A 223,606-nucleotide genomic window follows, 5' to 3' on the forward strand; every position below is an offset into this window, starting at 1 on the left:
CAAGTAGCGGAATGCTACAGAGGTAAACAAACAATATCATTTGGAAGAGGATTAATAAGTGTTGACATTCATACAAATGAGTAATCCTGTAAACGTAAACAGAATATTTTATATAGATTTTTTTTAATGAAAACTTAAAATCCTGCATTATTTTCCGGACAACCCGATACCATTAACAATCAATCTATTTTCTTGTGTCCTATGGACAAGAACCTTGGAATTGTTCTTGAATAGATCTTGTCCTTGAAGCCCTCATGCCAACCACTCTTTTATTACCTTTTATCCTTAAAACATGACACTGAAGGTATTTAATTGTCTCTATTTAGTTTTATTTCCATTGTAGAATATTTTCATTTTGTATATAGTTTTGTAAATAGACAAATAGATTTATTATAGCCTATTTAAAAAAAAAGAACAACACACTCACTCCACTATTTATCATTTCTATTATTATAACCTCATCAGGCTTGAATCTTTTTTTTAATATGTTCATAATGGTGCTATTTTGTTCCTTTTATGGCAGTTTATTGTTTTATTTTAGGTTGGAAAAGCTGACATTCTTGTTGTAGGCATTGGCCAACCTGAATTTGTGAAAGGATCATGGATCAAAAAAGGAGCCGTTGTGATTGACTGCGGTATCAACTCAGTTTCAGGTAGGTTAGGAAATTAGTGTTATATTTCTTTTTCTATGATACTACTCATGATTTCAGATCCGACAAAAAAGTCTGGCAAAAAGTTGGTCGGGGATGTCGCATACGATGAGGCGAAAATGAAAGCGTCTTACATCACTCCCGTACCGCGAGGAGTTGGTCCGATGACTGTTGCCATGTTGATGAACAACACCGTCCTGTCTGCAGAAAGGGCCGTTGATAAACTCTGCAGCACGATCTGGTCGATCGAGTGCCTTCCATTGACGCCTAAACATCCCCAGCCCAAGTAAATAAAAACGTCATTGATTAATTTTCATTATTATTTTTTTTTTTTTTTGTAAATATTTTAGCGATATGGAAATCTCACGGTTACAAACGCCAAAGGAAGTGTCAGAATTGGCAAGGGAAATCGGCGTGTCACCTAGTGAATTTGTCTCGTACGGGCCGAATAAAGGAAAATTAAAACTTTCAGTCATTGAAAGATTAAAAAATATGGCTTCTGGAAATTATGTTGTAGTAGCAGGGTATGCATATCAGTTAACTCCATTAGTTTAAATATTTTATTTTTTATTTAATTAATTAATTTATTTTTTAAGCATGACACCTACAGTATTAGGTGAAGGTAAGAGCACTACTACCCTCGGACTCGTCCAAGCCTTGGTAGCCCATAAAAAAAGAAATGCAATTGCTTGCCTCAGACAACCGTCTCAGGGTCCAACTTTTGGAATCAAAGGTAAATCTCAATGAAATTAGAGAAACAAAGTTAAAAACTTAGAATTACTAAATAGTTAAGACTAAAAGAAAAAAAAAGTAGAACATTAAGAAGCTTTTTGATCAATTTAGAAATTAATAAATCATTCCATTGGTAAATTGGACTTTACAAAGGAAGGCTTATGATGTGGGATCACAGATTTCAATTAAATATTGTTTGATGTTACTATGCCAAAAAATATTTTGTCCAAGTATTCCAGCCAATGGAATCTAGGAGAAAAGAAAAAAATTGTTGTGTATGCATTTCAAAGGTTGTTAAATATTGATTTATTATGTAAGATAAGAAAATAATATTCAGGATAGCATGAAATGAGAATGAAAGGCTTCGAAAACCACATGAAACAAAAATGATTATTTTAAGCATCCTTTAAAGCCTTAAAATCAGATTTCTAACAGCAAACAAAAAATATAAATTTTTGTGCTGGTCATTCATCGTCAATTTTTGTCTTCTTCGATGTCGAGTGCTACTTAAAAATTCATACGGGGTGTCGGTGGCCGCAATGGTTTAGGCATTGATACGGCGCTCATCACTGTAATGTAAACGTCCCGGGTTTGAATCCAGCGGCCCTGCATTCAAACCCGACATCCTTACAAATGGGCTTTTTTTCAAAAACACTGGCACATCGAGGCTTGATATGACCTCTTCTGTTGCAAACCCTCGTAAAAAAAAAAAATTCATAACACTGCGAGATTTTATCCAAATTCAACTTTGTTACAACCTTCAGAAAGCTAAATTACACACACTTTCAGCCTGTGTAAACAAAGTTTAGATTTTATACAATTATAAATTAGAACAATAAGGACATTAGTAAAAACTTCTCAAATGTTTTATTTTATAAATCAGATCCAGATTTTTGCACGGAGGCCCAATTTGTGCCATTAAGTGTACTTTATGGAGTACTAAAGTCATGTAAAGTTTCCCACGGATTGATGAAGTAGCTTCGAACTTACGACACTATTTGTGAATTTTGAAACAAAATATTGTGTCAAATTGTAAGGTGAATAATTTCGAGTGAAAACTAATTTTTTAATTTGCCCAAAATTGTTATTCAGGTTTTTATGGGATGTGAAAAATGAATATCGACTTTGCTTCTTTCTAACAATATTGTACTTGACATTTATGGCTGGGTTCTTAGATATTGAAATATATAATTTGTGATATACGTATATTTCTTATCAATATAAGTTGATTTGTTTTTTCCAAAGTTTAAGAAAATAATACAAAGAATCGTATTAAATGAGATTAGACATGCAAAAAGGTGCAAAAACCAAAAGCCACATTGAATAAAGTAGGCCTAAAAAAATGTTGTTGAAAAAGCAATTTAAATTCATTTTAAGCACCTTTAAAGCCTTTATATATGAATGTTCATAGAAAATTTAAAAAATTGAGATTTTTTGGAAGGATCCACGGAGGAGTTTTTCTCTCTCTCATGTCTGATGTTACAGTTAAAAAATTCATAACTTCCCTGAATTTTATCAAAATTCAGCTTTATTACCACCGTTGGGAAGCTGAATGTTTCTAATTTCAGACTGTGCTGCTTCTCCTTGGTCAAGCCAGTGTTGCTGTTATCGTAGAGAAACTGCTTTTCATCACAAGTAACAATTCTTTCCGGAAAAGGTTCATTTCTGTTTTGGCGAAGATGTATTGTGCAAAATTCATAACAATGATTATTTTTTGGCGGTTGTTTAATTCACGATGAACCCAACTTTCAAGCTTTTTCACCTTTCCGATTGCCTTAAGGTGGTCTGCGATGGTCGATTTGCTAACTGAAAGATGCAATGTCGAACAGTTCTTCTTGGATTTCCATAGACCAAAACTTGCAGAACATCATCATCTACGGTAGAAATCCTTCCACGGCCTTCTTTGTCTTCAAGGCTAAAGTCTCCCTCTCAAAATTTTTTAAATCATCCTCATTCACACTGCCGGCGCCCCAGATTTCATTAATGTTTCCAGCCGTTTATGCACCATTCCGTCAGAGTTTAAACTCGTAAAATGAAATTACGCGAAAGTGATGAGTTGACATCTTATTAAACATTAATTTATTTCCAAATAACGAATGCTAATGAGGTAAACATTTTTGTTTATAAGAGGATGAAAAAGTGTTGACATTCATACAAAAGAATAATACATCAAACATAATAATTTTATTATATAGAGGGGTAATTGAAAGAAAACATAAAAACCTGCATTATTTTCTTGATAACGCAATGCATATATTCATGTTTTATCCTTGGATCGGTAGTTTCTCTAAATGAGTTTACTCGTCCCATTGTTGTTTTTCTGCCCTTCTTCATTAAGACAGTTTTATTCCTTAATGGTTTTAAATTTTCTAATTTTTGTAGAGTTTCAGGAGTTTCTGAAAATATTGACAAAATGAAGATGCGTTAGTCTTCAACCTGTTTTTTACAGGCCTATCTTGCTGAGTTTTTTAACTAATATTTCTTGCAAACTGGGTTCGCCTCGTCTTACGCAGTGGATGTTAAAATATTTTCCAGTCTTTTACAGCTATTATTCAGAATTTTCATAGGCGTTTTTTCTCCGTGGACATTGTTTAAAACTTTTTAATTACTTTTCTTTTGTATATTTATCATATTTATTGTCAATTTTTAGGTGGAGCAGCTGGTGGTGGATATTCACAGGTTATTCCCATGGATGAGTTGAACTTACATTTGACAGGAGACATTCACGCTGTAACAGCTGCAAACAACCTTTTAGCTGCTTTATTGGACGCCAGGATATTCCATGAAAAAAATTCGAGCACTTCTTTTCTGTTTAACCGATTGACAGTCGATAAAACAAAATTTTCAGATTCACAACTGAAAAGATTAGCGAAGCTCGGGATCGACAAAACCACGCCGTCTTCTTTGACAGAAAATGAACAAGAGAGGTTTTCCAGGTTGAATGTAGATCCAGAAACGATTTCGTTAGAAAGAGGTAAAATAATATTCGTCGTTCATTATCAAATGTCTGACACATGTTTGTTTCAGTCATCGATACGAATGACAGATACTTGAGGAAAATCACTATAGGGCAGTCTCCTACTGAAGAAGGACATACGAGAGAAACTTCTTTCAGTATTTCAGTCGCGAGTGAAGTTATGGCTGTTCTTGCATTAGCTACAGATTTGAAAGATTTGAAAGAAAGGCTTGGAAGGATTGTCGTCGCTTTGGATGTTAATGGTCAACCTGTCACTGCAGAAGATTTGGTCCGTCTTGACGACCATTCGATTTCCACATTGTTAATTATTACAACATTTTACAGGGTGCCACAGGCGCAATGGCTAATTTAATGAAGGAAGCGATTGAACCGACTTTAATGCAGACTATCGAGGGCACGCCTGTGTTAATCCATGCGGGACCTTTTGCAAATATCGCGCATGGGTGTTCGTCAATTATTGCAGATGCCATAGCCTTGAAACTCGTCGGAGCCAAGGGATTCACTGTTACCGAGGCAGGATTCGGCACCGATATTGGTAAAATTTTCTCTTTAGCAAATTTTTCATTTTAAAGGTTGCAATAAAAATAGTTTGGAAGTTAATAAAAGAAAACTGAAAAGCTGTAAAGGTGGTCCTTTCCACATTCGTATCCCGGTTTTTTGAAGGATTATAGCATGAAAAATGTATAGTAAAGTGGTTTCATCCATGACACCCAACAAGTTGGATCATAAGCCCTTCTTTATGACAGAATTGGTTTACTTTTGGGACAGTGGAGGCCAGTGGTTAGGGCTTCTGACTTGTATTTCTTGTATTTACTAAACTAGTGGTCGTGGGTTCAAATCCCGGCAGAGCCATTCGTTTTTTAATTGAAAATAATGTTAAAAATCTATTGTAAAGTGGCTTGAGGTTTTGTTCACAACACCCAATGGGTTGGATGTTAAGCCCTCTTGTATGACCGGAATTACTTATTCCTAAATTCTCTATTTTTTCAGGCATGGAGAAATTTTTTAACATTAAAACACGAGTCTCTGGTTTTAAGCCCAAAGTCGTCGTTTTGGTATGCACAGTAAGGGCTTTAAAAATGCACGGCGGTGGACCTGTTATTGCATCTGGAAGAAAATTAAAGGATGAATATAAAACAGTAAACACTAATATTTAATTAATTAATGAAGTCATAAGAATAAAAAATATAATTATGTTTTATAGGAAAACCTGGATCTTTTGAAGAAGGGTTTACCCAATTTGCTGAAACATATTGAAAATGGAAAGAAATACGGTGTCACTGTTGTAGTAGCTATTAATGCCTTCAGGTATTTAATTTTGGTTTTGTGGTGAATATTATTTAGTATTTTGAGTATTACTACAGCACAGATACAAATGCTGAACACGAGATGATCCGTGCGGCGAGTCTTCAAGGTGGTGCTCATTCAGCAGTTGTTTGTGATCATTGGGCTAAGGGAGGTCAAGGCGCTTTAGATTTGGCTGATGCGGTTATTAATGCGTGTGAAGCTGAGTCCAACTTTAAGTATGTGTTTCTTTAAATACATATATATTTTTTTGTAATTTTTTAACAAATGTGTGTAACGTCTTTCAGATTTCTATACCCAAATGAACTCTCTTTAGCTCAAAAGATCGAGACAATTGCAAAAGAGATGTACGGAGCTGGAAAAGTAGTTTTCAAAGAGAAAGCTTTGAATAAAATGAAACATTTGGAGAAGCTTGTAAGATTTTTATTTTCTACTCATTACAATAAAATGCAATTTAATAAAAGTTATAAAAGGGTGGTTAATTGTGGAATCTGTTATTTTTAAAGTTATGAAATTTTGGTTGTTACTAATCATGTTAGCCTATCCTCGCCAGGTTGATCTTTCAGATGCTTTTCAACATTTCACTCTTCATTGTGCCTGAGTCAAATATAAAAATCAATTTGAGATGTAGTAAATGTGAAGATTCCAAAATGAAGATTTTAGATTCACTGTTGCCAATAGATATGCAAGAACAACACCAAGCCTGCCCTAAACGTACAGGATTCCCTAAACTAAGAATATTGCTTAAGTTCATTTTTCTCTGGGCCAATATTGGGCAAGAAAAGGTTAATTATGAACTGGATTTGAAATTTTATCTCACAGACAAATGATATAAATTATACAAGATGTAGTGGCAATAAAGAGTAAAGATTCCAAGATGGAAATTTTAAATTCAATGTTGCCAATGCACAAGCATAAAAGTTGTAGGAACCACAGTTCGCCTGTCCTAAACTCAGGGAATTTCTTAACCTAACAAAATTTCTTAAGTTCGTGTTTCTCTGAGCCAGCACTTAGAGAGAAAGGGTTAATTTATTGTTACAATTTTAGTATATGTATCGCCGAAGCAAGTACAAGGGATAATTTATAAACTAGATTTGAAACATTTTATCTGCTAGAAAAAAATATACAGATTGTTTGGAGATGCAGTGGTAGTAAAGCACCAAACAGTGTTGCCAATATCTGTGCAGATAAACTACATGAAGAACTTTGGCCCTTCCTAAACTCATGAGATTTTTTGCTAACCTCTAACAAACTTTGTAAAAGTCACTCTGAAGCAACTTTGTACAAGAAAAGGTTAATTTGTAGACAGTAAAAATTTTATCTACTAAACAAATACAGCAATCGAAATTAAATGCACTGTTGATGAAGATTGAAGATTCTAAGATGCAGATTTTCAATTGGCACTGAACAGTGTTGCCAATACACTGCAGGAACCACACTGTACCTGACTTAAACACACAGGATTTCTTTTACCTAAAACTTGCTACTTGCTTAAGTTGGTGTTTCTCTGTTTTGGTCAATAAAGAGTTAATCTTTTTCTGTCTAATTAAGACTCAAAAGACCCAACACTGGACCGACCAAACAACGATAGGAAGACTTAAATGATCAGTAACGACCATTACCGGTTCATCACGATGCAGACTACACAAGGAAATCTCACAACTTTAGAAAAACATTGTCACATTAATTTGTATTCAATTTTTGACAAATTTCTAGGGGTTTGGAAAATTGCCAGTGTGCATGGCGAAAACATCAGCCTCACTTAGTGGTGATCCAGAGGTTAAAGGCTGTCCTAAAAATTTTGACCTACCCGTGTATGATCTATCTTTGTCTGCTGGAGCTGGCTTTATAGTGGCGACTGCCGGGGAGGTATTTATTATCAATTTACAAAATTGTCTTTTACCTTGATATAATTAATATCAGCTGCAATATCATAATTTTCATGATTTTGAGGAAAAATTAATATTACATTTCTATGTAATGTCAAAACGTATTTGTGTAAAAACTTAAGTTATTTATGATTAATATTTAGAAAATTCTTGCAATACTGATTCAGACAATTTTTCAGATTTCAAAAATGCCTGGGTTGCCGATTAGACCGGCAGTTGTAGACATGGACTTGGATGTCGAAACAGGAGAAATATTGGGATTGTATTAATTGCTGTATCGTTTCTTCAGATACAATGCAACAAACAAAAAATGTCAATTTTGTTAAAGGAAAGAAAATAGTATATTAAATAGGCGTTCAAGTAATTTTAAAGGAAAAACATGTCTTTTTCTGGTAGATACTATTATTGATAACAAAAATTGTTTAAGTAGTTTTATTTTGATACACAGGGCATGAAGAAAGAAATATTTGCAGTTATATTGAAAATATATGTTTTGTGTTAATAAAAGAAAAAATAATTTCCTACCATCTTGTTGCATGTTTATAAGAATCAAATTATTTTCTTTATTTTTCCTTCTCAAATTAGAAGACTTCTAATGTGTATAAACATATCTTACTAAGAACCTATTTACTACATAGAAAATGGTTGGGTACGATGAAATCCAGGTGTATCGAAATTATTTACATCAAACATAAGATCATAAGCACTGGGAACAACATTTCTCCTGCTCCCTCTGCACATTTCACATAACCTTTAACAAAATTGCTAAAGTTGGTCTTTCTCTGAACAAAAAAAAATTATCTTCCAGACAAATATAAAAATCAATACAAGATGAAGTGTGATGAAGATTGAGGATTCCAAAATAGAGATTTTAGATTCAGAGTTGCCAATTGATGCGCAGAAACACTGCAGGAATAACACAGAACCTGCCTTAAAGTCATTTTATTTCCTAACCTAATAAAATTGTGAATGTCGTTGTCTCTCTGACCCAACATTGGGCATGTAAGGGTTATATTAAATTTTAGAAACTGATTTGTAAGATTTTTTCTTCTAGACAAATATAACAAATGAAACTAGATGCATTAGTGATGAAGAATAACGATTCCAAAATGGAGATTCAAGATTCATTTTGCCAATAAACATGCAGAAACACTGAAGGAACAACACTGCACCACTCATGGAATTTACTAACCTAATTTGCTAAAGTTGGTCTTCATCTGAGCCAACATTTGACAATATAAGATTTAATTTTTATAAACTGGATTTGAAAAATTTTGTCATCTAGACAAATGTAACGCGATATTAGATGCTGTGTTGATGAAGATTGAAGATTCCAAAAGTGGAGATTTTAGATGCAGTGTTGCCAATACACAAACAAAAAAAACACGTCTGTTTCTGGGATATACTTTATTATTGATTAAAAAAATTGTTTAAGTAGTTTTATTTTGATACACAGGGCACAAAGAAAAAAAATGTGTGCAGTTAAGGGATAATGTTTGTTTTGTGTAAATAAATGAAGCAATTTCACACTAACTTGTTATATATTTACATGGTCACAATGCGCAGATCAAAAAGAGGCTACATAATCTATATACGTATAAGAAGTGAAAGGAAACTATTTAGCAGTAAAATTTTTTTATTAATTTGGAAATTTAAGATTATGGAGGTAATTAGTTGAGTAGCAGTAGAATAAAAATCATAATACAACAGGAATCTTTAATGACTTTTTTTAATAAATCAAATTAGAAGGCTTCTAATTTTGGTATTTATGTGTATATGAACATATCTTTGATCAGACTATAAAAACAATTATCCTCTTACTAAGAACCTATTAACTATATAGAAAACAATTGGGTGTATATGATGAAATCTAGGCGTATCAAAATTACTCGGATCAAATAGCAAAGTTTTTGGACTCAAATCTTACAGTTATCGTATAGTAATTTTTGGAGTCTAATGTACGGCCAAAATTCAAACATATGCTTTTTTACACACAGATACTCACTCTCTTGTATGACACTTCAAGCCTACATTGGATCAAAGTGGAAGCGAAAGTAAGAAACACTCATTTACAACTATGAACATCGACGGTTTCTGTGCATAGATTACATTTGACATAACAACACCAATGGAATTTACAGTCACATCTCTGTTTGACACTAATTTTTTGTGTGTTGTACCCTCTCCCACAGCACATTAGGTTGCAGCCGTCCATGCCGTCAGATGTTCTGTTGCAGATTCTGCCTTGTGTACCTGAAACAAAAAACACAGTCTGTACACTAGAAATTTTAAACCGATTTGGCAAATACCTAACGACCCTGCACTGGCATTAGGGACACAATAATTAGGAGACTCATCGAGGAAGATCAAATCGTTCGCCGTCGGGAGATCAAAACGGGGATCTTTTATCTGAAGTTTACCTCTCACGTTGACTTTCACTTCTGTTGCTCCATCATACTTGTCTCTGATGTAGTCACCTACAAAAATAGCCAGAATTCATAAATTTATAGTAGATTCTTATATGAGAACTGTTCTATTACCTATTTCCCTGAAAGTTGGAAGCTGCTGCCAACAGGTTATCAAACTGCAAGATCCAGAGACTCCATGACATTTACAGGTCACTTTTGCCATTTTTATGACAGCCTGAAGAGGAGTCATTTATGTGTACATTAAATTGTATACATGTAAATTTACAACAGATTTTTGTGCCATCGATTTCTCATTATCAGGGAGTGCCCACGGGCTGGGTTAGATTAGGTAGGGTTAGGTTATGGGTTAGTGATATGTTAGGTTATGGGTTAGGGGGTGAGTTACATTAGGTTGGGTTAGGGTTAAGGAAGAGTTAGACTAGGGTAGGTTAAGGCCAATCTTGTCAAACTACAAGATTCAGAGATTCTGTGACATTGCAGGTCACTTCCGCCATTCTTATGATAGCCTGTAGAGGCTATTACCATGTATGTGTGTACCGTGTATAAGGCTATTTTAGGCCATTTTACCATGTACATTTATAATACATTTTAGTTCCAATGATATCGCATTACCAGGGAGTGTCCATGGGCTGGGTTAGATTAGGTAGGGTTAGGGTTAGGTTATGAGTTAGGGATGAGTTAGGTTAGTATTAGGGACAAGTTAGGATGGCATCAGGGTTAGATTATGGGTTAGAGATGAGATAGTTAGGTTGGGTTAGGGAAGAGTTAGGCTAGGTTAGTTTTAGACCAACAAGTTTCAAACAGTAAGATCCAGATACTCAGTGACATTTGCAGGCCAGTTTTGCCATTTTTATGACAGCCTGAAGAAGTAAGTTAAAAAATCAGTTAAAATAAGAAATATATAATGTAATAAATATTTTAAATTTTTACGAATCAACTCAAATTTCCTCCTCTTTTTTATTATCGTTTATTATTTATTAGCTGTTTTATGGGCTGAGAACTTATGCTGCAGCTATATATGCTGCAGCTAGACATTTGTTGAGCTTTGAGTCCAAGAAGAATATACATTTATGTTAACATGTAAATTTACTACGCATACAGGCATCGATTTCGCATTTAGCAAAGAATATACATGGGTTGGGTTAAGTTAGGATCAGGATTACGTTATGGGTTAGGGATGTGAAAGGTTAGGTTGGGTTAGGGTTATGGAAGGCTAGGTTTGGTAAGGTTACAAGTTATGTTGTGTTAGGGTTAGGGTCAGAAATTATCTTTATATGAGTGATATCAGCCTTGTCACTTATATTCAATTACAATTGAAAATTAGTCACCAAAATCTGTTTCGACGGTCAAAACTCAAATTCTATACAAGACATTACTGCAACATACCCCTACTCGCAGAAGTTATCCAGCAATGCTTGCCTGTTTGCACATAATAAAAAAAGGGAAGAGAAATAAATATAGTGAAAACAAAAAATGGGAAACAAAGTGGAAATTACTCTAAGTCCAAAGAACAAAAAGAGAAGGGAACAACTTTAAGAGAGAAATGGGGAAAAAAATAAAGTTCTTACATTTTAAAGAGGAGAAATAAGTAGAAGAGACTTGCACTCTGGTTCAGATCGGTCGACCCAAGAAGGAAAGCTTTCCAAATTGTAGTTTTCCGATCCAGACTCTTACAAACTGCTATGAAGCAAAGTACCATCAAAAATTAAGGGGTAACATGTCAAGAGGGCAAGATTGTGAAGAAAAGGATTGGTCAAATTACTGTAAAAAATAAGTTTTTGGAGAGCTGGTCAACAGTTGTGACTGAGGTTTAGCGAAAAAGGGCTGAGTGGGGCGGGATGCGTAAAGCTTAGCGTAAATTCATGCCCAAACAATGCCTAAACATCATTGCTAAATCCTCCAATACCCAAAACATCCAAAGTCCCTTGCTGCTCCCTTCTACATCACTATCCATTCCATTTGGACATACCGAGCTACCCAAAATTCAGGGCTCGCAACTCCTCACATAACCTGTCAAAGTTCCTCATTATGTCACTAACCTCATTACCTACAATGACCCCAACACTCCTTCCATCACACTCTGATCCGTTCTCTCTTCCTAAAGGTCCAAAGCTCTAGATCTATCCTAACCCTTCAGCCCAAGCTCTACAATCCCGAAAGCCCTCCATCCAATAGCTTTTAGACCTCCTCCCCCCTTAATTCCTCATATTAAGTGCCAGACAGGTTTCTCTTAACCTGTTTCCTCTGGGTTCAGTTATGGCCATAGTGCCAGTGCTGAGACCGAGAGAAAAAATACCATGTACACAGATATTTGTAATATGTACTGTTCTATGTATGGGCAATAAATAAATTAATTATATAAATAAAATGATCGTTTTTATAATTTCAAATTCATCTTATAACTGAATTTCTATATACAGTTAGCGTTAATGCTCCATTTCAATATTACTGTCAGGAATGATTTTTAACATACCCTTCTTCCAGCTTCATTGTTGTGTAAGTTCATCAATGCCTGTCCATGATCATGGCTCCCACGTCTGTACCTCTTCTCCCTTTCTCTTATGTCGATGAAACTCTGAGTAAACCTACACACAAATTGACTTTAATTAAGTATAAAAAAAGATGAGTATGGTATATATTCCTGGATGAAATTAAAACACCACTTTCTTGTTAAAATTGTTTTTCTTGTCTAGATCAATGAAAGATGTAGAAACCTGATCTGAGCTCAGCTGCCGATGACACTGCAGTACTATTTAGCAGATGACCAATGTTGACAATGTCTAGAGAATGACAGAGACTCAGAGCAACTGCCTTTAGTAGAAAAAGTCTATGTATCTAGGAAAACCATTGAACAATGAAGACCATATGGTTGAGAAGAATTCTAAGAAAATCAGGCAAGTGGTGTTTTTTTTTCCTTAAAACCAGGTGAGTTTTGTTTTATTGCATACTTATAACCGTATTCCAAGTTGTCTCCGCAACCACCCCAAATCCATTCGTGGTGCAAGTCCCTCGGACGTGGAGCTCGCGAACAACTGCAGGAGGCTAGGTGTCCATCTCTACAGCTTCGAGCAACAGAATGAGTGATCCCGGCTGCTGTTATCGCGTAAATAAACGCTGACTCTCGACTAGCTTATAAAGTAAATTGCAACAGTTAATACATAGCAATTTTTTTCAAAGTACAAAGGCTAGCTTTGATGTACCTGTATGTCTTTGGCTGCCAAAGAATGTGGAATCCGGCAGCGCTGAGCAATTCCATCTTCGGTATTTGAACTGATGTTGACACTCTGATATACCTTTTTTGGCACCGATTGTCACACGCTCCATATGGTCTGAATAAACCTGGCACAATCGGACTTGTCCGATTGATAAACCCTTGGTAACTTCACAACCGTTAACATCGTTAAAATTAGCTGGCTCGATATTTCTGAAAAAGCAAAAATAATAAATGGTTTTAAATTTAAACATTCGCAGAGAAAAACAACATGCAAAAATTCAAATGCATATATGATTTATCATTACACTCCTTTCCTATGTCTATGACTTAAAACTTTGTGGCTAATCTAATCTATGTTGGAATGCTAACTAATTCTTCCCTATCTCTAAAACAACATCACCAAAAATAATTTTAACCATACATAACCTTACCAAAATCATCCCTAACCCCAGCATAACATGACCTAACCTAACTCAACCTTAACGTTAACCTAACATAACATACTACCTGTAACTATATGTAAAAGATCAGGGATAAGTAAGGTGGATATGAAAGAATGAAAAATACTCAATTTATTTGTATTTATTCTAACCTAACTCAACCTTAACCCTAACCTAACATGATTTAACCCTAAGTACAAATAAAATATCAGGGATCAGGTGAAACTGAAAGAAAGACAAAACACCCAGATCCTTTGACAACCCCGAGGGAATATACCCAAATTCTTCAGGACTTTAAACCGATTCCTATTGATATAAATGGTTAACAAATATAAACATGTGTCATGATCTGTTCTCGATTCAACAAGACGGGCCCAACTCTGAATCCTTTTTGTGAGAAACAGAGCCCCAGAGGTCTTGATCGAACCCGAATACAGCCGATCAGGTGCCTTTTAATAATAAATTTTAATTAAAGTTTGAAAACAATTTATTAATCACACAAGAAAATAACAATTAAAATCAATAAATTTCCTTTTAAATTTTAAACAAACAATTAAAACTTTTTTAAATTTAAATAAACAGTAATTTCCTGCAAAGCTTTTGCCAGACCATTTAGAACAAGGGTGGATATGTACTCACTATTTACAGTCAATCCGCAATGGACCGAAGCACTCTATTTTAGGGAATACAACACTTTTGAGGATCGCACACTTCTCTTGTCTATCATCTACCCGGAATAGGCTTGTTCACCTCTGCTCGACTGTCTCTTCCCTATTCTCTCTTTTTTTAACTCTAGGCCTAATCACGAAATCTAAATCATAACATTGTCACTTTGAAATGAATTGAAATGTGACACATGTAAAAAATACCCAAGAGTGAAAAATTCCTAGATATGGTTTGTTTCTCCTGTAAAACTCGCGCTTCGCGCTCTTGGTTTTTTTTTTTTTTTTTTTTTTGCACCACGGAAAAACATTAAATATGTAATGCAACTCGTCCCTAATCCTAAACCTAATACAACATAACCTAACCCTTCCTAGTACCTAACAAGGAATCCTGAATCCTAGCTAACCCAATCTAACCTAACCTAATTCGGCCCTAGTCCCTACACAACATAAATCTAACCTAACAGAACCTTACCTAATCTAAACCCTAACCCTAACCTAACTATATCTAAAAGATCACGTATAAGGCGAATTTGAAAGAAAGAAAAAAATCAGATCCTTTGACAACCTTTCGGGGAATATATACAATCCTTCAGGACTTAAAAATTGTTTCCAATGATCTGAACGGTTAGCACCTTGTTGTTTAACCCTATCTAACCTAACTCGTCCCTAACCCTACTACAACATAACCTAACTCACTTTTAACCCTAACCCAAACGTAAACCTAACAATAATATAAAATTCTACAATACAAAATTACTAAATTTGGCATTGCTCTGACGCAACTTTGGACCAGAAAGGGTTAAAATAGACCAGTCGGTACGAGATATAATAGTGGCGCCAAAAAAATAATTGTTGCCAATATACGTGATGAACTAGTGAAGGTAAAACACTGCGCCCGCCTTAAACTCATGGGATTTGCTAAACTTTAGGAAATTTGCTAAATTTGGTGTTGCCCAGAAGCTACGTTGGGCAAGAAAGCGTTAACAATAATTATTAATTCTAGTGAACCAGATTTCATATAATTAATTTAATAACGACCAACAATCAGATATGTAGTAATATTTTGTTTTAATTACTTAACTAATTATCTCATTCGGTCTTCCGTTCTTTTTAAAAACTCATTTTGTGCTTGATTAGGGTAAAAAATATTCTAGTACAACATTTTGAAGTTTAATGGCTGTGAGCTGTGGAATATTTTTCCGCATTACAAGGTTAACAAAATTCTATTGCATAATATAATAGTCAATCAATTATATTTGATTTGAAAAGCAGAGGGCACGAAGGAAGAAGAACGACTGCAGTGAACTGGTGAATTCCGTTATGAAAAATAAAAGGGGATAGGCCCTCCTCATTCCTTTCCGCCCGGGGCGAACAATAGAAATTTGGAACCGCATCAAATTGTGGCCTTCTGGCGGGTTTTGGCCCAAAGGACCGCAGGTGGATGTGAATAGTCGGGAACCAAATCGCTTTATTATCCGTAAAGGAGGAGGGTTTGTACAAATCTTTTGACACGTTCAATTTCAAAAAATACATCCATTAACTGTGGGAATACGTTGAAAACTCGCCTCCCCCATTGGAGATTAAATCTACTGATGAATACTGAAAACTATAGCCTCTGGAATGATGGGTATGATGATTATCCGAGGGAGGGAGCAAATGTACTTGGCCATATGAGTGCTGTCTTCCCATCATCTCACATTTTTACCGCAGTTTTTTATAATTTTTACCCCAATGCCATCATCCTCAGGTGCTTTATTAACACTCATACTTTCAAATACTTTATTTAAGGTGCTTCGGCAGCAGGGAACATTTTCGAGTGGCACCGGAAGAGCCTGAAGTTGGCCAACTACATCATTCACGGATCTAGTTGGACAATCTACTATTAACGGTAGAAATGGCTCGAAAGTCGTAGTGAAGATAACCGGGCATGTGTGGATCAGAGCGCTGCCTTGAGAAACTCTGCAAAGAGAAAGTAATTTGAGGAAGACGCCGACCCTTCAACAACTGGTCAGCTAGGTAACTGCGAAGAAATAGGTAGTAGGTGAAGGAAAGGATGTCCTTGAGTATTTTCGCCCGGGTGCCAAACGCGATCGAAAGCCTGGGTCACATCAAAAAATGGCCTCTAAATTGTCCCAACGCTCAAGTGTTGGGTTTCAGTCAGATGTCTGAGTGACAGCTTGGAAAACCTGCTGGTTGGGGATAAAGTTTTGGGAATTTAGGATTTCAAAGTTTCTTAAACTCGCATTGCGATCTTTCCGCGTCAACTGAGAACATCGAACAAAACTTAAAGGCTGCCAATTTCTCCGGTTCAGAACCATACCACCAAGGACAAAGTAGTCTGAGAATGACACCGGAAGGATTAGGTAACTGGTAACGGGAATCAAGGTGGAGTTGAGCCCAAGTAGAGCTACATGTCAGTTTTTCAATCCATTAAAAGTCGTGAGTAGCCGTCTGTAGGTCAGTCACGGAGTCTGTGTGTAATTTTCAACAGAGTCTTAAGCGAGTTATTAACCCTAATGTAAAACAAAGAACGCGATTTAAGAGGGAGATACGAGTTTAAAACGATCAAAATGCCCCTTCAGCTTACTGAATAGATGACTCCACCACAAAAGATATTTAAAAAAGAAAGGGGGTACCCGGGGAGTGAGTGAATAAACAGCAGGCGAAATAATATAATAAACGCCCATATGGATTATTCGAGCACACGGCAACCCTATTCTACGCCTCGTGTTCATTGTGAACAAGACGTAAAAAGTAGTATGACGTCAAAGAGGCATTTGACATAGTGGTTTTCGGGTAGTTGAACGTTAATCCCACCTGTATGACAGGAATTACTTTTTACAACTAACAAGGAGAATCACCTACCCCGAGTGATGTCAGTCCGGGGTCTCGTCCGTCCGCCAACGAGCCTGGGCTCCATCAAAAGCTAGATCATTTCAGCCCAACGCAATCTTTTCTAGAACCAAAATCCACTCATTCTTAAAATACAGTCTTTACTCTTTACTATTTACAAGCCATTCACTCATAATCAGGGTGGAGTACTTGATGTTCTACCACCAGCTCTTTCCCACTGTCACGTACCACATTCTCGCTAATAAATACATTCAGTATCCACATACGCAATGAAACACAACTCGAGACATCCATAAAGTATTATATACAGTAAAACAATCGTAACAGGGGATCTAGGTACTCGCTGCCATGCTCGCAATAGCATGTCATTCCGACACACTCTCTATACGGAGCCAAGGAATGGCACCCTTCAATTAGCCCTTTCATGTCCACATTTGCTTCAGAGCAACACTAACTTTAGCAATTTTGTTAAACGTTAAAGGGAAATCCTGTAACTCTAGGAGGGTTGGAATTTTTCTGCCCCTCTATTGGCAACACTGATTACTCTAGCGCCAATCTAAAATATTCGTCTTAGAATCTTCACTATCCAACATTTTCACCACCACTGCATCTTGTGCATCATTGTTATTTCTGTCAAGCAGTCAAGCAGATTGCTCAAATCCAGTTTGTAAATTAACCCTTTCTGCTCAGAGTAACACAAACTTGAGCAGTTTTTTCAAGGTTTGCGGGAAATCCCGGTCTGGCGCAGTGTTGCCCCTACAATTTTTTGCGTGTAATGGCAACACCGAATTTTTAGGCATCATCCAAATCGCCATCTTGTTACATTCTATACAAATTGCTTTTAATCTTTTGGCAACACTGATTTATTTGGCGCCAATCTAAAATCTCCATCGAATATTCAATCATGGCTCTTCATCACCGTCGTATCTAGTACGGATTGTTAGAGTATTTCAGTATTGGTCGTGCTAAATTGGTGGTGAAGAACCATGTTGGAAGTTGATGATTCTATGACGGAGATTTTCGTTTCGACACGTACGGGTCTAAAAATGGCCGTGTGCCAACCAAGCACGGCATATTCTTAATCGGTATTGATGACCTCTCTGCTACGAGTCAGAACCTCCGACGGTCGCCTATCCACGGTGCTTTTGATACGTGAGAGCTTCTCTGCCGTCCGGCCCACAGCACTGCTGCGTTTTTAAATCATGCTTTTTATTGAATTTTTAGCGTCAGAGGGCCGGATCGTGCAAAGATTGGGAAGTCCCGTCCAGAATAAGGACGTGAGATCATCCATTTTAATGAGACATTTTTGGGAGACAATGCTAAAATAACTAGACATCCACTAGGCTGTGAAACACGATTAACAGCTGTCTGCGAGCTCAAAAGTAATGGATCTACTTGCCCTCTTCTTATGTTCACTATCCCTCACTGAAGATTGCGTGCGAAATGCGTTTGAGTGAAATCTCATACCGCGAGGTTATGATAGCTCACAAGCACGACGGACAAAGGATGGCCGATTTTAATGAAATTTTATTGTGATACAAGGTCGAAAAATATTAGGCACATTTCCGAGTGTTCTTGTCAATTCAGGATTGTATTAAAACAGATTATATATGTAAAAAGTGTCAAAAAAACCCATGCCAAGTTTCCCTTGGATCGGTAGAGTACATAGTTACAAAGTTATGACCATTTTTGTGAATTTTCGAGAAAAAAGTCGGAGGCAAATTTCTTAAGCAAAAAATTCAAGAAAAATTTGTATTTAGATTATAAAAACTTCGAAAGCTTTTCCAAATGTTTGGTTGTTCTTCAAAAAAAAGTTGGAAAAGCTTACAAAGTTTTTATAATCCAGATTCTTATCCATATCCAACAAAAAGAAAAGCAAGAAATTTGTATTTAATTAATTAATTTATTTTTTATATATATATTTTTTTTGTAGAAAACGAATATCGATTTTGTTTCTGATGGAAAAATATTTTAAGCTACTTTGCTAAGGTTGTTCGGATGACATGCATGAGTTCTTGGGTTACCACTTTTGACTAGCTTAAGCGATTCCCATAATTTTATTTTGTTTCGATCTTCTTCAATGTCCCTGAACGTTCTTCAAAAACATTGACCAAAATTGAAGGAAGTTTTAAGTTTAAACGGGCAAAAAACTGATATTCCACATGATTTCGCTGTGGGCATAATGGTGTAGTTAAAGGGCACAAGCCGACGGTCGGTTGTCTCTTACTTTTTCCTCGCCTTCTCACACCTCACTCAGGCCAAAAAAAGGAAAAAGTCGAACGAGTTCTTTGACTGGAAGCCTGGCTCAACATCACGTATCGCTCCCTGTCCCTGGGCTCTCGGGTCACCTTGACCCCGGGTTCGGATCGTTACAAGCACGGGGAGATTTTCGGATTGGAGACATCGGAAGTTATATTCGGTTTACGCCGAAGACCAATAAAAAAAAAACTTAATCTGCCAAAACCGTTTCATCCTTTGCCTATTTTTTTGGTTTAAAGTTGAAACAGACAAGTAGTGACGTTCCGATGCTATCGAAATGATGTTGCACGTTCTCAACAGTAATTCCAATGGTCAACATATTGATTACTGAGCTGCAAGCTGTGACAATTGACCCAACATCAGTACCGTATGAAATAAAAGAAGCGCTTCTAACGGATACCCGGGCAAGATTTTCAAATTTAGAGCAAAATAACAACATGGCTGTTTCAACCATTTTGGACCCAAGGTTCAAGAATATTCATTTTACGAAACCAGCAGTTTGCTAAAATGCTGAGATTCATAAGGAATGTGGCAAAAGCGAGAGAGACGCACACCACCATATCATCATCATCATCATCTTCAGATGGTCATCAGTGACCTAAGTCTTCTGGGCGGTCCCATAAACAGAAGGAAAAGGTACATGGACAGAAGCGAAAAAAAAGGGGTCAATTGGAAGGATGAACTGTCCTTATACCTCAAACCCATTAGCTTCTCCAAAAAATGATCCGCTAAAGAAATGGGAGGACATGAAAACTATTTTCTCTTGTCTTTATAGGCAAGCAAGGGTTGTTATAATGATGCCCGCGACCTCTGTGCCCAGTGAGCGACTCTTCTCAAAAACTGCACAATATGTTATAAAAGAAACAGGCCGTCCCCAACATATGTTAATGAACTTTTGTTTCTTCATGGTGTAGGAGAGGAATATTGGGAATTTCCTAAGCCCCACAATGAAAATATTAAATTATATGTATTTTTTATTTCATTAATTACATTAATAAATAAGTTTTCAATTTCTTTATCTGTTGCTGCCAAACCACTCGTTAATTGCATAAATAAATAAATTTTCGTTTTTCTAATTTTTTAAAATCTATTACTTCCAAATACAACCACTCGTTACGCTCCAAATGTTCAAACTCTTATTGCTAAGCTTTTAATTTGATACTCACCAGTATCGAATATTTTATTGGTTACGGATGGGAACCAAGTTAACCTAACCATCCCTAACCTTCTTTAGTATCGAACGTCACTACAGACAAGTGATAAGAAAGTATGACCTAAGTCTCTCCGGGTTATTTATATATAAAATGGTTACACCTTGCATTGTTTCAAATTCACATTATACCTAATTTTCTATATACAGTTAAGGTTAGGGACAGGTTACGTAGAGGTAAGGTTTGAGTTAAGGATAGGTGCTAGTAAGGTTAGGGATGGTTAGGGTAAGAGTTAAGGATAGGGCCGGGTCATCTAAGGTTAGGAAGAGGTCAGTCGTCCTAGCCTATACTGAATAATAGTGAGTTTAAAAATGATTTTTTGCATCTTCTACAACCTCATACAAAAAGATTAATAAACGAATCAATGTCTACAATTTTATAATTTTTTTTTTAAAGTACTGAAGTCTTCCTTACTTCTAATATATGATCGTTAATCAAACAGACTAACAAGCTATATCGTAGATGAATTCGACCGTTCTGACACAAATATACTTGAAAAGTTTTTTTTAAACTCATGCTTCGCTCCTTGTCTCCCTGGGGGTGTTGTCGAAACTCGAGTTTTCCTAGGGCGATACTTAGCCAAGTATAATAAGCTCGCGTACATATAAAACCGGCTTCATTTGGGGATTCGCCTAACGGTACAAAAGCCCGTAATTAACATGGTACAGCTTCTTCCCAGAGGGCACGGCCGTACTTCTTGTTTATTAAACAAAGGAGTCTCAATATTATCCTTTGAATAAATAATAAATTTCTTAAGATAAAGTAAGAGTTCTTTTTTTACATGAGGTGGAGGTTTATTCCGATGTTACACCTTCCAGGAAGCGCAGGATCGGCAAAAAATTAGGTCTTCTATTTAATAGTCAATTTTCCTAAAAACTGTGTCAGGTTGAAATAGCTGGAGAACGTTTCTCAACTAAGGTTTAATAATCGTTCGTCCTTATTTTATAAAGGTCAATAAGAACTTGTAATTTGGTCGTACCCGATCAATTTGGTCTGCCTAGCCTCGCTGGCTTGGTCTATCAGACGCATTCCGCCATCTTCAGTGTGTTGCTAAGATTTTATGATGGAGTTTTAAATTGGCGCCAAACAAATTAGTGTTGATAAAACAGAGAAACACTGCACTCTCCCTCAACTTACGAGATTTCATAAACTAACAAATTTACTAAACGTTGGAGTTGCAAGACGGAGAGATTAGATTGGTAGAAAATTATTCAGTGTTATCAATTCACGGGCAGGAACAACACTGTGCCCGCCTAAAATTTCCATCTTGGAATCTTCTATCTTCAACAAGGCTTTCCCCACACCACTGCGTCCTCGATCTATTGTTATATTTGCCAAGCGCAACATTTTTCATATCCGGTTCATAATATAATTTTTCTTGTCGAAAGTTTCTTCTTCTGACATCAGGAGTTTAGGGCCGGCGCAGTGTTGTTCTGCCCTCTTTCTGCCCGTGTATTGGCAACAGTGATTTACTTACCAGTCTAAACTTTTTATCACTAAATTCACGGTATTTCCCCCTTACCTTTTAACAGAATTGCTAAAGTTCGTCTGGTTCTAAAACATCATTACGCCATAAAGGGTTAAAGCGATCGAGAGTACACGCCACGATTATGTAAAGCTTCTGTCTGATTTGATAGTGACCTTAGTTGATTCTCCTTCTTTTGCTATTACCCACATGTGTAGGCTTGTAATCGTCGCGGCAAAGAATAAGGAAACGATACTGGTCGAGTAAACCTCGACCACCCGCATCCACCAACCAAAATTCAATATACACTCAACCACGATTGATATGATTGATTAACTATTTAAAATGTACGACTAAGGGAGCCTCGGTTAATAATTACAACGGCTTTTTGAATCTTGTGTCAAGGTGGGGGAAAAAATCCGAACATGAGGTCATTTCGCCTACAATGAGTTCATTTATGTAAGTTATTCAAATTAGCCGTGGCGTTGGTCGACGCATCTGTCCTACTGAGGCCAGTTTCCAGTCTCTCGGCCAAACGTGCCCAGGGGCGATTTTTAACCCTTCTCGACCTTAATTTAGAACTATGATGCCCAATCGTCTCTAAAGTTTAATGGGCTTAGCCATCGATGTCTGCACTGACACGACAGAGGTTTGTTTCATTAAAACAAAACGTATGGAAGTCACTTTTGGCGATGTGTTAGAAAATTACCACATGTGTATTATCGTTACCCTATTTTAAACCACATCATTCCAACTACCTATCGAAACATAAGCATCGTAGCAAAAATAGGTTAAAATATTTTTTTTAATCGAGAAAGAAAGTCGATATTAATTTTCTGCACACGTGTAAAAAAATTTACCTCGTATTTTTCGCCTTATAAATTCCCCGCCTCTGATTTTTTTGGAAAATCATGAAAACGGTCATAAATTTGAAACTACTCTATAGATCCAAGGAAAACTTTACATACAAAGGAAAAAAAAAAACAGGAAAAACTGATACATTAAAAACTATACCCCCCCCCCCTACACACAATAATAACACGGATATGTGATTATCACACAAAATTGTATCCCTAAGCGATGAATCCTTTCACACGTACTAACAAATATTTGAACACATCAACAACCACCCTAAAAATAAATTAACAGAATCATAAATAATTATATTATAACCCAACATTACATAAAACAACATCCTCCACTGTAGTCAACACACCATCAACCCAAACGAAGACAAATCATTCGTCTATACATTGTCACAAAAATTAAGTACATTCTCTCCTCAGACCACATTAAAATAGCCTTCAAAAACCCCAAAACAGTACAGATACTTCCAAAATCAAAGACCCAACACCAACAGCCTTCAAATCCGATGCAATTGATAAACTTAATTCTATGTCCATATACAATATATTATTACATTACGATATATGGAAAAACGAAAAAAACAACGCACCTGTGGCTGTAAAACGCTAAAAACTAATCCCGCAGCATTGGCCGTACACCATTTTGAAAAACAACACGACTTCGATTTCGACAAAATGCAAATACCAAACACTGAAAAAATCAACACAAACGCAATTTCCTAGAAATGGTTTACATTAACAAAGACACACTCAGCATGAATTACAGAATATGCAAACTCAGCCGTAGCTACGCCATCATAAAGCAAATAAACAATCAAACTTTATTTTTATATTTTCCTTTCCTTCGTTATCATCCATAATAATTAACTTCCTTTCCAACATTGAATAAACTCCGAATCACAAATTCAATACAGAAAATTCCCATTCTCGACGTACTTGGAGTCAAATAAAACCGCCCATGATCTCTTGGTGCTGAAATGCAGCTAATTCACCGTGCTATACTATCTAGATAGTGAAGGCAACTATCTCCCCGAGTGTAGGGCCCCACCAGCGTCGGATCTACCGGATCAGCTCCGGCCGCGGATTGGTTTATAGTGGAATTTCTAACCACCCCCGGTTAAGGAAGCCTATGAAGGCACCACCGAACAACTGGCTCTTCTCTAAGTACCCGCCAGGGGCCTCACTATCAGCCAACTAAGATTCCATTCCTATGTAGCACGCTACTGGGCTTGGAACTTGGAATACTCTTGCGCTAACCCGTAGTTTCGTTGGTTATGCACCCTCCCCCGTCTTTCCAGACAGGATCTGATACCCTAATCCTTCTGTGCCACTGATCAGGGACCCGCCGTCTGCGGCAGACTCAAAAGCCAACAAATTCTTTTCACTTGAGGGATTCTGTAGATGTAGTCTTCGCATCCTCGCAGATCATGCGCGTAGGGAAACACGAATACAGCTTATGCTTTAGAGAGTGCACCACACTCTCAAGGCTACACCATTTTTTGTGGCTGAAACCCCCCCCCCCCTGAAAAGGATGGAGAAAAGGACATGCCCGAGAACGCGAGGATCATTTTTCCAGGTTGCACCCCTCGCCCCTGATATAATGTACCGCCCTTTGATACTGTGATCCTGAAAGTAGTGAGGTACGTTTCTTCTGGGTGGAGCCTTTCAAGGGTTATAAAAAGAATGAATTTGCAGAAAATCCAGAGAAGTTAGGAATCTTTTATTTGGAACAGAATATTATTTTCTTAAATTAGGGAAAACAACTAATGCTGAACTGGCTATGGGATACTTATTGGTTCCGTCTTCACTCGTTAAGTTGAACTAATCAAATGCGTTTCATCATTGCGCCATCTTCAGTGAGGAACTCACTTATAACTACATCAAATCCAATAAGCTTTGACGAAAACTGAAAGAACAGAACATTCCACTTTCCAACGTTTGTCGTAACGTTGAATTTGGACAAAATCCAAAGGAGTTATGAATTCTTTAAACAGAAATCAGAAACAAAAATTTGAACCAGGGAGATCCAGCCCGAAAACATTTTTCTGTTTTTCCAAAAAATTTGTATTCAGGGATTTTTTCGGGCAGAATATCAAGTTTCTTTCNTATATATATATTCCAGCCTACTTTGCTAAGAGCATGGGTTTCGTAGACATTTAAATACATCGTTTATGACCCAGCAACTTAGCAAAGCGCGCTAAATTATTTTTTTAATCACGAAATAAAGTCGACATTAATTTTTTACATCGGGAAAAATCCCTAAATACAAATTTTGAGGAAAATAGTTGTTTTTTTGAAAATTTTCGCAGTTGTTTTTTCCGATTTTTTTCAAAAATCAAATAGATATTGAAAACTTTAAAATGCTTTACTGATCCATTTAAAACTTTACATAGGATTAGAACCTTATAAACCACACGGAACGCGGTAAACCTGACCTCCAGAAATAAATTAGAACCGAAGATAAAAAATAAAATATTGGAGACGTTTCTGTTCATTTCAAACTCATTTTTTTTCACTTATAATTACATCAAATCCAAACTCTTCTTGATATAAACTCAACGAAAACATACTCCGCTTTCCAACGGTTGTAATAACGTTGCATTTGGACAAAATCCAGAGAAGTTATAATTTTTTAATCAGATAACGGAGAGAAAAAATTATTTTTTTATTGCTTTAAAATTTCGTATTTACAGGCTTGAAGAAAGGTTTCTTCAAATTAATCCGAATTTCCGAATTGATTTTTTAGAAAACAAATTTTTTATACATATTTTACCGATACTAGATTTTTTAAAAATTTTGAAAATCGAAATATATATATATATATATATGTATATTTAATAAGTTCATAAGTTTCGTGGTCCGCTTGACCAATTAATATATTACAATTAATTAAGGTTGAGATAAACAATTTGAAAAATGGCAAAAAGGAGGGAAAATTCAAAAGGTGTGGTTTAGATGGGAGGTTGGTGTCCGAGTGGATCGAGGTCACGATAGCTCAAGTGGTAGAGCAGCGGCGTATCAAGCCGAAGATCGTGGGTTCGAATCCCCCTCATGCCATTGACTTTTTTATCTCAACTGAAAACCTTAATTAATTGTAAGATATATAATAAGCTTGAAATACATGCACCATAAAGACAGAAAAGTAAGTTCAAAAACAGTGCCTAAATTACTTTTTAAAAACATTTTCGGCCCCCAGGCGTCATTGGCAAGAACGCCCGGACAAATCTTTAATATTCTTCGACCTATCACTCTCTCTCCAAAAAATAAGTTTAATTCAAATGGGCCATCCTTTTTCCGTAGTTCTCATGAGCCATCATAAACTCGCGGGATATGATTTCGCTCAAACGCGTTTCGGCATTACGCAATCATCAGTGATATCACTACTACATGCATTAAAGGTCCACAGAGCTTCTAGATCCTCTATTATTTTCTGAGTTTACTAGTCAGCGGGCTGTAAATCAGGTTTAATAACCACCAGGCACCTGATTAAATAGCCTAAAAGCTAACTGGTAATCTTTGACAAAAATAGAGGGAAACGATAGATCTATTTAGGTCGAGGTGCAGACTCTGTGATCACCTCTTATATCACTTTTTGTTTAGTCATTTTAATCTAATTTACAACCAAGCTGTACAGATTGGATGAACTTTATGGTTCTATAACACTATGCAGTTGCACACGACGCTGTGTATGTTGATTGGCCGTTTTTGAATATTTATTAAGTGGTTTTGTCTAATATTTCGTCTTTTCGCAATCTTCAGTGGGCAACTAAAAACTTATTGTCGCCTAAGAAGGTAGTACTGGGAGAAGAAACATTTAAAAAAATTATTTTCCCCAGTAATGTCCAGGCATGGCGTTAATTTTTATTTATTTATATATTTAATTTTTTAACCTAAATTATAACAAAATACTCTACTTTCCCTCTTTTTTGGATTCAAAAGCTTTATATTTTATTTACAGTTTAGGACGTTCATCGGGTCACCACGCCACCCATCAAAGTGGCCCAACGAACCAGACTCTTGCCATTGTAGTTTTAAGCTATTAGTTGCCCCGAACTTGGTGATGTCACGAAAATACAGAACAATATTGGGTCTAAAACGGATTCTCGAAGTTAATTCCAGTTTAACTACTCTTTGCTGGACGCGGACGAAGGGTCAGAATGTCACATTACAGTTAAAATTCCACAGGCTATATCGGAATTCGAACCTAGGACTTCTTGCGTGGCGAACCATCTGACGCCTTTGCCGCTCGGCCACGATGCTCTACCAGGCAAATCATGAGCCATATCAAACGAAATAGAATTTTTCAGAGGCAGAAGAGCGCAACGTAAACCGATCTAGCTACACAAGTTCAGAAGCCCATGGTCATCCAAGGTGAAGAAAATAACTGATCAATACACGGGCCAAAGTGCTCTGCTGCTTTTCTGCTCGTTACGAGTCTTGACCCGGTAATCGCTAAGACTGCAAGCTCCACAAGGCCGCTGTGCTGTTTCTGTCTGATTATACAAACGTAATTCAAGAGTCTGAATTTAGATCGAGCAAATCCATGGAACGGCGAAGGCAGCACGGTTTTTGGTAAAGAGTACACATCTCCTCGGAACAGATTCCATGTCATGTTGGGAAATAATTTTGTCCTTTATAAAAGCTTTATTATGGACAATTTACGATGGTGTACCAAGACAGTAAGAACAAGGTAAAAGGGGCTGTCTAGTTGAAAACAAACCCGTCGTCTAAATTCACTCACAGCGGGACTTCGCTTGAAAAAATTTGCCGAATTTTAAGTCGTTAACTTCATCTTACAAGTTTAAGCAAAACTTGATGTAACAAGAGAAGGAATAGGTTTTTTTAAAGAAAATATTCTGTTCATCGAGGAAGAAAAATTGATAGTTCTTGCCCTTCTGGTCCAAGAATCAATCTTTAGAATGGAACAAATACAATGAATTTGTTGCGGCCGTTGAAATGCGTGTCAGAGTAAGTGGAACTACAGAAAAAGAGTCGGTGAAGACATGTCAAAGGTTTCCTGGCTTCCAGCGTTGAAATCTTCAGCATCTGCGTATTTTTTTGCCTTTATTTGCGGTTTACTCATAGCCAGAAACGAAAGGGATGTTAAGATGTACGCGGTTAAAAAAAGAAAAAAAAATATATCGAAAATCTACTTACAACCAGTAAGACGAGGCGTCGGTGAGTGCGATGAGACAGAAGACGAAGATACCAGACATCTAATATCCGTGGAACATCTGAAAACAGTCAGGTGGCCAAATAAACGATAAAATGTCACACCTGAAAACGAAATTCCCTGTTAAAAAAAAGGTCACACTGCAAAAAGTTTCATATGTTCAACACTCCCGTGAATTTCGTCGGTTATGATTCGGGTGAAGACGTACCTCCTGGAGAGGGTCCGTGTCCGCCAAGCTCCTGCGCCCAACTGCACCCAAACGTTAACTGAAAAGCCGATCCTTCAGGACTCTGGAGGCTGAGTCCTCCCCCACCACCGTGGACGTCGAAAACCAACCCTTCGACGCGCCCCGGGCCCCCTCCTAGAAAAAATTAAGCCGGGTTTAAAATAAAAGTCTTAAAGTATATTCCCTTACATGTTTTTTTACCGATGAATGATGAAAATTAATAATTTTTAATTATTGACGTCATCAATAAAATCATTAAGAGAACATTCATTAAGAATAATAAAACCTATGGAGTTTTGTTTGATTTTAAAAAGCTATTAATTTATTGTAGTCTTCAATCATAAATGAAATACTAGCATAGCATGAGCGCGATCATAAGGGTTTAAATTAAATAAATGTTCAGTTTAAAACTTTAAGACCTAAATGATATAAAGTTTAGATTGGCGCCAAATAAATCAGTCTTGCCAATACATCAGCCCACTCACTGGGAACAACACTGCGCCCAAACTCACAGGTTTAGCTACGCTTTAGCAAATTTGCTAAAGTTGGTGTTGTCCTAGGCAACTTTGGGCAAAAAAGGGTAAAATTATAAACTGGATATAAACAATTTTATGTTCGGCAAATAAAACAATCGATGCAGTGGTATGGTGAAAGCCTTGTTGGAGGTGGAATAGTGATTCCCAAATTGTGCTCCCCGGGCTGTGCACGGCTGTGCTAAAGAGCGCCGCGAAAATTTCCTATAAAAAATCTTATTATTATATTATTGTTTTTATACTTATAAAAAACCTAAAAACTATACCCCCATTTTGAAACCCTAAAAACGATTTCCCTGTGGCCATCCAATCTCAATATGAATGTTAACAAGGCAGTTTCAATTGTATATTTTAATAATTGCCTAAAAAAGTATTCGCTTTTATATTTTTGCTATTAAGTGCGTAATCGCTTTTCAAAAGGCAAGTTTTGCAATTTCACAAGAAAGGTAGGAGTTTTGATTATTTATTAAATAAAATTGCAAACAAAATAAGAGGTTTAGATAATCAATGCTTTTCTGAATTGGAAATGAATTATTAAGTTCGCACTGACATAGTTTTGACTTAGTGCGCCGCGGAAATTTCGGAAATTGGATGAAAGACATTTGTCCTTAGTCGAGGGTGAAAAAGCTGAGCCAAATCGGGCACTGAGCCGGTATCTTAATTTCAAAATAGACCATGATGTCTTTTGACTACACGAGGACTTACGAGGGTTTGAGATAGTTCCTAAGAGCTGCAGAGGCAACTGTCATTTAGCCTCAGCGAGCGTAACGTTGCAAAACAATTCAGATTTTTTTTCATCAGACGATTGTGTGGGGGATATTAGGAAGCAAGGGTTTGGCCTTATACATGCACTGCAGAATTTTTGGCTTATTGCACTTTTCCCAGTTCTTCCGTTTAATCCAAATCATTCTTTTAAGAAGTACAACGTTATCGGCTATTATCACTGTTTTCCCCGGTTTCTTCAGTTGGTTTGTCTCTATTGACATGTAGCTTTCTATAAACCTGGAAATGGGGTCATCGTTGAATAGACCAAGTTTTCTCAGGTAGTGACCAGTCTACAGCCAAATCACTCCCTAACAGGTCCAGGAGGAGTATGTGTTTGCTAGATTTGACGAGGGTTATATAATCATTAGTTCACTGTCTCTGGTACCTCTAGAGTTCGTTCATTGCTCGTGGCTATGGCAGGATCAACAAGGAGCGAACTAACGGCTAATATGTTAACGTATCAAATTGACGGGTAGAGACATCAGAAGAAAACAAGATACCAGCGTGAACAGTATAAATGGTAGATAAACACTATGACTGGAAGTGTCTATATCTGTAGTAACCCAGTTTACTATCTCTGGCACCTTTAGCGTCCGTCCATTTCTCCTTTTGTTTTGTTCGGACCCTTCCCCCTTCTGAGATGCAGGAATGTTTGTTCTTGTTATCCCAAGTATTGATTCAGGGCCTTTATTTGGTCATGCAGATACCGATCTCAATCTAGATCTCTGACCGGTTTATCTTCTAGTTTATTGCCCATAATTTTTTTAGTCCCTAGCACTCAAGGTTATGCCAGATTGTGAAGTGCGTTTGGGTTATGTTAGGTAGGGTTAAGATTAGGTTAAGTTAGGTTAGGATTCGGTTTAGGTAAGGCTCGGAACAAACACTAATATAAACTAAGACTCTAACATAACAAAAAGTTGATAATGTATTTTAAATATCACGTTCACAATTATTTTATATTTATTCACATAAGATTCATGTACATATATTACTTCGTTAAGACAAATTAATGCTCCTTAATTGTTGATATTTGTATTAAAAAAGTTCAAACGTTGCCGGTCGTTCATATTTTGATTTTAGGATCTTTCGTGTTATATTTTAGGAATGAAACTTGCTTCGGTACATCAAAATGAAGAACAGGTATATGTATTTTATCATGGATATGAGTTTTGGACTGGATAATCAAAAAATAATATTTTTGCGTGACCATTCTTATTTTTGATAATGGTTAAGGACGAGATAGGTTAGGTATGGTATAGAGAGACTTTTGGGACAAGTTAGGGTTAGAGTTATGTTAGGTAGGATTAGGACAAGGATTAGTAGATTAGGTTTAGATTTACATTTAAGAAGTGGATTGGAATTATGTTAGGGTTAGTAAGAATTAAGGCTTGAGTTAGGTCGTAGGCGGCCATTCCTATTTTGGTTTTACTACTTTAAAACTTCCGTTGCTTGCTACTTTAAAACTTGTTATCGCTTCATCACAATGGAGAAGTGGTTTATATGCCATTTTTTAACATGGATATGATTTTGGACTGAAAAAACAAATATTTTCGCGTGACCATTCTTATTTTGCTAAGGTTACGTATGATTTGGAAAGAGTTAGGGCAAGGATTAATGTTAGGATTAGGGATTTTTTATCTTTTTGGTTTAGGGGTTAAATGGCTGATTAGTTACATCCGGATTTAGCAGGTTTAAAAACTGATCAGGTGTCTCCGGTTTAGGGAGTTCGAAGGGTGACCAGGTCCCTACGGGTTTAGGAGGTTGGAAGGCAGATCAGGTGTCTCCGGGTTTAGGAATTTAAAAGGCTGATTAGGTGACTCCGGTTATAGGAGGTTGGAAGGCTGACGACGTATCTCTGAGCTTAGGAGGTTAAAAGGCTGATCAGATGTTTCCGGATTTAGGAAGTTAACAGGTTGGTCAGGTATCTCTGAGTTCAGGTTGGACAGCTGACCAGGCTTATTGGGTGTCTAGATGTTAGGAGGTTAGAAGCTTGAATAGAAGTTTAGAACGCTGTCTACTAACTACTAAGGCTTTTCATCAGGGTCGACACTACTTCTACAATTTCTTTCTCCTTATGTTGAACATTACCTAATGGATAACGCCACTCAACAGTATCTTAAAATAATTAATTAAGGTTTTTAGTTGAGATGAAAAAAAGTCAATGGCACGAGAGGGATTCGAACCCACGACCTTCGGCTAGATACGCCGCTGCTCTACCACCTGAGCTATCGTGACCTCGATCCACTCGGACATCAACTCCCCATCTCAACCCCACCTTATGACTTTTCCCTCCTTTTGCCATTTTTCAAATGTCGTACAATCGGTTTGGATTCTCGACGACAATTGAAATGACGACGGAGAGCTTTAGTGAAGTGTACTTCATTTTTAAATCATTAATTCACTATTTTCTCAACTAAAAACCTTAATTAATTGGTCAAGCGGACCACGAAAATAGTGAATTAGTATCTTAAAATATTACATTACTCCATTCCCTCAAGTATGTAGCGGTCTGGACATGCGCTTCAGTTGTATATGAAGTAAAGTAAACGTCATACAGGATAATCGTCCATTTATTAGGAGACATGGTTTTTGCTGTTGTTTACCTCATACCGATATATACGATGTAGTAAGGACATTTTTCCAATTTAACTCAAACTGCTCGGACTTACCAAGTCTGACGGACAAAAAATCAAGGTACTCATTGGGTAAGTTTTTTTTTGGGAAACGCTGTATCTAGTTTCAAGAAAAAGACGAGAGGGGAACGAGTCCATCCTCATTGTGCCTCCGCGCTGGTTGTAAGGTTTTTGCCTGCCCCGCGAGTGCAAACCGTTGCTGGTTTTTTACCCAATTATTTTATTATAGAACAAACACCCGGTTTGTTGGTCGGCCTCTTAAAAAAAAGGGAAAAAATCGGTGAAGGGGGTTGAAGTACAAGGGTCGAATAATGAGCGCCCCTCCTCCATATCCACCCCAACATTGTTATAATTGGAGATCGTTGCCCTAATTGGTCTTGCCAACCGAGAAGATTGCACTGCTTTATTATTTAATCTCTATTCATATCTTTAATCGAAGGATTAACTGTCCTGATGTCAGTCTCGAAATAACTTACCGAATTAATAATATTTACCGTACTTATAACGACCCATCTTCAATCATCTGTCTGAATATTGGCCGTTTAAATTAAAATCTTTCGTCAGTAAATCTATCTTTACTTTATTATTGTCATTTGACGATTTCGTTGAAAAGTAGTCAACTCCAAACGGTCTGTTATATAAGGACAATAGCCTAGTTCTAGACGTCCCGCATCAGGTTCTCTTACTGGACAAGCAACGAGTAGAAAGGCATTCACAAATCAGCACCTCGCTCGGACAATTCAACCCTCCCCCCGTTGAATGAAGAGTGTTATCTTTTGTTCTCTTCCCAGATGAGTGCCTGTTTGGTTTATAGCAATCAGATGACCTGGTCCGTGTGCTGAGAAGACATGGAGAACGCTTCATGTGCCATGCGTGCCTGTGACTGGCCTTTTCAAAGACAGTCAAATTTCTATTATTTTCTTCCCTTTCTAATCTGATATACCCGGAGATACTGATCAGCCTACCAACCTCCTAAACGCAGAGATCACCTGGTCAGCCTTCCAACCTTCTAAATCCGGTGATATCTAGTGAGCCTACCAACCTCCTAATCTCGGAGATACCTTGGTCAGCCTTCGAACCTCCTAAACTCGGAGACACCTAATCAGCCGTTTAACCTCCTAACCCGGAAATACCTGGTCAGCCTTCGAACCTCCTAAACCTGGAGACACCTAATCAGCCGTTCAACCTCCTCAACCCGGAGACACCTAATCAGCCGTTTAACCTCCTAAACCCTGAAATACTTGGTCAGCCTTCCAACATCCTAAACCCAGAGGCACCTAATCAGCCTTCCAACGATCTAATCTCGAAGATACCTTGGTCAGCCTTCCAACCTCCTAAACCCAGAGGCACCTAATCAGCCTTCCAACGATCTAATCTCGAAGGTACCTTGGTCAGCCTTCCAACCTCCTAAACCCGGAAACACCTGATCTGTCTTTCAACCTCCTTAACCGGAACAAGCGGGTCCGAAGAAAAGACCTTGCAGCTTTTTTTCTCAGGGTTTGATGTGGAGTAATGACAAGTAACTACTGAAACGAATCGTCTCCGAGCATCAAAGTTTGCCGATTCTCGAAGTTTAACCGAATTTCGCCATCTTCAGTGTCTTGTCTGAGGATTTAAAACTAAACAGGTGACAAATCGAAAATATTCTATCTACGATCACATTGTTTACGGTCGTCATCTTACTTTTTAACGCTTCGTCGGTGGTTTTTGAATCGGGATGTAAAGTTTCCGCTCACAAGTGTAGAAAATCGACCAAGTTCTGCAAAAACGTCGCAACAAGTTCAAACCGAGCCTCTTTAATGCGTGTGTACGTTTGTTGGAGTTGTTTCGGGAAAAGGTGAGGGCGGTTGGGGAAAATTAATGTTTCACGCCGACACGCGAAAGCAACTTTGCGAAGCAAGACAAATTTATAACCACCCCATGAGACTTTATAGAAAGTAGCTATATTCACAAAAGGGCAATATATCTCCCGACCCTAAGACATTGCTATATTAAATGTTATGCAAATCAGCCCAGCGCAGGGGATTCCACCGACGATTCCAATCGTCCCACCCCCAATGAATCATTTTCATGAATTTATCGTTTGTTCAAACGCAAGATTATTTAAATGACAATTAGTGGTCTTATTTAATATTTCGAATAATGGCTTCAGTTTCCGAGCCGGGGGGAGTTTAGATATGGAATGCTGAGGCTATCGTTTCGGCCCTTTTTTCTTTCTTAAGCGGATCACCGTGGCGTTTGAAAAGAATGACCACCAAAGCAGAAAAAAATCCCTTTCTGTTTTTTTCTTTTCTGCAGATATACTTTTCCGATAATTAGCAATTTTTCCCTATTTTCTTCCACAATGTACTAAATTCTCTTAAGCTCTCTATACCATTTCGGCAATCGAATACGGTCGTGAAGAACATTTTTTTTGTAAACTAAGTAAGGGCTTGAAATCAACGAGACCATATTTCTTGAGGACTTTTTCTCCTTGCGCGTGGGTAGACGACCACATTAAATTCTTTCTTCGGGACGACGACGCATTAAACGAAACGGATCTCTAAAAGATATCAATTGTTTTACGCATGTTCATCTACTCTCACTACGCCATAACGCCGGGGTAAAGATAATGACTCCTTAGCTCCTGCAAGGATAGGCCATGTCAACTAATAAGGGAAACTGAGGAGGAGATCCAGGCAGATGCCATACTAGGCATGCGAATCGATGCCACTATTCCAAAATATAACTTCACCAACAAAGTACAAGGTAACTTATACCAGAAAGGGAAGAGTCGGCCAAAGGAATACCTATGAAAGCCAATTCCTACTGATGGCTCTAACTATAAAACGGATAGAGGCACGGGAGCTGGAGTCTTCTGAAGGAGAGTTCTAAACTCTAGGTTATCCTCAAGAAGCTTCTGATTACTGTTTTAGAGCTCACCCTGACATTACGGGCCGTTTGGAGTTGACTATCTTGGAAGACATTAAATGATGGCTCCGTAATGCGATAAGACCACCAAAACGATCGTCTCTAGCCGTTGTACATCGCGGTCGACCTCCTCTTCTATTGAGGCTTCCGGTGGATCTTGATACTTTTACCAGAAAAGGAAAAGGGGAAAACGGAAGTGGGCCAAAGGAACAACTCCAACTGGTATATCGACGACTCAAAAACTGATAAACTATAAAGTCACTGGAGTCCTCGTGATGAATCCGAAGACCGAACTGACTTAAAACTTAAGTAAATACGCTAGTTTTTCAGATTGAAATCATCGCAATTGATCACTGCGCCGGGGAAATGAAAAAGCTTGGAATACATTCCCGGAGGATAGCGGCACTTAAGGCCTTAGCCTCATGCGAGGTATAGGTAAAAAGAGTATGAAATATGGAAGCCCTGGCAGAAGTCAGTGACCCAACGACCTGACCCTGGCATGGGTCCCTGGGCATTCGGGACATAGAGGCAATGAGAAAGTGGATATGTTGGCCAAAAAAGGAGCCGATATGAATTCTCTAGGCCTAGCACCTTGCCACAATAAAAGTTACCTCCAAAAATGGATCCTAAATGAGACTAAAACCTGGTGGAACAATACCCCAGGCATGAGGCACGCGAAGAGATTTATAGAAGGGCCATCCGCAAGACGTGAAAGGAATTACTGGAGTGTAACGCAACAGAAAATTCTGGTTTGGCTCCTGACAGGACACTGCCGCCTAAGAAGGCATATGCACCGGTAGGATAGACAGAGGAAACACTGCCAAGAATAGACCACAGAACACTTTTTACGATTCCGTGAGGGCCTGTGTAGGTGTAGATTTTTGCAACAAGGAGAAGAAAAATCGAAATGGACGTTGATTAACAACCTGAAGCTAGTTAGTGATTTATAAAATTAGAGGAGAACGATAGATCTACTAAGGTCGAGGTGCAAAAGGCCTTGTACCACCTCTTTTATCCCTATCCCTATGCCTAGCTCGTGTAAGGAACTCGTCATCTCTTCCTCACAGGACCCATTTAAGAATTATTGTGTCCTACAATTGTCTAACAATAATTTTCAGCTTTACAACTTCCAAAACCCAGATGCACCCACAGTACTCCTGGTCAGTGTTTCAACCTCTAAATCCGGATACACTTGGTCAGGTGAGAAGGTTGACCAGGTGTCTCTGAGTTTAGGAGGTTAGAAGGCTCATCAGGTCTCTCTGGGTTTAGTAGATGCATCCATTCACCATTACCTTATCCTAAAATCTTATCTACCGAAACGGATGTTACAAACTCTCTCTCTCTCTCTCTCTCTCTCTCTCTCTCTCTCTCTCTCTCTCTCTCTCTCTCTCTTTCTCGCTCCCCCTCTTCCTCTCCTTCTCCCCTCTCTCGCTTTCTGTCTGTTTCTGTCTCTGTTTTTCTCTTTATTTCTCGCTGTCTCTGTACCTATCTCTCTCTCTCTCTCTCTCTCTCCCCTCGCTCCCCCCCCCTCTCTCTCTCTCTCTTTCAGTGTATCAGGAAATGATGGACGTGCTCTCATTCGTCTTTTGAGGTTATCCCATAAATGTCCAATGGGGTTCAAGTCTGGAGAACGGACGGACCCTGATGTGTTGAAAGTAGTTTTCTACTATGCGAGCGACATGTGGACGAGCATTATCGTGCAATAGAATAGGATTGTAGCTGATTTCATCGAGGATAGGACATTCATGAGGTACCAAAATTTCATCCACATAGCGAGTGGCCGTCAAAGACCCTCCACGAACGACGACCAACTCTGGGCGACTCTCCATTGAAATTCCCGCCCACACCATCCCTGAGCTACGTTGAAAAGGTTGGCTCTGGGAAAAATTATAGGCTTCATACCTTTCATTTCGCCTTCTCCACACTCTTTTCAACGACGCCCATCTGGAGATCGTAGAGCAAATCTACACTCATTGTAAAACGTACCGTCCAAAGACCAATGGCTGTGTTCTCGAGCAAATGGGAGCCATGGAACTCTGTGTGTTCTGGTCAATTCTGATCCTCTTACGGGGCGAAAAGCCATCAGTCAATACTGATTTAATCTTCTTTGAGCAGTGCGTTCAGAAATTTGGACAAACTTCCTGGAGCTGATGAATCGCTTGAACAACAATGACGTACCGGTTTCGCAAAATTATCAAAGTCAAAAAACAGTCATCCTGTGGTTCTGTTACCCTAGGGCGTCCAGGACCGGGCCTTCTATGGTAGAAGGTTCTTCAAAACGTCTAACGGCGTCTCGCAGTGTTTCGTAGGGAACTCCGATGGCAATAGCCGTATACTTGATGGAACGTCCATCATCGATAAGTGCCACACCACGCGCAACATCCTAAGAACTAAGCGGCATTTTTAAGTTTAAAAATTGAAATTAAGAAAACCAAGATGAAAACTAAACAGTTTGTTGCTTCACATTTCAAATGAGACTGAATAAACATTTTAATATCCGTAAAAAGTAAACATTGAAAAATCCTTTATCTTTGTCCCACCATAGCTTAAACAAATATTTATTGGTAAAAACAATGAGGCAAATTAAGGGCAGGATTTTCTTTCATTGAGAAAATGAAAAAAAAATCAATTGGGTGGAATTTTTTGCCTTTCAGTGTATAGTGGTTAAATACCCATATAAATAAATATTCTGGTCGAGGACGTTGCTCCCTCCCCTATAATTTTATATTTCATAAAATAATCTGATCGGTTACTCCTCAAGATTTACAAGAAGTACGCAGACCGCTTTTGTTACTTTGATGTTATAAAAGTGTTATTTCGACAAATAAGTGAAAATTCTCCGTAGAAGGGAAAAGGGAAATTTGCGGTCAACGTTCGCTAGGCTCAGCCTGTTCAGAGTCTCAGACTTAGAGTCACCAGCTGAGGTAACAAGAACAACGTTCCGACTGTAAGATTAAAAGGCGTAATCGTTGTAATCCTTTCAACGGGTTCTTTGGTGTAAATTGTCGGTTTCATGTTTGGCCGTTTTCCTCGGTGACCTCCACCATGAAACCCCCGGTGTTTTCCTAATTTTTAATCAGTCCCTTTACCAATAAATTGATATGCTTTTGAATTACGCTTACGAATTTATTCACGAAACGATTCCAGAATATTTCCAGGCGGTGACGGGACAATTTCGAACCGAGAATCTCTATTTTGTGTACGAGTTCTTCAGCACTCTAACTCCGGCTGTCGTCAACTTCGTCTCGCAGAACAGCAACTACAAGTTCCAGTTCGACGACCTGCAGATATTCCTCGTAGGGATTTTTTCTACGGTCCTTCTCGTCAACTCCGTCGCAATTTACTTCTACTGGAGGTGGTACGGGGCGAGGGTCGTCAAGAAATGTAAAAAAGCCGGTAAGCGGATCTCGTTTCGTTTTTTTTTTGTTTTGGAAAAAAATTCTCCGGGAGAAGAACGTTTTTTTGCACTCCAATGTCCCGTCTTCATCCACGCGACACGTCTTCGTACGAACCATCAATAGATCTTCCGATGATCAACAATTAGGTCCCATCTTCCCTCCCTTAAAAATTTAGAATAAAAATCGCATGATAAGACGTGTTTCTTTTTCTCATCCCTTCGTAACTCCTAAAAAATTTTGATTTTTTTCCTATGGAGGACGAATTTCCTTCAGTCCGTCGGTTTTGGAACGTCTTAAATCTTCGCACGGTTTCATTGCAACCTTGTTTTATGATGTACCTATTATTCCAGTTGGAAAAATTATGATTCATAGATCTTTAACGGCATCGATTACTAACCATTGTCAGTCCACATCATTACAGTTCATTTTGTTTGTATTTCTACAACCACCGATCATCCGGGTCATTTAGTTCCCATATGTAAGTATGAATTGGTCAGAGCAATTCTGGCATTTCACCTGCTGAACGTCTGAAATAGTTGAAACTAAAAGCCTGACATCAAACCCCTGTTATAGTCATTAAAAACATTGCACATAGCCACTTCAGATTAAAATTTCCAAAATTGAAGTGCTCAATCTGAATGTGTGGATGCTTTGAGTTCAGCTCTTCATAAATATTTGTGTCCTTTGAAGTGGACAAGGAAACCGATAATGAGGTGAGCACTGAATATTGTTGCTCGGCGAATAACCGACCACCCGCCCTCACTAGTCGGGATTCGGCGAACCTTTACTCGGCATTCGATGAAGCCAGCACGTCTGGAAATACTTTTAGGTTCACTGTGGTGTGATCATACAGCATTTGAAAGCTAATAATTCAGTCTGATTGGGTGAACCAGTTGCCGTTGGCGTGTGCCATCTTTGGCCACAAATGCACAGTTCAAGTGTTCATCGATTTTTCACTTTCTTTCCTTTTTAACTTCCTCATTTCTGCTGGATGTGGCCATTCTCGATAATTAACAAGAAATCCGAGTGGGCGTTTATGTGTTTTCTTCCAATGTCTATTGGACTTTCTCTGGATGCACACTGCTTGATATGACATTGTTTTATATCCTTTAATATTCTGTAGCATTAATCTATAGTACTTTTTTTTATCATCCGCATATCCAAGTAGTGTGTGAAATACTGGCATAAGGACTCTTTTAGACAAGCGGTTAATCGATTCTATTCTTTGAACCGATGGGTGTCAAGGTGTATAACATATACAGTACGTTTATAGATTATGGCAGCAATTTTTATAGGAGTGCCACTAAGACCCATTTGACACAACTAGATAGGCTCCAAGCTACTAGAAGCTGTATAGGTGCTAGGGTGTCCACACCTTCTAACGCACTGTTATGTGAAGCTCTACATATAAGACATGATAAATTGGCTGGAAAGTACTCTCTCAATGTATCAATTGCATATCACTCCCAGCAATCAGGGCCCTTGTCCAAAGCATGTCATACCAACAGTCTCAAGGAAGATAGAAGACGGGGAAAACTTTCCTACTGCCAATGGTAATGTGACATGGAACTCTATGCTTTGGGAGGGATGTAATCACAGCACAGAAGGTGGTTCCATCCCCCCCATGGATTCACCCCAAACATTTCCTATGGACCTTTAAGGTAAACCGGATTTTGTCAAATTTGGAGTTCGTGCGGCTGTATTGGATGTAGGCAATGCTATAATTATTTTAAAAAAACAAACAAAAAAACTGCCAAATGAATCCTCAATCTTCACAGCTGAAGGATCAGTCATTATGGACCCTCTTACTCATATAGAGGAACAGAGTCTGTAAAACAAACAGATAGTCTCAGAATGCTAACTGCAATTAAAAATGAGCAACATATAAATGATCCATAGCAGGCAGAAATTGCTGGACTTAGACAATAAAAGGGGCCAAATATATAAGGGGTGGGTAAATGGCAAGGGGTGTGGGGGGGTGTTGAAATAAATACAATGATAGGGTCGATCTACTCGCAAAAAAAGCAGCTTGCTCCAGTAAAAGTATCACTGCCAATGACATCACGGCCCACATAACCAAGTTTAGAAGATGTGCATGGAAAAAGGAATACAATACAACAAAGGTAAAAAGTGTCTGTAGTTGCCAACCCCTGGTTATCAACTCTTGATGTACTGAGAAGGCTACTAAAAACAATAATCAATCAGTCTACAGCCACAATAGTCTACGCCCTCACTTATAATGACTAGGTATGCAACAAATCCCACAGATAGACATGGGCATATGTCGATCATATTCCACTATCTTGTACTCGCACTTCAGAAGGAAGAGAGGTATTCATAAAAAAACCTAGTGAATAATGGCATCCCTTTAACCCACAAGGTGTAATATCTTGCTGGGCAGGGTGGAAAAAAAATCAATGCTATTGGTGTATTTATAGGCAGAAACAAAATAGATTTTTAATAAATCAAAAATAATAATAATAACAAGAAATGAATACTAAATAAAAGTGAAATAAGAAGAAGAGAGCTAAATAGGCAAGGCAAAAAAGTGAAACCTCTTCATGCACAGTCAACTTGCCCAAGTGAGTGGCCAGTAGCCACAAGTGATATTCAAATTCTCATCCTAACTCAGAAGACTCAAGTCAGCATTCATCCTTCACACCTGAGTTCATCAAGCATTGCAATAACAAGTTTCCATGTGGGACAGTTCATTGAAGAAATCTGTATTAGTACCGCAATATAAGACATGAAGTGTAGCGAACAACTTAAAAGGAGTGAAGCTGCAATGCAGAAGTTGGGTGGAAGCGCCCGGTTTTGTAACAAAAGAGAGCCCACACTTTTCCTCGACTGTGTTCCTCATTTTTTTGTTAGAAGTGCTCCTGTTTCCTTGCATTCTAACATTGTACTAATCTCCTGTTAAAAAGAAAAGTTGATTCCACAAGTTACATGGTGTGAAACCTACCAAGAAGAGCATTCACACGAGGCAGTTTATTTAAATTAACCAAACTGAAAGAGGCCAAAGTAGCATCCGAATGATAGCTCCTTTATAGTTTATGTGTAAGTTTTGCTTCATAAATGCACAGTATATCCTAGCAACTTTTTGATTGAGATGAAATGTACAGTCTGTTGGTGCATATCTTGTTGTTTACACATTTTTTAATGTATATCTTAAACCCATCGAGTAGTTGGACGTTAAGCCATAAATGGGAATTACTTTACTTTTACTTGAGACTTTATGATGATGCTTTACAGTTTAATTTATTTTGATGTAGGTAATGACATTTCTTAATCTTACATTAAAACGTCGACTTCTTTCTCATTTGGAAAGTGTTGTCATTGAAAGACTACTTAAACTGCTTAATTATCCCTTTAGTGTCTGATTACAAATCCCATCTATGTTTCAATTATGTATTAATATTTTAATAATTTTCCATTCAGATACAAGGAAACTGATAGAAGAATTGAAAAAAAGTGTCGACCTCTTAAAGTTACCTAAAATACATTCACCAAGGATCTAATATGGCTGACAAGCTTCGTAATCTGTTTTCAAAAAAGAAGGACGGCAAGTTCAAGGGTCGCGGCCAACGCCTGAACGATGCCGATTCTCCTCCCGAACCTAGCCCTCAGAAAGTTGTAGAACCCATACCCCGTGAAATGATGACAGAAGGACAGCGACAAGCTGGCCTCGCTGCACTCGCCAGATTGGCCAACACACCTGGAGGATCGGCTAGGAGGTTTGTAAATTTTTAATCATTTCAAAAACTGAAAAAGTGGAAAGGAAATACAAAACACAAATATATAACTAATATCAATAAATTATGACTATTGGATTTTATTTTTGCTTTAGTGCTTTTGCTTACCAGCACGGCAAAATGGAAGCCGATCTTGGGACAGGAGCAATTGTGGATGATAAATTACCTGAATTGCTGGCAGTACTGGGTGTTTATTACAGATGTCCTTTTATCGGTAGGTTAGAAATTAATATATTGCTGTACCATTTTAATAATTGAATAATTTGCTTATAGGTCCAGAAGTTTTGTCAAAAGCAGAGTGGAAAGAAAAGATAAAGAGCTATCTGGAAGAACAACTAAAAGTGGATCAAGCACTTGCATCTTGTCTAATGATACACACTCTCAATAAAAACCGGGAGAAAGTAAGCTTAACATTTATTAGTAGTTCTCAGTGGTATAATTTTTTGATAATAGGGGCTTATATGAAATCATCAATTAAAGGGTTAATTATTAACAACTGGAACTGTTTGCAATATAAAAAAAATAACACTTTATGGTGTTTCAGTTAACCTTACAGCAAGGTAATGGATGTTTTATAGGTTGATTTATCATTAGAAAGAAAACATTTGCGAATACAGTAATTGCACGACTTTATTTAGAAAATTGGAACTTTGCATTTCTTGGTCTAGTTATGTAAAATTATGCTTCATTATCCTAACTTTATTAATGAAGAATTAACTTTATTATTAAAGACTGAATAATTATCTGTAAGGAGTGTTGTAATGGAACCACTCATGTGAAGAACACGTTACATTATGCTTTACAAACATAATTCTCTGGACAAAGGAAAATACATTTTGGACAAATTTGGGTTTTGTTATTATCTTAATTGTTTGATTGTGTTTGTTTGAATAAATATGTGTATTAAAATATTTAAACAACATGGTAATTCGTTTAGACATTATAATCATTATAGGGATTTCCCAAATGTGCAATTTTCTCTCTGTGTTCAGAATAACTCATTTTTTCATAATTACCTTTATTCAGCCATTATTATCCTCAGTTCAGAATTTCATCGACACTGGAGCTTAGTCGACTCTCACTACATCACACCGGTTTCGCATGTCTGAGATTTTAAAGGTATACAGTATGACAAGAGTCGATATGCGTGCTATACACTTAAAACTTACGCCGTTTCTCTGATCATATAGACTTATGAATTCAAATAAAGTTCCTTTCACTCCTGAGAGAATTAAAACTCAATAGGAAAACAGCATATATTAACTGGCTTTACTACCAGACAATCTTGACCCACTGGCTGTAACAGAGCTATCATAACTAATAAGGTATGATGCTGTTAGTTTGTTCTCTATTCACAAAAGGATTTCCTTCCAAACTCAGGACAGAAGTTCATAGTGTGAGTAGGGTATTTGTGTGATGTTATTCAATACCAACTTGACCAAACCTAAACCATCTTTAATTTTAATTCTTTCCAAACCTATCCCTTCCCTAGCCTTTATCCTAACACATACCTAAACTGTCATTATTCAATGCCATGGATATGTAACCTAATGGTACTTACCTAACAACAATTTTTAATAACCTAATCCTAAAACTAATAGGTCCTTGATCCTAACCCCAACTAAACCCTCTTCCTAATCCTGTACCAAACCTAGCACTTTTCTAACCCTAATCACTTAACAAAATCTAGCCAAATGTAATCCCCCTAACTAGCAAAGTCTAAACTGTCAGTAAACCAAACCAAACTTAATCGTCTTTGATCTTGATCCTAACTGAACCTTTCCTTAATCCTAAACCAAACCTAACATGCCTCTAATCCGAACCCTAATCACTTAACAAAACAACCAATCCCTAACTCTAATCAAACCTTATCCCATCCCTAACCCAAACTCCTTAACCTAACAAACCCTAAACTGAAATGTATTTCAGCATCATAGATGATGTAACCTAACTTTTCCATAATCTTGCTTGTACCGAATCTTAAACCTAACATTATCCTGATCATAATCCCAGCCATTTCTAAACCAATTTCAACCTAACCTAACCATTCTTTATCTTAAACCAAACTTAACCTGCAAATATTAAACCTTCCCCTCCCCAATCCTAAAGCGGCCCATAGACAGTCCATATTATTGTACAATATACATTGCACAATAATTTGACAGTTGCCCCTTAACGTTCAATAATATTGTACAAAATTTTGTTTGTGCAATGAAAATGAATAGTTTGAAGGCGATATTGAAGTTTGTGCAATATTTTCCACTTGTTGATACTTCACAAACTGACTGATATTGCGCAATAATGCCAACAGACGGTGCAATATTTTCCAGGTTGTACAATATATTTTCAACTTTTAGTCAATCATGCAATGTATTGCACAAACTTTCAATATCGTGTACACACGATCAATTAAATTGCACAACCCAAAATATTGTGCAATAATATTGATCGTCTATGGGCCGCTTTAGACCAACTGTCCTTAATTATAAACCAGACCTTACATATCCTAACCTTAATCACCTAACCTTACCAAATTCATCCTTAAACTGCAATGTTGTTCTATACTGACTAGATTGTATTGTATTAAGGATGAAGTGCTTATATCTGAAACAATGGGCTCAAATAGCTGATGAAGTTATGAAAAGGTTGGGTGGGAATAATATAATGTGTAAAGTTTAGGGCCATGGTTTACAGTTTATCTGATCGAATGGATTTTTTTTTAAATTTTTTTACTTTAATTCATAATAACTAATTTGAATAATGAATAAATAATTGTCGATTCTCACATTATGAATTTTGTTGCTGCAGGTGTCTGAGTGCATTGAAATTCTGTGCACTTACCTGAACAACATTTTATCACATCCTGATGAGGAGAAATACAGAAAGATTCGAAAGTCGAATAGAAATTTTTCAGAGAAGGTTATGAAAATTGAGGGAGCTTTGGAATTTCTTTTATCAGCAGGTTTTAAGTCATGCTCCATCCAGAGTGAAGATACAACTGAGGAATATTTATTATTTGAAAATGAAATTGATGCTTCACATTTTGAGGTATGTGAATATTTTGTTAGCATTTTTAATCATATTAAATAACATAATTTCTAGTTTTTAATGGACTCATTGAGATCAGCAGAACCAATCCGTCTAGAGCTTGACAGAAACCCGCAAGTCCTTTTAGCGAATCAAGCTTCAAAAATGTTAGATTTGCCGAGTGAGTTTTACCGTCTAACAGTTGAAGAACTAAAACGTGAACAACGTCAAAGGTACTTTAGTTTTATCAAATTTGCTATTTGTTCTTAATGTTTGAGAGAGTTTTTAGGACTGAATCATTGGAAGCTGCTTCTCAGTTACGAACAAAGGCAATGCGTGAGAAAGCTGAGCAGAAAGAACTGAGAAGATATCAATACACCCTTATACGCATCAGGTTCCCAGATGGTTTATTTTTACAGGTAATTGAAACTTTCACATTTTGAACAAATTCATTGCTGTTTTAGGAAAAAAAATGGGAAAATGGATATGTAACCTAAACCTATCCAAACTTACATTTAATCTGCTAAACTACCAAAACCTAACCTGTCCCTAAATTAAACCCAACCCATCCCTAATCCTTAACCCAGTCTTTATCTTAAACCAAATCTAAGTTGTCCCCAATCCTTAACTTAACCTGATATTTATCCTAAACCCAACCTAAGCTGTCCCAAATTCTAACCCTAATCACTTAACAAAATCTAACCAAACCCCCAATCCTAAACCTGACCTAATTCTATTGTTGAAATGGATATTCTACTCACAAACTGTGGACATGTTATGGTATATACAATTTGTAAGCAGAACTAATTTTTTGGACCATTGAATTGATGTATTCACTTCATTGTAACCATTTTTAATAATCTAATCATAACCAAAGCTGACCCATCCCTAATCCTAAATCTAACCAGTCTCTGACCTAACCATTCCTAACCAACAAACCTGACCCTAATGCTAACCCTAATAACTTAAAACTTGACCAACCATTTGTAACCTAACCCAACCCTCGCTTACTTTCTAGTAACACAAAATCGACGATGTGAAAATGGTTAGATAAAAAAATTGTCTATCCAGTCTAAAAGCATTTCCCTGTTAACATCAATATGCATTATTTTTAAGATGTTTAAGATAATAGATATATGCTACAATTGTAACCACTAAAGGCAATTAATTTTGGTCCATTGCTTGTTATATATTGTTGTGTTAAGTCCCCATAGGTCAGCTAAAGGCTGCCTTCTCTTCTTGCCTCTAACACAGACCTCACTCTCAAATTGTATTACCATGTTGCTGTTTACTCAATATTCACTTTCATTATTAGTTAAATTTGGATAAATATGAACAAAGGATTGTTTTCTTTTTATTGAATTTTTTTCTGATTTATTGTATTGAGTTGGTAATTATTATGCTCACATTTGCAGGGTACATTTAACGTCTATGAACATTTCATCGAAGTCAGAAAATATGTGTCAGATTGCCTCGAAGTCCAAGTGCCATTCGATTTAATGACCGCTTTGGGAAAATTGCTGACTGACAGCGATGATGAAACAAGCCTCCTCGATTTGAAACTTGTCCCTGCAGTACTCCTTACCATCAACATCAAATCGTCAGAATTGTCCGGAGAAAAGTCATTCATTAAATCCGAACTTTTATCAAAAATGGAAACAATATAAAAAAAATTCTTCAATTATTTCAATTATTCTCGTTAAGTTTGAATGCAATTTTTTTCTGGTCATATTTATAATACGCATTACTTGTGAGTTGATCAAGTTGCATGTTGTAATGGTTAAAAAAATACAACTACTGTGAAAATTTTTATAATAATGCATAGAATTTTTATTGAAAAAAAAAGTTTGTCAGCAATGTCACAATTGAATGGCGACAGAGAGTTCACTACTGCCCGGCAATTTTGAAAATTTATTTTATATTCTGAATTTTGCTTTTGTTTTAAGATTGAAAAATTACACAAGGATATAAACACCAAAGTTTTTCTCTCAGCCTCTGGTTTTTAAATGTGTATCATTAAGTAACTTTAATTTTTTCTCAAAATGTTTAGATTTGTTGTTAAAAAAAATTGACTAAGCATGAATCTTGTTCCTCCAGGACTTTGTAATACATTGGATAAAGGGTTTGCCAAGATCCATTGAAAATGTACCCCTATGTCATGAAACAATTTGCTTTTGGCAGTAGTAAGCAGCTGGCCTAAAGTTTCGATCACTACTTCACCAATTACTTATAATAAAATTTATTCTTGTTATTGTATCTATGCATCTTTCTCATGCGGAAATTGTAAATCCAAATTAAAAATTACAATAAAAAGTTGTATTAAAAAATATTGCAAATACCGTTGAAAATAAAATTTATTGTCGTTGATGTATATATATATTTCTTTTTTTATGAGGGTTGCAACAGCAGAGGTCGTATCAACCCTCGGGTGTCGGTGTTTAAAAAAAAGAAGCATATTTGTAAGTATGTTGGGTTTGAATGAGGGGCTGCTTTATTTAAACCCGGGACCTTCAACAATGTTAAGGGCCATGCCAACGCCTAAACCATTGTGGCCACTGATGCTCCCATTGATCTATATTGTGTTACTATTAGATTTATGCGATGGTTTTTTATTGATATTGCATACCTTTTGGTCTGACAAGTCTGCAGGCACTCCTTTGTGAAGCCACACCAATCTTTTAAGAAGTGGAAGGTTATTTGACTGTTCCTTCTTGGTACGGTTATGTCTCAAGTGATGATCTAAGTGGCAATCTTCCTTATAATTATTTGGTAAGTATTAAAAAATACTTGAAAATAGAACAATTGGGGTATTCAAAAATTAGCATTAAATACAATTGTTTATTTACAATAAGAATATAACATTGTCTTGATTTGCAATATGCAAAAGATTGGGAAAGGGGGAGTTGGAAATAGGCATATAACCCAACAAAGCTACATCGGGAAACAAGCTTCACTAAAAAATGAATACATATTTTCATAGGTTTTTTATACAAACATTTCATCACACTAAACGCACAATTAAAACTAGGTAAATCTATGAACAAACGATTTATTCGAAAATTTTCCAATATCTTTACAGAAATACAAGACAAAAGTGAATGGGGTATGAAAAGGAGGTAAAGAATTTAAATTTTCTAAAGTAAAAAAATGTCAATTAGAATCGTATGGAACCTCAAAACATTTACATTTTCTCTCAACAGTCCATGAACACCCGTTTAAAACATTTCGGTTAAACTCCCAGATGGGATCTGTTTAATTATTACAAATATTATTTTCAACGTTTTATCAAGTTTTTTACATAGAAAATTAACATACCCACATTTGTTTTGTCCTGACTCCCCTTTTTTAATCTTAGGTTTGAGATTACAACCTTATTGTTGGATTTAAATCATTTACTTATGTATAAACAAAATATATATAATATACAGTTGACCACACTCATTCTTTAAAGGAAAACTCACTTGTCCACATAAAATTATTCATGATAATAATTATTATATACAAGATATGGTCAGCGAGTGCAGTTGGCAACACAGTTCATTTATTTCAGTATAGCATTTACAAGAGGTCTCACCAATTTCACTTACATTTGTCAGTCAACACAAAAGGTATTTATAAAAATAAGTAGTATAAATTTTAGTGTAAAACATATTTATTTAATCATTAATTAGTTCACTGTTAAGTCTAATCATTCATTTTTCTTAAATATTTTGAATTAAACAATTTTTTGTCGGACCATTTCCATGTGCAGATTTAAATTGAAAGAATAGTGACTGTGTTGGCATATTACATGAAATGGTGAGATTTGTGGTTTGGAGGGTGTGTAATTTGGCCGCTACCATTCATTTCCTTTCGATTCTCTTCACTGGGTCGTCTGTTAAACACGTTTTGATGCACCATCTTCACAGTTGGGTCGCAGACCCAGTGAGATGAGGATAATGACCAAATTACATTACACGTTTTCAAAATAACTAACATCCGATGAAATTTAGTACAATTTACATTGATAAACTACACACACTTTATACCTGATCGTCCGAAAATGGAGTGAGTATAACTACGAACGACTAGCTCATCCATTAATTTTTTCTTCTGCCCAAAATAAAAAACACCCAAAATAAAAACTACATATTATATCTGTTATTAAACAAATTGTTTTGACAATGGGGATGGATGTTAAACGTTCTAAATTTTAGGGGTTAAAATGCTTTGAAAGAAAAACAGAATTGAATACAGTACAGACCCTCCTATAACCTGGTCTATATAAAATACACAGCTAAAATAGAAGATTGATGGAAAATTAAAACTGAGTTTTCCATTGCTTAATTTTTTTAAATGTGTAAATGACACCCATTTGGTCTGCTGGCGATAGCTGTTGAACCTGTCCATTTTAATAAAAAAATTTATGCCACACAGAACACCTGGTTTTAATTGTCCTCCCGCTTTCTAAATTATAAAACCATGGAATTTAGAACATAAATCTTGAAAAGAAAAATAGTTACAGTCCCTCCTATAATCTGTTTTGCATAAAATACAAGATTGGTAGAAATCTCCCCGTCCATTATAATAAAAAAAATTTATGCCATAGAACATTTGGTTTTAATTGTCCTCCAGCTTTCTAAATTATAAAACCATGGAATTTAGAACCAAAAACATAAATCTTGAAAAGAAAAACAGTTACAATCCCTCCTATAACCCGTTTTGCATAAAATACAAGATTGGTAAAAACCTCCCTGTCCATTACAATAAAAAAATTTATGCCATAGAATATTTGGTTTTAATTTTCCTCCAGCCTTCCAAATTATAAAACCGTAGATGTTAGAACAAATACAACTGGTAAAATTTCGGCAGCTCTCGTATAATGCGTTACTATACTGATTTCTGTTCGACATTCCATCAACCTAAACAACTAATTTTTGTACAGTACAGTTTCTATACAAGTACGAATTTGGGGGTTGATTATGTAACATAACCTGCTATATTTAAAAAAAAATTGTTTTGCTTAATTTTCAACGATTACAACTCATTATCGATTTATAATTTTAAATTTAAAAAAAGGAAATTGGGGATAAACAAAAAAAAATTAAATAAAATTATTTATTTACATTTTGAACATATGACAAACATTTGATTGAAATACTGAATACTGTATGCAAAAAGAAAATATTTATTTTATATATAGATAAAAAATCAGCTTATATCATACATATCCTGTACCTGCATTAGAACAAGCTTCAATAGACCAAAAATAATGTGTTTTGATATAAGTTTCCATAGGAGTTGAGATATTAATATTATTTCTTTTTGCATATAATTATGTCATTTATTTTAATGATAAATGAGTTGATACGTTTAAAGAAAGAGGTTTTTTATATACAGTTCCATCATTCTAAGTTTCAAGATCTGATATATAAGTAGAAAAAAAACCCTTTCTTTAAACTCGTTAACGATTTACAATTCTACGTTAAAACGGTTTATAATGAACCAGATAAAATGTGGTCCGTGAATATATAACATTGCCTAACACTAAGATCAAACCAGATATGTACACAATGATAGATCTGTTTTAAAATCTGGAAGGTCAGTCAATTCCGAGTTTTCTATCATACACAACAACAATGTAAAAACTAAGTTCTAAATTCAACATGCATGGGGTCATTTTATTCTTCTTCTTGTACTGAACGAAGATGAAAAATGCAAAATTTTGAGATTATACATTTGTTTTTTTAGCTTGTTCGTAAGTTTTAGGCTAGGTACGTATTATATGCAAGAAAATATGCATTACAAAAGAAGAAAACTGAAATCAAGTACGGACAACTTTACTATTTTTGCAATATGAGGAAGTAGAACAAACTGTTCTTTGTATATAAAGAATTAAATTTTCTAGAACAAAAAAACAAGTAAAAAATGTGTAGGCGGACTTGTATTGTTAAGATATAATCATCAAGCCCAAACTACAACAATATCAACAATTTTGACAGAAAACTTGCAAACTTTTATAAATGCCTAAACTTTCGGTAATTAAAATAGTTAAAACTTACATAATAATTAAAAGTAGTAAAAGTATATTCTAACAAGTGTACAAAGAGAAAAAAATAATAAAATACAATTCAAATTAAAATTGTACGAGAAAGAAAACAAAAGGAAAGAGTACACGGCAGTATACTAAATATCATTATTTATACATTTTCAAGACTGTAGCCTATTATTATTGCGAGCTGCTTGTGCGAAAAGGACTCCCTGATAGATTGTCCCATTGATGTCCATGCTGACTACCAAAGAGTTTTCACTGCCACCTCGCCCATCACCTAAAATTTTTTTTAATTTGAGTATATTTGCATAAAAATGAACGATTAACTTAAAACTAGCAAGCATTTTCTCTTTTGTAGCTTTTCTCAATAGTTCGACATGATTAGATGGTCCTTGGCCTATCTTAAGTTTAGACATGGATCGCCTAATAGATGGGATATGAGGATAGCTTTTTATGGATAGAGTGAAGTCGTACGTCATAGTAGGGAGGTTGACAATGGGTCTGTTTTGGAAGGTTTATCAGTACCCCATAGTTCTAATCTGTATGTCGAAAATAGTTTCAGTGTCTTTTTTTTAAATATATATATATTTTTTTTATATTTATTGACAGGTAAGGCTCAGGCCTGGGAAAGGATCCCACCTACACATTATTAAACTGCAGATCTGCACGTAAGAGTAAGCATGTGCCTTCGGAGTATCCGTAATATGTCTGACCAAGAGAGCCTAAAAGCTCTGCACCTGTTTAATTTACTCTGCCATAATACAGAAATGTATGTAACCTTGCTGAATTGAAGCAGTAGTGTCTTAATATTAATTTGTACAGCAGTACAAAGTATCTGTTTAATTCCTGTCTTCAAGTCAGCTCCAGGTTAGGCATGAGTTGAAATAGAACCCAAAGTAGCACAGTCGTTTTTAGGGATATGAGTATTACTGTATGAAGGGATTCGTTTCAGAGGTTTGTTGCATTTGCTTTTTTTTATTTTAGTACACCAGAGTTGGCTCCATTCAGCCATTCTGGTACTCCGAAGCAACTGTAGAATGGGGATCAAAAAGGATAACACCTTAGAAATAGTGAATTATGGAGTGAGTGTTCAATCCTCTTTTAAAAAAATGTAGTTCCTACTCACAGTAAGTTGCTTTCCAACGATCCGGATTTCGAGCCCGTTGGCTCATCATCAGGTTGAAGGATTTCTACAACCACGTCTCTCGACATGAATTGCAAAAGTGAACCCGCCGATACCCCCACCAACGCGACGTTCCAATGAGAAGCTGGTTTTTTAATGGCGCTCAATTTGAACGTGCGAAAAACGGGAATTATAACACAAGTAAATATTATAATGGTAAATACTGTAAGAAATTAATTATAAATTAGTGACTAAAGATAAAAGATAAAAAATTAGAATAATTTATTACCCACCTAATAATAACAATTAATAATAGTTATAAAAATAATAACAATTAAAATAATTAATTTAATTATTTGGACGTTTAATATTATTTATGTACATATTTAAAATGGGGGGGTAGATCAAAATTTATTATATTATTAATGCATTTATCTCCATGTTCAATTTTACATTTTTTAATTTCAAATTTCTCAAACCAATCTAGTTCCCTCCTTCCTTTGTTGAAACTATTTAATATTTAAATTTGAATTGAAATTATGTTTTGTTTCTTTTAGATGGCCCTTAAATTCCGAAAATTTGTTCGATTTAGTCAAGTGTTCTTTTACTCTCGTTTTTATTTCTCTACCGCTTTGTTCTATATATTTAATATCACAATCATTACAATTAAGTTGATAAACCCTGCTTTTTGCCAAGTTGTCTACCTTGTCTTTAGGCTTTGAGAGGATGTTTTTAAGTGAACCTGCACTTCTAAAAGCTATTCTAAAACCTTCTTGTTTAAAAATTTTACTTACTTTTTCTGATAATTCACCAATGCATGGCAAACAACGGAAACCTGATGATACATTTATGGTGGGGTGGCTGAGTCCTATTGTTGATTCTTTTAAAGTTACTTTTTTATTGTTTTAACTAGCAACCTATCAATAAATATTTCTAGATACCCATTGTTTTTTACTAAGGTTTTAATAGTTTCTATTTCTTTTTTATAATTAGCAGGTGTTAATGGAAGTTTTAACATACGGTCTATGAGCCGTATTTTTAATAATTTAATCACAAATATCCCCGTTGAAGAATGTACTAAACTTACAAAGCAAAAACTTACCGAGAATTCTATTAACGAATTTGTAAAAAATGATATAATAGACCTCTTAAATATATGCGGGTTCACTTTTGCAATCCATGTCGAGTGACGTGTGTAGAAATCCTTCAACCTGATGATGAGCTAAGGGGCTCGAAATCCGGATCATAGGAAAACAACTTACTGTGAGTAGGAACTATATTCTTTAAAAAAGGATAACACCTTTGTCGTCGGGATATCTGAGGTGACTAGACCGATCCTTGGCAAACTTTAAAGAATCATTCCATTAGGTAGAAGAGAAGGATTTAGGTAAGATGTTTGGAAAAACACATTTTAGTTGGTATAAGATTTAAAACTAATCAATCACTGATATTAAAAAAGCTGATTTTATTATGAAAAATAATGCAAAACAGTGCAGTCGCAGTTTTTGTTTTAGTTTGTTGTACACCTAGGTCGCACTGATTTGTGCATAAAAATCTGAGGAAAATTTTTGAGAATATTTAAATTTAAAAAAATATATAAGGAATTTAATTTTAAGGATGTTTATACAATTATTTGTCAAAAATAAAACATTACTGCTTTTAATTAATTAAGGTTTTTAGTTGAGATAAAAAAAGTCAGTGTCACAAGCGGGATTCGAACCCACGACCTTCGGCTTCATACCATTTGAGCTAGCGTGACTTCGATCCACTCGGACACCAACTTCCCATCTCAACCCCACCTTTTGAATTTTCCCTCCTTTTTGCCATTTTTCAAATGTCGTGTAATCTATTTGATTCTCGGCGACAAATGGCCGCGGAGAGCTTTAGCGAAGATATACTTCATTTATTAACTTATTAAATTCACTAGTTTTCGTGGTCCGCTTGACCAATTAATTGGTCAAGAGGACCACGAACACTAGTGAACTTAATAAGTTAATAAATGAAGTATATCTTCACTAAAGTTCATTTGTCGCCGAGAATCAAATAGATCACACGACATTTGAAAAATGGCAAAGAGGAGGGAAAATTCAAAAGGTGAGGTTGAGATGGGACGTTGGCGTCCGAGTGGATCGAAGTCACGATAGCTCAAGTGGTAGAGCAGCGGCGTATCTAGCCGAAGGTCCGTGGGTTCGAATCCCGCTTGTAACACTGACTTTTTCATCTCAACTAAAAACCCTAATTAATTGAAAGATATTAATTGGTCAAGTGGACCACGAAAACTAATAAATTACTGCTTTTTCTAAATAAACTACTAGTTAAACGTTTAAAACAATTAATGTACATAAAATTTCCTTTGATATAGACAGTAAAAAAAGTACAGAAAAATAAGTCTCTCACCTCTGCTTGATATTTTTATGTGTGCTCCCGAAATATTGATATCTTCATTGTTATCTGGGTAATGTCTTTTGGGTGGGGGAGGAGGAATGGGCTCGTCTCGCTTTTCAAGGTTTAGCGCTTCCTTCTGTGGCTCGGGTTGCGATGCGGAGTGGTAGAGGTTCCACAATGTAAACCTCGACATTTCAAGAGGGTTTATAACACCACTGGTGCTTTCAGGGGGCGAGCTTGGTGGTGAATCTAAAGTGTCGAAGAAATGGTTCATTATCGAATACTGCTTCAATAAATTCAATTATTCAGTACAATAATAAATACTAAGAGAAGGAAAGAACAACAAACCTATACATACATATATATCTAATAAATATATAAATATGTACACACAAAAACTGCACGTTTTACATTGCGAGCAAAATTCTACACTGTTCTTTAGTCCGATTTCAAATTAAATTATTTTCTAATAGACCAAGTAGTACTTCTAATAAATCTTTTTTTCTTGAACAAATCATTGTTACCTCAAAAATTAAACATACAAAAGTTACACACAAAAAAAATGTTATAGTTAAATTTTGTTGACTTCTGGTCATTATCAAAATATAAATGAAAGCAATAGAAACTTTGGAAGAAAAGGGATAATTATAGTTCACAGTATTATTATATCGAAAAGTTTGATCTCAAAATCTCAAGTTTAAATTGTGCTTGATAAATTTAAAATTTTAAACATAAGAAACAGACAAAAATCAACAAACGAATTACTAAAAATAAGCCATCATGAAAATCATATCACTGTGCAAATTTATACATACTTTGCCTGTGCAGAGGCGGAGTGGAAGTTGACGACCTTAGTTCTTTGTTCAATAATTTAACATATTCGACCATCCTGGCCTCAAATTCCGCTGGAACCATACCAGAATTACCTGCAAAACCAAAACAACACAATCTTATTTACTCATTACTTTTATTATAAACTCTAGTATCCACAATTATGGTTTTTAATGTTGTGTATGTTTCTGTCAACTAATCCTATCATGTAGAATATGTCCGCTGTTGTTCAAAAATTTTCTTGGGTAAGGTAATATTATTTAATTTAATTTATTTTTTTGGTATTAGCTCCATAACCATAACCATGACACATACACATACGCCCCGACAGGCGGACCACCGGCGAGCGCCCCCCCCCCCGCACAAACAGAAAAGACCCAGACCGCCAACCCCAGGACAAGCTTAGCCCATCACAACCACCACTTCTCCCTCACTAAATTTCTTCTTATCTGACATTGAAGTGGGCTAACTAGTAGCTGTATTTGAAACTATGTGCTACATAAATATAACACAGTGTGGTGAAGTGCTATGTTGAAGACTGAAAAATCCAAGATTGAGATATTACATTGGCGTCAAAATAATCAGTGTTGCCAATACACGGACAAAACTTACACACGCCTTAAACTCACGTGTTTTCCCGCTAACTTAAAAAAAAATTCCTAAAGTTAGTTAAATTCACTATTTTTCGTGGTCAGCTTGACCAATTAATATCATTCAATTAATTAAGGTTTTAAGTTGAGATAAAAACAATAAGAAAAATGGCAAAAAGGAGAGAAAATTCAAAAGGTGGGGTTGAGATGGGAAGTTGGTGCCCGAGGGGATCGAAGTCACGGTAGCTCAGCTCAAGTGGTAGAGTAGCGGCGTATGAAGCCGAAGGTCGTGGGTTCGAATCCCGCTCGTGACACTGACTTTTTTATCTCAACTTAAAACCTTAATTAATTGACTAAAGTTAGTGTTACTCTGAGGCAACATAGGGCCAGAAAGGGTTAACTGTACCGAGGACAGCCGAACAATAATAATAATAATAATACTTCAATTATATACAAGAAGGAAAAGAAAATGAAGACCATGATTACATGTTATTAATATTTTTTGTAACAAGAAACAAATAGGTCTAGTTTAACGCTTCTGTATGTATTAAAATTCACCAAGAATTATAAGACAGAAGATATTGACTAAACCACCAGAAAAGTTTTAATTTATAAAAAAAAGCGGTTGACGCGTCGTGCCTTGCGAATACAGAACGGAAAAGCATTGGGAAATTCTTAAAGTTTACAAGACCGGGCGGGCGGTCCATCAATAACTGTTTGCACAACTAATGAAATTCCTATTTGACAATGCGCTACGTCAAAGCATCGACAACTCGGCCAAAGTGATTCATTTGAAGTCGACCCGGCTCCCTCTCAAATTAAAACAAACACCGATGCCGTACATAAATTACACTTACCGGATACAAGAAGATAAATTATAACTTCTAACTTCCTTTCAATTTATTGACAATGGGGAGGGGGTTGTGGATCTGGTGATCCGCTCGTCAAACCGCGAGATCCTACCTACACGAAGTTCGAGTCAAAACCTCTTAACCTTTCTTGCCCAACTCAGCGCCTCAGGGCGATGCCCAATTTAGAAAAATTAACTAAAGCTTACCTAAGCCCGTGAGTTTAGGGTGGGCGCAGTGTTTTTCCTTCAGTGGTTTATCACTTGTATTAACAACACTGATTTATTTGGCGCCAATCTAAAATCTTTATCTTTGAATTGTCAATTTGCATCATAACCCTTCACCTCATTACTGCATATTGTACCTTCACAGTTATAACTGCCAACCAAATAATTTTTCATATCCAGTTTATTTATAATTTAACCCTTTCTTGCACAAAGTTGCTTCAGAGCAATGCTAACTTAAGCAATTGTGTTTAAGGTCAGCAGGAAATCCCGTGAGTTTAGGGCGGGTGGAGCGTTTTTCCTTCAATGTTTCATCCATTTCATGCGTATAGCATACTGGACATCTGACGGAGAGAACGGTTTAGGGGGAAGAGATAAGGGGAGAGGAGAGTTTAGGAATTCTTCGATCTGACGGACATAATCGGGGTCTATGATATTGGCGTGTAGATTGATCTGCAAAATGATTTCTACATATTTAAGCTTAGATGGAAATCCCGTGAATTTAGGGCGGGCGCAGCGTTGTATTGGCGACACTGATTTATATGGCGCTGATCTATACTCTCTATCATTAAACTCCGGGATATCCGGCTAACGTTTAAAAAAAAATTACTCAAGTTTGTCTAGCTCTAAGGATCTGCATCCTGAGGACATAAAGGGTTAACAACGCCCTAGTCGAACATCATAAACGCGCAGAACATCTTCACGCGTTCCATCGCGATTATAAAATTAAATTCAACGTCTCAAGGTTTTTTTAGGCTAATTGAGAAAACAAAGCAGAGAAACGAGAAAAAAAGGGGGCCCAAAAAGACGTCTTCGGACTGGATTTATGTTCAGTTAAAATGTACGAATTGCTTACAGATTGTGGACAAAGTACCAAACGAACCGACTGAAAATGAACGATGTAATATTAAGGAAATATTAAAATCCGGGCAACCGTCCAAGTTGTAAATAATAAAAGAAATCCGTCTCTGTTCAATCCCGGAGCCGACCCGCGATACCCAAGATTTAATTTAGTTCGAATAAAGATTATTAATTATTTCATATATATTTTTATTAAGTACCTGTAAAAGTGAATTAATAAATAGAGAAAACACAAGAAAAGAATTATATTTAACAAGACGGGAGACTGTTGCTTGAGTATGATTTATTAATGGAGAGCTTCAATCTCCGAGATATAATGAATTGTGAAATACGTCTATTTTGAACCTTGGCACCATCTAAAGAGATTCTATTTAAATAAGACTAATCGTTCAAACCTGTAAACCTAATGTTACGTCCGCCCTCTCCCAATCCAATTTTGACGCTTACTTTATTAAATGGAATTATATTTGAAGGATCAGGAGGGAAAAGGTCATGCTTACCAGGTTGCGCATAGGTTTTACCAAGATCACACCTTCCCAATGCCCGTTTTGTGGAGAACTTGTCACAATAGAGCATATAACAGACGGCAAAGAACTTACAACTTATTATGTAAAGAAAGAAATGCAACCCGAATGACCTATGCGCGGCCTTGAGGCACAGATCGCTCATCTAATATCTCAGGGAGATAAAAAAAAATTTAATTTTGAAGATCATTGTACCTTCATGTATGTGATAGGTTATATGTATTGAAACGATTGTATTTATTTGCGTGAACTGTGGGCTTATCCCCAAAATACCCCGAGTAATATTGAGTACTCTGGGGTAGTAAGAATGAATGTATGAATTTTTTTCTGTAACTTTTTGTAAATGATCGTTCTTCTCTAAACCTTTGGGTAGTACCATTATTTACAAAAAGTGAATCTACATACTCACCCCACCTTCATCATTTCTATGAATTTGTGAATGTAATTTATTAGTGTGATGAGGGGCTTATCGTCAGTTACCCCGAGGAATATCGAGTACTCTGGGATAGTGCGAAGGCTAACCAGACTATCTTGTTTTTATCTTGTCCCTGTGCTTCTGTGTATTTGTGTTATTTTATCCATAAACGACGAGGCCCTGAGGTACAGAGCAGCTAGCACTAGGATAAAAAAAAGAGAGTTTGTTACTGTTATGTCATAAAATTTCATAACTTGACTGGAGAAGAGAATCATTAAAAGAAATGAGTAGGTTTAAGACGCGAGAAAGATAAGAAAAGCAATGCATAGTAGCAATGCATAATCTACATTAAAACATTTAAAAAATCACTTTGTTAAAACAAATTTGTCCAGAAGATTGACAAATTTCGACAAGATATTATGATTACTCTGGACCACTCTACTGTTTTATATAAGGGAATGATGCCCATTAAAGCGTTTGCATACCGTAGCTTTTGTTGATGAACATAATCTAAATCATAAAAAAAATAAGCTGTTTTTTTTGCCCGTCCACCTAACTTAGGGAAACTTAAGGGGACCGCACCCATTAAATAAAATTTTGGTTTTTCAAAAGGGCCTTCCTCAGGCCCTACCTGTATGAAGGTAAGCTATAAAAAATAGAATTACAGCCGTACACGCGATGTTATAAATTGTGACTAGCATTCAATAGTTAGGATTTGGCGCAACGTGAAGTCATCAGATGGGTTTTGTCGGTCAGGCCCCCGGGTACTAAAGAGAAGGGGCGAGTTCGTTCCTCTTCCTTCGTCTTATAAAGAGATGATTTTAAAATAAAAACGCTGACTAAACATAAGGGAGGCGGGTCCTCGGATGTGCACCTGTAAACTTTCATCAGCCCGCATACTAATCAGAATCTAATCCTTTCATTATTCACCTTGGATGTTGACAAATTTTGATTGTCGGTCACACATTATCCGTCATAGAAATCTATTTTCATGCTAATGCCGTTTTTCCACTATAATAGTCTGAATGAAAAGATACCCAATGCATAAACAATAATGTAATCTCATGTGGAATAGAATTTTAACACTATTCAATTCATGTAAATTACTCCGTTCTTTCGTATCCTAATGAATACTCGACAAGAAATATGTCTTTTGAATACAGATTTTAAGAGAATGTCTGGGGATATTTTTGGGGGGAGAGGATAAAGGGCTCGCTCGTGATGGACGGGCGGCGGACACAGCTACGATCCTCAGAGGATTCTGATTGTCGCTATTGTTCTCCGTTACAGTTGGTATCTTTGAAAAATAACCCCGCACTTTAAGATGTTACCACCGTTCATTGGAAAACAATTTTTTATGGGAGCGGAGATTTTCGTTTGCTAAATTCTAAACAAGAATTAACCCTTTATATCCTAATAATGATGGAATTGGCGCGAAATAAATCATTGCCAATACTGCAGATTCAGAGCAAGAACAACACTGCGCCCGCCTTAAACTTACGGGATTTCCTGCTAAACCTTAAACAAAATTGCTAATCCATACATGTTTAGATTTCATAATTGCTAATGTTGGCGTTGCTCTGAAGCAACTTTAGGAGAGAAAGGGTTGAATTATAAACTGGACATCAAAAATTTTATGTTTGGCAATCGATACAAGATGGAGGGATGGGGTGAAGAGCCATGATGCAGATTGACGATTCAAAGAGAGAGATTTTAGTTTGGCGCCAAATAAATCAGTGGTGCCAATATTGAAACAATTAAAATTGGATGAAATATTGAAGGAAAAACACTCCATCCGCCCTAAACTCATGGGATTAGCTAAGTACCTATGGTGATTTGGTCCGTCAGACGCGTTTCGACTCTCCGCCATCACCAGTGTTAGTTAGGGTGATTTTTTCCTAATATCTTCTTTTATAAGGCCAGGAAATATTAAAAAGCATCGCTTTTTAAAATTTCTTTTGTCTGTGGGCTGACGGGCCTATAATTTGGCCGCTACCAATTTTTGATGGTTAATTTTGGATTTTTCTTGCAGTGAATCCGTTGTTGCCTACCGGCAATGTTAAAAAAATGAGAAAAAACCATCTTGTGCTGAATACAACTTTAAAAGAAACTACCACTCGGATGATGTTTTATACAGAGTGTTTCGAACATGATGATATTCATACATAAATAATAATAATAAATTACTTGACCGCATTAAAACTAAGGAATTATAAAAGCAATTGGTGGTGAAGAGCCATGATTGCAGATCCCAAGATGCAGATTTTAAATTAGCGCCTATGATAGCAGTTTTGTCAATACACGGGCAGAAATTCTACAGAGTCAACATTGCCCCCTCAAACTACTAAACTCACGGATGTCGCGCTAACCTTTAACAAAATTGTTAAAGTGGATTCACTTTGGGCTAGATAGTGTTAACAACAGGATTTGAAATTTTTTATCTGACAGTCAAATATATAACAATCGATCGGATGGTGGTGAAAAACCATGTAGACTGAAGATTCCAAGATTGAGGATTGAGAGTGGCGCCAAAAAATTCATTGTTGCCAACTCACGGGAAGAAACAATGCCCCCCCACGGGATTTTCCGCTAATGATGATTAAAACTGCCAAACTTCGTGTTGTCTGAAGCAACGTATGGCCAGAAAGGGCTAAACCTTTTTCTTACACTCTCTAGACTCTCACTGATGATGGCGATATTCTTCCCTGTGGTACTCTACGCCCTGAGAACGGTGCGAGGATCTTTTTAGACCGCTTTTTTTTCTACCGATTCTACGATTAGGCAAGAATAGAACAGGAATTGAACTGTTTATCGACAACTATACCCGGCGCCTCTACTCCAGAACGCCACTTTCTGCTGCTCCATTCCGTGTTGGTGTGCCAAGGAGATCATGTAGGGACCGGTATTCGCAAATAAAAACATACTCTGTACCTTCGCATACAACAACCCGCAACCACCAAGAGCATGAATGAAATCAGCGCGAATTTTTTATTTATTTTTATTGCAAGAGCGCGATAAGAACTACTTTCCTTTACTAAATATGTTTAGAGTGGAGAACCCGTTAGTTATACTCCTATCAAAAAATTATTCACTTTCCTAACTAGGGAGGGACTAGAGGAGGCGTCTCGGAGGTTTGTCGAGAAGGGTTCGGGATTAAAAGTGATGGACTAGTCGTGCTAGGGTCTATGAACGCGTCCGATCGTCTTGCAGTTTCGAGGACAAATGGGACCTGAAAGTGTACGTATCAAGGTTGGATACGATACCTTGAGCAATGGTTCGAAACGATCTGAACTTGATTCTTTAGGTTGGAAGGCTTGAACTGCCGTCGATAATTGCGGGTTGCATGAGGATTTGGCCAATTTTTCTGTCGGCCTTTCAAATCTGCAGCCGTTTTGACTTTCTATGTAATCGGACAGCCGATAGTACGTTGGCACTTACCGGTGATGTTGGGTGGTAGAAGCGACTGGTGATGAGGCGGGATGTGATTGTTGTTGTTGTTGTGATGATGCGTCGAACCGTTTAGCGCTCTTCCAGTGACGAGGCTCAGCGGGCTCTGCTGTCCTGGACTCCTCTGCAACATTTCTGCATACGTGCCGTAACTCCCTCGTCTTCCCTCCCGTCGGTTTCCGTCGATTGCCGCCTGAAGTTCACCGGGTGTGCTCAGCCTCCTTTTCTCGCATTCGTAAGGATATAAGTATTTCATATACCTAAAAATGAAAAGAAAGGAAAAAAAATGTAATTAGAAAAAAATCATATTGGCTAGACTAAGAGGATTTTAAATAAGCGGAAATGAATTTTTCCTAAAGAGCAACGTAACAAATTACCGAAGCATCCGAGTCGTGACGTTGGTCACGACTGAATCAAACGACCCTGCATAAAGAGGCTGAATTATTAGTAGAAAGTCAAATTTATCTTTGAATAAATAATTAACACATTCCATGCTTAATAAAGGTCAATTATCTTTCAGTTTTATTCTTTCTATCCATATTTTTGTATTTTAAATCTAGGACAATTGCCTTGTTTTTGAGAATAATTCGCCTATTTGTCCAATTATTCGAGTTCTAATGAGATTTCGGCTCAGAACGGGCACATTGTGCAGGCTATAAAATTCTTTAATTTCCCTTGTGCTCACGCGAACTCTCCTGGAAATCAATGTTGTGCCAGACATGTTGAACCTAGACGAAGCACGACTTCACGTCTATTACAATACATCGAATTTTTACTAGGACACCGTGCGACGCTGGAGATACCTAAGTTCAGAGTAAAACGCCCAATGACAAAAATTAATTTAATATTCCTTTTAATATATAATTTGAAACATCCTTGTCAAAGACATTTCGTTCACTCTGCGTAGATTTAAAATGACAGAAGGCGTGTAACACGCCGTCCCGACGTCGTCCGCTATAAAAATATCCTTTGATCCATTAGGGCCCGATCATTACGCCATTCATTAATATACTTTACAAGGCTCCCAAAGCGATCCCATTAAAAGAAATACCTTCCATGTTGTTTTTTTCCCGTCCTTTATATTTATAGTTCAGGACTGATATAAATTTATAATAAAACTACTGACTAGAACTGAAGCCCTGTCAAATGTTTAAGTAGAATTATTCGAGCCGATAAACCATGGGAATTGCGTGTTTGAATACACTGAATATAGTACAGTCCACCAAACGGTAGGAGAGAGTTCATTAGCTTTAGTGTCAAAATTGAAAATGCTAAGTGGCACCTTTTTAGAACTACCTATGCCTAAACTATCAACTAGCTCTCTTATTCCTCGAGTGTGCTTTAGTCGTGATAACGATTCATAAAAACCTATTCAAGTACTCAAACCTGGAGGACCATGTATAAGAGAATTGGTAAACAAATTTTTAAAAAACCTGCTTATTTATCGCAAAAACAATGGACGGCAGCTACGAGATTCTCTTTTCGAATACAGAGGAAAAGAAACCGAATATATTTGAGTAAAAATTCTGATTTATAGGTACCAAGCTGAAATTGTGTTTGGTTGGTACAAGTGTCAACGGAAGGTTATAGGAGAGCAAAAAGCAAGGTTACCAAATTTATTAATTATTGCAATTAATTTTAAATGAACGTCGATGAATTATTATTGGGTGAGTAAACAGATATAATCGGTTTCATAAATATAACGAATTGTACTTCAGTTGCTTATAGTGTTGACAGAAATATTAAACTGAAAATGTGTTAGATTGGTAATTACTATTGACTTAGTAAGCAGATATAAATCAGTTTCATAAATATATCGAATTGTACTTCAGTTCGTTCTTCGATTGACAAAAATATTAAACTGAAATTGTGTTAGGTTGGTAGAAGTGACACCGGAAGGTTATAGGAGAGGAAATAGCAAGGTTGCCAAATTGATAAATTATAGTAATCAATTTTAATTTAATGACGATTAATTACTTTGTTTCTTGCATCAACCTAACACAATTCAGTTAAAAAAGTTAGATTTTTGTCAACCCATGAACTAGCTTAAGTACAATTCGACATATATACATAACTGATTGTATCTGCTTACTAAATCAATAGTAATTAATCAATGTAGTAACTATTTCCCCTCTTAAAGCCTTACGTTGTCACTTGTACAAATCTAACACAATTTAATCGTAATTAAATTAAAATTAATTACTATAATTAATCAATTTGGTAACCTTTCTATTTCCTCTTCTATAAATTTCCGTTGTTACTTGTACCAACTTAACACAATTTCAGCTAAAGCTTTGACAACCTAAGAACTAACTGAAGTACAATTCGATATATTTATTAAACTGATTATATCTGCTTACTAAATCAATAGTAGAAATTAATCGCCATTAAATTAAAATTAATTACAATACTTAATCAAATTGGTAACTAAACTATTTCCTCCCTTATAATTTTTCGTAGATAAATCGAATAGTAATTCAGTTGGTTCTTGGATAGACCATGCATAATCCTCCATGGAAGGTTACAGGGAATAAGTTATGACTTGCTTAACGCTTAATTACAGTTATTTTAGATATAAATGTACCAATGAAATAATTAATATTGCTTTATTCTGTAATTGTGAAGAATTGACTATTTACTGGTGGATCTGACCCAACGTGGATTTTTTTTTTATATCGCCGCCAGCCACAAATCAATGTCAGAAGAGGTGTGTTGATCGTATTCCGACCCGCCTGTCTCACTTCGATTCTCTCCGCCTAAATCCGTACGGGGTTCTAAATTTACATTCTTAAACTCGGATGTCAAATCCGAGATGCTTAACACCCCGTGAGTTGGCATAGCGTATTTCAAATCGACCTTTTGGCAGTTTTGCGGGGGGACTGAATCCTCTGGGACCGAAAATCCATATACAACAGATTAGGTTATATACATAGTAAAAACTTGCAATTAGAATGCGACCAATTATCCATAAAAAAAGATAGAAGAAAACGTTCGGTGGATTGTTGCATTTTTCGTTTAGCCGAGCCCAAACCGGACAACCGCACCGGAGTGCGAAAAACTGGTCTGGCAGACCATAGACGATCAATAACGGCCGAATTACAAGCTCATCAGCCCGCAGACCCCACGAGAAAATTGTAATTATCGGAAACAGTATACAATTTGCTGAAATAATTATTTTCAGTATTCGGAGTATCGACCACTTTTTCACTTATGAACACTCTGGATCAGTATGGTCTTGAAGAAGAAAGAAAGCAAATTTAGTTGCTACTGCCAAGCTTACGACCTATTTTAAGGTCATCATCAGGGCCAAACAACCTTAAATCTGTAGACATATTGAGGGTTGTTTTTCCTGTAATAGTACGTAAGTTTAAACATTATTGGACATTTTGGTCTGCCTACACTCGTTGGGTTTCTGTTTAGCATGTCGCCATTTTCAAAGCCTCTTGAGTTCTAAAAACAGTAAAAAGTCTGCCAAGTGGGTGGGCAGTATAGCTTCATTTGTCTGCATGCACATATGTTAATCAGATTGGTATAAAATGCATAGGGGGTCATCGGGAAAGTAACCCGCATAATCTCTGAAAATTTTATAAAAATTGGTCTCAAGGTTTGGAGTTTTGCCGGTTACGGAACTGACCACAGACAGACAGCCTGACACTGAACCAAATTAATAGAAATGATGAATGGTGGAGTGGGTGTGGTGTTCAATTGTGTGTTTAAAAATTTAAAAAGGACTGAACCAAATTTGTTCAGAAAGGTCTGAAACGCAAAATGCGAGTAGAAATTTTGATTGTATACAAAAAATTTTCCGTATGAATTTTTATTCTTCTCTTGGGCTTCTTTACCTTCGGTATAATTCCCCCACAATATCTGACATTTTTGTTTTTAAAAATCACGCGGTTCTACTCTATTACCTATTACTCTATTATTAAAGGATAGCGACCCAGAGCGCTTTCCCTAAATTATTTCTATTTTGTCAGTTGTCAAATGTAAATTGTTTTGCAAAATAAATTTATCTATCTATCGTCTTTCGTTAGTTTGGAAGCAAACGTTTAACCAGTTCTTGCCCAATGTTGCCTCAGGGAGGTACCAAGTTTAGCAAGTTTGTTAGGTTAGGAGATCATGCGATTTAGGGCGTGCGCAGTATTGCCCCTGCAGTGTTTTTTACAGTATATTGGCAATTGATTTTTTTGGTTCCAATCAAAATCTCAAACTTGGTACTTCAATCATGGTTCTTCACCACCTCTGCATCTCGTTTAGATTGTCTAGCAAATAAAATTGTTCAAATCCAGTTTATAAATTAACTCTTTCTTGCCCAATGTTGTCTCAGAGGACACCAAGTTTAACAAGTCTGTTAGGTTAGGAAATCCCGCGAGCTTAGCGCGGGCGCAGTGTTGCCCCTGCAGTGTTTCTTACAGTATATTGGCAATTGATTTTTTTGGTTCCAATCAAAATCTCAAACTTGGTACTTCAATCATGGTTCTTCACCACCTCTGCATCTCGTTTAGATTGTCTAGCAAATAAAATTGTTCAAATCCAGTTTATAAATTAACTCTTTCTTGCCCAATGTTGTCTCAGAGGACACCAAGTTTAACAAGTTTGTTAGGTTAGGAAATCCCGCGAGCTTAGCGCGGGCGCAGTGTTGCCCTTGCAGTGTTTCTTCCCGTGTATTGGCAACGCTGATTTTTTTTGGCGGCAATATCCACCTTGGATCACTACATCTAGTACCGATTGGTATATACGATAAAAATATTAATTTATTCTTTGCATTATAAATAAAACATTTATTTAGGACTAGTAAACAGGCCATCATCTTCATCAAGGTAGCCTTCACAATTATCAAAATAGTTTTGATGGATGTAGTGCGTTCCACCGACCATCTCATTGTCAGACTCTTTTAATTCTTCGTCTTCTTGTAAATTCCCTTCCTGTTTTCCTCTTGTTCTGCCTTTTCTCGTTGTGCTAACATTTCTTCAATGTTCGTTTGCTTGGCGGATGTAGCGGAACATGCGTTTATTACACTGCGCTGGTCTGAGTTCCATTTGAAATCTCTCTTATATGTAATCCAACTGAAACGACTTCTGATTCTTGGCGGACATACCCGTGTATTACGCTTCAATCTTGAGTGGCAAACAGTCGTTTTTATATTTCAAACGCTGCATACCGTCACCGGGATGGTAAAAGCAGAATCGGGTGAAACTCGAGAGGCGGGTACGTCGGCAGGGTTTGAAGAACAGGGCCAGACAGCTGCTCTCCCTGTGCGATACCGGGAGACTCGACGTTAAAAAAAAAGCGCAGTTCTTCCTATTCACTTCCTGCTATTTCATAGACCTTGTACACTTCAACTTATCAGGCTCTTTTTTAATATTAACACATTCTTGCTCCTCTGTAAATTTGTCGATATCGTATATGACTTTTATAATCAACGAGCAGTTCGGACTTTTTTCCGGCGAGCAGTTCATCATTGCTTACCTGGAACCTATCGCCGCATGGACATGGATAATAATAGTAGATCTCTTCCTCCTCGTAATTCCAAAATCTTCAATTTCTATTTCGTAGTGGAAAACAGACGTAACACGGAGAGAATCTCGAACCTTCGGTTTTCGTCTGTGATAATGTTCGATTGGTATATTTGCCAAACAGATAACAATTTTCAAATCCCATTTGTAAATTAACCTTTTCTGGATTAACGTCCATTCGGAACAACAATTTTAGCAAGTTTTAGATTTTTCCGACAAACGCCACCCTGAAACAGAGCGAGGATTTTCGGAACGAAATGACCGGAAACTCAGTCATATTCATCCTTATTGCTATTGAAAACCAAAACGAAGTTTTGCAGATCTTCGGAATAATTATTAGCCGTGTTTGTACCGACAGCTCACGAATGGGCCATAAAAATGAACCTCGAGGCCTAACGGCCGCGTCCTCAGTCGAAAACGCAGAGTTCAATTCTCTGCTTGAACATTTCACATATATTAATCCATTTATGTTTAGTGGCCTAATTGACCATTTTAATTATTTCAATTAATTATTCTTTTTATTGGTTCGAATCCCGCTCGTGACACTAACTTTGTCATCTCAACCAAGACCTTACATAAAAAGAATAATTAATTGAAATAATTAACATGGTCAATCAAGCATCTAAATATAAATGGATTAATATATAATAAATAAAGAAGTATCACTTCACTAACTCGTGGCCATTTCATAAGTCGCTGAGAATCAAATCCTGATTACACGACATTTGAAAAAGGGCAAAAAGAGGGAAAATTCGCAAGGTTGAGATGGGGAAGTTGGTGTCCGAGTGGATCGAAGTCACGATAGCTCAAGTGGTAGAGCAGTGGCGTATTCAACCCGAGGGTCGAGGGTTCGAATCCCGCTTGTGACACTAACTTTTTCCTCTCAACCAAGACCATACATAAAAAGGATAGTTTTAGGATAGGACATATAGTTTCGCGTAAAAAAGGTTTGTGAACGAATTTTAACCAGTGAACTTCACCGATGTTCAAACCTGAAAAAGGCCAAAACGTTAGTCCGTTTGAAAATACAATCCGCGAATCGCTTGACACATTTGTCTGACTCGTAGCGACTTTTCTATCTAAATTTATAATTGTAACGCCCCCGTTGCCAAATAATTACAGACTCGTCTAACGCGATTCGGCCTTTATTAATAATAACCCAAGTTGAAAGGTAAAGATCTAATGGGATTCCGTCCGATTCGGGCCCTTTCCTTTAGCCTTTCTAAAGCTCACGTCAGATTCACAGAGAGGAAAAGAGAGAGAGAGAGATATGGAAAGAGCGCGAGTGTAAAAACAGTCGGAGGGAAGAAGCTCACGGAAATTAGAGAGAAGCGAAGATGAAAGAGAGAAAGAGAAGTGTGGGAGATAAATAGAGCGAGAGAGGGGGTGGTTGTCAACCTGACAGACAGTGATGGATGAGAACTGCCCGGCCGTTTATTCCCGTAATATAAATATACGCGCTCCGATTCGTGACGGATTGGATTTCGATAAGAAGGGGCCACCGCTTCACACCGTCTCCATTTGCCAAAAACGGATAAAACATTTCAAAACAGATCGCGAAATGAACGCGCCCACGCCTTGTTTCAGAGCAAAAACATTCGGCAAATATTATTTAGTCTGCTTTGGCACGTTTCCATATCGAAAGCTGGTGCATTGCGCTTTGCCTGACCCTGACACTTCCTCTGTGTCTAAATACCAAATGATAAACCTTCCTCATCCGTATTAGTAGTAGAACGAGGCTAGAAAAAAAGCTTCCTTCTCCCCTGTTCTGCGATAATCGTAGGTTCACTGTTTAATCCGTATCAACCAAGGGAAACTTCGACGGTCTGTGCAGAACTGCTTCGGACGTCTAATATTTAAAAAAACCTGTTTTTCGACTTACTGTGTTCTGAGAGTAAACGCTGCTGAGGTAATAGAAGACGGCAAGTGAAGACCTTTGATGATCTCCTGCCACAACTTTTTGTTAATGACATCGACCAATCCTCCTCGTTGAATTACTAAATTGTACAGTTCGTATAGGTCGAGAACTGATTTGGCCATAATGGGAAGTCTGTTGATCGGCGTTCCTGTAACAATAACAAAACATAATTGAAATATACACAAATTTGAACAACACATGAATAGTTAGAATTCATTAGCTTTAATCCAAAACACTCGTTTATAGATATTCATAAAAAAAAATAAGCGGTGCCGTATGCTTATATCATCGGTATAGGTTTTTTTTATAAGTGCTTTACTACCACCAGAAAATAAAAATCTAGGAGGGCTTGTTTTTTCATTCTTTTAAGGTCGTTTTATGTGAGTGGTGTGTGTTTACTTACAATTTAATTTTATTTTGATATAACAACCTATATTGTAAAAATTTACTCGTTACCGATCATTCTGGTACTATGAGGACATACACAAAAAGAGAATTCTTGTGGTAAAGAGCCATGTTAAAAAATTAAAGGTTCAAAGATGGAATCTTAGATTGGCGCCAAAGAGATCAGTTTTGCCAACAGCTGGATACATAGGAGGAACAACACTGACCTCAACTCGAGATATTTTCGCTCAACTTTAACAAAATTATAAAAGTTGTTTTTCTAAGCCAATATTGAACAAGAAAGGGTTAAAATATAACATTCAATACTAGATGCAGATGTGGTGAAGAGCTCGTTGGAGTTTGAAGGCTCAAAGGTGGAGGTTTTAGATTGGCGCCAAAGCAAACATACATCCTGAAACAATGCATAATGCATGAACAACATTGCGCCTCCCCCTTCCTAAAATGCGAAACAAAATAGCTAAAGTTGTGTCTGAGCCAAAATTAAGACAGGAAGGGTTAATTTGTAAACTTTTAAAATTTAGTTTAAAAAAACCTTCTCGATTTTAAAATTATTATCTGCTAAAGAAATAAATTAATCGATGTGAGATGCTGTGGTGAGCAATGCTGGAGTTTGAAAATTCGAGATGGAGATTTTATATTGATAAACAATTCAATATTACCAATACACGGGGAGAAACTCTGAATGAGCAACACTGCGCCCGCCCCAAAATTTCGGGATTTCCGCTAACTTTTAACAAAATTGCTTCATTTGGTGTTACTCTCACACAACCTTTATTAATAAAAAAGAGAGATTTTCTTTCTCTTTAAGACCCAAGAAACCCAATACTGAAGGTGGCGAAATACCCAAATCCCTCTGACAGACCAATCACTATAAGCAAACTAAAATGATCAGCAACGATCAGGTTCATGTTCATCACCCCACAGACAACATCTAGAAATCTCCCATTTTAACAGAGCAGCTGGTATATCACATGAAACTTTACTTGAAAATAATATGAAAAAGTAATGTAATATCGTTTTGACTCGTCCGGGAAACCCAAACTTTTGGACGTTAAACCACTTACTTTATAAACGCGCGTTAGATATTAGTGTATTCTTTTTGTTTATCTGCAGATTTTTTCGTTTTCGACAATCTTTCGCTTATAAATCTAAATGTTTTGTAAAAAAGGCGGACAATAAACGGAATTACTAACGTGTTACACCAAATTTGCTATGAAACATTGGCGTAATTTTTAAATAATGACCATAAAAATGGATGGCAAACACGGCGACCGTCTGTTAATAACAATGTACCTTCTACACTTCGTTATTAAACGAGGAAGTCGTCTGAGACGGATCCTGGAAGGGTGGACATGTCTGGGAAGGGCAGAACCACAGATTCGGCCCCACCTGCGCCACAAATCGGCAGTCTGTGGTAACCCTGTTATTTAGCTGGAACAATGGCGGATGGGCGATCGGCTATCGTCGCGAGGTTCAAGAACGGCGTCCGGAGCCCATTTTGGCCGAAGGTCTATGATTAGGCCGGCTTTTACGGTCGGATCCCGGCTTTGGTGGTGTCTGAAGGATAATTCGGGGTATCCACTAGGAATTAAGGATAATGGGAAAATTTATGGGTAAAAAATTGACGCAATTAAAACAAAGGATGAAAAATAGATAACTGAGCGCGAAGACTGTCGGTTAAAGTAAGCCGTACCTGAGGAGGACAGCCCGTTTGCTAAATAGTAAAACGATTAAGCGGCTAGGTCTTAAACATATTAGACGGGCGAAGAGGCAGTACGACTTTCTGAAAAGTCATAAAACGAATTAACCAGGGCGTGCGAGCCGTTTGTACTTTATTTTGTTTTTGTCCAGGCCCAAAGTCAGTGTTGCGGAATTCATTTCGCCCTGGTTAACATTACATTGTAGTAGTGTGGATAAAAGCGGCAATAACAGCCGGCTCAGTCTTTTCTTTCTTGTTGCAACGTTGTAAAACGCCCGCCGGACGAGGCGAGGAAGGGAAAACGCTTAAGTGAATTACATAAAAAGAACTCGCGGTATTAAGGTGACAGTTTTCCATTCTCGCGTTACCGCTCGGACATTTACAGTCGTCAAATATATCAAAAGTCAAGGGGTTCCAACCGGCTTTATAGCTTTAAAATAAATTACATTCATTTAATCGATTCGGACCAGACAACTCAATAAAACTGATCGAATCTTAGAATGTAGCTTCAAGAAAAGAACAAAAAAGTTTTTTTAGTTACGCTTATTTAAAACGCAATTTTAAGCTTGATTTTAGACAAACACAGTTTTTGGGATTATTCACGTTCACCGTGTTTTTATAGCCTAACGATGTCTTTGAGCACTAAGACGACCATTAGCAATTAAACAAATGGTACCGAAGGATCTGGCATCAAAGTATTTCCCAAGCTGAAGATAACAGCTGTTCCTTTCAGATATTGACAAGAGACAACAAAAAACACAACTCGAGAAGTTCAAGTTGTTTTATTGCTGGCCTTCTCCCTATAATGCCATTAGTAAAATCGTAAACGGTCCAACAATTGCGGGAAAGAGTTTTTAGCATGTTTGGGAAAGCAGGGGCTTTTTGTTTTATCTTAAGGGAACGGATCGCTCCCGACAACAATGTACCAGATGGCCAGATAACACTTTACAGTATATAATTACCGGTTGTGCAAACATGATAAGAAAGCGTTTGGAAAAGTAAAAACCTCGGCAGCTTATCAATAATCAGTGTAGGATGGGTTTTGTCAGTGGTTTACTTCTGTCCGAAAACAAAAATCGTGGACAGCTTGTTTTTCATTCTTGTCAGGTCGTCGTATGTGAGTGACCTTCCTAAACCGTCTGGTTTATATGTTTTTGGTCATTACGGATCATTTTGGTTTGCCAATGACTCGATTGGTCTGCCAGGCGCGTGTCGGCATCTTCAGCGGTGAATATTTATATAAGAACTAACTTTACCGCATAAAACCTCAGTATCTATAAAGAAACCTAGTAGTGAAGAGCCATGTTGGGGACTTAAGATTTCAAGGTGGAGATTTTAGATTGGACCCAAAGAAAACAGTGTTGCCAATAAACGGTCAAAAAGAGAGCAGGAAAATCACTGCGCCCGCCCTAAATTCACGGGATGCTAACAAAATTGCTAAGGTTGTTGTCCTGAGGCAGCTTTAGCAATAAAGGATTGATTTATAAACCGGAGTTGGAAATTTTTATCCACATGGCAAATATAACTATCGATATGCAGTAGTGGTGAAGAGTCATGTTGGAAATTGGAGATTTTACATCGGCGCCAAAGAAATCAGTGTTGCCAATAAGCGAACAGAAACAATGCTGGAACAACACTGCGCCCAATCTAAGCTCACGTTATTTCTCGCTAACCTTTAACAAAATTGCTAAGTTCTTGTTCTGAGCTAACGTAAAGCCAGAAAGGGTTAAAATATAACAATGGATGAAGGTGTCATGAAGAGTCGTGTTGGCGATAGAAGGTTCCAAGATGGGGATATTAGATTGGCGCCAAAGAAATCAGTATTGCTAATTCACGGACAGGAACCACACCTCGCCCCTCTTCTAAACTAGTAAACTTTCAGAAAATTATGTTCGACCAGCCTAACGCCCAACAAGAGTAGAAGTCGTGGGAATTAAGATTTTAATGAATTTTTATCGGTGTTACTTGGTCGAAAAATATATCATTTTCCCCCTGGAAGATATTTCATTATCTACAACCATGTTAACCATACATAACACAGTTTTGACACAGTGACCGAAAGACTTGATTATATTTTTTTTTACCAAGAAACAAAGTCGATATTCGTTTTTCCTACACGAAAAAACTCCTGAATACAAATTTTTGAAAAAATAAAATTTTTCGCCTTACAATTTTGCCAGTGTTTTTTTGAAAAATACAAAATAGTCAGCTTTGAAACTGCTTCGCCGATCCAAGTGAGACTTTAAATGGGAGGAGGAGAGAACTCCTTAAACTGCAGACAATGGAACAAATATTATTTCCGTAAAAAATCATAATGGGAGATAGAAAATAAAATATTCCAGACGTTTCTGCTTATTTCATCCTTCTTTTTCTAACCTATAATGCCATAAAATATAAACTTTGTTGATACTGCCTGAAAGAGCCTGAATTTAGCATCCTAGCGGTTGTAATAAAGTTCAAGTTGTATAAAGGGGACCGCGGTAGCCGAGTGGTTAGCATGAGAGACTCTCACGCCGCGGTCGTGGGTTCGATTCCCACCGTTGCCCCTGGCCCTTTTTTCCCAATAACCCCCCAAATTTGAACACACATATACGAATTTGTCACATGGCTAATATGCATAGTTCATAACGCCAAAAAAAAAAAAAAAAAAAAAAAAAAAAAAAAAGTTGTATAAAATCGAGGGGAGTTATGAATTGTTTAACCGGAACACTGGATCATGGAAACAAAAATTACCCCCAGAAGATTCAACCAAAAAACGTTTATTTTTTTTTATTTCCTATGAAAATTCGTATTTAGGAGCTTTTAAGCTTGCTTAAAATGATTCTGTATTTTTTTCAAAAAACATTTTTTGTAAGTATACTTTACTGAGAGTATCTTTTGGTTTCTGTAACTTTTTATATATATCTAATCTCATCCAATACAACCTTGAATAATATTTTCTTAAACTTGGCTGAAAAACAAATCGACTGATATATAATATACTTGAAATACATACACAAGAAAGGCAGAAAACAACTGATAAAAACCTTTTAAAACACTTTCTCGGCTCCTAAGGCAAATTTGGCAAGAATGCTCGGACACACGGGTGATAGTTTTCGAACCAGTATCGCGAAAAAAATTTGTCGCGTCTGGGCGGATTATTCTTCCATTCGCCCATAAGTGACTTGTGGAATAATGAGCCGTCAAGGTGCAGAGGAGGGCAGTCCGAACGTTCTCAACTTTCATGCATAGAATCGCCACGTCGAATAATCGTATACCTGGACTGATGAGAGTTCGGTCTCTTTTTTTTCTTTTATAGGCGATTCGATTTTTATGATCAATTAGCCTGTCGTTGTCTTATTTGAAGTCGGGGCCTAATTTAAAAACTTCGGGACGTTAAAAAAAATGTATTCGTTCGAAATAGACAAATATTCAGGGTAAGTATCGTCGATAGAGCGTATTGCAAAAGAGGGAGAAGAGAGATAATATACTATGAAGCCGGAACGTGTAGCAGCCTGTTATTAGAGACCATCATCCCAACAAATAAAAGCCAAATTTCTCTCGGGCAAAATATTAATGGAGGTTGAGCCGCTCTCTGGCAAACCTCATCATAAAAATGCGAATAATGTTTTTCATAATATTATCTGGCACGCAACACCGGAGTTTTATGATGGTTCTCAGAACACCAATAACTGCAACGGGCTATATATAATGTAGACCACGCAGACAGATTGAATTAGTGCCTGTAAATAGGATTACGAGGCTTACTCCTCATATACACACTCATATTCAACAGTTAATGTACAAGATAATACACCTAATAATATCATTCGGAACAACGTAAACAAATTTCAACGGATTCACACATCCTTTGACATATACATATTGGATCTTACTATTCGATATATTTAAACAAGGTGATTTTATATATTTAAATATTAAATCGGAATCTACCTGAAATTGGTTAAAAATCTGCTGTACCACTTCAAAATAATAACAATGAAACTTTTTTTAAAGGGTTAATTAATTAGTTTAATTGCCTCGTAGTGATTGGTGAGACGAGGGATGCGGAGTACAACCCTGGCGGAAGGACATGAAAGGGGAAATTTTCACCCCTTTCTGAACCTCGTGGCCATTTCACGCTATCGTTAATAGACCATGGATCACGACTTTCCTGCTGATAAATTTTTAGAAATAAGACCGGTGATATTTTTTTTTACAGGGGCATCCGATAGCTTGGTCATTTCAGCCCCGAAGCACTAACATAATACCGCTACAGACTCGATACATAATCACACCAATAAATACATACATTGATCGCATTCATACTGTTTGGTAGATGGAGTACTCGATATTCCTCCATCTACCTATTCCCTATAATAAACTAGTCTAGAATGGGGTCGATGGAGTATTCTTATAAAATTTCCGCCATCAGCCCAAGTCATAGACACAACCTGGAGAAGCTACTTCGCCATCAGCGCATCCCCATTCACACCAATAAATACATTCACACATACAAGACACAGAAACACAAAACACATACCATTATTTCTATATATGTACAATAAAAAATTCCCAATTGCTTTAAAAAGCGAAACTAAGAACCTTGAAACTCGCTGCTGTGTCTGAGAACCCTTTTTAAATCTGGCGGCATGCCTACTCGCGCCCTGTAGGGAGGCAAGGCACGGCACGCTTCGACTATGTGGGACACATGAGCAACCTTTCTCTTCATAACGGACACCTGCAGGGGGATTGGCCCACCAGCAAGTGCCCATGGGTCAACAGCGTAGGGCTTATTCTGGTAAGAACTATTCCTTCTTCACGGCTCAGATCCTCGGGGGGCTATCTGCAGGCCGTGCACTTAACACGAAGGAGCCTATCGGATGACCCTGCCCACTGACGCTGCCATTTATCCCGTATCATCTTTTTTACAGCTTGTTTAGCGTCAGAGGGCCTGATCGCGATGGTCCTCGGCTGAGGCGTTCCAGCTTTCGCCGCCGCGTCAGCGCGTTCGTTACCCTCCACGCCGATGTGCCCAGGGATCCAGACAACAACCACCGTTTTTCCAAGGCGCTCCAATTCAGCATATCTTTCTATGATGATTGATATTTTGAGTGGTATTTTATTATACGGCGTACTATCTACCCTCGGACACCCAGACAAATCACAATTTGTAAATACTTAAAGACGGAAAATCGAATATTTTCCGAGTTGAAAATTAAAATAATATCCCTATGGAGCATGTTAATATTGGAATTTTAGGAGTTCACCTAGCCGGACACGAATGTGTAAAATATCCCTTCTAAACCAGAGATCAAAGGCCCAAAAAGCGGCGAAAAGTTCAGAGTGGGACGCGCAATTTCAAGTGCGCGGCGGGCAGACTCGAGTTGTACAAATTGTCCGGAACAGCCTCAGGTCGAAGGTTTTTTCGAGTCTGGTCTCGCACCGACTCCCGTCGATAAAACGCGTTTATGCGTACGCCCAGAAAGGTTTAAAAAAAAGTCACTCTTCATCCGATCCTCAGGGCATATCGCTATTTTTATAACAGACACGTGTTGACTCGCTTGACCGGTAAATTATAACAAAGTGAAGAAAGGGATCAATTCAACGTCTATTTTGCACTTCCGTGGAAAAAGTTCGCCACGGATTGACTTGAAGTTGAATTATTTACAAGAAAAATATTTAACCTAACCTTGCCCACAGTTGCCTAAGGACGACACCAACTTTAACAAATTTGCTAAAGGTTCAGTGTTTTTATCCGTCTATTGGCAACACTGATTTAGTTGGCGCCAATTTAAAATCTCGACCTTTGAATCTTCTGTGTCCAACATGGCTCACCCCATCACTGCATTTAGTATCGATTGTAATAAAATCGAAACACAATTTTTCATACCCTTTAGTAATTGTGTTTAAGGTTAGCATGAAATCCCATGAATTTTGGGGGTACGCAGTGTTGTTCCTGCCCTATTTCTGTCCGTGTATTGGCAAACCTGATTTATTTGTGGCCAATCTAAACTATCATAAAACTCACGGAATTTCCCACTAAACTTTTAACGAAATAAACGGTTAATTTGTAAAATAGATTTTAATTTTTTTCATCTATTTGCCAAATACACAGTCGAGACGAGATGCAGTGATTACAAGATAAGAGATTGGCACTAAAAAGTTCAGTGTTGCCAACACACTGGTATAAACATAGTACGAACAACACAGCGCTTTGAGTTTACGGCGGGTGCTGTGCTTTTTCTTTAATGTTTCATTCCGTGTATTGGCAACACTGATTTGTTTGTCTAAAACCTTCATCTTGGAATCTTCTATTTCCAACAATGAAGCTCACCAACATTGGATCTCGGCCCAGACCAACAAATCTGCTAGCTAATCCCATGAGTTTAAAGCGGCTGCAGTGTTTATGCCTATGTATTGGTAACACTGATTTGTTTAGCGCCAATCTGACACAATGACTGCGCCTAACCTCACGGAATATTTTTCCTCAATCAAGTGTTGCCACGTTGCAGAAAAATTACTGGGACGACCCGTCCTAAGCACATTTAAATGCATGTCTAACCTTTAACAAAATTGCAACTTGTTATTCTGAGCCAACGTTGAGCCAGAAATTGTTAAAATATCTATACGACATTCAGAGGTGGTAATGAAGTTGTAAAACGAAGATTCCAAGATGTAGAATTTAGATTAGTGCCAAATCAATCAGTGTTGTCTGTACACGGATCGAAACAATTGCAGGGGCAACTCTGCGCCCTCCTTAAAAACTCGAGCGATTTCCTACAAACCTTAAACATAATTGCTCAAGTCGGTATTGCAATATTGTCAAAAAATTGTCTCTGAAGGAACTCTGTCTCTTTAAGACCCAACAAACCGACGGTAAAACCCGTCTGACAGACCCACACAGCGAGGATAAGCAGACCAGGATGATCTGTAACGGCCAAACTGTCACTGGCCAAAAAATTAAATCTTCCATAAATGTTAATAATTTTTAGTCATGAAGTATTTGAAAAGAGAGCGCGACATAATGAAAATATTCAAGCTAAAAGGAAGGGGATAAAAGAGGAGATAATATCTGTTAACAACATTATCATAAGGTAACAATAAAGCGTCGGGGAAAACACGTTATCACCTAAGCCTCCCACCCGACCTTCTTCCAAGCCGGGGGGTCTTCAACGGCATATGCTCTCCCTCGAAAGAACATAAAAACAAGCATAGACCAGCATTAAACCCACGTCAACTAATGAACGAGATAATTAAACCTACAATTGTGGAGGCAACGGAGCTTAACGCTGCCAAGCATAAACGCTACATTATATTCCTTGCAAAAACTCAATAATAAATAAACACCCGGCTATTGTTTGTCCTGGCGACTTGAAGCAGTCCGACTTATATCACGTCAATCATTTTAACAGCGTAATGCAAATTTATGAAAATGTGAATAATGAAATGACGGATTTTCACTCGAATCTTTCATTATTATTAAATTAGGAAAAGTTCGATTTGGTGTTGTATCAAAAACGTTAAAAAAACTACAAGAGCGTCCGAATAGGCTCATCAAAACTCTATTATTTATAAATGACACAGAAAATCACGATGATCCGTCCTTGGGACGAGAAATTTTCCCAATCGCCCAACCGACTGACATACATTCCAAGACGAGACAAAACAAAATTTATCTCATCGACACTTAATTGCGACGCCTTAATTAAAAATATCCATCGAATAGCAACATATTTTGATCAGTAAAACCATCCGATATTGTCAAATCCACCGCCTTTCATCTGTTAGGTTTCTTGATAACTTGTGCTTAGTTTGAGACTTCGATGGACCCTCTGTGGTGGCTGGTTGTAGGTTATTGTACGTTGAGGTCATTCGGTCAGGAGAAGTATCGCCCCTGAATCCATCAGACAGCGGGTTAAGGATAAGCCCTCTGTTCAATGGGATTGTATTCATTCAAAAGTTTATCAAAGCACCATCGCAGATACCAACGACAGAACTAAGACCGGGGAGGGCCACCAATAGACTAGGACCAGCAGGTATTGCCAGGAAGGAGAAGAAATAGTGAAATATGTCCTCTGTTAGTGAGAAAGCCTTTGCAGGCCTTCCTGAGAGAGGAATAGCCCTTAATAAACTTTTGGGATCTCATAATGAACAATGATGGAGATTGCACAATAGGCCAATACTGATCGCGGCCCTCAAAGCCGTAAAGAGGCCGACTCTTTTGAGCCTTAACCTTATACGGCACTTGGAAGGTTATAAGTTGTTCGGTGAACGATAAACTAAACTGTAATAATTATATTATCAGTAATAATTAACATTGTACCTATATAAGTATCTTAAAAATGAAAAAAGTAGTGTGTGACGGCTAGAATGAATCGAGAAATATAGACAGCATATCTATTATGTAGACGGCACCGGTGCCAAATAACTGGGATGTTATAATTTGCTAGTCAGTGACCAATGATTTAAACCATAATAACTGTATTAATTGAGTTTATTAATTACCATTCTATATTAAAATATTATGAAGAACACGACCTAGAAGGCAGGAGGCCAAACGACTAGAAGGTTCTAATTTGTTTGTCAGTAACCAGTGATTTAAGCCTTAATAATAGTATTAATGTGCATTAATTAAGTCTATCAATTACATTGTGTACTAAATTATTATAGAGAACCTCATTGTTGGATTGTGTTATGGATAGTATTTTGAGATCTAGAAGGCATCGGTGCCAAACGACTGGGAGGTTATAATATGGTGGTTAGTGACCAGTGATTTAAACGATACTAATTGTTTTAATTAAGTGTAATAATTAACTTTTTTTAGTTAATTATACTTTTTATTTAAGGTCTTGGTTGAGATGTAAAATGAGCGGGATTCGAGCCCACGATCTTCGGCCAGATTTTTCATTTCAACCAAGAGCTTAGATAAAAAGTATAATTAAAATAATTAATACAGTCAATTATGACTATTAAATACATATATGGATTAATGTAATAATTAACGTTGTGCTTTTTGTTCAAGTGCTTAAGTGTAATAAACATTGTTAATGGTCTAGTGTGCCGGTTAGAATTCGTCGTGAGTTCTAGTTGGCATGTCGATCTAGATGGCACCGGTGAAAAATGAAAGGTTGTAATTAGTCAGTGACCAGTGAATTAAGATATAATATTTCTAATAATGCGAATTAAATAAGTATAATAATTAAAATTTTATATTAAAGTGTAAGAAATAATGTTAATGGCTAAGATTATGGAAATACCAAGTAAAAGTAGAGGAAAGGTAATTCCAATAATTCCAAAAGTCACTGAATATTCTTTATCGATAGTATGTGCGATTGGCCAGATAATGCTACAGAACACTATAATCGAATAATAGGCCACACTCGTATCAAATGCGTTATGAACAGTCCCTAATTGGGCTTCTCTTGTAGAAACACTTTTCAATGGAATCTTGTGTATTTCGAAGGGTCGAATCTAATTTCAGGGATGCAGCTAGGGGCTGTTGCGGAAACACGTGATTTCTCCCGAAACTTTTTTTTTTGCCCGGCATACGTCTGTCGAACATGTGTCAATCCCAGACGCTACAGATTATAACGCAACATTTATTATATATTCAAAGACGAACCAAAAAAAGTCACGGACTAAAATTCCAGCAAATTGAGAATTTCGGTTGAGGTTTGTGAATCACGTCGAAACCAGCGGGGCTAGACGGACCGGGAATCGGTAAATAAACGAATATCATCGAGGTACGAATACCCAGTCGAAATGGGACGTCGGAAAAGACCATATGCGTTGTCGAGTATAAGAATGCGAGAACTGGTATCGAACCGAGCGGAGTTCGTGCAGTGAGGTCGCGTTGAGGTTTTGCCCTTTTCCGCCCTTAATGGGAGGTTTGCCTGGGCAAAGAGCCGTCGCCGAGTGGAGAAAAGAAAAGAGACGATATAACCGAGAGGGCGGTGAGGGCAAGCATATCAATTAGAGTGGAGTGCGGGGCGGGCGGCTGCTGGGCCAATGGCGTGCCGATCTTCGGCCATCGCCCTAAACAATGGAATGGCTACATCACCGCTATTCACTTACTCCCATTTTATTGCCCGTTTATGAGGTATAATTGGCAAACAACTGGGAGAAAAAAAGGAAGATGCATGCAAATAAAAGAGCCACGCGCGCTGACATCGATCACATTAAGCACCCGACCTAACAGCGGCTACTGTCTCGCCGAGTGACTTTTAAAAACAGATTCTGTAATTTTGAAAATTTTTGTGTCTGCAGAAGAAGTGTAACTATCGATACGTGATGCAGTGGTGAGCCATGTTGGAGATTGAAGATTCCAAGATGGAGATTTTCGATTGGCGGCAAATAAAGCACTGTTGCCAACACACCGACAGGATATACACTGCGCCCCCACAACTCACGGGTTTTCACGGTATTGTTAAAAAAAAATACTAAAGATGTTGTTGCTCTCAAACAACATTGGGCAAGAAAGGGTTAATTTTTATAAACTTGACTTAAAAATTTTGATCTGCTGGAGGGACATAGCAATCGATACGTGAGTCAGTTATGAACTTCCAAAATTCCGAAATCAGTGTTGACAATACACGCACAGGATAAACTCTGCGCCTCCATAGCTCATGGTTTTTTCACGGCATCCTTTAAAAAAATCACGAAAGATGTTGCTTTGAAGCAACATTGGGTAAGAAAGGGTGAACTTCCAATATTCCGAAATCAGTGTTGCCAACACACGGACAGAATAAACACTGGGCCCCCACAACTCACGGGATTTCATGTCAATGTTTAAAAAAACTACTAATGACGGTGCTGCAATTAAGCAACATTGGACAGAATGAGTTAATTTATAAACTTGATTTGAAATTTTTTATCAATTTGGCAAACGAAACAATCTATATGATACGAATAAACAATGATGAGTTATTTGTATCTGTTAATTTTAGTACCACCGCAATAAATCAGTGATACCAATACAAGGACCGGAACAACACTGGGCCCTCCACAACTCATTTTCACATTAATTTAAAAAAATAAATAAATAGTGAAGGTGGTGCTCAAGTAACCATTGGGCAAGAAAGTGATAATTTATAAACGTGATTTGAAAATGTTTAGCTGCTGGAGGATAATCAATACGAAACGGGGAGTTGAACTCCCCATGTGGGAGTTTAAAAATTCCAAGATAGAGACTTTAGTTTGGCGCTAAGAAAATCAGTGTTGCCAACACACGGACAGAAACAACACGTTAATCTTAAACAAAAATAGTTAAATATGGGTTTTCCTCTGAAACAAGCTTTGGGCAAGAACGAGGTAATTTATAAACAAATCAATGTTGACAATACACTAGCCAGGCACTATAGGAACAACACTGCGACCGCCCTAAATTCACGGGATTTCCCTCGTCAGCAACAACTTTAGCAATTCTTGTTAAAGGTTAGTGGGAAATCTCGTTTGTTTAGTGCAGTTTTGTGCCTATAGTGTGCCAGTGTATTGACAGTACCGAACTGTTTGGGCCAATCTCCATGTTGGCACCTTCAATCTCGTACTTGGCTCTTGACCAACACTGCATGTCGTATCGATTATTATTATTTTTGTTGTGTTTGCAAATTAACCATTTATGGCCTATGTTGCCTCAGAGGAAGACGAACTTCAGCAATTTTTTAAAAAGTTAGAATAGTGCGAGCGTAACGGCAACAATGAATCTTTTAGAGTGAATCTTAATCTCATTTTTGGAACTTCAAAACTTTAAACCTCCGGGGGGGTTACCTTTTAATTGCTAAGCTTTTATGCCAGAAAATTATTTCTAATTTTTTTTAAAGTGCGTCTCCATGCTCGAAATTGTCAGAGATATCAGAACAATTTATTTTAGTATGGGCATTGGGTGATTTCTCGATATATAATATATCTCAGAAAATGGGTAAAGAAAATTTCATGTAGTGGGCTATTTTTCTACGCGTAGATTGTAGTGTGATCTAGAAGGCATCGGTGCCAAAAGACTGGGAGGTTATAAAATGTTGGTTAGTGACCAGTGATTTAAACGATAGTAATTGTTTTAATTAAGTGTAATAATTAACTTTTTTTAGTTAATTATATTTTCTATCTAAGGTCTTGGTTGAGATGAAAAAGCTAGTGGTCACGAGAAGGTTTCGAACCCACGACCTTCGGCTAGCTTTTTCATCTCAACCAAGACCTTAGATTAAAAGTATAGCTAGTTAAACTAAAAAGTATTAATATTATTATAAGTATTAGGTACTCTATTCGCTTTCACTTATTTCATCTCTGTTACTGAAAAAACACGGCCCTCATCACTGTAAGGTAAAGGTCCCGGGATCATCCAGCGGCCCTGCATTTGAACCCTGGACCGACATACTTACAAATGGACCGGCATTCCGAGCGTTGTATGACCAAGGCTGTTGCGAATCAACGTTAAAAAATTGCTGTATTTCCTGTTCCCCTCAGGCAGCATTGGCCAATAAAGGGTTAAATGTGTTATTGTTGTAAGAAATATTGGTTATCTCACTTAAATATAAAGGTACAACGTTAGTACACTTGTTACAGTAACTAACAAATTATAACCCTTCCCAGTTGTTTGTTACCAGTGCCGTCTAGATGTAGACGATGTATGCCTTGTAGGTTTGACGAAACAATTTTTTACGTTTTCAACATGTCTAGTGTGGAAGAAAGAACTACAGGATGTTCAGTTGTTGCTGTATTTCTTATTTTCACACGGAACCTCTTCGTATGTGGCTACACTTTAATCGGAATACCGGTATGAAATCGCAATAAGCAGGGATATTCACGCGAAGAAATAATATTCTTGTTGGAAAACAACTTACTGTGAGTAGGAACTTTTTTAAAAAAAGGATTGAACACAGCACTCATTCCAGCATTCATCATTACTATAATTTTCTTACGTGAAAAATTTCTGTAGGTTTAATCTGTTAACGTTTATCTGTAACTTCTTGTGTGTTTAAAAGGTTTGGTAAACAAAAGTTAAAGAAGGATTGATGTTGAAATTGAACGTGAAGAAGGACGATCGCTTTTTTGCCACAATTCATGTGGCAGTGGCCAATGCGTTCCATAACCCGGTCTGGCGTATTTGTCGTCTGGCCTCGCACTCCCAAGATAGCCCATCGACTAATTTAACTAATGGGGAGAGCGAAGGGTAAAATACAAAAAAGATTAAAAAAAATTGAAAATTAAAAAACCGGGGGGGGGCAGGAATAGGTAGACCTTTCACGCTAACATTAACGATTGGAATTAACAAAATTACTACCGGGCCATTCCGCCACATAAAATATTACACTACAAACCATATTCAGACCCTTAATAACGAAGGTAATATTCAATGAAATGGATTAGCCAAAATTACTACAAAAAATAAGAAAATATTATTACAAGATATTATAATTTCAACAAATAGTATAGGAATTTTTTAGAATATAAGGTCGAAAATGTGATGTACTGAGAGGAAATATAAATGGCAAGTTTAGAAAACTGATATATGAGTTAGAGTAGATTTTAAATATGGACTAGTGCGGAAAAAATTCTTTATATGGGCTTTTGCAAGTGAGTTTTCTCCTTTTTTTTCGGTATCCACATAGTGGATGCACTTCTTTTCAATATAGCCCGGAGGGCAAGAAAGTAGTTATTTGTCATAAGGCTTTTTTCCGGAGGGCATTGTCGCCCCAGCAGTTCTTTGTACTCTACGTTTGTTTACTTTCCATATTCTTGTGCTAAACCTTCTAAAACACGTCCCCTTTCAGAACCGTCTTTCAGTCGTCACGTCCCCGTGTCTGGCAATATCGCGTACATGGCATTACCGGATGTTGAACTTGCCTGTTCTGAGGTAGGCACAATCCTCTTCGGCACTTAGTTTATAGTTCATATATTTGCAAGGGCCGTGCGATTCACCATCGCCGTTTATCCCTTTTCAAATGAAACACGTACGAGAGTCTTAAGGAATAAATCTTCACCGAGTCTTTATTATTAGCGATTTCAGAGGAAGCACAATTCGTTCGGGCTTGAACATGTGTCACCCGATGGCCTCACAATGAAATAACATTTGAATTTTTATGAAAATGGGAAGAACTGAACGGCTCGAAAAATATATGAGACATTCACAGCACTTAAATCATACAAAATTAAAATTTTAATCCATATAAAGTCAGTCGTTAAGAACGGACTGTCAATTCTTTATATCACCGTTTTGCACAAATTTACCATCCCAGTTCTTCTCTGTTCCACCATGGAACAAGTTTGTTCATCTCTTTATTTTATTAAAGAAAAAAGAAAATCTTTCATCAAAGAGTCATCAACAGCTTCTCTTGTTGACCAAATGTACTAATCTAATCAACAAGAACCTAGGTTAGCCAGTGAATACTTTGCTTTATGGGTTTCACCTATTTTGTTACCTACGTACCAAACAACATCCTATACGAAATGCAGTGGTGGTAACAAGCCATGTTGGAGACTAAAAAATTGCAAGATGGAGATTTTAGATTGGCGCGAAAAAAATCAGTGTTGCCAATGCCTTGGGAGAAAAGCTGCAGGGACAACACTGCTCTTTGTTGTTGTCCGCCCGAAATTCACAGAATTTGCTGCTAACCGTAAACAAAATAAAAAAGTTAGTATTATTCTGCACCAATTTTGGGAAAGAAACGGTTAACTTATAAACATGATCTATAAATTTTTTATCTTTGGCAAATATAAAATCGATATAAGATGCACCCCACGATGAAGAGCAATTTTGGAGATTGCAAGATGGAGGTTTTACATTGGCGTCGAAAAATGCAGTGCTGCGAGTAGTCATGGAAAAACACTCCATAGACATCACAGCCCCCCCCCCCCAAAATCAGTCAATCAAATTTTTCCGCTAACATTTAACAAAATTGCTAAATGTGGTCTTGCTTTCAGCAAACGCTGGATAAAAAAAGATTGATTTATAATATGAATTTTAAAATTTTTATCTGCTAGACAAACATAACAATTGATACGAAATGAAGTGTTGGAGCAATCATTGAAAATTCCAAGATGGCGATTTTATATTAGCGCTAAATTATTCAGTGTTGGCAATAGACAGGTCGAAACACTGTAGTAACAACACTATGCATACCCTAAAATCACGACATTCCACACAACCTTCAAATAAAATTGATAATTTATTGTGCCTCTGAGACAAAATTGGGCCAGAACGAGTTAACTTTTATAAAGCGGATTTGAAAAAGTATACCTCTAGACAAATATAACAATCGATACGATATGCAGAGGTTGGCGAAAAGCCATGTTGGACATTGAAGAGTCCAAGATGGAAATTTTAAATTGGCGCCAAAAATTTCAGTGTTGCCAATACACTGGCATCAACACTTTAGGGTCGCACGTGATTCTAAGTTGATAAAGTGTGTATAGCTCTGAAACAATATCGGGTGGTAGACTAGAAAAGGTTATTTTGTAAAATGGAAGAGAAATATCGATATGTAGTTGTGGTGAAGAGCTAGTTACTTTGAATTTGAATATTAAAAGACCCAAGAAAGAAATTTTAGATTGGCGCCCAAAAATTCAGTGTTAGTTCATAAACACTGCAGGAGCAACACTGCGCCCGCCCTAAACTAACGGGATTTCTTGCTAACCGTCAAAATGACTAATGCTAGTGTTGCTCTGAGCCAGCTTTTGAAATGAAACAGTTAAACTTTTATTCTGCCTTAAGACCCAAGAGACCGAACAGAGAAATGCATTTGATAGACAAACCCAGCGAGGATTCCAAGGCCAAATTACAGGTTCATCACGGAGACCTCTCACCTACAAACCTCTCACGTACAATTTTAAAATACAAAAAACTTACTCTATTAATAGCTCTTAGAACGTCATAATCGTGTAAAGTAGCTTCCTGACTTCTCGGTTACAAGAAAACATTGAACTTACCTGAAACAAAAAAGATAAATTTTAATTACGCTGTATTGTCATAAAATGAAATATGTTTTCTCTTGAATGATACTCTTAGTGGTTTAGTATTGACAACAAGGACATCATCACAGTTAATTAAACTTAATTTCTCGATTTAAAACGAGATGCATAGATAGAAGACAGAGGTAGACATGTTATTTTCAAAGACTGCCGTAGATTTAAACTGGATGTCGGTTCTTTACGGTTATTGTTATGGTAAAGTACATCGTACACAAGCACAACTTCAAACAAGATAAATAACAGAATTATTAATGCGATCGTTAGAACGTAAGGAGTCACACAGAGGATGGAAACAGCTACACCCTCGGGAATATTCACACCCTTCGTACTCTTCCATCACATTAGTGGTATAACCATTCAAAAAAATACACTTGTACTTATTTTAATCTATTCATTTTAATAGCCTAAAGTTATGTGGTTCCTACCGTACTGTGCTCTTTCATTGTAATCTAAATGTAATTTATAAATTTATAGTTAAAAAGAAGTAGTCAGGAGGTTTAGCATTAAGAGAAGCGACATTAGGCTGGATGTCTGCATTGTTTTGACAGATAAGGCGTAAAGGCCATTTGCTCGTCGGATCCTAGGTCGGTTTAATTTGCACACCTTATCTCGGAACGGGTCTCAATTACGTACAGGATCTGGGCCACCTAGTTCGTGCTTTATCCTCAACCGGCGGATCGTGTGAACCGTCCAGCCCGGCAAATCTTTAGATAAAATGGGAAAATGGGCCTTTTAGAGGGAAAATAACGCTAAATATAGATGCGGCTGCCCGGCCTCCCCGAAGCCGAATAGGCGGCTGACAAGAGCCGCTCGTTTTTTTTTCCTTTACGCGAGGCACGCGCTCCCATTCACTTTTCTCCCCTCAGGACGGCATATGGACCTTTTAACACGACTTGATGAACTTTGACATGAAGAGAAGTTAAGCGGATGGATAACGCGTTTTTTTTTGCCTTGTGAATTGTAATAATTGATTCGGAAACGGATAAATCAAATTATCTCCGGTTTCACGAAAAACACACCTTCTTTTAAGGGTTGACAAAAATCAATAAGCCCATTTATTTCAAACTGATGTTGAAGGATATATTTCATATCTTCCATATAGCTATAGTATCTGTAAGTATTCAAATTTACAATGCTGAAAATTGCAAAAACAACAAGCAACACTGTGGCTATAACCTTAGAACAGCCTCATACAACAGTGCAACGGGTGCAGGTTCAGGGGCCTAGACTGCAGTTATTACCAACCCAAGTACTTACAAATCGGCTTTCTTTTCCCAAAAACACCGGGGTTATCTCAAGTTAGGTTTTAAAAAATGTTAACTGATAGGTTTGAATTGGTGCCAAACAAATCAGTCTTGCCAATACACGAGCAAAAACATAACAGAGGCAACACTGCGCCCACACTAAATTAACGGAATTTCCTATTAACCTCTAACAAAACTGCGAAACTGGGTGTTGCTCTGAGCCTACTTTGGACAAGAAAGGGTTAAAATTTATAAATTGGATTTGAAAAATTGTATCTGATATATAAATATTACAATCGATAAGAGATGCAGTGTAGGTGAAGGGCCACGTTGGAGTTAAATGATTCTAAGATAGAGCTTTTAAATTGACACTAAATAAATCAATGTTGCCAATACAGGAGCAGGATCAACAGTGCGCACCCTCACGGGATTTCAAGGTAATTTTAAACAACAATTGCTTACGCCAATCAAATTTTGGGCAAGAAAGGGTTAATTTATAATGGGATTTGAATAATACTTTCTGCTAGGACAATATAACATCGACATGGGATGCACAGGTCGTTAAGAGCCGAACTGTGATATTAGATTGGTGCCAAAAAAATCAATGTTGCCAATACACAGACAAAAAGACTGCACGGGCACCACTGCGTATACCCTAAATTCATGGGATTTCCCACTAACCTTAAAGAAAATTGCTCAAGTCGGTATTGCTCTAAAGCAACTTTGGGGCAAAGGGGTAAATTATAAACTAAATATGGAATATTTTATATTTGGAAAATATAACAATTCATACAAAATGGAGTGGTGGAGTGTAGAGCTATGTTGGATTTTAAAGGTTCTAACATGAAGAGTGGAGCCAAAAAAATCAGTGTTGCCAACACACGTGCAGAAACTCCTAACCTAGCGAACTTCTCTAAACCAACATAAAGCCTGAAAGGGTTGTTACTTCATAAACTTGCAGTAATGTGTGAGTCAAACCAGTGATTTTCGGTGACAATGGCTGATTATTTGGCAAACGAACTAATGGCGAATGATGACAGAACAACTATTATTGGTCCAATTATATTTAGAACATGATTATTACTGTTGACGGCAAAGTGTGAATTTTCTTTTTTTCACGTATCTGCTTGTTAGTCATCCTAGAAAAATGGATGTTTAACACCAAGCGAATTTTTATCGAATCGAATGGAACGCAACTCACACTCTGACTTTGGTCGGTTACTGAAAACGATACCGGTACTGACAAGTTTATGTTATTCCCCATGGAGCGATAAATAACGCCGGCTGATGCATATAGAGTTATTAACTAACAGTCGGACAACCGTTTTAAAAGAATTGTGTAAAAAGGAAAAAAAGATAAAGAGATAAAAAAAATCCAGTTCGGTTCCGATGTGATAATTGATGGTGGTCGAAGACGAGTCGTCTTACTTAATTCAAGCCTAGGGCATTTCGTTTATCCTCCTGTCCCACGATAACTGGGAATCAATTGGAACGGGCTATAGTTTCACGAGTCTATTTATACGAGCCTTTGTTTATCTCTTTCGCCTTTGATTTATGCTTTTCGCGGTTTTCTACTTGAGTTTTTTCTCTTTGCCCTTTTAATATAGTTTTACGGTCGAAATATTCAAATTTATTCAAATTTCTCGCACGTTATCGACAAGCGTTGACACCGATTTTTAACGACTCCCTCGTTGAAAGGGAAATACGACAGCATTGAAGGATATTATTTTATCGATGAATTATTTCGAGTTGTCTGTTTAAATTTTCATTTTATCCTTTCGGCCGAACCGCTATCTGAAACGCGATTGTTTTTCAAGGATTTACCAATATTAAGCCTTTGTGATAATTATGTTAAACAAAGTTCGCATGTCGCAATTGCCAAAAAGTGTTTGTGATCCAACTCCGTTCACGCGTATTAGCAAATGTGCCCTCTTCTCGCTCCAGGGCCCTTAAGAATCCGCCCGACGACGAATATCTTTTATTGTACAAAGTTTAGAAATTTCACACAGAAAAGAAGAGGACAAAGCAAACAGAAAAACACCTCGTTCTTCAGAGTACTAAAAAATCCAGTGTTGCCAATCGGCAAGAAAAACACTCATCATAAGACTGCATAAGTTGGTGCTGCTCTGAGGCAACTTTAGGTAAATGGTAAGAAATGGCTAATTAATAAACTGGATTAAAAAATAAGATTCTCCCAAGAATAAGTTATCATGGGTGGTTTCAGTTATTCTCAACACTGGCGCCAAATATTTCAATGTTGCCAACACAAGGGCAGAAACACTTCAGCGACAACACTGCGCCCGCTCTAAACATCTCGGGATTGCGCTTAAAATTTGCAAAATTGCTCAATTTGGTGTTGTCGTGATGTCTGAGATCAAGAAAAGGTTAAACTATTTTTCTGGTCCTTTTTATCGTTAAGACCTAGCGAGAAGCATACATTTATAATTTTTTTTATAACCCTCCATTATATGTCCTTTCTTTCGGCTTTGGTGCTCTATTTTCCGTCTTTTTGGCGGTTTGTTGACCGAGGATTTTTGTCTTTCCTGAAATTGCTTAAGTAGGAATTGCTCTGAGCAAAATAAAAGGCTATTTTTTGAGGTAGATTTAAAAAAAATTCATCCGCCAGACAAACATAACAATCAATTGAAAATACAGTGTTGCCAATCGGCAAGATGAACCCTTAACATAAGACTGCATAAGTTGGTGCTGCTCTGAGGCAACTTTAGGCAAGAAAGGGTTGATTAATGAACTGGATTAAAAAATATGATTCCAAGAAGGAGACTTGAAGTGGCGCCAAACAAATCAGTGCTGCCAATGCACAGTAACAACACTACGACGATGAAAGCCGTGATACTTAAAAGCAAGAAGGGCTAAGCATTTTTTCTTTCTCGTTAGGACCCAACGGGAAGTATTTATTTATAATATATTTATATTTATTTATAACCTTTCCTTGTATTCTCCTTCATTTCGGCTTTGGTGCTCCATTTTCCGTGTCTTTGGCGGTTTGTTGACCGATGATTTTTGTATTTCCTAAAATGACTTAACTTGGCGTTGCTCTGAAGCAGCTTTGGGCAATGAGAAGGTTAATTTGCAAACCAGATTTGAATTTTCTTTTATCTAATTGCCTAATATAAAAATTGAAACTAGATGCAATGGTGGTAAACATGTTGGGGAGGGATAATTTCAAGTCAGGGATTTTAGACTGGCGCCAAATAAATCAGTATTGCCAATACACTGTAAAAACAACACTGCGCCTCCTCCCATCTCACGAGATTTCCACCTAAGTTTTACAAAATCACTAACGTTAGTGATGCTCTAAGCCACTGTTGATCAAGTAAAGGGTTAAAATATAACAATCAATATGAAATGCAATGTTGGAGATTAAAAATCCCAAGACGGAGATTTCAAATTGGCGGCGAATAAATCAGTGTTGCCAATACATGGTCAGAAATACTGAGCCCCTCTCATAATTCATGGTATTTCTCGTTAACTTTCAAAAATTGCTAAATTTTGTTACTCTGAGGGCACGAACGGGTTAAACCTTTTTCTGTATTTTTAAGACCCAAGAGACTTTAACACTGAAATGCCGAAATGACCAACACAGCGAGGATAGGCGGACCAGGCCTTTTTTTAATTTCTACTGATCCGAATCTATTTGTCCTAGTTCATCTAACCCGTCCTAGGTTTAGTAGTTCTGCCGTTAGCTTCTGCGATGGTCCTTTGATGAACTTTCCCACATGTCTCTGTCATGGAAGTTTATTGTTGTGAATACAGATTTAGACGTAAAATGTATTCTCCAATTTCGAATATTTTATGTTTCTGAAACAATGGGAAGGACATGCAGCTTCGATGAACTAAAAGATGTTTAAAAGGCACCATTTTGCCCCGTAAAAAGATATTTGAATCCAAATCATTGTGGAAGGGACTGCGGGCGTGGAGAGATCTCCGCGATAAGATAAAAAAATGGAAGGCCGGTCCCCGCCCAGGAGGATGCAACCTGTGGTTTCCTCCGTCTGATGTTGACCCCTTTGCCAAAAAGCAAAACCGTGCAACTCAAACTGTACCCAAAGTCAATTTTTTAAAAATAATCTGGCAATATATTATTTGGCCTATAATTTTGAAGTCGGGTTTCGTATCACGAGGATCCAAACTTTCAGAAAGGCGATTCACACCCGGAGAGTTCTCAATAAGAAAAAAAAATCTAAATTGAATGAATTGAAGAATTCTTTTATAATTCCTTATGAAAAGAGTCACAGAGGATCATTAATATCCGGCGTATGATAAGTAGCAGGCGAGTGAGTAGCGACTCTATCCATCAAAACGACAGGTGTACCCTGACAACTTCTGCTCGAATACGGATATAGATATTTTGTTGCACTGCCTAGTTGACAGGATAATGACATATGGTATTCCATTCAAGAAATTCAGTTTTAAAACCCCTTTCGATCTTAATCTTTACCATTGTGTTTGAATAAAAGACGTCTCAAATCATAATTACACGGCCCCCGCCTCTCACTTCGTGCAATATTTGCATATTTTAATACATAAGTGTAAACTATTTTTTCAACTGACGAATAAAATGGGTAGAAATATGTAAAAGTAAATTCCTGTCTTATGGGAGACCTTCCAACAACTTTTTCCCAATTAATTAAAAGTTCTAAATCCTATCCTGAGATTCGAACCAGAAACCGCTAGCGTGCCGACCGAAATGAACCTAGGATTTGTCATGTCCCCTAGCTGGATTTTCAAAAGATATTCTCCAGATGATTTCACATTTCGCTCCCTTATCCGCGATATTTCCCTCTTGTGTCTACTCTTACCCCCTCTGCCAACAGAAATAGCGAGTTCAACATGTTTATTAGGTTAGGAAAACCTTCCAATGTTTTTGCCCGTGATTGGCAACACTGATTTATTTGGGGCCAATCTAAAATATTGGAATCTTCAATCATTGAGGTTACCAATAAAGATAATCGACCATTACCTATTCATTCTTCTCGAGTGTTATTTTTGTTTAGCTGGTACATTTTTTCAAATTTTTCTTTCGTCCTGCAGCGTTTTTGCCTTTGTATTGGCAACACTGAATGTTTGGCGCCAAATCCATTATAACTAATGCTTCTGTATATGGAGAAACAACTATCTTCAGACGAACCGAACTTATTACATAGTTTTGAGACTTGGAAAACAGATTTGTGTACCGCTGCCTGAGGCGGAATCCCGGAGTATGGTAGCCTGAACAAAGAAGCAATGTAGAGTTCTGGAAAAGTACCTGCCAGCTCCCATACATGGTGAACTATTCAAATGGAAATGGATAGGACTTACACTGAGCAAATCGGGCGGCGCTTTCCAGAAAAGTTCCCTAGAGTGGAGGGCAGAAGGCCGACGCAATATTAGATAATCCAGTCAAACGTGAGAGTCACTGGGAAAAGAACTTAGGACATGCCAAAAGTGGTGCAAAAAGGCCAAGAGTGTTGCAGGTGAAAGAGAGGGATGAAAGAACTTCGTACTTGCTAAGTATGCATCGAGATAGACATATTTGTCTAGGTGATAAATTGTTATAAATTTAGGTTTATAATTCCCAATGTGGCATTAGAACATCCAACTTTAGCAATTTTTTTAAAAGCTGGGAAATAGTTCCCTCCCGGCAATGAAGGTCCCCAATATCAACAATGAAATTCCTAGGAACTGAAACGACCGGCCAGTCTAGTCTCGTCCGTCTCACTTGCTTTAACTGTTTTGTTTAAGTGAGCAAAAATAAACAGAGAAAGAATAAATAAAAATAAAAATCTTTCGTTTTCAGTACTCATTGTTATTAATTTATTCATTCTACGTTTAGTTTTGTAATTATTACTTATTCTCGAAGTTCGTCCCGGACCACAGTTTGGGAAGCCCCATGCACGACAATAGCAATGGATTCAAGATTCAGTACTGGTGAAGTGTCATGTAAGAGGTGAAACCAAGATGGAGATTTGAAATTGGCGCCCAATGAATCAATGGTGCCAATACACACACAGATACTTTGTAGAAACAACCCTGCGCCCCCCCCCCAAAAAAAAAATCTGATTCAGTCGTTCTTCTGAGACAACTTTAAACAAGAAACAATTTGAAACTGAATTTAAAATGTGAAACAAATGTCCACTTAGCGAATTGTACCAAGGTTTAGTTTCTATGTCTTAAGCCTCTGCCTTAATGCTGAAACTACGTGATTCCTCTGCGTTGCCCAGTCTATGTTCCACTTCCCCTGCAGTACCATAAGAAATTGCCTCTATGTCTTCCGAATTGCGCGATTTGGGAAAGAAGTAATACTTGAAAATAAACCAGTTGGTCAGGTAGAAATCTCTATTATTCTCTATGTTCAATCTCAGAGATGATTTGTCGTATACCTCTTTCTTAAAGTGCCGATGCAGGCGGAGGAGTGGCCTCCGAGTCACGGATCGCCCACCTGCCGCGAGCTTCAATTTGCCCCTTCTGTCAATTCTAATTAACAAATACCCGCGTTCTTACCGTCCCTCGTTCATCTTCATCTAATTGAAGTTTTCTTAAAATAACCGTTAATCGTGCCCTGTTCGGGGTCACCGTCATTAAACTTTCTTTCGTTTTCAAACTCGGTACGGTTTTTTTCTCCGGTATCTTTTCGCCTGGGGAAGCTTGTGTTCCTCCGTCCGGCTATCGGTCCTAAAATTAGTGAATGCGAGAGACCACCCAATCGACTCGTTAATTGCCCCTCTAGTACACGTGGCTATATTTTATTGCCGGAAACCCGAGTCTTGAATGGCCTCACCTTAAAAATGGATCTTATTTATTATCACTGCGGTATCTTCTGTTTAGATCACGTAAAACAGGCGGAACGAAATTCCAATGAATAATGGCCATGAGATTTAAAAGCCGACGACTGACTGAAACTATACCATGAGGAAAAACAACGTCTTCTTCAAAAACAAAATTCCCTTCTGAAAATCTAGGAGCCACAAATCTACAAACATGAAGAAGAAAATAAACCATCGACATGAACTGATTTTGTTTTTCTTGTACAATAACTATATGACGCCAAAGAAATCAGTGTTGCCAATACACGTGCAGAAACACTGTAGGACAACACTGCACCCACCCTAACGGAATTCCTACTAATCTTGAACCAAATCGCTAAAGTTGGCGTAGCTCTGAAACAACTTTGGGCAAGAAAGGGTTAAATTTACAAATGTATTTGTAATATAGCAATCTATACAGGATGTAGTTGTTGGAGAGCAATGGTAAAGTTTAAATATCCCAAGATTGGCGCCAAAGGAATCAGTGTTGCCAAAAACACGTGCTCAAACACTTTAGGAGTAGCACTGCGCTTGCCTAAACTTACCGGATTTCCTAACCTAACAAACTTGCTAAACTTTATGTGTCTCTGAGCTAACATTGAGCCCGAAAGGGTAAATTATAAACTGAATTTGTAATTTTCGTCCTTTTGGCAAATAGATATAGAGAAACGGTTGAAGCCATGTCGGAATTTAAACGTTCCAAGATGAAGATTGGCGCCAAATGAATCAGTGCTGTCAATGCATGTGCAGAAACTTTGTAGGATTTCCTTCTAACCTCAAAATAACTTTTCATTTACAAACTATTATATATTACTATTATATCGCTAAAATTTTGGTTTGTCAAAAATATAATTTTTTAAAATATTTCTGAGCCCAGGGCCTTCATGATAAACAGGCGAATCTGTTAAAGCAAACTTAAAACGTTTTCACATGCGGTAAACTTTCAACAAGTTGGCAACATTTCAAAAATCTATCTGCTAATTCTGCTGGTGGACAAGTCCATCTCGAAATTGTATACAGAATTTTTTTTATATATCAGCTGTGATATGTCTCTCTCCCTCCCACTCACTCTCACTACCTCAAGCTTGCTCTTCCACCTCACTCTCTCTTCTTCACTCGCCTCGCGGTCTCTCTCTCCCTCTCTCACTCACTGTGTTTCTCTTCTTTTCTTTCTCTCTCTCTGTCTTCTCTCTTTTTTCGCGCTTTCTCTGCCTATCTCCTTTTCTCTTTCTCGTCTTCTATATTTGACAAGCTAGTATGTATGTTAATGAAAATAATATTTTGGGGGAGTGTGCAGAAATTCGTGGAACGACGAATGGAACCCAAGACCGCGTGGTTTACATGCCGGACTTTAAGAGGCGTAATCTAGCAATAGTGGTTAATAGGTATCTAAGGTGCGCTTTTGGCACGCATAGAAATAATGGAGAAATCTCAAGGCTGATGATTTTCTTCAGGCCATTTTCAAACCCGACCCTTAAGCAATTATAAAGAAAGTAAATACGGATTATATCGGAGAAAGTATTTGATTGTAAGCGGATGAGAAGGGAAATGTGTTTTCTTCTGACTTATTGCTCTTTTTAATTATCCTGACTCCCTTGTTTAATTACTGCCGGGTACACTTTGTTGAACACGATGCTGACGGATAGAAAATGGAAGTGAAAAATCCGTCGAGTCAAGGTTGTAAAAATCCAGTTGTAAAGGGTCCGTCCGTTTCATCGAATTATTTTAATATAAATCAGGGGGAAATATGTAAGAAAGCCCCCCCCCCCCGAGACGGCCGTTTCTCGTTTTACGATTACCGCCGACCGGATTTAGATGTCGGGCGACACTGCAACATTGTACCGGAGTGAATTAGATTTATTGTAAAAGAATTGTAAGCGGAGGCGTTTAAATCACCCCGGAACGGACCGGCGAGACTTTTAAGCCCCACTTAAAAACACGACGAAGGGCTCAACATCGATGACAAAAATCAATAAAACAATAATTCCATCAAAACACGCTGACGTGTGATTCGTTCTCGTAAATCGCCTTGGATCCAACGACTTGGGGTCTTCGCCGAGCAGACAAACGTTCAACAGCTCGCTCCCTTTTAACTGCACCAACGGGAATTATTTCCGTCCCGACAATGTTTTTCAAATATGTTGTTTTTGACGATATGCTGTTTAAAAGGGGAGCCGAATATGTGCACATTGTTCCGGTTCGTTACGTCGCTGTATTTATTTTTAGTGATTCAATTCCTTCTAAACTAATAAATACATCAACAATTATATGAGTATGGATTTTTCAAATGTAGACGTTTTTGATTTATGTTCACATATTTCTCAGACCATGTAATAGTATAGAATTTATTAACGGCCCGCCTTTCCTCGGTCTATTGCGACTGAACGACTTTCCCGTTTTCTTAGGAAAATAACGCTGGTTATATTTATATTATTTTATTTTAAATTCGAAGAGAGATAGAAACTGAGAGAGAGAGAGAGAGAGAGAGAGAGAGAGAGAGAGAGAGAGAGAGAGAGAGAGAGAGAAGTGAGAGTGAAAAGGAAATAAAGGAGTACTTCTTAAACACATGGCCACCAAGGACTAAAAGCGAGAGCGAGATGTAGATAGATAAACAAATAAATAGATAGATAGATAAGATACATAGGTAAGTAGATAGATAGATAGATAGATAGATAGATAGATAGATAGATAGATAGTTAGTTAGATCGATAGATAGAAGATATATAGCTAGACAGATAGAGAGAGTGAGAGAGTGTGAGAAGGAATTAGAGTGAGAGAACGTCCACTCGCCCACTGAGGTCCGAGAGCGAAAGGGAGATTTTGAGACAGAGAGAGACGTAGACGACGTGGCTGTTCGATTCACATTGTCGTTCCTCGAATTTCTGCTCCCTCTCCCAAAATATAATTTTCATTAACAGACGTACTAGTTTGGCAAATATAGTAGACACGAGAGAGAGAGAGAGAGAGAGAGAGAGAGAGAGAGAGAGAGAGAGAGAGAGAGAGANAGAAATAAAGAGAAAGAGAGATGGGTACAGAGAGAGCGAGAAATAAAGAGAAACACAGAGATAGAAACAGACAGAAAGCGAGAGAGGGGACAATGAGAGGGTGAGGGGGAGGGAGGAAGAAAAAAAGAGAGAGAGAGAGAAAGAGAGATAGAGAGAAAGAAAGGAGATGGGTACTTAGAGAGAAGGTACAGAAGAGAGGGAAAGAGAAGTAGGTAGAGAGAGCGCTAAAAAAAAGAAAAAAACAGAGATAGGAACCGACAGAAAGAGAGAGAGGGAATAATGGTGAGGGATGGAGAGGGGTGAGAAAGGGGGAGATGGAGAGAGGGGCAGAGAGTGTGTGAGAGAGAGGGAGACAGAGAGAGAGAGAGAGAGAGAGAGAGAGAGAGAGAGAGAGAGAGAGAGAGAGAGAGAGAGACAGAGAGAGAGAGACAGACAAACAACAGATAGGCATAGAAGGAGAGAAGGAGGAGAGGGAGAGAAGGAGAGGGGAAAAGGGAGAGGGTGAGGTTAAGGGAGAGGGAGAGATAGAGGAAGAGAAGGAGAGGGGGAGAGGGAGAGAGAAAGAGGAAGAGAAGGAGAGGGGGAAAGGGAGTAGGACAGGGAGAGGGAAATACGACACGAAACGTCGGAAAAAAATTATAAAACATTTTGAGAAGGCCTTGCCCACAAGAAAGATTAAATCCGTTAAAGTCAAAAAACAGCTGAAGTAGAAGATTTCAGAAATATTGCATGGTTGTTGAAATTATCCTGTGCGTTAAAACCTTTTTATCTCTAGTTTCGCAGATCCGCCTGTTTGCCATTTAAAGAAATTGTATTTTTATCAATACAAAATACAAATTTTCGTTTAAGGTATGTGGGAGATGCCGTGAGTTTATTGCGGACGCAGGACTCCTACACTGTTTTTGCATGTGTATTGGCAACACTGATTTGTTTGGCGCCAATCTCTGCCAAAGAGATGGTGTATAGGTGAAGAGTCATGTTGAAGATTGAAAAACTTTCCGTTAACAATTAACAAAATTGGTAAAGTTGGTCTTGCTCTGTTTAAACCATTTTTGCTCTGTTAAATTATTCAGTGTTGCCAAAATAAGAACAGACACGCTGCGCCCCTAAATTCACGGGATTAGCTAAACTTTAACAAAACTGCTAAAGTTTCTATTGTTATTCGGCAACATTTGGTCCGAAAGGGTTAAACCTTTTTCTTTCTCTATAAAATTCGACATTGAAAATGACGAAATGCTGAAGCGCGTCTGACAGACCAACCAGAATAATCAATGTCCTCTGAAGAGTCTGTTTATTTCAATTTAAATTTCGATTGTGTTCTGAAATAGGCCTCACCGTTATTTGAATATGAAATATTTATTTAAAACTCGCCTTTTCGTCGAGAATTCGACTGGCCACCTATCACCTTAAAAGGGCGGCAGGGGGAAAAAAGCTCACAACAATAAACGTCAAATAAATTGCTCAGAAAAATGGAATTTATTCCGGCCTTTTTTTGTGTTTCTAATCGCCGATTTAATTTGTAAAACAATGAGGGGGCCCGGCGAGAGCCATAGGAGGGAGAATATCTTCGATAGGGTGTGGAATAATTAATGGACCCTTTGATGGGTCTCGGACGCTCGTTATAAATATGGGATGCGTTCGATCACAATGCAGGTGTTAACTTTTCGGTAACCTTTCACATTTAAAACAGAATCAAAAGGACATTCTTTCCGCCCCCGACTTTTCACCTGCCAATAGGGGGATTTTGTTCGGGATCCTAAGACCTGACAAAACCTAATTAGTATAATGTTAATGATTGAAAACCATGCCACCGACAAGTCACTGTTGTTAAAACAATTTCCCCGGAGTAAAAAAAGCACTTTACGTGCTTTCCTAGATGTGACCTAAGCTTTCAATTTTGCTCTGGCATTGAGGGTTTTCTTTTATGGGACAAGTCCTTAAATGATCTTACTGGCTGCTTCCGAATGAGGCACTGCAAAGGATGCTCGGAGAATAGACAAGCCGGCGCGCAGAGGTTCAAAAGTGTCATAAACCAGTGCGAAAGGTTTATTAAAATATTTGTTATTATTCCTTACTTTTTTTAGATATAGATAGTAGACTCACAAATCAATCGATTGAAATATAGATGATGCCCCCTGCCGAAAATTCAATTTGGTTAGTATAACATGTAGGTTAGTAGTCGTTTGTATAAAGTATACATTAGATAACATAAGATTTAATATACTATTTCATCTAAGAGTGAGCGGGACCAATTGAATTGAAAAACAGGGAGGGGGAATAATGTCCATCTCTCCTTGGGGGGGGGGGCAGTGTTGTTCCTCAGTGTTTCTCCACGTGTATTGGCAAAACTGAAATTGTTTAGCGCCAACCTAAAGTCTCCATCTTGGAATCCCCAAATTTGTTCTTCACCACACTACATCCCGTACCAATGGTTACATTTGCTAAGCAGATTGTTCGAGTCCAGTTAATAAATTAACCTTTTCTGGCCCAATATTGGAGCAATTTTGTTAAAGCTAAACAAGAAATCCCCAGATTTTAGGGGGTGGAGCAGTGTTGTTCCCTCAAAGTTTCGGCCCGTGTATTGGCAAAACTGAACTTGTTTGGCGCCTATCTACAATCTCCATCTTGGAATCTTCAATTTCCAATTTCCTTCTTCGTCAGCACTACATCTCGTACCAACTGTCATATTTAACTAGAAGTCTGTGAATTGCAATTTACAAATTAACTCTTTCTTGCCAAAAGTTGCCTCAAAGCGATATTAAGTTTAGCAATTTCGTTTAAGGTTAACGGTGAATCCCTTGATCTTAGACGCGGGCGCAGTGTGGTTCTTGCATTTTTTTCTGCCCGTGTATTGCCAGCACTGAATTGTTTGGCGCCAAAATTTCAAATACAAGAAGAACCCGCACAAGGTGTTTATTACTTAATGATGTGACAGGGGAGTGTTTTGTAGATAAACTATGTACAATCGAAACGATAACAATACTTCAGAGAAGGTGAGAGAAATGTACCATTTTATCGACGTCATAAAAAAAAATATATTTATATATACATCCCTGGAAGTAATTAAATTGAGCCGAGAAGTTGAAATATAATATCGAGGCTCATCTTGGACAATATTATGCGGTTGGACGGACTGAAAGTGTGCTGTTGGATGGTGGGCGGTTAAGGGGGGAAAGCAATATATCACAACGTCATTAAATTATTCCAATGAGCCAGCCATTGATCACGAGCACCGTGGTCATGTTAATAGCTTTTTATGCCATCACTCAGTTCGGATTAATTTGAAACTTGCTTTAATAATTCTTATAGACAGGGCATTTACAAGCGTAATAACCTTCGTCCCAATAAAGCCAGTATCACAGCAAAGCCGCGTTGTTCTTTTTTTCCTATTCGTTTGCGTCTCCGGCTCGTTCTTCTCTTTTCGTCTTCGATCTTTCCTCGCTCGGATGGGATTTAATTTCGCGGCCCTTCTTCACTTCGCCCTGCATAGAGACCGGTTTTAATGGTCCTAGTTTACAGGAGACGCCTCCTCAACCAAGTTTGTTTTATTGTTGTGAGTTTACAGCCTGCCCAGATGTGCCAGTTCCCCAGCTACTACTAATTTACTTTTACGAAGCTCATCAGAACACGGCCTGGAAGAATACTTCCTTAAATCGTCCTTGATGGATCGCCACTCGTTAGCACACAATGGGGCGTCGTAATTCGTCGCAAATCGTATATAATTCAACCACGGGATCAAGAAATATCTTAGATTCTGGCCCTGGGAGAGAAAACGCAACATTGAAAATTGTGAGATACGGAAAAAAGGGACAAACCAAAATTACACAGATTAACCTTCAGCCTTAATACAGAATTATTCGAATAGCCTGAGGAGGAAATGGTTTATACACTTACAATCGAGCAAGGCACTAAAACGGCTTTGTTTATGTATGTCCTCGTTTTTATTTGCACGTGTCGCTCTAACTCCGTTGTAATCGTTAATTAAATCAATTCTTTAGATTTATTGTGACAGACATCACGAAAACGAGTACTAAATATATAAACATGCAATAAAAGCGTGGAACTTATGTGGGGGTTGTGCGTAAGGTCGAAGGGCGTCTGTCGAAGACGCTTCGTAAGCCCGTACTCTGGTTCGATTCGGGACGTTTACTCCAGCAAGCTCGGCGTGGGTTTATTATGTTGAATATGGGATTTACGGCCGCGTGAACATGTTTCATTGGGTTAGTAAAAATCGAGTTAAAAGAGCCGGGGGATCCGGCAGAGGTCGGGTGATTTATAGTGATTATCACGCTCGGTCAAAAGGATTCAGTTATTATTTTTTATATACATATACGTTTTGTGACTTTAACTCCGGGTTACGGATTTAACGTAAAATTTTTACGGCCGATTAAGATTTTTTTTGTAGGGGGGCCAGGCCGAAAATGACTTTCAGACCCATTGTCGTCTAATATGTTTTAACATTTTTTTTAAACCAACGTTTAAAATTTTTATCTGAAAAGCGAAGCACATTTGATATGACTTGGAATTCGTCAAAAGGGAGAAACAAAATGCAGGTCCGTAGTATTTCAAAAATTGGGAGGGGGGCAATGTTGTTCTTAGTGTCGCTGCCCGCGTATTGGCAACACTGATTTGTTTGGCGCTAATCTAAAAAATCCATCTTGTCATCTTCAATCTGCAACAAGGTTCTTCACAACCGCTACTTCTTTTATGTAAGTAAATATAGTTGCCTAGTAGATTAAATTTTACAATTCCGGTTTATAAATTCACCCTTACTTGCCCAAATTTGCTAACAAAGACTAACAAATTTGTTTAAGGTTAGCTAAAACTCTTGGAGTTTAGGGGAGGGCGCAGTGTTGTTCACGCACTTTTCCTACATGTGTATTGGGAACACTGAATTATTTGGCACCATGTAAATCTCCATCGAATCTTCAATCTGAGCATGGCTCTTCGCCACCACTACATCATGTATCGTTTGTTATATTTTAACTCTTTCTGGCCCAATGTTGGAAGAGAGCAATACAACCTTTATCCATATTTATAGGTTAGCGGGAAATCCTGTGAGTGAAGGTAGGTACAGTGTTGCCCCTGCAGTTTTGCTGCCCCTGTACTACACTGCCAATAGATAAATGTCGGATTGTTCTATGTGGCTCAATGTTGGCTCTAGGCAATTCCAACATGAGGAGAAAATCCCGTCGCAGTGATGTTCATGCGGTATTTCTATCCCTTGTATTGGCAACACTAATTTATTTGTCGCAAACTTAACATCTCCATCTTGGAATCTTCTATCCTCAACATGGGCTATTCACCCCACCAGTGCATGTTGTATCGCTCGTTATATTTGCCAAAAATAAAATGTTTTATGTTCAGTTTACAATTTTACTCTTTCGAGCTCAAAGTTGCTTCAGAAGCAGCACTAGCTTTAGCAACTTTGTTAAAGGTTAAAGGGAAATCCCACGAGTTTAGGAGGGGAGCAGTTGGCCCACAGAGTTTCTGCACATGTATTGGCCACACTGATTTCTTTGGCGCCAATCTAAAATCTTCGTCTTGGTATCTTCTAACCTCCAACATGCCTCGTCAAACTCTCTTTCTTTTATAATTGCTGAGTTTTTCGGCAAGCAAATGATTTCTTTTACTGTTGGCTCAACGCTGTATGTATACTGCAATTGGCACTTGGATTCCACGCAGAATCAAATTTTACGCTTTGCACCATGTTTAGTCAGAAAACAGAACCACATCATGATGAGTTGACGTATAATCTATTTACACGCAGATCAAAGTCAATTTCAGAAAACCTATTTTGTAGAATGAACAAAACAACAACAAAAATGGAAAGAAAATGATCCACTTGCAGAATCGTTGTTCCATCAAAAAGAGACTTTGAGAAAAGTTCTCTCGTCCCCGATTAATAGCCCACCGTCAAACAAGCTTAATAAACGATTTCCAAACGAGCTTTACAGGGCTGGCATTTTACAAATGGTTTTATTTCATCATGGGCGAAAACATTAAATCAAGATTCGAAACAATCGGACATTTGATATTTTCGTTGTTGTGAGAAATGTTCCTTTTCCGTCTGTGTCCGTGTGTGAGTGCGTGAGTGTAAACGACGGGAAAGGTGTTCGCCGAGGCGCAATCTTTTTATTTTAATGCCGATGACTAATTGATGATGACACGTTGATAAAAGACAATGAACTAGGCGAAAGATTATAATGGAGCTGGAAATAGAAGGACGAGGCAGATATGGGAGGTGGCCGGCTTGCGTGTGGGGCCCTCGTGTAATTTCGATTCTTATTTTCTAATATAATTGTCTCCCTCCAGCCCACCTTCTCCAGAGCCGAGAATCTCTCTCTCGCTCTCTTTCTATCTTTGTCCCTCTCTATCTCTCGAGTTAGAGAACACAGCTCCCGCTAATAGGGAACACAATCCGATAAAACAATCGCTTCTCATTATAAACGATTATAATATGTAAATTCGGCCGGATAAATTACTCACGAGGAACCATGATTTACAAACGGGCATCACCGGCTTAGGAAAGGGTGTAGAGTTTCATTATTAACTCCGATAAGGGTGTTTTTAAACAGTTAATAAAATTACAATAATGTATGCAAAATACATTCCTAATTAACAATCGTCATGTAATGAGTAACAGAATTTTTATAGTAGATTTAGGATCCTCGGGCTGGCGTATTGGCTGCACTGTAAACACAGGATACAATTGCGATACAAACTGGATGGGTTGTGACATCTTTCTATGTCAAATCATAAATGTATGATGTTATTATGGTAAATTTAGGATTGCTAGGTCGGTGTATTGTCTGCACTGTATAGGATAACAGGATGGAGGTTACATTCCAATACAAATTGGATCGGTTGGACACCTCATCCTATGTCAATTCATAAATTGATGTTGTTATTACGGTAAATTTAGGATTCTTGGGTCGGTGTATTGGCTGCACTGTATAGATAACAGGATGGAGGTTACCATTCCAATACAAATTGAATCGGTTGGACACCTCATCCTATGTCAATTCATAAATTGATGTTGTTATTACGGTAAATTTAGGATTCTTGGGTTGGTGTATTGGCTGCACTGCATAGGATAACAGGATGTAGGTTAGCATTCCTTTACAAATTGGATGGGTTGTAGTCCTCATCCTATGTCAATTCCTGAATTGATGATGTAATTATGGTAAATTTAGGATTGCTAGGACGGTGTATTGTCTGCGCTGTATAGGATAACAGGATGGAGGTTACCATTCCAATACAAATTGGATCGGTTGGACACCTCATCCTATGTCAATTCATAAATTGATGTTGTTATTACGGTAAATTTAGGATTCTTGGGTCGGTGTATTGGCTGCACAGCATAGGATAACAGGATGTAAGTTAGCATTCCTATACAAATTGGATGGGTTGTGACAACTTTCTGTGTCAAATCATAAATGTATGATGTTATTATGGTAAATTTAGGATTGCTAGGTCGGTGTATTGTCTGCACTGTATAGGATAACAGGATGGAGGTTACCATTCGGATACAAATTTGATGGGTTGAAGTCCTCATCCTATGTCATTCCTAAATTGATGATATTATTATGGTAAATGAGGTTACCATTCCGATATAAATTGAATAGTTTGTAACCCTGATCCTATATCAATTCATAAATTGATGATGTTATTATGATAAATTTAGGATTCTTGCGTCGGTGTATTGGCTAGACGGTTTAGGATATCGACGAAGGTTGGATCTTCTTTACTATAGATTTAATAAGTAATTTCATTTTGATTAAAAAAATTGAGGCCAATATTATAAGTCGGTGTTAAAATTTGTCAACTTTGTAAATTATTAATAATAGTTCCAAAGTCGTGATAAAGAGGTTTTATGAAGCCGTGAATTTAGGATAGATAGTGTATTGGCTGTACTGTAAAGATAATGGGATGGAGCTTATATTTCTTATCTACAATTGACGGGTGTTTTATCTCGTTCACTTTAATTTTTATACGTTATTTCATTATGCTTGAAAAATTAACTTTCAATACTGTAAGTAATGTTCCTATTTTTTAACCTTGACAATTATTAATAACAGTTTAAAAGTTCTGATAAATAGCATCTATGAAGGCCTTGAAGATCTAGGATAGGTAATTGTATTGACTGCACTGTATAGGGTAAAAGGAAGGAGGTTCTTATTCATCACAACTCATTTTTGATCTAGTTCACATTAGATTTAACTCGTAATTAATAAGATTAATAGTTAGTAAATGTAATGACCCGGAATTATAAAATAAAATAAAAATGTCCAACCGACACAAAAATAGCCGAAGGATTGTTTGGAGTGGTTTTTCTGTGGCGGGGACGGTGAATGGGCAGTAGTGGGTAGATGTCTCGCCAATTATACACACCGTCGGAGGTCCGCATAAATAACCAGCTCATTCACTCGCGGCGATAATTAGAACTGGCCGGAGGTATGAATAATGCAGTCATAGTTCACATTATGTCGGACCCGATGAATTTAGTCTATTTGGAATATGTGTATTAAAGGGTTGTCAGACACCTTGCTGTTGTCCGTTGACCGGACGTAAAACGATGTATGTTCAATCGGACCTCTTCCAAGTTTATACAATGCGATTTTGTCTTATTAGATTTGTTAACCCTTTCTTCCCCAATGTTGACTGAGTGCAACACCTCATTTAGCAAATTTGCGAAAGCTTAGCTGATCCCAGGAGATTCGGGAGGATGCAGGGTTTGTCCTTCAGTGTTTCATCACGCGTATTGGCAACACTGATTTTTTTTTTTAGCCAATCTAAATTCTCCATATTCGAATCTTTAATCTCCAACATTGTTCTTCACCCCACAATTGCATCTTGTATCGATAGTAAACTTTGCCAAACAAAATTTTTCATATCCAGTTTATAAATTGACTTTTTCTAGCTCAGAACAACAACTTTAGCAATTTTGTTAAAGGTTAGAAGGAAATCCCGCGAATTCAGGGCGGGCGCAGTGTTGTTCCTGCTCAGTTTCTGCCCGTGTATTGGCAACACTGATTTATTTGGCTCCAATCTATACTGTCAACCGATAAACTCTCGGGATTTATCGCTAACCATTTAACAATGTAAGTTCGTCCTGCTATAAGACAACATTAGGCTGTGAAATACGTACATAATATACGTTTTAACTAAAAATGAAGACGGGCATAGAATTGTATACTTTGGCTGATTAAAATCGGAAGAGGAAAAAATCTTCCCGAGGCTGAAAAAAAATTTCCTATGGAAATATGTGTTTATGAGTGATGGGAAGGTACGTAGTTTGCCGAGGATTCGGCCTCAGGTCATAAATGCTCAATGAGACTCCGGGTATCCTGGATATTCGAAAAATCCGAAAGGACAAAGGAGGTTCTTTACCTCCCCGAGCCTAATATTGTAAATCACTGGAACTGTATTAAATGGGTTCCGAGAAGGGGGCCCCTAAAGGCATCTTCACCGCTCACAATCTCGTAGGATTTTTACTGTTGCACTTCTGTAATTATTGTTCTTATTTTTATTATTGGGCCGCCGGAGTTTAATACGGTTAACGAAATCGTCCGTGGCAAAGGGCCGCGCTCGTAAATCAAGGGCTCGGAGATAAAAATGGGCTGAACCAAATCGAAAACGGTAAATGGACCCAATTTTCGAAAGGGAAGAAATTTCGGTGAAAAGTACGGTGAAAGAAATTTCTGTTAATTTCCAATTAGAGGCGGCACAAAGCGATTCTGATCTACTCAGAATCGATCGCACCACACGTTTCTCGCCTCTTTAATTACCCTCCCTGGCTTCAAAATAAGTAACGTTTGAGTTCACAAATGACTTGTAGAACCTTATTTATAAAATATAGGGGGTGGGCGTATAATTTATAAAACCGCCTGTTTTCAAAGCTTTGGAAATTTCAGAACTGTAGATTATTTGATCTAAAAAAAGAATTGGTCTTTTCTTCCATAAAATTCAGAGGTAATGGCATTTACAAGCGTGAAAAATTTTCAGCACAAGATCTAAAAGATTCCTTAGTTAACAGCAGAGAGCATTTTATTAAATAGATTCGTAGGGTCTCTTCTTGGTTAGGCAAGGTTAAAAGTTGGTTGGGACTGGTTTCGGAATCCGAAAAATTGGGAAACGGAGCAATTAAGAAAGACAAAAATCCTGTCAACAAACCGCCAAAAAGATGGTAAATGGAGCACCAAAGCCGAAATGAAGGAGGATAAGGGATTGTTATACAAAATTATAAATAAATACTTCTCGCTGGGTCTTAACAATAGGTGTCACCCTTTCTTGCTCGGAAACATCACGACAAGATCAAATTTAGAAATTTTACTCAAATTTAGCTGGCAATTCCGAATTGTTTAGGTCAGACAGTTTTGTTCCGGAAGTGTTTCTGCCCGTGTATTGGCAACCAATACTAACCTAGACACAACCTATGCTTCTGGATTGTTATGTTTGTATAGTTGAAAAAATTTCACCTTCAGTTTTGTAAATTAACCATTTCTGGCACAATCTTGATTCAGAACACGAATAACCTTGCAATTTTTATAGGTTACCGGAAAATCCCGTGATTTAGGTAGGGCGCAGTGTTGCCCCTGCATTTTTCAGCCCCTGTATTGGCAACACTTTTTTTCTGAGCCAATCCTTAATCTCCGTTTTTTGAATTTTTCAAATTCCAACATGGATCTTCAGCTCAATATATCACGAATGGATCGTTGCATTTGCCATGCAGCATTCGAATCCTGTTTATGCATTATTCCTTTCTAACCCAATGTTGGCTCAAAGCAACACCAACAAGGACAATTGGTTTAAGGTGAGCAAGAAATTCCTTGAGTTTTTTCTAGTGGGGGGGAGTTTTATTGCTGTAAGTGTATTGGCAACACTTTACTGTAAAGCGCTAAATCTAAAAAAATTTCCATCTTGGATTCTTCGATCTCCAAAATGGTTCTTCAGCCCCAACTTCATACCGTATCGATAGTTATATTTCAATAATTTATGGCCCAATCTTGGCAAGTTTATCAATTTTTGTAGGTTAGCGGGAAATCCCGTGAGTTCACGTCACCAATCTCCAACATGGCACCCATTGCACCTCAATTGTGATATTAGTCTAGGAGATAAAATTTCTCAAATCTATTTGTAATTTAACTCTATTTGCCCGTGTATTGGCAACACTGTATTCTTTGGAGCCAATCTAAAATATTAGTATGTTCAATGTCCACTCACTTAAAAAAAAAAAAAAAACTTTCATTCCTCGCAGATACAGCATAGGCTGAAGAATCTTCTAAGCATATTTTTGGTCTGTCCTTGATATGGCATGGAGAATCATAATGAAATAAAAAAAGGGGATGAAATTAAAGGGTGAATTTTTAAAAAAAATCATCGTTAATACTCTAGATCGACGTTCATTTTTGATCCAATTGAACCAACTTATAATTTAAGTATATGAATATTGAAATTCAGTGCATATTCTGAAAAACGACAAGTCGTGTAATTGTTAACAATTGTTAAGAAGGTCGGGATGGATTGAAATCCCGGTGGAAAAGCGTTCTTCAGGTAAATCAGAGGTTCGAGTTATGCGTACCTGAACCTTTGTCTAACGATTTATCATAAGAAGGAAAATACACTTATGACACGTTCACAGGGCTTTACCACGGAGTTGGGCCTGTTTAAACAAATAATTCAAATAAGACATGTTTTTCATTTGGTCTGGCACTCGATTTTAGTTTTTCGTGTCTGACTTGTGGACTTTAGGCATAAAAACCAAAAGTGGACGCGTGCATTAACAAATAGATAATTATAATTTTAGAAAAATAGTATGTTTTGTTGATCATTCCTTGATAGAGTGATCACAATTGACAAGGAGAAATATGGCTGGTGGGGAAAAAGCGATAAGCCATGTTTCAAGGACCTAGAAAATTTCCAGAACGTGTACAATATAGCAGACGGGTGACTTACAAACCGTTAACTAGGAGTTAATATGCCACATCTGCATCATCGATTCAGACCTTTCTCACGAAACTATCCGTTTTTCTGGAGAGAGAAAAAACCTGTTATCTCAAGGCGTAGAAAACGGGGCAATTTGTAAGCATTGGATAACACACACAGATAGATTTTACCATCGCTGCGAATTATTATCTAGGTCTATTGTCGTTTATGTTAACTCACCCGTGGACAATATCCTATCATTTGTAAAATACACGACCTCAACGGGACGAACGTGTCTTCCTTGCGATGAATCATCAATTTCTACGTTTTTCAACCAACAGTCGACAAATTTATCAAATTTAATTTCACGATATCCACTTCTGAAATGTCGACTTACAAAGTGAGGCTACGAACGTGGGATCTGCTATACGAAAACAATAGCAAAGTAGGTTAAAATATATTTTTTTTAACCAAGAAACAAAGACCAAATTCGTTTTACATACGAATACAAATTATTGTGAAAATCAATTTTTCCCTGACATTTTTTGCTTATCCACCCTCCGATTTCTTTTTGGATATCACAATCAATCACAAAAATGGTCAAAAATTTGAAACTACTCCACCTATCCAAGGGATCTTTGTATAGTTCTAGCACTCCATTAACTACGAGCAAAAAACAAAACATTTCACACGTTTCTACTAACTTTATCCTTTTTGTTTTCACTCACATCAGCATAAAATCTAATTTTGTTGATAGTGGCTTAAAGTAGAAACATTCAGCTTTCCTACGATTTTAATACAGTTAAATTTGGTTATAATCAAGAGGAGTTATGAATTTTTAAAGTGGAAACGTCGAACATCATAAAGAAAAAAATTGAGTCCCGCTGATCCAGTCAAAATTTTATATTTTTTGTTTGCCATAAAAAATCTCATTTAAGGGCTTTGAAGGGTCTTTGAAAAATCTGAATTGGTTTATTTTATAAAAAAAAATCTAACATAATTTCTGAGAGCTTATTTTTGTATTTGTACCTTTTTATACATTTAATCTCATTTAACACGACCCTGAATATTATTTTCTTATACTAAATAAAAAAACAAATCCACTGATATATCTAATTACCTAGAAATACATGCATAAACACATACCACAAATTATATGTTTTAGTATCTAAGAAAGCAAGCCCTAACTGTCAAGTACAACTTGGACGTAGTGACCCAGCGATAAAGCAAAGCAGGTTAAAATTTTACTATTAAAATTAATAAAATATACCAAGAAACAAATTCGTTTTTCCCACAATTTTTGAATACAAATATTTGGGGAAATCAAAAAATAAGTTTTTTCTTGAAATTTTTCGCCTTAAAAACCCTTTAAAAAATTTTTTTTTTGTAAAATTACAAAAATGGTCCTAACTTTGAAACTACTCCATCGATCCACGGGATATTTTACACGGGTTTACCGCACTCCATAAAGTACACTTAACGGCATACACGTGGCCTCAGTGAAATAATCACAACCTTAGACGTAAATTATTCAGAAATCGTGAGATGCGGTCTCGTGTGATGTAGGTTTCAGAAAAACATTTTCTTTATCGTGCCAACGTTTCGATCTTTATTGAGATCATCTTCAGGGCTCAAAGTGTTTGTCTTCTGTGTAATTGTACCATTCTTGCGTGTCGTGTTGAGAGTGTGTAGAATGGCACAATTACACAGAAGACAAGCAGTTTGAGCCCTGAAGATGATCTCAATAAATATCGAAACGTTGGCACGATAAAGAAAATGTTTTTCTGAAACCTACATCACACCAGACCGCATCTCACGATTTCCACATAATCATCGACTAACGGTCACTAATCACCACACATTTCTTAGACGTAAAATAAAACATTCGAGACGATCCTCATGATTTCATCCTCATTTTTATCACCTTATAATGACATAAAACCTTCTTCACACCGGCTGAAAGCTTTCTAAAAGTTGTAATAACATGGAATTTGTATCAAATCCAGGGGAATTGTTAATTTTTAACATCCTAAAGAAAAATTTGACTCCGGGTAATCCAACGAAAAAATTTATAGTTTTGGTTTGCCATGAAAATTTGTATTTAAGAGGTTTAAAGAGAGATTAAATGTAATTCATTTTTTTTCTCGCAAACAACAGCCTGCTTTACTGCATGCATAGTTTTTGAAAGTTTTGACACCCAATCTCATCTGATATAATCCTGATTTTTTTTAAACGAGGGTATTTCAACTACGAGGCTGTATATTTTTGAAAAAAAGCCCATTCGAATGCAGGGACGCTGGATTCGAACCCGGGACCGTTACCTTACAGTGATGAGAGCCGTGTCAACGCCTTAACCGTTGCAGCCACCGACGTCCCCCTTATTTTCTTAAACTAGATAATAAAAAAATCGACTGATATATACCTTGAAATTCATGCACAACAAAGACTGAAAACTGCAATAAAATACAGTACTTAAATCTACTCACAATTTTTTCTCTCCTGCTAGGGCCCAATGTCAAAAACGCTCGGACTCGTCGCTCATATTTTTCGACCTAGTACCGCCAAAAAATAAATAAAATAAAAATAAAATTGGCGGTCCTACGTTGATACTCAATATTTCAAGGTCCGGTCTAGTCGAGAAGGGTAGATTGTCCAAGGGTTTAATATAAAGAAAGAAAAATTACAGCGATGATTCAAAATAAATAATAATAGAAAGAGTGAATTCTTCAATAAATGTCGAAAGAAGAAGAAAAAAATGTCCCAATTTGGAAAACGTTCTATTTTGAGTTTAAAGATTGCGGCCAATTTTGCATGAAGGCGTGTCACAGGAGAAGGCCGCGTCAGGTCATTAACAGATCTACTCTAGCGTGTATGTCTATGCCCTGTTGAGAACGGGACGAAACGGCGGGTGAATGAACCAAAGAAGGAAGACGAGGGAAGATTCTATCGGTTCATTGTCGAAATGGGTCATTCAGGGGCGGTTTTACGCAACTGAGCATTTACGCCGAACCCTCTGGCGATATTTCTTATGTGTGTTTTTGTTTTAATAGAAATTTGATAGAAACATCAGCCAATCTACATTGTACAATTTTTTTAAATTTATTTAATATTTTAATCTTTTCCGGGGTATTGCAACAGTAAGGACTCCCATAGCTTGGAACCCTGGACAACGCCTTGACTTGTGCTTCTACCGGCGCCCCCTCCGAATATTGTAAATTTTTTAAACATAAAATGTTTCCAAAATTAATCAGTTTTACTTGTTACCTCTCATTCTATACACACCACGGCATTTTCACCTCTACGCTTGTTTTTGGTAAGTGATTTTTTTAAGTTGTAGAAAAAAATCACGCATCATCCTATAAAATGAAGGATTGGACGTAAAGAATAAAATCACGTGATTTTAAAGGGAGTACAGCCAGACTTGGCCGTGAACCATGCGGGAGGTTGCTCGCATGTAAAACCACGTGCCTACATCGAATGTTATTTTCAGCTGGTGACGAGTGTCTTTTCCACTCTAATGAGTGGAAAAATATCGGAGGCAATAGATAGAGTCTACACGAAGATGGAGAGCAATCCTTCCTCTACAGGCAGCACCAACGTGGAGCGCTGTGAAAGAGACAAAGTTGCTCCCCGTAAGGTACAACTACACGGTGATAAAGACAAGGAATTCACCTTGGTTAAAAGCAAAAGGGGTAAGAGAGGAGGGCGATACAGGCTTGAACACAATAAAGATCGCTCCAATTCTCGAAAGGTTGGGTCCACGTCCGCGTTTCAACCTGGCTTCAGGGACAGGTTCAAACAACGACGAAACCCTCAGGTAAGTACTATGGATTATTCATGAGACCTCTCAGGGTGTCACAAATTAATATGCAGCGCAGTAAGATTGTCACGGCCGAAATCGGTAGGGACATGACTGTGCTGCAAACAATGATTTATTTAATACAGGAACAAGTAATCGGTTTAAAAAATAAAAATTTTGAACTGTTTCAGGATCTAAGGCATAACTAGGTTCTGTTATAGGGATATCATAACAATATCAATTGATTTCAGGAGAAGGGGGAGCCACAAAACTGTATATCTGCAGTAAGTGCATACTTACACCACGATGGGGACTGCCCAACTAGGCCGTAAAGGAACTTATATCATATAGTCACGATAATAATATAGGTCTTATTCTGGGCTGTTATGTCAACGCATAGATAACAATGCGAGAGGTATTACATTCTTGGAAGCTATATTATAGCTATATTAAGCAAAAATTTATCCATCCTGAATGTAGGCAACACTTCCACTTAAAAAAAAAAAAAAATAGAAGGGAAGTATTGGATGTAATTAACCTCTCTGCCAATTGCTAATTGGGTAACAGAGTGGAAGGTGACACCAGGTAAGATCTCAGATCAGTGTATCATTGATTTTAAAATCTCATGAGAACTTAACAAAATAAGGTTTAGGAATACAAAACAAACAAACTGGGAACCCTATATTAATATTATTAATAATATTACAGGTTGAATACCTACTCCTACTAATGTTACAGAGCTGCAGCAGGTTGATAATAACATTATACAGGTCATAAACTCTGCGTATGCAGAAGCGTGTCCTGAAAAAATACTACGACAGAATCGACATCACTGGTGGAATAAAGATCTGGCTAGTTTATGGGAAAGGGTCAGAGCATTACACAAAAAAGCAGCGGAACTCTGAACTATACTGGAGCGATTATTTCTCTATGAAGAAAGATTATAAAAAAAGGTTAAGGAAAAATAAGCGTAAAGCCTGGAGGAACTATTGTTTGGAAACAGAAACTATTAAGGAAAGTTCTCGTATTTTTAAAATTCTGGAAAAGGATTATATTAATCCTTTAGGTTTATTACAAGATGATAATGGGGTGTACACCGCATCCTGTGAGGAGACCTCAGGGTCTCCTGAACCTGATGGCTAGAATTCATTTCCCCAGGTCAGACTCTTCCACTATTCTAGCCGAGGTTGAATTACCAACACCAAACTGGGATAAGGCAAATGAGGTAATTTCTTGTGAGGCTTACAAATGGGCGGTACATTCCTTCAAAAAATACAAGGCAGCCGGAGTGGATGGAATATTCCCCGCCCTCCTTCAACAGGATACCCCTAGTCTATCTAGAACAGTGTGAGATCTCGTACGGAGTAGTCTGGCATTGGGACACATACCAAAATGCTGGAAGGAAATAAGGGTAATTTTCTTACCCAAACCAGGTAAGGTCTCATATCAATCACCTAAATCTTATAGACCTATAAGTATATCTTCTATTTTCATAAAAATAATAGAGAAAATCCTAGATAAATACATTAGACATGACTGTGGAATTAATACCATGATACATCCCAATCAGCATGCCTATTTACCAGGAAAATCAGTGGAAACTGTCTTGCACTCACTAATAGGAAGAATCGAGAAATCATTATATAATAATGAATATACACTAGGTTGCTTCTTCGATATCCAAGGGGCGTTTGATAATACTGATACTTCTTGCATTATATCAGAATTAGATAATTACAATGCCGCCCATCACCTTACTAGATGGGTGAAGACCTACTTGGAAGGAAGGATGGTCAATATGTGCTTAGGTGGTAGCACTCTTAGAATTAATGTCAAAGGAGGCTGTCCACAGGGAGGCTGTTTGTCACCTCTTTTATGGTTAATTACAGTAAACAGCTTAATAGAACTTCTGAATAATTCAGGTTTCTACAGTCAATTATTTTCAGATGATGGTACGATAATGTTCACAGGTAGGGATCCGCTGACTCTTTCACTACTGATGGAAAACACCATGGTATTGTTTTATGATTGGTGTCGTGACAAAGGTTTATCAATTAATCCTGCTAAACTGGAATTGATAATGTTTAGCAGGAGAAGAACATTAGGTCATTTTAAAAACCCTAAATTTCAGTACATAGAATTAAAATTAGTGGATTCAATCAAATTCCTTGGTGTGACGCTTGACAGGAAACCTGATTGGAAAGGTCATATTAATAACATATATATGAAAGGCACAATATCAATGGTACAATGTAGGAGAATTGTCGGTAAAACATGGGGTATCAAACCATGGGCAGCGAAATGGCTATTTACTGCAATTAATCGACCTAGATTATTTTTCGCAGCTTTAGTATGGTGGAAAGGTCTAGAAAATAAAGGGAACAGTAGCAAATTAAGGTCATTTCAAAGACAGGTTGTTTGATGATGACAGGACCATTTTCAACTATACCCACCCTAGCACTTGAAATCATAACCAATACATTTCTTCACTTTTAGGTTAAGGTCAAGCACTAATCAGCTGTTACAGATTAATTAGCGAGGGCAGCTGTAATCGTAAGTGTAATAACATAGGTCACTCGAAAATCTCACAACTACTGAGTAACGTTAACGGCCAATTATTAAGCGTTAGTGATAAAAAGATTAAAACCCCTTCGAGGAAAAAGTACTTTCAGGTAGTCAGTCACCCCTTGTGATTATAATTATAGTTTGGATGATGACCATCGCAAGAAAGACTGCTACACAGATGGTTCCCTTATCGAAGGTAAAGGGAGCAGTGCAGGAATCTACATACCTAAAATAGGAAACAGCATCTCCTCCCCTCTTGGTAATAACACCTCCGTTTTAGGCGGAAATCTGTGCCATTAATGTGTGTTGTAGAACACTTATGGAAAATAAAATTAAGGGAAAGGATATTAGAATTTTTTCTGACAGTCAGGCTAGTCTTAGGTCATTACAAAAAGATTTGTCAACTGGTGGAGGAAACAGTAGATCAACAAATTTAGCTAATTTATTAAGTGTTAGCGGGAAATTCAGTGATTTTTGGGGACCAGTGTTGTTCCAAAAACGTTTCTGTCCCGTGTATCGGCAACAATGAATTTTTTTATCAACATCTACTTCATCTCGTTTCACTTGTTTTATTTTAATCCTTTCTGACCCAATGTCTTACGCCGAGAATTTGCCGACTTCGCACCGTGGAGACGGGCGGGATTACTTAACGTAATATTAAATTAAGAATAGGCGCTATAATCTAAGTAAACATTCATTACAAGCTAAACTTTCCTGGGAACCAGTGTCCATCTAAGCTTCTTGTTTTTGACGATTGGAAATCACCGCTTGCAGGAAAATGTGAAGCACCTTCTCTAAAGTTGGGTGGGTCCGCTGTCGCCTTCGTCGATCAAGGAATTGATAATTTTCTAATGATCCGGCTAGGCCGTAGGGATCTCCGACTCGACGCACCCTCACCTCTCTTCGATTCTCACATCCTCAACCTAAGCCCGTACTAGGCCATCTTAATTTTTTATTGACTCACCGCCAACTTTAGTTTCGGAGACATTATAATTTAGGAGGCATCCCCGGTTAAATAATAATAATACATAAATATTCTGTTACGAACGTACCAAATGTTGGCCCAGAACAGCAATAAATTTCAAGATTGCGGGAAATCACGTGATTTAAGGGGGTGCAGTGTTGGTCCATTTGTTCTTCTACTCTGTGTATCGGTAACACTGATTTTTTTTAGCCAATCTAAAATTTCCAACTTGAAATCTTCTGACTTCACTACCACAGCTTTTCGTTGCGTTTGTTATAAATTAACTCTTTCTTGTCCTAACATGCCGAACAGCAACAAAAATTTCAATTTTGTTCAAGGTTAGTGGAAATGACGTGATTTTATGTAGGGGCAATGTTCTTCCGTTCGTGTTTCTAACCCGTGTATTGGGAACACTGAATTTTTTGGCGCCAATCTAAATCTCCATCTTGGATTTAAATTATGGATCTTCACCACATAATGTGTAACTTCCTTTTCTTAATTGCCGAGTTTCTTTTTGTCATGTACATCTTCATGGTCAAAATATTGTATATAAATCATCGAGCATCAGGTTCTTTTAGTTTGGGCATAATAGAAAGTGTCTGACGGGCACTTGGATTCCCAGCAAGAATAGTCAAAATTTTCTCATTTTAAAATTGGTAATTAAAAGGAGAAATAATCTCAAATCAATAGTTTATGCTCTAGAAAGGGTTAAGGATTTGTAAGACGTGTTCAACACCGCTTGAGAATTTGAGAAGTTTGAATATAAAACGGTTTAATTGGTGACATTAACGCTAGGGGAAGAAGGAGTGCCATCCGGGCATTGAATATTAATTGTAAAACCAATATAGTAAGACACCATCCCCGATCGGGCCGGCTACAAAGTCAATATTGATCCGTCTCTGTGTCAACATTTTTTCCAGGGACCGTCGAGCCATAATAGATAGATAAATAATGTTAGGACCGTAGCGCCAATTAACATGACCTCCCCGGCGTAGACGACACTCCTATCTCACGGTGCAGCTTCGCTCTTAATGGGGAGGAAATGGTTTTGGGGTGAGGTGCAGATGGGTTTTTGACCATCCTGGTCAAGTGTTCAGCATGTGCTCCTCTCACACACTTTATTAATAGCTTATCCCACCCCTCTTTCTATAGAAATTTTCTGTACCCGAGCGACACATTTCCCTACCCTCGTCGACCTCCAAATAAACTTCTTTCTATTCTTTTACTATTTCGTATTCTTGTATGAAAGATCCGTTTCTAGTGGTTAAATACTATCAGGGGAAGGTGGGTGAAGGCTCCAACTTTTCGATTGATCACGGCTGGTCCCTGGTATAATTTTGCCTTCAAAAGGCTTGTTGAATAAACACTTTTATCATACGTTACCAACGTTCAACCACAGACTGACCAACGCCAAGTTTTAAGAGTCGTAAATTGAATTTTCATCGAAATATCGACTATGTTATGCATGCGAGCGACTGAGATTTCGACTCGACGTCTCACAATTCCGATCAATCTCCAATCCAATCACTCAAAGTGTGCCAAAGGTGAAACTGCATTAAACCCGGTTCTCTCGCAAACTCAGAAATATGAATCATTACGGATCCCTTTTTAATAAGAAGGGTCAAAAGGGCCATGGGGGTTTTTATCGTTTCCACCGTCCTAGCCACCCTGAACCCCGGGGGTAGGTACAGATTTGGGGCCGCTGCCTGTGTTAGAGGGTGAATTCCGAGAAACCAACCTACGTCAATGGCACTATTGACCGTTGCAACAAATAGACCGGACACGCGCGCCATTCACAATGTGGGACCGAATAAAAAAAACAGACGCCAGACTACTCTACACCCAGCAATTCAAAAACAACAACAAAAACTAAAGACAATTAATTTATGATAAGTACTGTGAGCCATTTTAACTTGATTTACGATTGGGGATACAGATATCGTTTAACTTAAAATTGTTACTTACTTAACATGAATCAATCAAAATCCGATGGAAAATCCTAAAAATTGTTGCATAAAGAATTATTGAAATAAGTAACAGTCAAAGATGATTATGATTTTTTTTTAATTTGATCGTAATCGGTTATCCGAAGCTTATCGGCATTTCGCCAATGAAGTGTCTTGGGCGTTAAAGAGGAAAATGGTTTAATCCGTGATTGACCTAATTTGCCTCAGAGAAATAACAACATAAGCATTGCTGTTAAAGATTAGAGGGAAATTTCGTGATCGTGTGGAGGGGGCGCAGTGTTTCTGCCCGTGTATTGGCAACACTAAAATCTCAATCTTGTCTGTTAGGTTAATCCAACGAGTTAAGGGAGGACGCAGTGTTGCCCCAGCAATATTTCTTCCAGTGTATTGGCAACTCTGATTTTTGTGGCGCTAATCTTCGATCATGACTTTTCACCGTCAGATTTTTATAATTCTTGTGTTTATATGAAGTCAAATTATTTATTTTTTAATGTATATTATTATGTTTATTTATTGACCTACAACTACACCAAGATAAGCAATTTTGATAAAGGTTACCGAAAAATTCAATTGAAATATAGAAGGACACAGTATTGCCTCTGCAATGTTTTTTGTGCATATATTAGTATTAGTACCACTGATTATTTTGGCGCCAATCTAACATTTCCATCTTGTCTGTTAGATTAAGAAATATCCTGTGTTTAGGGTAGGTACAGTGTTGTCTCTGAAGCGTATCTGCCCGTATGTTGGCAACACTGATTATTTTGGCGTCAATCTAAAATAACCATTGAGTCTTCGTTCTCGTGCATCTTCAATACTAATATATCTCGCATAGATTGCTCTGTGTGACTGACAGATTGTTCAAATCCAGTTTATAAAATAACCCTTTCTTGTCCAATGTTGGCACTCACAAACTACAATTTTAGCAATTATGTTACGTTAGGAAATTCATGTTAAGGATTGTTTTATGTTAGGGCAGCTACAGTAGAACATTACAGTCTCCCAAGTGTTTCTGCCCATGCATTGGCAACACTGAATTAATTGGCGCCAATATTGTGGTATACAAACCTAGCCTATTCCTCTAGATTTTTATATTTGTCTTGCTGTTGGAACTTTTCAAATTCAATTTATAAATTAACCCTTTGTTGCCCCAGTTGCCTCAGAGCAACACTTATGCAAATTTGTTCAACGTTAGCGGGAAATCCATTGGATTATGGGAAGAGGTTTTGTTGTGTCGCAACACGGATTCATTTCGCGGCAATCTAAAATCTCCATCTTCGAATTTTCAATCTCCAACACTGACGAACATGCTTATCACGCCTCAGACACGTAGAAATCTCTCAGTTCAGAAAGGATTTTTAAAAATTATATTTTTGAAGAGAAAAAGTAAAAATTAGATGAAAATGACCCAACTCCATATAACGTCCGAAAATATGAACTTTGATATTTAATAATTAATAACAAAATACTTCAAGTTTGATTCACGGTACACAGCGAGAATAAACGGATAGCATCGATATGAACCGATTTAAAACACTGGGACAAATAGTACAAACGTAGACGTGTGAAAAAGGAAATAAAAACCACGCCTCCTGGAGAGGGATGGAATGCCGTCGAAAATAATTGATTTTAAACGTCCCTATTTATAGTAGAGCGCAAAGCTTCCGTTTGTTCCTGGGCTGCCAACGATTCCGATTCATTGGTCAGAAAATAGAAAAAGAGATGAAAAATCCCCCACAGCTTAAATTTGCATGTCTTTTCCCCCACGGTTTATTGACACTTCACCATTTGTCTAGGCGTCGAGTTCCGTGTCGACCCTTTCACTTGTTCTTCCAATGGTTTTAATGACCAATTTAATTTTTATTTCCCAGACAGGGAATCATTATTGCAAAAAGTGAAGGATTAAATCTAAAAACTTAGATGGACAGCTTATGCATGATCGACGTCGACTATTTAGTTATTGTTTTATCTTCAGCGATGGGGTATCATGGGGTCTTAAAGAGGCAGAAAAAGGTTTAATCCCCTTCTTGCCCTAAGTTAACTCAGACAAACACCAAATTTAGCAATTATGTTAAAGTTTAGATGGAAATTCCGTTTTTTTGCGGAGGGGCGCAGTGTTTCTGTACATATAATGGCAACACTGGATCTAAAATCTACATTTTGTAATCTTCAATCTCCAACATATACTGTATATACTCAGTACTGTATCTCGTATAGATTATTATATTTGTCTAAGAGTTAAAAAATTTTTAATCCAGTTTATTAATTATAACTTTATTTGATAAATTTTAGTCTGTTGGCAACACTAAATTGTTTGGCGCCAATACTGAGGTAAACAGATACGAATAGCCCGTCATAACCTATTCTTCCCGATTGTGATTGTCTAACTCGTAAAAGTTCCCAAATTCAGTTTATAATTAACCCTTTCTTGCCGACTATCTCCTCAGAAAAACACTATCTTTAAGCAAGATAGGTTAGGAAATCCCGTGAATTTAGGGCGGGCCCAATCTTTCCCAGGATGTTTCTTCCTGTCTATGTTATATTTGCCTAGCTGATAAAATTGGTCCATTCCGGTTTAGTTAACGCTTAATTTCCAAATGTTCATGCAGAGAAATAGTGAATTTAGCGTTTCTTAGGATAGGAAATAACGTGAGTTTATGGCGCGCGCAGTGTTGTTGATGAGCAATGTTTCTTCCTGTGTATTGGCAACACTGATTTGTTTGGGACAATCTAAAATCTTCGATCTCTAAAGCTAACAGACACAAATAACCCATCATAACCTATTATTTTCGATTGTTAGTTTCGTCTAGTTGGTAAAATTTTTCATATACAGTTCATAAATTAACCCTTTCTTGTTTGAAGTAGCCTCAGAGCGACAATAACTTTGGCAATTTTTTCGAGACAATTTTTTTTTTTTTTTTTTGGGGGGGGGGGTTGCTCTTTTCTCATGTATTGGCAACACTGAACTGTTTGGCGCCAAATTAATATCCCCAACGTGAAATCCATCAATCATGACACTTCACTATCAGGTTTCTTTTATGATTGAGCTTTTATGCAGTCAAATGATTTTTTATATTTTTTTAAATATTCTAAAATTATGAGATGACCAATATTTTTTCATGTAGGCCAAAAAGAATGTATTTTCTTGCTACATGGATCCCGTACTAAAATTGCCAAAATTTTGTCATTTTTCTTTGTTTGGGGGAAAATGCAGAAATGCATCAAGGATAGGCTGACCAGGATGATCGGCAACGATCAAATAACAAGCCCGGCCGACCTTTTCTCCCGAGCTCTTGCCGTTTATTATACATACCACCTTTTCTAGGTAGGAGGTCCTACTCTTGCCCGTGTAAACAAACATCTCTCTTCATAAACCCGACTTCATTCAACATACGCCCATCCAGTAAACATTACCCTTGGGATTTTTTGATACCGTCTTCTGGATTTACATTACTGTTTCATATTATTTATTTTTTAATTTTCGCTTATAACAACGCTAAACATAATTCCATAAGAAAAACCAAAGGAGGGAAAATTCGCAAGGTTGAGATGGGGAAGTTAGTGTCCGAGTGGATCGAAGTCACGATAGCTCAAGTGGTAGATCAGCGGCGTATTTAGCCGAAGGTCGTGGGTTCGAATCCCGCTCGTGACACTTTTTCATTTCAACCAACACCTTACATAATGATTAATTAACTATAAGAAAAATATGAATGAACTTGTTAGTTTGGACTAATTAATGGCGTGATTCTTTTAAAGGCATTAATTCCTCTACTTGGTGAAACTGTAAATCTTGCGAGTTGGGATTTCATGTGTTTTATTTTGTAACTGGTGCATTTATAAATATATTTACCCGTCTTGCCGATGTGTTTGTTCCTCAAAAACCACCCTCCACCCCTTTTCCTACACACATTTAGACTTTAGACCGGGTAAACTAATCGAACTTCCTGTATAGGCTGCGTTTAATACAGGGTCGGGTCCCCCTACGATTTCTCAGAATTAGCCTCCGCCGTGACGGAAACGTTTTTATGACGTCTGTAGGTTCGTTAAGGGATTTAATTTCTCTTTCCTCGTAGGAATAAATCCCTGAGTGTGTGTGTGCGGGGGGGTTCTCAACCCTCCACTGTGTATATTTAATTTTCGGCCCTGACCTCGACCCTTCTAACTTGTACCTTTGGCCAACTATTTCCGTCCTCCGTTTTTTCCTACTGCCACCACCCCCACAGACCGAAGGGATCGGCTTTATCGCCGGCGCTGTGCAAATTCAAAGGGGGATGGGTTCTATGACAAACAGAAAGGCGCTTTTCCGGATCCGAAAAAGGACCAGTAGGTATAAAAGTGGGCACTAAGCCCGATAATTTTCAATTTGACCCCGACCGAAGGGCTTGAAAGGCGTCGAAGTTAGCTCTTTCTTGCCCAACTTTGCCTCAGGGAAATACCAAATTTAGCAAATTTGCTAAAGCTTACGTATTTATTCCGAGTAAAACTAGCTTGAGTTTATGGTACGTGTAACGTTTTCCTTTAAAGTTTCACCCATTGGCAACACTGATTAGTTTGGCATCATTCTAAAATCTCCATCTTGGAATGTTTAATTCCCAACGTGGCACTTCCACATCAACTAATACTCGTATTGATTGTTATAGTTTTTCTAGGTGGGAAAATTTTTAAAATGCGGTTTACAAATTAACCATTAGCCTATGTTGGCTCACAGCAACAACTTTACAATTTTAGGTTTTGGGTTTAGGTATTAACGGACAATCCCTTAGGTTTTATACTGGGCGTAGTGTTATTCGTGCAGTGTTTTAGCCAATGTAATCGGCAATACTGATTATTTTGTCCCCAATTAAAAATTTCCATCTTGAATATTTCTTGGTTTTTAGGGGTAATTCTTCTCACTATTAACCCTTTCGGGCCCAATTTCAGCATAAAGAAACACCAAGTTTAGCAAGCTTGTTAGGTTAGGAAATACCATGAGTTTAGAGCGGTTGTAGTGTTTTTCCTTCAATGTTTCATCCCGCGTATTGGCAACACTGATTAGTTTCGCTCCAATCTAAAATTTCCATCTTGGAGTGTTTAATCCGCAACATGGCTCTTCCACACCAACTAATTCTCGTATTGAATGCTATAGAACGTCTAGGCTTTGAAACTTTATTTTTCTTGCTCAAAGTTGCTTCAGAGCAATCATGCTTAAGGTTAACAGCAAATCCTGCGAATTTAGGGCGAGCGCCGTGTATATTCTATATATAAACAGCCCGTATATTGGCAACACTGATTTATTTGGCGCCAATATAACTCTTAGACTCTTCTGCCTCCAAAATGACTCTTCACCCCCACAAATTACATCTTATATCGATTTGTATAGTGATTACTGTCCGTTAGTCGATGATTATTCGGAAATCGTGAGATGCGGTTCTGGTGTGATGTAGGTTTCAGAAAAACATTTTCTTTATCGTGCCAACGTTTCGATCTTTATTGAGATCATCTTCAGTGCCTGGGTTTTACAAACATTGTATACATTTAACAAATACATGTAGGGTGTGGAAAAAAGTGAATTTATACAATGCAAAAAATTATTTTTTACACCCGACCGCATCTCACGATATCTGAATAACTATCGATTAACGGTCACTAATCTCTACACATTATTTTTTATATTCAATAAAAAAATAAAAAAACAAGCAAAATAAAATAAATAAATTGACTCTTTCTAGCTTAATGTTGGCTCAGAACAATTTTAGCAATTTTTTGAATGGTTAGCGGGGAATACGGAGAATTTAGGGCGCACGCAGTGTTGTCCTTGCTCTGTTTCTGCCCATGTATTGTAACACTGATTAATCAGCGTCAATCTACACTCTCTATCATTATTAGACCATAAAGAGTTAAATAACACAAAAGTTAAAAAAAATATATATATATATCAAGAGACCTGACATGTTCTAAATTGATGCTAAATTCCGTGCTAAGAAATTTAAGGCGCGCTTCGGTCTTTTCTGATTCACCTTCTTCATCTGTTTCTATGATTTTCTGTCAAAATCACTAGGTAGTATTTGAGTATTGAATCGCGAATTCGACCTTTTTTGAAATTGTTGTCTGGAACGATTAAAGTTGGTAAGCAACACGGAACACGTGTACCCTGCCCCCGACCTGGGCCAACACCGAGTGCGCTGCGCCATGGAGGGGAGGTAGCGAGAAGAACCAGCTTCAAAGAGACCATAAAAAAAGTGTCACTTTGACTGAACGGGTTCCTCTTAACTCTTCCGACGAGGCAACGTTCCATTCAGAAAGAAAACAAAACAATTCCAACTACGACGTCACAGAACACAATTTGTCTCAGACTGGACGCGGATGAAAACCTAATTTAAACTGATACCGATGCACAAAAGAAGAAAATGTCTCTTTGCCAGAAAACCAACCAATATTTAGATTTATTTTGCCACAAAATTACTTCACAAATTTGGTTTAAAAATTCTAAAGTATCGTTGTCAAAAAATCGTTTTCCTGAAACAGTGTTGTCCGTTGTTGACTTATCAATTGAAAAAATCCGAGAAAATTCCCTATCGAACAGATCCCGAACAAATCGCGTCGACTAGTAAGACAGACTTATTTATAAACGAGGTGTAAAACAGGATTCTAGGGATCAAGTTTTTTTTCCTACTTGAATCTCAGCCATCTATCATCGTAATTGAAAATGGGCCAAGAAAGTTCTCAGTTTGATCAGCAACTATTTTTACACTCCCCTCTGGAGTTTAAACAATAATTGACATATAATGGTGGGCGTGTATACCAGTTTATTTTAACATTGGCCCACCGGGGGCTTAATGATCTCTTAGGTACCAAAGCCGGATCGGACCCAACGACACCCGCCCCTTTTCCTAAGAATGGAATTATTTCAGGCAGTCTGAGGAGTAGGATTACTTACGATTGTCAGGTTAATGTACAATGAGGACGTTTGGCGAAAGGACGATGAACTCCCCCGTTTCTACCTGTTCGCCATTTTTCAGTAGATATTTCCCAAACCACTTTGGTATGAAAAAATAATACGGACAAGACGTCAATTGACAATTTGGATTATTACTTTTTAAACACAAATCTTTCTATAACAAGACAGAATGAATACTTAGGTAGCCAAAGATGATTTTCTTATCACATTTCGTTTGTACCCAATTTTGATGAGACGGAAACAATCAAAATGAGTCAATTTCACCTATTCTCGCACGGAATCCAAGTGGTCGTGCCCGTCGAATGCCTTCACAATTCAGCCCAAATTAAAAGAAATTGCTGTTCTAATGAAAATAGTGTAAAATATTTAAAACACGAAGATANTAAATGTACAAACCTCAATTCTAAAAGAAACAGGAGGTGAAGATTACAAAATTTAATCAGGATCTTCAAAATCCAATGATTTTAGATTGGCGCCAAAATAATCAGTGTTACCAATACACGGGGAAAACGTAATGCAGGAACAACCCTAAACTCACGGGATTAGCTAAACTTTAACAACAGTACTAAAGGTTGTACTCTGAGACTACTTTTGGCAAGAAAGGGTCAAACATTTTCTGTGTCGTCAGGACCCAAGAGTGAACGTAGGGCATCAAATTCGGCAAAGGACGATTGCCAATTTTAACGTGGATTTCCTTCTAATACGGAAAAACTTGCTTAATATAGTGCTGCTCTCTGGCAACTTTAGGGTATTTGTGGCACAAATTATGAACTGAATTAGAAATTTATTACCAACTAGACAAATAAAAATCGAGAAATATAGGTTATGATGGGTTATCTGTTAACCTCCCTACTGGTGCCAAAAAATTTATTGCTGCCAACACACAGGCAGAAACACAACAAAGACGACACTGCGCCGGCCCCAACCTCACTAGATTTCCTAACCGAACAAAATTGCTAAACGTGGTGTTACACTGAGCCAAAATAAACAAGAAAGGAAGATAGACATTTTAAATTGGCGCCAAAATAATCAGTATTGCCAATACATGGGCTAAAACATCGCAGAAACAACAGTGTGCGCTGTCTAAACCCAGTGGATTTTCCAATAATCTAACAAACCTGGTAAAATCGTACCTGTGAGCCAACACGGGGCCAGATAGGGTTATTTTATAAACCGGATTTGAACAATCTGTCAGTCACTTATACCAATCGATGCGAGATGTATTGGTGTTGAAGAGTCACGTTGGAGGTCGAAGAATTGGTTGTTATAATTGACGCCAAAATAATCAGTACTGCCAATACAAGAGCAGATACTCTTGAGAGACAACGCTGCACCCATCCTAAACACATGATATTTTTAACATGACGGATAAGAATTTACTGTTGGCAGCATAACAGCAGAAACACTGCGCTCCCACAAAAGACGGAATTTCCTTTTATTCTTTAACAAAACTGCGTAACATGGGTTTTCTCTGAGGCATCTTAGGGCGAGAAAGGGTTAAACCATTTTCTGACTCGTTAAGACCCAAGAGTACACAGCAGGGCATTAAAGTCAGCGAAGGACGATTTCCGAGTTTAACAAGGATTTCCTTCTAGACTCGAAAAAAATTGCTTCAGTTAGTGTTGCTCTGTGGCAACTTTAGGCAAATTTACGAACTGAATTACCGGCTATACAAATAACTATCGAGAGGAATTGATTATGATGGGTTATCTGTTAACATCACAACTTCAGTGTTGACCGAACCTGTACAATTCAGTGTTGCCAATACATGAAACGCATCTGAAACTACACTGCAACCGGCATAAACTCATGGGATTTCCTAACCTACTAGACAAAATGGAGATGTAAATACAGAGTTGCCAATACAAGGACAGAAACACTGCGCCCCTCAACAATATCACGGAATTTTTCTTTAATTTTTAACAAAAATGTTAGTTGTTGTTTCTCCATGCAACTTAGAGCAAGAAAGGGTTAAACATTATCGGACACTCTAAGAACCAAGAGATTTCACCACTGAAGAGGGCGAAATGCCGAAACGATATGACAGATTAGAATTATCATTCACGACCATAATCATAAGACTATGGTAACTACGCCTGAATTTTCCTGTCAGCACAGATCTGTTATTCTTGTCTTTAGTAGTTGCAACGGCGCAGATGTCAGCAGGGCCATTGTAAAATTTGCAACTGCGTTAAAACTAGTTGAATGTGTACTATTTCAGTTATTCCACGGACGATTGAGTAAGCGTGGAACCGAGGGGTAAAAGAGTAAAAAATAAAGTACTAAAGTTCAGCCTGGTTGAGGAGGTAACAATGAACGGGGGTAAAACCTAGGCCGATGTTTTTCAAATTTTACGACCATCCTATATTATATCTGTAACATATGACATGTGATAAAACTGAATTCCCTTGTGAACGTGTGTAAAGTGAACTGTAGTAATTGGACGAATGTTCATATAATTGCCTCAATTATAATAGTTCAAAAGCCAAAACATTTCTAAACAATCGACTCCTTACGTTTTAATAATATCGCCGGTCGTCCTTTGGTCTCTCTGAAGAGGGCGCGACAATTACACCAGCACATCCACAGAAAGTAGTCTTTGTATCAGTTATACGATGGGGACAATTAAATAATTGTTTTGTATGATAAAGCATTAAGTACAGGTTAGACGTTAACACGTGAATTATACATTCGGGCGAGTCCGTGTAATTAAGCAAGTGATTACAACAAAAGACGCGCTTTAGTCATGTCTCATTTACAAACTGTTCAATTACCCCTTCGGCCGCCTTTCACATTCAAATCGTGTCGTGACGGATTCAGAAACTCGCGGGGGACCGAAAAGCCGCAACCTTGTGTCGGCGTCCTGCGGTGGTTTGAACCCTTTCTTACGACTTTTTTATTGACGAACTTTGTCATAATCTAGATACGCCGAAAAAGATCGAAATTTGTGACGTGCAAGTTCACAACTTTGATGTCCCGCTGTTCAGAATTGGCTCTCTTCGGTCTTAAACAGAGATAAAAAAGTTTAACCCTTTCTTGCCGAACGTTTTCTCATATCAGCATAAACAGCCACTTCAGTAAAGTTAGCTAATCCCCTGAATTTAAAATGTGGGCAATGTTGCCCGATATGTATTTTTTCCTGCAAATTGACAATACTGATTTTTGTAGCGCCAATCTAAAATCTCCATCTTGGAATCTTCAATGGCCGGTATGGCTCTTCACAATATAAACTACATCTCACATCGATTGTTATATTTACCAAACGGACGAAACTTAAAATCTAATTTATAAATTAACCTTACTGGCCCAATGCTGCACAAGAGAAACACCAGGTTTGTTAGGTTAGGAAATCCCGTGAGGTTAGGGTTAGGGACAATTTTGCCCCAGCAGTGTTTCTTCCTGTGTTTTGGCAACACTGTTTTTTTAGGGCCTATCCAAAAATTGTTGGAATCTTCAATATTCAGCACTCACACATCTCTAATCGGTTGTTATATTTGCCAAACGGGCGAAACTTAAAATCTAATTTATAAATTACCCTTTCCGGCCCAATGTTGTCTAAGAGAAACACCAAGTTTGTTAGGTTAGGAAATTTCGTGAGGTTAGGGTTAGGGGCAATGTTGCCCTAGCAGTGTTTCTTCCTGTGTTTTGGCAACAATGGTTTTTGTAGGGACTATCCAAAGATTTTTGGAATCTTCAATATATTCAGCACTAACTACATCTAGTAATGATTGTTTTATTTGCCTAACGGACGAAAATTCCAAATCCAGTAAGTAAAACCTTTCTGGCCCACACGTGTCAAACGAGGGGAATAACAGGTGGGTGGGCCAACTTTTTTTGGTTATTCTACACTCCAGCATTAGCACACACGTACACACCACTTCTTGAGAATCGGCGGTGGTTTCGCACATTTTTTTGTGAAAGTTGAAATTTTCGTTTTAAAGTATTTTAATTTCACCTTTCTACTTGCTCAAATCAATTATGTCATTTGATAGCATTTTTTATTTAGAATAGAATAAAGATATAGTAAAAGCTATCAAAGTTTATCAATAACCAAAAAATTTCTACAAACCAATTATTTTTCAAGTAAACAGGTAAGAATTTTTTCGTGAAATTTCGTTTCAACACCTCTAGAAACCCCTAAATATAACTTTTTGTTTGAATTTAAATCTATCGATTTTTTGACCCATTATCAAGAAGTGGCGTCCGATATTTTGGAGTATAGAATCACCAAAAAAAAAAAATTCATCCGAATCCGTGGTCGTACCCTTGTTCAAGAGAAACACCGAGATTGTTAGGTTAGGAAACATGCGAGTTTAGGGCGTAAGGGCGTACGCAGTGTTGCCCCAGCAGGTTTTTTCCTGTGTATTGGCAACACTGATTTTTGTGACGCCAATCTAAAATCTCCATCTTGGAATCTTCGACATGACCCTTCGCAACCGGATTTCTTTTATAATTGCTGTATTTTTAGTCAGTTTTTAAAAAAAAAGTATATGAAAATGTTAACATAGAAATGTATAGAGCCGTCTGACCACCTACATAGAGGGAATTTAACACGTTTTAACTTATTATTATTTAATTTTTTGTGAAAATTAATGTCTGAGCACTGCCGGTGATTGTCGCCGGCTCTCTACGGCAATTTTCACCCGAGCGTGTATCGATAATTCCGCAGAAAGGAAATAAATATGCGTATCACCCTCACGGCGACTCGAAAAAATAGCATTGTTGGAAAAAAAGCCTACGCTTCGTGGATAACACAATAAAGTCCCATCGTCCAACGTCTGGACGTGTGTAACTGCGATGTCGTGAGTGCCGTCAGCGAAATTTAATCAATATGACACGAGTCATTTTACTCTGACGCGGACCGGGGCAGAAAAACGTAAAAAAAGGATCGCCTTATTAGCATAACACGCCTAACAGTACGGCAATTGGAAAACGGGTCACAGCGAAAATTTAAAAAGGAAGAAAGTCGGCATATTTGTCAAATGTCATGAACCCGTCTCGGGTCAGAATGTATATCGTATACTCGACAGAATCGTGCTCAACCCAACAAAATAAAATTACGTAATTTTACTTTGAATATAAATTTTTTACCTTATGTGGCAGATTCGACTTTCACACGGTGATTATAGCTTATTAATACAAATAGATGCGTATATTTACCATTTTTTCGTTAAGTCACCTAAGTTAACCAACCACCTTCCCCGGATGTAATTATCCGCAATCTCACCACGGTAAACTTGTGTATTAGAATATTTTATTTTTTAAATAGCCATTTGCTTTAGATATTAGCCAAAAACATCCGTCGTAAATTCCAGGAGCGACGGAGGGAATCGAACGGACGGTGAAGGCATGGTTGAATAAACCAATATGGAGATACCGATTAACGCCTAATAAACCAGTGTTGCCAATACACGGGCGGAAAAACTGCAGGAACAACACTGTACCTTTGAGCTGTGGTCAGTGAGAGAAAGAATGGAATAATTGGTAATTTGTGCAGGGCAGTAACGTCAGTAAAATAAAATATTAAGAAATAAAGTGTATTGTGGATTTTGACTGGAGGGCCTGGATTCTGTTAAGGTTTGATGTTTAAGCCGTCAAGCACAGTTCCAGAAATTCGATGGACGTGTACAAAGATTCCCTTCATTTCAGATCATCAAGGTCGCCCATGAAGAAGAACTAAGAAGTAATTCTTATCGTCCAACTCCATCTTCACAGACTTAAAAGAAAGCAGAAAACCCGTGAGTTTAGGAGGTGGGTTGTAATGATGGCTAAAGGTTAAATCCAGTTTATAAATTAACCTTTTCTGGACCGGTGTATTGGCAACCCTTATTATTCTGGCTCCATCTTATAATCTTTTATTAGCAACTCTTCATAATCACGGCATTTCGTATTGAATGTTACATATATCTAGAAGATGGTTAAATTCGGTTTATACAATAAATTAACCATTTCTGGCACAATATTTCCTCAGAGCAACCTCCCTTAAAGTTAGGTTAAGAAAACTCGAGGGTTTAGGGCGGGCGCAGTGTTGTCCTTGAAGTATTTTACCCAGTTTATTGGCAACACTGAATCGTTTGGCACCAATCTAAAATCTCCATCTTAGAAGCATTTAATCCCCAAGATTTGTTATAGTTTGTCTAGTTGATAAAATTTTTCAAATCAGGTTTATAAATTAACCCTTTTTGGCCCAATGTTGGCTCACAGGAACTATTTTAACAGTTTTGTTAGAGATTACCGGAAAATCCCCTGGGTTAAGACCTGGCGCAGTGTTGTTTCTGCGATGTTTTAGCCCATGTATTGGCAGTACTGAGTATTTTGGCGCCGATTTAAAATGTCAACCTCGGAATCTTAGTCTCCTAGTCATCACTTAGGGATTATGCGATCTCTACAATACGATGAATGTAGATGATTATGGAGTGTTAATTACAAAAGCAATACATCTATTTGGAATATTCCAAAAGATTGCTCGTCCTGGAGGAAAAGGATGGACTTTTCGATGGACGAGTGTGCAAGGAGATTCCTCTTCCATCTCCTACGATCGAACACGGTTGAATCTGAGAAGTTGATTTAACGTAGGTAGAGCTAACGGGGAAGAACCGCTTTTGAAGAGCTTTTTGTTTGCCGCCAAAGGGACCGTCCTTTGTTTACTGAAAAAACACGGCACACACGCACACTAGGGCGCAAGGACGGCGACAACACGCCAACCGCATACAATGTTCACTTTGGGGCACCTCATTATTTATTCCCCTCTGACCATAAAATCGCTAAGGGCAGAAGAAAAAAAATAATCCGATCTGTCCGAACGTTAATATTTTTAAAAAAATTCCAAATGAAATGAATAAACATAAATCGAAAATATGCCCGTTGCGTACGGTGTAAAAATAAATCTAGTTCTACAATTGAATAGGTAATAAAATTAGGCAATTATTAAATTATTTTGTTGTTGTTGATAACTGGTGTTAACTAACGTCCCGAAGCAATGTTTACGACTCGCTCGCGGTGCGGTGTCACACAGATAGGGTTTTTAGTGGCTGTACATTTTCAAGTCTTTTATTTCCCACAACAAAGATTTGATAGAAAAGAGGCAAATAAAACGACGAACGATCGTAAATCAATCCCCTTCATAGAAGAAGAAAAAGAAAGGAAAAAAGGAGGAAATTTAATTGAAAAGACGAAGAGGGACGGCGAAAAATGTTTTAATCCTTCCGAATAACTTCGATCTCTCGAACCGTTTATAGTTTTTTCCCCGCTTCATTTTATTGCTTATTTAGGTTATGGGTTTTCTTTTCGGATTTAATGGCGCATTTATTGTTGGTGATATAATCCCAAAATCCCGGCTACAAAAGGGCTTCCACCATATGGTTGGTAAAAAAACCTCAAACGATTCCAGCACAGTGAGTCAAACAACTGACCAATTTCTATAATATTAGCGAGTGTTACACTGTTTGTCGACCTTACAATTTAAGTTATTCGGTTCTATCTAAGGGGTCCATTAGATTAAAATTTAGTAGGATGTCCAATCCTACATGACAAACTGTACTAAATTTGGTATTACAATAACTATAATGACCATAAAACCAACCAATTTTTCGAATTCCTGGAGGGGAGGTTAGATGTAGAAGTGCATTGTTGCCTACAGGTGACATAAGGAAAAGCCTCCGCATTAAAATAAATCATTTGCCTGCATAAAAACTCAACAATTTTAAAAGAAAGACCGTTGTAAAGTGCCGCGTTAGAGATTAAAAAATTCGAAGAAGATTTTGGACTGGCACCCAAGAAATCAGAGTTACCAACACGGCAAGAAACAATTCAGAGGCAAAACTGCAGGAACCACACTGCGCCCGCCATAACCTCTCGGGATTTTCTAACCAAATCAACATGCTAAACTTGCTATTTCTCTGAATTAACGTTTGAACAATCTGTTTGAATGAATCGAGATGCACCAGTGGTGAAGAAGCCGTGTTGATAAAGAAGATTTCAAGTAATTTTTGATCGGCTTGAAACAAATCAGTGCTGCCAATACACGTAAAAAAACTTTCACTGGCAACACTTCGCTCGTTCTAAACCCACGGGTTTCCCGCTAACCTTTAAAAAAACTCTAAAGTCCGTTTGCTCAAAGTCAAAATTTGGCCGAAAGGATTAATTTATCAAATTTATTTGAATTTTTTTATCCATTGGCAAATATACAATCGATGCTGTGGTTAAGAGCCATGTTGGAAATTAAAGATTACAGTATGGAGATTTCAAAAATGGGCCAAAGAAATTCAGTGTTGCAATAAACTGACAGAAACGCAGCGCCTCTCCTAAAATCCCGGGATTTCTGGCTAACCTTAATTAAATTTAGGAAAGGAAAAGTTAAACCCTTCTTTTGTCTCTGAGACCCACTTGGGTCTTCCTCTTTTGACCATCCACACTCTGAAGATGGCGAAAACTCGTCCCTGATCGAATCAGCGGAGTTAGCCAGACACAAATGATAGGAATTGTCTAAATTACGTGGAATCTATAAGTATGCCGGAGAACGAAAGTTGGGAATTTATTTTGAATCGACTTGTTCACCATTATTTGTGTTGTTCCTACTCTGTTTCTGCCCTTGTATTGGCTACACTAATTTATTTGGCGCCAATGTAAAATCTCCATTTTGGAATCTTTAATCTCCAACATGGCTCTTCACTCCACCACATCATCTTGTATCGATTGTTATATTTGCCAAACATAAAAGATGTTCGTGTTCAGTTTATAATTTAACCCTTTCTTGTCCGAAGTTGTTTCCGATCGATGACAACTCACGCAATTTTGTTTAAGGTTAGCCAGAAAACACGTGAGTTTATGGCGAGCGCAGTGTTGTCCCTACAGTGTTTTTGCCCGTGTATTGGCAACAGTTATTTATTTGGCGCCAATCTATAATCTCTATCTTGGAATGTTGCATTTCCAGCACGGTTCTTCACCCCACAACTGCATCTTCTATTGATTGTTATATTTGTCAAACAACGTTTTTACACGTTCAATTTATAATTTAACAATTTCTGGCCCAAAGTTGCCTCAGGACAACAGGAACTTTAACAAATTTGCTAAAAGAGGACTAATTCCGTGAGTTTAGAGCAGGCGCAGTGTTGTTACTTGAGTGGTTCTGCGCGTAAATTGTCAACACTGATTTATTCAGCGCCAATCTAAACTATCATTATTAGACCATGAAGGGTGATGGGAATGAATTTAAATTTTATTTAGAGGAATCGTTTTTCTATTAGATTGATCAAATTGGTGTTTTACGAGCGGATGTGTCCTCCCTGACCGGACTATAAAGCATTACAGTCTCGTAAAAAAGAGACTTACGCCCCATACATTTGCGCCGTTTGACGCGCACTGTCGTTTCGTCTGGGTAAAAACGGTCATGACTGATTGAATTGGTAATTGAACAAAATTGAATGTCCGGATTCTGATTTGTGTGGATCTTAGTATTTATGTTGACTTGGAAAAAGGACGCGAAAAATTGGATAAATTGAACAGATAAAAGTTTAGACGGCTTCTAACTAGTTATTAAACATAAAACAGTACTAAAAGAAAACATCTGTTATTATTTGGTACTTCCTTTTTTTCTTATTTTCTTTTAAATCGCCCTAAGGTCTGAATTATAAGGTAATTGTAGAGGGTCGGTTTGAAAACAGTAGTAGTAATATAGCAGTAGGGCGAAGAGAAATATTACAAGTGAAGATAGTGTAAGCGATCAGTCAGTGTCGTATAGAAATAGGATTTAATAAGCGGCGAGATGAGCGCCCATCAAATCTGAGGTATCAGTTAGTAATCAGAGCTTCAGTAGCCATTAGGTCGGCGACAACCTGCCAATCATCCTACCTAATCACCACGGGCTTACTTAGCATTTTTCATTTTATTTCTATTACATCCATACATATAAGCTCATAACAACATGCCTTCCCTGTTAACAACTCATCAAAAACCTTAATCCAGCCCCCATCGAATAATATACATTAGCCGGCCCATCCTTCAACCTCTGAGGACTTTGAAAGGGAAGAAGAACCGCTCTTTCCCACTGCCTATTTAATTACACGCCACCATACAAGCGCTTGATTCGACATCCATCTTTAAAGTTCGTTTTAAGTTAAGTTTACAAAAATTAAAATGGGATCGATAAGTGACATATTGAATCATTTCTCTTCTAATTGGAGAAACATTTAAACTGGTTCTCCCACTTTGAGGAACTGGTTTTTATGTAAAACCAAATAAAAGGTCAAAAATATTGTTTCATTGGTCAAACTTTCAAATTTTCCAGTTCACGTGGTAAAAGTGTAAAAGCGTCGAACCCGAGACACAGGGTTGTCATTTCTATGTCTTTATGTATTGGCAACACTGATATGTTTGGCGCCAAACTAAAATTTCTTATAACCTACGACGTAACATTTTTATTATTATTTTAGTCTTGTAGATAAAACTAGTAAATCCGGCAGCAATTTGGTTGGGTTAGGAAATAAAATTGTATTGGCAACACTGATTTGTTTGGCGCCAAGATAAAATATCGATATTGGAATCTTCAACGTGGCTTTTCATCACCTTTTCACTTCGTATCTATTTGTAATATTTTAACACTTTTTTGCCTAATTTTGGCTCTATAAAAAACCACATTTAGTAATTTTGTTAGGTTAGGAAATCCAGTGAGTTTAGCGAAGAGGCAGTGTTGCCCAAGTTGTGTTTCTATCCGAGTATTGGCAACACTGATTTTTTTGGTGCCACCCTCTAATTGGACCCTCTTGGAATCTACAATCTCTAAGAATGCTCTTCAACACCCTAGATATAATTCGTATCGATTGTTATGGCTTGTCTAGAGGATAACATTTTTCAAATCCGGTTTATAAACTGGAAAAACCTTCTAACAGGTCTTAGTTCTGAAATTTAAAATTTATTCCCATTCGAAAACTGGTTTTTGTATAAACATGTCGCGACTATGATTGTCTTTTCTAAGCTCAAAGCGGCGAAAGCTTCGCAAAATATTGTTTCACTGGTCAAAATTCTTAAATTTTCCAGTTCACATGACAATTATTTTAAAAGGGCAGAACTAAAAATTAGGCATGCGAATTTGACTTAAGACAGGATTTTTGACGCTGTTATTAAGCCTATTATTTTATTTAATAAATGACTCAATTTTGGGCTGATTTTTTAAAATATGGGAGGGGGGCTGAAAAAAAATCATAAATTTTCTATAATTCATTCTGAAGATCTTATATATAAAATATATATTTTATAATTTNTAAAAAAGGTTAAAAATTAAATCCTGCCGAGGCATAAGATCCAAAATCCTCTCCCCCCGCGAAAAGATACAGAAGCGTAAACACAACTGAACAATGGAAGCCGATCGTACGGGAAAAGTTGCTATTCTCGTACAAGATTGTGAAGCGGTAATAAATGAAATACGATATTGTCAGGGTGGGTTATGATTTACGAGGAACCCCTTCAACTAACGTGTACCATGTTGGGCGTTGTAAAGACTAGGTAAAAGCGGCTTGATTGATCGGAAGGACTGTGAAAAAAGGTATTTTTCTTTTAAATCTTCGTCCGCGCCAGGTAGCAGACGGAAACGCCAACAGATGGAAATTGGAAAAACGTCCGATTTACCTCGAACTTGAAATTTATAGTTGATAAAATAAAAGCTTACCTCTTCTTTGCATGAAGCTGAACAGGTCGTCTAGGAACTCTTTCCTTTTTGGGTCGTCGCTAATTTCGTAGAGCTGTGAATAAAAAACAAAACAACTATCAATTTTTTCTATTGAAACTAGATAACCCGCAGGCAATGAAGGCTTGATAGATCAACATGTCGAAAATACACGAAGAGCCCGGATTAAGAAGAAGCAAAATTAAGAGGTGAGAAATTGGCAAATAAAACAACCTAATAATGAACACCAATCATTTGTAGAGAAAGAAAGGTAGATGTGGAAATAAATCTTTACGATGCAAGGAGCGATCGTTACGACGATTGCACTTACAATAGAAAAAGCTGCTTTTGAAACAATTTTACTTGTTCACAATTTATAGTAAATAATGAATGATTGATTACTAATCACTTTCAGGAATTATTGAAATTTAGGATAAATGGGTAGGTGAATTGGCTGGACTGTATAAAAGGATGTTGGTTACCATTCCGATACAAATTGGATGGGGCTTACACCTCATTCTATTGTCAATTCAAAAATGTTATTATTATGATAAGGTTAGGATTTTTGGGTCGGTATATTGGCGGCACTGTATGAATAACAGGATGGAGGTTACGATTCCGTTACAATATATAAGGGAGGCGTAGTAAATCTCGTCCGCCCGTTCTTATTTTTTGAAACATTTCAATATTGTAATTAACAACATTGGTAACTTTGTAAATTATTAATAATATTTTTAAAGTCCTGATGGAGAATTCCGCTGCAGACATGGTACATTTGGGCTAAATGGGTATATGTGTTGGCAGCACTGTACAGGAATAACCTAAACGTTATACTTCTGATCTAAAATGGACGGGTGTTTGATCCCGTTCACTTTAGACTTAATTCGTAATTTCAACATACAAGAAAAATTAAGCTCACATATTGTAACTCCGTTTTTTTACTTTCAACTTCGTAAATTATTAATAACAGCTTAAAAGTCCATATAAAGTGTGTTAAGAAATCCCGTTGTTTTAAGGATCCGTAGGCAGGTGCGTTGGTTGCACTGTAGAGATAACCGGATGTAGATTATATTTCTGATCTAAAATGAACCGGAGTTTGATCTCAATCACTTTAGATTTAATTCTAACCTAAACCTACGCTGCACAATAAGGATAACCGGTTGGACGTTATATTTCTGATCGCGTGTTTAATCTCATTCACTTTAGATAGTTTAGATTTAATTCGTAATTACAGCATGCTTGAAAAATTAAGACCCAATAAGGTGTTATTATTTGTCAATTCCGTAAATTATTAAGAATAGTTTAAAAGTCCTGATAAAGTGTTCCTGTAAGGATGAATAGGTAGGTGTGTTGGCTGCACTGTATAGGATAACAGAATGGAGGTTATATTTCTTATCTTTGTATCTTCAATGGAGATATGTGATCTCGTTCCATTTAGATTTAAAACTTTCAGTTTAAATTCGCTGTTATTGTTCGGTGACTAATGAAAAAGGTGATACGACAACGGGTCTTTGAACCTGTCCACCGGCCTCCTGTCTTTTGTTTCTTCTCCGTACTGTCAGGAAATGGCAATGGGCATATGGGAAAGGAGTGTGTAAGGAGACGGTGTTCCAAGGCAAGTTCTTCAGGTAAAATCGATGCCCCGAAGGCCCCGTTGACTAATGGGCAACATGGCCGTCTCATCGAACCAATGACTAATCGGCTACGATTAACTCGGCTCACTTAATCTCCAGCTTCTCAATCAATCTCGAGCCCTCGTCTCCCTTTCAACAGGCAACCACCTTATCTCAGACCACCGCCTTATTCATTTTATATCTACCAGTACCACTTTCATCCAGGCCATCAATCCGATAACAACGTCCAATCAGAACGTCGATTATTGATGGACCCATCGCCGGGGGGGATCGATTCTGGACTCTGCCCGTACGGAAGGGCCAACGCGATCTTCGTACGTTGTGGATCTAGGAGTGGGGAGTTTATAGATTACGAATCCCTTTTACTATTAATCCTATACGATACTTGGACTATTTAAATTTCTAAAAAAAAGACGTGTCGTGGATTGTAAATCACCTATTTTTCCTCAGGGCATTTATCATTTTGATCTCATCTTCATGCCAAACGTGCACCCCAGCCGGGCGGGGGGAATGGGCCGTATTCTAGAACAATTCTATATCTGGGACGATGCCTCGTTCGGACTTTTAAAAAGCCGAGCTGAGAAAAGAATGAAAAATCACTCAATCAACCGTTCCCGTCACCCGAGGACGCTTGGCAAACAATCGCCGTTTTTTGCCTGACAACTAAGTCCCTCTCAGCGTACAATGCTGGAACCCGACACCGTTAGTGAACTCCACTTGACCAAAGCCAAATCGGAGATTTTCTATGGACAATCAGCCCAACTCAGGATTTGGCGTGGTTCGGTGGAAATATGAATTGGCCTTACTCATAATATCATGAATATCCGATAATAATGTAAATAGGGCCAGCTGAAAGGAGACATTTTGACATTCATGCCAACCATTATTTTGAATTATCTGTCAATAAAATTAATATCAACCTTCAATATTTTGTTTATTTATAATTATCATAACTGCTTTGACACCGTACGGATCCTGCCCATGTATCAGCAACATTACTTTGTTTGGCGCAAAAACTCACATCACACAAAAACATAGTTCTTCCTTACCAACTACGTCACGTATCGATAGCTATATTCGTCTAGCATAAAAAATTTCATTTCCAGTTTATAAAATATCCTTTTCTGGTCCAATTTTTGGTTCGGAACATCAGCAAATTTAGCAATCATGTTTAGCTTAGCAGGAAATCTGAATTTAGAGCGGGCGCAGTGTTGTTCCTAAATCTCACATCGCATAAAAACATGGTTCTTTACTAACAATTACGACCAGTACCAATTGTTACATTCCTCTAGAAGATAAAAATATTCAAATTCGGGTTTTATAATTTTAACCCTTGCTGGCCTAACTTTGGCTTAGAACAACAAATGTAAAAATTTTCTTTAAGTATATGATTATTCAGAAATCATTATCAGTCACCAGACCGCATCTCACGATTTCTGATTAATCATCGACTAACGGTCACTAATCACCACACATTTTCTTTAAGCTTAGCAGGATATTCAATGAATTTGGGGCGGGCGCAGTGTTGTTTCTACAGTGTTTTAGTACGTGTATTGGCAACTCTGAATCTATAATCTCAATCTCGGAATCTTCATTCTCCTGCTGGAATATTCACCACCGGTTAATAATGGTTTAATTTGTTTAGCGGACGCAGTGTTGTCCCCCTAGCTTATTAGCATTGGCAACCCTGATTTGTTTGGCGCCAAAAATCTCACATCGCATAAAAAGATGGTTCTTTACTACCAACTACGTCTCGTATCGGTTGTTATATTCCTTTAGCAGATAAAAATTTTCAAATCAGGGTTTTATAAATTTAACCCTCTCTGGTCCAACTTTGTCTCAGAAAAACAAATTTAGCAATTTTGTTTATTCTTAGCTCAAAATCCAATAAATTTAGGGTGGGCGCAGTGTTTTAGTACGTGATTTGCCAAGTTTTACCAGTGTCAACACGGTTTAGATTTTTCTCATTATAAGTATGAAGTGGGCAGAAACCTCTCAAACGTTTTATTTTATATCTAAGGTTCTGATTTTTTCGCCGTGGCCAGGTTTACGCTATTACGTGTTTATGGAGTGCTAACCCCGTGTTTAATTCCCCTTGTATTCGTGAAGCACTTATAAAGTTATGACCATTTTTGTGATTTCAGAAAAAAAATCGAAAGCAAGGAAGGCATGGAGAAACAATTCAGGATAAAAATTTTATTTTTTATTTTTACTAAAATTTGTATTCAGGAGTATACAATAAATAATAGGAGTAAAAAAAACAATAACTTAATTTACTTTGCTTACTCACTACTTCGCAAATTTTATGTTTCAACGGGTATGTGAATCAGTGTAAGACATACAACTGAAGAACCGGTACATTAAATCCAAGCTAACTGTATTAGTAACCAGTACAACCAAAACCCGGGTAAAGACCAAAAATTTCTTCCTTATCTTACCTTTATCGGCCGAAAATGTTCTTCCATTTGAATTTTGACTTTCAGCCAGGATGTGTTGAAAAATATCACTTTTAAATTTTCTATTTTCCCTCATGAATTGAAAGGACGTTTTGAAAATATGGAGGATGAGAAATTGAAAACGACAGGGTGAATCTATGCTCTAGACATTTCCATTTATTGGTTTTTTACCCTGATTATTTCGTAAGTTTGTCTTAAAATAAAACTTCCTCGGTATGACGCAATGTCAAGGGTTAAAGAAGACTGTTTAGAAGGAATAAGCTGTATCGTACAGAAATTTTCGTATAGACCAATAAAGCCCGTTTGCCGAATCGCAAGACGCGATTGGACTTTACTTTAAAGTCCGAGGGAGTGGGAGAAAAAGTAAAAGTCGCTGGCGATGGGCACCGTAATCAAAAATAACTGCTTAATATGAAGGGGCAGATAGGCTGAGGGCAATTGTAAGAAAAAAGAATCGCGTGACAGGATGATGATTTTTTCCCACCGGCCTCAGAAGACAAGGGATGTCATTTTCCCTCAGAAGGACGACAAAAGTACCATCCGAAGGAAACGGTTTTACTTTATATTCTTTAAAAAATTCTAGATCGATATGACTACACTGAATCAGGGGTTTACTGTGCATCCAAGGGAATATTCTGAATAATCTATGGATTTATAAGTGGAAATGAAAAACCAAAAAAGAGTATAAACGGACCTAAGGCAACTGAGTTGGGTCAGATGGTGGTAAAGAGCCATTTGATTGAAAATTCCGAGATGGAGATTTTAGATTGGCGCCAAATAAATCAGTGTTGCCAACACACAGACACATTAGGAACAACACTGCGGCCAATCTCTCGGGTTATTCCGCTAACCTGAAACAAATTTGCTTAAATTTGTTGTTCTGAGCAAACATTGGGCCAGAAAAGGTTTATTTATAAAAAGGATATGAACAATACATTTTTAAAAAATCTATACAAGCAGTGGTGATTAAGAACCATGTCGGAATTTGAAGATTCCAAGAGGGCGCCAAAGTATCAATCAATGTTGCATACACAAACCGATTAGAAACAACACTGTGGCTTATGTCACCCCAACTAACCATAAACAAAGTTACTTAAATTTGTTGTTCTGGGCCAACATTGGGCCAGAATAGGTTTATTTATAAAAAGGATATGAACAATACATTAAAAAAAATCGATACAAGCAGTGGTTATTAAGAACCATATTAGGGTTTGAAGATTCCAAGATGGAGATTTTAGATTCGCGCAAAGTAAATCAGTGTTGCCAATACAAGGACAAAAATACTTTAGGAACAACACTGCGTCCGCTCAATAGATTTCTTCACCTGACAAACATTTCTAAACGTGGTGTTTCACTGAGCCAAAATTGGCAAAGAAAGGGTTCACTTGTAAACTGCATTTGAAATTTTATCTGATTTTTAAATATAATAATATATAGAAGATGTAGTGGTGGTGAAAAGCCATGTTTGATTGAAGATGAAGATTCAGGGATTCAAGAACACTCGCTCAAAAGCACTGCCGGTATTACACGTTAACCTTTGAAAAATTGGTAAAGTTAGCATTCGGTCAGAAAGGGTTAATTATTAACCGCACTGGATTTTAAGGATGTTGTCTGCTAGACAAAATATAATAAAAACGTTTGCAGATGCAGTGGTAATGGAGAGCCATGACTGAATGAAAATTGAGGGCTCCAAGATAGAGATTTGAGCCTCTTGAACGGATCTATTTCGAACTTGTGAAATAATTTCGCGCTCAGACCCAACCCTGAAGACGAGGACAATACCGAAACGCGTCTGACAGACTGATCCACCGAAGCATAGCAATACGATCGGTAACGAATGACCGGTTCACATGAACCAGCCAGACAGTTTAAATTTTACGATGTTATAGTTTTCTGTTTTACTAGCTAATTTCAAATGCAACATGCGCTTCTTGAACAGCTACGGATTCAAGTACATTCCACTGGTTTGGAAAACACAGGATCAATTGATTGTAAGAAAACAAGCGTATCGAGAAACACGTTTGAATTAATAAGCGACCAAACGTGAAATAATAAAGCCCCGGCTAAGTGATATAATACTTAAAAAGTTAATGACATTGTTAATAAGGCGGGTGATGAGTCGGGTTTTAATAAATGATGGTTTGCCCACGCTTTTCTACAAGGCTACGGTGATAACCTCGTAGGAGTCGGGTTTAATTAACGACTCACCCTCGATTAATTATTTACTCTCTTGGCCCGGCGATAATCAATTTGGTTAGAAATTTTTCTAACCTCCTGGGGAAAAAAATAAATTTTTTCTCAAGGGTTTAGTTCTATAATAGGGCGGGCATAGTGTTATTAGTGCAGTTTTCCGTATTGGCAACACTGGGCCTCTTAGACCCCACGGTCGTAGGTTGGATTCGCACCGTCACTCATGCAATTTCTGGCCCCAACAGAAATTTGTTTTTGTTCATTGATCAAACTATGTTAACATATATTCCTTACAGCCATTTAAAATAAAAAAATTAACATTTTTCTCAACTATGGTTGGAAGGTTTGCGGGCATAGTGTTGTTAGTGCAGTTTTCCGTATTGGCAACACTGGGCCCCTTAGACCCCACGGTCGTAGGTTGGATTCACACCGTCACTCTTCGAATTTCTGACCTTTACAAAAAGTTTTAAAAATTAAAAAACGGCGCCCCCGCCCAATATTCAGACTTTGCGTCCAATGAGTTAATTACCGATAATTGTTGTTTTATTTCGGTTATTTCTATGAGCCCGATGTATTCAGACAGTAAATCACCGAAATTGTTTCCGATATTGAACTCTCGTCATTAAAACCGATTTGCACCGATATCGTTCGTTTCGCTCTGCGGAAGAGACGGTGATTCACGATTAATCACAAAAACCGGGTCCGCCCGTGAATACAATTTATAACTGATCAAAACAAGAAGATACGAACCGGTGTTCAAATTAACAGCCATAAATTTCACCTGATGCAATTCTCGGCCAATACTTTATTGGAATTGGAATCATACCGTAACTTCTTATATTGGCTATTCAACTAACTCAAGATTCAGGAAGAGTGAATTTATCAAAGTTAAAATTCAAACGCGCAATTCTTGAGAAACCAAGCACGGACACACAAAAAATCGAGCTCAAAAACTAATTAGTAAAATGATCGAGGCAATATAATTAATCGATATTGCTAACGATCAAAGCGATTATGGGGATTATAAAAGAACGGACCCATCGGCCGAATATTGAAATCGTTTCTATAATTCATCCTTCTATCATAGCCACTAATAACAAGTTGTTCCGGTGATTGATTAGCGATTGAAGTGGTTGTTTTTTTCTTTCACCGTCTTTATTTTATTTTTTGACCCTCGTCGGAGGTCAGGCTAACGAGTCGAGGTTTTGAAAATATTTTTAATTTGAGCTGATCAAATACGGCCAGGATTGAAATGTGAGGACTATTCGACTAAAGACAAATCGCTGATTTTGACCTTTTTTGTTTCGTTTTTTGTGTGATACTAGGTCAAAATATGGGAGACTTGTCCTAGCATATTTCCCAATGGGGGCCAGACTGTTTTTTAACTGCAGTTTTCTGCCTTTGTTGTGCACGGTTATTATATATCAGTCAATTTTTTTTGTATCTTTTTTTAAAATCTAATATAAGAACATCATATTCAGGACCGTATTAAATGCTACTAAATATATAAAAACTAACAAAAACCGAAAGATGAATTCTGTTAATACGGTTAAACATTTTTTCTCTTAAAACAAAAGGAAAAAATCAAATTCATTTTAAGAACCCTTCAAACCCTTTAAAATATGAATTTTCATAGAAAATACAAAATATACATTTTTTTCACTGGACCCAATCAAAAAATTCACAACCCTTCTGGGTTTTATCCTATTACAGTGTTGTTAAAAGCTGAATGTTTATACTACAATTTAAAATTACCCATCTTGGAACCTGCTTTTTATCGTTATTAACTGAACATGGAGTCCCCCATGGATTTCCCAGCATGAAAAGCTTTTTTTTGGGTGTCAATTTTCACGGCATCGATGTCAGAGAGTTACGGTTAAGGACAGGTCAGGTTCGGTAAGGTTAGGAATGAAACGGTTAGTTCGTGTTACAGTTATGGACAGGTCAGGCTAGTTAAAGTTAGAAATGATTAGGTTAGGTAGAGTTACATTTATGGACAAGTTATGTAGATTTGCTGTAATTGACAGATTATTTTAAGTGAGGTTAGGAATACTAAAGTTAGGCACTGTTACCGTTATGGACAGGTTAAGTAGTTACGGTTATGTACAGGTTTTGTAGAGTTACTGCAATTGACAGATTGTTTTAAGTGAGTTTGGGAATACTAACGTTATGCAGTGTTGCCGTTATGGACAGATTAAGTAGTTACGGTTATGTACAGGTTAGCGTAAGTAAGGTTATGAATGATTAGGTTAGGTAGGGTTACAGTTATGGACAGGTTATGTAGAGTTACGGCAATGAACAGATTAGTGAGGTTGGGAATGAAAAGGTTAATGTTTCAGTTATTGACAGGTTAAGTAAAGTCATAGTTATGGATAGGTTAGCGGGTAACGTTTGGAATGATTAGATAAGTAAAGTTACGGGTATGGACAGGTCAGGTAAGGTTAGGAATGCTAAGGTAAGTTAGTGTATGGATAGGTTAAGCAGAGGTAAGGTAATGGACTGATTATGGTAAGTGAGGTTAGAAATGGTAAGGTTAGGAAGAGTTTCAGTTATGGACAGGTTATGTTAGGTTACGTTTTTTAATTCCTAAACTGAAAACGATCAGAGGTTTTGGAAGAAATGAAACCAGGCAACGTTTTCTAAACCTGCGGATCATTTTCATAAATTTTCCCTTTGATAAAGTCATCGAAATTCATTAACAAACAAAACAAATAAAAATCTGGAGAATGATGTTCGTGCGTAAGAATTTGGGAGCCCTCTCTTTTAATTCATTCGCAGTCTGTAATTTAGTCATTGGGTGGCTTTGCTGGTTGCCCAGGGATATAAACAGGGTGAGGCAAGGTCTTTCGTTATAGGTTCATCACCCACTCGGAGAAATCTCACAATATTCTTAAACTACGGGGTCTAGGCGTTATCGTGTAGTTATATATTAAAACCGTCAACCAACATTTATCGGATGCCGGTGCATAAAGTTCGACGACTCGAAAGCGCTATAATCGGAGCCGGCCGACAGCGCCCATCAGTAATAATGAGTTTAAAAATATTTCGATTAAATACCGAAATATCTCCCAGTCAAGTTAACAAATTGCGTCTATTAAATCAAGTCAGGACGGTGGAGGCCGGTCAGGAAAATGAATACTCATCATGATCCTATCGATAATTTGCCGGAGGCCGTAAAAACAACACTTTTTTTGTAATTTGCCCCTCGACGTGAAATTGTGAAATTTCTTCGTGTGGTTTTCGGGGTGATGAACGTTGGTCGTTACTGATCATATTGATCCGTGGAACCTGAATACGCTTTTTTATATTTAACCTTATTAATAATAACTTAGCCTAGGGAATTTTTAACCTTTAAAGGTGGCGAAGATTGGAGATGATGGCCATTGAAGATTCCAAGATGGAGATTCAGCGTTGCCAAAACACAGGCAGAAACAGTTCAGTGTCAAAACTGCGCACGCCCTAAAGAGATTTCCCGTTAATCTTTAACAAAATTGGTGGAGTTCTGTTTCTGAGCAATATGGTTCCAGAAAAGGAGAATTTATAAACTAAATTTGGTAAATTTTATCTGTTCGACAACTATAACAATCGATGCGAAATGGTGGTAAGATTCATTCCATCGTGGGGATTTTAAATTAGCGCTAAATCAATCAGTTTTGCCAATACACGGGGGAGACAAACAGTAAGGAAAACACTTACGCGATTAAACGGTAGCCTTTAAGAAAATTAAGTTTGTCGAACTGTGATCAACATTGAGCCAGAAATATTAACTTATAAAGTGAATTTGGAAAATCTGATTAACAAATTAAAATGCGATACCCAAAGCAGTTGTACGACAAATAAATCCCCTACGTCCACTAAAAAAAAACTGCACGGGTTTTTCGGATAACTTTAAAAAAATAGTTTTTGTGTGCCAGCATTGGGGCAGAAAGGGTTAATTTAAACAATCGAAAGCAATGCAGTGGTCGTGAAGAGTCAAAGATGGAGATTTTAGACTGGCGCCCAATTATTCAGTGTTGCCAACACAGGGGAAGATATACTGCAAGGGCAACACTGCGGGCGATATAAACACACAGGATTTTCCACTAAACTTTAAGGAACTTGCTAAAGTTGGAAATTTTGAAAACTGAAAATCTGGAAGGTTGAACTTAACTTAAGGCTTAACTCATACAACAATGTATGTAACGAGATGCATTGGAGAATAAAGAATCCAAGATGGAGATTTTTCGATAGGCGCCAAAAAATTCAGTGTTGCCAGTACAGAGGCAAAAACTACGCCCCCCCCCTAAATTCATGGGATTTCTTGCTAACGTTTAACAATTTTGCTACATTTGGTGCCAATTTTGTGCAAAAAAAGTTTAAAACTTTTCTGTCCTTTAACGGATTTATTTCTAAGTTGAGAGACATTTTTCGCCTCAAGGATGTGCAGACCAGATCACAAACTGACCAAATCGCATGCCAAAGTTCCACGTATATTGGATTTGAATAATTCTATCCCTTTTTCCCGGGGAGTGGGATAATGGAATTTTAAGCAGCGTCGAATAAAGGGGGAATAAAAACTTTTAGACCACCCACATAGTCGTATTTGTCTAAACGGTTAACACATTATGGACGTTTTATTTACAACCCTCCGAGCCGTTATTTACAGTGGCCAGCCATATATCGAGCAAGGAGCGAGTTAGAACGAATATTTGAAATTCGGATACAATTTAATCGACCAAAGAGACAGAAAATTACGAAATACTACATTTCTACTGGGTGTTTTATCATAAGGTCTAATGAAACTGGCTAATATTCGGTATTTTGAATCACCTTTTATCCATTAATCGATAAAAATGGCGTCAGAGGAGAAAAAGCCATTAAAGCAGTAAACCAAATAAAGAATGTTGAACTTTTGAGTCTGAGAAAGCATAAACTGAAATCAAGTAAGGGAAGCTACTTTATTATATTATAATAGTCCGTTCAGGAGTAAACGGCTATGATGAAGATCTTGGCTCACCCCCAAAACGCTAAATGGGCCAGCGAGGAAATTTATTTCAACTTAACATTGAACTAGCTGTCGAGAGGTGGGCCCAAGTTCAAAATCTTACGCAGAAAAGGCACGAATTTCCTTGTTTATTTAAAAGTTCTTTGTTGATATCTGTGCCATCGGTTTATCGAAGATATCTATCTTATAAATCCCCTGGTTATATTAAAAATTTCGCACTATTTAATAGAGTGGTTTTTGTGTAACATCATCATCGTCATCATCATAAACACATTGTCTAAAGTCTTGCAAGTAAAGAAAGACGACGACGATTTCTCTAGCCTATTTCCATCGTTCCATTCAGTTTTGTGGGTTTTATAGCACTCCCTAGGAAATTTGTATTTTATTCAAAGCCTATAAAAATCTTCTAAATGGTGTAAGAAAAACGGGTTGATGCATCACACTTTTAAAAAGAAGTATTAAAACGCATTCCATCTTCTATTCTAAAGAAGCGCTGTGAAAAAAAGTCCCTGGATGTTTCACGGTTGTCATAAATGAAGGATCGGCTTTCAAATGCAGTTTTGGCGAGAGGGGGGGGAGAATACGAAATTTACATGTCGCATTAAACCCGTAGATTTAACATACATACTAAAAGACCATTGAGGCTCTCGTCTGTAAGACACGATTAAAAAAAACGGATTTTGTCGACGAATTTGCCTCCTCTTTACAGAGCTGAAGAAATTGATAAAATCGCCGTTAAGCTGTTCACTGTATACGGAGGGGGGGGGTCGATTTTACACAAAAAGGGCGCCCGACGTGATACCACGTGTGAACAAGAAAAAAGTGTGGCCAAAAATTCGTTGTTCTTTTTTTTGAGACGCTGAGAGTCAGATATGATAAGCTAACCAGAAGGTTGCAAGATGGAGATTTTATATTGGCGCCAAATAAATCAATGTTGCCAAACAGGGACAGCAACCCTGTAGGATCTACACTGCACCCCACCCCCAAACAACACGGAATAACCTTACAAAATTGCTAATTATAGTGTTGCTCTGAGCCAGCATTGGTGCAGAAAGGAATAATGTACAACAACCGAAAGCAATGCAGAGGTGGTTAAGTTGAAAAATGAAGATTTTAGATTGCTACTAAACAATTCAATGTCGCTAACACAAGGAAAGAAAATTGCAGGAACAACACTGCGCTCGGGGGACTCAAGGGATTGCAACGCTAACTTTTAACAAAATTGCCAAGCTTAGTGCTGCTCTAAGGATGCATAGAGTCAGAAAGAACTAATTTAAAAACTGCGCGTCAAAAATATTATTTGCTAAAGTATTATAACAATCTATACTAAATGCAGTGATTGTGAAGAAGCATGTTCGAGTTCGAAAATTCCAAGATTTAGATTTTATATTCAGTGTTGCCAATGCAAGGGCAAAAAATCTACTAGAACAACACTGCCTCCCTCCTAACTCAGAGATTTCAAGCTAACCTTTTACAAAAATTGCTTAAGTTAGTGTTGTTCTGAGGCAACATTGGGCATGAAAGAGTTAATTAATACACTGGATTTAAGCAATCTTCTAAACAAATGTAACATCGATATGATATACAGATGGAGGTGAAAAGGTTGATGATTCGAAGAAGAGGATTTCAGATTGGCAACAAAGAAATCCCTGCTGCCAATATATTAGTACTATATTCATATTAGAGCCAATTGATGTATAACAAAATGTTAATTTATAATCTGGTTTTGACAATCTGCTAGAAAAATATAACATTCGATAAGAGTAGCAAGAGTAGCAATGGTGGTGAAGATTCTAGTTGGAGATTTTAGATTGGCGCCAAACAAATCAGTGCCGCCAATACACAATAGAAAAATTGCAGGAACAACACTGCGCCCGGCCTAAACTCACGGGATTAGCTGATCTTTAACGAAATTGCCAAGGATGTATTGAGTACGAAAGGGTTAATTTAGAAACTGTATTTTAAAAAATTTATTTATCAAAGAAATATAATAATCGATACTAGATGCAATTGGTGGTGAAGAACCAAGTTGGAGGTTGAAGATTCAAAGATGGAGATTTCACATTGACGCCAAAGAAATTAGTGTTACAAATGCCTGAGAAAAACACTGCATGAGCAACACTGCCCCCCCCCCGTCAAAACTCAAGGAATTTCCGAACCTATAAGACAATATGGAGACTTAATATTCAGTGTTGCCAATACAAGGATAAATACACGTGCTCCCCCGCAAATCACGGAATTTCCCTTTAGTCTTTAACAAAAATACTCAATGTTTTGTTTCTCTGAGACAAATTAGGATAAGAACGGGTTAATTTATAAACTACATTTTAACCATCTGCTACAAAAATAGAACAATTGGGAAGGAAAACAATGAAGATTCCAAGATGGAGGTTATACGATGTATCCATATAAATCAGTGCTGCCAATACGCGTGCAAAAACACTACCCCCTCCCCCAAAACAAAATTGCTGGCGTAAGTGTTTCTCTGAATCAATTTTGGTCATAAAGGGTTTATTTATAAACTGGATTTGAAGCAATGGCTGAAGGATACACACGTAATCTGGTAAAAAGCTTACTGAATAGAGACAATTATGGAGATTAAACAATAGGCCAATATTGGTCGCGGTGAGCAAGGTCGTAAAGAGGCAGATTCCTTTTATCTTAAACCTTAGCCCAGGATGAATTCATTAGTGGATATGAAAAGCGAGAATGGGAGGAGAAAAGGGGGTAGTTAAAAGCTTGTGAGATTTATTATTAGACAACCCTCTGGTAATAGGCGGGCGAAAATAGAACTATCCCCGATCCACGGGGGTTCTCGGTGAAGGGCAACGGGCAAATGGAGATTTTTTTTTTAAATTTGATTCAGTGGAAAAGACACGAATCCGCAGATGGACCGACAAACGGGCCCGAAGGACGACCGCCGAGCAGGCCGGGGGATTCGGAGTTTTTGTGGGTTAAACAGATTTTTTACACTCGGCCGAAGATCTTTACGACGTGCATTTAATCTTGTTCAACATTAATGTTCGACGGGGCTTTCTAATGAAATATCGGGTGTTAAAATTAATTCAATTTGAACGTTCAGACCGCCTTATAACCTTTTTTCGTTTTCCAACGCACCGTGACATCGCACGGGACAATTCTCACTTAATTATTCAATAGTTTTCAGTCTACCACTGTTTGTGTTGTGGTTGCCACCCCCAAATGTTTACTCGGGGTTATTCTTAACTTTCTGAACTGTCTGTCGAATTAAAAGTTTAATTTGGTAGGAGAAACTACTCCGGCGAATCGCTTGAAATCTATCGATCTTCCAGTTTTTAAAAAAAGATTACCAGATAAGGGGAAAAGAAGACAAATTCCTGTTTTTCAATTTGAAGACCCGGCGGAATTAGTTTTCTTTCATCCTCAGGGACGAGGTGATCATCGGATTTCGAGGAGTCGATCCAGCAAGCTGCGATCCCCCAATCCTCTCTCGTCTGTCTTGGAAGCCGAGGGCGGGCGTCGCCTCCGGAATTGGTTCCGAATTAGGGGCGGGTTAGTGATTGGAGTCCGAAACGGCCGGGGGATTATTTTCGCTTGGGCGGACGCCAAAGACCAGCCGGAGTTTCTCGACATTCCACAAATTGAATCTCCCCTTTTAAATCCCTCGTAATTTGGATTATTACTCGTCCAGTTCTCGGAATCCCTTTTATACACGGAATTATTAGTCGCAACGATTGAAGGCTTCCTTCAGGTGTCACGCCCGTGGAACGAGCAAGCAACAGCGCCACCACCAAAAATTTTTATTTTGGCTTCAATAATTTAAATTTAGCTTATTAGTCGTATCTTTTTGTTTCTAGTCCAATGTTGGCCAGAGCCACACTAAATTGAGGAATTTTAACGAAAAATCCCATGATATTAGGCACAGCACAGTTTTGTCCCTCCAAGGTTTCTGCTCGTGCATTGGCAACGCTGAATAATTTGGCGCCAATCTAAAATCTCCATCTTGGAATCTCCCAACTCCATCATAGCTCTTCACCATTAACTACATATCGTATCGATTTGTTCGACTGTTACACTTCTTAGATAGATATAAAATGTCAAATCCAGTTCGTAAATTGATCGTTTCCGTCCCCCTCAGAAAAAATAAGATTTAAACTGTTCTGTTTAACGTTAGCGGGAAATACCTGAGATTTAGCGCAGTGTTGTTCCTGAACAGTTTCTGCTTGTGAATTGGTAACATTGATTAGGTCGGAGCCAACCTAAAATTTACATTTTGTTTTCAATTTTCAAATTTCTACATGGCTCTTCACCACCAATAAATCTAGTATAGATTGTTATATTTCTTTAGGACATTATTCTAACTAGCTTAAAATTAACCCTTTTTCCTCATATGTGTCTCAGAATAACGCCACTTAGAGTTATTAATAATTACAATAATCTTATGATTCTTCCTTCTTGAAGGTGGGATAATAGGTCATCTCATTTTGAAGAACCACCTTCAAGAAGGAAGAATCATAAGATTAACTGTTGAGGTCAAAATATAAGAATTACAATATTTTTGTTTAGGGAAATCCTATGAGGTTAGGTCAGGCGCAATTTTCCCTTTTAAAAGGGTTTATTCCGTGTTTTGGCATCACCGATTTTTTGTACCAAATTTTCTATCTCAAAAATTTTTAATCCCCCAAATTGACGAGAGATAAACGCTACAAAATCCAATTTATAAATTAACCCTTCTGACTCAATGTTGACTCAGAGCAACACCTATTTTTGTAATTTTGTTTGAGGTTAGCTTGAAATCCGAATTTAGGGCGGAGGACAATGTTGTTGCTAAAATATTTCTACTCGAGTATTGGAAACCAAAACTGATTCTTTTGGCGCCAATCTAAAATCTCCATATTGGAATCTTCGAATCAGTGACGTTTGGCACAGTTTTAGGTTAGGAAATCCCGTGTTTTTAGGCCGCAGTGTTGTACCTGCATGTCTATCGGCAACACGGATTTTTTTGGCGTCTATCTAAAATCTCCATCTTGGAATCATCAATCCCCAAGCCACCACTTAATTTCGTGTTATATTACTAGACTAAAAATTAGTATTGGACAATCCGCTCGAGGCTCTTCCGATCGAATTGATGCCAAATGCGAAACCGGACTTTTACGTGTTTTTTCTTTAAGACTTACTTCAAAACGTGCATATCCCATTAGTCGAAAAACGGCCGGCCTAGTTATTCGCAAAGACACATGTGGAGGAGCCTTTGGCGGCTCAGCGTTCCTCTGAACTATAAAAATTTAAAGACTGCCTAAAACAACATCTGCCAGCCCAAGGGGCGTAAATGTAATAATTAACTTCCTGCCTATTAACGGCAGAGAAACGAATAATGAAACACGGATAGATTTTTTTAAATATATCACCTAGGTTAAGTACATACATAAGTATAATGACATCGATTTGAAATGCACGAGTCAAACCGAAGAATCGCTCACATGTATCAATAGGTTTTAATATTCACAAAGTGGATGAAAAGCTTTATCACATACGTGCATTATTTCCTTGAAGGCATTTTACAACAATGGACTCGGCACGTTTTATCTTGGCCGTTAGCGGCTTTTTCTACACCTACGTCGCTCTGAATACCAACGGTTAATTTAAACACCATTATTTTACAACTGTTTACAAACTCGGAAATACAATTTTTTTTCAATTCAACCATAAGTAATAAGCTTTCCGGATTAATTTGATTTTTTTTTTTTTGTAATTTGGTCCTTACCCATACATTGTGTGTCGATAAGCCCACATTAGAAGAAACTGGAGTTATTACGATTTCTACATAATATTTACAAAATGAAGATATAAATTGAAACAAATAAGAAATCATTTAACTTCATAAAACTCAGCAATTACAAAAGAAACCCCTACGTGATCAACAGCCACGTTAGAGAATAATTTTTAATTTCAATTAACTTTAGATTGGCGCCCAAATAATAGTGTTGCCAATACACGGGCAGAAACTCTTTAGGGAAAACACCGCGGACCCCCCGGCTAAAATCACGTTATTTCCTAACCTAAGAAACATGCTCTACTTTTGTCAGGTTTAGTTCTAACGAATTCGCTCTGAAGCAACTTTAGGCCTGAAAGGGTCAATTTGTAAACTGGACTTGCCAATTTTTATCTGCTAGACAAATATAACAATCGTTATACGATGCAGCAGTTGTTGCAGATTTTTTTTACCTAACCTACAAAACTTGTTAGAACTATTGTTTTTCTGAGCTAATATTGGGCAAGAAAGGGTTAATTTATAAAGTGCATTTTGTAGACTTTATATTGGCGCCAAAATCATCAGTGTTGCCAATCTACCGGCAGAACTCTTTAAGAACAATACTAAAACTCACGCGATTTTTATGTAGAGAACCTCGAACAAAATTTCTAAAATAGGTGTTGCTCTGACTGAGAACACTGGACCAGAAGGGGTTAATGTGTAAGTTGGATTTTTAAAATTTGAACCCAGGTCAATCATGTAAGAGTGTGAAGATTTCAAGATCGAGAATTTAGTTGACGTAAAAACACTAACACGCGCTAATATACGGAAAAAAACACTTTTGGACCAAGACTGGGCCTGGCCCAACTTCACAGGATTTCCCGTTAATCTCGAACAAAATTGTTCAAGTTGATATTGCTCTGACATCTTTGTGTAGAAAGAGTTAATTTTTACGTTATTTATTTATTTTTTACGAACAATCAGCTAGAGAAATATAACAATCGATACTTAGATGAATTAGTGGTGAAGAGCCATGTAGAAATTGGTGTTGCTCTTAGCCAACATTGAGCAAGAAAGGGTTAATTTATAAATTGGATTTGTAAATTTTAATCCTTTGTCATTGTTGGTGTATGAATATTGCAAGATGCATATTTTACATTGGCACCAAATTCATCAGGTAATTAATGCCAATACTTCATCAGGTAATTGAACAGCAACACTGCCCCCCCCCAAAAAATCACGAGATTTCTCGCCAACCTTTAACAAACGGCCTCAATTTGGGATTGCTCTGAGTAACTTTAGGGAAGAAAGTGTTAAACCTTTTTTTCTTTCTTTAAATAAACAAGACAAAATACTTTCAACGAAATTATTTTGATTTTCCGTTTTGATTTTTAAAGGTTTTTTTTTTAACTGAGGCACTTTTATTTTGGTCGATATCAACCATTTTTGACTTTATTCCACGTTCAGTTTGGCGCCAAACAAATCAGTGTTGCCAATACATGGGCAAAATTTGCAAGGATAACACTGCGCCCCACCCCTAAATTCACGGGATTTCCCTCTAAACGTTTTGTTCTTCTGAGGCAACTTTGGGCAAGAAAGATTAAACTTTTTATTGTCTATTAACGAATTTATTTTGAACTTGACGGGTAATTTTCTTACACAACCTAACACTGAAGATGGAGAAATGCTAGAACACGTCTGACAGACAAACACAACTAGGATTATCAGTAAGGACCAAATTATTGATGTTCATACATTCCCCCATTTTTCATTTATAGTTGTACAAAACAATTAATTATTTAAAAAAAAAAAGAAATTCAGTGCTTACAAGAATTTTCGATTTTCCCTTCCACAGCCTGCTTGATATTTGTTGTTAAGTCTTAAACTAACACAATAAAAAGTTTAAAAAAACAGCCAGATAATCTGACAAAACGGAGTTTCCCCTTAAAAGAAGTAAGGTTTACTTTATTCCGGACGTGTAAGCCTTTTATAATTAATTCAACTCTCTTTTTGTGTTGACCAAATAAGAGCTCCCTTTTCTTCGTTTAAAGAATCTATTAGTAGTCACCCGAGGATTCTGAACCGACTAATTTGCCTCGACATGTAAAAAGTGTGTCCTGTTGTTACTTTTGTGCCTGTTCCACATTCAAGGTTCTTTGCCCTCTTGATTTCCATACAGCATTAACATATAACTCGGTCGGCTTCATCTCATAAAAGGATAATAATTATTCAATAACAGCTGACATTTTCCCCTCTTCGAAAGGAGACGCGCAAGATAGTCTTAACAAAACGGGCAATAATTATTGTACTGAAGACGAGCAATATCGTCGTAGGAAATAACTTTCATGTCACTCCTGATAATGAGTTTAATGAACTTTCGCTAATGTATGCTCTTTGAAGATTATCTTTCTCACTTAATAAGGGACACTTTATCAAAATTGTTTCTAGTAGGAAAAGAAACTATTCGTTTTAATTGCATGGTGGCACTACTTGTGGCCTCTTTTAAATAAATGAAAAAAAGTTGTACCTTCCTCACCGGACTTAATCCTGTGTTGCTTTGAAATAGCACCCCTTCCCTCAAACGCAGGATCCACCGTATAAACCATATTTCCTTTATAACCTCTTTGACCAATTATCGCTACTTAATTAAAATACAGTGCAACGGCTGAATTGTGTTTGGATCCATCAGGAAGAGTTTGTTAGAACTTTTCGACCAAATTGGGCTAAATTTGTAGGATAATTGAATTTTTAAACATTGATCGATTAACGTAATTTTAACGAAATCGGTCGAGAAGGATCTGCCGCGGGGCCTAATCCTGATTGGCTCCGTGTACGGAGTCAAGCTAGCATTAATATTTCCTGTAAATACCCCCCCTATCGATTGACCAAATTCGATCAGACTTGTCATAATTATTAAAATTTTGTGTACTTATGAAAGAGTGAAATATGGTTAAAATCGGCCGGGCTTAAAAGTGGGTTGCTTTGTTTTGTAAATATATTATCTGTGCATTTCCGAACTGGAAACCTTCTTAGACAACTCGCTTAATAAATGAGCGGAACAGTTAAAAATTAGTACAATTTGTCCTTTTATCTAGGTATCAAATTTAGTTGAAATTGGCCAAAGCTTTTAGGCGACTTGTGATACGGATATACGACAAAGGAATACACTTTTAAGTACAACCTATTTCATTCAAACTTGGCTACCTTACAATGCCCTACAAATTCAATAAATTGGACTCGTTTCTTCAAATTTGGCCCAACGGTTAGTAAGATATTGAATAAACCATGTTTACAGCTTGACTTGTTGGTTCTATTCAATAATTGAAATCTTAAAAAGTGATTGATTCGCGGAATTTAGACGAAATCGGTCGAGAAGGCCGCAAGGGGCAAGTTGTGATTCGCTCGATATGAGGATCAAAGTAGCATATTTCCTACAAATATTTCCCTGAACGATGAACCTAGTATGATCACACTTGTCATAATTATTGACGTTTTGTAAACATGTGTAATAGCAAAATTTGGTTAAAATCGGCTCAGGTTAAAAATATGTTGCTTTGTTTTCTGAACATATTATCTATGCTCTTCCGAACCAAACTTACTTCGATATCTCGCTTAATTGTTGATAGAAATTGTTGAAAATTTACACGATTCATAAATATTTGCCGCTTTTTCTAGGTTTGAAATTTAGTCGAGATCGGCCAAAGAGATTTAGCGAAAGGTGATGAGGATATATTTAAACGACAAAGCAACACAATTTTAAAAACAAACGTTTTATATCAAACTTCGCTATTATAAAAAGCCCTACAAGTTCAATATATGAGAAACGTTTCATCAAAATTGGTCTATCGGCAAAGAAGATATTGAGGTAACCGTGTTTATTCGTATTTTACGAGGGTCAACTAAAATTTTGGTTATGCTTTCACGGAGCTCCTTCAAATCTCGCCATTACATAACGGCCCGCGAGTTCAATAATCTTTCCGAGGGACGTCCAATTCAGCCCATAAGAAAACGAGATAAAGTGTGTCTTTTGGATCAGCCCCTTGGTGAACATGGGACGATATGTGAAAACACCTAATAACTCTAGAAGCTTAATCCGTTTTCTTATTATTATCCAAATTATCCTTATTGATCTCCTTGTGAATTTCGTCCAAATCCTTCGGCCGTCTCGTGACAATCCCTCTCCCCAGCCCGCTCAACCGTTCAACCAGATCTTAGGGCAAAATTGTATTATAGCAATATTACAAAAAGTGGAACAATGGCTTTAGGACACGTTAACCGGACAGATGAACGTTAAATATGGATAATTACGGGCCCGGTAAGGGTGCGCGGCTCAGCGGGGCGGCTGTACTAATGAAGTGACACACAAAGCACTGACACCTCCCCCCGTTCCTGATCCTGTTAGTCGCATGAAAACTGGGCAAAAAGTGTATTTTAACGGACTTTTCCGTCAACGACCTTTATCGAATACCATTCACCTATTCTACTGCAAATAACCTGTCTTTTTTAAATCAAAATTTTGCACATTTGTATTATATTATCGACTACAGGCTGTATCGACCTGCAAGGGATGATCCTGTATTTCTAGTCAATGGCCAACGAGAATGTTCAGGATGCAAATTGCGGTGATTTATTGACAAAAAAAAAACTTTTTCTCCAAAACCGTATCGTCTACTACACCCAAATAAGCTTACTCTAATTTAAAAAAACTTTATCATTTATATTATTATGTTTCGAAAACAGCAGTCCGGTGGTTTGATTTTCACGAGCGCGTTCACCCCCTAGGTCGTGTGCAATTAACAGGCGAGGGGGTTCTTCCAAAAGCTTATCTTATTGATACGTCAAAACAAACGAACACCGGTGTGAGAAACTGGTTTATTTGTAGCTACAGAAAACCACATGCGTTCTCCCCTAATTTTAACCTAGTTGCGTTAGTTTTTAACATATTTCACGCCCTTCCATTGTATTTCCTACTCCTGAGGTTCTATTCTTCTTGTTCTTAATGTTCTATTATTAGAGGAAATAACAAATCAAATTATTGACTTTACAAGGCGTTTTGTAAGAAGGCGAGTATTGGCTGCACTGTGTGGGATAACAGTACGGAGGTTAAATTTCTGATCTCTAACGGACAGGTTCTTCTTTTTATTGGGTTGTCCGGAAAATAATGCAGGATTTTAAGTTTTCATTAAAAAAAATCTATATAAAATATTCTGTTTACGTTTACAGGATTACTCATTTGTATGAATGTCAACACTTATTAATCCTCTTCCAAATGATATTGTTTGTTTACCTCTATAGCATTCCGCTACTTGGAAATAATTCAGTCATCCTTATAATGTCAAAGCGAGAATTTCGTACGATTTTCTTTTACGAGTTTAAACTCGGCCGAAGCGGAGCCCAAACGGCTAGAAACATTAACCAAGTCTGGGGCGAGGGTTGTGTTAATGAGTGCACTGTGCAAAGGTGGTTTAAAAAATTTCGGGAGGGAGATTTCAGCCTTGAAGATGAAGAAGGTCGTGGAAGGCCTTCCTCTCTTAATGATGATGTTCTGCGATCAGTGGTGGAAGAAAACCCCAAAACAACTGTTCGAGAACTTGCAGAGCAACTCAAAGTCAGTAAAACGACCGTCGCTGACCACCTCAAGGCGATTGGAAAAGTGAAAAAACTCGAAAATTGGGTTCCACACTCATTAAACGATCGCCAAAAAAATCAGCGCTTTGATGTTTGTGCATCACTTCTTTGTCGAAACAAAAATGACCCATTTCTGGCCAGAATTGTTACATGTGACGAAAAGTGGATTCTCTACGATAACACTAGACGTTCTGGACAGTGGCTCGACAAAGGAGAAGCTCCAATACATTTTCCAAAGCCCCCAACTCATCAAAAAAAGGTAATGGTTACGGTATGGTGGGCTTCATTTGGTTTAATACACTACAGCTTCTTAAATCCTGGCGAAACCATCAATGCTGAATCATACTGTAACCAAATTAATACCATGCATCAGAAATTGGCAGTAATGAAGCCCTCTTTGGTCAATCGGAAAGGGCCCATTTTGTTGCATGACAACGCTCGACCACATGTGTCACGTGTAACGTCACAAAAATTATTGGAGCTTGGCTATGAAACTTTGCCTCACCCACCCTACTCTCCGGACCTCTCGCCTACTGACTACCATTTTTTTAGACACCTGAACCACTACTTACAACACATAATATTCAAAAATCAAACGGAACTGGAAAATGCATTTATTGACTTTATCAATTCTAAAAATTCTGAATTCTACTCAGACGGAATTAATAAGTTACCAACACGTTGGGAGAAATGTATTGAGAGTATGGGAAATTATTTTGATTAAAGAACATTGCTTTAAAGTAACTAGTTTCTTTTTTTTTGTTTAATACCAAAATCCTGCATTATTTTCCGGACAACCCAATAATTTAGATTTAATTCCTGATTTCACTTATTCTTGAAACCATAAGTTTCAACATTGTTGTTAACCTTGCGTACCTCATTCAAGATATAATTTTGGGATGAATGGGTAGGTGTAGTGGCTAGACTGTATAGGGATAGCCGGATATAGGTTATATTTCCGATCTATTATTATTTGGAGAGAAAAAAAATTGCAGATGTACAAATAAAGATTTACGGCACAAGGAGTTCATTACGACGATAGCAGATATAAAAGAAAAAGTAAAAATGATTAATTAATTACGAATCCCTCTCGGGAAATATAGTAATTTAGAATAAATGGCTTGTGTTGGCTGACTGTATAGGATAACAGGGTGGAGGTTAAGATCTCAATCAAAATTGGATGAGTTGTAGACACCGTTCTATTGTCTAAATCGATGATGTTTTCAAGGTTAAATTTATGATTCGGTATATTGACTGCACTGGATAGGCTAACAGATAGGATATATGCTGCTTTGACCCTACACCGAGCTCTATAACTAGTAGTCTTTTCGACCAATTTCGTCCATGATGCGTTAAGCAAAGTTCAATTACTTACCTCCTCGTCAAATTAGGCGACGGGTTGTCGAAAAGAGGGCCAACAGGTCAAGCTATACACACAGTTTATTAAATATCTCACTAACCGATAGATCAAATTGGATGAACTTGTAGGGCTTTGTATGATAACCAACTTCTTCTACCAGATCCCTTTTGCCGTTTTTGCGAAATAAAAGAAGAAACGGCAAGGCACTACCTCGCAGAGTGTGATAGGTATGCTAGGTCAAGATTTGAAATCTTTGAAGGAGAGGACATCACCAAATCACTCCCCGAGATTAAATAGTCCAAAATCTTGGGGTTTGTGAACAGGTCCAAGAGATTTATGCAGGACACATGAGCCGACCAAGTCTGAAAATCTGTATTTAAAAATTTGTTACTTTGCAGTATAAATATATCGTTATCACGATCGTCGCTAAACGATCTCGGCCCATCTCGACTAAATTTGAACCCGAGATCAGTGGACAAATACCCATCAATTGTGTCAATTTTCAACAATTTCGATCAATTATTAAAGGAGATATCGAAGAAAATTTGAAGGGTCCTCGCTCAGAACAGCATAGATAATATATTTACTTTTGATTTTAACTAAATTTTGCTATTACGTAAGTTCACAAAAGGTTAATAATTGCGACAAGCTTGATCAACTTCGGTCATGCCTTTATAAGGGGATGTTTAAAGGAAATACGCTTTTGTTCTTTGATGCACACAGTGAGAAAATCACGACTAGGCCCCAGCGACCGATCCTTCTAGTCTAATTGCGTCAAAATTACGTTAATCGATAAATATTAAATTCAATTATTCTACCAAATTTGGCCGAGCAGTTGTCGAAAAGGACTAACGGGTCAATTTATAAACACGGTTCAATATCTCACTACCGATGGACGAAACGTGTCAAATTTATTTAACTTGTAGTGCTTTGTATGGCAGCCAAGTTTGATTGAAATCGGTTGTTTTTAAAAGTGTGTTGCTATGTCGTTTAATTTCATATGTTTCGGTAAAGCACAGCCTACCCTTGGAATGATTTTAATTTAGGTCACTAATTAGAGCTAATTAATTTGATCGATAAAAATATCGAAAATCAAGAAGTCATTTGAAAAATTCAAAATAGGCTTATGTCAGTTGGTAAACAAGACGAGAACGAATAACAGTCTCATTAATTTCCATTTTTTATACCATTTTCTGTTGGGAATCGTTTCATCCTCTTTAGGAAGGGAGTGAAATGAACCGGAAGAAACGTTCCGATGGCCGTAATGCATCCTCCCTCTTTTCTAGGCCACCGTCCGGTCAAGAAGACGGCGGGTAATCGATAAACACGATGTTCCCGGGGGAGAGTCGGTGCGACGTCCGCCTCGACATAATACGTCGGCGCGTTCGTGCATAAGCAGGAGTTCGACGGTGGTCCACGGCCGAAGGGGGAAAACGGGATCAATTAACTCCATAAAACAAGAAACAACATCCCGCATTAACATCTGCTTATATTTATACCGAACCGCTTTTTAATGATTTGTGTTTATTTGTAAATGACGAGGGTGTCGCATGACGAGGAGAGGAACTTCCCGTACCTCATGTCTCGAAGATCGTATTTCCCAGCGCATAAGTCTTCTCGGGGTCGATCCATTTTATTTTTTAAAAGGGAGACGAATCGAAAATACTCCGCCCTGTAAGCAGTTAATTCCTCTTTTCACACGTGTCTGAGAAGAGGAATTGGGGGGTGAAGGTTTAATACTGAATAAACAAATTTACTTTGACCTGTCTGAATAGAAACGTGTCGGGGGGGGGGGGGTTAGGAATGATTAAGATAGGTAGAGTTACAGTTGTGGACAGGTTAGGTTAGTTAAGTTTAGGGTATGTTACAGTTATGGACAGGTCCGGTTAGGATAGTTATAGACAGGTCAGGTAGCGTTATGGTTATGGACAGGCAAGGTTGGATTGAAAACCCATGCAGTTTTTCTGATCGTGTATTGGCAACACTGAATTGTTTAGCGGCAATGTTTGTTTGAAGTTAACAGATACAAATAACCCATCACAACCTACTCTTCTCAATTATTATTTTAAGTAGCTGATAAAATTTTCAAATCCACTTTTTATAAATTAACCCTTACTGCCCAATAATGGTTCATAACAACACTAACTACTAACTTTCTGTTAGGTAGGGGGAAATCCCGTAAGTTTAGGACGGCGCAATATTACCCATGCACTTTCTCGTCATTTATTTCACTTAAGCAGACGGGGGGGAGGGGTTAGGAATGGTTAAGCTAGGTAGAGTTACAGTTATGGACAGGTTAGGTTAGGTAAGGTTAGGATATGTCACAGTTATGGACAGTCTAAGTACAGTTTCGGTTATGGACAGATTCGGTTAGGATAGTTATGGACAGGTCTGGTAGCGTTATGGTTATGGACAGGCAAGGTTGGATTGAAAACCCCTGCAGTTTTTGTGACCGTGTATTGGCAACACTGAATTGTTTGGCGACAATCGAAAATCTCCATCTTGGATTCTTTACTGTTATATTAGTTAGCGGATAAAATTTTTCAAACCCATTTGTAACTTACGCTTTCTGGCCCAATATTGGTCCTGAGGTTAAAGAGAAATACTGTCAGTTTAGGTGGAGGGGGGCGCAATTATGTCCAGTGTTTCCGCATTAGTGTGCATTAGCAACACTGAATTGTTTGACACCAATCAAAAATCTTGGATTCTTCAATCTACAAGAGGAGTACATTTCTTCTATTATTGTTAATTTTTATGCTGATGACAGAATTGAAATGATTTCTTGTTTTATATTATCTTCCTATTCCTTAGTTTTAAACAATAAATCGCATTTTAAGGACTTTTGAATTAAATAAATTAACTAATAACGGTGAATTGAAACAATTTCTTTTTTAACGGTTTTACATAGGGATTGTCAGAGCTCATAGAAATACAGAATTAGCGTCAGTACTAAAAGGTAAGCAGGGAAAATCTAAACGGGTGACGCAACAGGTTAGTCATTTGCCCATTGGGAAATCACGACTGTATTAATTGGACCGATGCGACAGCCGTTGAGTCATTCAAAGAGAAATCATTTGAAAACTGCGAACTGAATCCGTTATGACATTTTGACATACGGTGCAGGCTTTTTTTACGTTAGCGGTCAAATATTGCAAAAATCGACAACGGCCATCGGGGGAGCGCGCAGGAAGTACGATCGTTAACCTTCGGGCCGATATTTCCGCTCGAATAATAAGGAATAAGTATTAAACAGAAAGGTATTAATGATATATGCGGGCCCACCTGCCTACATCTACAATCGTGTATGCTCATTAGACTTTTGATAATGCAACAACTAACAAAAAAGTTGGATTCGGCTAAATTGAAGAGAGAAGAGCCCGCCTGCGGTTCGACTACCCGCATTTTCCTTTTTGTTTTTTAATTAACCACTGGAAATTCGGCAATTTCTTGGTGAATCGTAGTTTCCCAATTGTTACACATTGGAACAGTGGATTTATATTTATATTGAACGGAAGAAGTCAGTCTGTTGATCCCGTTTGATCTGGAGAGTTCTAGAGTTGAAAGGTTGGCGAAACTCAGTAGGTTAGAAAATTCGTCTTATGTTTAACTGGGATGCTTAGATTAGTTTAGTATTAGATCGTTGGTACTGTAATCGTTTTTTATTCGAACTGTTTCAGTTAAGATGAAAATGGTGGCCAATATAATATCCATGATACAGACGATTGGTTTTATCTCCCTCTCGTAATTGCCTCCTGTGCTACATTAATTTAAGCCTGACAGTGTTCAAAGAATCTATGTAAAAACAACCGTACGCTGGCCTCTTCGTGAGAGAACAATAAAGGCCATGAAGAGGGCTAATATATTTGTTCTCATATCGAGACAAAACCTGCTCTTTCCTCGTTTGAGCCTAGGTGTTAATGTTGATTCTGTCCTCGTTGAAGCTGGAAAACCAAAGGAGAGGATTATTTCGCACTCTCTTTATAATTTGACAAGTGATTAGAACATACAGTGAGTCGTGATCACTGTTCGATTCCGTGCAAATATTGCGCAATGAAGACATTTTTAATACCTCGAGGGATTCAGTTTGATTAGGGAATATGACAAGTAGGCCGTTTCATATTTTAAGACATCACCAACGCTTAACGTCCTGTTTATAAGTTAACCCTTTCTGGCCCAATGCTGGCTCGGAGCAACACCAATTTTAGCCGTTTTGTTTAAGGTCTTAAGGGAAAACCTATGGATGTATAGGGTGACCCCTGTATTGGCAACACTGATTTCTTTAGCGCGAAACATAAATCTCTCTTTTGGAATCTTCTATCATTTTCAGACTTAGCACTGTGAGCACTGCAGCTGTACAGCTTATTGTACTTTAACCCTGGCTCCATTTTTGGGGGCTCGCAACACAAGTGTGAATTTGAGCCCCCGGTGTGCCGGTGTTCTTCCATTTTTGAAGGGGGTTGGGACCAAATTCAGGGTCGCCGAGTTCTGATCCCGCTCCTTCCATTGATGAGTGCCGTGTCAATTTCTTTCAATTGCGGCCACCGGTCCCCTTAGGCGTCAGAAAAAGTCCAGAGGCGACGGTGGGGATCGAACCCACGACCGCGGGTTCTACTAGCCGAGAGTCTGACGCCTTAAAAACTCGGCTACCGCGGCCCCTTTCACCTTCTTAATAATCCTTGTTATTATCTAACACCAAATTTGGAGTTTTTTTTTGTCCGTGTATCAGTAACCGATTTATTTGGCGTCAATCTAAAATCTCCATCTTGGAAACTTCAATCTCAAAAATGGCTCTTCGGCACCACTACATCTCGTATGGTTTTTTTATATTATTTTTTCAGCAGATACAAGGGTTTTGATACAGTTCTTAAATTAACCCTTTCTGGCCCAATGTTGACTCAGAGCAACATAAACTTTAAGGGTTTTTTAACCCTTGAAAAGATTAGCGACAAATTCCGTGACATTTGGGGGGGGGCACCATGTTTCCCTGCAATGATTCCGCCCATGTATTGGCAACACTGGTTTGTTTGCTGCCAATCCAAAATCACCATTGTAGAATCTATTTTTTTAACCCACCACTTTTGGGCCCAATGTTGATTCAGAGCAATGCCAATTTTAGCCATTTTGTTTAAGTTTAGATGGAAATCCTTTTGGGAAGTTTGGGGGCTATGTTATTCCTGCAGTGTTTCTACCCGTGTATTGGCAAATATTTGCTTAGCGCTAATCTAAAATTTTCAGCTTGAAATCTAATTGTTTTGATCCAGTTTCTATTCTAAATTAACCATTTCTTGCCTAAAATTGCTCCAAAGCGAACTCAAATCTTAATCAATTTGTTAAAGGTTAGCGCGAAATGCTGTAAATTGTGGGAGGGGGCCGTGCTTCTGCCCGAGAATTGGCAATACTCGTTCATTTGGCGCATTGACGACAGATAAAACTTTACAAATCCATTTTATAAATTAACCCTTTCTGGTTCAATGCTGGCTCAGAGCAAGTGTTCAAAGAGACCTTTAGCTTATTGTAATTTTCTTTTCCTTATTTGAATTCGCTATATTTTTTTTAAAAGCAGATTATTAACTGTCCCCGTCATATTTGAAACCTCAGTTCTCTCTCGACAGAGCTATTAGCTCGTAATTAGGATGTTGTGAACAAATTTTATAGGGATTTGATCTTATTGCCAATAAATTGACGTCATGCAACTTTCATTTAACATTGTCATTTCCTGCTTTAAGCAACTAGTTATGAACAATAGTGCTGTTTTCTGTTGATATAAAGCTGTCACTTTTATAAAACAATCGTTGACAAAGAAAGAATGATGGATGTAGGGTAGAAAAAGCCGACTTAATTGTCTTTATCGTTGTAACATAAACGGTCGAATTGATATCGTTACCGACCGGAGCAGTGGAACGCTATTTTATCGTCAGGTGTGCGTGATAAGACTGGAATTGCTCCTAATAATTTAAATTATACGTTTCATACGGCGACCGTTTTTGTCGATAAGAACCGATCGTCCCAGGGTCTCATAGTTTCAATCCGGCGTTTTACTTTCAAAATGGTAAAATTCCCTTTGAGGACTTATCGCCGTGGCGAGTCGTTTACCCCTTTCTTAAAATAATAGTACACAGATAAAAACAATCTCTGACACATATATTTAAGCGGAATAATGAACATATTTTATTTGATAAGACCTTATCCTGAATTATTGTGCTCATTAAAATTTTCATTTAACACCTTTTTTCCCTTCAGCCGATTATCTAAACCTCCCACAATGACGTATTGCCGTTATTTAAGCGTTTCTGTAAATTGTCAAGTTAAACTGCGATTTGAGCGACCTCAATAAATTCGGCCTTCTTCTTTCGACTAATTCATTACCATAGAAAAAAATGCGACTTAAAACGTGGTGATTAGTGACCATTAGTCTATGATTATTCGGAAAGCATGAGATGCGGTCTGGTGTGACGTAGGTTTCAGAAAAACATTTTCTTTATCGCGGCAACGCTTCGATCTTTATTGAGATCATCTTCGGGGCTTAAATGTTAAATTGTTTAAACAATGTTTGTAAATCCCAGGCCCTGAAGATGATCTCAATAAAGATCGAAACGTTGGCACGATAAAGAAAATGTTTTTCTGAAACCTACGACACACCAGACCGCATCTCACGATTTCCGAATAATCAATTAAAACGTTAAGTTGTATTCTTTAGCAAACAGGAATTTTGCAGCAACCCCTGCAAACAAAATTTTTATGAAATTTCTCCCTCTCACTCTCTTTCTCTTTCATTAACATACAAGAGACACAAGATTGAGACCAAACAAATCAGTGATGCGAATACACGGGCAGAAAACTGTAGGAACAACACTGCGCCCCCCTTAAACATCTGTTGGATTTCCAGCAAACCTTAAAGAAAATGGGTAAAATTGGTGTTATTCTGAGCCAACATTGGGCCAGAAAGTGTTAATTTACAAAATGGATTAAAAATTTAGATTCCAAGATAGGGATGTTTAGCATGGCGTCACACAAATCAGTGTTGCCAATACGCAGGCAGAAACACTGCGGGAAAACAGAATGAGGCCAGAACGACTACAAAAACCATACGAGATGTAGTGGTGGTGAAGGAAGATGGAGGTTTGGAGATTGAGGTTTCCAAGATGGAGATTTTCGTTGGGCGCCAAATAAATCAGTGTTGTCAATCCACGGATAGAAAAACTCTAAGACAACACTGCGCCCGCTCTAAAATGACTGGATTAGGTTAACATTTAACCAACTTGCTATTAGTTGCTTTGAGGCAATTTTGGGGAACAAAGGGTTAAACATTTTTCAGTCTTTGTGTCTGACAGACCATGAAGAACGAATGACTGTCCTTATACGTGATGTATAACGAATACATAAATGTTTTCACAACTGCAAAGACGCGGAATAAAAAATTAATTATACGTTCGATAATAAAAGTTGAGGGGTAAAATTGTGCATTAATTTTCCCCATTTAATATTCAAAAGAAGAGGGGATAATAAAAAAATTAATACCAGGTATTACGTTTTAAATAGAGTAGTTTTATGGTTCAATCATTATCGTATGTCTCTTTCTTAATTGTTTATAATTGTTTTCGAATGTGTTCGGCCCCTCGGCCAAATTGAGGCTAATAGCCTCGAATCCGTCCCGTCGACAGTATGGTAATTGCATAATAACAATATTTATTGATATAAATATTCCAATTTTGTTAGGGGAAGGAGTCAAATTGACAGGGACAAATTCGTTGGAAACACACGGCGGAAAATTACACCATTCCATATCCCCACAGTGAGAAAAAGAAAGAGGAGTAATTAAAGTTTAAATTATTATTACCGTCTTTATACAGATTCGAAGGAAAGTGAAATATTATATTCGTGAGAGCGGACTCCGAGCAATTTTAGCTTAACTGATTACCACTCCGGTAGCCCAGCCGTGCCTAACGGACAACAGGTTACGCCAATTTCAAAATTGATGACCTCTGCAAGAGCGATTGGGCCCCGAGCCCAGATGCTTCTTTTCTCATGATGATTCACTCCAATAAATGATTGAAGATACCCCTTTTGAGGAGATTTTTTTTCTTCTCCCCTTTTTCCAACCCCCTTTTATTTTTCACCTTCTAATCGCCCCTAATCCATTGGGCTTGTATCTAATCATTCAACGCCAATTTTTTATATTTTTACACGATCCTTTCCGTTTTGGTTATATGTGGAATTCGACCACTCATGGATAATAGAATATCTTGAACTGATTGAACACAATCGACTTTTTAAGCGTCGTTTACCCCTCAGCTGTAAACAGTACGCTTTTGGTAAGGTAAAAGGACGAGGATCCGACGAGATCATTCATCCCGACAGAGGGTAGATTACATTTACACACCTGCCAACAGGTTGAGGCCTCGAGGGTCCACGTGCCCGGTGAAGTGCCTCCAGGGTCGGGGAACACGGATTTTATCGAACAAAGCCCGAACCCCTCGGCCTTTCGTGTTTCTTCTCCCCCTCTTTCGTTTGTCAAAGTGTACCAGAAGCCGAAAAGGCGAACTTTTTTTCCCTACAAATAGTAATTTACAGCCGGTGAATGGGAAGCCCGAGGCTGTGCCGGCGCGTGCCCACAACCGAAGGACCTTTTGATAATGAGAATCCGCTACTGTTCTCTTTATGTAAATTCATCTAGAGAACTGCCGTTCGCTCTTTTAAAGTACACGAAACAGAGTTTATGCGAATGTCTGCCGGCCGACTAACCTCTCCATACCTGAAAATAAGCAATTAAATGGTTAGCTCCAATGAACTCCGGTGTCCTTCAAGGCGCTATCCTCCTTCCTGATCCTGGTCATAGCCTCCTTCCTACTCTTTCTGACAACACCACTATAAAAAAATCTCACTTTTATAAATCTGGAACCAATCCGGTATATAAATTAACCCGTTCTGGCCAAATTTTGACTCAGAACAACGCCAACATATTAACTTTAGAGTCTTTGTTAAAGATCAGCGGAAAGTCCCGTAATTTAGGAGGGGGCGCAGTGTTTGTTCCTGCAGCGTTTTAGCCCGTAGATTGGTAACACTGATTAATTGTTGCAATGTAAAATGTCCATTTATGGCTATTCATTACCAATTATATTTCGTATCGATTGTTACATTTGAGACAGAGAAAATTTTTCAAATCAAATTTAATTTAACCATTCCATGCATTTTTACGATTTTGTTGAAGGTTAATAAGAAATCCCGTGAATTTTAATGGATAGGGCGCAGTATCGTTCCTGTTATGTAGTGTGGCCATTAATTAATGATTAATTAGAGATCGTGAGAAGCGGTCTGGTGTGGTTAGGTTTAGAAAAACTTTTCTTTATCGTGTCAACGTTTCTATCTTTGCTGAGACCACCTTCAGGGCCTGCGATTTATAAACATTATTTAAATTATACAAATACATATAACATATGAATTTATAAAATGATGTATACATTAAAGAAATTTTAGGTTTAATAAAAGTATTTGTATTCGCTCAAAGTGTGTTTTTTTTTTTGTGTAGATGTGTCACTGTTGTGTGTCGTGTTGAGAGTGTTAGTGAGTTCTTCTAAACCTACATCACACCGAAACCGCATCTCACGATCTCTAAATAATTGCTGTTCCTGTAGTTTACCTGCGCGGGTATTGGCAACACTGATATATTTGGCGCCAAACAAAATCTCCATCTTCGAATCTTCAATCTCAAATCTTTGTAACAATTAATCGAATTCGAATACCGAGTCGGAAGAAAAGTAACAAACATGTTTTACAAATGTAAATAAATAAAACACACAACGAAATCGAACGTCCTTGGCGCACAGACTCATTCGTCCTTGAGAAGTGAGGTATTCCTGGAAAAAGATTGTGACTTTTTTGAACTTGATAAAAGCAGAATACACTACGATAAGTGGACGACAAGTTTTGTCAGTAATTACGATTGCTCTGGGCCAATGGCTAAAACCTATAAGGTATAATGATGTCCTAGAACAAGACGAACTTTAGTAACTTTGTTAAAATGTTAGCGGGAAATCCCGGAGTTTAGTGAGAGAGTTTAGATTGGCGTCAAATAATCAGTGTTACCAATATAAGCCGAGGAACAGCACTGCACCCGCCCTAAATACACGGGACTGCCTGGTAACCTTTAATCAAATTGCTAACGTTATTGTTCTGAATCAACATTACACTAGAAAGAAAGAGTTAAAAACAGGTTACGAATTGCAAATTGTATTTGCCAAATATAACAAATGAAACGAGATGCGTTGGTGATAAAGACCCATGTTAAAGATTAAAGCATCCAAGATGTAGATTTTAGATTGGCACCAAACAGTTCTGTGTTGCCAACACACGGACGACAAACTGTAAAAAAACAGCCCCCCCCTAAAATTAGGGATGCTAAATTAACAAATCGCCAATGTAGGTGTGGCTCTTAAACCAGAAATGGTTCATTTATAAACTGGGTTAAATCTCTTGTACCTGTTTACACAACTATAACAATCGATACAAGATGCAGTGATGGTGAAGAGCAGTATTGGAGCTTGAAGATTCCAAGATGGAGATTTTAGATTGGCACGACAGTAATCAGGGTCGCCAATACAGGACAGAAAAATAACAGGACCAACACTGCGCCTATCCCTAATTCCACGGATTTCCCGCTAGCATTTAACAAAACTGCTAAAGTTTGTGTTTCTTTGATTTCATTTTCAAATAACTTGTATCTGCGAAACAACTATTACAATCGATACAAGATGCAGTAGAGGTGAAGCGCTATGTTGAAGATTCAACATTTTTTTATTGGCGCCAAAGTAATCAGTGTTGCCAATACACAGGATGAAACATTGATGGAAAAACAATGCATCCGCCCAAAACTCATAGGATTACAACGCTTTAGCAAATTTGCTAAATTTGATGTAGCCCTGAAGCAACGTTGGGCAAGAAAGGGATAAAAAAATCTTACAGAGAATGAGGATAACAAGATCCGACTTACATAGACAAATCCAGGAAGACACCCTGACAGTAATCTTCTTTAATTCTCACCTTGATTTTGAAAGCTTCTACACTCTAAATTATTCCTACAGTCCATCAGAAAGCGATTAAAAGGCCGGTTTTTAACAATGCACAGGAAACATAAGCGAGTAGGTCGTTTTATCAGTTAATTAACGTATTGTTAGATAAACTGCATGTTTTAATTCATTCTTATTGTATTCTAATTGCGTAATTAGTTTGTTTTAAGTGTATTGTTATTGGTGACATTTTCTAGAGAGGATTCCCAGCTCAAAAAAATTAAAAGGCATTATAAATCCTTCGTCCTCCCGAGTGTAATAAGCTAATTCCAGGAAATAACAATTAAGTTTTGTAGATGAAGGTTTTGTTTACCGTGGAGACAACAGGGGATGTTTTATGATTATGATTGGGCAGAAGGACTTTAATGATAGGACATTTCCAATTCATATTCAAAACGAAGGGTGTCACGGCGTGAATAAGGGGCGAGACTGGAGTCCCGTTCCATTAGGCGAATGCCTAGGCGGCCGGTAGATGCGTTCGTGACCCGGCGGGGCCAACATCATAATAGAGGGTAATTTTCTATCGTAAAAATATATTAGTTTATTTTTCTCGGAAACGTCTCATGTGAAAGAGCGACTATAGAAGAAATACAAGAGTCCGGATGTGATAAACTTAGATTTCGAACGGAGATTAGCCTTTACCAGTTTTTCCAATAGTCCAAAGTTCTCAAAATATGCCACTTTTTTTCTAGCATGCAATACCAACACATAAATGGATATAACATGCCATATGAAATGCATGCCAGTCATCGCAGACCGTAATTTTTATGTTCATATTTTCGAATTTTATAAGTTTCTGTTTATTTTTCGTTGTAATTTCAAGGCAAAGAACCCTACATCGATTTGGATATAAATCGATCTAGGAACGAAATAAGGTCACAAAGTCAAACATTTAGAGCAATGGGAATGTATTTCAAGACGAAATCCACGCAATCAAGAGATATCAGGCAGCCATCAGAGCAGCAATTATAACCAGTTCTTGAATGGTGGATATCAAAGCCAAAGAGGTTAGGTAGGCAAAACTGACTCTTCTCGTTCTAAGACGGTCCTAAGACCAGAAGTAGAGGAGAAAAAGACGCCCTTGCAAGGAAGGGGCTATCATGCTGTCAGAGTAAACTGAAACAGCTCGAGAATGGTAGATATCAACACCACACAGTTTAGGTTGGCAAAACGGACTCTCAACTGGGTCTTAGGACAGAAGTAGAGGATAATAAAATGCCCTTGCAAAAGAATGAACTATCATGCCAACAGAGCAAACTCAAACAGCTCGTGGTGACTATCAAAACCAAGCAGTTTTAGGTTGGGAAAACTGACTCCCAACTGGAGCTAGGGTCAGAAGTAGAGATGAAAAGATCTCTTGCATGGAAAGAGGTTTTACTTGGAAAAACTGACTCTCAACTGGGTCTCCTCAGTACAAGAGTAGAGGGACACAAGCATATGTCTTAGCAAAAAAAAAGGACAATGCTTCTAGATCCTGAACCCTTTTTCTGGTAAAGGGATCAACGTATATCTAGATGATGATGATGATGATGATGATGACGAGGAGAGTATTAGAAAAAAGGGGGGTTGGTATTCCTCAAGCACTGCAGCCATAGGTGTATTGTACGTTTCCTAGTTTCTTGGTTCCGCTCAATCTAGATGTTTTTTTTAAAGAAGTAGATCATTGATTGGGGAGAAAGGGCGCAGAGTATGCATTCCCCTGGGCTGAACGAATGAACTTGGGGAAAAACCGAAAATATAGATCAAATAATAAAATTTCCGATTCTATTATTGTATTCTACGATACAAGCAAAGGAGCTGTAAGAAATAAAAAACCGTTACATGCACAGGCGAATTGCGAAAGGAGTTGAAAGAAATTAGACCGGGCCCCCTCCGACTTGGTGTCGGAAATACTCCATTGTTAATAAGAAATAAAAAGAGGGTTAATAAAAAATGGAAAATTACTTGCCTGACGGACCTGTTTGAACTGCTCCTCGAAGCTCCAAGTCTGTTGGGACGAGGAGGAGGATTCGGAGGAGTGCGAGGACGCCGACGAGGGTGGATGGACGTTCGTCGGGAAGTTGGGCGCCGTCGGCGGGTAGGGTGGATGGGGGAAGGGGAACGTTATAGGGAGCGAGAAGGGCGGCGGAGCTACCATCGCCGGCGGTGCCGACATTATTTTCGACTCTTCCCTTTCCTGTAACAAAAGAAAAACATTAGAATTAGAAGTAGTTTGATAGTTTGACTTTCTTTATCATAAGTGACCTTGTAACACATAAACTGCGAAAGATAACATAATCCGAAAGACAATGGATCTTACAAGAAAGCGCTTTAATATTGTATTATCGTATACTACCTTTGATCCTTATCGATCATCTTGCATTATTTATCTACATCTTAAATAGACAGAAAAAGTTTGAGCCCTTTCTGGCCCGATATTGGCTCAGAGGAATAGCAACTTTAGTAATTTTCGTAAAAGGTTAGTACGGAATCCCGTGAGTTTATGGCGTGCGCAGTGTTGTTCCGGTTATTCTGATATTTATTGGCAACACTGATTTGTTTGGCGCCATAGTAAAATCACCATCTTGGAACCATCAATCATCGCTCTTCATTCGTCTTGTATGTAAACTTACATTTGTCTAGCCGATTGTCTTCATGTCTCCATCCAGTTGTTAATTAATCCTACATGGCCCTATGCTGGCTCAGTCCAACACCAACTTTAGTAAATTTGTTAATGGTTAGCGAGAAATCCCGTTATGGGGATCGCAGTGTGGTTCTTATAGTTTTTCTGCAAGTGGGTTGGCAACACTGAATTTTTGTGTGCTAATCTAAAATCTTTAACCACTAATCGGGGCTCTTCACTACCTCTGCATCTCGTATAGATTGGTATAGGTTTAAGAGATAAAAAAATTTTAATTCAGTTAATTTAATTAACCTTGCTGTCCATTGCTTACTCAGAGCAACACAAAATTCAGCCATTTTGTTAAATGTTAGTGAGAAATCCCGAGATTTTATGGGGTGGGGGGCAGTGTTGTTTCTTCAGTGTGCCAGTGTATTGGCAACACTGATTAGTTTGACACAAATTAAAAATCTCCATCTCTATCTTCAATCTTCAAAATAGCTCATCACCACAACTGCGGCTCGGATTGTTATGGTTGTGTAAGCGGATAATTTTTTTTTTATCCAATTTATAAATTTATCATTTTTGGCCAGATGTTAGTTCAGAAAGACCAGCTTTAGCAATTTTATTAAATGAAGCGGACATTTTTGATTCATTGACTTCAGGGAGGGGGCTTGTTATCCATGCAGTGTTTTTGCCCGTGAATTGGCAACACTGAAATTCCCCATCTTACAAACTTCAATTTCCAAAATTGCCTTTCAGCCCACTGCATATCTTGTGAATGCTTATTTATTATTATAATAATTATTGTTTAGCAGATACAAATTTTTTTAATCCTCTTTTTAAATTCACTCTTTAACGCCCAATGTTACCTCAGATGAACCCAAAGTTAAGCAAGCTTGTTAGGTTAGGTGATATTAATGGGGGGGGGATATCCAAGCAGTGTTTGTTCCCGTGTATTGGCGCACTGAAAGTCAATGTAAAATCTCCATCTTGGAATTTTCTACAAACTCTAAAATTGCTCCAACAACATTAGTCAAATCCAGTTAATAAATTAACCCTTTATGGCCCAATGTTGGCTCTGGACAAGAAAAGCTTATTCAATTTGATTATGGGGGGGGGGGCAGTGTTGTCCTAGTTTTTATGTACGTGTATTAGCAACACTGAACTTTTTGGCGCCAATCTAAAATCTCCATCGTGAAAGTTCTCTTGCAATCCCCCAAATAACTAAACGTTTTCGTTTCTGTAAAAAGGCGACTTCACCAATTAAAATTCAAAACAAACAAAGTGAATGTCTTATTGTAATGGGAAGAAGGTCTATAAGAGATTTTTTTTACCTATGCACCATTATCAAACCGATTTGTTTGATCTGTGATGTCTGGCGATCGTCAATCACTGTCTACCTGAACGATACCTGGCGAAATCTTCTATATCGGTTTCCTGGACGTTTCAGGGGTGGTAAAAACATTCATTTGATTGTTATATTGTTATGAATCATTTAAAAACTTTAACGAATTTATAATTGTGAGAAAAGGAGACATGATAGGTTCGATCTTTTTGAAGGCGGAGTGTTTACTAGTTTTATATAAAAGAGACAATTCTTGGAAAACGACTCATTACAAATCGTAAAACGATTGCAAATTCCTAGCTCGGAATTCAGACTCAAATCAAAATAACAAATAATAAATGTAGACTTTCACTTAATTCGCACTTAACTTGAACTGAAAGTCAACTACCCCGGCATCCGGGCGTCTACGACCGTTTCGAAACAGCTGTGGAACGCAAATCGAATCCAGTTTAAATTGAAAAGTAAAAATGTCGAGTCTGAAGAGAGAAAGAACGTCGAACCAGGAACCGTCCAAAATATTGGACAATACGTTCCTCAGATGGATTTTTTTTTTTTTGCTTTCAGTACTGAGCTGATTGGCCATATATGTTCGTCAGATGGATATTTTCCAACAATTTTGGCCACCAGGTTAAAGTGTGAAAGAAGAAAACAAAAGAAAAACAAGTGCTTATGTGAACATTCTTAAAATAATAATCAATGTTGCCCCTGCATTTTTTCTGCTCGTGTATTCGCAACACTGATTTATTTTGCGCCAAAAATATTAATCTTAGAATCTTCAATGTCCAACACGGCTTTTCAGGACCACTGCATCTCAAGTGAATAGTAAAATTAGTCTATCAGATTGCTCAAACCTAGTTTATAAATTAATGCTTTCTGGCTCAATGTTGGCTCACAGCCCCACCAACTTTAGTGATTTTTTTGAAGGTTAGAAAGAAATCACGAGAGGCTAAGGCTTGGCGCAGTGTTGTTTCCACGTTTTTAATTTAACTTCAAAATTGTTCTTCACCACCACCACTGCATTTCCCATTTAGGTTAGAAATACCCAATCGTAATTTTAAAAATTTTGTGTGGGTTCGGGGAAAAATCCAAAACATTGCATCATTTTTTATGACAATTTTGTGTGTGACATATTTGGTCACTTCTTACCTGAAAGTAATTCCGAGTCAATCCCGAGGATGTGAAAATATTGAATTCAATCTCGGCCCGCACGGCATCGTTATCCGGGTTGCATGTCGAAAATTAGACGAGAGAGGGCAGGGGGGAAAAAAGTTAATAATCGACTGAATCCAGAGTTTCTAAGAATGAATCATATGAATGAAGAAAGCCACCAGAACGGACTCGCCGGCGGAGAAAATAAAAGACCCAATTAGGCATTCCGATCTAATTCAATCCCGTGACGCAATTCCAGGACGGGACTGTTTCGAGTGGCAGGAGTCCCCGTGTGCGGCCCGGGGGTAGGCGACAGTCGGGCCTCACCCTGCAGGTAGTCGAGTGTAATCCAGCCCCTCCCGCATAGTGAATAAAAGAATAGGAAAACGGACGGTGGAAGAATCAGTGGAAAGACACAGAAAATTATATTTCAGACTGTTCTGTCAATGCCAAAAATCGAGGACGAGATTTAACCGTTCTCTTAAGAATTTCGGCATTTCGCTATATGTCATAAAGGGGACGGAAAAAGATTTAACCCTTTCTTGCCCTAAGTTCAAGCCTCACGACAACACCAAAGTTAACAAATTTGCTAAAGATTCATCTAATCCCGTGAGTTTAGGACGGACGCAATGTTGTCCCTGCTGTATTTTTGCAATTGGCAACATTGATTTATTTGGCGCCAATCTAAAATCACCATCTTGGAATCTTCGCTTTCCAATATGGCTCTTCTGCACCACATCATCTCCTATCGATGTTGTAATTCCTCTAGCAGACTGTTCAAATACAGTTTATAAATTAACCCTTTCTTTCTTCTTCAATGTTGGTTCAGAAGGGCAATTAGCAATTTGTTGAAAATAACAGGGGAAACCGCGTGAATTTATGGCTTGGTGTATTGTTGCCCCAGCAGTTTTTCTGCTCATGTATTCGCAACACTGATTTATTCGGCGGTAAAAATATCCATCTTAGAGTCTAGCAATTGTAATTTGGCCAAAGATGTGCGGGAAGTCCAATGAGATTAAAAATGGCGCAATGTTGTTCCTGCAATTCTGTCCGTGTATTGGCAACACTGATTTATTTAGACCTGATCTAAAGTCTCAATATAGAAATCTCTTCTCCAAAATGAGTTTCACTACCGCTGCATCTCGTACCGATTGGTTATAATTTGTCATCTATTTCCAGTTTATCCCTTTCTGGCTTAATTATTAATCCTAAGAGGAACAAACAATAGCCATTTTGTTTTAAATTATTTGTACTGTTTCAGTAAACATGAAAATGGTGGCCAATATACAATCCATGATATAGACGTTTGGTTTTATCTCCCTCTTGTATTTGCTTCCTCCTGTCGTGTATTAATTTCAGCCTGACAGTGATCAAGGAATGAATCTATCTAAAAACAACCGTGCTCTGGCCTCTTCAAAACAGAACAATAAAGGAGGACTAATATATTTGTACTCATATCGAGACAAAACCCGCTCTTTTCTCGTTTGAGACTAGGTGTTGATTCTGTCCTCGTTGAAACTGGAAAATCAAAGGAGAGGATTATTTCGCACTCTCTTTATAATTTGACAAGTGATTAGAACATACTGATTAGAACAAACATTGAGCCGTGATCACTTTTCGATTCCCTGGAAATATTTATAGTTTAGTTCTATTACCCGGACGGGTGCAGTTGGATTCGGGAATATTGGAAAAGTAGGCCGTTTTATATTTTAAGGCATCATCAACGTTTAACGTCCAGAGAAAAGTCGTCCTGTTTATAAATTAACCCTTTCTGGCCCAATGTTGTATGTAGTAACCCCAATTTTATCCATTTTGTTCAGGGTTAACAGGAAAATCTCATGGAGGACCACCTATACGGCGTGGCAGTGTTGCCCTTGTATTTTCCAGCCCGTGTATTGGAAACACTGATTTCTTTGGCGCGAAACAAAAATCTCCCTCTTGGAATCTTCAATCGTGCCTTTTCTTTTCTTTATAACCCTTGTTATTATCTAACACCAAATTAATTTTAATTATATTAGTTTCTTAACAGAATTGATGGGCAACAATCGTTTTATGATAAAGGTGTATCTTTAAACAGGCAATAGGTTTCTGCTACTTCACATACCCCACGCGTCGCAATAGTTTGATCAAACGAATCGTACACTTGATAATACTGCCCCTGTGACCTCGCGTCCAGTAATTTGTTGGTGATTCCAATTAATAATTGGTGTCGAGTGTTTGGGGCGTTGCCGAGACGGCGTTAAAGAAACGCCAAGGTGGAAAAAAGGAGCCCGGAATCGTAAACAAGTGCTGGTGAATGGTCTCGACCATTTAGGCACCTCCGTCCCATAGATCACAGAAGCCAGGTAAAACGGCTACGGTACCTCTTTTATTAAACGGGAGCCAAAAAGATAGCCGGGAGTAGTAATTTGCTCCTGAGGGCAGGCGTTTTGGGGAAAAAATCGAGAAAACACTTTAACTAATTTATTTTTCGTCTATTGACTCCCTGGAAAAAATACAGCAATGTAACATAAGAACATAATGTAATACTTGTAGTATAAGAACGAAATGACAAGGAAAAAGATTCAATCGATACAAATACAGCGAACTTTCCAAACTTCCAAAATTTTACCAAGGCGGAGTAAAAAGATTTAGAAAGCGGATAACGGGAAAGAGTAAACGGTCAATCTAAATCGTAATAAAAAGCGTTAGCTTTTCAACGATTAAACGAATCGATCGAAAAGGGATTAGAAGAACGGCGGCCGACCGGGAAGCACTTAAAAGCGCAAACAAAAGTCGATTCGTTCCAAGTGTATTACGATCAAAACGAGGAAAACAATCAACGTGAACTATTATTCCGTACGGCGATTACAACATCCCCGTATAGATTTTCAAACGATGAAACTGTCGGACCAAAAACGACAAGGTTCATCAATCCGCAGACCCTAAGAAGAAACCTCACAACAAATTTTACCTAGGTGGAGTCTCATTAAAGAAAAGAAAAACTTAAAGATATTATCCTCACGAAAACACCGGACTTCCTCTCAGTTGAATTCGGTGAGATACCAACTGAGACATTAGCGCGGGCGTAGTGTTGTCCCTGCAATGTTTTTGTACGCGTATTGGCTACACTGATTAGTTTGGCGGTAATCTATAACCTCCATCTTGGAATCTTCAATCACCCACTTGGCTCTTCCCCAGCATTACATCTTGTATCATTTGGTATATTTGGTAAGCGAATTTTTAAAATCCGGTTTTTAAATTAACTCTTTCTGGCTTGATGTCGGTTCAGAGTAACAACAATTTTTTTTTTAAGGTGAGCGTTAAATCCCGTGAGAATTAGTCGGGGCAGTATTGTTCCTACACATTTGACACACGCTGACTTCTTTTGAAACAATCTCAAATCTCCCACTTGGAATCTTCAATCTCCACCATGGCTCTTCACCCCACCTTCCTAAAATCCAATTTATAAAATAACCCTTTGTGACCCAATGTTGGCTTAGTGAACACCAACTTGAGCAATTATTGTTAAAAGTTTGCGTTAAATTTCGTGAATATAGGAGGGGCGCAGTGTTGTTCATACAGCTTTTCTGCCTATGTATTGGCAACAATGATTTGTTTGGCTCTAATCTAAATCTCCATCTTGGAACTTCAATCTTCAACGTGGCTCTTCACCAGCACATCTCGTAACACTTATATTTTAAGCAAGTTTAAGCCGGGCAAGCAGTGTGACAGATTTTGTACCCGTGTGTTGCAGCACTGATTTGTTTGGTCCCAATCTAAAATCTATCTTGGATTCTTCAAACTAGAGCTAATACCTGTTTTTCGTTTGAGTGAGTTTGGTGGTCCACTGGGGTCTGTAAGTTTTGAATATCTGCGCGCATTTTTCTCAACAACACACTTGGTGGTGCAACTGCTGTTCATTTATTCATCCAACACCATCCACAAAAAAACGAGACTTTTTCCACGTTTGATTCGGTGAAATATTGACATATTGACATTAGGTGCCAAATGTAAAAAACAAGAAAAGAAGATTTGATTTAAGTCCTTTGGGCCTCGAAGTTTCGCATTATTTCGATAACCGTCTCTTTGACTTTTATATTCCAAAGGAGACAACTGAGTTGAGTGTATCACTATCAATGGAGTCGAATCTAAGGACTGAATACTAATAAGGATAGGAAAATGAGTCCATTGTGCCTCCCAGCTCCTATATAATGCCCGTTCTCGCTCTGTACAAAAGGTAATTTATACAGATTTCCCTCTGAAATGAAGAAGCCCTGAAAGGCTATTTTTCCATACGACTCGCCTCCCGGAGGGAGAAATTTCGTTCCCTCACCTGTTTAATTTTGACAAGGCTCGGCGGGTCCCTGACGTCCTCCTCCGGTTCGCTCATTTCGGCATTGCTCTGAAAAGCGAAAAAAATAATTAAACTACTGCTTTAATTAATTTCATTCAAAAACATATTGGAGGTAATAACCTTCAGCAAAAACTATCTTAAATTTCCATGCCGTTTACAACACTACTACTAATGAATACACTTTACACGAATTACAATATAGATTTGATTAATCCTATGCCTAAGGGAGTCCAGTTAAGAGTATTTATACCATGAAAAGTAGTTAGCAAGATAAATATAAGAGTAGAAAAGAAAAACTTATATCAAACCAGCATTAAACAAATTCTGAAGGATGACTCTTATACAATATTTATAACAGTTGACAACAATATAAATAAAAAATAAGAAAATGCTGCAATATAATAGAAACCTGCTAGGTTGGAGATTTTTGATTGGCGCCAAAGAAATCAATGTTGCCAATACACGAGGAGAAAAAGTGTAGTAACAATAGTTCGCCCCCTCAAATCACGGATGTGCTAGGCAAATGCGACAATGCAATGTTGGTGAAGAGTCAAGTGGCAGAATAAAATTTCCAAGATGAAAAATTTATATTGGCGCCAAAGAAATCAGTGTTGCCAATACACGAAAACCAAGCAGGGACAAGCTCGCTCACCCTAAACTGACTGGACTTCACGCTAATTTTTAACCAAATTGTCCAATTTGGTTTCACTTTTCTTGCCCAAACGATTTTGGGGAAGAAATAATTAAACCTTTTTGTTTCTCTAAGATCCAATACTGTAAGTGGCAAATTTTGGTCGCGGTAATATGAAATCTACCAAATAAATCACTGAGGTTAGGTTAACCCTCCCCCCAAATTCTAGGGTGCCATTTAATCAACTTTTTATCGTTTATTATTAACAATATTTGAAAATTTTGAGCACGGGCGGTTTTTTATTGTTTAGCCGGATAAACAACGAATATAAGCTGTCGGTTGTTGTATGTTTTTTGTCCGCTAATACAACCTGATTGCTGCGGGAGTACAAAATCGAAAGGACTCTCGACACCCTTGATTATCTGTAATAGTTCTCCGGCCCCAACACTCCGCGTCGCCTTTTTGTGGGATTATTCTCCGAAGATCCCTGCCCCCCTCCACACCGCCGCCGCGATAATCCAACAGTCACAAGATATAATTTGAAAATTTTTATTGTAACCTGGCTATATAATTATCGGTCACGGAACCTTCCTATAATAACACCACTCCTCCAAAACTAATAATTGTTTCCATTTAGCCTGGAAATTGCCCCTGCCTCAAACAGTCCTATCTCCCTCTCTCTCACTTTTTCTCTATCTCCAATTTCGAAATAAATTTAATTCTTAGTTAATATAAATATTAGCCGGGTATCTCGCGTGACTCCTACTCACGCATTCCTTTTCTAATATTATCTGTCCCCAAACCTAATATAGTATTATACAAGGAAAAACACATAACGAGATATCTATAGAATATTTCCAGTGATAAATATTTCCCCAATGCGAAGGGGGGAAAAAGCCTTACGGTTTTTATTATACGCTGTACCGAGTCAACGGAAAGATAAGAGAAAATATGCATTTTAAACGCACGCACATAAAGAAAGCTAAAACCACATAAACATCCTCCTTGAAATTATGTGTTGTAAGCATACGATAATAAAATGTGCAAAATTATTTTTTTAACGCTCTATTGCGCGCCAAGTCGATGTTATTTCGAAAGAAATCAACTGACTGAAATCGGAGAGCGTGCATTATAGGAATATGTAAAGTCCTAAAATGGAACTGACGTAACAATGACAGAAAACACTTTGAAAATATGGTTATTGGCTAAGAACCCCCTCCCCCTCTTTTTGTAACAGCAACCTACAAAATATTATTTTCCTTCATTTCCGTTACTCCATTGGTTCTGATAGAATATATAGAAATATGAAAATATAGATTTAAAAAATCAATGAGAAAACTATAAAACAATTACGAAAAACTACTAGGATTGAAGGAGCCAAAACACCATAAACACTGCAGGAACTAATGAGGCTTCCATAAACTAATGTGATTTACCGCTAACCTTTAACAAAATTGCTAATGTTTGCTCTTCGCCAACACTGGGCCAGAAAGGGTTGATTATAAAAAGGATATTAACAATCTGTTAAGCCAATATAACAATTTGGTATTAATAAGAGATGTAGTGCGGGTAAGGAGTTGCTCTTTCTCTTTCTAAAGTTGGAGAATGAAGATTCCAAGAGGGAAAATTTCGATTGGCGCCAAGGAATCAGTGTTGCCAATACACGGGCAAAAACAATACATGTACAACACTGCGTTCAACTTAACCTCACCGACTTCAGTGCAATCTTAAACTTGATAATGCCGTTCTGAGCCAACGGGGAGCTAAATAGGGCATTTATAAACTTGATTTTAACAAGGTGGAAATGAATATTGAATATTGAAGATTCCCGGATGGAAATATTCAACTCGAAGCAACACAACCTTTCAAAATTTTGTTGAATGTTAGCGAGAAATCCCGTGAAGTTAGGGTTGGTGCAGGGTCGCCCCTGCAATGCTTCTGCCCCTGTATTAGCCACATTGATTTTTTGGCATGAATCTAAAATTTCAGATATGTCTCTTCACAATAACTGCATCTCGTATCGATTGCCATATTTGAACCTTTTCTTGGCCAATTTTGGTTCAGAATAACAACTTTACCAATTTTGTTAAAGGTTCGCGATAAATTCCGTGGAGTTGGGGTTGGGTGCAGTGTTGCCCCTGAATTGAAACTTTGGGTAATCGATCTAACATCTTCATCTTGGAAATTTCAATCTCCAACATATATCATCACCACAACTGCACCTCACTTATAATATACGCCACCATCACCAATTTTATATTATACATATTTTACTGTATAATACCTTTTTTGCCTAATGGTTTAGGCAATTTTGTTAGAATTTAGACTTGGACCATGGCTTATCTCCATGACTGCAACTCATATGCATTGATATATTTTAACCCTTTTTTTGCCCCATTTTTGGCGGGAACAACATTACCAATTTTATTCAAGGTTAGCACGAAATCCCATAGAATCAGGGTCCGGCGCAGTGTTGCCCCTGCAGCTTTTCTGCCCGGTGTTCGCAACACTAATTACTTTGGCGCCAATCTAAATCCCCATTTAGAATCTTCATACTTTTGTAAATATCCTATACAAATTTCTTTTAATGTATAAGCTTTTCAACTTCTAAGTTTTCAAAATTTTCGACGGGAGGCCCACTCAATGAACATAGACGAACAGAACCCGGTTTGTTCAGCTTCTTCGGCTTGTATCGTTTGTCTCGGACTGATAAAAATAGACAGAGGAAGGTGAAAATGACTTATGATTAGAAGAGAATGGGATTTTTGCCCGTGGGCTCCATGGCGTCGTCCGATTCTCGACCGGCTCCCAGGAAACACCTGAAATCACGAAAGTGAAGCCGCCGCATGCCCTTAATTCAATAGGGGACTGTAACGGGCCCCAATTATTTCTCATTAGAAAGCAAGGAATACTTTCCAACATTGGTCAAATTAATAACTAATTTGAACTAATTAGCCAATTTCCAAAATTAGATCGCATTTATTGCTGCAAGAGGATCCGATTGAGCATAAAGAATTTTGAGACTCGGACGAGGGAGGTTGTCAAAACGTATTTAAGAAATTGCCCTACCGGATGGCATTTGAGAATGTAAATATAGAGTTACTTAATAAATAAGTGATGCATAATGTTAGTGCAGAAAGAAACAAGAACAATATTTACAAAGAGTGAAATAGCTTTTGATATTTTTTTTTCTTTTAAGCTGAGAATGTTTGCGTTCGTGACGGCATGTTAAACGTATTGATACACAATTAGACAATGCGCGATATGAAAACAAAACAAGCCCAGGCTTTAGCGGAACGAAAAAAAAACAGTTGAATAAGAAGAGACGAATTAGCCATTTTCCAAGAAAGAGATCGCAATCTGGGTAATAATCTTGGGCATCTGAAAATGTAAAATAGAGAGAAAGAGGCAACAATGGTGCAAGAGAAAATACGTTAATAAAGATCAGGCAGGATGTTACCGTCTTCAAAGTCCCAACCCCAATTTAAAACATCCGGCAAAACCGAGTTGATCGATCTCGCAAGAGAAACAAGCATGGAGGTGTTTTCGATTTTTTTTTCTTCAATAAGACCGAATCTAACAAGTGACATCAAAATTCACAAAATTCGGATTTCATACTGCCTGACACAGACCGGATATACTCCGAGATGCTTTACCAGATCTAAGATGTTCATCCGACCGAATGTCACAATTATATCAAAATTTATTGGTGTGTTTTACTCAAACTAGTTTGGAAACTGCAGGCTACAAATAAACTTTTTTTTTTAAATATGGCTCTCACTGTTATTGAGGTTTAAATGAAGAAAACAATTAAATATTTTTGGGGTTATACAATAGGTCTTGGCCTTAAAAGACAAGACATTCACAAGCCCTTATCTGTCAGTGTTGCGTGCCGTGAATGTAGGGAGGCGTCGTTTTTATGCCCAGGCATTGGCAACACTGTTTTGTTTGGCGCCAATCTTGCAATCTACAATTTCCAACTTAGCTCTTCATCGGCACTCCCAAGTAATCCAGGGATTTTAGAGGGGGGGGGTGTTATTTGCACAGTTTTTCTGTTGCTGTATTGACAACCCGGATTTTTTTGGAGCCAATCTAAAATCGCCATCTTGGAATCCAACTCCAACTTGGGTTTACACGACCACTGATTATCATATTCATCTAGAAAACTGTCAATTCCAGTTTAAGCTGGGCAGAAAGGGTAATTAATAAACTGGATTTAAGCAATCTGCTAAACAAATATAACAATCTGTACGAGACGCAGCGATGAAAAGGCATAATTGAAGATTCCAGGATGGACATTTTTGACTGGCGCCAAACAAATCAGTGCTGCAAATACACGGGCAGAGTCAATGTAAAATTAACATTATTACCCCCCGCCAAAAAAAAGAAATCACGTCTTTTAAAAAATTTCTAAAGTGTTTGTTCTGAGCCAACATTTCTAGATTGCTAAATAAGTATAGCCATCGAACATGGTGAAGAGCCATGTTGGAGACAGAAGAATCCAAGATAGATATTTTTTACTGGCTCCAAACAAATCAGTGTTGCCAATACATGGGCAGAAACCTGGCAGGGACAACACCCGCCCTGACTAACCCATTTTCGTGAGGATTGTATCTTTACGTTTTTATTTTCTAATAAATTTAAAATATATTAATTCAAATGTAATTGGTACAATTGCTTTATCGATCGGTGGTGAACAACCATATTGGAGAGCGAAGAGCCAAGATGGAGATTGCGATTCTAAGATGTAGATTTACAAATACACGTAAAAAAACATTGCAGTCAACACTGTGCCCCCACCCCTATATTTAACTAACAAATTTCCCGTTAACCCTTGAATAAGGTATTGATTGAGATAAAAAAGTCAGTGTAACGAGCGGGATTCGAACCCGCCATCTTCGGCTTAATACGCCACTGTTCTACCACTTGAGTCATCGTGACTTCGATCCACTCGACACCAACTTCCCATCTCAACCTCAACTTTTGAATCTTCCCTCCTTTTTGACATTTTTCAAATGTCGTGTAATCTATTCGATTCTCGGCGACAAATGAAATGGCCAAGGAGAGCTTCAGTGAAGTATACTTCATTTTGCTTATTAAATCGATTAAGTTTCGTGGTCCGATTGACCAAATAAATTCTTTCTCAACCATCTCAACCAATTCCTTACTTAAAGATTAATTAAATTGAAAAGAATTTATTTGGTCAATCGCACCACGAAACCTAATCGCTTTCCCGTTAACCTTCAACAATATTGTTACTTTAGGTGTTGTTCTGAGCCAACATCGCCAACAAAGGGTTCATTCATAAATCGGCTTAAACAAATTTCATCTGCAAGCAAATTGTTCATTAATCGCTGACTAGGGATTGAAGGTTCCAAGATGAAGGTTTTAGATTGGCGGCAAACAAATCAGTTTTGCGTGAAACCCAAAGATAGAGGCAGACAAAGATGACCGGTAACGTTCAAATTACAATTATGAGAAACTTAGTCATCTTGTAATATATAGTTACTGCTTGTCGACGTCGTGGATTTTTTGGTTCCATCAGCGATATGAATCTTATTGCTTGCTGCCGTCATCTCAATTATTCTCCATGTAATAACGATTTTGGAACGTCTTAGCGTTAAGATTTTTCCATCATAAATGGCTAGTAGGTCAAATCGAAATCAGCGGAGGTCTTTTATTCTAGGGTTCCTGCTTTCAGTTCTCGAGGGGACATCGGAGTACAATATTTATTCTGCCTCCCTTCGGCAAGGGGAAAAAATCTTGGGAGAGGTTAGGAGCAGGAACAGCTAGCCCAGCTATATATAGGACGCTCCAGGAATAGGATGAACCCTACTCAACCTATAAGAGAGGATTTTTTTTCTCACTTGGTCCTCATTAGATGAAAGGAACGTACATGTGGGTGCCGCACGTGCCTCCATGCGAAATCTCTTTTTCACGGTCTCTTCTCTTAGGCCGGCCTTCAAACGACCAGGTCGCACAACTCGAACACGGAACCCTTCCGCTTCTCGTCACTGATTTTCCTTTTGAGTTTTGAGATTAAAGAATCTCGTAAAGTCGTGTCAGAAACGGATTAAGTACGGTCATCCATGAGGCTTGTCCTTGACGAGTGTAGTTTTTCTAATCTTGTCTGGTTTTAAGGGTTAAACCTTTCATGCCCAAAGTTGCTTCGGGGCAATAACAAATGTAACAAATTTGCTCAAGCTTAGCTAATCCCATGAGTTAGATCGGGTGGAGTGTTTTTTTTTCCAGTGTTACATCCCATTTATTGTCAACACTGAATTTCCTGGCGCCAATCTAAATTCTCCAACTGGCTCTTCACCCTACCACAGCATCTTGTTTCGATTGTTATATTCGCTCTCATGTAAAAATATTCATATTCAGTTTTATAATTTAACCCTTTCATGCCGAAAGTTGCTTCAGAGCAACGCCAACATTAGCAATTTAAGGTTAGCAGGAAATCCCGCAAATTTAGGGTGGGCGCAGTGTTGTCCCTGCTCTCTTTCTATTGGCAACTCTGATTTATTGGGCGCCAATCTAAACGGGATTTCCCGCTAACTTTTAACAAAACTGCTAAAGTTCGTCTTGCTCTAAGACAACGTTAGGCCTAAAGGGTTAAAGAGAAGGGTGAAAGAAGGATGGATCTTTCACCGGCTCGACAATTTTCTTTTTTAATTAGACCGGGTGATTGATTGTTTCCAAATCAATGAATTTGGCGTCACATGGCGAGTTGTTAATGATGCCCTCATGATTTGATAACATTCCAACGATAATACTGTCTTCCGGATATTGACAAGTCGCACCTCCCGTTGCACAATTGATGGTATCGTTGTTCGACTATTTTAACGACGACTAGGGGTGGTTCGTCTCCGCGGTGAAGGAGGGCTTGATGATGGGGTGTTCCAGTAATTGAGAATGTGTGAGCGGCCCTCGTTCATCCCCCTCTTCCCCGGTTTTCATCCCTTCTCTCCTTTAAAGTCATTAGTTATCCACACGTTTTCACTGATGAACATCCCCTGAAAAACTAACATTGGCATTCGCGTACCATTCCATTCGCGTTCTAACCCCTCTAATGAATTCCACAAACATCATTAATTCTTGTCCGTTTATCTTCACCGGGCTACTCGATTCCACGTCTACTAGTCAAATTAATGTTATACCGTCTGTCACACCAAATGAAAACACCTCCCACTAATTCTCTTCCTATACCTCATCTGTTTTCTCCTTCTAATAAACCGTCTTTCACAGTTTCCCCCCTTTTATTATTATTAGTCCCCGATTCGACTTGCGCCTTGGGCCGATTTCCCGTGGGGAGAGGAAAAAATAGACGTTTCGAAAGATTTAGCCTCGTATCATTCAAAGAAATTACCAAAATTTAGATTTCAGTACTCGTAAGATTTTCACGATGATGAACCTGAAATTAGGTTTTTTCAGGTTACCCATCCTTCTTGTTTCCCATAATGCATTTCACCGCCGTGGGTCTTAACGAGACGGCAAAATGTTTAACCCTTTTTTTATCAAACTTGCGTCAGGATAACACTAATTTTAGTAATTTTATTAGGTTAGCTAAACCCGTGAGTTTAGGACTAGAGCAGTGTTGTTCCTACAATGTTTCTGCCCGTATATTGGCAACACTGAATTTTTGGCGACAATCTAAAATCTCATTTTTTAATTTCAATTCTTAAATTTTGTAAGCAGATTGTTCAAATTCATTTTCTAAATTAACCCTTTCTGGCCTAATGTTGCGTTAGAGCGACAACAACTTTAGCAATTTTGTTTAATGTTCGAGGGAGGTGTGTAGTCCCTGCAGTGTAGCCCATGTTGACAACAGTGAATTGTTTGGCCCCAATCTAAAATCACCACCTTGGACTTTCAATCATGGCTTATCACTTCGACTGCAACTCGTATTGATTCTTATATTTTTCTAACAGATTGTTCAGATCCAGTTTATAAATTAACCCTTTACGAGGCCAATTTTGGATTAGAGGAACACCAACCATAGCGATTTTGCTAAAAAGTTAGTAGGAAATACCGAGAGGTTAGGTTTTACCCCATCTATTTTCCTGTTCCTGTATTGACAACACTGATTTCTTTGGCGCCAATCTGGCTGTTCTCCACGACTGCAACTCGTATCGATTGTTATATTTTTATGTAAATTGTTCAAATCGTTTCTTTGTAGTAAAACGTGTTCTTATTGTTTTATGCATACCATTTTATACCAATAATACTAATTTCTTTTCACCTGGGCTGAATACAAGGTGCTTTCTTGACGCTGCCTCTAGGCAACCACGGGCACGACCACTTGGATGCCCTGCGAGAATTAATAAAATTAACCTTTTTCGGAGTCTCAAAAAATTTGGGGCAACTTTGAGCCAGAGGGTTAATTAGTTATGCTTAGATGGAATTGCCGTATGAAGAGGATCTCACTTCAAAATGTTGAAAAGATAACCTTAAGTTAAATTCTTCATCGAATGCCTTTCGATGGTCTGAAAAGGTGATCATCTCACAACATGAGATTCTTCCGTTCTCCGGCTAGGTCAAGTCGTCCAGGCGATAAAGGTTTATCTCCGACAATGGACTCGAAAGTCTGTGATCAGCTCAAGGGTTTGTCATCACTCAGGTTCCGTTTGGCTAATTGTTTACGTCAAGAGCACGGTTGGCCTGAGGATGGGCGACATCGTATTGAAAACAGTTTAAAACAGCTGGCAATTCTTCCTTAATGCGTGATTAAAGTCCGCAATGCAAGTAAATTTTTTTCTCTCTCTTTATTGCCCAAGTGAATGCACCGTGTCTCTTTGATTTAGTTTACACGCTTGTGACTCACTTTAATCATCGATTCCCGTTGAGTAGAATCACGTTTATTTCAGGAAATGTTTTAATCGGCCACTACATTCGGCATTATCATACGACGATTGTTACGTAAACGTCAATTACGATGGCTTCGGCCTCATCCCATCCTGTTAAGGGGTCATGATTGGATTTAATTTGATATGTAAAGTTGGGCAGGAAGCCGGTGGGAAATGATAAGATGCCGCGAAGCCGTACACACGACGTAGAAACCTTAGACTGTCTCAATTCACTTCTAGGTGTACCTTAGACTTCCAGACTTCGATTGTCTTCCACTTGATTTTCCCTTGCTAAACACTATTAAATAAAACTAAAAGGCTAAAAGGATAAAAAGAATATTAAAGTAAATAAGTAAAAATTCTATCGAATTATATGAATACCCTGTTCTTATTAATTAGCCGTTTTTTGATGTTCCATGTTTGATGCGAGGTGATGAATCTGTAATTCGGTCGTTACCGCTCATCCTGGGCTCCCTAACCTCGTAGTGTTGGTCTGTCAGGCGCGTTTCGGCAATTCGACATCTTCAGTGAACATGGTGATTTTTTTCCATTTCTCTCTTTTTTTAAGAGCCGGAAAAGATAGATTTTACCAAAACTTGCAGGGTATCCAATTGGTCGTGGCCCGTAATTGCCTAGAGGCAGCGTCAAGAAAGCACCTTGTATTCAGCCCGGATGAAAAGAAATTGGTATTATTGGTATAAACTGGTATACATAAAAAATAAGATATCGTTTTAGTGCACAAAAACGATTTGAACAATTAGCTAGAAATATATAACAATCGATGCGAGGTGCAGCCGTAGCGAAGTGCAAGATTGGCGCCAATGAAATCAGTGTTGCCAATACAGAGGAAGAAAAGTTGCTGGGGAAAAACCTAATCTCTCGGAATTTCCATCTAACCTTTAACAAAATCGCTAAATTTTGTACTGCTCTCACGCAACATTGGGCCAGAAAGGGTTCAATTTATAAATTGAATTTGAACAAACTGCTTATAATGCTAAATATAAGAATCGATACGATTTGTAGTCGTGGCGAAGAGCAAGATTGGTGCCCAAGAAAACAGTGGAAGGGAACTACTAGGGCAACACTGCACCAAAACCTTACCTCTCTAAATTTCCTTCTAAACTTTAATAAAATTGGGAAAATTGGTGTTGCTCTGACGCAACAATGGCAAGAAAGGGTTAATTTATAAAATGGATTTGAACAATATAACAAAGGAGTTGCAGTCGTGTTGTAAAATGTTGTTTATAAAGTAGAGCTAAAAAATTCAGTGTTGCCAATACACGGGCAGATAGACTTCAGCGACGAATATTGCGCCACCACCCTACATTCACGGAATTTCCTTCTGAAGTTTGAATATTGATAAAATTCGTGTTGATCTGAGGTAATTTTCGGCAAGAAAAGGTTAAAGCAGAAATGTACGTGACTAATGAAAATTGGTCGTACTTTTAGGGTTTTTAGGGGTTAATTAAATGTGTTATTGTGCGAATAAACGTGAACTACTCGAGATATCCATCTCCTAAAATTCGCCAACGAGTTAAGAAGGATGCAAGCTTTTTGTTAATAACAACGATTAATTATATTTTTCATCATTTCGCTTAAAAAATTCTAATTTGCAATCAATTTCTATTGAAAAACTTTTTCTTCCGTCTCGGTTTACGTTTTTCGAGTGGGAATCGGAATTAAAATCCTGAGGGTGCCAAGAGCCCCCGGTTTCGTGGGGGTGAGTTATATTTGAGCGAGGGCCACCCCTAAGTCGTCTTTATATTTAGAGAACGGAGGTTCAACAGCTGTGAACGTCGGCCAGACCCGCCCCCGCGTCCACCAACCGTCGCGATTTTCCCGCGAGATAATTGTCAATTAGAATTATGCTGTTTATATAGGGCGTTAGGGCCGTTTATGGAATGATAAATGGTCATAGAGCGCGTATATCGGAGTAGTTAAGCTCGGTGTAAACACGCAGTTAGGCCAGAGACCATCAATCAATCTGACCAGACAAACACGCGCCACCCCACATCACCCCTACCATCATCCCACGAAACACTTGTACGCATTTATTAATACATACTTTGTCACACGGAACCTCTCGGAAAAATATTCCAAAGCTTTTGGAAAAGGTTCAATAGTCAAAGACTTTCTAAATCATCTGGACTTGTAAGCAAACGAAGAAAAAAATAATAAAATATAAGTGTAATCCTGTCAAGATTTCATAAACCTTACGAAAGTTCCAAAGATTTTCATATCTGCTTCGATAGCATACAAGGGTGAGGGGAGCAATCAATCCGGCTGTGTCTAATGGATTGCGTTGGATCTTGGCGAAAGAGGCTTTAGATCTTAGATAGTCTGAAGATGCGGCTATGATGCTACACGTTTCATTAAACAGGGTCGATATCATCACCGGATCGATCCGAATTTCCACTACAGACGATTCGTCCCAGATCACCATTAACACATTCTAGCCTCTCATTTTTTTTTTTTTTTTAAAGTGGGAAAATTCTGCTGATTATTGCATAAAAGTGAAAAGTACAGTCCTTAACTGAACAATTATACCAGACAACTGCCACGTTGGAGACTCCAATATGAAGATTCCAAAATCATCATATTCAGTATTGCCAACACAAGGGGAGAGATTATAGACGCAACAACCCCCCCCCACCATTAAACTAGTGGGATTTGATCGCTAACCTTGAACAAAATTACAAAAAGATGTTGTGTAAGAAAGAGTTTAAATTCATAAACAAGATTTGAAAAAATTTATCTGCAAGACTAATACAACAATCCATATGAGATGACGTCGTGTGAAGAGGCATAACTGAATATTCCAAGATGGAGAATTAAGATTGGCACCAAAATAATTCAGTCAGTGTTGCTAATATACTGCACGGAAACAATAAAATAAAAATGGACAGTCTTGAACAAGGGGAATAGCAACCTTTAACAAAACTGCTAAATTTGGTGTCGCTGTGAAGCAATTTTGAACAAGAAATGGTCAAATTATAAACAGGATGTGAACAATTTTATTTGTTAGACAAATACAACAATTAATACGAGATATAGTGTTGGTGAAAAGCCATATTAAAGAAAAAGACAAGATGGAAATTTTAAATTGGCGCGAAAATAATCTTAACTGGATGTGAACAATCTGTTAGCTATTGGGTTGTCCGGAAAATAATGCAGGATTTTGGTATTAAACAAAAAAAAAGAAACTAGTTACTTTAAAGCAATGTTCTTTAATCAAAATAATTTCCCATACTCTCAATACATTTCTCCCAACGTGTTGGTAACTTATTAATTCCGTCTGAGTAGAATTCAGAATTTTTAGAATTGATAAAGTCAATAAATGCATTTTCCAGTTCCGTTTGATTTTTGAATATTATGTGTTCTAAGTAGTGGTCCAGGTGTCTAAAAAAATGGTAGTCAGTAGGCGAGAGGTCCGGAGAGTAGGGTGGGTGAGGCAAAGTTTCATAGCCAAGCTCCAATAATTTTTGTGACGTTACACGTGACACATGTGGTCGAGCGTTGTCATGCAACAAAATGGGCCCTTTCCGATTGACCAAAGAGGGCTTCATTACTGCCAATTTCTGATGCATGGTATTAATTTGGTTACAGTATGATTCAGCATTGATGGTTTCGCCAGGATTTAAGAAGCTGTAGTGTATTAAACCAAATGAAGCCCACCATACCGTAACCATTACCTTTTTTTGATGAGTTGGGGGCTTTGGAAAATGTATTGGAGCTTCTCCTTTGTCGAGCCACTGTCCAGAACGTCTAGTGTTATCGTAGAGAATCCACTTTTCGTCACATGTAACAATTCTGGCCAGAAATGGGTCATTTTTGTTTCGACAAAGAAGTGATGCACAAACATCAAAGCGCTGATTTTTTTGGCGATCGTTTAATGAGTGTGGAACCCAATTTTCGAGTTTTTTCACTTTTCCAATCGCCTTGAGGTGGTCAGCGACGGTCGTTTTACTGACTTTGAGTTGCTCTGCACCCACCACTGATCGCAGAACATCATCATTAAGAGAGGAAGGCCTTCCACGACCTTCTTCATCTTCAAGGCTGAAATCTCCCTCCCGAAATTTTTTAAACCACCTTTGCACAGTGCACTCATTAACACAACCCTCGCCCCAGACTTGGTTAATGTTTCTAGCCGTTTGGGCTCCGCTTCGGCCGAGTTTAAACTCGTAAAAGAAAATCGTACGAAATTCTCGCTTTGACATTATAAGGATGACTGAATTATTTCCAAGTAGCGGAATGCTACAGAGGTAAACAAACAATATCATTTGGAAGAGGATTAATAAGTGTTGACATTCATACAAATGAGTAATCCTGTAAACGTAAACAGAATATTTTATATAGATTTTTTTTAATGAAAACTTAAAATCCTGCATTATTTTCCGGACAACCCAATATTATAACAAGAGATTCGAGATGTAGTGTTCAGATTCAGTGTTGCCAATACACGGACGGAAACAGTGCAGGAAAACCTCCCCAAAGAAATAATAAACTCTAGGGATTTCCCGTTAACAGTTAACAAAATTGCTAACGTGTGTGTTTCTCTAAGCCAACACAGTAAACAATGGTTAATTTATATTTTGGATTTGAAAAAGTTTATCTGCTAGACAAATATGAGAACCATCAACGCGAAATGCAATGCTGGTGAAGAGACGTATTGGAGATTGAAGATTCCAAGATGAAGATTTTAACTTCAGTGTTTCCAATGCACGGGGCGGAACTCTCCAATAAAAAACAAAATTTTATTAGTTAGGCAAATAAAGAATAGGATATGCGAGTTATTTGTATTGTTATCAGTGTTTCCAATACATGGCTCCCGCTCAAATTTAATAAAATTGCTTAAGTATGTGGAACTGTTGGTGAGAAAAAAAGTTTAATTTATGAACTGGATTTGAAGAGTCTGCTAGAAAAATATAACAATCGATAGATGATGCAGATGAGTTGAAAAGCAGTGTGGGAAATTTTAAATTTAGAGTTGCCAATACATGCCCGCCATGAACTCACAGGACTTCCGAATATAACAGGTGATAAACGTCGGAGATGTCAACATTCCAAGGTGGAGATTTAAGATTCGCACCTAAAAAATCAGTGTAGTCAATACATGGGCAACAACACTGCCCCCGCCCTAAAATCAAGGGATTTCCAGCGAACCGTTAACAAAATTGTTCAAGTTTGGCAACATTGGGCCAGAATTATAATTATTTATAAACCGGATTTGTAAATCTTAATCTGTCTATACTAATATAACATAGAGACGATATGTAGTGGGTTATACGAGATTTCAAATTGGCGCCAAACAAATAAGTGTTGCCAATGCAAAAGCAGAAATATTGCAGGGACAACACTGTGTCTGGGGGTGAAGAAACGGTACCATCACCGTTACGGCGACTCATCGTATTTGCTATGTGAACTGAAAAAATTGCTAGTTTGACGTTTACATAAAAATCAGTTTCTGAAAGGGGGAGGACCTAGCCCTCTAACGAAGGATCGAAAGAAGATGACAAACGTGACAAAAAAATTTAAAATTCCGTTTATACCAGCGTAATCTATTAGCAAACTGTGTGAAAATTGAGAACGGCTAGTAAATTACTGAGCCCGTCCGGTAAAGTAAAACCGAGGGGGATGATACGAGATGGTAATTTACGATACGGCGAAGAGGCAGTGAAGGCACTATCCGGTCGGAGGGCAAATAGGAAGACAGGCACGTTTTTACAGCCGTTCCGTTGGCTGGACGCGATGCAAATCGTTTCGTTTTCAAATTATAGGAAACTAAAATCCTTACGAAACGGGAGCGTAGGATAAAAGGGAGGTGACCGTCGTATAATCCATCGGTCCACTTTTTTTTCCCAGCCTCGTTAATTGTCGATTTTCGAGATAATTCCAATAATTTTTTTCATTTCGGTTTTTACACGTTTCCACGACGGACTCATGACACAACGGGACATCCGGTTGGAGTCGATTTAGAAAATCGCTTTTCGGATTCGTTATTATTACGCCCAATTATTAATAGAGACGGCGCTGGCACAATCCCGTTCCTGTCCTATCGGCAATTAACAAATACAGAGTTTCACTTAGTTCTTCCGATAGTGCGCAAATCGCTCCTCCATTCCGAAAAGAAACGGTAAAATTTAATATCCAGTTTTATACCAATCGTCCGTCAAGTTTCAAAAGAAAAAACTGGTATTCCGTCTCCATTTCCGGTATCAGCGGGTATTATTTCCGGTATCTGACACACCTTTCAATTACATTGGAACATCGAATTTTCTCTGCATAAAGGACGGCATTGGGCATGGGTTCGAGGATCAGAGAAAAAAATTGTATGAGTAACTTACATCTTTACCTTCGAAAAAGTCGAAAAATTTCCAAAATGACGCTTGTAGATGATGATGATTTATTGATGATTGACATGATTTTTTTAAATAATTATCAATAGTGTTGTTGTTTGTTATTATATACCATTCGATTTTTTAATCTAGTATAATAATTATTTATTTAGAAAGGGTAGATGTGTCATGATGTCTGCCAGTATCGGGCCTAGGTTGCTACCCATGGCTATACCAAATAGTTGTTTGTAAAATTGATTGTCGTATGTAAAGTATCCGTTAACACAGCAGTGTCGGATCATNTACTTATCAATAGTGAACGGAACTTTATGTAAAATAATAAAGGAAAATTGTTCAAGGTTATTATATATCCATATTTGTTTAGTGGTTATAATTGACCATAATAATTATTCCAATTAATTGTTCTTTTTATCTAGGGTTTTTGGTTGAGATGAAAAATTATTGTCAAGAGCGGGATTCGAACACACTATTTCGGCTCGATACGCCGCTGCCCTAACCAGTAGAGCTATCGTGACTTCTAGACATGATAGCAGCGGCGTATGAGCAGAAAGGTCGTGGGTTCGAATCACGCTCGTGAAATTAATTTTTCAAAATTTACTAAAACAGATTAAATATGTAAACTTTTACATACACTAAAAGATACACTAAGCAAAGCAAGCTAAAGAAAAAAAAATTACTTATCAATAGTGAACGGAACTACGTAAAATAATAAAGGAAAATTGTTCAAGGTTATTATAAATATCAGTCGATTTGCTTTTTTACCTTGTGCATATAATAAAATAATAATCAAAATTTTATTAACACAGATTAGATACGTAAACTTTTACAAAAACCAAAGATGCCGTCAGTAAAGGTAGCTTATAAAAATTTAACCGAAAAAAATATTCCAGAATCATTTTAAGCACCCTTAAAAGCTCTTAAATTCGAATTTTCATGTGAAACGAAACAGTCATTTTGGTGTGTATTTACTTAGCGTAGCCTTGGGGGGGGGGGGATTTTTGTCTTCTTCGATGTATGTGTTCCCTTTAAAAATGCATAATCCTGTGATTTTATCCAAATTCAACTTTATTACAAACGTGTAGAGATTAGTGACCGTTAATCGAGTTATTCAGATATCGTGAGATGCGGTCGGGTGTAATGTAGGTTTCAGAAAAACATTTTCTTTATCGTGCCAACGTTTCGATCTTTTATTGAGATCATCTTGCAACACGACACGCAAGGATGGCACAATTACACAGAAGACAAACACTTTGAGCCCTGAAGATGATCTCAATAAAAGATCGAAACGTTGGCACGATAAAGAAAATGTTTTTCTGAAACCTACATCACACCCGACCGCATCTCACGATATCTAAATAACTTTATTACAAACGTTGGAACGCTGAATGTTATACTTTCAACATGTGTCGACAATGTATGGATTTTATGCCACCATCATTAAGAATAACAAGGATGGAACGAAACAAAAAACATCTAAACTGTTTTATTATTATTTTACTTTATATATCATGTTCGGACGTTTTCACGGTGGCCGAGTTTGTGCCACTACGTGTAGTTTATTTAGTTCTAAACCCTTGTAATAGTTTCCCTTGGATCGGTGGACAAGTTGCAATGTTATGACAATTTTTGTGATTTTCACAACAAAATCGCAGATTTGTAAGGCAAAAAAATTCAGGCAAAAAAAATTTCCTTATTTTCTCAAAAATTTGAATTCAGTGGTTTTTCCGGGTGGAAAAAACGAATGTCGACTTTGTTTCTTGGTTTAAAAAAAAATTATTTTCACCCACTTTGCTCAGTCCGTCACTACGTCAAAATTATATTTGTCGAGGGCATCGTAGTTATTGAAATACCATAAATTGTGATACGTATTTATGTATTTCACGTATATTATATTATATATAATTATATTTATTAAAACAGGTTAGACAAGTAACGTCCCAAAATGTCTATTTTTTGTTTTGAATAAAAATTCGTATTTAAGAGCTTTTAAAGGTGCTTAAAACGAATCTGGAATATTTTTTTCCATAAACTTCTTTTTAAGCTACATTGCTAAGCTACACTTGGAAGACTGTTTACATTGAGTTGTTTTCGTATAGTCTTATCGGATATTTTGCTATCTTTTATCTATCCTTGGAAGGGTTTTTTTTTTGGAAATGGACAAAACGAGGAGACCATCTGGGCTTTTTTATCGTCCAATTGGACAAGTAGGGAGACAAGCGGAATTATACGGTTTTTTCTCTCGACGATATCGGTGGGGGTAACGACGCGGACAGGCGGGGATAGTGCGCAAGACCATTCCTATGGCAACCTCCATCCAATCGTATTTTTCCTTTCCTGGAACTCTTCTTCCATCCCCGTTGTCTTCAGCGGTTTCCGGATCGGATTCGCCTTCATCGCGTTTTTTGGGGACTGACGTAAAAAAAAATATAAAAAAAATCGAGATAATATATTTTTTTAATTAAAATTCACGGATCTCAAAATCAAAATCTCTATTTGCCAGATAAGAATAAAATTTAACTGGCATAACACAGGTAAATCATAACCTTCTGAACGTCGGGGAATTGGGCAAATCAGTGTTAGTTGGCTACACATGTGCAGGAACACTACAGGGGCAACACTGAGCCCCTCCCCCTTAAAACGACAGGGTTTCCAGACCTAAAACTTTCTAAACGTTGGAGATTTTACGATTCAGATTGCATATTGGCGCAAAAAAAAGTGTTGCCAATACACATATGGCAACACTGAGCTCGCCCCAAACTTACAGCACTTCCTTACCTAAAAACATGCTAAACGTTGGAAAAATGAAATTTTTATATTATTGCCAAAAAATCAGTTTTGCCAACACACGTGCAGAAACACTGCAAAGACAACACTAGATTTCCAGACCTAAAACTCGCTAAACGTAGGAAAATTGAAGATTATAAGATGGAGGTTTTATATCGGCATCAAAAAAATCAATGTTGCCAATACATGTGCAGAAACACTACAGGGATAAAACTGCGCTCGCCACAGACATCATTTCCTAACTTAAAAACATGTTAAACGTCGGAAAAATAGAGAGAAAAAGAAAAAAGAAAGTCTAAAATGAAGATTTTATATGAGCGAAAAAAAAATGCAAAAACACTTGCAGACACTGCAAAATCAACAATACGCCCCCTTTAAAAACAGAGGATTTCCAGACCTAAAACATGCGAACGTTGGAGATTTGACGATCGAGATTGTATATGGGCCGCAAAAAAATCAGTGTTATCAATACAGTGTGCATAGAAACACTGCAAAGGCAACACTGCCGTCGCCCTAAACTCACAGCACTTCCTAACCTAAAAATTTGCTAAACGTCGGAAAATGAAGATTCGAAAAGAGAGATTTTATTGTAATCAAACAAATCAGTGTTGCCAATACACGTGCAAACCCAATACGGGTGTTGACAACACAGTCCTCGTGCTAAACTTTGATATCCTGCCTTGAACAAAGTTGCTAAACCTTTTTCTGACTCTTTAAGATCTACGAACTTTGTGCCGACAGACTGACAGACCAACACAGCGAGGCAATCGAAGTGATCGGTAACGACCTAATTACAGGTTCATATACACTATTCACTAAAAAGAATTCAAAAGAAAAACAAAATTAATGAAAACGCCGGATCTCAAAAGCAAATCTCAATCTGCCAGATCAGAATAGAATTTAACTAGCCTAGCATAGTTAAATCGGGAAAATGTGCTTCTTGGAAAATAGTAACTGTCCCATTTTCGGCCTGCTGAAATGTCAAATAAAATGCCCAGAAAATCCTGAGTCCGCCCATTCCTAATCCAAGGCTTAATCCATCTTTTGTCGGATTAGCGCTTTCGAGTTCTACCGTTAAGGTCGTCGCCCTAGCCAAATACGCGAATATTGACAAAAACGTTAAGAAGTTTGTCGGGAAATTCTGTGAAAAAATGTAAAATTATGTTCATAAATGTTCAATACTTAAAATTGCCCCGATGAGATACCGTTTATTCGTTGAATAATGATCGGATATCTATTGATTGGAGCAAGCAAGAACTTTCAGCTTTGAAGGTTAAGCTACTTTAAAATTAGAGCGCCCGGCTTATGATGAATGAGACCAATCTTTCTACTTGTAATTTAATTGGTCGGACTTATATCATATTGTATACCCCCCCCCCGTTTTATGTTTTCATTATACCAATTTTATATTTTCATTTAAATCGTCGTTTGTTCAATAACCCACTTGAAGGAGTCATATTCTACTAAAAATAAGACTACTCGGCCACGAAGTTTTTGCGAAGTTTCTTGTAATTAAAAAGGAAAAATGTGATCAGCAAGGCGGCCGTCTCGATCACAAAAGCTACAAGGCTTAAAAATAAACTTATGAACATGTTTGGACTTACAATATTCAGCATACGGGAGACGGCCGCCTGAAAAATTACAAATTGGAATCAGTGATTGTATTGTTTTTAGTAATACAGAAATCCCAATACTGGCTGAAAGATAAGGTCAAGACTAATTATATTATATATTGCTGTAATCAATGTTCAACCTCTTCAAATCGCAAATACGACAATATCCAAAATGAAAAATAGGAGCGCATGCTTACACATTTTTGGATACACCGAAAAAAAAATTTAGAATTTTTTTCCAATCCTTGCATGGAAAACACAGTCAAGCGTTCAGAAAATAACTTTTATTCAGCCCAGCACTTATAAAAGAAAGCTAGTGATTGAAGATTAAATAAATAATAATAAATAGGCAGAAGCACTGTAAACACAACTCTGCGCCCACCTAACTCACGATAGTAACAAAGAAAGGGTTAATTTATAAACTGGATTTGAACAATTTTATCTCCTAGCCAATTTTAACAATCGATATGAGATAGTGTTGGTGAAGAGCCATGTTGGAGATTGAAAATTCCAAGATGGAGATTTTATATTGTCACCAAACAATGCCAAATACACAGGTAGAATCAGTGTAAGAACAATACTGCGCCGCCTAAACTCACGAGATGTCTGCTAACCATTAACAATAATTGCTGAAGTTGTTGTTGTTAGCCAACATTGGGCAAGAAAGGGTTAATTTATGAACTGGATTCTCAAAAGTTCAACTGAACTTGTGGTGACAGCCCTGTTGAAGATTCAAAGATGGGGGGATTTTAGATTCAGTGTTGCCAATATACGGGCAGAAACGCTGCGCCTCCCATAATTCTCTTGGTATGATTTCCTAATGTGACTATGTGAAAAAGATTTTATATTGGCGCAAAAAAATCAGTGCTGCCAATACACGCACAGAAACACTGCAGGTACAACACTGTGTACGCCCTAAATTCACAGGATTTCCTAACCTAAAACTTGCTTAGCGTTGGATATTGAAGTTTTAAGATGAAGATTTTACATTGATGCCAAAAAAATCAGTGTTGCAAATTCATGTGCAGGAACAACACCGCGCCCGCCCTTAAAAAATCTTAAAAAATTATTCTTTGTCTGTCTCTGATCTAAGAATCAAGTCGAGTGTTCGGTAACGACCTAATTACATGTTCATATCTAATTACTATCAAGTATTCCAGCAAAAAAAAAAAAAAATTTTTTTTAAATGGCCTAAATTGATTAAAGGATTTTGATGATGTATGACCAATTTGTTTAATTTTATTATATTCCCTGTGCGAAAAAAAGTCCAGCGTTCGTTTCCGGCTTTTAATGTTTCACAGCAACAAACAGATCGAAATAACGTTTCACCACTTGATTCTCAAGGTGATTTTTCAAAGTTAGAGAAAGTACTCGTATGTTTTAAACCTCAACTCCTAACTGGTTTTCTACTGATATAACACAGCAACAGCTTATTTAAATTTTAAAATGTATATTTAAAATATATTTTCTTATAATACACATAGCCATTTGTACTTAGTAGAGCTGGTGAAGGAGAAACGTGCAAACTTAGAAACTTAGCCGGTTGTGGCCGGCAAACACCCGGTGGCAAAAAAAGTAAAAAAATTCAAGACCTTACGTTTATCCCTTTCATACGTAGGGCTGTACTCAGAATGACTCCAGGAGAATCAGGCACTCGCCACTGTAAGAAAAAAAATTCACCTCAAGAGGAAAGACGCATTTCCCCGGCCGGGTCGATCCGGAGAAATGGTATCGCGCTTATGAGGCCGCGAGGGCGGTGCCGGGGGTGGAGATTCAGATAAAGGGGTGGAAGGTTCACAGCCCCCTTTTACGGCGCCGATTCATCCCCCACCAGCCCCACTACTGCTTCCATTCCAAATCATTTCTCCTCATATTTGCCATAGCCGACCGAACATAAAAAGCCTTTACAAAAACCCTGCAGGGATATATTTAATTTATAGCAGATCGGTGTAGACAATGTCAAATATAATGCGAATTGTGGAAAACCGCTAAACTTTCAAATTTAACTTTTGTAATCCTTTCAATCTCGCCTTCTTTCAAATATATTAATTATCCTTTTTTTATCTCAAGCTACCTCAGAGCAACACAGGTTACATGTTAGCGGGAAATCTCGTGAAATTAGGGAGGGGCAGAGTATTTGTGCCTGTGTGTTGGCAACACTAATATTAAATTTCCCCACTAAATAAATCTCCAACATGCCTCCTCATAACCACTTCATTCCATGTCACTTGTTATATTTGTCTAGCACATAACTTTTCAAATGCAGTTTATAATTTAACCCTCTATGGCCAAATATTGGTTCAGTGCAACACAAAACTTCATCAAAAACCTCTAAATGTTTGCGAGAAATCCTTTGGGTTTATAGCAGTAGTGCTACCCTGCAAGGTTGCTGCCGGTGTATTGGCAACACTGAATCTAAAATCTCATATATGAATTTCCAACAAAGGTCTTCACCGCCCGTATGAATGTACGGATAAACGTTTTCCAGTTTATAATTTAACCATTTTTGGCCCAATGTTTCCTCAGAGCAACGCCAAATATAGAAATATTGTTAAAGTTCAAGGGGAAAATCAGTGAATACGTGGGTGGACGCAGTGTTACTCCTGCCGTGTTTCTTCCTGTTTGTTGGCAACGCTGAATCTAACATCTACACCTTTGACTCTTCACCACCACTGCATCTCGTATCGATTGCTGTAATTGTCGAGAATATATTTTTTTTAATGCTGGTTATAAAATTAATCCTTTTTGGCCAAATGTTGGCATAGAGTAACACAAACTTCATCAAATTTGTTAAAGGTTAGCATGGAATTCTTGAGTAGTCCTGCAGTGTTTCTGCACTTGTATTGGCGACAATGATCTTTTTACCTCCAAAATTAAGTCTCCATCTTGGAATCTTCAACCAACACGTCTGGCCACTGCATCTCGTATCGATTGTTACATTTTAACCATTTCTGGCCCAATGTTGGCTCAGAACAACAACAAATTTAGCAATTTTTTAAAGGTTAGACAAGAAATCCCGTGAGGTTAGAGCGGGCGCAGTGTTGTTTCTACGGTGCTTCTGACTGTGTATTAGCAACATTGAATTGTTTGGCGCCAATCGAAAATCTCCAGATTGAAATCTTCAATCTCCAAAATGGTAGAGTCACTTTAATAATTGACTGCTATTTTTTTTTTTTTTTTTTTTTTTTAATATCTATACCTTCTGTTTTATCGTGCGAATTGTTTAAACACGTCTAAAGACCAAATTCCAACGAAATATTTTTTTGCAATGTATATTCAAATTATATTTCTGTGATGTTCGGTAAATAGAGAACATAGATAGGATATAATTATTATTTTGAATTGAAACCACCCGTCAGACTCGATAAGACCCATCTCGGTCGGAATAAAGGGGATATCGCCAACCTTGAACCGAGATACAAATAGAAACCTTTATAAAAGAAACCGACTTAGAAAGGAATAAAACTACAAACAAACTCTGAAGAGACAGATCAAAGAGATAATGTCACCGACGGATTATAAACAAAACCGGATTCCGATCGTAGATAACTAACACAATAACAATCAATCGTTTCTAGAGGAAAATGTACGGACAACACCGAACGGAAATCACGGTCAATAACAAAAGTTTAAAATATGTTAAACCGAATTGATTTATAATTTCAACCGACACGAATTCTCGAAAATCCATCGACCTTCGCATCAGAAAAATTTTTCAGAATCGAAAGGGGATAAAACCAAAGCCTAATATTCTGAGGAGGGGAGGTTCTCAGGAAATAAAACCTAGGGTATTTTAGTTACAGAATGGACAATTCGAAGAATTTTTATTTTTATATAAGCCATTTCTTATGAATGAGGATTATATTTCTTTTAACATGGATCGAACACTACCGATGGCAAATTTCTCAAATTCCGTCTGTGGCTTTGATCTGGCAGAAGAATATTGGATTTTTCGATTGTGATTGTAATTATAGAAAAACATGGATTTCAGGTATGCATTTTTGTAATATGAGTCACAAATGCCTATTGTTGGCACCAATTGCATATCAAGTCAAAAAATATTAGAAAGACATTAAGAAGATGGTATTATAAGTTTATCTCTTTGCTGTTTTGTACTGTCATACGCGTTCCGGCTTCTCGCCATCTTCAGTGTTTGATTTCTATTTGGCCGAATCCCTTTTTCTAATTTGTTGAAAGGACAATTAAACTGAGGAGCTCTTTTTTCTTTCTGTTATACGTGCAACGTCGAATTTTTTTCATCGATATGAAGGAAATTCCAGATTCATCGGAGGCAGAGAGAAAGTTCCGTCAGTACGGTTTTTTTACGACGAAACAATGCACGGGGCTGGAAACAAAAAATGGCTGTAAAATGAGGAGGCTATAAATCTAAATTTCGTAATGCTCAAAACCGAATGTCCAGGAACGGTCGACATACTTAAATGCAAGAGAAGAAAGCACCATTAAATACAACGCAGTGACCACCCCCGTATGGGCAATCTGGGTGCATCTCGGCTTATTGGAAACTAATTTGGCCGTTACCTGGATCCGTCTGACCTCGCTACGCTGTTTAACATTTCTATCGGTTTGTGCAATCCTTCGTTTTAGTTCCCAGATGGGGATTTTTGATTGGAGCCAAATATATCAGTGTTGCCAGGGAAAACGCTCCCCCCCCCCCAAGGGACGTCCTAAATTATAAAAATCTCGAAGCTCGCTGAGCCAACATTGTACAAGAAAGGATGAAGTTTATAAACTGGATTTCAAAAATTTTATCTGCCATTCAATTATAACAGTGGTACGGAATGCAGTGGTGAAAAAACACGTTGGAGATCTGTGGCCAATAGTTTAAACAAAACTAAAGTTGTTATACTGAGCCAACATCAAGGCAGAAAGGGTTAAAATGTACCAAATGATGGTGAGAAGCTATGTTAAGATTGAAGATTCCAAGTCGAAGATTTTATATTAGCGCCAAACAAATCAGTGTTGCCAATACACGGGCAGAAAACTGTAAGAACAACACTGAACAGATTTAACGACACCTTCTATAAAAATTGCTATAGTTGAGCTAACACTGGGCCAGTAAGCGTTTTAAATAAAATGGATTTTAGTAAGGTGGTAGTGAAGAGCCATGTTGGAGATTAAGTTTCCATTTTCATTGTTTCAAATAAACGGAAAAGAAACAACGCATGGACAACACTGCGCCAGTCCGAAGCTCAATCAAATACAAAAAGTGATACGAGATGCAGTGGTGGTGAATAGCCATGTTGATGATTCAGTGTTGCCAATATACGGGCAGAAAAACTGTAGAAATAACACTGCCCTCCCCCCTAAATTCGCGGGATTTCCAGCTAACCTTAAACAAAACGTTTTGTTCTGAGCGACATTGAGGCAGAAAAGGGTTTATTTATAAACTTGGTTAGAAACTTTTATATGGTATACAAAATAAAACGTACAAGATCTATCTATCGATAAGAAATGAGTTGGTGTTGAAGAGTTTTCGGGAGTTTTATGATTCTAAAATAGAGAATTTATTGTCATAATAGAAATCTATGTTGTCAATACACGGGCAGAAACAATGCAAGAAGAAAGCTGCGTCTGCCCTAAAATAATGGGAGTAGCTAACTTTCAGCAAATTTGCCAAGTTTCCTATTGGGCAACAAAAAGTTAAGTTAACAAATATATTTGAAAAATTATATCCGCCAGATAAATTTAACATTGGAAATTGAAGATTGCAATATGGAGATTTTCGATTAGCACATAACAAATCAGTGTTGACAATACACGGATAGAAAAATTGCAAGGGCAACACTGCCCCGCCCAACGAATAGCGAGATTTCCAGCTAACATTAAAAAAAATTGCTAAAGTTGGTGTTTCTCTGAAACCCATTTTCTGTCCCTTTCAAGCCAAAGTGACACAACATTGAAAATGGCGAAACGCCGAAACGCATCCGACAGACAGAAACAGCGAGGAAGACCAGGGTGATCAATAATGACCAAATAGAGGTTCACCAGCCGGTACGGCACACCCCATGAGAAAATTTTACAATGTACAATAATCGAGTTTTTCATTCAAACTTGATACTAACAACGATAGTGCGATAATTGAAAACAAGGAGGGTGATTACAGATTAATCGAGATAGGGTGTTCTCCCCAATGAATTCAGGCAATAGGGGCGATTGGGGTTGGATTATTTGTTACTTAACCGCAATCTTTAATATTTCACCTCACACTTTCAATCGATTTCCTCCCCCTTCTGGAAAAGAGGCCGGAAACTTTGAGAATAAAACCCCATTCGGAATGATTAAACATCCGATTATTCGAATGTGATCCTTTACGGTAGACTTTAAATCTTTGGGAACAAGGCAAACCCCAAGCTCGTCAAACTCAGCTGTTACTTCTCTCCCTTGGAAATATTTTTTACTCTCTTTCTCTCTCACTCGGCCTAGGCAAAAAAATCCACCCCCTCAGAGAACTCGCCTTGACGAGGCACAACGATTCCGATTTTAAAAACAAACCCTTGATAAAATTTTTTTCTACGGACAGGTTTTTAACTATATAATACTATAATATAATACTAATGGCCCCCTACCAACCTCTGTCGATGCGAAAATCAGGCGAGGAAAACCCAAAGGTATCATAAAAAGGCTTTAGATTCTGAAAGAGTTAATGTAGACTGCACAACAGACCAATATTGGACGCGGTAAGTCGTGAAGAGGCTCTTTTTAACCATAAACGTAGGTAACAAGTCATAGAGAAACAAATAAAGAAACTGAAGTAACAAAGACTGAAGAAAACCTCAGATACCATATGAGGTAAAGTTTAATTTGCAAACAAGCAAATCAAGTTCAATCAAACTTTATCCAATATGATATTTATCTTAAATATAAGCTTTTTCTCTACTCAGGTTGTCATTTTTAGTTAGCCCGGCTGTCAAAAAAAGTGTTTAATATTTTTTAGTCTAGTTTCAAATTAGCTTAATTTGGGTAAAAATTATAGGGGCCTAGTTCAACTTCAAAATTTCAACTACAACCCTATACATCCTGACACATTATTTTAAAAGATTTTTTACGCCAAAAACAATGGTGCAATCGGATTTTAAATTGGTCAAAAAATGACAAATTTATGGCAAAAAGAAACCGGCAGCGTAATTTAGACGAAGAGCTGAAAATTTCACTGTATGTTCGCGAAAATCGGATTCCTCTCTCCGAAATGTTGGAAGGGTTTTAGGTTTTTCAAAAAACAAAATTACTTACACGTACAGACTTTCCGGCAGACGGTTGCAATCCATTGCCGTAATGTGCTTTGTACATATGATATTATAACATAGTTACGTTATAAAAGCTTATTTTCATTTGCTTTTGTGACACGCAAAATATGACACCACAAGAATAGCACCACACTTTATGACCTGAAGATGACCCGAATAAAGGTCGAAATGGCAGCAATAAAATGAAAAAGATGTTTTTCTAAACTACCTCATTCTTGACCGCTCCTCACGATTTCAACAAATTATTTATAATTTGTGTACTTAATAAATTGTTTTTTTCATTCATTCATACTCCTGATTTACAATTAATTTTAAGCCGTTTCGCTCTCATCTTGTCCAGTGGCTCTGACTGATTATGACGGGCGGCTAATACGTTCCTTGCACAAATGTCGATAGGAGGCTGAAGAAAACGTTCTTCCATACATCCTATCGACTGATGAATTAGTTCACCTCTAATGACATACTAAACCGTTGAAATTTTCGAACGTGGGCAGAGGAATTTCCCAGAATTTCGTACTCTTGTCATCATCGGGTGGTTCACAATACCAACGTTTGGAGTCGACTTCTCGGAAATAAATTAATTGGGCCTTATTTGTACGGAAATAATTTAAACGATGTTCAATCCCTCAATTTTTGAGGGAGGTTTTACTACTATTAGATGATGTTCCTCTGCAACAACGACCAAGAATGATTCTACAGCTTGATGGCTGCCCCGCACACAATTCTTTGCAGGTGAGACGTTATTTGAATCTTCACTTCCGGGATAGATGACTCCTTTTCTGATCTGCTGGCCTCCTCCGTCACCCGATTTAACTCCACTCGACTATTTTCTGTGGGGCCATTTAAAAAACTGTATACCCAGCAACCTCAGTTGAAGAACTGCGGCAAAGGACAGAAAATGCTTGTCAATTCATCTCCCCAGACTCTAATAATGTGAGCACCGGTGAAGAGTGGTTAAATCTTTGCATCTTTACGCAAGGCAGGCAGTTCGAACATGAAATGTGATTAATAATTAGCAAACCAAATGACTGGTTTTTTTCTCAAACTTTTTGCCATAACTTTGCCAAATTTTGACCGATTTAAAATCAGATTGCACCATTTTTTCGGCGTAAAAATCTTTTAAAATAGTCTGTCAGGATTTATAGGGTCGAATTTGAAATGCTGAAGTTTAAGGTACCCCGCATAACTTTTCTTTAAAAAAAGGTAAATATTTGAAACAGACTATAAATATTAAACATTCTTTTTCTTTTTTTTATAGCGTCATTGGTTCAAGAGAAATTCAGCCGGTCCATCTAAAAAGGGCACCTTGTACATTCACATATATTAAATGTAAGGAACATATACATATATCAATAATTTTATATAAAGATACTTAATGATTATAGGATATTAGATTGAATGGGAGAGAAATAAGGGAATAAATTCTATATTATTTAATTGTAAGGAAAAGATCAGGTAAAAAAAAGGGGGCGCCCCTCCACAAATTTGCGTTTATTCCATGCCTTCGGGGGTTCTACTTTCATGTCGTAAATCCATCGTGATATGACAGTTTTATGAAAATCCCTCGAATTGGAGGCCATCGGCGACAAAATAGAAGTTCCAGCAATTCTCTAATATAAATTGTCTGACTCTTCAGCATTCACTAGACAACTTATGCATAAATGGTGGTATGAAAATAACATGTAAATATTGAACTTAGACAAATGCTCTGTTATCATTTACTCTCGCACAAAGTTACAAATGTTTGTTTTCAATATATGATTAATAAAACTCACTTAACGAGACTATCCGACATTAAAGAGTTAGGAATCTGGCATGATACTAAATTAACATTCCACCTTCACACAGAAAACATTTGCAAAAGGGCAAACAAACTACTATGACTCCTTTATAGATACTCCCATGACTTCAAAGAAACCACTCCTCTAATCTGTCTTTACATTTCAATAGTCCGACCGGTTCTAAATTATGCTAGTTATGTTTGGTCTCCATATGCCAATATCAACATCCAAATTTTATAAAAACTACAAGCGAAATTATTCAAATTAGTGTCCTTCCACAACAAATCAAGTTCTTTTAATTAAGATTCCCTCCATGCAAGAAGAAATATATCCGATATGATATTTATCCACGGCCATCTCGATATATTGACAGAATTGCTATCACACCTCAATTTTCAAGTCCCATTTGTCCACAGCCCACACCCGCGGTAAAACAATATTCTACCGTCAATTTTCCCGTACCAATTCCTCTCCCATATACAGGATAGTGGATCTGGTCAATATGCTAGGCCAACAGTATAGATATTAATAATACATCTAAAGCCAGTTTGAAGAGGAATTTGAAAGGTACTTGAACAACAATGGTTAATTAGTACATCTGGTGTGTGTGTATATGTGGGTTGATTGTGCGTTTCGAATTTATCACAAATTATGCATTTTAATATCTAAGCCCTAACTTCAATTCAAAACCTAACTGTGAAATACAATTTTGATGTACTGACCCAGTAACTGAGGAAAGGAGGGTAAAAAAAATTTAAAATCAACAAATATTCGTTTTTCTCACCCCGAAAAAAACCCTTATTACAAATTTTTGTTAAAATAAAAAATCCTGAAATTTTTCGCCATACAAAAAGCGTCTGTGTTTTTTGGTAAAATCACATAAATGATCAAAACTTTACAACTACACCACCGACCCAAGGGCAACATGGATTTACCACGACATAAGCTACACATAATGGGCATAACCAGGCCTCCATGAAAACATCCGAACCTGAGGTATCCAATAAAACATTTGAGACGTTTCTATTCCTATCCTTATTTTTCTCACTATAACGCCATAAAATCTAAACCTGGTTGCCATTGACAACACATCGAAAGTAGAAGCATTCAGTATAATGTAATAAAGTTAGATAAAACCTCGGGGAATTGTGAATTTTTTAAAGGGAGCCCCGGACAACATTGAAACAAAAATTCCCATCGCTAAAGCTCATTAAGACCAAAAATTTAGGAACTCAAAGGCTTAATGCACAAAACTGAATTTAAAAAAAAAACTTTTTAAAGCTAACTTTACTGAGTGCATCTTTTGGTTTTTGAAACTTTTTATATATGTAATCTCATTTATTAACCTAAATTATATCTATATCTAATCTTAATTAATCTAAATATTTTTTCTTAAACTAGGGGGAAAAAGCAGATCAACTAATACATAATAATCTTTAAATATTAACATAAGAAAACTCTCAAGATAATTAGCCCTGTCAGTTTTGACGTAGAGACTCAAGGAAAGTAGGTTGAAATATTTTTAATTGAAAAAAAAAATTAATATTCGTTTTTCCCACTCCAAAAAACACCTGAAGACAATTTTTTCTGAAAATAAAAAATGCGGATTTTCCGGAAAATTTTCGCCTACGATTTTTTTTCTCTTTAAAACTCTCAAATATGTTCATAAATTACCAAATTACCACAGCGATGTAAAGGGAAACTTTACACGGGTTTAACACTCTATAAACTACACGTAATGGAGTAAACCCGTCCTCCGTGAAAAATCAGAATCTGAGATATAAAATAAAAACATTTAGGATGTTCCTGTTGGCTTTATACTTATTTTCTCCCCTCTAATGACATAAAACATTAACCTTGTTGACACGGGAAGAAAGTAGAAACATTCACCTTTCCGACGGTAGTAACAAAGTCGAATTTGGAGGAAACCTTGAGGAGTTATGTATTTTTTAAATGGAAATACAAATCATCGTAAAGAATAAATTGCTGTATTTAAAGGATTTAAAGAGTGCTTAAAACGAATCTGTAATATTTTTTTATTGAACTTTTTTTAAAGTTACCTTTACTGACGGCATCTTTGGGTTTTTGTAAAAGTTTACATATCTAATCTGTTTCAATAAAATTCTAAATATTATTTTCTTATACTAGGTAAAAAAGCTAATCGTCTGATATAATATAATAACCTTGAATAATTTTCCTTTATTATTTTGTCAAGTTCCGTTCACTGTTGATAAGTTAAAAAAAAAAAACTAGCTTACTTTACTGAGTGCATCTTTTGGTTTTAGTAATAAAATCATGAAATATGTGGTGATTAGTGACCGTTAGTCGATGATTATTCAGAAATCGTGAGATGCGGTCTGGTGTGACGTAGGTTTCAGAAAAACATTTTTTTTTATCATGAAGATTTCGATCTTGACTGAGATCATCTTCAGGGCTCAAAGTGTTTGTTTTCTGCGTAATTGTGCCGTTCCAAACACTGAGCGCTGAAGATGATCTCAATAAAGATCGAAACATTGGCACGTTAAAGAAAATGTTTTTCTGAAACCTACGACACACCAGACCGCATCTCACGATTTCTGAATAATCAAAATCCTGAATATTATTTTATTATGTTAGATTAAAGTTCCTTTCACTATTGATAAGTTTAAAAAAAATCACGGTAGCTACAATAATCAATTTTGCGATTTCAATGTTCAACATTTCCCCCGTCCTCGAATCAGAAGATTATTGTCAATTTTTTTAAAAATTTTAATTGGAACGTTCCATTAAGAAAATAACCGGGGCCGAATCCGATTAAGGCCGCCTATTTGGACGGACCATTAAGGACAGGTCACGAAAAACAAAAAGCTCATTAGAGATAAATAATTATAGTACGGGGTGTCTCGTGAACGCGTTCAGAACTCCAATTCCAAATTGGACTAAAAAATCCCCCCCCCCCAAAAAAAAACCACTTTTCACTTTGTTTTAGCCTTTGACAATTTTTCCCCGAAAAAGTCCGTCGTATTACAGAGCTTTTTTCCTCCCTCGGACCTTATTATATAGCTTCTTTCCATCAAATTAACCGTTTCTTTAAAGCGTTAAGAAAAACTTAGGAAATGATATGAACATGTAAAATAATTATGGTATAAACATATAAAAATAATGGTATAAACATGTAAAATGAATATAAATAACCCTGTACACGATTTTTTGTTTTACTGTAAAATAATAGGTTTCTTAAAACCAATATATAATAATTGTAATTAAAACTAAAAATTATACGCAATTTATTTTAAAAACCAAATTTTTTTACATTAAAAATTATCAAATTAATAGAAAGAACTTTTTTAATTCTAATTATTTTTTCCTATTTTAATAATACCGCCTTCGAAGTGCCCAATTATTTTATTTAAAAAAAATTATAAAACATAATTAAAAAATCGCAAATAAACGAACATGCTCATGTTTTATTCCACCTCTTAAGTTGTTTTAATGCTTTAAAGAAAGGGTAAATTTGAAATTAAAAAGGGCTTATTTGATGGGAAAAAGCTGCATGTTAAAAAATCCCCTAAATATCTTTTTTGTTTATTTCAACCTTTGACAATTTGTATCCCATAACTTTCTACCGCCAAATTAACCCTTTTTAATCTCAAATAACCCATTTTTTTTAAACAAAAAAATTTGGTGGTATAAAATATAAGCATGTAATATAAAATACCTTATAATTGCGTTTTTTTAAATATAAAATATCTGGGCTATATTTTATAATATGATCTTCCAATCCCAATTAGTTAATATTAAAAAATAAATAAAATAAACTGGAATTTTACTTTACATGCTGATATTTCATTCCAACCTTACGTTGTTTTTATTGTTTTAAAAAAGGAGTAATTTGACACTAAAAAAGACCCCTTTGAAATTTTTGTTTCACTTTTCAAACATTATTTCAAACCTTTGGATAACCTTTTTTCCCATGCACCTTACATTCATTATATAGCTTTTTTTCATCAAATTAACCATTATTAATTTCAAATTAACGTTTTCTTTCAAGCATAAAATAAAACTTAGGAAATTGTATGAAATATAAGCAAGTAAAGTAAAATTCCTGTATCTTTGAGGTTTTTTTACTGTAAAATAATTGGGCTCATTAAAATTAATTACAGCTAAATTTAAAAATTATATTTTAAAAAATCTTGAATTAATGGTAACTTTTTTAAATTTAATTATATACTATTTTTAATTTTAGCTGGAATTCATTTTCAAATTTCAATAATATGGTCTAGTAAGGGCTAATTGACGTTTAAAAAATTTAATTTAAAAAAAAATAAATAAATAAAAACGCATATGAACTGGAACTTTACATGGTCATCAATTTTACTTTACTTGCTTGTATTTCATACGATCTCCTTAGTTTATTTAATGCTTTAAAGAAAGAGTTAATTTGACGGCTATGTTAGAAAGACCCCTTTGAATTTTTTTGTTCATTTTTCAAACATTGTTTATTTCAACCTTTGATCTTTTTTTTCACATAAAGTCCTTGTATTCATCATGTTTTATATTATGCTTTTTCCCGACAAATTTACCCTTTCTTTCAAGCATAAAACAAAACTTAGGAGCTCGTATGAAATATAAGCAAGTAAAATAAAATTCCTCCATATGTGTGATTTTTTCACAGTAAAATAATTGAGCTCATGAAAACCACATGAAAATTAAATACAGCTAAATTTAAAAAATTATATTTAAGAAAAAATCTAGAATAGAGATTAACTTTTTTTTAAATTTAATTATATATAATTTTTATTTTTAATTGGAATTCATTTTCTAATTTCGATAATATGTTCTAGTAAAAAAAAACGCAAATGAATTGGAAGTTCACACAATCATATTTCATTTTAACTATTATGTTTTTCTAATTTTTTAAAGAAAGGGTTAATTTGAAATTAAAAATGGTTATTTTGACGGTAAAAAGCAATATGTTTTATACTACAGTAAATTTTATCACGTTAATGCAGTTAATGTAATTAGGATTAACGTAAACCCTGGTTTTTTCTTCTATTCTAATTGTAACCCTAAATAAACAAAACACAAAATTACATAGAAGACACTTTTACGTGTTTCCAATGTTCTTCTATCAAGTTTAAAGTGAGATTTTCTCGGTTCTGTAAAAAATTTAAAAACAATAAACTTTCCACCTGCTAATAAGCTTTTCAACACGTATGAAACTATTTACCATAGTTAACTGAATTTATAAAAATATAAAAATAAAAGTTTTACTTTCTGTGAATACTTTTTAAAAAAAGTCTTTAATACAAAATTGAACGCAGTGTAAAAAAAAATTAAGTTGTCAAAGGTTGAAAGTAACCTTAACGATATCACCTGAGAATCTTTGGACAAGAGGGACCTATTAAAATGAGTGACGTCCACGGTACACCCTGTATATATTATTCACTTATAAGTTCTTTAAATGAAATAATGCCCTTATGATAACTGGTAACGCAGTGATAAAAACAAAACAAATTTGCCGTTTTTTTGTTTTGTTTTTTAGCTCCAATTTCAATCGGGTGTGATTGAAGTTTGCGGTGCATGTGATGGTTAAAAAGGAAGCGATTAAGTTATTAACTTTTAACTTTTATAAACAGGATTTTTGAAAATATTCTCCGAGCAATGGAAATATGTAGGCATGTTTAGATAACAGATTATGTATTTTCCATGCTGGGAAGCCTAAGGCCTAGGGGCGCCCCAGGCTTGTGGAAACAAAATATGAAGTCTTGTCAGTCAAAATCGCACGTCAAAGGCCAAACCGCCGTTTGGAAAATGAAGATTTCTGTCCAAACCGGCCGGCGTAGGCGGTAAATAAGTCCAAAACAAAAGGAGTACCATTGATATATTACTCCTGGAGAGACTTGAGATAAATAAAGGGTTCATGAGAAGGTTTTCGGTATGACAAATAAAATATAATAAAAAAAGGGTTATTTTACTCACCACGCTTCCTTCCAGGTCGCTGTCACGTCGGTCCATCTCCATCTGATAGACCGGGACCGGTTCTCTGTTTTTGACCCGAATTTTGAATGATTTCAAAGAACACACTGACAAAAGAGAAAAACCGAAAGAAAAAAAAAAGTTAAAAAGTAGCGGGGTCGGAAGGTCCCAGGGTCCTCGGCCACTCAGTCGATTTTCATCCGTCGGATCTCCGGGAAACGGGATCGAGAACGCCTCTTCTGGTGAAAGGACAACAAAACTGGGCGACGGGCTTAGCGACCGAGGAGGACTCGACAGACGGCGGGCCGGGGCTGGACTGGCTTAGGGACGGAACGGTCACGTGCTGCTCCGAGTCGAAATGCGTGCGCACCGAGCGGCGACTCCCGCCTTCCCGGCCACGCCTCCTCGGCCCAAGTCCCGGACGCCCGCTCACAGAACAGACGGGGAGACTCCCGGGAGAACGGATCACTCCTCTCGAGTCACCGGCCGAATGGCGTCCAACCCTGGATCAATTTCAATTGCTCTCATTTTCAAAAAAAGGGGCCTTTTTTGAAACTACATTTCTGTTTTGTTTTTGTTTTCAAAATCCCCTTTTTTGCGGTTTCGCATCCTTACAACTTATACAAATCTCTTCCAAGTAAAAACGACATAAATACAATTTTCTAACGTAGTTCAATTTAATAAACAGTGGTACGATTTTTTACCTTCCTTGACGAGGACATTGAAGATCAGAACTAATTTCACTTGACTTTTACCAACGTGGTCAACCTTTTATCTATTAAACTGTTATTAATTACTTAAATAGTTCGGTTTAAGCGAAACGACACATGTGACCGAAACCTACATCGTCACTGTATCCTTGATCTTCGTTGATTTATACACATACCATTTTACCTACATCACAAATTAATCGGGAAATCTGAACAAGTTTCAATTTATTTCTTCCAACGTGGTCATACTTTTACCTATTAAACTGTTATTAATTATTTAAATAGTTGGGTTTACACGAAAAGACAGGCATTGCATAGACGACATGAAGGATTGACTCCTACTCCGTCACTGCCTCATGGATCTTAGTATTCCATACACCTAACATACCATTTTTTCCCCCAAAATCACATTTTTGGCGGTGGTACAATTCTATGACTTTCACAAACTCAAGTGAACGCTGATTACACACATTTTTTTCTGAGGCAATTCAATTAAATGAACAATGAGACGATTTTTTACCTCCACTAACAAAGGATTTGGAAGATTTGAGCCAGTTTCAATTTACATTCTCCCAACGTGGTCATGCTTTAATCTAATGAACATTTATTAATTGTATAAAAAGTTGGGTTTACGCAAAAAGAAGTGTGGCATGGACTACATAAAAGACTGAAACCTACTTCGTCACTACTTCATTGATTTATACATATAACATACTTTTTATTCAACGTTACATTTTGAGTGATTTTTTCATCCCAATGACATCCACACATTCAAGTGAAAACCGTTTAAATAAATTTTTCAACTTCATTTTAATGGCAATGATAAGATTTTTACCTTCACTAACAACGCATTTGGAAGATTTAAGCAAGTTTCAATTTATTTTCTCCCAACGTGGTCATCCTTTTATCTATTATTATACTGTTACTGATTATTTAAATAGTTGGTTTACACGAAAAGACAAGTGGGTCATGGATCACATGAAAGACTGACTCCTACTTCGTCACTACTTCCTTCAGTTTTCATTGATTTATACACATAACATGATTTTTATTCAACATTACATTTTGAGTGATTTTTCATCCCTCTGACATCCTCAAATCCAAATGAAAACCGCTTAAATAAATGCTTCAACTTCATTTTAATGGCAATTGTAAAATTTTTACCAACACACACAAAGTACTCGGAGGATATGAACAAGTTTCAATTTATTTTCTTCCAACGGAGTAATTTCTTTAAATATTGCACCATTATTAATTGTTTAGGTAGGTGAAAGGGCAGGTGGCATTTGGCAGACACATGGACGACATTTTATAAAAGACTGTCTCCTACTTTGACTCTGCCTCCTTGATCTTAGTTTTTAATACACATAACAGGCTATTTTTCCCTAAATCATCTTTTTTGCGGTTTTACAACTCTTTGACTTTCACAAATCCAAGTGAATTCGGCTAATATTTATTTTTCTGAGGCAGTTCAATTTAGGCAGAGAGCCGGCGATGATTTCAGCTGTTTATCGGCCCCCAAACTTCCCACGTTATTATAGTTTTTATTATACTTATTCAGTGTTGTAAAACTTTCAGCTTTGTTTTCCTTGTTCTATGTGAGGCCTTTTTACGTTTTTTATATAAAAGTTGGCGAATTGTTTCGACGGTCATTCCTCAATCTGAGTTTTCGCGCAACTTATGATTTGACATACGATTAACATAAGGCAAACAATTCAGTGTTGCCAATACACAATTGGATAGATACTCGACGCCAGGATTCTAATCTAAAATTGCCGAAGCTGGCGCAGATCTGTGACAACTTTTAACAAGAAACGGTTAATTTAACCCCCTTGCATCCCAGACAAATGCAACAATCCTTACGGAGAGGAAGAACCACGTTGGAGGGTGAAGATTCCAAGAAGGAGTCTTCAAATTGGCGTCCGGAAAATCAGTGCTGCCCATAAACGGACAGAAACACTGCGTCCGCCCTAACCTCGCGGATTCCCCGCTAACTTGGTACAAAATTGCTACATTTGGCCTTGCTCTCGGGCGACATTAAGTTAGAAGGGGTTAATTTATAAATTGAATATGAAAATTTTAATCTATTTGATTAAGATAACAATTCAAAACGAGATGCAGCGGTTGTGAAGAACCATGTTGGAGACTGAAGATTTTTAAATTGGCGCCAAAAAATTCAGTGTTGCCAACACACAGGACAGTAACACTGGGCACCCCAAATAACGTTAACCTAAAAGTGCCCATGTAGGTGTTCCTCTGAGGCAAGGAAGGGTTAAACCATCTTCTTTCTCTTTAGGATCCAAGAGACCTGAGCACTTCGCCTACTCAACACCGAAGAGGGCAAATTGTCCAATCCAGAGAGGATAGGCAGTCCAAAATGATCGATAACGACCAAATTACATCATTACATATGTCGTATATTCGATCGTAAATAAAAGTTTACATTTCGTTGTCATATAGGAAGAATTGTTCTATGAAGAATAGACTAAACCTATATAAAAAGACTACGTAAATCGGTTAACAGGTAAACGATGAATCGATAATCAATCAATAAGAGCTTTTATTATTTTTTTTTAATTTAATATATTTATTACTATCTATAACATTGTATATTACCCCATTATACTTAGTGGTCTGATTGACCAAATTACTTCTTTTAAATAATTGCCATTTTTATGTAAAGTTCTGGTTGAAATGAAAAAGCTGGTGCCACGAGCGGGATTCGAACCCACGACCTTCGGCTCAATACGCCGCTCCTGTAACCATTTGAGATATCCAGAGATCAACTCGGACACCAACAATGATTTGAAAAATGGCAAAAAAGAGGGAAAATTGGAAAGGTTGTAGGTTGCGATGGGGAGTTGACGTCCGAGTGGATCGAAGTTAATCATTGTTTACAACAAGTAATGAGTCGAATTTAAAAACGGCATGGATCATGTGTTGTGAGGGGAGTTAACAACCATTGTTACTTTGTCAACTATACGCGAAGACTAATCGTTTACAGGTCGCGAGGCCATCTCCTGTCTCATTTGTCTGGTGGGATTATAAGGGTGGTTTATATTTGATATGCAGGGGGTGAGGGGAGAATTTATAGCGGAAAATGGCAAATGTTTTGGGAATAATTTTTTTTAAACGAAAGGGATTTTGAGGTTGTGAAGGGAGTTGTTGGAGAGGTAGCGGAGCACTATCATTCTGAGGACTTTTGATTGGAAGAACTGTTTGGCTGTTTGATGGTTTAGCGGTGCCCACAGTTCTAGTCCTTCTATCCAGACTGGTTTTAATATCGTCTTGAAGATTGTCAGTTTGTTTTTCGTTGAATCGTTACATTTACGTGACAATAGTCTGTAGAATAGTTTGGTTTAGTGCCTGATGTTTTAGTCGTGTGTGTTGGTTCCAGGTTACTCTCGAGTGTAGATTGAATCAAGGTAGCTCAAGTAATTTGTTTGTGGGATGGGGTATTATTGAAGAGTATTGTATGTAGGATTTTGCGTCTAAAATTGAATGGTATGTGGGTGCTTTTGCTTTCATTGATCTTTATACGCCAATGTTTGCTCCTTTTGGCTATTTTCAGGACGTGTGCCTGAACCTCTCCCGAAGCAATTGTGAAATCAGGATAAGAAGATAGCACGCATGGATGCAAGGATGGTGGAGAGTGCAGTTGGGATATCGGCAGTGTAAAGGAGGTAAAGGATCGGTTCAACAACGTTCCCCTGGGTTACTCCCAATCCCCGAGGACAATAGGCCGATCCTTGGCGGAAGAATCGTTCGGCTATGAAGGAAATATGTGGAAGGATGCGCATACGATGAGGATATGCGGTCCACAACGCGAAATACTTGCTGGGGTCGGAAGCCAAAACGATGTTCTGGGAGAAGGTTGGAGGATAAGTCTAGCATCATAACGAATACATCTTTCACCTCGTACCCACAAGAGCAAGGACAACATACGTTTAGAGTAAATATGATAAGGGGGAACAAAATCGAAACAGATCTGGTTTTGATACGAGACACGACGGGCAATCGTGTTGACATCTTATAGTCCAGTAATCCAGTTTAATCCCAGGAGGATTTATAGTCGTATCAGAATCAACAAACATACTGAAAGGTGCAAAATGCCAGAGATTACACACTTGTGCCAATGACACTTTCGGAAATGCATTTCCGAGATCATATGTTTTTCTT

At 37.5% G+C, this 223,606-nt stretch overlaps 4 protein-coding genes across 9 annotated transcripts in view; 2 read left to right on the forward strand and 2 right to left on the reverse strand.

Moving 5' to 3' along the window:
* The window catches only part of LOC106671085 (C-1-tetrahydrofolate synthase, cytoplasmic), a 12,961-nt gene extending 5,015 nt beyond the window's left edge, over positions 1–7,946 (forward strand). Inside the window, exons 6-18 of the mRNA XM_014401891.2 lie at positions 542–653; positions 711–936; positions 1,001–1,174; positions 1,247–1,383; positions 4,033–4,356; positions 4,410–4,627; positions 4,684–4,894; positions 5,350–5,498; positions 5,564–5,667; positions 5,724–5,882; positions 5,952–6,078; positions 7,381–7,533; positions 7,733–7,946. Of these exons, the coding sequence (XP_014257377.1) occupies positions 542–653; positions 711–936; positions 1,001–1,174; positions 1,247–1,383; positions 4,033–4,356; positions 4,410–4,627; positions 4,684–4,894; positions 5,350–5,498; positions 5,564–5,667; positions 5,724–5,882; positions 5,952–6,078; positions 7,381–7,533; positions 7,733–7,822 (2,184 nt within the window). The 3' untranslated portion in view covers positions 7,823–7,946. The remainder of the gene's footprint in view (positions 1–541; positions 654–710; positions 937–1,000; positions 1,175–1,246; positions 1,384–4,032; positions 4,357–4,409; positions 4,628–4,683; positions 4,895–5,349; positions 5,499–5,563; positions 5,668–5,723; positions 5,883–5,951; positions 6,079–7,380; positions 7,534–7,732) is intronic.
* A 1,089-nt stretch (positions 7,947–9,035) lies between these two features.
* LOC106671110 (protein Wnt-5a-like) lies at positions 9,036–28,463 on the reverse strand. 3 transcript variants are annotated; one of them, XM_014401938.2, is made up of 8 exons: positions 28,337–28,463; positions 28,113–28,232; positions 13,183–13,406; positions 12,931–13,111; positions 12,456–12,567; positions 10,094–10,196; positions 9,863–10,030; positions 9,036–9,806 (listed from the first exon to the last, which is right to left on the reverse strand). In XM_014401938.2, exons 2-8 carry the CDS (start codon positions 28,169–28,171, stop codon positions 9,619–9,621), a joined length of 1,035 nt encoding a protein of 344 aa, XP_014257424.1. In that variant the 5' UTR covers positions 28,172–28,232; positions 28,337–28,463; the 3' UTR covers positions 9,036–9,618. The 3 variants fall into 3 exon arrangements, with proteins under 3 accessions (XP_014257424.1, XP_014257425.1, XP_024083897.1); XM_014401939.2 differs by lacking the exons at positions 28,113–28,232; positions 28,337–28,463 and adding exons at positions 17,167–17,257; positions 23,546–23,610; XM_024228129.1 differs by lacking the exons at positions 28,113–28,232; positions 28,337–28,463 and adding an exon at positions 23,546–23,621.
* A 9,630-nt stretch (positions 28,464–38,093) lies between these two features.
* Positions 38,094–47,710, forward strand: LOC106671102 (UBX domain-containing protein 6-like). The gene is made up of 8 exons (XM_014401926.2): positions 38,094–38,591; positions 42,032–42,327; positions 42,441–42,559; positions 42,619–42,746; positions 45,154–45,393; positions 45,448–45,605; positions 45,662–45,791; positions 46,788–47,710. Exons 2-8 carry the CDS (start codon positions 42,113–42,115, stop codon positions 47,037–47,039), a joined length of 1,242 nt encoding a protein of 413 aa, XP_014257412.1. The 5' UTR covers positions 38,094–38,591; positions 42,032–42,112; the 3' UTR covers positions 47,040–47,710.
* Positions 47,711–48,214: 504 nt separating this feature from the next.
* Positions 48,215–219,126, reverse strand: LOC106671103 (protein dead ringer-like). Of its 4 annotated transcripts, none has more exons than XM_014401928.2 (10): positions 218,721–219,122; positions 203,705–203,731; positions 183,463–183,531; positions 176,009–176,227; positions 139,009–139,081; positions 70,050–70,233; positions 62,643–62,911; positions 55,727–55,837; positions 54,924–55,160; positions 48,217–51,680 (listed from the first exon to the last, which is right to left on the reverse strand). In XM_014401928.2, exons 1-10 carry the CDS (start codon positions 218,760–218,762, stop codon positions 51,562–51,564), a joined length of 1,350 nt encoding a protein of 449 aa, XP_014257414.1. In that variant the 5' UTR covers positions 218,763–219,122; the 3' UTR covers positions 48,217–51,561. The 4 variants fall into 4 exon arrangements, with proteins under 4 accessions (XP_014257416.1, XP_014257414.1, XP_014257413.1 ...); XM_014401927.2 differs by having other exon boundaries at positions 176,000–176,227; positions 218,721–219,120; XM_014401930.2 differs by lacking the exon at positions 54,924–55,160 and having other exon boundaries at positions 48,215–51,680; positions 176,000–176,227; positions 218,721–219,126.
* Between the last annotated feature and the right edge of the window lie 4,480 nt (positions 219,127–223,606).

Source organism: Cimex lectularius, unplaced genomic scaffold (genome assembly GCF_000648675.2).
Source record: "Cimex lectularius strain Harlan isolate CLEC.00 unplaced genomic scaffold, Clec_2.1 scaffold201, whole genome shotgun sequence".
Taxonomy (NCBI): domain Eukaryota; kingdom Metazoa; phylum Arthropoda; class Insecta; order Hemiptera; family Cimicidae; genus Cimex; species Cimex lectularius.

What these genes read in the sequence shown, in the direction of transcription:
- LOC106671102 (XM_014401926.2), top strand. Translation starts at nt 42,113, where the DNA reads ATGGCTGACAAGCTTCGTAATCTGTTTTCAAAAAAGAAGGACGGCAAG. An exon ending in CCTGGAGGATCGGCTAGGAG is followed by an intron (nt 42,328 to 42,440) that starts GTTTGTAAATTT and finishes TTTTTGCTTTAG; the next exon opens with TGCTTTTGCTTACCAGCACG. An exon ending in TTACAGATGTCCTTTTATCG is followed by an intron (nt 42,560 to 42,618) that starts GTAGGTTAGAAA and finishes ATTTGCTTATAG; the next exon opens with GTCCAGAAGTTTTGTCAAAA.
- LOC106671103 (XM_014401927.2), bottom strand. Translation starts at nt 218,762, where the DNA reads ATGGAGATGGACCGACGTGACAGCGACCTGGAAGGAAGCGTG. An exon ending in AGTTCAAACAGGTCCGTCAG is followed by an intron (nt 139,082 to 175,999) that starts GCAAGTAATTTT and finishes TTTTATTCACAG; the next exon opens with CTCTACGAAATTAGCGACGA. An exon ending in TCTACCACCCAACATCACCG is followed by an intron (nt 55,838 to 62,642) that starts GTAAGTGCCAAC and finishes TTGGTTTTGCAG; the next exon opens with GTAATTCTGGTATGGTTCCA.
- LOC106671110 (XM_014401938.2), bottom strand. Translation starts at nt 28,171, where the DNA reads ATGTCTGGTATCTTCGTCTTCTGTCTCATCGCACTCACCGACGCCTCG. An exon ending in AACTTGGAATACGGTTATAA is followed by an intron (nt 12,568 to 12,930) that starts GTATGCAATAAA and finishes ATTTGTGTGTAG; the next exon opens with GTTTACTCAGAGTTTCATCG. An exon ending in TGCCAGTGCAGGGTCGTTAG is followed by an intron (nt 9,807 to 9,862) that starts GTATTTGCCAAA and finishes TTTTTGTTTCAG; the next exon opens with GTACACAAGGCAGAATCTGC.